General features: G+C 33.9%; 7 protein-coding genes and 3 long non-coding RNA genes across 16 annotated transcripts; 6 read left to right on the forward strand and 4 right to left on the reverse strand.

Moving 5' to 3' along the window:
* Positions 1–844: 844 nt before the first annotated feature.
* Positions 845–20,258, reverse strand: LOC139522857 (trehalase-like). Of its 2 annotated transcripts, none has more exons than XM_071316464.1 (13): positions 19,899–20,258; positions 17,610–17,710; positions 15,163–15,292; positions 14,325–14,412; positions 12,943–13,043; positions 11,180–11,272; positions 9,499–9,738; positions 8,421–8,470; positions 7,315–7,512; positions 4,099–4,319; positions 2,609–2,833; positions 2,185–2,238; positions 845–1,029 (listed from the first exon to the last, which is right to left on the reverse strand). In XM_071316464.1, the coding sequence occupies exons 1-13, from the start codon at positions 19,964–19,966 to the stop codon at positions 862–864; spliced, it is 1,737 nt and encodes a 578-aa protein (XP_071172565.1). In that variant the 5' UTR covers positions 19,967–20,258; the 3' UTR covers positions 845–861. The 2 variants fall into 2 exon arrangements, with proteins under 2 accessions (XP_071172565.1, XP_071172566.1); XM_071316465.1 differs by having other exon boundaries at positions 17,610–17,706; positions 19,899–20,016.
* Positions 20,259–28,831: 8,573 nt separating this feature from the next.
* LOC139522858 (C2 domain-containing protein 2-like) lies at positions 28,832–71,687 on the forward strand. 5 transcript variants are annotated; one of them, XM_071316466.1, is made up of 16 exons: positions 28,850–29,379; positions 33,716–33,811; positions 40,109–40,228; positions 40,996–41,100; positions 49,757–49,783; positions 50,088–50,270; positions 50,756–50,852; positions 52,858–52,966; positions 53,951–54,015; positions 55,284–55,414; positions 58,484–58,661; positions 59,184–59,306; positions 61,437–61,561; positions 63,661–63,739; positions 66,505–66,660; positions 67,879–71,687. In XM_071316466.1, the coding sequence occupies exons 1-16, from the start codon at positions 28,987–28,989 to the stop codon at positions 68,124–68,126; spliced, it is 2,235 nt and encodes a 744-aa protein (XP_071172567.1). In that variant the 5' UTR covers positions 28,850–28,986; the 3' UTR covers positions 68,127–71,687. The 5 variants fall into 5 exon arrangements, with proteins under 5 accessions (XP_071172570.1, XP_071172568.1, XP_071172567.1 ...); XM_071316467.1 differs by lacking the exon at positions 49,757–49,783 and having other exon boundaries at positions 28,837–29,379; positions 50,061–50,270; XM_071316468.1 differs by lacking the exons at positions 49,757–49,783; positions 61,437–61,561 and adding an exon at positions 60,224–60,237 and having other exon boundaries at positions 28,852–29,379; positions 50,061–50,270.
* Positions 70,339–72,473, reverse strand: LOC139522860 (uncharacterized). Its single transcript, XR_011664504.1, has 2 exons — positions 71,494–72,473; positions 70,339–71,403 (listed from the first exon to the last, which is right to left on the reverse strand). It is a non-coding gene; the product is annotated as an uncharacterized lncRNA (long non-coding RNA).
* A 2,649-nt stretch (positions 72,474–75,122) lies between these two features.
* Positions 75,123–123,350, reverse strand: LOC139522861 (uncharacterized). Of its 2 annotated transcripts, XM_071316471.1 has the most exons (7): positions 123,064–123,348; positions 81,410–81,821; positions 79,381–79,740; positions 78,416–78,463; positions 77,804–77,851; positions 76,865–76,912; positions 75,123–75,497 (listed from the first exon to the last, which is right to left on the reverse strand). In XM_071316471.1, the coding sequence occupies exons 3-7, from the start codon at positions 79,691–79,693 to the stop codon at positions 75,439–75,441; spliced, it is 516 nt and encodes a 171-aa protein (XP_071172572.1). In that variant the 5' UTR covers positions 79,694–79,740; positions 81,410–81,821; positions 123,064–123,348; the 3' UTR covers positions 75,123–75,438. The 2 variants fall into 2 exon arrangements, with proteins under 2 accessions (XP_071172572.1, XP_071172573.1); XM_071316472.1 differs by lacking the exon at positions 77,804–77,851 and having other exon boundaries at positions 123,064–123,350.
* Positions 123,351–127,935: 4,585 nt separating this feature from the next.
* LOC139522862 (uncharacterized) lies at positions 127,936–160,294 on the reverse strand. The gene is made up of 8 exons (XM_071316474.1): positions 160,168–160,294; positions 142,698–143,108; positions 140,767–141,123; positions 140,279–140,326; positions 138,814–138,861; positions 132,901–133,002; positions 132,268–132,298; positions 127,936–129,801 (listed from the first exon to the last, which is right to left on the reverse strand). Exons 1-8 carry the CDS (start codon positions 160,223–160,225, stop codon positions 129,711–129,713), a joined length of 1,146 nt encoding a protein of 381 aa, XP_071172575.1. The 5' UTR covers positions 160,226–160,294; the 3' UTR covers positions 127,936–129,710.
* Positions 160,295–161,944: 1,650 nt separating this feature from the next.
* LOC139522681 (uncharacterized) lies at positions 161,945–165,523 on the forward strand. The gene is made up of 3 exons (XM_071316149.1): positions 161,945–162,968; positions 163,304–163,429; positions 164,955–165,523. The coding sequence occupies exons 1-3, from the start codon at positions 161,945–161,947 to the stop codon at positions 165,521–165,523; spliced, it is 1,719 nt and encodes a 572-aa protein (XP_071172250.1).
* A 5,884-nt stretch (positions 165,524–171,407) lies between these two features.
* Positions 171,408–174,061, forward strand: LOC139522864 (uncharacterized). The gene is made up of 3 exons (XM_071316476.1): positions 171,408–171,536; positions 172,445–172,777; positions 173,292–174,061. Exons 1-3 carry the CDS (start codon positions 171,459–171,461, stop codon positions 173,988–173,990), a joined length of 1,110 nt encoding a protein of 369 aa, XP_071172577.1. The 5' UTR covers positions 171,408–171,458; the 3' UTR covers positions 173,991–174,061.
* Positions 174,062–176,528: 2,467 nt separating this feature from the next.
* On the forward strand, positions 176,529–178,206 carry LOC139522863 (uncharacterized). The gene has a single exon (XM_071316475.1). The coding sequence runs from the start codon at positions 176,588–176,590 to the stop codon at positions 177,728–177,730; it is 1,143 nt and encodes a 380-aa protein (XP_071172576.1). The 5' UTR covers positions 176,529–176,587; the 3' UTR covers positions 177,731–178,206.
* Positions 178,207–189,914: 11,708 nt separating this feature from the next.
* LOC139522282 (uncharacterized) lies at positions 189,915–206,418 on the forward strand. Its single transcript, XR_011664370.1, has 3 exons — positions 189,915–190,028; positions 205,638–205,756; positions 206,224–206,418. It is a non-coding gene; the product is annotated as an uncharacterized lncRNA (long non-coding RNA).
* Positions 206,419–215,496: 9,078 nt separating this feature from the next.
* LOC139522865 (uncharacterized) lies at positions 215,497–219,729 on the forward strand. The gene is made up of 3 exons (XR_011664505.1): positions 215,497–215,736; positions 218,561–218,595; positions 219,603–219,729. It is a non-coding gene; the product is annotated as an uncharacterized lncRNA (long non-coding RNA).
* The last annotated feature ends 50,823 nt before the right edge of the window (positions 219,730–270,552 follow it).

The following is a 270,552-nucleotide window of genomic DNA, read 5'->3' on the forward strand; positions in this document are numbered from 1 at the left end:
TTGCATACAAAACCAGTTGTACTACAGGTTTACTCTAAAGGAAAATTAGCTGCCTCATTTATTTCCACTGAATTGACTCAAACCCCAAAATAGATTTATGACATACTAAAACGTATATCAAAATTTAAAAAGTTCCAAAGGAAACAAGAAACTAATGCATGAAATCGTAAAAAGTATCAACTTTGTGGTATCATCATGACGCCATTTAATTAACCATCAACATAACCATTAGAGTATTGCAAATCGTAAACAGACCAACAGATACAAAAATAGGCACGTTCTATAGAACGATGACGATTTTTCTGTTCAGTTTCATATAGACAAAAAAAAAAAACATAATGTAAATCAAGAATTTGACGGAAACCTTTTTAGAATGTTTGACGGAAACCTTTTTAGAATGTTTTTTTTTTAAAGTCGAAAATGTCAACAAAGCCGGATTTCCTACTGAACATGTTTTACTTTACCAGCTGACAACTGAAGTTGATAGGTATATGAACGGTCATCTCAAACTGTGTTAACATGCATATACAATTGATTAAGGTCAGTATATACTATTGGTAGCCTTGTGCTGTTTTCTGCCTTTTAGTTTATTTTTTTCTATTTGACTCGTTCCCCATTAATGTATGAGTGAATTTGATCTCATTAATCCTTAGTATTTCGAAAAATTCATACTTTTGCAAACAGTTAATTTATAAAAATGACAAAATAATTGATACTCATGTCAACACCGAACTGCTGACTACTGGCCTGGTGATAACATTAATTTAAATATGTGCATGGCTATTCCAAGCAAAACGAAAGCCACAATTTTTGAAACTTCAAATTTTAATAGTGTAACAACGAACAACACCAATAAGGGTTTTAATTTGAATAAACAATATAAGCTAGTAAAACAATTAAAATGTTTGATTTACGAATAACACAACCATTTATGCACGTTGATTGTGGATTAGACTCAGGGGTTGTCAGGACGTCACCATATTTCTTCAGAATTTCCAAGGCAACACCATTTGTCCATCCAAATCCTTCCTGATTTGTAAAATAAACGAGTAAACAAGAAATGAAACACTGTTATAATATTAAAATTTCAGTTTACCTTTACAATTAGTCTTATCGATATATTAGATAAACCTTGTGTGTGTTGATTTTAATGTTGAATACTTAAACATTCTGTTCTTCTTTAAACAAGCATGCACTTTACTCTTTTATTTTATTAAAATCCCCACTGCATTACCCACGACAGATTTGTTGAGCATAAACACAATGTTATCGATAGCCGGTGAAAAACAAGTTAAAGGTAAAAAGTAAAATTTAAAAAAAATACTGAACTCCGAGGAAAATTCAAAACGGAAAGTCCCCAATTTAAATGGCTAATCAAAACCTCTAACACATCAAACGAATAGACAAAAACTGTCCTATTCTTAACTTGGTACAGGTTTTTTCTTATGTAGAAAATAAAGGATTAAACCAGGTTTATATAGCTAGCTAAACCTCTCACTTGTATGATTGTCGCATGAAAATCATTATATAGACAATGATGTATGAACAACACAAACAGACATAATAGGTAAAAATGTCAAAAATAGGGGTAAATGATTCAGTAGTGTTACCAACACAAGTATTGCAGTTGTCTACATTGTAACAGGAACACCTCTATAATAAGTCACGAAGATATTTGAAATGGTTTTCGAAAATTGGTTACGACTAAATCATAGAAGGTTATGTCCATCATAAATTCCAATTTTCACTAGAACACATCTTCTTCGAATTATGACTGTGAGGGTTTCTACACTGACTAAGATTTAATATTCTTCGACTGTGACGTCAGAATAAGATAGATCTAGCTGATGTTCCCGTTGACAATATTTTGCGTGTTAAACAGCCATTTGAAATTTTAGTTGAAGTTGGTCTATTACAAAGAACTATTCATGTCCTTACTCGGCTGTTAAATTGAAATTCGACAGTGTAACATAACATTCTTTGTTCACATCTAATCTGTTTTATTGCTTTTGTTTCTAGTGTGGCGAACGGATCAAAAATGTCTGAGTAACACATTACAATAAAGAAAAGGGAAAGGGAATTAGACTATAGATTTTGACAATAATGTAAAATGTAGGTAGGTTTAAGTTCCACAAGGTTTTTAAGTAATTTAGAAATTAAGTAGTAAGTGGATGCAAAACATACCTGTATATCATATTCACCTCCTCCACCTCGAGTCCCTGGCTCAAGTACATTATACTGAAATACACAATGTTTTCAGTCAGATGAAGTCTAACATATACTACAGGTGTGTAAGATTCTGGGCGGTGAGAGGAGCAAATGCAAGATATTAATGCAACGGAAAATGACGAACGACACTAATTAACCTATAAATTATTAGTTACAACGATTTTTCAATTTTCTTAACAATGGATTTAAAATTGCATTTTTGAGTAAAAAATCATTACTAATGTCAGTATTGATAAAGTGAGGTAGTAGAAACTTAGGGAAATTGGTACTACATAGAATGAAACAAAATTGTCAAATACATATTGTTATTTATTGTATAAATTCATTGTGTAATATCTTCATATCATTGGTCCATCATTTTATCAAAGCAAACTTTTACCTTTTCGAACATGCCTCTAGTTCTTTGCCAACCTAGAAAATTGCTGTCGAGCCATGACGAAGCCAGTTTTCGAGCTAGCTGCTTCGTCTGAGGAATACTTTCCAAAGACCATATCATTATCTGTTGTAGTGGAGACCATCCATTTGGAAAATCCCACTGTTGGCCAGTGTCATCTAAAGATGTTGGAACACCTCCTTTCGAAATGTATTCTGTTATTTTATTAGTCTGAATATGAAAAAATGCAAAAATAAAAAAAAATCCAATTTAATTTATTCCTTGGACTTGTCTTTTTTTTTTAGAGAAAAAAACATGTCTTTAATGTCAAAGCCATATGAAAAAAGTAAAATCACAAAAATACTGAACTCAGAGGAAAATCAATTCGGAAAGTCCATAATCACATGGCAAAATCAAATAACAAAACGCATCAAAAATGAATGGACAAGAACTGTCATATTCCTGACTTGGTACAGGCATTTTCAAATGTAGAAAATTGTGGATTGAACCTGGTTTTATAGCTAGCTAAACCTCTCACTTGTATGACAGTCGCATCAAATTCCATTATATTGTCACCGATGCGTGAACAAAACAAACAAAAGTAAAGTTCAAAATTAGTTTCAACAATTAAATTCCCGATTCGTATGAATATAGTATAGAACATTAACGTCGAGAAACCGAATAGACTATGTAAGTGCACTTTTCTGTAATAATCCTCTCCAGGCACACACAGAGCAAAACAAATTATAATCAATAATTTACCCTTTATCGTCAAGATTGCCTTAACAGATTTTAGTGTAAACATTTAAGAGATTGTTTGTTTAAATGTAGAAAATGTCAAACAATGTTTACCGTGACACGAGTCCACGGGGAAGGTTAGCAGATTCACTTACATACTATTCTTCGTACATAAAAATGAAAACATATATTCCAGACATTCACGGAGCAAGAGATATTTTTCAATAAATATTCCGCTTGCACAAACATTTTATGTATCAAATATTTGTTCATCGTATAAGACGCAGACCCAGGATCGTGAAGGCGCACAACCAAGACAACCAAGTAATGCGACTAAAAAGTATATGCTCAACTTTGTACTTGTTTTGTTTTATGAATATTTTGATATGAGCGTCATGATGAGTCTTATGTAGACGAAACGCGCGTCTGGCGTACTAAATTAAAATCCTGGTACCTTTGATAACTATGCATAAAGTTAAATAGGGCGCGGGCTCCGTCCGCTTAAATCCGCCTCTGATGACATATAAGACTTGAAGCTTTGTGTTAAGTTGTTAAAGAACGAAGTAAATGATGTAATGCTTCATTTGAAAATACTTTATAATCTCTTTCGTTTGATAAAAAGATGTGACATAATCAGTCCCTGTACATGTAATTTATTTCTATCTCAATTTGAACAGAAATAAATGATTCATTAAAAAAACATTTTGAAATTTCCCTCTCGTTAATTTGAAAATCAAACAGAAACGACAGTTAATTACCTGTAAATATTGTAATATTTTTTCCTTCTTTTCATTTGTTAAATCTGTACACTCCATATACACAGGGAAAATATTGGACATATAGAAAAAATCTCTAGATTTATTGGTATGTAATGAAAAGTCATGCCATATTCCTGCATCTCTATTGTATAACACAGCTTCGATGGCTTCTTTACGATTTGTTAGTTTTTGATGGTAGTATTGTTCTTTTGTAGAATTACCTAAAAATATTAAGATATGGCAAAAAATCAAAAAGACATATTTGGATGCATGAAATTTATAAAACGTGTTTTTTTTTGTTTGTTTTTTTTTAAACAATAACCAATCTTATGACAGAATGTTATAGCGAACCGTTCTAAAATGTTGGTAAAAACGGAGTGTAACCTTAGTTTATGAAATCTCACAAAAGATTCCAACACTAAACATTTAAATTAGTCGAAACTACAGCTGTTGGAATATTAATCATTAAAGGGGCACTAGCAACGAGATATATAAAAAAAATCTAAAGTATGATTTTTTTTTGTTCAATCATTAATGAAAGTGAAAAAGTGAAATAATAATTCCCTTTTAGCTGCTAAAATGGTTCAATTTTGTCAAATTAAGCTAATAAAAACTGATAATGAATTATTCACTTGCAAGTGAATAATTCGACCTAATTGAATCCGTATTCATGTGAACTCCAATTTAACCCCGTGGAAAAAGATAGAATAATGCATGCATTGTCCGTGTACGGTTATTTAAAGAAAAAATGTCATCATTGAAGTGAAACAAAGGTAAATAATTTGATTGACCGATTCGATCCACTAAAAATCATTTTTATGGAGGAAAAAACGACGATAAACATAAATTTTTAATCTATTATACAAAATTTAATAGACCTATAAAAATCCAATTGCACGAGTTGCTTAATCTATTTATATCTATGTGTATGCTTACATCGCTTATATGGTCATAGAAGGTCAACTCGAACGTTAATTAGATGGCGTCTAGGCTAAAATTCACACGAAACGAAGCTAAATTTTATTGAGACCATGGCCTGTAAACTGTTTATCTTATACTTTTAATAGTTTGAAAAATGTTTTACATGATTATAGATAAAATATATGAATTTGAGTCAAATTGGTGAACATGAATTTGACAGCTATTGCCCCATTAAGTGTATCATTGGCCCAGTAACAGTAGCTCAGAATTGACATTATTTATATTTTGTTTTAATAATATTCTCTGTTGATTCGTTTAGAAATTATACAGAAACTCAATGTTTCCAACTAATTGACATTTGATGAATTTGGTTATTTCTTTAGCTCCTTTTTGGTTATTTAGCTCCTTGCGCGTAATCAAATTTATATATACATCATTAGCTTTAATACAATTAACGGTACCAATTTTCTTGCACCAGACGCGCATTTCGACAATACATGTCTCTTCAGTGATGCTCGTGGCCAAAAAATTTGAAATCCAAAGCTTATATAAAAGATGAAGAGCTATAACCCAAAAGGTCCAAACAGTATAGCCAAATCCGTGAAAGGAACCAGAGCTTTGCATGAGGGAGATACATTCCTTAATTTATAATAATTTCTATCATTTTGTAACAGTAAATTTTAATAACACAAAAACTCCGTATTTTCATGCCAGTACCGAATTACTGGCTACTGGGGTGGTGATACCCTCGGGGACTAATAGTCCACCAGCAGAGGCATCGACCCAGTGGTAGTAATACAATTAACGGTACCAATTTTTCTTGCACCAGATGCGCATTTCGACAATACATGTCTCTTCAGTGATGCTCGTGGCCACAATATTTGAAATCCAAAACTTATATAAAAGATGAAGAGCTATAATCCAAAAGGTCCAAAAAGTATAGCCAAATCCGTGAAAGGAATCAGAGCTTTGCATGAGGGAGATACATTCCTTAATTTATAATAATTTCTATCATTTTGTAACAGTAAGTTTTAATAACACAAAAACTCCGTATTTTCATGCCAGTACCGAAGTACTGGCTACTGGGGTGGTGATACCCTCGGGGGATTAATAGTCCACCAGCAGAGGCATCGACCCAGTGGTAGTAATACAATTAACGGTATCAATTTTCTTGCACCAGATGCACATTTCGACAATACATGTCTCTTCAGTGATGCTCGTGGCCAAAATATTTGAAATCCAAAGCTTATATAAAAGATGAAGAGCTATAATCCAAAAGGTCCAAAAAGTATAGCCAAATCCGTGAAAGGAATCAGAGCTTTGCATGAGGGAGATACATTCCTTAATTTATAATAATTTCTATCATTTTGTAACAGTAAATTTTAATAACACAAAAACTCCGTATTTTCATGCCAGTAGTAGTAGAAGTACTGGCTACTGGGGTGGTGATACCCTCGGGGACTAATAGTCCACCAGCAGAGGCATCGACCCAGTGGTAGTAATACAATTAACGGTACCAATTTTCTTGCACCAGATGCGCATTAAATGTCTTGGGTTCCGGCATTTTAAAATTAATCCAGAAAAACGATTTGGATGAAGAAAATTTTCAAGTGTTATTTTTAATTTACGTATTAAAATTCATAAACGTTGTTTAAATGAACATTAAAAATTCTAACCACACGAGTCATCAAAAGGCAAATAGATAAACTGAAAAAAGTTAATGTAAATATATACTTAGTAGGTGTAGAAAAAAGCAAATATATACGCAACATATTAGTATACAAATAGAATAATCCTGTACTTTCCTTAAAATGTCCTGTACCAAGGAAAATGGCCATTGTTATATTATAGTTCGTTTGTGTGTGTGTTACATTTAATGTTTTGTTTCTGTTGTGTCGTAGTTCTCCTCAGTTTTAATTTGTAGCCCGCATTTGTTTTTTACTCAATCGTTTAATGAACAGCGGTATACTACTGTTGCCTTTATCTGTAACAGTTACTTGACATAACGAGACGAACAAGTAAAATCGTACAACAGATGCATATTCATGTACATATTTTGCGCCCTCTCTGTACCCATGTATCTGCAATGGTTATGAGAATAAAGATATTGTTATAAAACAACAAAATATGACTTAAAATTTAAAGTTAAAAATGTTTGTTTATTTCAGTAGCCATAATTCAGCTACTTTCTTATTAATATTGTGTTAGTTTTCAATACTGGTGAAATGTTTTTGAATGGGAGCAAAATTCATCAATGTCACGGTTACATAATTTACAGACTAACATTTGCTTTACCAATAATTCTGGCGAATTTCATTAAGATCATCTCATTTAAACAAAGTATACTGTTGAGGTCAACTGGAATTATGTCCATGGTTGCTATAGTATTCAGTGTTAGATTCTCTCTTTTATCTCTGGAAAACCAGCGTGAAGAAAAATCCCAACCTGATTCGCAAGCAGAGACTAAGTTTGAATACAGTTTGGGTCTGTCAGCTACAAAAAAAAAATATATCACTGCTTTCAAACACTCTTTTATCAATCGTATCTTTTTGAAAAAGAATCTCATAATAATTACTTTCCAGGAATATGTATTGCATTTTACGTTGGTATTATTTGCAACAAAACAGAATCTTACAGTTGAGATATCCGTTCCAAAAACACAACTGACAAAGCTGAGAACAATACAGTTGATACATATGAAACAATGATAGAAAGGTCGGTGTATTTTGGACTTGCTTTAGTTATCACTGAGTGGAAATGTTGGAACAAAAGATTTTCTAGCGTAAAAAAGTTCTAATTAGTTATCAAAGGTACCAGGATTATAATTTAATACGCCAGACGCGCGTTTCGTCTACATAAGACTCATCAGTGACGCTCAGATCAAAATAGTTATAAAGCCAAACAAGTACAAAGTTGAAGAGCATTGAGGACCCAAAATTCCAAAAAAGTTGTGCCAAATACAGTTAAGGTAATCTATTCTTGGGCTAAGAAAATCCTCAGTTTTTCGAAAAATTCAAAGTTTTGTAACAAGAGATTTATAAAAATGACCATTTAATTGATAGTCATGTCAACACTGAAGTGCTGACTACTGGGCTGGTGATACCCTCGAGGACGAAACGTCCACCAGCAGTAACATCGACCCAGTTGTGTTATTAGTTATCAAATAACTAATAATTCCATAGATATAAATTTATAAAACATTTAAATTAACTACCCTTTACAGAATAACCTACGCGAAAACATGTGTTATATTACGAAGGAACACATCTACATTGTAAAAAGTACTCTGAATAGTTCAATGACATCAACTAAATTCTTGAGTGTGTGCATTATTTTGTTTTGATATTTGGTGTGTATTTGTCCTCTTCATCAATTATTGTCTCGTACCAGTTCACATTTACCTATATTTATTTGCTCTGCCGTCTTCACATCTTCAAAATAAGACTCTGGTCTGCAAATAAACGAAGTTGTTAGTTGTGCAAGCAAACAATAATAGCGATAGAAAAAACAGGCATTTCTTGAATTTCTTCTCTAGGAAATCATTTTAAATTTACAAACGGAATGCAGTACAGTGAAGCGTTACGGTAAAGTTGTCGTGTAATTTCTTTAGACTAGGGGAACCCAATTTATCCTGCATTAAGCCAACTATTGTACAAATAACAGGTATACAAATAATGTTGTGCCTTATTTGTACTTTGACAAGTAAAGTCTCCTTTACCCTCGCTTCTATGTTGAGCAAGCGGTAAATGGATATTTATTTTTCCGTACCAATTCATTGTGGGGTCCTCTAAGCGGTCTGCGTTTAACCATGACGATTTCTTCAAGATATTAGAGACAATGATTTGATTTTCAAGTTTTTCAAGTGTTGGGGGTAGATTTCAGGATAAAAACAATATATGTAAATTGTCTGAAAATATAAAATTTATTTGTACTCGCTACGAGACATGAGCAAACTCGGCTTTTCGTCCTGTTTCTAAAGATCATACAAATAAATTTATATTTTATGACAATGTACACATGTATCTTGTCCTGGTAAGTATACTTGAGGAACCCGTTCTAAATTGTTTTTTGTTACTATGTTATGACTTGTAGACTTGTATGTCTTTCGGTGGTTTTCTGTTTTTATGTCAAAGTGTTTTCAGTTGATCTTCGAGTTTGTATATTTTTGGTATCTTTCGCCTCTCTTTATTCTAATACCATATTAATACATCATATTAATTTGTGATCTTTGATATTGATGCAACAATTCATAATTATTTTAAATAAGCTAAACCAAACCCTACCATATATACGGTGAATTCATCTACTGCATGTCATCATTGTTTTGTTTAAATTTTGTATGTCTTTAGCGAATCTTCTAAAATGTGGTAACAGGTATATTTATCTTTAAAGCTAGATGCCTGTATATACTAACAATCCTGCCACCGAACCTCTCAGTGATCTGATTATTCCAGCATAATTCATTAAACTTTCGCTCACCTTGGTTTGCTTACGTCTGATTGATATTGGTTTAATAAATGCATCTTTCCACCTCTTTCGACTGATACAGTTCTATGTTTCATCCAGAATTGATATTCAGCCTCTAATGTATGAAGATTCCTTCTGATGAATTCCCGATCACCTGTTGCCTTATAATATTCATACATCATTGGAATGAAAAATGGCGGCTGTGATCTTCTGGAGAAATATGTTCTTCCACCGTTAGGTATGAAGCCAAAACTAAAAACACGAAAAAAAATCTGTAAAAAATGTTTGACTTAGTGAAAAAGGTTAAATAAAAATACTGAATAAATTTCACTACGAGAACTTTTTAAGGCATTTTAAAATCAGGTGTTTACAATTGAGGTATCGAACCACTGTCGAGGGTTCTGACCAAGGCCAGGCTCAAAGAAATTGTTTTTTGATATGCATGGTGTCACCTTTTTTTAATGAAAATACTGTATCATTGTAATTAATGTGAGACACCTATGCTTAATGCTACATTGCGTAAACTAACAATAATCACCCTATTTCAAAGTTGTGAATTTAGCAAATGAACAACGTATCTGAAAGAACAGCCGCAGTAGAGAAGACACTACATACTCCTCTTCGGTGTATGATTTCGTGATTCGATCTAAAGCTGCGTTAAACCCCACTATATTAAAATATATCGTCCTGGCCAGAGTTGAATTACTGCGTCTACATGACATTCTTCGGACTATAACTTTGTGAGCTTGCACGATACACATCTGACTCAGTATGTCGGTCTTGTAAAAATTTGGATTCGTTTATATTTTGTATCGGATGAAGTATCATATACTGTATACAACCGGACATCAAGAATCTGTCAATCAATCTATGTACGTTTAGTTTAAAAACATGTAATAAAAACTTAAAATGAACAGAAACGATTTACATTTAAAAACGTAAATTGTGTAAAAGCATTCTACCAAGGATATTCTTTTAATAACTATTTTGCACACTTTAAAACCAAGATTTGTTTACCAAGAAGGTACATAAGTATTAAATTTGAATAAGTTGGATCATTTACACATCCTTATGTACCTGGATGTTATTTTACAGTTGATTGAAAATTACAAAAGAATATATTATATCATTGAAAAAAATGCATTTATGGTTGATATGAAATCAAAGTTATTTGCCTTAAAAACAGACATTTTGTAAATAAAAATCGCTGTTACACAATTTTGGAATATTTTTTTCAAACTAAGGAATATATCTCTCACATACAAAACTTTTATTTCTTGTCCAGCTAATGTTATCGAACAAAGAAATAACACGACGGGTGCCATATACGGTGCAGGAAAGGCTTACCCTTGCGGAGCCCTTGATTTCACTCCCGGTTTTTAGTGGAGCTCGTGTTGTTTCTTATTTATTTTTTATAAATGTTGATGTAAATGTCTTTTGGTTTTGTGAGTCTTTGTTTACTCCTTGGTTTTGATTGTTATTTTCTCTTTTGTCCTGTTTCGTTTATAAGCAGGTCTTCATTTATGTATGTTCATATATTTTGGCCTCAAACATTAATGAAGAGACAATTATAAATCAAATGGACTCCTGAAGCAGAAATTTGGTACCGTTAATTTTATGTTAATGTCGCGTTTGTGTTATATGTAAATAAAACTATTTGCATTTGTCAACTTTTCCAGTTAGCAAAACCTACGTTTTGACATAGTGTACAAAGTTTTCCATCATTCCTTTGACTGTAGTGTTCATTTCACATACCAACAATCCCTTAATTACCCAGTAAGAATCCCTGAAAAAATAAATGCTCAAACATAAATATTTCGTATAATAACAAGATGCCTTTCTCTATTTATTTAGTCGATACCAGACCATACTCTTTTAAGAGTTCGCGATTCCGTTAGTGTCTGTTTGTTACCTTGATTTGGTTCGTGTTGCTTAGTCTTAAGTTTTTCTATGTTGTGTCTTGTGTACTATTATTTGACTGGGTTTTTTTTATTCATTTTTAGCCATGACGTAAGGAACATATCCGATATCATCTGTGAAAGGGTTATTCCTTAAAGGTCAACCAACTCGTGATGGCGTCCGTAAAATTTACGAAGGGATGATTTCAACTTCACCATTTGAAACTATTGGTTAAATAGCTTCCTTGTGAGCAGCAACCCTCTATCAAGAAAATCATGATAGGAAATACAAGCACGTGAATATCGTATCAATTGGAGATATATACTCCGTATGCAGGTGCTGCTGTAATTTTGCTACTTAGAAATGGAAAGTTCACAATTGGAAAGCTGAAATCATCTCTTTTGTCGTAAAGTTTTGTTTTCAATCGTGTCTCATTGTCAATTTCTAGATGTAAGTCAAGATATGAGGCCGACATAACTGTATCTTCTCTAGCTCGATTGGATAGGTGCATTCAACAAATTTTGAATTATTTAGTGAGAGAACATCATCTATAGATAGAGGGTTGTTGCTCACAAGGAAATTATAAAAATCAAGAGTTCCAAATGGTGGAAGTTGAAATCATCTCTTCGTAAATTTCACGGACGCCATCACGAGTTGGTTGACCGTTATGAAATAACCGTTTCACAAATGATATCGGATATGTTCCTTACGTCGTAACTACAATCCCCTTCCCTTTCATAAATGTGACCTACCGAATTATACTATTTACCGGATTTGTTATCTCATAAGCAACACGACGGGTGCCACATATGGAGCAGGATCTGCTTACCCTTCCGGAGCACCTGAAATCATCCCTAGTTTTTGGTGTGGTTCGTGTTGTTTATTCTTTAGTTTTCTATGTTGTGTCATGTGTACTATTGTTTGTCTGTTTGTCCTTTTCATTTTTACCCATGGCAGTTTATTTTCGATTTATGAGTTTGACTGTCCCTCTGGTATCTTTCGTCCCTCTTCTATAAAGCGGAAAGTAAAGTTAAAGGATATTGCTAATTTCTTATCTCTCTTCCAGAAAAGTTCCTTAAGGTGTAATACCACCAAATCATGGTATTCACATCCGGTTGTATACGAAAATAGGTCGAAAAAGTATTCACTTGAAATGGACAGTTGTAGGTAATTAATCCTACATTGTATTGCAGTAAAATATGTCTGTGTCATAAACAAATGTCTTGGGTATTTCAAAGCACCATTATTTTTCATTTGGGGTTTCTATACAATATTTTGTAAACTTTAGGTTACATGGTTCCTAAATCTTATACAAAGGTTAAATAAGGGGAGAAATTTGATTGGTAACTTCCAGTGATGGTTATTTTCTTATATGCAATGAAATGTTGTGTGATTTTTTTTCTTCTATAGTACTGAACAGGATAAAACTTTACTCATGCCAAATATTTCTTTATTTGAAACAAAGTATTTGGAACTGGTACTCGCTAGTCTATGTATTTCCAGACTGAAATTGTAAACTTTTCCGAAACGCCATATATTAAAAAAAACTGAACATACCAATAAAATGTCTCCCTGAATCGCCCACCTGGAACAATAAAGGGTTTGGGTAAGTAGATCATCGAATATCGATCTGGATTCAACTTCACATCGTCTTTTACCTAAAAGTAAAGATATCGTTCATAAGTTGAATATGAAAGATATAAAAAAAAATATGAAAACTGATATAGATACGTATTTAACTTCAACTTTACGTAAGCGTAGTATAAAAACAGTGTCCATTGTTCACTAATGAATGAAAGATGTATGTATGGCTTTCCCTTGTACTTCTCTAGTTTTAACAGACTCACTCAGAGAGAAAGGGGTTTCTAATGGAATATAACATGAGAGCCCGTTATATTTGAAGAATTTTGATCAATTTCACACATATACATGAATTCCAAATACTATTCAGTGCTAAAATTTGCTGTAGAAGAAATAATCAATATTTTTTTTGATTTAATAAAAAATTGGTTATCGTTAAAAAAATGTTTTTTTTTTACAGAAGCTGATGCATAATTGTTTGCGATTGGAAACACCCGAACCCACGAAATAAGTGTACCTCTAGAAGAGACTTTGAAGCTTTACTCCCGACATAATTTTCGATTTAGCTTTTAATGACTCACACATTTATTTTTTGACAGCTATTTAAAAATATGATAAAATATAAAAAAAAACCAACGAAATATTGTGCTTTTTAAAAATCAGTTGACAATTATTACTTTTCGAAACTTAACACTACACTTTCACACAAAAAGTTGTCTGTGTAAATAGATTGTCTACTAAAACATCTGACTTCAAATTTACTTGCAAAAACTCATTTAAAGCCTCCTTCTGTAATATTAAAGGTAACTTTACTGTAATGGTAATGAGATAATTGAATCTGTAAAGCTATACAACCAGGTTTATCCATTATTTAACTCAGAAAATGCCTGTACAAAGTCAGGAATATGACAGTTGTTATCATTTAGTTTGCCTTGTTTAAACTTTTGATTATCCCATTTGATAAGGCACTTTCCATTTTGATTTTTCCTAGGAGTTAGGTATTTTGTTATTTTACTATTTATGTACGTTTCGGAAATAACGTTTTTCGATAGATTTTTGGTATTCTTATAGGATCTAATTGTGCCCTTACAATAGCGGACTATTATTCCTGTCTTGCTATAAATTATTGCAAACTCTGTGAAGATCCATCTAAATGATGAGTTTTGATAACACTATTCGTTTACTGGGTGCTTTTTTTGCTCTAGTATCAATAATAATCTAATTATGCTACAGGACTTTACCCAAGGAAACTAACTTTGAATAAATAATTTATGAACGGCTGTTATTGACCTTTTCTAAATCAACTACTATTTTTCCAATTTAATAATAACTAGTACTATAATACATAACTACTATACCTTTCTACCCAGATCTTTCCAGATTCGACAAAGGTCCCATCCAAAGTCTTTAAGTTGTGGGTCATTTATGTCATTTAGAAAAAGAGGTCTAATGAGTGACAAAAAGAGAAAAAGTTAAGATGACATGCTGTTACAATCTGTAATAAACTCATCATATATATCAGGATAGAAATTTGGTATTTGTGCCAGATGCGCGTTTCTTCTACAAAAGAATCAGTGATGCTCGAATAAAAAGTGCATAAAGACCAAATAAAGTACAAAGTTGAGGAGTAAACTCACACAGATCAAACATAAGTAATCATGAAATATGCAAACGACTTATCTTAATCGCGTAATGATTGATATAGTTTTCTTTTAACAATGTTTCCTGTATTTTGAACTTTATTTTCCATTGTAATTTTATAATCAACATGTATTGAACTCTTAAAAAAGACAGTTAAAACCGCAGGAGATATTAGATGATTTCTTTACCATATAAAAATAGTATGTAGCCAAAATACAATTTCATATTTGAGGAAATCACAAACACTCATAAGAATAGATTTGTCAGTTTTTTAGATAGAAAAAGTGTTGTGAGTATTTTGGGAAAAGATCCAACATACGCCCTGCTGATACAAATGATGTTATTGAATTGTTGAGTCTTTCTGGTTTGTCCAATATTATTCAGTAATGACATTGCCCACTAAAACCCGTGTAGGAACATCTTCGTCCTGTTCTTCTTTAGTCGTGGTTGGCATTTGGTACCAGATAATATTGGATAGTATATTATGATTTATTCTTAAAATAACGTAATTTCTCGATTGTTTCCATGATATTATACAACTATCTTATAACTCACAATTTAACATAATCTGTTGGAGCCCATGTTTCTAATTCTTCACCAGGTCCGGTAAAATACTGAGAGACAAAGTTTTTCAATGTAGTCCTAGACTGGTTTGTCAAATTGTTGAATGCTGAGATTATTACATCTACAATTAAACTAGAGGCTCTCAAGAGCCTGTGTCGCTCACCTTGTTGCATATTATAAACAATGGACACAGATAAATTCATGACAAAATTGTGTTTTGGTGATCGTGATGTGTTTGTAGATCTTACTTTACTGAACATTCTTGTTGCTACACTTATCTCTATCTATAATGAACTTGGCCCAGTAATAACAGTGGAAAATATTTTCTAAACATTTACAAAAATTTACAAAAGTTTATGAAAATTGTTAAAAATTACCATAAAGGGCAATAACTCCTTAAGAGGTCAACTGACAATTTTGGTCATTTGACTTATTTGTAGATCTTTCTTTGCTGAACATTTTTGCTGTTTACAGTTTATCTCTATTTTTAATAATATTCAAGATAATAACCAAAAACTGCAAAATTTCTAATTCTGGAGCAGCAAACCAACAACGGTTTGTCTGTTTTGTCTGCAAATTTCAGGGCAGATAGATCTTGACCTGATATACAATTTAACCCCGTCAGATTTGCTCTAAATACTTTGGTTTCAGAGTTATAAGCCAAAATCTACATTTTACCCCTATGTGATGATTGTGGCCAAGTTTGGTGTAATTTGGCCCAGTAGTTTCAGAGAAGATTTTTGCAAAAGTTTACAGACGACGGACGACGGACGCCAAGTTATGAGAAAAGCTTGTCATTATGGACTTTCCGAATTGATTTTCCTTTAAGTTCAGTATTTTTGTGATTTTACTTTTCACTTGACCTTTCAGGTCAGGTGAGATAAAAAATTGTAACTTCGTTTATCTTATGGCTTGTAATCACCAAGATGGTAAAAAAAGTCTGTTCCTTGTATATCTTTACGTTTCGAAGATATAAATTGAGGTATGAATTACAAAGACCAAAATTAACATAAACAGGACTTCATGACTATGTATTAAACTAAACCAATAAAGATACAGAAAAAGATGAATTAGTTTTTCAATATGCAACATAAAAGTGAAACATCACATATATACTATGATAATAAAGCCATAGAGAGTGTAACAGAATATTCATTTTTGGGAATGTTGATAAAATGTAATGGAAATTTATCACAAAGTACTTTAGAGCTGACAAAAAAAGCAAAAAAAGTATTTTTTGCAATAAAATCATATACTAAATCATTGAATAATCTACCTATAAAAGTAGCAAATAATCTTTTTGATTCTTTAGTAAAACCAATTATGACCTATAATTCAGAAGTAACATATTTGGATACATATATTTCTTTTCATCGAGCCAAAAGCAGAGCCTTAACTTCAGGAAAAGAAATTAATCAACTTGATTTTATAGACAAAACCCCCATAGAAAATATGCATCTTAAATTTTGTAAATCTACTCTAGGGATAAGAAAAAATGCATCCAATTTAGGAGCAAGAGTTGAATTAGGAAGATTGCCTATAGAATGCTTTATTAAAACACAAACCCTTTTATATTTAGCTAGACTATATAATAATAATACTAATCCATTGTTAGAGGAAGCTTTTTCTCTTGCACAGTCTCTAGATTTGACAGGAACTTACTCATGGTATACATATGCTAAAAATATTGTTAAAGAGACTAACGTTGACCTTAATATTCTTTCTACTTGTAAGGACATAAAAGATGTAAATAACATAAAAAACGATATAAAGTTAAAAATGAAAAATAGATATGAAGATTTAATTCAAAATAGATTTCAAAACATCGATGATAAAAGTAATTTTTTTCTCTATAAAAAACTTAAAAAAGATTACAAACTAGAATATTATCTAAATACATCTAATTTTCAGATAAGGAGATTAATCACTAAATTTAGAATAAGTGATCACTCCCTCTTGATTGAAAAGGGGAGATATTTTAAAATCCCAAGAGAGGAACGTCTTTGCCATAAATGTAAAATACTAGAGGATGAGAAACATTTTTTACTATATTGTGAGTACAATAAAACTCTAAGAAATGACTTTTTTCATCACATATGTACAGAAAATAATAACTTTAATAATTTAAATGAAGAAGAAAAAAATCATTATTTACTAAATCCATCATCACCTTTACAAACAAATAAGTTAGGATCCTTCTTGAAAAAGTCATTAGAACTGAGGGCAGGGGACTCTTAACAACTTGTTTGTTGTTATAAATTTTAATGCTGTTGATATTTTGTATGTTTAATATGTATGTATTTATGTTTATTGTGTTTATTGTATTAATATATGTTGGTCACAAACTGTAAAGTTTATATGACAATAAAATATTTGATTTGATTTGATATAAACTTTAAAAATATAAAATTTCAGCAACTTTTTTTATGCTCTCTCACCTGGATTTTCTTTCATACTCATGTCAACAAAGGTTTTGCCATCTGGAAATATCTTGGCCATTTGTATTGCATGTAATAATGGTCCATCACAATAAATCTGGCTAATGAAAAACTCATTTAAGATACAGGACATATAATATTAATATGTTCCTACTTATTGAAATGCCGATAACTGGGCGTGTGATACCCCGAAAAGATAAACCTACAACAGCAGAGGCATCAATACAAACATGATCTTTCTATATCAATATCAAACGTGTTATATAAATGGGCAGTTTATACATACGCAGATTAGTTCTATTAATCCTGAACAATTGTTGAAATGAATGTCGGATGCATCCCTCGTACACCTGCCTTCATATATTAATAGACATTTTGTTGTTTTATAAAAGTGCCTTTGTCGTCAAAATGTAAGAGGACTCTAGAATACGTCAAATTAAATAAAAGATTTTGGAAAACATAGTTGAAATGTAAACCTCAAACGATTCAACCGTTGCAATTGAATTTCAAATTAATTACATGCCTTAGCTGAAGATAAGACCAGACATTTAAGGGATGCATTGAAAGGTTAAATTGATGTGTTTTTGTAGTAAAATTGCTGAATTTCTTTTATAAATGTGATACGATCAAAGCGAAATATGCCACACCATTTATGCTTGAATATGTAGAATGTTTTTATTTCAGTGCTGCCTGGACAAAAAGATTATGCGCCGCTGTTAATTCTAAATGACCTTCGTAAATTTTTAATTCATTGTGCTTCCGACTTCACCAGGAACGATCAAATCTACATATTTAGAAGCCAGTGGTTTTTAAATAAACATCACTTGAAGCATATGATTCCTTGCTCGGTATTAGCTATAGTTGTATCCTTATTGGGTGTATCAGTTCTTCAAATTTTGAATAAGTTTTAGATGTTCAAATATGTGTGCCCTCGAGCATCACTGATCAAACATTGGTTGTCGAAATACCCATCTGGTGCTGTAAAATTGGTGCCATTTATGTTAATGTAAAAGAAGAGGGACGAAAGATACCAAAGGGACAGTCAAACTCATAAATCTAAAACAAACTGACAACGCCATGGCTAAAAATGAAAAAGACAAACAGAAAAACAATAGCACATACGACACAACATAGAAAACTAAAGAATAAACAACACGAACCCCACAAAAACTAGGGGTGATCTCAGGTGCTCCGGAAGGGTAAGCAGATCCTGCTCCACATGTGGCACCCGTCGTGTTGCTTATGTGATTACAAATCCGGTAAATAGTCTAATTCGGTAGGTCACATTCATGATGTTTATGTTTCTTAGTTGGTAATATATTTCAAAAGTTGTATTTCATGATCAAGATTTCTAAGACACGAGAAAACGACTAAACCAAGGTTCTACGTTGTTATGGTTGAAGATATCACTTTAAAAAAAAAAGCTTTTGTAATTATATTTTTTTCTTGATTGCCGAATGGCAATAAATGTATGGTGTTCTGTTTTATTGTCGTTCATTGTCAAAATAATGTGGGTTTAAATATAAGCTTATAATAAGCATAGTAAAATAAATGATACTGCACTAGATGCGAATTTTGACGACAAATGGCTCTAACATGATGCTCTATGCCACAATATTAGAAACTAAAAGTCTAATAAAAACTTTGAATAGCTTATAAAATCAAAAAGGACACTAGGAAGAGTCATATCCGGACAAGTAATTATTGCTTTACAGGTTATATTCCTTCATGTAAAATTATTTTTATATTTTATAGCAGCAAAATTCAATTAAACAATATAACTAGTAAACACTGTATCACATGTGTTCTGGGTTCATGATAAGTCTATAACTATAGTGTGCGTGTTTTTTTATCTCTAATTTTCAGTTTTATATTTTGAAGAACACGTTCTGTCTTTTTGTCATTATCCTTCTCATCATAATGCATGTCTTTTTTCTGCATGTTTCAATCTTTTCTTGTTCTTCACAAACATGCATTTACATTGATAAATTGTTATTTGGATGGAGTGTTGTCTCATTGGCAATCATACCACAGCTTCCTATATCTATGACTATTTCATTTATTACAGAACAAATTTTAACAAACAGGTGCTGAACGAGTAATCCTTTTCATTTAAATACAAAATTTAATACCAGTACTTTTTATATATTGCTTTTTTTTTTTAACTAGAGCATTCCAATTCATTTTACATCCCTGTTTAGACGTATCAAATATATATATATATGAACGGATGCAGTTCACACATCTGTACACTTCAATACATATCAATGTTTTTTTTCCTAACCTTACCTATCACAAGCGGCCAAATCCTTACACAATGTATATCCAAAGCACAGCAAAACAATTATAATAACCATCCTAAATATACAGTACACGAATCATACTTGTATAAAATAGTGTATATTTGTGTATGACATGTATGAGTTCGGTACTGATGCGTACAGATAGTGTTTCATATCTCAGTTCCTCATTGTTATGTTTACAAAATGTAATCTATATATAAAATATATAACATGATTTTAAATAAACGCTTTAAGTTGTTTGTATAAATTTAGCAAAAATAAAACTTTCGTCCAATAGAATCATGAATATATATGTCCCTGCGCAAAACATACACCTGTTATATTAGGTACGGTATAAATACTACGATACGATGGATTGTTTGTTTCCTGAGACATATATATCATGCATATGTAGGTATTACAACTGGCGTTGTTTGGTTGTTATTGATTTATCCCTGTTAGTGTCGGCCACTTATCTTCTGAATATTACAATGCAGCTGTTAACTGAATTTTCTTGTGGTCTTATTCCTTTTATGGTTGTAGGTAAATTTTTCATTTTTAAATATGTGTTTTTGAACGAACAAATTGTTTTTAAAATAAAACAAAATGGTTTTTTTCGATAGTCTGATTGACGATGCAAAAGTCGCGATCAACGTCACATTATTTAAATCAAAATCTACAATATCTGTAAATAATTTAGATTTGGATGTAACACGACATCTTATTGGCTGAAAGTGTTTTGTCTACCAGCTCATAAACACAATTTTGTCATGGGAACGCGACGTCATCAACATTTTTATCATTATTTACACATTTTTAGAATTAAGTTATAAAAAATGATTTTAATAATTGTTCTGTCTATTCAAAATAAAATTAAAAAAATATGCGCTCTTTTTTATTATCTTTACTAAGTAAAATAAGCTATATCCCCAAAAAAGGAACTAACAACAAAAACCAAACCCACCAGAACAAAGGAAGGTGAAGCCCCTAGTTTCTTAATAACCTATAAAAATTAAAAAATTACAATTTTATCACGGTTTGTTTTTAATCATGTCAGTACCGCAGACTGACTACTGAGCTGATGGTAACCTCGGTGACTGCTAGTCCACTAGCAAAGCTACCAACACAGTGGTGTAAAAATTTGAAACATTACTTTAAACATTTTTAAAATGCGTCAGAAGCGCTTATTTGATTTACCTTCATCAGGAACGCTCAATATCACATATTTAAAAGCTGAAGAGTTGAATAACCAAACAAGAAATAAAAAAATCCATGTTGACTTTGTCTGAGGGGGTTGAAACCCTAGTTTCTCCACAGTTTCTAAATTTATGAACGGACAATTTAAAAATAAAGTACCAACTACTGATATGTGAAACAATGTGCTAACCCTTCCAGATCACTTGAGAACACCCTTAATTTTGTTTAATTGGAGTTTATGTTGTTCCTACTTTTGTTGTCTCATTGTTTAACTTTAGGCGTAGTTAAATTTTGAAATGTCTCATTCGGTCACGTTAAACGGTTTGAAAATGACACAACTGAATTCAACATTGTGTTATAATCTTATTAATCACTATAAAAAGTAAAATCACAAAAATACTGAACTCCAAGGAAAATTCAAAAAGGAAAGTCCCCAATCAAATGTCAAAATCAAAAGTTCAAACACATCAAACGAATGGATAACAACTGTCATATTCCTGACTTGGTACAGGCATTTTCTTATGTATAAAATGGTGGATTGAACCTGGTTTTATAGCTAGCTAAACCTCTAACTTGTATGATAGTCGCATCAAATTCCATGATATTGTCACCGATGCGTGAACAAAACAAACAGACACAATAGGTAAAAATGTCAAAAATAGTGGTATAGCAGTCAACATTGTGTTATCATCTTAATCACTATAAAAACAACAAATGTAACGAAGAAGCACAAAAAGGCATGCATCAAAATTAACATCCTCATTTTGCTTATATTATACGATTTTATTTATCTATGTAAAATGCACCATAAAGAATGGAAGGTTTTAAGTACTGGTGCAAAATTGCGTGTATGAAATTCGCACAGGTAGAGATAAAATAATTTTGTCGTTCAAAGTATGACGTAAATACAGTCACGTAAATAAAGGCAACAGTAGTATACCGCTGTTCAAAACTCATAAATCTATGGACAAAAAAACAAAATCGGGGTAACAAACTAAAACTGAGGGAAACGCATTAAATATTAGAGAAGAACAACGACACAACATTAACGTAATGGAAACATAAGCTCAGAGTTACGTCAAATGGATATCTAAAAAACAAACTTAACAGTAAAAGTAATATCATTGAAGTAATATTTAATTATTTTCCATGGTAATATTAATAAAGACAAATAAAAGAATAATATCACACGTTATTAAGATGATAAACAACGTCAGTACGAAAAATCTATACTTCAAGACCATCGTGTATTATTTGTGAAGTTGATACAGAATATTTCTCAACAAGTTCTTGGTACCTTCCGATGAACTTTTTTTGAAAAAGGACGAGACGTTCCTTGACATACCCCTGGTCCATCAACTTTCTGCTCAGACACTGGTGACGTTTTACAAAGTCTGAGTAGGTGCTGCAAGCTCTTGAATACCGAATAAGTTGGGAAATGCATATTCCATATGAAGGTGAAGTTGGTATATTGCTACTAAGGTGGGGGAAATTGAAAATTTCAAAATCAAACGTCTTGTTGTCATAGATTCTGGTACTGAGATGAATGTGTGTGTCAAATTCGAGGTATAAGTCTAAAAATGAGGCGGAGGAAGCTGTGTCTTTAATTTCTAGTTCTGGTGGATATATTAATGGAACCCAATCGAAAAAGTTCGGATTGTTAATGGAAAGAACATCATCAATATATCTGAAAGTGAAATTAAATAACCTGGCTTTTTTGATCTTCTTGTTTTTGACAAGTGTCTGAAGGAACTCCGATTCATATGAAAATAAGAAGAGGTCAGCAAGGAGAGGGGCGCAGTTCGTTCCCATAGGAATGCCGACAATTTGTTGAAAAAGTCCACCTTCAAATTCAACAAATATGTTGTCAATAACAAACTCCAGCATACTGATTACTTGTTCCTCTGTGTAACATGTTTTACCGTTTTGTTCACTATTAACAAAATATGCCTTATGGTATCCCAAAGTAATAAATTTATAGCGTATGCTACCATTTTTATGATGAAAAGCATTGTGGATTATTTCTATTAGACAGTTTTTCAATTTCACATGAGGAATGGTGGTATACAAGGTTGAAAAATCAAAAGTTTTGATAGAACTAATTTCAGAAAAAGACTGACATTTAAAGTTATCCAAGAGTTCTATAGAGTTTTTAAGAATACACATATTGCTAATACCACTACGCGAGTAAACAGTTTCACAGCATTTCTGAAGACCCTCTTTCACTGCGGACAGAATTTTAGTCAATCTAATGGACAATTATTTAGTGGAACATGCAGATGAGCCGGCAATGTACCGTTGTTTGTATGGAATTTTATGAAGTTTAGGTATCCAATACAAACTAGGTAAGTCCTCCGATTTGTTGTTCAATGCAATGTTCATTGAAGCCATGAAGGACTTATGATTCGCCTAACTCTCATCCATGTCAAATGATATGTTTTTGTATGTGGGATTACCTGAGTGCTCATTTATTCCTAATTCTTTTACAAGACACTCGTAGTAATACGATTTACATACAAAGACAATATTATTTGAAGCTTTGTCCGCAGGGACAACAACATACTTATCTTGAAGAGATGATAGACATTCTACCGCCTCTTTGTCTCTGAAAACGGACTTTGTTCGATCATTCACACAGTTTTTCAACTTGTGAATGCGACGTTTTATCAGAGACCTGATTGTTTTGACCCATTCTGACAGAGTGTCCAGAACTTCTTCTCGTTTAGCCCATGCTCTGGCGTAGTCCTCTATGGAATCCATAATTATTTGAAGTTATGGTTCCAATTGATGTGTTGGGGTTCTCTTAACTTAAGACCATGAAAAATCACCTTTCGGAGATTTTCATGTTGAATAATGTTTAGATCCCCCAGTAATAACATGGCCAGTGGGGCTGTAATTGTAAGGCGAGTGGGAACAGTCACATGCTACAGGGTTTTTTAGGAATTGTTCTAAATCAAGGTCCTGTAATGTTTGTTTATAGTTAAATATGTTTGGTGCAATGGTTTAAATGTGCTGTAAAAGTGGAACCGTTTATGAATAGTTGTACATTTATTCTTATTGTATAAATGTTATCTTTAGTAATACTATGTAGATTGAAATCATTCCTTAACCGAATTGTACCTGCCAGATATATATACAAAATAAATATTTATTGTTCGTGGTTAGAATTAACCTGTCTAAGTTTTCCTCAGTCTACCTTGGATTTGATACCATGTGGGTTGAATTCAGATCACGTCATAAGGTACAAGTTTATCTATGAATGTAGATCATAATTGTAATTTTTCGGAGTAATTATATCTAATGATAGTCTGTCCCTGTAGAAGAAGTATAATTTGGCAGTTTTGTTCAAAATACAGTGTTTAAATCTGATATTAAAAAAAATACTGATTTCGACCTAAAACAAAAAGGACACACATTGTTTGTATGAAATAGCAAAAATACCGAATCCAAGGAAAATTCAAAACAGAAAAGACTTTTCGTGCAGTTAATTATTCTGGTGTGCTGTGTTTGTGTTATGTCGTAAATACATTATAGGTGTTCGTTGTTATTTTGTGGTTTACATGTTGATCGAAATGAAAAACATTTATATATCATTTATGTATGTATTTCTCTATCCTGAATGCTCTTGCTTTTATTTGTACTGTATTCCTGTCACGTAATGTTTTCAATTAAGGGGTACTTTTAACTTTGCCAAATAAGCTGGAGGTTTGGCTAGCAATAAAACTTAGTTCAACCCACCATATTTTTCTTAAAATGTCCTGTATCAAGTTAGGAATATGGCAGTCGATATCACCCATTCCGTTTCCATGTATGTTTGCGTTTGTTTTTGAAGCAGTTAGTGTTTTTGTTGTTCCGTTTTGTTTCCTCTTATAGTTGATGAGTTTTCCTCAGTTTTGGTTTATGACCCGGATTTGTTTCATTTAAATCGATGTATGGCAATTTAGCAGCTGTATATTCCTATTGCCTTTATTTATCAAATGGCAAAAATAAAAAACGTTTTAAACCTCAGACACATCAAACGAATGGATAACAACTGTCATATTCCTGACTTGGTACAGGCATTTCCTTATGCTAAATATGGTGGGTTTAACCTAGTTTTATAGCTAGCTAAGTCTCTCACTTGTATGACTGTATATAATTCATTTGTATTGACAACAATATGTGAACAAAACGACAGACATAATAGGAAAAAAATCATAATTACAAAGGTGGTTAACCCTTGATCAACCAATATTCGAATGTCCAAGTATAACAGAGACAAAAATGTAAGTCAAATAAATCGGAATTACACGAAGAAGACAGGTTAAGTCGAAATGGTAAACTTCAACATAAAAAAAACACATACACTAGAAAAGTTGATACAGCTTGGATGTTGTGCAAAGCGGCATAACCCAATGATAACTTCATGTAAAATAAAAATAATGAATGTAGTAATCTGTAATGGCATTTCGTTTTATAGAAATATAGAAGTAACATTTTGGTGTAATCATCACATTTAAAGTCATATGATAATTCAAATTTTTAAAACTAAAATTGAATATAACTTTAAAACAAGTAAAAATCATTGAAGTTTATCATATTCTAAGTCAGGGATTGAATTTAAGACTTTGGCAATTGTAGCCCACAGCTCAAATTGTGTAGCCCACATTTTGTAGTTCTATACAAGAAAAGCAGAAATTTAAGTAGTCCACACCAAATTTTAAGGACCGTTGGCGATTTTTCCCCTGCTATTTTCAAACCCTGAAAGTCTTTTGACATGTACGGTGACCTATGCTTGATAACTTCTATTTGGTCCCTGGTGAAGATTTTTATTATTAGCAATCTTACCATATGTTCACATGTTTACACTTACTGTACTAGACCTTCTATGTTTTTGGTTTTAAGTGTACGTACAGAAAAGACGCAATGAATGTGTCTATGCATGTGTTATTTGCATTAACTACTTGTCAGATTTTAAAGGGATAGATGTTATCAACCTAGTCACCAAAGCGGTTTAAATTCGGATGCAGACAATATGGCTTTAAACATGCATAACTAAATCAAATTGTATTTTGATATACATATTTTTAAAGGCAATTTTGATCTCGTCGTGATGTCATACAGTAGCTATATCTTTTTATTATACTTTTTCATGCTGATGATTTTTTTGTCATTTGATTAAATTTCTGTTTCTGTTGGTACAGGGTGAATCATCTTCTACTGTTCATCAATCGTTTCAATCTTCAAAAGTCGAATCCAGTAGTCTTTAAAAATCCACATCCGGGCATGCCTAACAAAAAAGGAACGTTTGATTCATATCGTTACTTTCACTCAGACATTGACAGTGATATCTTATTATTTTATTGGTCAGTCAGTCAATATAAACAAGTGTAAATAACTAAAATTGAGAATGTGTCAAAGAGACATCAACCCGACCAAAGAACAGACAACAGCCTAAGCCCCGGCACCAATGGATCTTCGACGCAGCGAGATTTTCTCGCAACCGGAGGTGGTCCTCAGCTGGCCCCTAAATAAAATTGTGTACAAGTTCAGTGAAAATGGACGTCACACTAAAGTCCAAACGTATAAATGAACTAAAACCAAAAAAACATACAAGACTAACAAAGGCCAGAGGCTCCTGATTTGGGACAGGCGCAAATATGCGGCGGGTTTAAACATGTTTTGTGAGATCTAAACCCTCATCCTATACCTCTAGTCATGGTAGAATAAAGAAACACATATTAATACGCTCAGAAAAACTCGGTTTGAAAGAAATCCGAGTCCGATGTCAGTCTGACAGAATACGTAACAAAATAAACTAGGCAAAATGTCAACGATACATAAAGTAACAAAAGAAACTAAGCAAAATGTCAACGATACATAAAGTAACAAAAGAAACTAAGCAAAATGTCAACGATACATAAAGTAACAAAAGAAACTAAGCAAAATGTCAACGATACATAAAGTAACAAAAGAAACTAAGCAAAATGTCAACGATACATAAAGTAACAAAAGAAACTAAGCAAAATGTCAACGATACATAAAGTAGCAAAGGACTTCTAGCAGTTACTGACATGCCAGCTCCAGACTACAATAAACTGATTGAAAGATTATGTCTTCATCATATGAAAATCAATGACAATCCCTCCCGTTAGGGGTTTAGTATCATACCATCATAAAGTATATGAGAAGAACATAACCCGTATACATAAATAAGGCCGTTAGTTTTCTCGTTTGAATTGTTTTACATTGTCTTATCGGGGCCTATTATAGCTGACTATGCGGTATGGGCTTTTCTCATTGTTGAAGGCCGTACGATGACTTATAGTTGTTAATGTCTGTGTCATTTTGGTCTTTTGTTCATAGTTGTCTCTTTGGCAATCATACCACATCTTCCTTTTGACAAGTTAACAACTGGTTTTAGAATAAACGTGTTTATTTCCGATGCAAAGACCCTATTAGTCGGATTTTAATGTTGAAATAGAAATACGTATTTAACTTGATAAACCGTTGTAAAAGTTTTGAAAAAATATGTCAGTTATATTGCCAAAGTGTAATATTTTATAACTCGAGTTACTTTCATTAAATCATGGCTTATAAATTGCATGTGTTTTTGTTTAATTCAGTCGGCTTGTTCCCCCCCCCCCCCCACCCCCCGTTTTACCGTGTTTTGTGGCAATTTTTTTTTGGGGGGGGGGGGGGGCTGTTCTGTTATAGAACAGAACATATTTTATTTCCAATTAAGGGCCCACAAGGGGCATACAGAGCATACATGAATAAGGCAAAAGAATATTGATTTGCATAGATACATAGATACAAACAATTTTTTACATACAGTTACAATACAATTACTAACTCATATTCACTTTAATAAATTTACCAACAGCATTAAGGACCTGATTGTCTTCACAGTTTAATAAATAAATAAATTTATGCTGATTATCAAGTATAGAAAAATTCGGAATTCTTTGGCAAACAAAGTCAAAGAGAGCATCTCTATCCGATTTAAAATTTTCACAGTTAGTTAAAAAATGGATTTCATCTTCAACACAGCCAGAGGAGCATTTTTTGCAAATTCTTTCATTTCGTGGAATATTTGAAAAACGACCAACTTCAATTTGAAGCTTATGAGCAGAAATACGTAATTTGCATATAGATCTTCTAAAATCAAAGTTCTTAATTAAAGAGAGATAATTTTCATAACCAAAATTCTGCTTAAATTTCACATAATTAAACAGTTTTCCATCAGAAGCTTTATTTTGGCTAGCATACCAATTGCTAATATATTTAGTGTGAATTAATTTACTAGATATGTTCAAAAATTTATATTGTCCGAAATGTTTTACTTCTTGTTTAATATGTGGACACATCTGATAGTCTTTGCAAGATTCACACATATTTAGTTAGTCTCTGTGCAATTAAATAATTTAAAAAGAAATTGGTATCTTTACAATGCTCCATTTATTCTGAGACTACTACAACAGTAGTTATATAGTATTCTGAAACTACTATAACAGTAGTTATATATAGATAGTAGTCTCAGATTTATTCAAATCATATTTCAAACAACCTATAAAAAATACCCAAACTAGACCAATTAGACTATTGATCCGAAGGATAATCCGAGGGATAATCACACCATATCCTTTTTCTTGGAATCAGAGTTGATGTTACTGAATTACCTGAAAGGTGCTCCGTTGATAATCAATATCTATTTATAGCTGGTTAAAAATATTTTAATTGGTTAATGTGACGTAGTGAAATAAACAAGGAATCCCCTTGGACAAAAATAACCTTTTCGCGAGGATGCACAAGATAAATTTAAGACAGAAGAAACTGTTGGCTTGGCAATATATGGGAGTCAAAATCCTAAAGTAAAACAGATCAGTTTACATGCTACCGCTTCTGATTGGCCAGCGATGGTTGATATCACTGCAAAGTTAATTTGGTATCGGCTTGGGGAGACTTTCGACAAAATGGCGGAAGGAGGCAATAGAGTTACGTCGTGGTTGTTTTCAGATTGGGACGACAATTTGTTGGATGTTTTACTATTTGGGTGGATAGGATGGGCAGTTTTAGTCGTTCTAGTGGTCAATGCCGTTTTGACATTTTTCGGACCTCTTCAGCCGCGTGTGGCACGCTGGGAAAAGAAGGAAGGGGTTAGTGGGGCACCAGTGCAAGTGGAAACTGGTGCTGAATCAACCAGATGGTTAAATTCGGGATTAAATTGGTTCTATCTCCATTATGATTCTGTGCCGGAATTTATAGAATTATGGGTGAAATCTTTGAATGAGCAAGTTGTGAAATTAGGGGTAAGTTTCAATGTTACAATCCAATCCCTTTTGTGTACCCCAAATATTAGTTTAATTGCATGTTTCTAGCTAATTACCGTATTTCCTGTATTATGATCTATTATGCATTATACAAAGTGTATGTGCTGAGGTTGTTTGTACAGGAAATATATTACCTTTATTTTTTAAATGATATTGCTAATTCCAATTACTAGTTCTATTCAGTTAGTTGTAACATTTGTAAATTTTCTTGCCAGTATGATCAAGGATTTGTATAGTTAACTATTTGTGTAACTATAAACATCCTTGGTATGATTGAAGCTATTTATGAAAAAATCATTTTAGTATTTTATTTTAATTTTTTTATTTTGCTTTTTGTAATATATTAAAAAAGACAAGACAATGAAAAGTGCTAGTGCTGGACATTAACAGAATGTACATACATGTAATTATTAATTTCAATATTTTTTTGGATAGTTTTTTAATAGAAAACAGTATGAGTGATTCATTATACATTTTTCTAACTTATTAATAAAGAAGCTGTTGCTACTATTTAACCTTGGACCAGGAACATATATATAAATATACATTTATATTACATTTAGGTCCCAATATTTGAAGCAATTCAGTTCCTTTTTAAACATATATTAAAATTTCTCTGTTAATGCTTTGATCTTAAGTCTGAGTTTCTTTGAACTCCAGTATGATTCTTAAGTTGACAAATGTATCTGTAGTAAACTTTTTAGAACTTATTAAAATATCCGATTGAAACAGCAAATTGTATGTGAAAAATTTGTTTTTAAAAGATCTTTTCAACTAAGAGCAACAGAGAACAATACTGTGAATGTTCACCAAAATAAGGGAATAATTTGATATAAATCCCAGTGGCGGATCCAAAGGGGGGGGGGGGGGTCCGGGGGTTGAAACCCCCCTTTTTTTGGCTGATCAATTTATTTGAATGGGAGCATATAGTTTGAATCCCCCCTTTACTCTGGGTTTGGAACCCCCCTTTTTAAAATGGCTGGATCCACCACTGAATCCCTAATTTGTAGGCCATTCTAATTAACTATTTCTATAACTTCGATGGTGGTTCAATATTAATTTTGATAGGCAGATCGAATCATGAATAGTTGTTTATAATGATACTTGGTACTGTTACTGAGAGTCCACCAGAGACTGTGATGTGAATATAAGGTTGATATATCTGTATGCATGGTCTATTTTGCACAATATTTAAGATTCAACTTAACATCATTATATTCAAACATAGAAAATTGTGTTATACTCCAGCAAAGAATAAAGGTTTGAAATTGTGTTGAGGGTTTCCAAATTGACCCTAGTTACATGTACATGTATGAGCACTGATCCATACATGGGGAGTTCCTGTTAAAGATATAACAATTGAACCCGACTTGTGAAAGCACTATGGGTTTAAAAAAATCCTGACCCTATAAATCTTAAAACTTTACATGACACTAAAACTACATGACAAAGACTTTTGAATGTGGTAAGGATATATATTATGCTTGGTATTCTAATATGACGTGCTTCTTTCGCTTTGTAAACAACACTGTGATAAAATTCTCGATATATCTATACTTAGCGCAGACTCAGAGATATACATAATAATGGCTGTTACAATATACTTCCCACGTAAATCTACATGTATTGGAACCTATTTGCAGACCCTTTGCCGATTTTATTGATTTAAAAAGTGCAGTTAAAAAAAGACAAAATAACTTTTATTCTTATTCGGATGTATAATAAAAAGAAGTAATAAACAATAGCTCGGAGAAATCAACAAAATAAAAATAAAATAAAATTAAGACTTTTAATGTTTTTGACGCGTTTTAAGTCATTTCAATACATGACGTCATACAAATGAAAACGCTACAGTTGAACGTTTTCTGATACGTGTACAATCGAAATTAGCATGATATTGTATTAAAATTGATTTGTAAGGTAGGTTTTGTTTTGTTTTCTATTCTATAGCATTTTTTGCATATTTACTGATTTCTGCAAGTCAATATGGCGGCTCCCTAGTTACGAAATGTCAACTTTGAATTTGACGGTAGCTTACGAGAAAAAACATGTAAATTCAAAATGGCAAATGTTGGGTTTGAGAATTTAAAGAATTAAACAAATTTTTTCTAACTGTTATTCACGTAACAATCCATGCAAGCTACAGATTTTATGAATGTTTGAGCTTTATTGAACCGGGAGTAAAAAAAGAACAGCCACACACACAGCATTCCTACCATCGCTTCAGTTTTTTAATTACCGTATTTGACCTATTAGAATCGAAATAATTCATGGAAGCCATAGATTGTTGGAAATTTACACATGGCCTGGGCCGTGATATTCGTTAATTTTATCCCTCGCTAACGCTCAGGATAAAATTCGAATATCACGGCCCAGGCCATGTGTAAATTTCCAACAATCTATGGCTTCCATGAATTATTTCTTAATTAGTGTTTCCCAAAATGAGATGGTATGATGCCATTCCATGTAAGGTTGGAATTTTAAGTCTGCACAGTCAAGGCCACAATCTTAAGATCAACCTTAGCATCACCCTATACAAATACATTTATATGCATGCATGAAATTTAAGATGTATACAAAGTTGTGTTTGATTCAAAACTTTTGAATTCCATGAATTCCCTTAAGAATACAAATGATATATGTGTACTTATATTTTTTGGCATTATTGCTTTCATTATTTGAGAGTGTGTCAAGAATATGGTTTGGAATGTGTCTGCAATGTCAACGTCAAAACAGTTCAACTTTACAAAGTCATGTCTGGATTTGATATACAGAAATACAAAAGTAGCACTCATACCTGTCAACCTGTGACGATGAAAATGCAGGTCATGACCTGCATTGAAGAATCAAATCTCAGGTCATAACGCGTACGAACTTTTTCGAGCTGAATTTCAGTATTTATGGTACATTTTCTTATAATGTATCTCAAAGATACCAAAACATCAATGCATGTTCACTTGGTTAAGTCATTTTAAATCTTATTTATTATTATTTCATTACACTTTTAAAGATTTTTATTAACTTGTGTATCACAGTCTTATGTCTTCATCTAACATTTAATTTTCAAATTTATTTTTAAAATGAGTTTACTAGCTTTTAAACATACCATGTAGAGGTATTACATGAATGAACAATCATCTGTCAATTAAGAAGGAAATTAGACCATGATAAAATTTAGTAATACAGTTAAAGGAAGTATAAATGTAAAAAATAATTTTCAACTTTTTTTTAAAAATTGTATAAAGGTATAAAAATAATGAAAAGTTATTTTTCAATATGTATTTGAATTTTATATTATTATGATTTAATCTTTTTTACCCATAAAATGTAAATATAAGGAATAATTTTGAATGGTGACAAATAAGGGAAAGTTAACTCTTAGTTGAAATATCTTTGTAAAACAACAGGGCAATTTATTTACGACCTAAAGCTAAGGTAATTGGTGTTAATTAACAATGTGTTTGACACCAAAGCTGTCAAGTGAAGCCATGCACTTAATGGGTCACTTAATTTGACAGTTTACATAGCTAGATGAACTGCATGTTCATGGAAGGATTACGAATTTGCCGGTATTTCAAAGGAATATTACTTATGTCATGAAAATCAATCTCAATGCTAAGAAATACGGGTGAAATCGGGTCATTTTCGGAATTTCCGGGTTATTTCAATGACCCGGCGGGTGATCCGGGTGATCCCTCAGAATTGTGAAAATCTCGGGTCACACCCGCAGAATCCGGGTCAGTTGACAGGTATGAGCACTCAACTGGTAAAGCCTTGAACTTATTGAAAAATATTTGTAATGCTTGATATTTATTTTGCCCTTCACCTGAAGGTGTGTTGCAAATTCAACTGGAGTGTTTTTATCTGCAAGGTCAAGGTCAATATTATATTATGTACATACATGTATTTGTTTATGGTCAGTCTATGACACCTCTGGATTTTCTTGCTCCTTCTAAGACCATTGGTTGCCTTAAGCTGTTTTCTGCCCGTTGTCTCTTAAGCCCATTCCCTATTTCCATTGTCTATTCTATACATTTTAACATAAACACACAAATTTTTCTAGATAACTACAAGGTGGTAGGGTATCAGTTTTTGAGTGTAATTCAAAGTAACCTCTAGTGCATCTATGTGTAGTTTTTAATTGTTTTATACTAAATAATTGAACATTATTGTTATCGGTAATACATTTTAAGTTGTCATAATATCTGCTGAAGAAAGATACATATACATGTATGACAATGCAAGTTGGTATTAATTGTACATGTGCAATATATATCTAATATCATATGATAATAATTGAAAACTTTTATTACAGGGTCCAGTACAGTTGAAGTTTGAGAGAGTAAAGCCTGGAAGCCTCCCGCCAAAATTCAATGAAATTACATTTGAAGCAGGATCAGATAACAAATATGTAAGTTTTATTCATACAAAATATCAATGTGTTGTCATGGTTCTGAGCATGCATGAAATATTTGCCACTGGATGTAAAGCAACCAACAATCAATCAATTCATCATGGTTCAGACTTGAGAGAAAAAAAATCTTTCATAAAATTGAGAATGGAAATGGGGAATGTGTCAAAGAGACAACAACCTGCCCAAATAAAAAACAACAGCAGAGGGTCACCAACAGGTCTTCAATGTAGCGAGAAATTCCCGCACCCGGAGGCGTCCTTCAGCTGGCCCCTAAACAAATATATACTAGTCCAGTGATAATGAACATGCATATCATGAGGAAATCTTGTTTTCTCAAAGTAAATACACAAAACTATATTCACTGATGGTTTTAATCCTTATAACATTTGGTACATGTATTTCTGATCAAGTTACCTTTTGGTTATTTAATTCAAATAGAATTAACTACATTAGATGTATGTTTCATTATAATATGTTGATTGGCTAACTGCACATCACATGTTATTCCTTAATCAATTGCATTAACTGGTTAGGAAACTTTTTGTATAAGGGAGCTACCATTTGATTTTTATGGGGGGCTAGGATGAAAAATTTTGTCCTGCATTAGCTGTAATCTCTGTCCTGCCTTTTTATTTTTCACTCTGTTTGGTCCTGCCTTTTTTTTTTTAGTTTATCCTGACTATTTTTTACCTAAATTGTCGTCCTGACTTTTTTTTTTTTGCAAGTGTCTCATCCTGCCTTTTTTTTTCAAATTTCATCCTAGCCCCCCCATAAAAATCAAATGGTAGCTCCCTAAGCTGCAATTTGTGCAAGTTTTCATGTTTCGGAATCAAGTTTTCTTTTTCCTTCAACATGACCCTTCACCTGACCAAACTGACATACACTTGGTTTGATACTAGTTATGTATACTAGTAGTAGAGTATTGTCTGTCTCAAGTGATAAACTTGATAATTAAATATCCCTTTGTCTTGATGAGATTTGAATTATCACTTGAGGCAGGTGATGATACTCTGTTATACCTACATACCTACACAATGTAGCATATATGTGAGTCTGTCTCCTTTTTGTAGCAACACTTTGACATAAACTGATTTCTTAGAAAATAAAATCATAGAACCAGGTTTGATTTTCAATTTAAGAAAATTAAAGCAGCCAGTCACTTGAAGATGAGTACATGATTCCTAGACCCATACAAATAACCAATAAAAATGGAGTAACACGTGCTGTCTAGATATAAATATTCAATCATTATGCATCAACTTCCAGAATACTGCAAGCTTGGAAACTATTTAAAGGGATTTTGGTTGACTCATCAAACCCAAAAGTGAAGAAACATTAAACATCAGTAATATCTGAAAAAGTTCTTATCAAGGACCAACATGTATGGCAGGTTTTTCCACATTTTTTAAAACAATTCATGTTTAAAGTTGCTGACTTTTGTATTTCTTGCGGTTCTTATAAAATGTATAACTTGAGATTTTATAATATCTTCACACTTATTACATTTGCAAAGAAAAAGAGAGGAAATATTGAAGGGTTCTCTATGTACGTGTGCATTTCTGCCACCAGTCAGAAATTTGATTTGATTATATGTAACCATGGTAAATTTGAGGCAACAGTAGTATGGAGTGTTCAAATCACATAAATCATAAATCACGTTGCATCAACACAAACACACTTACACCTGAGTTTCTATAATACTGATAATTTTTAGTGTTGATTTCAGATTTTTGACACTACATGTTTATCTAATATTCATATATATATCTCAAGAGTGAACCAAGAAACAATCATGAGTAGAGAAGCAAAAATCTCTATTTGAGAAATTATGTCTGATTCATCTGATATTTGTACAATTCAGAAGCAATTATATCCATGGAAACAGATGTATTAAACAATCCTGGCAAATATGCAATTTTGACTATTTTTCTTACTTTTCTGTTCTTGAGAGCTCTATTGTTTAATTATCACTAGATATCTGCTTAGGTTAAGTGTTTGGTTTAAAATGTCTGTCTGTTTCATGTTACTCCATATAATAAAGATATTACAAAATTCATGTCACAAAGTATAGTTTAGGAAAAATATCAAAATCCTTTGAATGTAATGAAACTTTACACACACGTTATGTGGCATCATGAATACCGCAGGACAATGATTTTGGGTTCGTTTTGACGACTTTTGTGTTAGCATCCTAACACAGGATTACTAGTTCATATTTTTATTGGTCTTGGTAAAAAGTTTTACACATTTCAATTCCTATATATATACATGCATGTACATGTACAAGTTCCACTCCTATCATTGCCTATAGTTTTTCCCCAATTCCCCCCTACCCCCTTTTTAAAAATCCTAGATCCTCATCTAATATTGACATGAAGGCAAAGTTTCTGAGGACTTCTACTACGTGTTAGATACATGCTATCATTACTGTGTGATTTTATCAGGCAAATCCATCTCCTTGTTGTCAATTTGTGTAAATGAACAAATGTAGCAATGCCATTCTTACATTGTCTAATTGAATATTGTTCTAAAATATAAGGATTAAATAGAAGGAAGCAGAAAGTGTTCTGTTGAGATACATCCAATCTATTACCATGATTACAATCTAAGTAGTGAATCCATTAAGCTGTTACAATGATATACTGATTATCTGTGGAAGATGTATATATATATATATATAGTACTGATGTTTGATTGGTCTCATTTGGAAGACTTTGGTGATGTTGACAGCTTGACATCTTAATAGATTTTGTAATTAATTTAAAAAAAACTGCCACTTAAAAAGTGTTGCATGTAGCTGTAAAGATTACTGAGGCTTGATATTTTTATACGACCGCAAAATTTGAAAAATTTTTCGTCGTATATTGCTATCACGTTGGCGTCGGCGTCGGCGTCGTCGTCGTCGTCGTCGTCGTCGTCCGTCGTCCGAATACTTTTAGTTTTCGCACTCTAACTTTAGTAAAAGTGAATGGAAATCTATGAAATTTTAACACAAGGTTTATGACCACAAAAGGAAGGTTGGTATTGATTTTGGGAGTTTTGTTCCCAACATTTTAGGAATTAGGGGCCAAAAAGGGCCCAAATAAGCATTTTCTTGGTTTTCGCACTATAACTAGTTTAAGTGAATAGAAATCTATGAAATTTTGACACAAGGTTTATGACCACAAAAGGAAGGTTGGGATTGATTTTTGGGGTTTTGGTTCCAACAGTTTAGGAATTAAGGGCCAAAAAAGGGCCCAAATAAGCATTATTCTTGGTTTTCGCACAATAACTTTAGTATAAGTAAATAGAAATCAATGAAATTTTAGCACAAGGTTTATGACCACAAAAGGAAGGTTGGGATTGATTTTTGGAGTTGAGGTCACAACAGTTTATGAATTAGGGGCCAAAAAGGGGCCCTATTAAGCATTATTTTTGGTTTTTGCACCATAACTTTAGTATAAGTAAATAGAAACCTATGAAATTTAAACACAAGGTTTATGACCATAAAAGGAAGGTTGGGTTTGATTTTGGGAGTTTTGGTCCTAACAGTTTAGGAATAAAGGGCCCAAAGGGTCCAAAATTGAACTTTGTGTGATTTCATCAAAAATTGAATAATTGGGGTTCTTTGATATGCTGAATCTAACTATGTATGTAGATTCTTAATTTTTGGTCCCGTTTTCAAATTGGTCTACATTAAGGTCCAAAGGGTCCAAAATTAAACTTAGTTTGATTTTAACAAGAATTGAATCCTTGGGGTTCTTTGATATGCTGAATTTAAAAATGTACTTAGATTTTTAATTATTGGCCTAGTTTTCAAGTTGGTCCAAATGGGGGTCCAAAATTAAACTTTGTTTGATTTCTTCAAAAATTGAATAAATGGGTTCTTTGATATGCCAAATCTTACTGTGTATGTAGATTCTTAATTTTTGGTCCAGTTTTCAAATTGGTCTACATTAAGGTCCAAAGGGTCCAAATTAAACTAAGTTTGATTTTAACAAAAATTAAATTCTTGGGCTTATTTGATATGCTTTATCTAAATATGTACTTTGATTTTTGATTATGGGCCCAGTTTTCAAGTTGGTCCAAATCAGGATTCCATATCAAGTATTGTGCAATAGCAAGAAATTTTCAATTGCACAGTATTGCACAATAGCAAGAAATATCTAATTGCACAATATTGTGCAATAGCAATTAATTTTCAATTGGAGTTATCTTTCTTTGTATAGAATAGTAGTTGATAATATATGTTGGAAATTTGCCAGACATGACTATGATGTCATTTTCTATTTTTATTTGCCAATAACTTTATGTAAATAACTTCATTGGAAATTTGCCAATATAAAATGTTGCTGATGAAGCTTTTTTTCCTTATCTTATCTAAAATGTTTTAGATAATGTATGTTGGAAATTTGCCAGACATGACTATGATGTCATTTTCTATTTTTATTTGCCAATAACTTTATGTAAATAACTTCATTGGAAATTTGCCAATATAAAATGTTGCTGATGAAGTTTTTTTTATTGTTTTATACAATAAACAATGTATATTCACTTTTACTACCAACCAATCTTTACCATTCAGTGATAACAAGCACTTTATTTTACATTTTAATATTTTATGATGTATTTAAAAGACAATGAAAGAGTAGTTATTGTTGCAAATTCCATTAGAAATTTGAATTGATATCAGTTTTGGAAAAAGGGAAACGGGGATGTGAAAAAAGGGGGGGGGGGGTTAAATTTTTCTCATTTCAGATTTCATAAATAAAAAGAAAATTTCTTCAAACATTTTTTTGAGAGGATTAATATTCAACAGCATAGTCAATTGCTCAAAGGCAAAAAAAAACTTTTAAGTTCATTAGACCACATTCATTCTGTGTCAGAAACCTATGCTGTGTCAACTATTTAATTTTAGATTTAAATAAGAAGAAATCTTTAATTGATTTGTAAAATCTTGACATTTGTTTTGTGTAAAAAAACCCATGTAATGTCAAAAATTTGATCACAATCCAAATTCAGAGCTGTATCACGCTTGAATGTTTTGTCCATACTTGCCCCAACTGTTCAGGGTTCGACCTCTGCGGTGCACCTGGTTCTAATTCTTGTATCTCAAAATAATATCTATATATATTTTGAAATGTAAGACACAAAATCAACTCTTTTAGTAGTTTTTAAGATGTTCTCCTCAAATCACAAGTAGCTGACTTTTAATTGAGTTTCAGGTTCTGACATTGTTAGTTTTCATAAGATCTTGATACTTATAGCATTTGTAAAGACAAATCAGAGAGAAAATGTTAGAGGATTCTCTAGTAAAATACATTTCTGTATCCAGTCAGAAATTTAATTGGATTATGTAACCATTGTAACCATTGTAACGTACAAAGTACAAAGACATAGTAGATTTGACACATTCCCCTTTTCTATTCTCAATTTTGTTAACAGAAGAGAAAAAAAACCTGTGAAAGATAATATTGTAGCTTGTTATTTCTTCAATTAAAATGGTATAATATGACTTGTTTGAGTCCGCAGAAAGAGTGATAATAACCCACATGACCCACATGAAATTGTTGGCATTTTTCCTGACCACAGATGACCTTGGATGAATTTTTATGGGAAGTCAGGGCTTGGTGATGGTTGTCTGTTGTATAATGTCACTACTGTTTAATTTTCATTTCCTGTAAATATTCTATTTATGTACTATTTTCATTCATAAAGGAAATATATCAGCTATTAACTATTATCATTTTTAGAGACTGTGTGTACATACAGTAAATTTATTTTCATTTGAAATGACAGGTAATGAAATTGTACATGTACATGTATGTAATTGTGAATAACGTACACACCCCCATATAAGCAGGGAAAAATCTTTTAAAATCAAGATTTAGATTGACTATTAATGTCAGAGCAACATTGTCCCAAAATACCCCCCTCAGAGATATCTTGGCTTATATAGCTGATTATGAGGTATGTGTTTTGCTCTTTGTTGAAGGCCTTACCGTGACTTATAGTTTCTGTGTCATTTGGTCTATTGTGAAGAGTTGTCTCATTGGAAATCACACCACATCTTCTATTTAATGTTAGAAGGGCCTATATTCCATCAGAAGTATATTGAAATGACTTGCATCTCATTTCATATAGATTTATGGCTTGTTTTATGTCTGGATCATGAAATACAAAAATGAGAAATAAACTACAACTTCCATTTTATTGATAACCTGTATGTTTTTTTTAACATTCAATCTTTACCTGATATGATGATTACAGAAAATCAGCTGGTCATTAAGATATTTTATATTTATTCTATTTCAGTTATTTCACAGTAAAGTTGATGCCAAAGATTTATCATTTGCTATATTTGCATCCCAACAAACGTCAGGAGGTGTCAAACTGACCAACTTGACCGCTAATATACTCAAGCTCAAAGGAACTGTAAGTAGGAAGACAACTCTCAAACAAACTTATACAAAATGGGTTTCAATTTTGTTGGTCCTACAGGGCTGTCTAGTTCTGAAAGAAAATGTTTTTGAAAAATAATTTTAATTGAAAATTGCAATTAGATTTATTATGAAAGAAAAGATTATAGCTATTGAATCAATGAATGTGGCAATGTTCTAGTTGTGTTGTTTACACTGTTTATACATGTGCAGATTATCTTAAATTTTGTAAGTTATCGTTAGGATTCAGAAATTCTTACAATATACTAATTGTATGTTTGTCATTGCTCCCAGTTATGCACACAAATAGATACGTACATATATAGTACTCAGTATTTTCCTGCGTGTGCCTCTCAGGGAGATATTGGTGAAACTCAATGATACAGAAAATCAAAATTGTTTGGATTGCATTCAATTAAAGTATATCTGGGACCAATGTAGAAATCCATGCTAGTTCAACGGTATACAGATTAAAAGTTGTATTTGTTTATTGCAAATGAATGGTATTGCTATTGTAGGTTATGCAATTTTTTTATTAGAACACCCCACAACAATTTTTTATTGCATTGCACATGTTGCAGATTACTATGGATACATTTAAGTAAGCGAAGAGTCACTATTTTTATGCTTTTCATATATATGCAAATATATTTGGCTATAACAAAAAAAAGAGATACAATACATACAGATGTGTTACCCTTTTCGAACCAATTAAAATGTCAATTTTATGGTAGTTTTTACAAATATTCCTACAAATTTCAGATCTGTTTTAAATGCTCAAAAGTTGGAAGTGATATGATTTTGAACATCTCATTTATTGGAAGACCTGATGTCAAAGTTCAAGGGAAGCCAGTAAATCCATACCAGGTAAGTTATGGACATTTAATTATATTAAAGGTCAAAGAAAAGGTCAAAGTATGTTTTGCTTAAAGATTACAATTATTCTGATACAATAGTCTTCCTTGTAAGTGTTCACAATTGAACAAACAGCTGATCTATTTATTGGAGCCCCTTAGAAACAAGAAGCTTGTCTAAATCAAGCTCTGTGTTATAGACTAGAAACTTTTATATAATATGCTGAGTCTAATAGCTATTGAGACTGAGTATTCAAAAAACACTATTACCAGTTTTCATTATAGCTGATTCAATAGAAAATGTGTTCACTGATTACCATTTAAAACAATTGTTATTGCATATTTTTAATCTGCCTTTCCTAGTGCCTATGCAATACTAAAATAGTTGGTTCATTATTGTGTACACCAGATTTGTTTTACATGTTGCATCTGCATTAGCTGTTAGCTTGTAATTAGATGTGTTAAACAAAACCTGTTAAAATCAGATCCTGGGAAATCAGTTTGTGTTCCTAATAAATAAAAACAATTGAAGTGCTTGATTGATTTATCTTCAACGTTTGGATTTTCACTTGTAAACAGTCTATGCATAAACCATAAATGTAGTTCCATATAAGGCCCCTCGAGTCCTCCCCCCTTAATCTGCCACTTCTTTCTGTATTCTACTGTAACATTGTAAATCAAGGAAGATAAGTGTGAACTATCTTGCGCTGCATCTTGTTATCCTTAGATATTTAAAGATTATGTAAGAACAAAGATGAAATTATTGCTTTAATTAGTTTCTTTGCTTGAAAACAAATGTTCCATAATGCATGGTAATAACTTAGGTACAAAACTCTTTGCTTAATAGATTCTATGCTTTTTCAAGCTATTATTTTATTCACCAACCATTTATATATTGCTTTTTTCAAGGTAATATTCTTTTCACCAACTATAAATATATATATATTTACTCTGATTCTTCAAGGAAATGCGAGGGCATGTTCTGAAACCTAATTTAGCTTTTCCATTGTAAGCTTCTTACAATAAAATCTATCTGACCTTTACCGTGACATTGCTCATAGCAGTAATCAGTATAACATATGTTAAAGATTTCTCTCTGTAATGTAAAGGTAATGATATAAAATGATTTAAGGTTGGGCTACAAGGCGGGGAAACTGTATGTTATTGATTGATATAGATGCAAGTCAAATCTCATATCTAATTTAGTTATTTGATATTTAGAATAAATTACAGTATTTGAACATTTATAACCTCAGGTTTATTGTGGAAATAGTCATTCAGGTATAATGTAACAAAACAAAATTTCAATGTATTTTTGATGATATTGATAAAGAATGTGTTGTTATTAAAATTATATATACAAACGTGTACTTTACTTATTTCTGATACAAGTTTTAATGTAACATTTCAAAATTAGAAAGTATTTACGATAATTTTTATATAGAACATTTTATTATTATATTTCATATAGAAATGTTCATCTTATTTATTCTAATAAAATTTCAATAAGATTGGAAATACAGATCTGTGTGCATGTTTTGCAAAAAAAAAATGTGTGAGGGTTTGTTAACTAGTCTTTCTTTAAATCCATTGACCAAACCTGAGAATTCCGGAACAGGTCTTCAAAACAGAAAATATAACAGATCATTATAAGGAAAGTGTAAAACTAAATTTTTACATCTAGCCCTTATTTAAATTAAAATATTTTTCTGTACAGTTCAGGTTGATGTCTATTGTGGATAGTAAGAAAAAGAAAAAAAAACGTGTTAGCGTTGCCAATTTTCTATACAAAAACTGAGTATTGACTGATGTGATTTTGATGAACCACCACCTGAAGCCTGAGTGTGTAACATGTGTGATGTTATTACGGTTCAATCAAGTATTGTTACACTACTGTTAATTACAATCCTTACATCACAGGGGTTTTCACAGTTGTTTCTTTCACTACATCATGCCAAACATTTGGTGGAACAAGGCCAAGCCAATTATTTGTAGAATTTGTCAGTACTTGTCAAATCCCATTATTAAGGCATACTAATTAAAGCTTGGAGACGTTTGTCTACTTTTGATTTTATATGCTTTTGTGTTCATTATTATTGAATTGATTTACATATGAGTTGATCAATTTATCAGCAAACAATAAGTTTTCACACATATTTGTTTTAGAGTATAAGTCATACATGATGTGAATACATTTACATGCAAATATAAACATAATACTATAGAGTGATTTGTTTCCAGGGCTCTATCTTTTTGTAAGGTTCTATATATTCAGGAGTTTTTCTTGCCCCTTAGATGATGATCGGATTTAAAGTCATATGAAACCTCAAATTAAAAAAATGATGCATAGGTTTTTTTATAACAAAATGGATAGTTTTCATTATTGAACTTATGTACATATACTTTTTTCTGAAGAAAATTGTTCAATTGTCCACATTTTGAAGAAGTTAACTTTTTTAATTGCTTGCTTCCAGGCAGCAATTCTCTGACATATTTTCTGTATGCAATGTGACCTTAGCGTGAACCTTCTCGTAATAGTCCGGTGATCGCAATACGCATGGACCTGCCACTGAAATAAACTATTATCTGATTGTATAAATTGTTAAACACATGCTCAATACCCATGCTTTTTTGTTGATTGTTTACTATAAGTGACAATCAGTAAATTTCAGAGCCAAAACACGGCATTTAATGAGCTGCCATATTTGTTAAATCATAACACAGAGAGAGAAAAAATTAACGATTATACGATATATTTGCGTAAAAAATGATAAAATTGTGCACAGAAGACTAAGTTTATGATATATACATGCATTGGTTCAAGAATTAGATAAACATTATTTTACACCAGTCACTCGTTTCATATGACTTTAAGAAATGAAAGATTTTTAGAGCTTTTACCTTAGGATAAACCATTGAAAATAATGTCCACTTGACAGTACTACATTTGTAAACCTACCGTAATTGAAAATATAAATCTTTTGTGATTTAGGACAATTTTATGGTATGACTAATGTTTCCTTCTAGAAGTGTATCTTTATGTTGTATTGTTCACTCATTGACATATAAGCCAGACCTGAAAGTCTGTTCTACATACAAAATGGATAATTGAGTTGTTCAAGAAGCATTCATGCTGGCACTTGTTCTTTTTGATGCCATTGATATATTATGTTTTAGCTGATAAACATTCACAACAGGGGTGGATCCAGCCATTTATAAGGGGGGGGGGGGGGGGGGTTCTTATCCAGGATAAAGGGTGAGACCCCTGCATCTACCACTGTTTGGGTGGGAGGGGATTGTCCAATTTAAGGCATAAAAAAATTAAATGTTTACAAGTATATAAATATATGAAAATTCTTCAAACCTCTCAGATTACAGAGACAGTAATACATTTTATAAATTTACAGTTCAATATATTGTCTAACTTGTGAACAATCAATTCTTTAACAACCCTATAAAATTTCAAAAAGAAGCTTTACATTCTAACAATTTCATTTTGAAGAAAACTTCATAGTTCTGCCAGTTATAGAAAGTTAAAAGATCTGTTGTATCTTGTTATGAAAGCTAATTAGCCTTCAAGGTCATTGCCATTTATTCAAGGACTGGATTAACCCTATAGACTTTCCTGCTTTGTTTCTAATATTTCCCATATTTTTTAATTAGAACAAAGAATCTTGTGTTAGCTGTTGGCCTTCAATATAATCTGTATAGATAGCTGACAGTTAGACGTCAATGATCATTTCTTTTCTCTGCAAAATTATTTTATAAAACATATTATGTGTTTTGTTTCCATGGTAATACATTCCATGTAATTACCCGATTTATTATTAGACATGTATTAAGTATTCTCGGGAGATATAATTAATGACATTAAAACTCTTCCAGAAGTCTTAAGTAGCAAATAATCAATCTTCATCTGTACCTTCAAATGTCAAAGTTAAAAGTATAGGTGAAAGTATCATAAAAGTTTATATAGGTAGTTCAGTGCAATCTCAGATTGATGGATATGATCTGTTCTATGTTGTCAGAACTCACGTTTCAAGAAAACAAACATGTATCCATTAGTGCACTTCCCTCTCAATAATAGGACTCCCTCCAAAAAAGCCCACTGATTACATTAAAAAGCAGATATACCTTCTGGACTCTTAAAATGAAATTGGTTAAGTGTAGCTGACTGAATTTTAAAAGGTATGCCTTTTAGGTATATTCTGAAACTTCTTACATTTTTTTGTAACTGCTTGAGAAAAAAAAATTTTCAGAAGGAATTGGAAAAAATAGTTTGTTTCCTGCTCAACTTGCAATTGTAAATAAGTCTTCCTATGTATGTAATTAAAAAAAGCAGAAAATGCATAGCACACATTGATTTTTATCAGGTTACTGGTGCAGTTTAGAACTGAAGCTATTCTATGCATATCTCTGTGTGAAAGAAAAACATTTGGTTTCCTCATGTTGTCTGTTTCAAATTGCTCCCAACAAATGTACAAAAATAGCAATTGTTTATGTGATATTGGGTAATATTTTGGCATCAAATTTCAAAGAAAATAAATCCTTTTTCAGTTATTTGGCAGCTAGCTACAATTTGTTTACACTCAATGAGTGTCAATTTATTCCTAGGCCGACAGCTATAGAAATCAGTAAATATGATAAATATTTGATGAAGAGTTGATGATAAACTTGTTGATTTTAATTCCACTATAATTACTCAGACATTGTGATAGACAAATTTCAGTAGGAAACTAATGAGACTTTGTAGATGATGGATAACACACCTGACTATAAATAAAGTAATCATTTTCTCACTTTATTTCCTGGTAGATGTCTCCTCCTGATGACTGTTGACAAATATCGCACACAATGTGTCGATTATAATCTAATACAGAAGCTGTTGTCATATTAAGGGTTATTTAATCAGTGGGTGATGATAACAGTCAATGTTAACCCTAGATACACCTTGAGGATGTTACTGGAATGGGTGTACATGTATCTAACTTGCATTGAAATATTATTGTCAATACAGAATGATAGTTTTCAGTACTTTAAAGGGGGGGGTCTTTCAGTGATTCAGTGGTTTAAACATATGTTATTGAAAAGCAGGATGTCTTTTAACATCAATTTGGTGTAAATTTGAATGCTGGTCACTGATTTTCACTGGCACTCTTGGTGATCAAGATTTATTGTGAAGTTTTTTTGCGCTGTATTTAACCATATGTCCTCAGGATAAAAATGATGGCCTTATACTGCTGAGTGCACTGGAATAAGAGTAAAATATGTTTTATGCATGGAAAAATAACATATGCTTAATAACTAATTGTATTCACTGTGCATATAACAGGCTTGCAATGACATGTCATTGTGTAAAACATGTGTGGCACTTTTCCTGTGTGCTATCCATTTTTACAAAACGGGCAGAGTACTACTACCTTGCATCTCAATAGACAGAAGGAAGTTTTTTTTTTCATTCAAGAATTTGGTTATGATGGTAATCTTTGGTTCGTCCTCTAAAGGTATATTATTCGGATCAGGTATACCACTTAAGTTTCAATTATCTTTTGCTATACTTGATGTGTTGGCCTTCAGAGAATTTCAAGTATTGAAGTCAGATCTTGTCTGTTGAAAATGAAATTGCTTCTGTAAAAGACTCTGGATGATTAAGCGTGTGCAGTATGGTATAGGCAGACAGTTTATTGATGGTCGAAGACCTTGTATTTTCTTCTGGTGTCTTTTCGGTTTTGTGATATGGGTTGCTGTCTCATTGATATTTATTTTTTCATGTCTTTTTATACATGGTGATATTTTTACAAATATTGAAATTGAAAGCAAATGTTTTCAGAATGGTAAAATAATTATCATCTGGTAAATTAAGCCCAGGCTAAATAGAAGATAATTAATAAATATGCAGACATTTCTGGTGGTGATATTGTTTAGGCTGTGTCTGCTTGGTCAATGAACTAATAATTGGTCAGTTATTGTCTGATTGGTCAGTAATTGTCTGAATGGTCAGTAATTGTCCTGATATATGTCTGATTGGTCAGTATATAGTCCAGATGCATGTCTGATGTTATTGGCTATTTATATTGTTGGCATTATGCTCAGTTTTTATGAGGTTCCTTCAAGGACTTTTGTTAAACACATTAATATTTATTCTACCTGAACATTCTAAGCTATAAAACTGATAATGCCTGGCAGTATCTAGAATAAATAGACAGAAAGGTGAAAACAGATGAAAACTTCTGACAGAAGTCTGTACCACTCACCTGATCAAGGTTGAATGATGCATCTGAAACATTTATACTGCAACATGGATAGAATACGTCTGAATACCACATAAAACAGTTATTGGAGAGGTACCAGAATTCTGTTTCTGTTTGATGGGAGGATGAGTTAACATTGCACACTGTTTATCCTGTTTACAAGAAGATATTTAAATCACTAAACATATTGTACTAAATCAAGGGTTATAAAAGTGATTTTATGATGGCTTTTACTTTTGATATATAAACTGTAAAACAATCATATGAAGTAATTGTAAAGCAAGAAGAAAGAAATATATCAATTTATTTAGTGGAGTTTTATACTCAATCACATAAAGCCCCAACAAAGAGTTGCCTGCTATCTATATACATTTGTATTGCTTTTGGTTTTTGCCAGGCCAGACTCTACAGTAAATGTTAGCTGTTGGTAATAAAAGTTTAATTGTATCCAATAAATTTCCCATTCTCTCTTGAATAGCAGTTAGTGAGAAATTCCCAAGTAATTAGTTGACCAGTGATGCTAGCCAGTGAAATTTAAGAACCATGAGTTATAAATGAATTAGATGCCCCTTATGGAATATGTTCATGGTTATTGTTCTACCAATATAATTGAAATGTCACATAATGGAATATTTACTTGAAAATTTTAATCATACTGTTAGAATCAAGGGAATAATGCTGGTAAAGGAATATCTAAATTAAGGTCTATTTATAGATAGATGTACCATTTATTGACCAAGTTTCTGCAGGATCAATGGCATGCTGTAGTTTGTATGCTCCTTTGGTCACCTCACACAACCTTTACAGATACTTGCTGATTTTTGCAGATTTAAGAAAAAAGTTAATTGTAAAAACTGTTACAAACAGGATCAAGACTGAATTAAATGACTTTATTTTATCTGATTGAAAAATAAATTACAGCTCACAAGAAGTCCTGCTCATGGTATCTCCACATGCCATGAATCTGCTAACAACTCTAAGACTTAATAAGTTTACATTGAAAATACGATAGTATCTGCACATGCCATGACACTATTAAGCAAGAACTCTTTTAAACTTTACATTTGTAAGAAAGCCTAATAGTGATAAAATAAATTTAATGACTGAACAAGTATCTATCCTTTTTTGTTTCAAGAATCTGCTTCCATATTAGACTTGCTAAAAAGGGTGTCATTTTTAACTTCCTTGCTGATAATAAATTAGTTGCACTGTTTTCTATTGATGAGTTGAAGAACAGAGAGACTCCTATGTTTATTATATACAGACATATACAGAGCAGCCTAAATAATAAGATTTCAGTGTTTGATGTTACATGTGTGAAGTACACATACTCCCAACGTTTATACTGTTATATATTGGTGTATAAGATAATGATTAAATCAAGGATACTGACTAATGATAAAGATGATGTTTATAAAGGCATTCTGGCAGTTTGCTAACAAAATGATGAGTTTTATGTATTTCTAACTATGTTATCTGCATCTCAAAAGCAAAACTAAAAAACAAATGATGATTAAAGAGGAAATTGCATGAATATGTCAATATCATGTTATAACTGCATGATATCTTCAAATTTGGTACATTTACATTGTATGTGTGTATGTTGAAAGGGTAGACCTTTATAGGGTAATTAAACAAGTGCATATAAATACTTGAATTGTTTTGTAAAATTTTAATTTAAAACCAATTTGTTTTTACTACGGTATTTGATTTACACCAGCTTTCTTGACAAACATAAGAGTGTCTACAGTAAATGTGGTCACCATGAGTTGACCTCCTGATAAAAAGTCCTGTTTTGTTTGTTGGTTTACTGTCTCATCAAATCTTCTTTTAATCATTTCTATCACATTTTGTAAGAAAATGAGCAAATGGTAATTATTTTAGAGTGCAGAGAGAGTAAGTCTAAATTTCTTAGAAGGTTGATGTTAAACAAATACAAAATGTACCAAAGTGCAGGTAGATATTAAATACATGTGACAGAAGTAACCTTACCAGTCAGATGCCAAGTTGTTAATTATCGTTCTTGTTATTTTTACAGGATCCATCAGACTTGGTTGACATTGAGGTTGTAGAAGAAGTTGTACGTAACGCCAATTGTCTTGTTATTTTTACAGGATCCATCAGACTTGGTTGACATTGAGGTTGTAGAAGAAGTTGTACGTAACGCCATTTGTCTTGTTATTTTTACAGGATCCATCAGACTTGGTTGACATTGAGGTTGTAGAAGAAGTTGTACGTAACACCATTTGTCTTGTTATTTTTACAGGATCCATCAGACTTGGTTGACATTGAGGTTGTAGAAGAAGTTGTACGTAACGCCATTTGTCTTGTTATTTTTACAGGATCCATCAGACTTGGTTGACATTGAGGTTGTAGAAGAAGTTGTACATAACGCCATTTGTCTTGTTATTTTTACAGGATCCATCAGACTTGGTTGATATTGAGGTTGTAGAAGAAGTTGTATGTAACGCCATTTGTCTTGTTATTTTTACAGGATCCATCAGACTTGGTTGACATTGAGGTCGTAGAAGAAGTTGTATGTAACACCATTTGTCTTGTTATTTTTACAGGATCCATCAGATTTGGTTGACATTGAGGTCGTAGAAGAAGTTGTACGTAACGCCATTTGTCTTGTTATTTTTACAGGATCCATCAGACTTGGTTGACATTGAGGTTGTAGAAGAAGTTGTACGTAACGCCATTTGTCTTGTTATTTTTACAGGATCCATCAGACTTGGTTGACATTGAGGTCGTAGAAGAAGTTGTACGTAACGCCATTTGTCTTGCCAACACTGACATCAATATTACTAAGTGGTTGACAGGGTCTACTCAGAATCTCCCCCGCCCAGACACCTCATCCCAACCCTCCAGCCCACGCCATGCTGCAGAACCTGTGTTTGAATCAATGGAAGCCAAGGAACAACATAGTGCTGTAAGTTTTTATCTAAAATTGAGAATGGAAATGGGGAATGTGTCAAAGAGACAACAACCCGACAAAAGAGTGATAACAGCCTCAGATGGGGTTTACTCTTGAAATTGCATTGAAATGAACAATTAATCTTCATGGAGGGAAAGTTTTTCAGTAAAATCACAACCTTAAAAAAAGTGAAAAATTACTTGAGTTTATATACTTTACGATCTGCAAAAATAGTGTACTCAGTTAACCATGAGTGCAAGTCTAGTGCATTTTAAACATCTTTAGTGAAATATCTGCTTGCACATGATACAAAGTAACCTAGAATTGAACTTGAAGTTAAAAACACCAATCAACCTAACACCAACTCATCAATCAATGATAACTATTGGTAAGACAGATATCAATTAAATAATCAACTAGCCCTTATGCTGCAGCTTGTATGGAAAATACATGTTACCTTTGTTTAGTTTTTGTCATGTTTACTCATGTTAACATTATAGTTCCATGCTCCACCACAACAGCGAGTGCAACGATCCATGTCCGGTGATAAAAGATTACTGGTTAAAATTATCAAAGCTAGTGGACTTGGATCAAAAGGTTTGTGAAAGATTTATAGAATTATTTTCTAAATTTTGAAAAAAAGATATGGAATGTTTTTATAAGGTGAGCTCTAGTTATACCGTGTAGTTGTTACATGACAAGTTTGTTGTTGATAATGTAGTGATATGAAGTGAATATACCCTTTGAAAACAATTTTTCAAAGTTAACCCTACTTAAATTTCTAGGTTATAGGCAGCATATGACATCATGGGGTACCAAAGAAAAAAACCTGGGTATTAAACACACATTGGTGTTACTGTAAACTTATTTTCACATGAAAATTTATCAACCCCACTTTTGCAAGTAGAAATTTAAGGTGAATGTAAATCTTCCCTTGTATAAAACATCAACAATGTTAAAACATCACTAAAATAAATCTTGGTGAAGTCTGCTTGATAAGAAAGCATCCTCATAACCCACATTTTCTAAAGGAAAATTTCTGTACCTTGTCAAGAATTTGATAGTTTTATTCTATTTATTTAGTTGGTTCAATGTTTGGTAATCTTTGTTTTATCAGGTTTTTAATAACTTTTGTTAATTCTTTTTTATTACACCATGCTATTATGGTTAATGCAACATGATAGTTTCCATTAATTAAGGCCCCCTGATAGTCTTCATCAATTTAACCTTATTTCATGGTAAAGTGTGATGAATGCAGGATCTCCAATTGAATTACATGGCATTGTAAATAATAATATAAAATCAATTAACGTAGATGTATCTAGATCTGCTTAACAGATAACATATATTATTATTGACTAAAAACCAGTACAAAAAACTAAGATTAAAATTTATATGTAAAAACCTGTCGATCAATATGATATGAATTGTACATTGAAATCAATAGGATTTACTAGATCCATTTTAAAACAAAGTTTGCTCAGTTGAATGGGTTGTATCAACGATATACAAGTCTTTATGGCAGCTACTTTAAACGAGATTAAACAGTAAATACCTTGGGAATTGTGAAATATGGATTTTTATCAATTATTTATCTTATTTATCACTATTTTGAATATTATGTCCTTATTTATTTCAAGTAGATGTTATATTTGTTAAGATTTGACTTTCAACATTATAATCAAAAACCTTGACATAGATAGAGATTTTTGAAAATGGGAAAAATTATGTATAAAGAGCTAGGTATATCAAATTGTTTGTATGTTTGGGAATTCCTTTCAAATTTTTGCTATATTTTTATCTTTTGAAAAGGCAGCAAGAAATAGGTTTGCAAAAATAACAATTTGCATAATTAAATTTGATAGATTTATTTAATACAACTTTTTGGAAAATTGCAACTGTTCATCTCACCTATTTATCCATTTTTCATCAATTACAATAGTGAATACTTACAAAAGCATTCCAAAAGTATCAAAAAATATAGTGTAAACATGGACTGTTTTACTTTGCTATGGATTCTAAAGTTGGAAATAAAGAGTCCAAATGGAAAATACTTTTAACATAAAATTGTACACGATACATATTAAAACAAAGTATAAAAATTTGCATATTTATTTTAAGAAAAATTTTGCATTGATGTCTTCAAACCTCCAACCCCTTAAATTTGGATAGATGGGAACACTACCAATTTTGATATTTGCTTCTTTGATCCACAAGTCAGTCCAATTAATGTGTTGTATACCTGTCATTCTCATAACTAATTCATTTAAATATTTGGATCCTGTTTCTTGCAAATTTTATAAGTGAAAACCAGTGATGAGAGGTACATCTGTTTCTTAGAACACTTTATAAAACACAGTAAAATTTACACAGAGAATTTTTGGTGGTTTTAATTATGTCATGGTTGTTTAATTTCATGTACAAAAATGCCATATATCTTTCTTTTTGATTAGTGAAAAGAAAATGATGAAGGAAATAGCCTACATTTTTAATAAATTTTATGTTTTTTTTTTTAGCATAAATGTCTTCCCATATCACATGACTCTGGGTATGAGGTAAATGACATTTAATTCAAATTTTGATTCAATATTACTGATTTCAGCACAAGTTGACCCTACCTGTTTGGTTTACCTGGACACACCTGCTCAGACTTATTCCACCAATGAATGCAGAGGAACTGCCAACCCTTTCTGGGATGAACAGTTCTTGTTGTAAGTGTATAGAATTAAAAGTGCTGATGAAGGCAAAACAAATGAATATCATCCAAACAACTTAAAAAAACATTTCAGCAGCAAAAAATCCAAACTATATAATGGTCTTTTGGGTCATAAATGTTTTCTGATTAATACATGCAATATATTTACTTTTTTTTCTTTGTAATTTAACATAAAATTCATGTGTACTGGAATTGCTGCATTTTGCTGCAAGTCTAATTTAGCATACTCCAAAGCTCTCACCAATGATCTATTAGCTTAAGTTGACTTAACCTTAAATTTTGAGAACAGTATCTACAAAGAATACTTTTGAGATTTTTTTTATAGTTAAAGTCATAAGAAACGAGTGACTGGTGAAAAATGATGTTCATCCAATTCTTGAACCAATGCATGTATATATCATAAACTTAGTCCTCTGTGCACGATTTTATCATTTTTTACGCAAATATATCGTATAATCGTCAATTTATTTTCTATCTGTCTGTTATGATTTAACAAATATGGCTACTCATTAAAAGCCGTGTTTTTAAGCTGAAGTTTACCGATTGTCACCTTATAAAAAATAATCAACAAAAAGCATGGGTATTTAGCACGTGTTTAACATATACAATCAGGTAATTGTTTATTTTAATAACAGATTCATGCGTATTGCGACCACCGGATTTTTACGAGGAGGGTCACGATTTATATATAGTAGGTCACTATGCATACGGAAAATATGTCGGAGAATTGCTTCCTGGCAGCAAGCAATTAAAAATAAGTAAACTTCTTCTAAATGTGGACAAATTAAAGAATTTTCCTCAGAAAAAAGTATATGTACATAAGTTGTATAATGAAAACTATCCATTTAGTTTTAAAAAACATATGCATATTTTTTTTTAATTTGAAGTTTCATATGACTTTAAGCCAAAATTGTACATAATGTAAAAGTGACTGAAAGAAAAGAACTGGATTGATAGTTTTGACTGATTTTCATTTTAGTGATGTTAATCAGAATTCCAGCCAGCTGAAGTTTGAAGTACTTGACAGACGCAAGCCAACAACAGGTATGGTGAAATGGAGAAAATGATTTATTTAAATGTTTATGTTAAGCTGCTATGTTTAAGGTTCCACTAAAGTCAAAATATAGGACACTTCACAAACATCTGAACTTTGCCTGTATTTTTCAACCTTTGATGAATAAAGTCTGAAACTATGGGAACATATGTTCATGTGAACATGCTTAACATTTACACCCTGTGTAAATTGTAAATAAACTTGAAATTGTTGTTATGGTCAAACCAGTTCTTGGGGTGAGCACTTAATTTTCCAAAAGATCTGGAGGCCTGCCAGACCACTTTATTTGATTAAAATTGGTATGGACGAATTCTGTTACATGTAATGCAGTACAAGCTAATGTTGTTTTGTCACATACATATGTTTCAATGGCATATTTGTCCAAATTATGTACTGTTCCGTAGATATCTGTTCACTTAGAAACATGAAATTAACTGAAACTCTTTAAATCAATACATTTTCTGAAAAATAAACATTAACTTGTACTGCATTACATGTAACAGTAAGATAATTTGTCCATACAAGTTTTAAACAAGTTAAATTATCTAGCAGGCCTCCAGATTTTTTGGAAAATTTAGTGTTCACCCCAAGAACCGTTTTGGCCATAACATAACAATTTCAATTTTATTTGCAATTTACATAATGTGTAAATGTTAAGTATGTTTAAATGAACATATGTTCCCATAGTTTAAGATTTTATTCATTATAGGTTGAAAAATACAGGCAAAGTTTATATTTTGACTTTAGATAGTGGAACCTTAAGGTTCATTGACATAGTTATTTTCTCATAGAAAATGACTTGTATTTCAATAAACTTGCAAATTTCAGACTAATTGTAGCAAATAAAAGAAGTTCACTGAAGGATAACAGATAACAAAAAGAAACAGTCCACAGAAAACAGAAATTGAAGCTGAACAACATGAACCCAATGAAAAGCAATGGTTAATTCTTAATTTCACGCTCCTAAATAAAAAGCTTCTGTACTTGCTCGAACTGTGGCAAATTGTTAGGACAAGATTTTTATCTGCTCTGAATTTAGTATTATTCTTAGGATAACTATTTCTGTGGATTTCATCAATAAAAATGAACCATGAATATAAATATTACATGAAGTACAAATTTTGTATTATACACAACAAGTGTTTGCCATGAAAACAAATCAATGCTAATATTTAGACAAAAATATTCATTTTTAAGATGTATGTAATAAATGATCCATTTGTTCATTGTGTATAGATGACTCTTTTGCCTTTTGTAGAGAATTTTCTTGGAGAGGCAGTTGTATACTATGACGAGTTGAAGAGAAATCCAAGCAGTCGTCAGATCATATCATTACAAGGCCGTCCTGAGAGAGGAAATGATATTGTCTCAGGTTCCATAACTGTGGAGGTACGTAGAGTTGTCTCCCCTTATTTCTGTGTGATTTAATGGGCTGAGGAATTGGTGTTTCTTTAACAGAAAAGTTTTGAAAACAATTTACTGTCCTACCTGCTATAAAGGTCAGTTCTATTAGTAAGAGAAAATATTGTTAGGTCATTGTTGCCTCTTATATATATATTATATATTATAAATTCTTATCTAGTCCCAAACGTGACCTTATTATGAAGATTTGACTGCTTTAAAATTTTGGTTGTATCCTTGATATGCCCTGAGATAGTGAAAAATCCTTCATTTGCCCATAAATTGTGAAATGTCGTGCATTTGTTTCCGGAGATTGTAAAATATCCTTCATTTACACAGAGATTTTGAAATATTCTTCATTTACATAGAGATTTTGAAAAATATGAATGAATATCATTTGTTGTTATGTGCTTTCTTTGGTTGCACCGTAAGTTTTGGTTTAAACACTTAGTTCAAAATAATCCTTTTCGTTGGGAGTAATACTTTTTCATCTGTTTCTTTTCTGTCTTCAATATCATATTTTTATCAATTTCTTACAAATAAGTTGTTTTACAGGTTTTTAATTTCATGAATTTGAAAGAAACAAATACACACATACATTCAAGCTTACTCTGTAAATCTATTTTCAATTTTTTCTGTGTATGAGTATTTTTTTTTTATATTTCTATTTTAGTAGTCAATTGCATGCATGTAATGATGTAATTCTTCTAAATTGTTTATTAATTTTTACTTGTTTTTTTTTAAAATGTTTTCATATTTATGCTCTTTTTTTCTTGGAATATCTTCTGTCGTATGAAACCGTTTTGTATTTTTATACTTATTTACGTTGTTATCACTATTTATCTCCCTTTGTTGTAATCCCATCATTTCTGCGGTTTCAGTTCCACAGTTTGGCGGCCTAAGACACTTCCTTTCTGTTTGATGTGTGTGTAATAGTGTAGAAAACGTTTTTGTGTCCAGTGTGTCTAAAAATAGCTTTGTAAATAGCAAGCAATCTACATACAGGTGAGTTGTCATGACAACCAATTTCAATGTTTCTATTGTTGTTTTGTAGCATCAATGACAAGAAAATGGGATTTCATTTCGGTTTTTATAAAATATATGATTTTTATTTGGCATTAAGGAAAAAAGACTTAATTTGTTGATTAAATTATTAGAATATTATTTTATTAGATTTAAATTACGCATTCTTGTCAATGATTATGGACTGATAGATCTGTACATAGTTTGCTTGCCATGTCAAAGTGAGACGCACATGCATGGGATCTTCACACACTAACAAGTTTGTTTCCTTATAGATCCCTGCTTTGATTTTTGTACATCAGGTTATTTTATGTTTATTTGTATTGTTTTTATCATCGTCAATGGTGATCATTACTTCCATTATAAATTATTTTTTAAGAGCCTAATGGAATTTTTTTTATACAGCAACAATCTATTTGGGAATTAAAGGAGATGTAGATAATAGGTCAATGAGACAGCTACGTAATCTGAAAGACTAATACACTGGTGTCATCAAATCATCCAAAGTCTACAAATAAAAGTACTGTGGATTCATTTATTTTCTTAGGTACCAATTTTACGTGGATTGGAAAACTTGCCTTTTCAAGGATATGTGATTTTGTTGTTAATAGGCAAAGTCTGCATACATCCTGTCAGATAGGTATTTGTATTTTGTTGAACATTTAAATTTGTGGTTTCATCTGTACACACGAAATCTATGAGAATTAGTATCCAACAAATAATATTGAAACCACAGTAAATGAATTCAATGTGACATTTTCCCATGTTCTCCAAATACATGTATTTATTTTAGTATTCTCTGAATAAAACATTTTTTTTCTTAAAAATGATGTGTGGAGAAACATCAGTCAGACATCAAACCAGCAACACAATTTTAACAATTATAGATATTGAGATATGCTGTATGTCAACTGTTTATTTTGGCATGACATATTTAAAAAATTGCCTGCATTTCTCACTGCACTATGTTTTCAAAAGTAGTTAGAATTTGAATTTTCTAGTCGTTTAATACTGAATGAAATTAACACAGAATACATTTTGAAGGTCCAAAGTGCTTTTCTGGATTTACCTTCATCGGCAATACTCTAACCAAAAAAATTTAAAACCAGAAATGATAAATACTTCAACACTTCAAGAGCTATCTGTCCATAAGAGATCAAAGATATGATAGCCTAATCAATTTCACTGGTCAACTTTGTCTGAGGGAATTGGAACCTTAGTTTCTTAAGAATTTCTGAGTTTATCAATCGAGAATTTACTAAAGGTTCAATATAAATCTAGTTAATACCAAGACATGGAGGACTTTTGAGCTGATAATATCTTTTAGAGTTTGAAATAGATGTCTAGTTCCATTTGATAATTGCAGTTTTTGGATTCATTTTTTTCCCTTGGCACTAGGCGAAGCAGGCATTAAGTGCTACCTTGACAGTTCGTCCTTCCTTCTTTCCGTCCATCCCAGTTTTGTTTGAAAAGCAAGCTTGAATGTTGTCATTCATGCCCTCAGACACATTATTTTATTATAGTTGGTATTGTGTGCTAGCATCCTGATTATTATTGTTTTATTAAAAAGTAGATAGCATAATGTATGAAGACATAAAATTAATTATACAGAGTGTTACTTATATGTTTTATGTTTTTTAAATGTTCAGAATGTTAATTTCTACCTTCTTTCTATTTCTTTTTTTATTATCTTGATATATTTGATAATATTTGTTCTTATTAATATACAGATTCTCTGTCTAATTTGCCTTACTTACAAGAATAGGACAATATTGAGTTGTACAATATATTTTAGGCAATTTGACATGTAACTACTTGTCAATTGTTAAAATAATGTTGACATAAAATAGTATACATTTTCATGTGTTTTGTTCTGAGATTTGATTGCTCAAATAAATAGATAGTACATAGTAAGTGTGGAAATAATTTTACTTGTAAATATAAGTCTTCATATATAGACAGAAATATTTCTGTTGGTTCTGCCAGTGTTGTTCTCTATCTGAATTTACAGGTATAATTTGTTTATTTTTGTAGTTTCTTGTGTTGGACCCATTAGAAGCTGAGGCCTACAATTACTCAACTCCCAAAAATCAGATTTCCCCCAAAAGGACAATTGAAGTTACACAGGCTAAATCTCCAAGTGGCATGTTAGTTACCAAAACTACAACAACCACTCAAAAACATAACAACAGACATGAACCTGGTTTAAATAGTAAGTATTGGTATTTTAAAATACTTAACCAGACACTGCGGGCAATGTGTTAAATCTGCAGTAGCAAAAAGCAACCATAGACTCATAGTACAAAGATCAGATTATGTTGTGTTAATCTGAAGCTAGTAAAAGTCGAATTGGCCAAAAAAATAAGGCATATATGAATGACAGGAAAACAAGTATATGATGGAACATTTTAACAATAAATATTGATAATGGAAATGGGGAATATGTCAAAGAGACAACAACCCAACTAAATAGCAGACAGCAACAGCCAAAGGCCGTCAATGGGTCTTCAACGCAGCGAGAAAATCCAGCACCCAAGGTGGGCCAAAAGAGCATTTTTGTGTCAATTTTCACTGATTGCATTCTTCAGCAACATAATTTGTTACCCAATACAGTCTGAAAGTATTTACATTAAAACATGAACTCTCTGTTAAATTCATGAAACACAAAAAATTTCAAGGTGAAGTACTTCCACAGTTATCAGATTACTGTTAATTATATGAACTTTCATTATAGGTTCGCCAAATTATGTTGAAAAACGTCAGAATTTTGATTATGATATATCTGGATCTTCCAGCCTGGATAGAACATCACCAGATAATATGTTACCCCAGGACAGATCTTTATCACAGTCTTCTGGTAAGATTTAATACACATGTGTTAATCAATACACTTATCGCTATTTGTCCTCATTACTGGACATCACACAGGTTCCCGTAAAATGTTGACGTCATAGTGCAAAATATCTGACGCCACAATGGAAAAATGATTGTTGTATGATGTCAATTGTTAAAACGAGACAGATTCTCAGGTCAGTAGGGAATAGCGATAAGGTGTATACTATATAGAAATAGAGGATTATTAAGGAGTTGAATACTATATAGAAATAGAGGATTATTAAGGAGTTGAATACTATATAGAAATAGAGGATTATTAAGGGGTTGAATACTATATAGAAATAGAGGATTATTAAGGGGTTGAATACTATATAGAAATAGAGGATTATTAAGGAGTTGAATACTATATAGAAATAGAGGATTATTAAGGGGTTGAATACTATATAGAAATAGAGGATTATTAAGGGGTTGAATACTATATAGAAATAGAGGATTATTAAGGAGTTGAATACTATATAGAAATAGAGATTTATTAAGGGGTATATGTGGCGGATTATGCAATAGATATATCTTGGATGAAGGAAAATATAGAATTTGATATTGAATGAAAATAACAATAAAAACTCTTGAGCACAAAAATGTGATAGGCATAACAGGCACCATACACAAAAATAATATTCCTAATTCACTACATGATTGGTTATTTGCATGTTGAATTTAACAGTTGTGAATAAAGACTAGTTTTGAAAATATACTGCAACTTAATAAATTTATTAAGAGTGAAACATTGAGTCGATGAGTTCAAGTGACGAGGATATGTAGTATCAACCAATTTACTTTCTTATGATATCAAACATTTAAGCTAATTAATATTCAACCAACACAGTGAATAAAACTGATTAGTGAATGATAGTATATTAAATGAATCAATGTTTACAGGAGCTACATACAGAGTAAGTCAAGCATGACTTTTACTGAAGCATGACAGACTAGTTCCCTGTTTAGTTATTGCATTTCTACATGAGTTTACCCTCAATTTGTTTACCAGGCTGTTGATTGTTGCACTGATCTTCAACATTTATGTATTTTTGATATAACTATTTTTTTTTCAAAAAATGGTCTTTAATTTTAATTCTGACATAATTTAAATCCTTATAACCAGTTAATTTTTGTAAATTCAGAAATCCAGTATAGATATAACGAAAATGTTTGAAATAGAAGGAAGTTTTTATGCAGAGCTAGAAGCTAGTTGATAATAGAAAAAAAATCTGTAAAAAAAATCCTAATTATTAAAGGAGAGAATCACAAAAGAGCAATAGACAAAACAGAGGAAAACAAAGGAACACATGATTTTAGAATGCTTTTGCTTTGCTTAAAATTATTGGCTCAGACTGTTATCCCATGGTCCCAAGTTCAGAGGAATCCTTCATCATTTGACCCTTAAAAAAATTAATTGGGTGCTTAATTGATCTCTTGCACAAACAGACTAAAGGAAGCCAACTGTCTATTTAACGTCACAATTGATGGAATGTGATTTTCAAATATTTGGACTTACAACTATGAGCGTTGATGTTACATTTCAAATTAGGGTAAAGTTAAATTCATGAAAAACTGAAGGTCTGTGAAGTTGTATTGTTATATTTATTGTCCCAAACAAAACATTCTATATTTGGATCTCTTGCTTACAAAGAGAATTATTATTATTTCAAAAGATGTGTTCCCCCTTAAAAGATTTGAAAAAAGTCTTTGAATTGAAGCCCTAAACTATATTCTTGAAAATAAAGTCAATGTTCAAAATTATTTTCTAGATCCACACATATGCCTGCCATCCCAACTCCTCTAAAAACCATAAATTAAGAATAAAAAGAATTAAAAAACTGACATTTTAGCTAAAGTATATGAGTTTTATAACATGTCTGTTGAAATCTTACTAAATTATTCACCTTTTAAGAATCTTAAGGATTATGGGTAATGTCTTTGAACTCCAAAATTGAAATAACATTACACTATTGGTTGAACAGCCATTGTGTAGGATATTTTTAACCAATCACAAAGTCTGCCTGCACTCTTTAGAAAATATTACCCAGAATGCATTAGATTCTAGCATGGTGAATTGTGTGATATTTATGTTTGCATGGTGTTTTGTTTACAGAGTTTGTTCAGATAGATGGTGTAGACTCAGTTGTAGAAACTGCCATTAGAGAACTTAAAAGTAACAAACGTAAATCTAGAACACCCACAAAGACAACCACACTTATTATAACAGGTGTACAAAGGGTAAGTCAACCACTTGTATCTAATTAAAGAAGAATTTATAATTTTATAACAGATGAAGTTTCGGTGAATGAATAATTTGATTTGTGACCTTTGAAATTAACTGTTTAGCTCTTAGAGGTGGATTTTGGGCCCATTGATGTTTTTATTTAAAAATTTATTAAAGGAAGCCATTTTGTACGTTATTTTAACATTAATGAAGGCCATTAGAAAAAGAAATGAGTTAGCTTTACTTAGTTTCTTTTGAATTTAAACTATCATTTTTGAAATAACTAAAATAAATTGCTCTTGTTCTTTAATAAGTTCATTAAAGTGAGTCAATTTTGTGTAACACTAAAACATAATATGTTAATTCACACAAATAGTAATGAGATATTCTTGCACATATTTTTTTCTTTCTGAAAAAAGAACTTATTTAAAACTTTTGATTGCAAATTTGAAAACACAGTAGATTGAAGTGTACTTAAAATTTCAAGCAGTATTTACATGATTATAGAGTATTCAGAACAAAAGGTGTGTTTTAAAAATTGCTTCCTGCAAGCACACAAATTGAAATCAGGACTTCCATAAGCAACAAATGTCATAGTTTGAAAAGGGAAACATATACTTGCTTTTTCATGTTCACTGTATTAGTATAGGCCATTGATATTTGTTAATATGGAATTTGATTGAAGATTCTGCATTAAGATTGAATAAAACCATTACTTCTTTCAAATACCATTGTTTTTGGGATACGATTGCTTTCAAGCAATCTGTAGACTTATACTGGTGGCTCAGAGCATTGCCCTCACGTCAATCGTTTTATTCTAAACATTAAGGAACATCTCAGATTTTTATGATTGTCTTGCTTTAAAAGGTAAAAACAAACAAAGGGATTGAACTTTAACAACTTTCCTATAATGTTCTTTTCATAATCTTCATGTTTGATAATTCCCTTGACTTATATGCGTGTTTTTAACAACACGGAAAATCAGAATTACGCAGTATTTATATTTAGTGTTTTTCTAAATTTAGAAACACGTTAAAGGGAATTCCCAGTTTGATAAAATGCGAGAGTTCTCTGAATTCCGATAAATCTATTTCTGTCATATAAGAACTGAAGTGGAGTTTTTCTTATATTTTACCTTTATGAACTGATATTTGAGATTGTACTTCCATAAAGAAATAGAGAACTATCTAGATCGTTTAATAAACATTTAATCATACGTTCTTGCTCCAGGTTTTTTTTGGAAATTATGCGCATGCGTATAGTTTTCTTGACTTCGAGGGGTTTTCGATTGAATGGTTGCTCTGGATTCCCCACTCAATTAATTAATTTTAAACTCATGGGATCTTTTCTATGTATGTCTGCTATTGAAGGTTATTATTGTTGCCTAATTTTAAATCATATGCATCATTTAAATTAAAATAAATATAGTCCACATCGTAGAACACCCCTTCAGGCGAAATGGAGTCTTCCATATTATTAGTTCGAGTTGTCTCCCTTCTGGAAGTAACTTCCGTGAATTCTGAATTAAAACAATACGTCGAGTATTAGTAGCTCGTTCTGTCAATAAAGTGTATTATATTAAAAATGATCGAAATTTAAACCGATAAATGTGTACGGAAAGGAGTCATGATCACTGACCGAAAGGAAATTAAATATTTAAAGAGTTAGGAATGGGGTTCCTCCTAGAATTAACGTAGGAAAATAGGTGATAAGATACGAAGTGAAATTCCTTCTCTCACTCTGAGTCTCAGTGACTGCTGTGGAAAGTAAACTTGGAATTGATAGTACAAAAATAAAACACAATAGGCCTAATTGCATTGTTCATACACTTTTATCTGGGATTGGCTATTTTGTAACTATTTTACATGTGCAGTTGAATTAGTTTTGAAAATAATATTATCCAGCTACATGTATACATGTACATGTGTCAACGAAACAACGGCAATCGTATCCCTCAGAGCAATCTGCTCTTTGATTTTATGAACTTAGTTAAGTAATTATTTGTCTTTTAGTTCCTTGTAGAGATTTATTTATTTGCAATCATACCATATCTTCTTTTTTTTTTAATTAATAAGCCTACAGTTTTATAACCCATACTACTTATATTTTGTAGACACCAGAACAGTTAGATGATGATTGTATACCTACAGTGATAACACAACCACCATCACCAGGGCATCATGACAGACCAGGTACATATTCATAACATCTGTTTTACATAAGTTGAAGGTTTTTTTTAATGTAAAATATGAAAATCTTTTTAGTTTTTTCAGACCTATTCCAGTGCAACATCTTTTTACATCTTTAGAAGTTTTTTTTCATATTTTTTTTTTATAAAAGATGGAAAGCTTATGAAGGTTTTCTACTGTAAAATATAAGATTTACAGTGACTGAGAGATAATATTTACAGTAAGTGATAAATTTTTGAATATTTCAACGTAAGGATGTAGTCTATCTTGCAAAAATAGAAATTCCTACTTGGAGATTTGAAACCAGTTTTGAATAGTTTAAGGAATAGATGCTTACCCAAGAGAAAATAAATCTGGAATTCCACTGGAATCCCGGCTGGAATTTTGATGGGATTCCAAGTGGGATCCCACCTAATTCCACCGGGATAAAATTTCGGGAATCCCACCCAAAATCCGGGAATTCCGATGCAAATCCCGGTTGAAATGTACTGGGATCCCACTGGGATATTGTGGGATTTCAATATGGATCCCACTGGGATAAAATTTCAGGATTCCCGCAAAAGAAGCGGGATCCCCATGTAAATGTACTGGGATAAAATTTCGGGATTCCCGTAAAAGAAGCGGGATCCCGATGTAAATCCCAGTGGAAATATACTGGGATTCCCGGAAAAAAAAGCTTGATCCCAAAAATAAATCCCAGCAGGATATACATGCACCAATTCAAATTGAACTGCCACTGGGATTCCTGGGTTATTTATGCAAAAGGATACATATCATGTTCTCCCTTCTGTTAATTAATTTGCTGTCTCTGTACTTCCAACTAGTATTGCTGAGTAAATTATTGTAACTGGAATATCTGCATGCAATCTGTTCCGTTGGCAGCTCCATTTAAAAGTATCATTAAATCCCCTAAAAGTATAAAAAAAATCCACAAAGAATCATTTGTTCAATACGTTTTGAAGCAACAAATTCAATAGAAATATTATTGCATGTTTATACAGTAGCAAATAATTATGAAGTCTTTAAAGGCTATTTGAATTTTTTTGGCAAATTAATTACCCTCCCCCTATTTTATCCACTGAAGATAAATAACTAGCGACTTATTATTTTCACCAAATAAACATATACACAACTGAATTAAATTTTTACATACCTACTAGTTATGCCTGTTATGTGACAACAAGTTTATTCATTGTATATATGTTAAAAAGAAATATATTTTCAGTTCATGCTTTCAGACTTTCTGATGTTGATTTGCTCAAATAAAAACCATAAAAAATCATAGATCCTCAATAAATTATTTTTATAATCATTATATGCAAATATACAGATGTTAAATTAAATTATTAATGCACTTATCTGAAAACATCTGCATCATCTTGTTCCTCCGTAAATCCTGATCAGCGTAATCAAGCGTAATCAGATTTTGATGACGTTTTTACCAGTACACTAACGTCGAATCTCGCCCCAAATTATATCGGCCAGAAGTTGATCTGTCTCCGTAACGGTATTATAAATAAATTAAAGGTATCGCATAAAAGTATTAATTACTGGCCAGTTTTTACTAAATATAAGAAAATTATACTTTATTAATCGGCACATGGTGCATGCGGATCCCGGATAAGATAGTGGCCGCATTATTTAGGACAGTATTTTCTAGGGTCGAACTGGTCAGCACAGTTGAAAACAAATCACGTGGTTATGATTTTTTTTACAGTTTACATAAGTTAAGAAATCAAAGTTTTACGATGTTGATCATTATCTTATCATTGATGCCAGACGACAACTAATAGAAACGCACTTATGGGAACTTGGGGAAAATCAGAAACGCCTAAGCTTGTCTGGCAAAACACTCGTTGACATTTCTCGGATGCCTTGCCATTTTTATCGCGAAAATCTCGGCATTTTTCTGACTTATAAATTTATCTGTCAAACTGAATATTAAGTGACACTTAAATGTGATTGGCTTCACCTGGCAGCTTTGGTGTCATACACATTGTTAATTAACACCAATAACCTGTACTTGATGTTATCAGAGACATATATAAAAATAAAATTGAAAATGGAAATGGGGAATGTGTCAAAGAGACAACAACCCGACCACAGAAACCAAACACTTACATATTTTCAACAACATAATTATGGTTCATACAATTTCCCGTTTTAACTAGACTGGGATCCCAGCTTCAGACAGTCATCCCGATTGGGATCCCGGCTTTAAACAGTTCCGATTGGGATCCCAGCTTCAGACAGTTAACCCCGATTGGGATCCCAGTGTCGGATATTTATCCCGTTTCATCTTGACTGGAATCCCGGCTTCAGACAGTTATCCCGAATGGGATCCCAGTTTCAAATATTTATCCCGAATGGGATCCTGCCTCCAGATGCTTATCCCGGTTTATCCCGACAATTTCACCGGGATTGCATTGGGATCCCAATGGATCCCGTTTTCGTTTTCTCTTGGGTAGTGGTTCAATTTTTTTGTAAAAGTTCAGAAAAGTTTTTCTTATGAAAAGATTTCATATGCTTCAAATGTTTGACAGGTTATGAAGTTTCAAGGGATTAAGTTGATAATTAAAAAGGAAAATCAGTAGAATATACAAAATTTCTAAGGAAAGATCTGACACAATCTTTAGAATCTTTGCCAGCAGTAAGGTTTATATGTATGCAGTATATAATGATAGTTTATATGCTTTTTATTTTTTTCGTTATGATTTTTTTCCCCCTTTTTCTGTGTTCTTTAATTTTGTACTATGGTAACTTTTCAGAAAAAAAGAAAGGGTCTTCTTTTGCCGGTAGAATTAAGAAGAAATTCACTCGTTCCAAGAAACGCTCTCAGAGTGCAGATAGAGCTGGTGGTTCCCTCCGAGAGGGTTCCAACTATCTCCAGCCTCCAGAGGGCAGCACCTCTCCACGTTCTAAAGGTCTTTTTTTGGTTTCTGTTGTCGCTTTTGTTTCCTTGTTTTGATGGTTTATAGTTCTAGTTACAATTTCTATGACATTAATTTCAATGCATGCTATTTTATCGACTGTTGTTTAGTTTAATTAGTTGCTTTAAATTTAGATTTTTGTTTTACATATATTTGCTAAGATATAGGTTTTAGTAACTACTAGATAGCATATTATCCCTTATATTTTTATATTTTATGAATGTTATAGTTATATAAAAAACAACATAAGTTTTAACAAATAGGTTTAGTGTGAGCTAAGACTTGATGTTGAAGACCATATTTTTACCTATAACATGATAATGGTTTACTGTTACAAATTATGACGTGGATGGAGAGTTGTCTCATTGGCACTCATACCATATTTTCATATATCTATAGATAAATATTGTACTTATAAAGAATTGTTTTAGCTGTTCTTCAAAGGCAATCTGCCATATGTAAGGTATATGTTGTTGTCTTTCTTTTTATATTGGACTTTTAATGGATTTTTTACAAAAACAAAAGTAAAAAAGGAAAAACAAATTATGGACAGTACTTCTAGAAAATTATAGAAAAGAAACTAGAAACAGAAAATTTCCTATGTTAACATTTTCAATAAAATAGTGGATAGATATCACTAGGCATACATGTGAGGATTTTATCAAATATGTTACAGTTTAATTATGGTCTGTTATCAATAGCATTTAAACCAAAATACTAAAAAAAAGCTTACTGAAAACATTTATTTTGTGAAAAAATTATTTGAAATAATTTAGCTTTTCCAGAACTGGATGAAGTCTGTTACTAAAAATGCACATTCTATGCATCTTAATATCATTTGCATATTTATATTCCCATATTTGTCATTTGCATAGTATTTTAGAGGACATGGACATATTGTGTTGGTTTCCCGCTTAATATTCATCTTAATGATAATTTTGTTTATATGATTGCATTGAGGATTCTTTATTTTTGTTATAAGGTTTAAATTTTGAAGACAAGTAACAATGGATTTAATGGATTAAGAAGAACCATAAATAGTTTCTTCTATGATTTTATGTATTAATTTTTTAATTGTCTTTTTTAAAGTTTCATTAATTGGATTTTAGGAAAACATGACTCAAGTCCATAGAAATAGTGATGTCACTTGCATTTGCTTTTTACCAGTATATTTATACCTTGTTCATAATAATTTCTGTTTGTTTATTTCAGATGATATGGAACTAGGAAGACAAGAAAACCCTGGAACACCTAATCTAAAGAAATCAAGATCATTAGGTGGTAGTTTAAAGAAACTTTTTAGGCGAAGTAGAAAACGCTCTCAAGGAAGAGAGGATCAAGAAATGTCTAGAGAGAGTTCATTATCTAGATCATCTGCTAGGAATATATCTAAGGGTCCATCACGGGAAACGTCATTAACAAGGACTGGACAATCATCGAGAGAGTCTGCTATATCTTAATATGTTCATTATAGATCTAGATGTAATTAATTATCTCACAGCTTTAATATCTCAAAGAGTCAACTAAAGCTTTAAAATGTCTAGTCATCATCATGAGAAAATGACTGTTTATAAGTTGATTGAGAAATGGTCCTTCAAAAAGGAGAGCTCAGTCAGGAAAGATGATGAATTTGATTTCTCCACAATTATTTCAGATAATTTATCTGAAGATTTATTGAAAAAGTGAATATTCTAATATGATTTAGATTATGAAATGAACTTATATTTTACAGAAATGATTTGAGATTTTTGTATGTAGCAAGTAAAACTTAAGTTACATTATACATAATTATAACTTTTAAGGTTTCTGTATCATAATGGAAATTCAGGGTAATGATAGAAAAAATTATCAATTGACATAATTTTTAATAGTTTACTAAGGATTTTTTCCCGTCATTTTGTAAATTTTGTTTAAACATCCTGGTCAGTATAACATTCACACAGACAATTATGATTTCTTAATTTATGAGGATTTTTTTGTATGTGATATCTAAATGATGACCTTTCCTGGTTTTGACCTCTCCTTGACCTCTCCTTAAAGAAGGTAGAATCTCATACTGAAAGATTTACCTCATTAGTCGAAAGAATGAGACATACTAATGAAAGTTATTTATAGAACATGAAACATGTGGAAACATGAGATATTTGTCTATGAGGTACTTCTAAAGCCTTTATAAAAGTAAATGTTTACCCTTGTATACATGATATATAAAAGCCCTAAGCTGTATCTTATTGATGATAAGATTATAGTCCTGTAAGGGTGAACTACAACTAAATTAGAACATTTTCCTTGTCATATGAATTGTAGATGCCAATGAAGGAATAATATTAAAAAGATTTTCTTTCGAAATATTATTGTTTAGAGCCCAACCTCTCTGATTGCTAGTAGGTTTAGACCAGTCCACCTCTCTGCCTTGACCACAAAGTGTAGACTATGATGAACTATAGAAAATAGCAAAATAAAATGATGACAAGAAGGTAGGGTCAAAATGTTAAATAATTCCAGAAGTGTTTTCAGAATGGAACTGAGTGTTGATAGAATCTGTTCAATGATGTAAAAAATGTCTGATGATTAGCTTTGTTGTAATAATATACATACAAAATAAGATGATACATATATATGATAAGTTGACATATGTAAGAAATTAAATGTATTATACCTATTACAATTATCACTCAAAAAATGAGAGTGCTTAATGGTAACTACCATTTCATTGCTGTAGAATTGCCCAATCATGAAGTCTTGCCAGATATCATTGTAAATACTCAGAAACAGCTAGTTAATTCAAAATGGAAAAGGATCTTTTGTTGCATCCAAAACTCATTATCTAAATCTTAGACATGCATTTTATTGAAAAATTCAATTACACGAACTGTCCTTTTTGACAAATACTGCAAAGACTTTATGCTGTTTAATGTTGAGATAATGATATTTGTCTGTAACTAGTTTGGGTTAGGAGGTGATTTTATCAAAACATCTTCCTTTGAAAGCCAAAAATGCAAACACCAATGCTCAAGGAGTGATAACAAGTCATGCAGAAATCGACAAAATGTTATATTTGTAACTTGAATACATGTGATATTTTTCCGCTAACAATTCCTTGTGTTGTAAATGACTCTATTTTCTATTAAGATTTTTATGTAATATGCAACTATGAATTAGCTTGTTTGTATCAGTAAAAATTGAACACCTTTAAATACTTCATATATATTTTTATGATTCTATATCTCATATGGTAAATTGTTGTTACAAAAGTTTTCGTATTTCATCACATATTTTTGTAACACAGTTTCGTTTTTCTGAAGAGTTTGTAAGAAACTACTTGACATTTACATGCAAGCTTATTTCAGTGTTTATTTCTTTAACAATTAATGTATGGATAAAACTGAAAAAAAAATCCAGTTAAATGTGCTAGAGTTTGATAAAACTGTTACTGTAAATGATACTATATATTTTTCCGAGGTTGGCAGGTATGTCCTAACTAAATTTTTAACAATTTATTTTACTTTGACTTTATTTTTGTAAAAAACAAAATGACTGAGGGACAGTTATACAGAGCTGCAAGAAATTATGCTAACTATATTTAGGGCAGGGATAAATGCTAAATGTATTTAGGGTAGGGATAAATGCTAAATGTATTTAGGGTAGGGATAGATGTTTACTATATTAAGGGGTGGGATAAATGCAAACTAATAACATAAATAAAAATAGAAAAATTGTAAAATGAATCATTTATCACATAAAAATAGAAATATCAAAAAAGCTAACCTGTGTGAATCATATTAAATTTTATCTATTAGGCCCTCTTTGTCCCACTCATGCTGAAAGGATACTCTTAGTCTGAAGTAAAGATTTAATATAACTCTCGTATCTCATTTACAAATTATTTGTATTTTCAATAGATGGGTAAACCTTCAAAAGTGTGGATGAATATTTACAACTTTGCTAAAGATCCATTACAATTACTCCTCCTGTTTGTTGTTAGTACAGACCTTTTCAAGAAAATAGGGGTAAGAAATAATTGGAAACTCCAATTAACTGAAATATCGTGATATATGATGCATAGTCAATAACTAATTTTTTTTCAAACAACGTTCTCAAATAAGAAATAACAAATGTTTGAATAATTAAGGTAAAAGCTTTAAAGGAATACATTTTGAGAAGTAAAGATAAATAATTTTGTAATTTTTTTTCTAAAAGGATTTTTTTTCTCAGACAATTGACTTTTTGTACATGTTTACTAGCTTTATTTGTCAAGACCTAGTACCTCAGCTTTGTGCTATGAACGTGTCATGATTTGTTTTATTATAGATTTATGAGAAGAGAAAAATGTTTGGTTTTTATACCACAAGCTCATCACCGTGCTGTTTTATTGTTGTTTGTTGAAAGTGTTATGTAAAGATATATATTTTAAAAGAAATGTTATTTGTAGTATGAAATATTAGACGAAAGCAGAATAAGTTTTACATGTTTCACAACTTCTGCATATTTAATCTGTTTATGCATATTTAAAAAAAATAGGAAAAAAAAACTATTCACAATTTTATTAAATATCTTTATAGATCTTGGGAGGAAAACATATATAAATGAACTATCTTACACAAAGTTAATTATGAAGAAAAAAGATTTCATGTGTTGAATGCTACTGAAAAGTGTTAATAACATATTCCATATGTTTCAATTTCATATCATTACAAAGAATGAAAGAATGACAATCTTTGAAATCAAACACACCTTCTACATTACAACCCAGAAATCAAACACACCTACATTACAACCCAGAAATCAAACACACCTTCTACATTACAACCCAGAAATCAAACACACCTACATTACAACCCAGAAATCAAACACACCTTCTACATAACAACCCAGAAATCATTCATATAAAGTGTTTCAATGCTGATAATCCTCTTCCTTTATTTGTGATAAAATTTAGTATGAATGAAATAGTAGATTTCATGTTATTTTTTGGATGTGTGCAATATTTTAGCAGATTTGAATAAAATATTTATTTCACATTTTTTTGTTCCTTGTGTACTTTACCTGCTGGACTAATACAAGGTAGTTTTCAGTATGAGATCAGTTCTTTGCATTTGTTTACACAAAGCACAATGACATTCTTCTAGTATTTGTGTTTGGGAAATGTAAATTTAGCACGAGTTCAACTTAGTAGGAATAGGCGAGTGAAAATTAAGAAACTGTTATTATTTCATTTGCAAAATTTGAGAAAATATCAGTTTATCTGTAATGGTTCCCCAAGTGATAGTAAAAGGTAAAAAAAAAATGTCTGGAGTTTTTCTCTGTGTCCTGCAGACTTAGAAGAGTCATTAAATAGAGATGGAAATTAGAAGAAAAAACTCTGAGAAAAAGTCCAGAACTTCATTGAATGCACATTCAATTTTGTGTACTATGCTCTTATAGATAGCATATAGAATTAAAATGGTGAATGTGTCAAAGAGACGACAATCTAACCAGTGGATGGAAAATAGAAAGAAGGCCACCAATATTGATTATCAATGCGTTGGTGACATCGGAATAAAATTGTTGAAATCTAGTTAATTTAAAAAGATAAGAATTAAGAAAAGAAGTTTATGTGTGTTTCCTTTAAAAAAAGAAGGGCGAAAGATAACCTCTCACTTGTATGACAGTTGCATCAAATTCCATTATATTGTCAATGATGCGTGAACAAAACAAACAGACACAATAGGTAAAAATGTCAAAAATAGGGGTACAGCAGTCAACATTGTGTTATCATCTTAATCACTATAAAAACAACAAATGTAACGAAGAAGCACAAAAAGGCATACATCAAATAAACATCCTCATTTTGATTATATTATACGATTTTATTTGTCTATGTAAAATGCACCCATCAAGGAAGGAGGGTCTGAGTACTGGTGTAAAATTGCGCGTTTGAAATTCAAAGTATGACGGGATGCATAAATACAGTCACGCAAAATAGATATAACAAAACCTGACTTAACAGTTAAAATAATAATAATAAATAAAATAATATTGTGGCTCAAAGTATGACGGGATACATAAGTACAGAGTCACGTCAAATGTATATCACAAAAAAAGCTGGTTAACAGTAAAAGTAATATTAATAAATAAAATAATTTTGTCATTCAAAGTATGGCAAGATACATAGATACAGAGTCACATCATAAAATAATTTTGTCTTTCAAAGTATGATGGGATGCATAAGCACAGAGTTACGTCAAAAGGATATCTCAAAAACAGACTTAACAGTAAAAGCAATATTAATAAAGACAAACAAAAGAATAATATAACACGTTATTAAGATGATAAACAACGTCAGTACGCAAAATCTATACTTCAAGACCATCGTGTAATATTTGTGAAGTTGATACGGAATATTTATCAACAAGTTCTGGGTACCTTCCGATGAACTTTTTTAGAAAAAGGACGAGACGTTCTTTGACATACCCCTGGTTCATCAACTTTCTGCTCAGACACTGGTGACGTTTTACAAAGTCTGAGTAGGAGCTGCAAGCTCTTGAATACTGAATAAGTTGGGAAATGTATATTCCATATGCAGGTGAAGTTGGTATATTGCTACTAAGATGGGGGAAATTGATAATTTCAAAATCAAAATCGTCTCGTTTGTCATAGATTCTGGTACTAAGATGACTGTGTATGTCAAATTCGAGGTTTAAGTCTAAAAATGAGGCGGAGGAAGCCGTCTCTGTTGTCTCTTTGATTTCTAGTTCTGGTGGATATATTAATGGAACCCAATCAGAAAAGTTCGGATTGTTAATGGAAAGAACATCATCAATATATCTGAAAGTGAAATTAAATAACCTGGCTTCTTTGATCTTCTTGTTTTTGACAAGTGTCTGAAGGAACTCCGATTCAAATGAAAATAAGAAGAGGTCAGCAAGGAGAGGTGCGCAGTTCGTTCCCATAGGAATGCCGACAATCTGTTGAAAAAGTCTACCTCCAAACTCAACAAATATACAGAGTTTTGTTTACCGACCCTGTATTTGTTTGTGATCCTTAAACAGACAATAAACGTTGCAAATCCATCATGATAGCTCGACATTGTAGTTGCATGTACTGTGCTTAAGTTCTTTGGTTTGTAATTCCCCAAGGCATTGAACTTTTGATTCAAAGCGAACCCGAGGAAGATATCCCTAAAAATGTGTCCGTGCTCTGAAATCGGTATTATACGTTGGCATACTGAAAAGACAACATCTAACAAAGTAAAGAAATATTTACAATGATCGATAATAAAGTTTTTTTGTAGAACCACTGAATCGATTCCACTGCTGGTTGAGGTTTCCTTCCACCAGCCTAATTGATAGAACTGTGTTAACATGACATTGCATTGATGTGATCATATTAATAAATCAATAAAGGCAACAGTAGTATACCGCTGTTTGAAATTCATAAATCTCAAGTGTTGATAAAATCTTTGAAATGTTCGAAACATCCTTATTTTTTACTCCACAAATAGGTTGCATTTGCTGTTGTTTGCGAAACCTTTCAAATTGTTGGTCCTCAATGCACATGATTTTCAAACTTTCTTTTGCGTTTTAATCTATTTGATTCCAACGTTAGTGATGATTTTTTTTTGTAGAGAAAACGCGCGTCTGGATTATGCAATCATAGGATATTTTCCTCTACCAAAAAGCCATTTTGTTGTTCAAAAATAGAGATTGGATTTATAGTTGTTTCAGATAAACACTAAGAAAATGAAAGTAGAAATTTGGTTCAACCTTACACTCTTAGTTACGATAATACACTAATATCAAGACATCATATAAATATTTCAAAGTTGCAAAAATACCAGCATTGCGTTCAACTTTAATGAACATTGGAATTGTTGCTTTTTCTGTACGGCTGTTATTTGCTCTTTAGTCCTGTTTTTTTTTGTGGACCTATTACCTATTTCCATTCTAAATCTTATTAAAAGATTCAATAGTTTGCAATATTTTGCTCCTTATACATGCAGTATCAGAACAACTGTTAAATGACCGATGCTGCATGCTAGTAATGCCTTGATTGGGATAAACGCTCTGAACTTGGGTTATGGCCTACTTTATTTCGATTCGTGCGTCCTTTCATTCGCCTGTACCTCTGTGTGTCCGTCCGTCAGTTCCCCTTAAAGGTTAAAGTTTTTAGTCAAGGTAGTTTTGGATGAAGCTGAATTCAATCAACTTGAAACTTAGTACACACCTTCCCTATTATAAGATCTGCCTAACTTTAATTCCAGTTTCATGGTCCACTGAACATAGAACATAAAAGTGCGAGTGGAGCATCCATGTACTATGGAAACACTATTGTTATCACTTTATATGAAGTAATGACTGTATAGAGTTAAACATTCTCGTTTGAATTGTGTTTCATTTGTCATTTCTGGGCCTTTTATAACTGACTATGCAGAATGGACTTTGCTCAATGTGCAAGGCTATACAGTGACCTAAAGCTGTTAATTTATGTGTCATTTCGTCTCTTGTGGAGAGTTGTCTCATTGGCAATCATACCACATTCTCTTTTTATTATATACACAGAGGAACAAGTGATCAGTATGATGGATTTCCTTCACGACAACATACTTGTTGAATTTGGAGGTAATAACATTTTTCAACAAATTGTCGAAATCCCTATGGGACCGAACTGTGCGCCTCTCCTTGTCGAACTTTTCTTATGTTCATTTTCTAGCAAAAACAAATAGTAGAAATAACTTATATCTTATATCTTATATTATCAGATACCTGTTCCTATAATAAGTATTCAAATATTTCATATACCTATTGACTTTATCATTTCACTTTTTGACGTCCAATCACCTGAAGTTGAATCTGAAAAAATAAATAATAAGCCATTTTTTTGTTAACACGAACGAAGACCATTTAGTTAGGTATTGAGAAACATCACGAGACAAACTATCAAATAAATAATTAGAACATAAAGGAGGTCTCTAGAGCTAATATTTTTGTCTTTACAATAAAGAAGTAGCTATACAATAGGGTAAGGATGCATCGTTTTGTATCAGTATATCAAAGGAAAAATGGGACATCAAATATATTGACAACTGGTTGAAGATATAAAGCCGACAATCACAAACTCATTGTAGTGGTGTCAATTGTGGGCCAATTTCTGCATAAAGATGAGTTGTCAAAATATAAACTTTATAGGGTATCTGTAAACACAAAATTTAATTTAATCATTTAAACATGATAAAAGAATAGATGTGTTTACAAGTACCTGTAGTGGCGACTCTAATTATCCGCCCTTCCTGTTATCTATCTTGACCAACTTCAAAAAGTGCTTTATTATTGTCCATTCGTTTGAGTTGTTTGTGCTTTTGATTTTGCCGTTTGATTAGGGACTTTCCGTTTTTAATTTTTCTTGGAGTTCAGTATTTGTGTTATCTTACTTTTTATTAGAATTATATATGCCTAATATTGCCGCGCTTTGAGTACATGTATAGCTCAATTCAATACTATGAAACGATTTAAATTTTTCAGTAAAGGGGCAAACATAACGTTCAAAGCTAAAGTTTGTTCCTAAATAGGCAGATCAAAATTATTTGCCGCCAATCTTCAAATGAAATATGAATATGAACATGAAATATGAATATAATATGAATGTGAAAGATATAACCTTAACAAAAATTATCAGAGACACTCGACGTTTGATTACTAGATTTGGTTCTGATTCACTTCTGAATAGAACGGTGTTTCTACATTAAGATGCACCTAACGTACTTGTACATTGGCTATGAGAGTACTCAAAACTATTGACATGACTACTAGATCGCTGACTAAATACGTTATACAAACTATATTTTGACGAAGAAAATGATTTTTTGTAAGGTTTATAGTAAAGTGAAGAATATCTTTATTATATATCTTCAATCATATTTTAAGTATAAAAAATGTTGGAGAACGTTCTGAAAGGCCATCTTACATTTTACTACCTTCCTGTCTTTGTTTAAAATTGTTTTGTTTGTTACTAGACATTTCTTTTGAAATCCCTTCTTTATCTGTCATTTAATGATTTATTACTTTGCAATTCTTTAGCTAATTTGAAGCACGGTATAATTGTTTCTTTCTTCACAACTGTAAGAAGCCGAAAACAAATTCTGATAAATTAGTATATATGATAATACAGATGAAATGATAAAATGTTTGCCTGATAATAGAAAGAATAAAAAATGGCATACCTCTAGTTTCGACAGACGTCGAAGAAGTGGACTGTTGTGACACTGAATCTGTCTAAAAGAAAAAACATTTCTAGAGCTTATTATTGTGTAAACTTGGGCGATACACTCTTATCACATCAATAACCTCTGGAAAAAAAAACATGCTTATTTTTTTTCATCAAAACAATTACAATTTTCCATTTATTTTTATTTTTGGATTCTATTAACCGCCTAGCTCTAATTCGTGATATCTTTTCACAAAGCATGATGATAGGAATAACAGTCTATTTATTTTTCAAATTCAAATTCAATTTATTTTTTTTGAAAAAAGGATCAAAGTATGTGCTTCACAGGTAAATTGGCATAGTGATTATTTTTAATCAAAAGGTTAAGCCAACATGGTCTTGTTACGCGTAAACAAAGGGGGTGTTCTAATGGACCAAGTATTTGAAAACATGCAAATTATATAAGAATTATTGAAACATATTCCTATAGTATATAAACAGTTACTTTGAAATTCGTCTACGTGTTTTACTCCACCATTTTATTCCCCTATTTTCTACAGACAGAAATACCGGTTCCATGTCATATATAAGACAGTTGCTTTCCATTCGTTTGAAGTGCTTGCGCTTTTGATTTTGTCATTTGCTAAGGGACTTTCCGATTTGAAATTTTATCGGAATTTTAATGCATCGTGGGTAATATTTTCAAAAGTGTACACCAAAACGTCCTGATTGGTTAAAAATGTCATAAACAATGGAAATTTAACCAATGACGTGGCGTTATTTTCATTTTTGGGTACGAACAATGAAATTACCCATGATTTTTTAGATTCTGAAACGACCAATTGATATACATGTCACACGAAGGCTGCAAAAAAATCACTGGTAATCTATTATATGTGATGATACAGATGTCAGATATTTTAATTGATATTGGAAATAATTAACAATGATATACCTCTTGTTTCCGCAGACGGTAATGAAGTGGACTTTAGTAACAATGAATCTGTTAAAAGAAAATGACCAAAGATATTCCTATAATGTGTTAATAATGACTTCGATACATTGATAAGCATGAGCTGTGGAAGCAAATCGATTATGTGGTTTAAGAGATTTCATGAAATTGGTCTATGTATTTTACTAGGACATCATTACAGGATATTAAAACAACATCGGTACAAAACTTTGAATTTTTCGAGAAACTAAGGATTAAATTACAACGTTTTGGAATTTTGGATCCTCAATGCTCTTCAACTTTGTACTTGTTTGGCTTTATAACTATTTTGATCTGAGCGTCACTTATGAGTCTTATGTAGACGAAACGCGCGTCTGGTGTATTAAATTATAATCCTGGTACTTTTGATAACTTTTTCGGTAGATATATAAACAAAAAAACTGTATCTGTTGAAGCAATTCCATAATTATTCGTATATAAATATTACATATACTAACACTGATTGTTGCTACATAAGAATGTTTAACCGCTAACAAATTACATTATATTATGATAATTCTAGCTGCATATGATAGATACTTTGCACAAAGACAGAAGTAATCAGCAATAACATACCTGTTGTCTCTACTGATGTTAACGTAGTGGACTGTATTGGAACCAAATCTGTATAAAAATAGCTATGTCAAGACTTTTTAACATGATATGACCCGAGAACCTCGTTACTCCTATTTTCTACAAATGATTTTAATATTTCATGTAATTAGTTTATGTATTTTACATAGGCAGAACACATACATCATGAACTAGAACTGATAGATCTCATAGTTACTATATAGGAACACCCCCTAACATTGGTTTTGGTAAAAATGTCTATTTTATATTGCATACTATTACAAAAGACATCCTTTTGCTCCTTTTGTTCAAGTTATAACATTTTTGTTATTCTACTTTTTTGCCACACAATTCATGCAATGATCTGACGATAGCCAGAAAAATAATATATGGGTATCAAATTTGAATATAAAATATTTGATTTGGTAAAACTGTTCCAAAAGAGGGAAAAAGATATCTGAGGGACAGTCAAACTCATGAATCGAAAATAAAATAAAATAAAAATGAAAAAGACAAACAGAAAAACAGAAAAAAATAGTACACATGACACAACACAGAAAACTAAAGAGTAAGCAACACGAACCTCAAAAAACTGGGGGTGATATCAGGTGATCCGAATTTATATTTCACCTGTGACAAAATATAAGAATGCCAACAAGTCGTTGAAAGTCAACTAAGCAAAAATATCGCATATTGACTTTGTATCAATATTCAAATGTTTTGTTACAAACATGAATAAATTACTGACTGCATATCATTGTTGAGAGGTTTTTCAAAATGTTGATTTTACGATCACTAATTGCTTCAAGTAATAGATCAACTAATTTTGATTTTCAGCATGTGATTTTGTCAGCAGACTAACTGAAAGTTACATTAATCGAAAGAGAAACATTGTATATGATTGATAACTTTACAAGAATAGTAGTACCTTTATCCATTGCTCGTTATTATGTTTTAAAAATACTCACACCTGTAAATTGTAATATTGGATGCAATTGATTTTGAAAATCCACATGGCCAAAATGAACCGCCACTTTCACATCTGAATTCCGTATATTTATAATCAGCAGATACATTGTATCTCAATATGGACGTCCGGCTATTCTGACAGCCTAGCTGAACCAATATCCCTCGGTCATAGTTGTAGGCATTTGGCCAACCAATGAAGTTAAACATATCATCTCTCCTATAACACCACCTTAATTCTCCGGCAGGATTTCTTCCTACTGTTCCCGTACAACTCAACTCGATCAATGTATAAGGTTTATAGAATCCTTCCATTCCGTGTTTTGGTCTGACCTGTATCTGATTGATCGTTGTGGGTTCGACTACAACATTATTGTATTTGTTTATTTATCCATCAAAAATTGGATTAACTAATATATCAAGAAAGATGTGGCATGAGTGCCAATGAGACAACTCGTCATCCAAGTAACAAATTATAAAAGTAAACCGTTATATGTCAAGGTTAGGCCTTCAACGCGAAGCCTTGGCTCAAACCGAACAGCAAGCCCATTTCAGTTAATTTTTCACTGTTTTCAATAAATATATGGTAACTCAAAGGCAGACCCGACTGTTTTATCATTATCATTAACATGATTCGGTCATCTTTCAGAAAGAAGAGAGTCACTCGGACCGATTTTAGGATACGAAAGTTAAAAAGTTGGCATTAAAAGGGATTAACGGTAATCAATCAATACTTATAGATGTACATGTATAACATAATTTTAAATATATAACTACGCGCTGCCGCTGGATTTAGATACTTAATTCGTAACTATATAAATATGAAGATGTGGTATAAGTGCCAGTGAGAAATCTCTCAATCCTAGTCACACTATATAAAAAGTTCAAAGAACGGCCTTCAACACGGAGTCTTAGTTCTCACCGAACATCAGCAACCTATAAAGGACCCCAAAATGACTAAATGTTAAACCATTCAAACAGGAAAAATATTGATCTAATCTATATAAAAACGAGAAGAGAGAAACACGTCTGAACCACCACACCAACAAACAACAACCACTGAACAACAGGCTCCTAACTAGTTCACATCATAACGGTTTACGTTCCGTCTTTTGGTTTTATTAATTTGTATGACGTTCTAGATGACTGAATCCAACCGTTACAGATTGAAAAGGGAGTAATGGACAACTCTAAGCAACAGTCCGAAGCCAGTTACATTGTCAGTGGTCGTGTAATGTCATATTGCATTATATTTTTCGTTATTTAGAGAACTTTCTATTTTGTCATGTAACACTATTGTTTCAGATAAGGATGACGTTTTGGTTCCATTCAAACCTTTAAACCCAACCCGATGCAATGGTTTGCACCTGTCATAAGTCAGAAATCTAATTTTTAGTAGTTGTCTATTTTTTTGATGTGGTTACTAGATATTTCTCGTTTCTTGTTTTTGATAAAGATTATTGCGTTTTTCCGTTTGAAAGGTTTAACCCTGGTATTTTTTTTTTTGGGGGGGGGGGGGACATTTATAGATTGGTGTACGATATGAGCAAAGGCTCCGTGTTGAAGACCGTTCTTTTGACCTATGCTTGTTTACTTTTATAAATTGTGACTTGGTGAGTTGTCTCACATTTTTTTTTATATATATTGATGTTGAAGTCAGAGTTTTATATATTTTTCTTACATTATTTGATGATATGTTTAGCCTGTGGGGTGTTTAGAACTTGTCAATCGGCTTTTACGGATGTCTATAACTATTGTTAAAAATGCGTATACAAATTTCATAAAATGTTTTGTTACATGCATGTGTGATGAATGGCTGTATCAAATCTGAACAAATCTAAATTCATACGAAGTATTAATCTTACACTGCCTAAAATCGATTAATTGAATTAACAAGCTCCAAATACTGAGTGAATTTCCTCCTTAATATGATTACCCAAAAGTATAATATGAGACCAACCATCAAAAATAACTTAATATTAAAAGTTCTGTTTTATAGCCCTCATATATCTTCTTTGTTTAATTGTATACCTCTAAATTGTACAGTTTCAATTCTCTCTATCTCTATTGGCTGGTTAGTAACTGAAGTACCAATAACTGTACATCGATATGTGCCTTCATCTGAACATAACACTTTTTCTGATGGGATGTAAAAATTCCAGTCCGGAATTCACAACTGGGTTGACATATTCCCTGATAACAGTGGCGCGATGCTGCCAACCTGTCTGAGTCCAAGCTGTTGCATTTTGCAAAATTGTAAAATCAAGATAAGCGGTAACGATGTCCTGAAAACCAGTTGATGTATTTTTGGAGAATGTGATTTGAGTTACACCACCCCTCATGTTTGTCTGGGAAGAACTACATGCAAACTTAAGTTTGTCTTGCTGAAATAGAGCTGTACGTGCTAGTATCATAGAGACATCTTGGCAGTATACAACATTATCTGGAAAAGAAACCGGAATAGATTGACTTTCTATCTTTGTTGTAAGTATTGTAAACGCAACACGTTTTTTAAATGGATATGTTTATCTATTTTTACACCGGTAAACAATTGAATGAGGTATAGTATCTAAAATAAACTGATAAAACCAATCTCAGAGAAAAACACGTGGAGGGTTATACATGTCCTGAAATAACCGTTTCACAGAGGATATCGGTTATGTTCATAAGGTCGTAACAACAATACCCTCCCCTTTTCATGAATGTGATCTACCAATTAGACTATTCACCGGTTTTGTAATAAAACGAGCAACATGACGGGTGCCACATGAAGAGGAGGATCTGCTTATCCTTCCGGAGCACATGAGATCACCCCCAGTTTTTTGGTTGGGTTCGTGTTGCTAAGTCTTTAGTTTTCTATTTTGTGTCACGTTTATTATTATTTGTCTTTTTCATATTTAGCCATTACGTTGTCAGTTTTTTGTCGATCTATGAGTTAACCTGAGCGTATTAATCAACTTAAACACTTGTAACCAAAGCCAATTGTAACCGGTTTCATGTGTGTGTTTTTACTTCTACTGAGCAGATAACGCTGCTTTCTATGCACAGTCTCGGAAAATAATTCAATAATTGATTCATGTAAAAATGACTTCGAGTAGCTAATATAATGAATTTAAATAGTCTGTATTCCAAATTGTTTATTGATAGAGATGAGATAGATCAGATAATTTTTTTAATGTTTTTTCACAAGATATAAAACACAGGCCAGAATGAGCTATTTCCGACAAAAATTTCCGAAATTGTACATCTATTATGAATGTATATGTACACACAAGAGTAAAAATGTCAAATATAAAAGAGTAACCAAATACAGCTACGGTAATCTATTCCGGGGCACAACATGCATAAAAGTCTCAGTATCAGTAAATATTTGAATATGACCCGTAACAATGGTCGATAATTTATTTCAACACATAAGTGTTAAATATTTGAATCACCGAATGAACTTCAATTATTATGAAATTCGATACCATTTATTAAGATATTAAAAGCCCCGAGAAAACAAAAATGTAAAACAATTAAAAAAGATTTACATTAAACTGAAAAACAGTCATGTCAGATTGTAACCAATGACAACTGCTGGACTCCTACTTTCGGAGGGAACACAAAGAATGATGCGTGTTAAACTTGTTTGTTAACACTCAAACATTCTTATTATCCTTGAGAAAAAAAAAATTTGATTTTCTTTATATTTCCCCCCTAAAAAAACATAAAATCAATTGATTTTCGCGGTTTTTCCAATGCACTAATGATGTTTATCCCCTTTTGGTCATGTCATGTAAGCTTGTATAGAATTCGTTATCCCAAATAATTTTCAGATTTACAGCCATAATTGCACGAATAAAACTAAGACAACAGTAATCTATTGAGGCTCCGATCTCACAAATCGTTTTGCAAAGACATTCAAGGTAAAAAAAAATACTAAGAAATTACCATGAACTTCAAAAGGAAAGATAAACTTATTATTTGATATTTTAAACGAGCATATGTATGTCAAGACAACACAACAACTACCAGACTCAAGCTGGCAGCCACTTTTATCGGCCAATCAAGATAGCAGCCACTTTTTTCCAGCAGCCAATTTTGACGATATGTCTAAAAACCAAAAAACTGCGTGAGGCTCAAACGTTCCAAAAATCGCTAAATCTTAGTTAAATGCAATCTAACAGCGGAAATCGACAATTTCACGGTTTCTACTAATTTCTAAAGCATTTCATTCCGTTTTAAATATGTATGTAAGCGGTCTGTCCTTTATTTGACATTCGATAATTGATATTCAATATCCAACCGACTGCTAGCCGTCGGTTCAATATTTAAATTTAGTTGAAAATCACTATAAAGCCTGAGGGAAAAGATACCATTATATGACCCCTTCAAGCTGTCATAAATTTTCGTTGTCCTCGAATATAAACCCTGATACAAGTTGTATATTTGTCTTTATGTTATATAGATTTTTATCAATAAAACATTACAGAGGATTCACCAAAGATGTAATTTAATATATAAAATATGAAACAAAATCCAATTACTCCAGAAACATATAGAAATATACATAGAAATACTTATGGAAAGCCAAAAAAGAAAAGAAATTAATAGTGAACACCTACCAGAGACTGCTTAAATGACGGTGACCACCCTAAGACGACTTTGGACTTCGAAAAATTACGTTAAGGGGCACCTTTGAATCTCTGTGGTGGCCAGACGGGCCCGGATCCCAGAAAAATATTTAAGTGGGGAATAGCTTGGGTCAATACCTTTAAAATGAGCTAGGTCCGGTTCGGAACTTTGCCGTTGGTATATGCCGAAAAGTACCGAATGTATGCATATGGTTGATACGGAAAATTACGTTAAGGGGCACCTTTGAATCTCTGTGGTGGCCAGACGGGCCCGGATCCCAGAAAAATATTTAAGTGGGGAATAGCTTGGGTCAATACCTTTAAAATGAGCTAGGTCCGGTTCGGAACTTTGCCGTCGGGATATGTCGAGGAGTACCGAATGTGTGGTTGATATGGAAAATACGTAAATTGGCACCTTTGAATCTCTGTGGTGGCCAGACGGGCCCGGATCCCAGAAAAATATTTAAGTGGGGAATAGCTTGGGTCAATACCTTTAAAATGAGCTAGGTCCGGTTCGGAACTTTGCCGTTGGTATATGCCGAAAAGTACCGAATGTATGCATATGGTTAATACGGAAAATTACGTTAAGGGACACCTTTGAATCTCTGTGGTGGCCAGACGGGCCCGGATCCCAGAAAAATATTTAAGTGGGGAATAGCTTGGGTCAATACCTTTAAAATGAGCTAGGTCCGGTTCGGAACTTTGCCGTCGGGATATGTCGAGGAGTACCGAATGTGTGGTTGATATGGAAAATACGTAAATTGGCACCTTTGAATCTCTGTGGTGGCCAGACGGGCCCGGATCCCAGAAAAATATTTAAGTGGGGAATAGCTTGGGTCAATACCTTTAAAATGAGCTAGGTCCGGTTCGGAACTTTGCCGTTGGTATATGCCGAAAAGTACCGAATGTATGCATATGGTTAATACGGAAAATTACGTTAAGGGACACCTTTGAATCTCTGTGGTGGCCAGACGGGCCCGGATCCCAGAAAAATATTTAAGTGGGGAATAGCTTGGGTCAATACCTTTAAAATGAGCTAGGTCCGGTTCGGAACTTTGCCGTCGGGATATGTCGAGGAGTACCGAATGTGTGGTTGATATGGAAAATACGTAAATTGGCACCTTTGAATCTCTGTGGTGGCCAGACGGGCCCGGATCCCAGAAAAATATTTAAGTGGGGAATAGCTTGGGTCAATACCTTTAAAATGAGCTAGGTCCGGTTCGGAACTTTGCCGTTGGTATATGCCGGAAAGTACCGAATGTATGCATATGGTTAATACGGAAAATTACGTTAAGGGGCACCTTTGAATCTCTGTGGTGGCCAGACGGGCCCGGATCCCAGAAAAATATTTAAGTGGGGAATAGCTTGGGTCAATACCTTTAAAATGAGCTAGGTCCGGTTCGGAACTTTGCCGTCGGGATATGTCGAGGAGTACCGAATGTGTGGTTGATATGGAAAATACGTAAATTGGCACCTTTGAATCTCTGTGGTGGCCAGACGGGCCCGGATCCCAGAAAAATATTTAAGTGGGGAATAGCTTGGGTCAATACCTTTAAAATGAGCTAGGTCCGGTTCGGAACTTTGCCGTTGGTATATGCCGAAAAGTACCGAATGTATGCATATGGTTGATACGGAAAATTACGTTAAGGGGCACCTTTGAATCTCTGTGGTGGCCAGACGGGCCCGGATCCCAGAAAAATATTTAAGTGGGGAATAGCTTGGGTCAATACCTTTAAAATGAGCTAGGTCCGGTTCGGAACTTTGCCGTCGGGATATGTCGAGGAGTACCGAATGTGTGGTTGATATGGAAAATACGTAAATTGGCACCTTTGAATCTCTGTGGTGGCCAGACGGGCCCGGATCCCAGAAAAATATTTAAGTGGGGAATAGCTTGGGTCAATACCTTTAAAATGAGCTAGGTCCGGTTCGGAACTTTGCCGTTGGTATATGCCGAAAAGTACCGAATGTATGCATATGGTTAATACGGAAAATTACGTTAAGGGACACCTTTGAATCTCTGTGGTGGCCAGACGGGCCCGGATCCCAGAAAAATATTTAAGTGGGGAATAGCTTGGGTCAATACCTTTAAAATGAGCTAGGTCCGGTTCGGAACTTTGCCGTCGGGATATGTCGAGGAGTACCGAATGTGTGGTTGATATGGAAAATACGTAAATTGGCACCTTTGAATCTCTGTGGTGGCCAGACGGGCCCGGATCCCAGAAAAATATTTAAGTGGGGAATAGCTTGGGTCAATACCTTTAAAATGAGCTAGGTCCGGTTCGGAACTTTGCCGTTGGTATATGCCGGAAAGTACCGAATGTATGCATATGGTTAATACGGAAAATTACGTTAAGGGGCACCTTTGAATCTCTGTGGTGGCCAGACGGGCCCGGATCCCAGAAAAATATTTAAGTGGGGAATAGCTTGGGTCAATACCTTTAAAATGAGCTAGGTCCGGTTCGGAACTTTGCCGTCGGGATATGTCGAGGAGTACCGAATGTGTGGTTGATATGGAAAATACGTAAATTGGCACCTTTGAATCTCTGTGGTGGCCAGACGGGCCCGGATCCCAGAAAAATATTTAAGTGGGGAATAGCTTGGGTCAATACCTTTAAAATGAGCTAGGTCCGGTTCGGAACTTTGCCGTTGGTATATGCCGAAAAGTACCGAATGTATGCATATGGTTGATACGGAAAATTACGTTAAGGGGCACCTTTGAATCTCTGTGGTGGCCAGACGGGCCCGGATCCCAGAAAAATATTTAAGTGGGGAATAGCTTGGGTCAATACCTTTAAAATGAGCTAGGTCCGGTTCGGAACTTTGCCGTCGGGATATGTCGAGGAGTACCGAATGTGTGGTTGATATGGAAAATACGTAAATTGGCACCTTTGAATCTCTGTGGTGGCCAGACGGGCCCGGATCCCAGAAAAATATTTAAGTGGGGAATAGCTTGGGTCAATACCTTTAAAATGAGCTAGGTCCGGTTCGGAACTTTGCCGTTGGTATATGCCGAAAAGTACCGAATGTATGCATATGGTTGATACGGAAAATTACGTTAAGGGGCACCTTTGAATCTCTGTGGTGGCCAGACGGGCCCGGATCCCAGAAAAATATTTAAGTGGGGAATAGCTTGGGTCAATACCTTTAAAATGAGCTAGGTCCGGTTCGGAACTTTGCCGTCGGGATATGTCGAGGAGTACCGAATGTGTGGTTGATATGGAAAATACGTAAATTGGCACCTTTGAATCTCTGTGGTGGCCAGACGGGCCCGGATCCCAGAAAAATATTTAAGTGGGGAATAGCTTGGGTCAATACCTTTAAAATGAGCTAGGTCCGGTTCGGAACTTTGCCGTTGGTATATGCCGAAAAGTACCGAATGTATGCATATGGTTAATACGGAAAATTACGTTAAGGGACACCTTTGAATCTCTGTGGTGGCCAGACGGGCCCGGATCCCAGAAAAATATTTAAGTGGGGAATAGCTTGGGTCAATACCTTTAAAATGAGCTAGGTCCGGTTCGGAACTTTGCCGTCGGGATATGTCGAGGAGTACCGAATGTGTGGTTGATATGGAAAATACGTAAATTGGCACCTTTGAATCTCTGTGGTGGCCAGACGGGCCCGGATCCCAGAAAAATATTTAAGTGGGGAATAGCTTGGGTCAATACCTTTAAAATGAGCTAGGTCCGGTTCGGAACTTTGCCGTTGGTATATGCCGAAAAGTACCGAATGTATGCATATGGTTAATACGGAAAATTACGTTAAGGGACACCTTTGAATCTCTGTGGTGGCCAGACGGGCCCGGATCCCAGAAAAATATTTAAGTGGGGAATAGCTTGGGTCAATACCTTTAAAATGAGCTAGGTCCGGTTCGGAACTTTGCCGTCGGGATATGTCGAGGAGTACCGAATGTGTGGTTGATATGGAAAATACGTAAATTGGCACCTTTGAATCTCTGTGGTGGCCAGACGGGCCCGGATCCCAGAAAAATATTTAAGTGGGGAATAGCTTGGGTCAATACCTTTAAAATGAGCTAGGTCCGATTCGGAACTTTGCCGTTGGTATATGCCGGAAAGTACCGAATGTATGCATATGGTTAATACGGAAAATTACGTTAAGGGGCACCTTTGAATCTCTGTGGTGGCCAGACGGGCCCGGATCCCAGAAAAATATTTAAGTGGGGAATAGCTTGGGTCAATACCTTTAAAATGAGCTAGGTCCGGTTCGGAACTTTGCCGTCGGGATATGTCGAGGAGTACCGAATGTGTGGTTGATATGGAAAATACGTAAATTGGCACCTTTGAATCTCTGTGGTGGCCAGACGGGCCCGGATCCCAGAAAAATATTTAAGTGGGGAATAGCTTGGGTCAATACCTTTAAAATGAGCTAGGTCCGGTTCGGAACTTTGCCGTTGGTATATGCCGAAAAGTACCGAATGTATGCATATGGTTGATACGGAAAATTACGTTAAGGGGCACCTTTGAATCTCTGTGGTGGCCAGACGGGCCCGGATCCCAGAAAAATATTTAAGTGGGGAATAGCTTGGGTCAATACCTTTAAAATGAGCTAGGTCCGGTTCGGAACTTTGCCGTCGGGATATGTCGAGGAGTACCGAATGTGTGGTTGATATGGAAAATACGTAAATTGGCACCTTTGAATCTCTGTGGTGGCCAGACGGGCCCGGATCCCAGAAAAATATTTAAGTGGGGAATAGCTTGGGTCAATACCTTTAAAATGAGCTAGGTCCGGTTCGGAACTTTGCCGTTGGTATATGCCGAAAAGTACCGAATGTATGCATATGGTTAATACGGAAAATTACGTTAAGGGACACCTTTGAATCTCTGTGGTGGCCAGACGGGCCCGGATCCCAGAAAAATATTTAAGTGGGGAATAGCTTGGGTCAATACCTTTAAAATGAGCTAGGTCCGGTTCGGAACTTTGCCGTCGGGATATGTCGAGGAGTACCGAATGTGTGGTTGATATGGAAAATACGTAAATTGGCACCTTTGAATCTCTGTGGTGGCCAGACGGGCCCGGATCCCAGAAAAATATTTAAGTGGGGAATAGCTTGGGTCAATACCTTTAAAATGAGCTAGGTCCGGTTCGGAACTTTGCCGTTGGTATATGCCGGAAAGTACCGAATGTATGCATATGGTTAATACGGAAAATTACGTTAAGGGGCACCTTTGAATCTCTGTGGTGGCCAGACGGGCCCGGATCCCAGAAAAATATTTAAGTGGGGAATAGCTTGGGTCAATACCTTTAAAATGAGCTAGGTCCGGTTCGGAACTTTGCCGTCGGGATATGTCGAGGAGTACCGAATGTGTGGTTGATATGGAAAATACGTAAATTGGCACCTTTGAATCTCTGTGGTGGCCAGACGGGCCCGGATCCCAGAAAAATATTTAAGTGGGGAATAGCTTGGGTCAATACCTTTAAAATGAGCTAGGTCCGGTTCGGAACTTTGCCGTTGGTATATGCCGAAAAGTACCGAATGTATGCATATGGTTGATACGGAAAATTACGTTAAGGGGCACCTTTGAATCTCTGTGGTGGCCAGACGGGCCCGGATCCCAGAAAAATATTTAAGTGGGGAATAGCTTGGGTCAATACCTTTAAAATGAGCTAGGTCCGGTTCGGAACTTTGCCGTCGGGATATGTCGAGGAGTACCGAATGTGTGGTTGATATGGAAAATACGTAAATTGGCACCTTTGAATCTCTGTGGTGGCCAGACGGGCCCGGATCCCAGAAAAATATTTAAGTGGGGAATAGCTTGGGTCAATACCTTTAAAATGAGCTAGGTCCGGTTCGGAACTTTGCCGTTGGTATATGCCGAAAAGTACCGAATGTATGCATATGGTTAATACGGAAAATTACGTTAAGGGACACCTTTGAATCTCTGTGGTGGCCAGACGGGCCCGGATCCCAGAAAAATATTTAAGTGGGGAATAGCTTGGGTCAATACCTTTAAAATGAGCTAGGTCCGGTTCGGAACTTTGCCGTCGGGATATGTCGAGGAGTACCGAATGTGTGGTTGATATGGAAAATACGTAAATTGGCACCTTTGAATCTCTGTGGTGGCCAGACGGGCCCGGATCCCAGAAAAATATTTAAGTGGGGAATAGCTTGGGTCAATACCTTTAAAATGAGCTAGGTCCGGTTCGGAACTTTGCCGTTGGTATATGCCGGAAAGTACCGAATGTATGCATATGGTTAATACGGAAAATTACGTTAAGGGGCACCTTTGAATCTCTGTGGTGGCCAGACGGGCCCGGATCCCAGAAAAATATTTAAGTGGGGAATAGCTTGGGTCAATACCTTTAAAATGAGCTAGGTCCGGTTCGGAACTTTGCCGTCGGGATATGTCGAGGAGTACCGAATGTGTGGTTGATATGGAAAATACGTAAATTGGCACCTTTGAATCTCTGTGGTGGCCAGACGGGCCCGGATCCCAGAAAAATATTTAAGTGGGGAATAGCTTGGGTCAATACCTTTAAAATGAGCTAGGTCCGGTTCGGAACTTTGCCGTTGGTATATGCCGAAAAGTACCGAATGTATGCATATGGTTGATACGGAAAATTACGTTAAGGGGCACCTTTGAATCTCTGTGGTGGCCAGACGGGCCCGGATCCCAGAAAAATATTTAAGTGGGGAATAGCTTGGGTCAATACCTTTAAAATGAGCTAGGTCCGGTTCGGAACTTTGCCGTCGGGATATGTCGAGGAGTACCGAATGTGTGGTTGATATGGAAAATACGTAAATTGGCACCTTTGAATCTCTGTGGTGGCCAGACGGGCCCGGATCCCAGAAAAATATTTAAGTGGGGAATAGCTTGGGTCAATACCTTTAAAATGAGCTAGGTCCGGTTCGGAACTTTGCCGTTGGTATATGCCGAAAAGTACCGAATGTATGCATATGGTTAATACGGAAAATTACGTTAAGGGACACCTTTGAATCTCTGTGGTGGCCAGACGGGCCCGGATCCCAGAAAAATATTTAAGTGGGGAATAGCTTGGGTCAATACCTTTAAAATGAGCTAGGTCCGGTTCGGAACTTTGCCGTCGGGATATGTCGAGGAGTACCGAATGTGTGGTTGATATGGAAAATACGTAAATTGGCACCTTTGAATCTCTGTGGTGGCCAGACGGGCCCGGATCCCAGAAAAATATTTAAGTGGGGAATAGCTTGGGTCAATACCTTTAAAATGAGCTAGGTCCGGTTCGGAACTTTGCCGTTGGTATATGCCGGAAAGTACCGAATGTATGCATATGGTTAATACGGAAAATTACGTTAAGGGGCACCTTTGAATCTCTGTGGTGGCCAGACGGGCCCGGATCCCAGAAAAATATTTAAGTGGGGAATAGCTTGGGTCAATACCTTTAAAATGAGCTAGGTCCGGTTCGGAACTTTGCCGTCGGGATATGTCGAGGAGTACCGAATGTGTGGTTGATATGGAAAATACGTAAATTGGCACCTTTGAATCTCTGTGGTGGCCAGACGGGCCCGGATCCCAGAAAAATATTTAAGTGGGGAATAGCTTGGGTCAATACCTTTAAAATGAGCTAGGTCCGGTTCGGAACTTTGCCGTTGGTATATGCCGAAAAGTACCGAATGTATGCATATGGTTGATACGGAAAATTACGTTAAGGGGCACCTTTGAATCTCTGTGGTGGCCAGACGGGCCCGGATCCCAGAAAAATATTTAAGTGGGGAATAGCTTGGGTCAATACCTTTAAAATGAGCTAGGTCCGGTTCGGAACTTTGCCGTCGGGATATGTCGAGGAGTACCGAATGTGTGGTTGATATGGAAAATACGTAAATTGGCACCTTTGAATCTCTGTGGTGGCCAGACGGGCCCGGATCCCAGAAAAATATTTAAGTGGGGAATAGCTTGGGTCAATACCTTTAAAATGAGCTAGGTCCGGTTCGGAACTTTGCCGTTGGTATATGCCGAAAAGTACCGAATGTATGCATATGGTTAATACGGAAAATTACGTTAAGGGACACCTTTGAATCTCTGTGGTGGCCAGACGGGCCCGGATCCCAGAAAAATATTTAAGTGGGGAATAGCTTGGGTCAATACCTTTAAAATGAGCTAGGTCCGGTTCGGAACTTTGCCGTCGGGATATGTCGAGGAGTACCGAATGTGTGGTTGATATGGAAAATACGTAAATTGGCACCTTTGAATCTCTGTGGTGGCCAGACGGGCCCGGATCCCAGAAAAATATTTAAGTGGGGAATAGCTTGGGTCAATACCTTTAAAATGAGCTAGGTCCGGTTCGGAACTTTGCCGTTGGTATATGCCGGAAAGTACCGAATGTATGCATATGGTTAATACGGAAAATTACGTTAAGGGGCACCTTTGAATCTCTGTGGTGGCCAGACGGGCCCGGATCCCAGAAAAATATTTAAGTGGGGAATAGCTTGGGTCAATACCTTTAAAATGAGCTAGGTCCGGTTCGGAACTTTGCCGTCGGGATATGTCGAGGAGTACCGAATGTGTGGTTGATATGGAAAATACGTAAATTGGCACCTTTGAATCTCTGTGGTGGCCAGACGGGCCCGGATCCCAGAAAAATATTTAAGTGGGGAATAGCTTGGGTCAATACCTTTAAAATGAGCTAGGTCCGGTTCGGAACTTTGCCGTTGGTATATGCCGAAAAGTACCGAATGTATGCATATGGTTGATACGGAAAATTACGTTAAGGGGCACCTTTGAATCTCTGTGGTGGCCAGACGGGCCCGGATCCCAGAAAAATATTTAAGTGGGGAATAGCTTGGGTCAATACCTTTAAAATGAGCTAGGTCCGGTTCGGAACTTTGCCGTCGGGATATGTCGAGGAGTACCGAATGTGTGGTTGATATGGAAAATACGTAAATTGGCACCTTTGAATCTCTGTGGTGGCCAGACGGGCCCAGATCCCAGAAAAATATTTAAGTGGGGAATAGCTTGGGTCAATACCTTTAAAATGAGCTAGGTCCGGTTCGGAACTTTGCCGTTGGTATATGCCGAAAAGTACCGAATGTATGCATATGGTTAATACGGAAAATTACGTTAAGGGACACCTTTGAATCTCTGTGGTGGCCAGACGGGCCCGGATCCCAGAAAAATATTTAAGTGGGGAATAGCTTGGGTCAATACCTTTAAAATGAGCTAGGTCCGGTTCGGAACTTTGCCGTCGGGATATGTCGAGGAGTACCGAATGTGTGGTTGATATGGAAAATACGTAAATTGGCACCTTTGAATCTCTGTGGTGGCCAGACGGGCCCGGATCCCAGAAAAATATTTAAGTGGGGAATAGCTTGGGTCAATACCTTTAAAATGAGCTAGGTCCGGTTCGGAACTTTGCCGTTGGTATATGCCGGAAAGTACCGAATGTATGCATATGGTTAATACGGAAAATTACGTTAAGGGGCACCTTTGAATCTCTGTGGTGGCCAGACGGGCCCGGATCCCAGAAAAATATTTAAGTGGGGAATAGCTTGGGTCAATACCTTTAAAATGAGCTAGGTCCGGTTCGGAACTTTGCCGTCGGGATATGTCGAGGAGTACCGAATGTGTGGTTGATATGGAAAATACGTAAATTGGCACCTTTGAATCTCTGTGGTGGCCAGACGGGCCCGGATCCCAGAAAAATATTTAAGTGGGGAATAGCTTGGGTCAATACCTTTAAAATGAGCTAGGTCCGGTTCGGAACTTTGCCGTTGGTATATGCCGAAAAGTACCGAATGTATGCATATGGTTGATACGGAAAATTACGTTAAGGGGCACCTTTGAATCTCTGTGGTGGCCAGACGGGCCCGGATCCCAGAAAAATATTTAAGTGGGGAATAGCTTGGGTCAATACCTTTAAAATGAGCTAGGTCCGGTTCGGAACTTTGCCGTCGGGATATGTCGAGGAGTACCGAATGTGTGGTTGATATGGAAAATACGTAAATTGGCACCTTTGAATCTCTGTGGTGGCCAGACGGGCCCGGATCCCAGAAAAATATTTAAGTGGGGAATAGCTTGGGTCAATACCTTTAAAATGAGCTAGGTCCGGTTCGGAACTTTGCCGTTGGTATATGCCGAAAAGTACCGAATGTATGCATATGGTTAATACGGAAAATTACGTTAAGGGACACCTTTGAATCTCTGTGGTGGCCAGACGGGCCCGGATCCCAGAAAAATATTTAAGTGGGGAATAGCTTGGGTCAATACCTTTAAAATGAGCTAGGTCCGGTTCGGAACTTTGCCGTCGGGATATGTCGAGGAGTACCGAATGTGTGGTTGATATGGAAAATACGTAAATTGGCACCTTTGAATCTCTGTGGTGGCCAGACGGGCCCGGATCCCAGAAAAATATTTAAGTGGGGAATAGCTTGGGTCAATACCTTTAAAATGAGCTAGGTCCGGTTCGGAACTTTGCCGTTGGTATATGCCGGAAAGTACCGAATGTATGCATATGGTTAATACGGAAAATTACGTTAAGGGGCACCTTTGAATCTCTGTGGTGGCCAGACGGGCCCGGATCCCAGAAAAATATTTAAGTGGGGAATAGCTTGGGTCAATACCTTTAAAATGAGCTAGGTCCGGTTCGGAACTTTGCCGTCGGGATATGTCGAGGAGTACCGAATGTGTGGTTGATATGGAAAATACGTAAATTGGCACCTTTGAATCTCTGTGGTGGCCAGACGGGCCCGGATCCCAGAAAAATATTTAAGTGGGGAATAGCTTGGGTCAATACCTTTAAAATGAGCTAGGTCCGGTTCGGAACTTTGCCGTTGGTATATGCCGAAAAGTACCGAATGTATGCATATGGTTGATACGGAAAATTACGTTAAGGGGCACCTTTGAATCTCTGTGGTGGCCAGACGGGCCCGGATCCCAGAAAAATATTTAAGTGGGGAATAGCTTGGGTCAATACCTTTAAAATGAGCTAGGTCCGGTTCGGAACTTTGCCGTCGGGATATGTCGAGGAGTACCGAATGTGTGGTTGATATGGAAAATACGTAAATTGGCACCTTTGAATCTCTGTGGTGGCCAGACGGGCCCGGATCCCAGAAAAATATTTAAGTGGGGAATAGCTTGGGTCAATACCTTTAAAATGAGCTAGGTCCGGTTCGGAACTTTGCCGTTGGTATATGCCGAAAAGTACCGAATGTATGCATATGGTTAATACGGAAAATTACGTTAAGGGACACCTTTGAATCTCTGTGGTGGCCAGACGGGCCCGGATCCCAGAAAAATATTTAAGTGGGGAATAGCTTGGGTCAATACCTTTAAAATGAGCTAGGTCCGGTTCGGAACTTTGCCGTCGGGATATGTCGAGGAGTACCGAATGTGTGGTTGATATGGAAAATACGTAAATTGGCACCTTTGAATCTCTGTGGTGGCCAGACGGGCCCGGATCCCAGAAAAATATTTAAGTGGGGAATAGCTTGGGTCAATACCTTTAAAATGAGCTAGGTCCGGTTCGGAACTTTGCCGTTGGTATATGCCGGAAAGTACCGAATGTATGCATATGGTTAATACGGAAAATTACGTTAAGGGGCACCTTTGAATCTCTGTGGTGGCCAGACGGGCCCGGATCCCAGAAAAATATTTAAGTGGGGAATAGCTTGGGTCAATACCTTTAAAATGAGCTAGGTCCGGTTCGGAACTTTGCCGTCGGGATATGTCGAGGAGTACCGAATGTGTGGTTGATATGGAAAATACGTAAATTGGCACCTTTGAATCTCTGTGGTGGCCAGACGGGCCCGGATCCCAGAAAAATATTTAAGTGGGGAATAGCTTGGGTCAATACCTTTAAAATGAGCTAGGTCCGGTTCGGAACTTTGCCGTTGGTATATGCCGAAAAGTACCGAATGTATGCATATGGTTGATACGGAAAATTACGTTAAGGGGCACCTTTGAATCTCTGTGGTGGCCAGACGGGCCCGGATCCCAGAAAAATATTTAAGTGGGGAATAGCTTGGGTCAATACCTTTAAAATGAGCTAGGTCCGGTTCGGAACTTTGCCGTCGGGATATGTCGAGGAGTACCGAATGTGTGGTTGATATGGAAAATACGTAAATTGGCACCTTTGAATCTCTGTGGTGGCCAGACGGGCCCGGATCCCAGAAAAATATTTAAGTGGGGAATAGCTTGGGTCAATACCTTTAAAATGAGCTAGGTCCGGTTCGGAACTTTGCCGTTGGTATATGCCGAAAAGTACCGAATGTATGCATATGGTTAATACGGAAAATTACGTTAAGGGACACCTTTGAATCTCTGTGGTGGCCAGACGGGCCCGGATCCCAGAAAAATATTTAAGTGGGGAATAGCTTGGGTCAATACCTTTAAAATGAGCTAGGTCCGGTTCGGAACTTTGCCGTCGGGATATGTCGAGGAGTACCGAATGTGTGGTTGATATGGAAAATACGTAAATTGGCACCTTTGAATCTCTGTGGTGGCCAGACGGGCCCGGATCCCAGAAAAATATTTAAGTGGGGAATAGCTTGGGTCAATACCTTTAAAATGAGCTAGGTCCGGTTCGGAACTTTGCCGTTGGTATATGCCGGAAAGTACCGAATGTATGCATATGGTTAATACGGAAAATTACGTTAAGGGGCACCTTTGAATCTCTGTGGTGGCCAGACGGGCCCGGATCCCAGAAAAATATTTAAGTGGGGAATAGCTTGGGTCAATACCTTTAAAATGAGCTAGGTCCGGTTCGGAACTTTGCCGTCGGGATATGTCGAAAAGTACCGAATGTATGCATATGGTTGATACGGAAAATTACGTTAAGGGGCACCTTTGAATCTCTGTGGTGGCCAGACGGGCCCGGATCCCAGAAAAATATTTAAGTGGGGAATAGCTTGGGTCAATACCTTTAAAATGAGCTAGGTCCGGTTCGGAACTTTGCCGTCGGGATATGTCGAGGAGTACCGAATGTGTGGTTGATATGGAAAATACGTAAATTGGCACCTTTGAATCTCTGTGGTGGCCAGACGGGCCCGGATCCCAGAAAAATATTTAAGTGGGGAATAGCTTGGGTCAATACCTTTAAAATGAGCTAGGTCCGGTTCGGAACTTTGCCGTTGGTATATGCCGAAAAGTACCGAATGTATGCATATGGTTGATACGGAAAATTACGTTAAGGGGCACCTTTGAATCTCTGTGGTGGCCAGACGGGCCCGGATCCCAGAAAAATATTTAAGTGGGGAATAGCTTGGGTCAATACCTTTAAAATGAGCTAGGTCCGGTTCGGAACTTTGCCGTCGGGATATGTCGAGGAGTACCGAATGTGTGGTTGATATGGAAAATACGTAAATTGGCACCTTTGAATCTCTGTGGTGGCCAGACGGGCCCGGATCCCAGAAAAATATTTAAGTGGGGAATAGCTTGGGTCAATACCTTTAAAATGAGCTAGGTCCGGTTCGGAACTTTGCCGTTGGTATATGCCGAAAAGTACCGAATGTATGCATATGGTTAATACGGAAAATTACGTTAAGGGACACCTTTGAATCTCTGTGGTGGCCAGACGGGCCCGGATCCCAGAAAAATATTTAAGTGGGGAATAGCTTGGGTCAATACCTTTAAAATGAGCTAGGTCCGGTTCGGAACTTTGCCGTCGGGATATGTCGAGGAGTACCGAATGTGTGGTTGATATGGAAAATACGTAAATTGGCACCTTTGAATCTCTGTGGTGGCCAGACGGGCCCGGATCCCAGAAAAATATTTAAGTGGGGAATAGCTTGGGTCAATACCTTTAAAATGAGCTAGGTCCGGTTCGGAACTTTGCCGTTGGTATATGCCGGAAAGTACCGAATGTATGCATATGGTTAATACGGAAAATTACGTTAAGGGGCACCTTTGAATCTCTGTGGTGGCCAGACGGGCCCGGATCCCAGAAAAATATTTAAGTGGGGAATAGCTTGGGTCAATACCTTTAAAATGAGCTAGGTCCGGTTCGGAACTTTGCCGTCGGGATATGTCGAGGAGTACCGAATGTGTGGTTGATATGGAAAATACGTAAATTGGCACCTTTGAATCTCTGTGGTGGCCAGACGGGCCCGGATCCCAGAAAAATATTTAAGTGGGGAATAGCTTGGGTCAATACCTTTAAAATGAGCTAGGTCCGGTTCGGAACTTTGCCGTTGGTATATGCCGAAAAGTACCGAATGTATGCATATGGTTAATACGGAAAATTACGTTAAGGGGCACCTTTGAATCTCTGTGGTGGCCAGACGGGCCCGGATCCCAGAAAAATATTTAAGTGGGGAATAGCTTGGGTCAATACCTTTAAAATGAGCTAGGTCCGGTTCGGAACTTTGCCGTCGGGATATGTCGAGGAGTACCGAATGTGTGGTTGATATGGAAAATACGTAAATTGGCACCTTTGAATCTCTGTGGTGGCCAGACGGGCCCGGATCCCAGAAAAATATTTAAGTGGGGAATAGCTTGGGTCAATACCTTTAAAATGAGCTAGGTCCGGTTCGGAACTTTGCCGTTGGTATATGCCGAAAAGTACCGAATGTATGCATATGGTTAATACGGAAAATTACGTTAAGGGGCACCTTTGAATCTCTGTGGTGGCCAGACGGGCCCGGATCCCAGAAAAATATTTAAGTGGGGAATAGCTTGGGTCAATACCTTTAAAATGAGCTAGGTCCGGTTCGGAACTTTGCCGTCGGGATATGTCGAGGAGTACCGAATGTGTGGTTGATATGGAAAATACGTAAATTGGCACCTTTGAATCTCTGTGGTGGCCAGACGGGCCCGGATCCCAGAAAAATATTTAAGTGGGGAATAGCTTGGGTCAATACCTTTAAAATGAGCTAGGTCCGGTTCGGAACTTTGCCGTTGGTATATGCCGAAAAGTACCGAATGTATGCATATGGTTAATACGGAAAATTACGTTAAGGGGCACCTTTGAATCTCTGTGGTGGCCAGACGGGCCCGGATCCCAGAAAAATATTTAAGTGGGGAATAGCTTGGGTCAATACCTTTAAAATGAGCTAGGTCCGGTTCGGAACTTTGCCGTCGGGATATGTCGAGGAGTACCGAATGTGTGGTTGATATGGAAAATACGTAAATTGGCACCTTTGAATCTCTGTGGTGGCCAGACGGGCCCGGATCCCAGAAAAATATTTAAGTGGGGAATAGCTTGGGTCAATACCTTTAAAATGAGCTAGGTCCGGTTCGGAACTTTGCCGTTGGTATATGCCGAAAAGTACCGAATGTATGCATATGGTTAATACGGAAAATTACGTTAAGGGGCACCTTTGAATCTCTGTGGTGGCCAGACGGGCCCGGATCCCAGAAAAATATTTAAGTGGGGAATAGCTTGGGTCAATACCTTTAAAATGAGCTAGGTCCGGTTCGGAACTTTGCCGTCGGGATATGTCGAGGAGTAACGAATGTGTGGTTGATATGGAAAATACGTAAATTGGCACCTTTGAATCTCTGAGGTGGCCAGACGGGCCCGGATCCCAGAAAAATATTTAAGTGGGGAATAGCTTTGGTCAATACCTTTAAAATGAGCTAGGTCCGGTTCGGAACTTTGCCGTTGGTATATGCCGAAAAGTACCGAATGTATGCATATGGTTAATACGGAAAATTACGTTAAGGGTCACCTTTGAATCTCTGTGGTGGCCAGACGGGCCCGGATCCCAGAAAAATATTTAAGTGGGGAATAGCTTGGGTCAATACCTTTAAAATGAGCTAGGTCCGGTTCGGAACTTTGCCGTCGGGATATGTCGAGGAGTACCGAATGTGTGGTTGATATGGAAAATACGTAAATTGGCACCTTTGAATCTCTGTGGTGGCCAGACGGGCCCGGATCCCAGAAAAATATTTAAGTGGGGAATAGCTTGGGTCAATACCTTTAAAATGAGCTAGGTCCGGTTCGGAACTTTGCCGTTGGTATATGCCGAAAAGTACCGAATGTATGCATATGGTTAATACGGAAAATTACGTTAAGGGGCACCTTTGAATCTCTGTGGTGGCCAGACGGGCCCGGATCCCAGAAAAATATTTAAGTGGGGAATAGCTTATGTCAATACCTTTAAAATGAGCTAGGTCCGGTTCGGAACTTTGCCGTCGGGATATGTCGAGGAGTACCGAATGTGTGGTTGATATGGAAAATACGTAAATTGGCACCTTTGAATCTCTGTGGTGGCCAGACGGGCCCGGATCCCAGAAAAATATTTAAGTGGGGAATAGCTTGGGTCAATACCTTTAAAATGAGCTAGGTCCGGTTCGGAACTTTGCCGTTGGTATATGCCGAAAAGTACCGAATGTATGCATATGGTTAATACGGAAAATTACGTTAAGGGGCACCTTTGAATCTCTGTGGTGGCCAGACGGGCCCGGATCCCAGAAAAATATTTAAGTGGGGAATAGCTTGGGTCAATACCTTTAAAATGAGCTAGGTCCGGTTCGGAACTTTGCCGTCGGGATATGTCGAGGAGTACCGAATGTGTGGTTGATATGGAAAATACGTAAATTGGCACCTTTGAATCTCTGTGGTGGCCAGACGGGCCCGGATCCCAGAAAAATATTTAAGTGGGATATAGCTTGGGTCAATACCTTTAAAATGAGCTAGGTCCGGTTCGGAACTTTGCCGTTGGTATATGCCGAAAAGTACCGAATGTATGCATATGGTTAATACGGAAAATTACGTTAAGGGGCACCTTTGAATCTCTGTGGTGGCCAGACGGGCCCGGATCCCAGAAAAGTATTTAAGTGGGGAATAGCTTGGGTCAATACCTTTAAAATGAGCTAGGTCCGGTTCGGAACTTTGCCGTCGGGATATGTCGAGGAGTACCGAATGTGTGGTTGATATGGAAAATACGTAAATTGGCACCTTTGAATCTCTGTGGTGGCCAGACGGGCCCGGATCCCAGAAAAATATTTAAGTGGGGAATAGCTTGGGTCAATACCTTTAAAATGAGCTAGGTCCGGTTCGGAACTTTGCCGTTGGTATATGCCGAAAAGTACCGAATGTATGCATATGGTTAATACGGAAAATTATGTTAAGGGGCACCTTTGAATCTCTGTGGTGGCCAGACGGGCCCGGATCCCAGAAAAATATTTAAGTGGGGAATAGCTTGGATCAATACCTTTAAAATGAGCTAGGTCCGGTTCGGAACTTTGCCGTCGGGATATGTCGAGGAGTACCGAATGTGTGGTTGATATGGAAAATACGTAAATGGGCAACTTTGAACCTCTGTGGTGGCCAGACGGGCCCGGATCCCAGAAAAATATTTAAGTGGCAAATAGCTTGGATCAATACCTTTGAAATGAGCTAGGTCCGGTTTGGAACTTTGCCGTAGGGATATGTCGAGGAGTACCGAATGTGTGGTTGATATGGAAAATACGTAAATGGGCAACTTTGAACCTCTGTGGAGGCCAGACGGGCCCGGATCCCAAAAAAATATTTAAGTGGCAAATAGCTTGGATCAATACCTTTGACATGAGCTAGGTCTGGTTCGGAACTTTGCCGTAGGGATATGTCGAGGAGTACCGAATGTGTGGTTGATATGGAAAATACGTAAATGGGCAACTTTGAACCTCTGTGGTGACCAGACGGGCCCGGATCCCAGAAAAATATTTAAGTGGGGAATAGCTTGGGTCAATACCTTTAAAATGAGCGAGGTCCGGTTCGGAACTTTGCCGTTGGTATATGCCGAAAAGTACCGAATGTATGCATATGATTAATACGGAAAATTACGTTAAGGGGCACCTTTGAACCGCTGTAGTGGCCAGACGGGCCCGGATCCCAGAAAAATATTTAAGTGGCAAATAGCTTGAATCAATACCTTTGAAATGAGCTAGGTCCGGTTCGGAACTTTGCCGTAGGGATATGTCGAGGAGTACCGAATGTGTGGTTGATATGGAAAATACGTAAATGGGCAACTTTGAACCTCTGTGGTGGCCAGACGGGCCCGGATCCCAAAAAAATATTTAAGTGGCAAATAGCTTGAATCAATACCTTTGACATGAGCTAGGTCTGGTTCGGAACTTTGCCGTAGGGATATGTCGAGGAGTACCGAATGTGTGGTTGATATGGAAAATACGTAAATGGGCAACTTTGAACCTCTGTGATGGCCAGACGGGCCCGGATCCCAGAAAAATATTTAAGTGGCAAATAGCTTGGATCAATACCTTTGAAATGAGCTAGGTCCGGTTTGGAACTTTGCCGTAGGGATATGTCGAGGAGTACCGAATGTGTGGTTGATATGGAAAATACGTAAATTGGCAACTTTGAACCTCTGTGGTGGCCAGACGGGCCTTGATCCCAGAACAAAATTTAAGTGGGGAATAGCTTGGGTCAATACCTTTAAAATGAGCTAGGTCCAGTTCGGAACTTTGCCGTTGGTATATGCCGAAAAGTACCGAATGTATGCATATGGTAAATACGGAAAATTACGTTAAGGGGCACCTTTGAACCTCTTTGGTGGCCAGACGGGCCCGGATCCCAGAAACATATTTCAGTGGGAGATAGCTTGGTCAATACTTTTAAAATGTGATAGGTCCGGTTTGGAACTTCGGCGTTGGTATATGCCGAAAAGTACCGAATGTGTGGTTAATACGGAAATTGACGTTAAGGGGCACCCTTGAACCTTTGTGGTGGCCAGACGGGCCCGGATCCCAGAAAATATTTAAGTTGGTAATAGCCTTGGTCAGTACCTTTAAAATCACCCAGGTCCGGTTCGGAACTTTGCCGTAGGGATATGTCGAGGAATACCGAATGTATTGTTGATATAGAAAATACATGTACTTAAATGGACAATTTTGAACCTCTGTGGTGGCCAGACAGTGCCGGTTCCCAGAAAAATTTTGAAGTGGCGAATAGCTCCGGTCAATACCTTTGAAATGAGCTAGGTCCGGTTCGGAACTTTGCCGTAGGGATATGTCGAGGAGTACCGAATGTGTGGTTGATACGGAAAATACGTAAATTGGCAACTTTGAACCTCTGTGGTGGCCAGACGGGCCCGGATCCCAGAAAAAAATATTTAATTTGGGAATAGCTTGGGTCAATACCTTTAAAATGAGCTAGGTCCAGTTCGGAACTTTGCCGTTGGTATATGCCGAAAAGTACCGAATGTATGCATATGGTAAATACGGAAAATTACGTTAAGGGGCACCTTTGAACCTCTGTGGTGGCCAGACGGGCCCGGATCCCAGAAAAATATTTCAGTGGGGAATAGCTTGGGTCAATACTTTTAAAATGAGATAGATCCGGTTTGGAACTTCGTCGTTGGTATATGCCGAAAAGTACCGAATGTGTAGTTAATACGGAAATTGACGTTAATGGGCACCCATGAACCTTTGTTGTGGCCAGACGGGCCCGGATCCCAGAAAATATTTAAGTTGGTAATAGCCTTGGTCAGTACCTTTAAAATCAGCCAGGTCCGGTTCGGAACTTTGCCGTAGGGATATGTCGAGGAATACCGAATGTATTGTTGATATAAAAAATACATGTACTTAAATGGACAATTTTCAACCTCTGTGGTGGCCAGACAGTGCCGGTTCCCAGAAAAATTTTGAAGTGGCGAATAGCTCCGGTCAATACCTTTAAAATGAAATAGGTCTGGTTCGGAACTTTGCTGTAGAGATAAGCCTAGGATTTCCGAAAGCATGTGTGGTTAATATGAAAAGTACGTTAAGGCACACCTTTGAATCCCTATAATGGCCAATATCTTTCATTAGTACAACACCTCTAAATATAGATAAATTAAGATGGCTTCTTATAATGCTAGTAAAAAAGAACACGAATATAAAGTGTATGGAACTTGTTTGGTAACCTTCTTTCATTGAAACAGGTTAAATCTAAAGTAGTGGACGGACACAGTTTTAAACTTTAAAGAAAAGAATGTTTAAAAATGTGGACTGAGAAAAGTCTTAACTGGTGTCCCAAGTGTTAAACACTTAAGCCCAAAGGTATCGCATCAAGGATTTTACTGACGAAAAAGTACAAAGTTCTTTTTATGAACCTTAACTTAAAAGACGGTTCAGGATTTGAACCGCATCGGAAAGGTCTTGCGAAAACAAAACAGGTGTGGGTGAAAGAGGTCTTTGTTCCATGAAAAGGGTAACCTAAGTCCTTAAACTCTTGATTCAAACAATAAGATTTGCAGTACCAACCTTTTAGCAAGTATAGGCTTTGATAATTTGCTCAAGATTATAAAGGATACTTTCGTTATGCGAGTATTAATGTGGTGAAGGCTTAAACATCTGGACTACGTCTTTACCAAATAATAAACCACTAACGGATTTCAATCTCCCACCAGCTTGTTTCGATAGAATACACATCCTCAGCATGCTCAGACTCTCTAGATTTTCCTTGTTTTGGTCTTAAGCTTCTGTTGACAACTAAAGTCTCAAGAGTTCATCAATGTTTTATGTGTCGAGTTTTTAATCTGATTTACCTCGAGTTCTTGGTGCAGAGTGGTCTTAAACTCATCTACCTTTTTCTCGAGTTCTTTATAACTGTATCATATCCTTTCTCTAGTCGTTTTATATCTCTCTTTATCTGGTTACACGCGGATTGTAATTTTAATTCTAACGGTTCGTATAGTGTTTCAATTGACGCATGACTCGTCGTTTTGTTGCAGCATCCGTATTATTATTCTAAGATTTAATGTTAGTGATAGGATTGTTGTTCATGTTCAATTCTGTAAGCAATTGACTCCTATTTATTTCTCAATTTCCATAAAGTCCAAATGTTTCTGTCTTGGAAACGCAACTTCATCAAGGTTTTCCTCCAGACAACCATTGTGACAAACACAAACAAAAGTGTCCACAGACCACTGGTGCTCTTATCTGAAGTTCATCGGTGATGTAGTAGATCTTAAGTTTCAAGTAATTTACCATTACGTAAGGGGGAATTAAAGTCCGTAAGAATCAAAATACGCTTTGCTTGTTGTCGTCTTAAACTAAACGTCCAATGGGTTCCAGGTCTCATAATGGAAGGGTTAAAAGGTCATCAAACACGTCTTGCAATCGTTAAATGTAATGTTCTGTCAATTGACTTGTTTCTTCGTTCCTTTAGCTTTCCTGGTGTGTTGACCATCACCCATTCGACGTTAACACATCTTGTAAGAATCCATACAAAGTTAGCCATCATTTGACCACCACATGCATACCAATCATTTTTTTTTGTTGACGTTGGTCGGAATTCGGAAACGGGTTGTCCATACAATAATTTGATGTGTCAATCTTGTTTTGAATATGAGATATGTCTTTGTAAAAGTCGTCGGTTTAAATTTAATAGGCTTAACTATCAGTGTCGGTAAACAATTGTCGAACTTTGTTCCCGTTGGTTTACGCACAAAGTCCAAATGAATGTCGTACATTTAAAATCTTTGAAATGTCTAAGATAATTGCTCCTTAGCACACTGGCTTGTTAAACTTTAGTTTGGTTTTCTTTATGTTTACTACTACCATATACTCGTTATACACCACGAATTGGTCACAGTTGGGTGTAGCTATTAGTTTCAACGGTTGCTTATCAGTAGTCATTAATATTATATTCACCCGTTAACGTGTGTTTTCCATGGTATTTGCAAACATTGAGTTGTTCATCAGTTTAAAGGAATACTTTTCAGATACGATGCTGGCTATGATTCTAAGGTTAGTGTTCAGGTCAATGAAAATTTTAAGCCAAATTGATTGTTAAAGTTTTGACACACGATGCACTTTGGTTAATACCAACCATTGGAAACAACACTGTTTCAAATTTCTAAAAAAAAAATAGTAAACACATGTAGTACATGAACATAGTCAGCCACACTAATGTGTTTATTATTAAGTCGGTCAGCAGATAGCAGTTGTGTTTTCGTCATGTCGTAATGACCCTTCATGAAATCGTAAGATAAACATTTTATTTTTAATTATTTATCATAAATTCATTATTCTACCTAAATCACGACTTTCATACCTTAAATTGGTTCAACTTTAAATTCTAAGCTAAATATATAAGGTGTCGGACGAATTTAACATAAACTTACACGAATCAATGAAAAGCATTTCTTACCGGTAATTGACAGTCTAAGTTACATTTTTTTTATGTGCTGCACCACGATACTTACCTGTCGAACGCTCGTGATCACGCACTTTGTCTTCACCTAATTCATCATCGCACATGTGACAATCTTAACTCGCTGTAAAACATTGGGATCTTCTTCAGTCATCACCAGGTCTTTTATCAATGTAGATGTCTGCAATCGCCTTCATTATCTCTTCCATACAAGCCACAAATCTCTGAACAATGTCTTCCAGTGAGTACACTTCTGTTTCTTTATATTCCTTATGAGCATACTGGACACGGTAGTTTAACCAGAAGGTGTATTTTGTTAGTTAACATCCGTGTAAGCTTTTAGTTTGTCAGGTTGGCAAGTGTCTGTCTGTTCTTAGCTACATTGAATGTCAGCATACATATCATAAGGAAATCGCATTTTACGTTGGTACTATGTTGTAAGATATTGTAATGGTATCTTCTTCTGGAATTTCGATTTTCACTCCAGTCATCTTATCACAATACATTAAATGTTCTTCTAAAAAGTCCTCACTTTAAAAATGATTGAAACATCTTCGACAAAAACACTTTACCATTGTGGGATGACACTTTGGGACTTAAAAAATGTGATAATAGTTATCAAAGTACCAGGATTATAATTTTGTACGCCAGACGCGCGTTTCGTCCACATAAGACTCATCAGTGACGCTCATATCAAAATATTTATAAAGCCAAACAAGTACAAAGTTGAAGAGCATTTAGGATCCAAAATTCCAAAAAGTGTGCCAAATACGGCTAAGGTAATCTATTCCTGGGATAAGAAAATCCTTAGTTTTTCGAAAAATTCAGTTTTGTAAACGGGAAATTTATAAAAATGACCACAATATTGATATTCATGTCAACACCGAAGTGTTGACTACTGGGCTGGTAATACCCTCGGGGACGAAACGTCCACCAGCAGTGGCATCGACCCAGTGGTGTATAAAGTTATCAAAGTACCAGGATTATAATTTTGTACGCCAGACGACGCGCGTTTCGTCTACTTAAGACTCATCAGTGACGCTCATATCAAAATATTTATAAAGCCAAACAAGTACAAAGTTGAAGAGCATTTAGGATCCAAAATTCCAAAAAGTTGTGCCAAATACGGCTAAGGTAATCTATTCCTGGGATAAGAAAATCCTTAGTTTTTCGAAAAATTCAGTTTTGTAAACGGGAAATTTATAAAAATGACCACAATATTGATATTCATGTCAACACCGAAGTGTTGACTACTGGGCTGGTAATACCCTCGGGGACGAAACGTCCACCAGCAGTGGCATCGACCCAGTGGTGTAAATAGTTATCAAAGTACCAGGATTATAATTTTGTACGCCAGACGCGCGTTTCGTCTACATAAGACTCATCAGTGACGCTCATATCAAAATATTTATAAAGCCAAACAAGTACAAAGTTGAAGAGCATTTAGGATCCAAAATTCCAAAAAGTTGTGCCAAATACGGCTAAGGTAATCTATTCCTGGGATAAGAAAATCCTTAGTTTTTCGAAAAATTCAGTTTTGTAAACGGGAAATTTATAAAAATGACCACAATATTGATATTCATGTCAACACCGAAGTGTTGACTACTGGGCTGGTAATACCCTCGGGTACGAAACGTCCACCAGCAGTGGCATCGACCCAGTGGTGTAAATAGTTATCAAAGTACCAGGATTATAATTTTGTACGCCAGACGCGCGTTTCGTCTACATAAGACTCATCAGTGACGCTCATATCAAAATATTTATAAAGCCAAACAAGTACAAAGTTGAACAGCATTTAGGATCCAAAATTCCAAAAAGTTGTGCCAAATACGGCTAAGGTAATCTATTCCTGGGATAAGAAAATCCTTAGTTTTTCGAAAAATTCAGTTTTGTAAACGGGAAATTTATAAAAATGACCACAATATTGATATTCATGTCAACACCGAAGTGTTGACTACTGGGCTGGTGATACCCTCGGGGACGAAACGTCCACCAGCAGTGGCATCGACCCAGTGGTGTAAATAGTTATCAAAGTACCAGGATTATAATTTTGTACGCCAGACGCTTGTGTACATAAGACTCATCAGTGACGCTCATATCAAAATATTTATAAAGCCAAACAAGTACAAACTTTTTATCCAACAGTTATGATGTTTAGTAGCATTGGTTAAATACAACGTGTTTGTGTGAGTTCTATTCTTTCTGATGTTTTTTTAATTTTTAACGGGTACTTTTTTGTATTTTTTGTATTGACTCACTCGTAAAATGTACTTTTCTGATCCACCTATTCATGATGTGATTGTGAGAATACAGCTCACGTTAATAATGGCCTTCTTCTGTGCTAGTTTTACTGAAAGGCGAAGGTAAGACTCAAACTTCAGGGATACAATTTATTCATATGAAGGTGTACTTCTACAATATGACTAACGTTCACTCACTTCCATCACGCATGCAAGTTGCTATGCTTTCTTTTGCCTTTTCTATCATTACTGTTAGTTCAGTGTCTTAGTTGGTTGATTCAGTAATACTAACTTGCCATGCTTGAGTTGACCTTAAAAGTGGAATCACTGTCACCTGTTGCAAGGTTTTTTTTAACCAACTGTACCAGAAGCACCTTCGATGCCTACTTTAAGTTGTCTTCTGAAATTTTACGAATCATATTTATGTAAAGCACTTCGACTTGCCTTAAAAATGAATTAACAAATGGTTCAATAAACACTGTAGTTCTTTTCTACCATCTTTCATCTTAATAACAGGTTTCCTAGCTATGTCTTGTTGCAGTCCTTTTTCCTTTATCTTGGTCTATATATAAGGTATACCACGTTTCTTTGCTTTTAGTATTAATTCATTTTTAGTGAACACTTCTGTATGGGATAACACTTGATGCGTTTTGTCTTCAATAAGCTTTACCAACACGTCTTTTGGGTGTATACTATATCCTTTTAACCCCAAATCCTTTGCCATTTGATGTAATTAGTTTACCGTTATTTGTAAATGACCCGTTGGTATTGTCTTTATCGCCACTTTTTAATCTAATGTTTACTAGATGTGAAAAGAAAAATACGGACACGTACTACTACGCGGTTTTCTGTCTAATAAAGGTATAGGCAGTCGTACTTCTGATGAACGGTCCTTCCAACGTTCTTGTTTCGTAATACAACCCACTACAAGCCCACACCTTACTTGTTACCCGTTTTATTGACTTCAAGATTAGTAGGTAAGTATCACAAATTATTTCATCCCCACTTGTAGTGTCAATAATTTGGTTCACCTCACTTGTTGGCAGGTCCTTCCATTTTTGTTTTTCTTTTGTGTCAAAGGTATTCCGATCAATGAAATAATATTGATTAATATTGATTAATAAAGATGCCTTCATAATCCTAATACTTATAAAAATATTCCTATATTCTGTTTTTTTTTTTCAATTTAAAAAACACCACCCCGTACTCCTATTCAAATTCTAACCCTAACACCCCTTACCCTAACACACCTTACTCTACAACCTTAAACACCTTAATGAGCAGTTTTAAATCAGACTACTTTAACTTTTACACCCTGATGCTTATTTACCTGTATAATGTTACGTCATAACTTTTACCTACTAATATGACGTCACTTTTTTCACTGTCACCTTCCTACTTTCACGTTCACTGTTAATTACTAAAATTGAAAGTGTTGCAGCATTCTCTATTCTACACCACTGGTTTGAACCCAGGCTATTCACTACTTTATTTATATAATCCGGAGCCATCTGCATTACAGTGGTTCCGAAATTCATATAACGTATTTAACTTACAAACCACATATTCGGAACATCCTAGCATATCCTTACGGCAAAGTTCCGATTTAATATTTTTCTGGGATCATGGCAATCCTGACCACAATTGGGGTTAAAAGTTGTGCCTTAACATATTTTCATAATAATCATGTCAGAAAATACACAAATACAAACATTATGCTATGGTAACGTTGTTACCATAACGCTATAGTGAGTGACGTTATTGTATTATCCATTAGCTATCATGACGATTAACGTATATAGAACACACAACGCATTTATTGAGATTTTTTAACATTTATGGTGCCGTGACGGACGTTAAAGGCAATACGTGTCGGCAACAGAGCAGCAGTGACGAAGCCATGGATCAAATTCGAGGAGCTGAAAATGAGAATCATGAAAACGTCAAAATGGAGGAATTCAAAGCCATAGAGTATGCCGTAACCCAGAAAAAGAAGATTATTCATGATTTAAACGAGAAGATGAAAGAAATCCAACACGAGGATCACATTGAACCAGAAATTACTGGATGAGTATATGTTTGATTTAGACAGTAAACTAAAGCAAATACGAAAACTTAAGCAAACAATCAAATCCCCCAACAATAATTCTAATTTAAAAGAAAGTAAACAATGAACGCTAACAATGAATGCTACAGCCCGTAACAGAGAAGTGATCGAATTGTTGTTACTTTACCGTCAAAATTAGCTACGTTATCGACAATCTTAATAGAGTAGTGACATAATTTAATTTTCTTCATCGACAAAATATTTCATGTCCAACGTGTAAGTTTTCATTGTTTAAGTCGAAGTTTTTTTAACACAGTAAAACATTTTTTATAATCAACCTCTGTCATTGGCATTTTCATTTTAACGGTAAAGGATCAAATACGGGATTTCCGAAATTTCTATCATTTGTTACGAGGAAATCATTATTCAATCGAACATATGTCTTTGTTCATGACACATGTTATGAAATATAAATAAGTTGAAATGATCATATACTTTCGAATAAAAATAATTGATTTTTAAGGAACTGTAGAGGTCTCCACAGGTTTTCAACAAGGGTAGAATTCAAAACCTTGAATATCAAAGCCTCGAAATCCATGATACTTTTTCTGTGCGATAGTTATATCTACAAAATCCAATCATGTACACGAAATATAATACATGTATATTCATACATGTATATTTATATATTGGGAATTTATTTTTGTTTCCAAACAGAATTATAAGGTTACGTATAAGTTATGAGATTGACTGTCTCTTTGGTATCTTTCGTCTCTCTTTTAAAGCAATGTAAAAATTCAAAAGGTTTTCCGATTTGTTTTCAAGAATTCTTGAAATGATTTTCGTTCACTGCACAATTGTAATTGTCTTCCTAAAGACCAGAAAACATAAATTGCACAAGTTCACGTAGTCAGAAAAATCAGAAATACGGAATATTATATGTGAATGGTTTGAAAATCCGTTTCCCCTACATGTTTTAAAAGTCAAAGAAAAATGTTGTCCCTAATACAAACGTTTTAAGAACCAGCTTTGTGTAACCTATAGACACATTCGACTCGATATAAGGAAGTTAATAGGTTTACTCTAATTTGAAATTATCTTTTAGAACTTTTTTTAGTGTTTGAGAACCTATGTTGTTTATTGGTAATAGGTGAAATGTTGCGTGATCCCTCAAAATGACAGCAAGCGCAGTTTTCCGGACGATTTTCATTTGTACACTGCTAAAAACTGTCAGGTCCTGTCCATGGTATATTTTGGAGAAATTTATTTTTACTGATTTTTAATAAAAAAATATTCTCTGTGTGTGCCATTGCAAGAAATAGTTTTGCTCGTTATTTTGTCATATTAAAATAAATTCTCAACAAAATTTTCCCGTTTAAACTTTACTAGAAAAAAAGTTTGGCATGTGAAACGGACGAAGACATATTCTAACAGAAGTACAAACACCAGTCCTCCCTTTTGTGTATACATATGAGAAAACATTTAAAAGTTATTGATTGAATTCAAATCCATCACACATACGGTACACATTGTAGTCCGAAAAAATAAAGGACTTCATTCCTATCAAACACCTTTTTAATTGTTTATAAGTATATTTCTTTTAGTTTTGGGTAAAATTGTAAGGAAATAATAGTATTACTATCAAGACGTCCTTCCATAAATCTTTTTTGTTTCTGTTCTGACTTTGAAAAAATGACTACTTTTCGCCCAATCGAAATGGTGCATGGACATATTTTGTTTCATATTATAAGAATTATTTTCAATATTATCGGTATCAAACTTGATTATTGACACATGAAAGTTTGTCAGCATTGTCAATCTTTTTAACGTTAAAGTACCAATAGCTCGGTCACTACTCAATTAAGTTTGTCGATAACGTAGCTAATTTTGACGGTAAAGAAACATCAATTCGATCACTTCTCTGTTACGGGCTGTATATACCTACATCAAACGCTATTTATACAAACACATCAGCCGTTTACATGCTAAACACTAGAAAACGAATTCCTTCGGAGGAAAATCCTACCGGAAATCAATCAAGCAACTTTATTGGTCCGATTTTACAATCATACAATACTCAGGAAGATTGTTCGTATATACAACCACCAGCCCAACTACCAAATGTATTTAGTAATGTAAATCATAGATTATTTTAATTAGATTAGCCACATTTTGACTGGTATGTTTTGCAGTTGAGCACATTTTGGGACTTTTACGAATGTACTATACACTAAAATAGTAGCCTTACACCAATACAGAAATTTAGTTATCTGAAAGCCCAGCTTATAAGAACCGCCGCCCAAACCATAGCAGGATTTGCGCTTACGCACACCAATTATGAGACAGCCGTTTGTTTGCTAAGAGAGAGATTTGGAAACTCAGACAATTTTTTAATGCTTACATGAAATCACTCATGAGCTTACCCGCACCGACAAATGATGCATTTAGCTTGAGATCTTACGGAGACAAACTTGAATCATATGTGCGAGGATTAGAGTCACTTTGTCAAACACCTGATATGTATGGTTCGCTTTAGTTTTGGACAAGTTATCGATTGACATGAGAAAATCTAATGCAAGAAAACGCGGGAGATATAACTTGATATTGAAAAATCTACGAATAGCAATAACTAAAGAGATTGAAATACTTAAAGCTGGCGAAGGAGTCATGAATTCAGACATATTGTACGCCACTGCACTTTTTTATGGGTACGCAATCACATTCATACAAGAGCGAATTCAAAGACACACGTAAGATGGTAAATACACATACATGTATATTTTGTTTAGCTGAGCACTATCCGGCGGAGTGCCCTGAAGTAACAGACGTAAACATAAGAAATCAAATTGTAAAACAGAAACAGTTATGCTTTAACTGTAAAGGGTCACACTAAGTAGCCGCATGCCATTCTACTGAACGATGCAAAAAGTGTAACGGAATACATCATACTAGCATATGTAAAGGAAAAGAGGTAATTCCAGGTATGACACCGCAGCCTACAATACAATAGTCAGCAATCAACGTAGTTGAAACACCAAACGAGACTACAGTAATGTATCCATCACATCAGAGTCACGACATTCTCCCGAAAACAACAACTGCACCAGTTGTAAATAACGACCAAGAACTAGAAAGTAACATCTTATTTGACGAGGGAGCACAGCCTTCTTCAATTTTATAACTCAGAAATTAACTGATAAATTAGAAATAAATCCTACAGAAAAAGTAAGCATTCATCCGTCTGTGATTTAAAATTTATCCCAGAAGGTTCACAACTTAGACACTGCAACAATACAGTTACAGACCGACACAGGAGAAAAAGTCCATATCGACACACTCATTGTCCAGAGATTGCCGTTCCGATTTAAAACAAGATTTCACAGACTACAAGGAACTTTCCACATTTAAACTTAAGTACAGAACGTTTCGAAATTGACTTACTCATAGGCACCGACTACTACTGGTAAATTATCGAGGACAGAGTTATAAGAGGAAAAGGACCAATCGTTGTACAGTCAAAGTTCGGATGTGTGTTATCAGGACTAATCAATAGAAACATCAACCATCCGACAACATCTATAGCTCTGGTAAACGTCATTGAAGACAAGAAAACAGCGAAAAAGGAAAGTCCACGGCAAAGTTGCTATGGAAACATGACCGTTCAGATGATATACCTTCAGGCACGACCGTTGCCAAAAGAAGACCAAAAGACACATCACAATGGCTCGTACAAAGTAGATCGCACATGAACCCACTTAAGGAACATTTTAAAGAAAGTAACTTGCTACCTAGACGAACGAACACACCCCCAACTGGTAGAGTCAAGAAGCCAAATAGATACAAGAAAGGAACTTACAACGCATAAAGAAAATTACCGCTGAGTGATGCTACAATAGGCGGCAGAAGAAAAATCCATGAATGGACTATGAGATAAACTTTAGTTGTGATCAGTTAAGGTTAAGGAACTAGATTATTTTATTTGAGATGGACATAAATTTAAATTTCTTTTATCTATATTGTGAACTTACATTTTCTTACAATTTTTCGTTACATACTTCGGAAAATACGCAAGGTACAAACATTATGCTATGGTAACGTTGTAACTATAACGCTATAGTAAGTGATGTTATTGTATTATTCATTACCTATCACTACATTTAAACGTATATAGAAAACACAACGCATTTATTGAGATTCTATAACAATCTTACATTCGGAACTCCTAAGAATATCTTTACGGTAATTTTCGAACCTTTCCAAGCTCATTTCAAAGGTATTGACCTAGGCTATTCCTTACTTAAATATTTTTCTGGGATCCGGGTCCGTCTGGCCACCACAGAGGTTCAAAGGTGCCCCTTTACGTAATTTTCCGTATTAACCATATGCATACATTCGGTACTTTTCGGCATATACCAACGGCAAAGTTCCGAACCGGACCTAGCTCGATTTAAAGGTATTGACCCAAGCTATTCCCCACTTAAATATTTTTCTGGGATCCGGGCCCGTCTGGCCACCACAGAGATTCAAAGTTGCCCATTTACGTATTTTCCATATCAACCACACATTCGGTACTCCTCGACATATCCCTACGGCAAAGTTCCGAACCGGACCTAGCTCATTTCAAAGGTATTGATTCAAGCTATTTGCCACTTAAATATTTTTCTGGGATCCGGGCCCGTCTGGCCACCACAGAGATTCAAAGGTGCCAATTTACGTATTTTCCATATCAACCACACATTCGGTACTCCTCGACATATCCCGACGGCAAAGTTCCGAACCGGACCTAGCTCATTTTAAAGGTATTGACCCAAGCTATTCCCCACTTAAATATTTTTCTGGGATCCGGGCCCGTCTGGCCACCACAGAGATTCAAAGGTGCCCCTTAACGTAATTTTCCGTATTAACCATATGCATACATTCGGTACTTTTCGGCATATACCAACGGCAAAGTTCCGAACCGGACCTAGCTCATTTTAAAGGTATTGACCCAAGCTATTCCCCACTTAAATATTTTTCTGGGATCCGGGCCCGTCTGGCCACCACAGAGATTCAAAGGTGCCAATTTACGTATTTTCCATATCAACCACACATTCGGTACTCCTCGACATATCCCTACGGCAAAGTTCCGAACCGGACCTAGCTCATTTTAAAGGTATTGACCCAAGCTATTCCCCACTTAAATATTTTTCTGGGATCCGGGCCCGTCTGGCCACCACAGAGATTCAAAGGTGCCCCTTAACGTAATTTTCCGTATTAACCATATGCATACATTCGGTACTTTTCGGCATATACCAACGGCAAAGTTCCGAACCGGACCTAGCTCATTTTAAAGGTATTGACCCAAGCTATTCCCCACTTAAATATTTTTCTGGGATCCGGGCCCGTCTGGCCACCACAGAGATTCAAAGGTGCCAATTTACGTATTTTCCATATCAACCACACATTCGGTACTCCTCGACATATCCCTACGGCAAAGTTCCGAACTGGACCTAGCTCATTTTAAAGGTATTGACCCAAGCTATTCCCCACTTAAATATTTTTCTGGGATCCGGGCCCGTCTGGCCACCACAGAGATTCAAAGGTGCCCCTTAACGTAATTTTCCGTATTAACCATATGCATACATTCGGTACTTTTCGGCATATACCAACGGCAAAGTTCCGAACCGGACCTAGCTCATTTTAAAGGTATTGACCCAAGCTATTCCCCACTTAAATATTTTTCTGGGATCCGGGCCCGTCTGGCCACCACAGAGATTCAAAGGTGCCAATTTACGTATTTTCCATATCAACCACACATTCGGTACTCCTCGACATATCCCGACGGCAAAGTTCCGAACCGGACCTAGCTCATTTTAAAGGTATTGACCCAAGCTATTCCCCACTTAAATATTTTTCTGGGATCCGGGCCCGTCTGGCCACCACAGAGATTCAAAGGTGCCCCTTAACGTAATTTTCCGTATTAACCATATGCATACATTCGGTACTTTTCGGCATATACCAACGGCAAAGTTCCGAACCGGACCTAGCTCATTTTAAAGGTATTGACCCAAGCTATTCCCCACTTAAATATTTTTCTGGGATCCGGGCCCGTCTGGCCACCACAGAGATTCAAAGGTGCCAATTTACGTATTTTCCATATCAACCACACATTCGGTACTCCTCGACATATCCCGACGGCAAAGTTCCGAACCGGACCTAGCTCATTTTAAAGGTATTGACCCAAGCTATTCCCCACTTAAATATTTTTCTGGGATCCGGGCCCGTCTGGCCACCACAGAGATTCAAAGGTGCCCCTTAACGTAATTTTCCGTATTAACCATATGCATACATTCGGTACTTTTCGGCATATACCAACGGCAAAGTTCCGAACCGGACCTAGCTCATTTTAAAGGTATTGACCCAAGCTATTCCCCACTTAAATATTTTTCTGGGATCCGGGCCCGTCTGGCCACCACAGAGATTCAAAGGTGCCAATTTACGTATTTTCCATATCAACCACACATTCGGTACTCCTCGACATATCCCGACGGCAAAGTTCCGAACCGGACCTAGCTCATTTTAAAGGTATTGACCCAAGCTATTCCCCACTTAAATATTTTTCTGGGATCCGGGCCCGTCTGGCCACCACAGAGATTCAAAGGTGCCCCTTAACGTAATTTTCCGTATTAACCATATGCATACATTCGGTACTTTTCGGCATATACCAACGGCAAAGTTCCGAACCGGACCTAGCTCATTTTAAAGGTATTGACCCAAGCTATTCCCCACTTAAATATTTTTCTGGGATCCGGGCCCGTCTGGCCACCACAGAGATTCAAAGGTGCCAATTTACGTATTTTCCATATCAACCACACATTCGGTACTCCTCGACATATCCCGACGGCAAAGTTCCGAACCGGACCTAGCTCATTTTAAAGGTATTGACCCAAGCTATTCCCCACTTAAATATTTTTCTGGGATCCGGGCCCGTCTGGCCACCACAGAGATTCAAAGGTGCCCCTTAACGTAATTTTCCGTATTAACCATATGCATACATTCGGTACTTTTCGGCATATACCAACGGCAAAGTTCCGAACCGGACCTAGCTCATTTTAAAGGTATTGACCCAAGCTATTCCCCACTTAAATATTTTTCTGGGATCCGGGCCCGTCTGGCCACCACAGAGATTCAAAGGTGCCAATTTACGTATTTTCCATATCAACCACACATTCGGTACTCCTCGACATATCCCGACGGCAAAGTTCCGAACCGGACCTAGCTCATTTTAAAGGTATTGACCCAAGCTATTCCCCACTTAAATATTTTTCTGGGATCCGGGCCCGTCTGGCCACCACAGAGATTCAAAGGTGCCCCTTAACGTAATTTTCCGTATTAACCATATGCATACATTCGGTACTTTTCGGCATATACCAACGGCAAAGTTCCGAACCGGACCTAGCTCATTTTAAAGGTATTGACCCAAGCTATTCCCCACTTAAATATTTTTCTGGGATCCGGGCCCGTCTGGCCACCACAGAGATTCAAAGGTGCCAATTTACGTATTTTCCATATCAACCACACATTCGGTACTCCTCGACATATCCCGACGGCAAAGTTCCGAACCGGACCTAGCTCATTTTAAAGGTATTGACCCAAGCTATTCCCCACTTAAATATTTTTCTGGGATCCGGGCCCGTCTGGCCACCACAGAGATTCAAAGGTGCCCCTTAACGTAATTTTCCGTATTAACCATATGCATACATTCGGTACTTTTCGGCATATACCAACGGCAAAGTTCCGAACCGGACCTAGCTCATTTTAAAGGTATTGACCCAAGCTATTCCCCACTTAAATATTTTTCTGGGATCCGGGCCCGTCTGGCCACCACAGAGATTCAAAGGTGCCAATTTACGTATTTTCCATATCAACCACACATTCGGTACTCCTCGACATATCCCGACGGCAAAGTTCCGAACCGGACCTAGCTCATTTTAAAGGTATTGACCCAAGCTATTCCCCACTTAAATATTTTTCTGGGATCCGGGCCCGTCTGGCCACCACAGAGATTCAAAGGTGCCCCTTAACGTAATTTTCCGTATTAACCATATGCATACATTCGGTACTTTTCGGCATATACCAACGGCAAAGTTCCGAACCGGACCTAGCTCATTTTAAAGGTATTGACCCAAGCTATTCCCCACTTAAATATTTTTCTGGGATCCGGGCCCGTCTGGCCACCACAGAGATTCAAAGGTGCCAATTTACGTATTTTCCATATCAACCACACATTCGGTACTCCTCGACATATCCCGACGGCAAAGTTCCGAACCGGACCTAGCTCATTTTAAAGGTATTGACCCAAGCTATTCCCCACTTAAATATTTTTCTGGGATCCGGGCCCGTCTGGCCACCACAGAGATTCAAAGGTGCCCCTTAACGTAATTTTCCGTATTAACCATATGCATACATTCGGTACTTTTCGGCATATACCAACGGCAAAGTTCCGAACCGGACCTAGCTCATTTTAAAGGTATTGACCCAAGCTATTCCCCACTTAAATATTTTTCTGGGATCCGGGCCCGTCTGGCCACCACAGAGATTCAAAGGTGCCAATTTACGTATTTTCCATATCAACCACACATTCGGTACTCCTCGACATATCCCGACGGCAAAGTTCCGAACCGGACCTAGCTCATTTTAAAGGTATTGACCCAAGCTATTCCCCACTTAAATATTTTTCTGGGATCCGGGCCCGTCTGGCCACCACAGAGATTCAAAGGTGCCCCTTAACGTAATTTTTCGAAGTCCAAAGTCGTCTTAGGGTGGTCATCGTCATTTAAGCAGTCTCTGGTAGGTGTTCACTATTAATTTCTTTTCTTTTTTGGCTTTCCATAAGTATTTCTATGTATATTTCTATATGTTTCTGGAGTAATTGGATTTTGTTTCATATTTTATATATTAAATTACATCTTTGGTGAATCCTCTGTAATGTTTTATTGATAAAAATCTATATAACATAAAGACAAATATACAACTTGTATCAGGGTTTATATTCGAGGACAACGAAAATTTATGACAGCTTGAAGGGGTCATATAATGGTATCTTTTCCCTCAGGCTTTATAGTGATTTTCAACTAAATTTAAATATTGAACCGACGGCTAGCAGTCGGTTGGATATTGAATATCAATTATCGAATGTCAAATAAAGGACAGACCGCTTACATACATATTTAAAACGGAATGAAATGCTTTAGAAATTAGTAGAAACCGTGAAATTGTCGATTTCCGCTGTTAGATTGCATTTAACTAAGATTTAGCGATTTTTGGAACGTTTGAGCCTCACGCAGTGTTTTGGTTTTTAGACATATCGTCAAAATTGGCTGCTGGAAAAAAGTGGCTGCTATCTTGATTGGCCGATAAAAGTGGCTGCCAGCTTGAGTCTGGTACAACAACTTGATATAATCTTATTATGATTATCAATGGCAAGATATTTCTTCAATTACTAGTATTTTATTATTTTCATTTCTGCCTAAATTTGTTTTTCTCCATTTCAGGTATTTTTACTTTTTCCTTTTGATAAAGCCGTCGTCATTTTTGAAGGACCTGTTATAGATTTTATCGCCAATCTAAAAGCATGCTTAACATTGGTCCTCGAAAACTTGTACCACGAATATGGATATGCAGTGACCACACGACATAGAACATTGACAGAACGAATACTTGTACCAGGACTATGGATATGCAGTGACAACACGACATATAACATTGAAAGAACGAATACTTGTACCAGGACTATGGATATGCAGTGACCACACGACATAGAACATTGAAAGAACGAATACTTGTACCACGGATATGGATATGCAGTGACCACACGACATAGAACATTGACAGAACGAATACTTGTACCAGGACTATGGATATGCAGTGACCACACGACATAGAACATTGAAAGAACGAATACTTGTACCAGGACTATGGATATGCAGTGACCACACGACATAGAACATTGACAGAACGAATACTTGTACCAGGACTATGGATATGCAGTGACCACACGACATAGAACATTGAAAGAACGAATACTTGTACCACGGATATGGATATGCAGTGACCACACGACATAAAACATTGACAGAACGAATACTTGTACCAGGACTATGGATATGCAGTGACCACACGACATAGAACATTGAAAGAACGAATACTTGTACCACGGATATGGATATGCAGTGACCACACGACATAGAACATTGACAGAACGAATACTTGTACCAGGACTATGGATATGCAGTGACCACACGACATAAAACATTGACAGAACGAATACTTGTACCAGGACTATGGATATGGAGTGACCACACGACATAGAACATTGAAAGAACGAATACTTGTACCAGGACTATGGGTATGGAGTGACCACACGACATAGAACATTGAAAGAACGAATACTTGTACCAGGACTATGGATATGCAGTGACCACACGACATAGAACATTGACAGAACGAATACTTGTACCAGGACTATGGATATGCAGTGACCACACGACATAGAACATTGAAAGAACGAATACTTGTACCACGGATATGGATATGCAGTGACCACACGACATAAAACATTGAAAGAACGAATACTTGTACCAGGACTATGGATATGCAGTGACCACACGACATAGAACATTGACAGAACGAATACTTGTACCAGGACTATGGATATGCAGTGACCACACGACATAGAACATTGAAAGAACGAATACTTGTACCACGGATATGGATATGCAGTGACCACACGACATAAAACATTGACAGAACGAATACTTGTACCAGGACTATGGATATGCAGTGACCACACGACATAAAACATTGACAGAACGAATACTTGTACCAGGACTATGGGTATGGAGTGACCACACGACATAGAACATTGAAAGAACGAATACTTGTACCAGGACTATGGATATGCAGTGACCACACGACATAAAACATTGACAGAACGAATACTTGTACCAGGACTATGGATATGCAGTGACCACACGACATAAAACATTGAAAGAACGAATACTTGTACCAGGACTATGGATATGCAGTGACCACACGACATAAAACATTGACAGAACGAATACTTGTACCAGGACTATGGATATGGAGTGACCACACGACATAGAACATTGAAAGAACGAATACTTGTACCAGGACTATGGGTATGGAGTGACCACACGACATAGAACATTGAAAGAACGAATACTTGTACCACGGATATGGATATGCAGTGACCACACGACATAGAACATTGACAGAACGAATACTTGTACCAGGACTATGGATATGCAGTGACCACACGACATAGAACATTGAAAGAACGAATACTTGTACCAGGACTATGGGTATGGAGTGACCACACGACATAGAACATTGAAAGAACGAATACTTGTACCAGGACTATGGGTATGGAGTGACCACACGACATAGAACATTGAAAGAACGAATACTTGTACCAGGACTATGGATATGCAGTGACCACACGACATAGAACATTGACAGAACGAATACTTGTACCAGGACTATGGATATGCAGTGACCACACGACATAGAACATTGAAAGAACGAATACTTGTACCACGGATATGGATATGCAGTGACCACACGACATAAAACATTGACAGAACGAATACTTGTACCACGGATATGGATATGCAGTGACCACACGACATAGAACATTGAAAGAACGAATACTTGTACCACGGATATGGATATGCAGTGACCACACGACATAGAACATTGACAGAACGAATACTTGTACCAGGACTATGGATATGCAGTGACCACACGACATAAAACATTGAAAGAACGAATACTTGTACCAGGACTATGGGTATGGAGTGACCACACGACATAGAACATTGAAAGAACGAATACTTGTACCACGGATATGGATATGCAGTGACCACACGACATAAAACATTGACAGAACGAATACTTGTACCAGGACTATGGATATGGAGTGACCACACGACATAGAACATTGAAAGAACGAATACTTGTACCAGGACTATGGATATGCAGTGACCACACGACATAGAACATTGAAAGAACGAAAACTTGTACCACGGATATGGATATGCAGTGACCACACGACATAGAACATTGACAGAACGAATACTTGTACCAGGACTATGGATATGCAGTGACCACACGACATAGAACATTGAAAGAACGAATACTTGTACCACGGATATGGATATGCAGTGACCACACGACATAGAACATTGACAGAACGAATACTTGTACCAGGACTATGGATATGCAGTGACCACACGACATAGAACATTGAAAGAACGAATACTTGTACCAGGACTATGGATATGCAGTGACCACACGACATAGAACATTGAAAGAACGAATACTTGTACCACGGATATGGATATGCAGTGACCACACGACATAGAACATTGACAGAACGAATACTTGTACCAGGACTATGGATATGCAGTGACCACACGACATAGAACATTGAAAGAACGAATACTTGTACCAGGACTATGGATATGCAGTGACCACACGACATAGAACATTGAAAGAACGAATACTTGTACCAGGACTATGGATATGCAGTGACCACACGACATAGAACATTGAAAGAACGAATACTTGTACCAGGACTATGGATATGCAGTGACCACACGACATAGAACATTGACAGAACGAATACTTGAAACTGTTTAGAGTTTTTGTATAATTAAAAAGAATACTAATCAAAAAGCATGCAACTTCATAGGAATTAATTTTACTTACAGTAAATTTGACTGCATACTGATATAACTCCAGTTAAAATGAAATTACAAAAATACATGTTATTTAATTCTAACTAATTTTCAGCTATTTAAACTTCCTCTGTCTGGTAGATATAATACTGAAATGCCTATAGCTAACAACAGGTATTTTCATAGTAGTAGTATAAGATATGAATTATAAAAAACGACGTAGAAAATACTTTAAATGTGAGATAATCAAGTTTTATAACAGATTTTACCACTGTGACGTATCACAACCGGATATGGGTTCTCCGAAGCAAAACATATCTATTTTATTACCCGTACACAGGTACAGTAAAAGTATATCTCAACAATATATCCGCTTTTCTTACATGCATTCATCTGTGATAGCAATAGTTTTATTCAGAATGCATTGTTGTTCAAGCTTGAATAAATATACCATTGCTCTACGAAAACTTCGAATGAATGGTTGAAGGATAAATGTATTTTTATTTCGTCACATGCTTCTTTGAACAGGTACCAACAGGTCCGATTGTGACTATTTTTGAAATAGAATCCAATTCGAAATCATAAATAGTCCTAAATAGTAGCTACATTATTTTGATTCAGTATCACAAAGACATTCTTGCCAGCAACACGATATAATGAAAACCAAAATAATTTGAATTCCGCCGCTTTGATGATACCTTTGTGTACTATAGTTTGTCTGTTCGTCTGTTTTTAGCCATCTCATTGTCAGTATCTTTTCGACTCACGAGTTTGAAAGACCCACGGGTACATTTCGCCTCTCTTTGTTTGTTTGTGATGCTACACAGTTAGTATATTTACAATCTATTTAAAAACCGATCTCTCATAGCTCCCGTTTTCTGATATGTCGCGTGGGAGATCTAACGAAACCCGCTTTGAGGTCACATGTGAGTGACCTCGTAGGTGTGTCTTTTTCGACCAATGAAATTGAGTCTTCCACGATCTTGGAAGTTTAACGTAAGGTAAAGGGATGTGACATGTGACCTCAAAGCCGGTTTCGTTAGATCTCCCACGCGACATATCAGAAACCGGAGCGATGAGAGATCGGTTTTTAATTAGATTGGTATAGTTATAACACTTGTGATAAAAAAGGACAAAAAAGTTTGATGAGCGCAATAAAAATAATTGTCTGTACAATGGAAAAATAGGTATCTTATTAATTCTTTCAGTTATGTTTAAACATATGGTTTTAATTCCTTAGTCTTGAAAAAATGGAACAGAAAATGTTAAGACAATAATGTCTTTATTTCTATTCTCACATTTTGTGCTGATCAACACATTTGTGTTCTACATGTAGAAAGCACAGCGTAGTCGTTTGTTTTATCAGCTGTAAGAAAACATTATAAAAAGCTCGTTAGTAATAATGTGTCATGCGTTTAATTGGGATTCGCGTACGGTTTATATCCGTGTGTATTAAAACATTTCTGCCAACCAAGACTGAGATCAAGGATGATGTGATATAAGTTGTTTTGATAACATTTTTTACATAAAGAAAATTCATAGTTTTCATCGTTAAAAACTTGTTTACCTATCATTAAATCTTGAACAGGGTTCACTGACATCCGTGTACTCTAAAAAATAAATTAACATGGATGCTTTAAGAATATTCAAGCAAAATTATTAGGTTCTTTACTCTTAAATGTTGGAATTAATTTCAAACGTTGTAAATGTTTGAGGGTCTAGTTGCTGAATAATTTTTATAATTTTGTATTCGGTCATCATCTTAAAAAACGCGTTTATTCTGTAAGAATTTCATAAATAAGATTGGAGTATTAATCTTTATATAACGAGTTGATTTCTTTATCATATATATTGATATGTATTTTCCGAATATTGAATGTACAATGCATAATCCTTATCCAACTCTTTTCAAAGCAAATAAATAACAATGTTAGTATTCAAGTAAAATGTAAGAATTCAGAAAGACTAGTAAATGATTGTGAAGGAGGGTGGAAAATTATACCTCAACACTAATTTTATAATTTTGGGTCAATCTGGTTAGTATTTCAAACAAACAGTGCGGATAAGACAGACGAAAGCATTTAACACATCCCAGATTTTTATAAAGATATCATTAAATGTTGGAAATTCACTGGTGGAGGTCTAACAAGAAAACCAGAAACATTTACAGATATAAGAAAACAAATTTTATAGAACAATAAATTTATTAAATTTGAAAATAAAGCTATATTTAAAAGAAAATGGATTAAAAGCGATCTTATTTATGTAAATGATATCATAGATGAAAAAGGGTGTATTTCTCAAGACATCATTTTAAATAAACTAAAAAATAAATCAAACTGGATACATGTAGCTTAAATTAATTTAGTAATGAAATCAATACCAAAAGACTGGGAATAGTTATCAAAGGTACCAGGATTATAATTTAGTACACCAGACGCGCGTTTCGTCTACACAAGACTCATCAGTGACGCTCATATCAAAATATTTATAAAGCCAAACAAGTACAAGGTTGAAGAGCATTGAGGATCCAAAATTCCAAAAAGTTGTGCCAAATACGGCTAAGGTAATCTATGCCTGGGATAAGAAAATCCTTAGTTTTTCGAAACATTCACAATTTTGTAAACAGGAAATTTATAAAAATGACCACATTGTTGATATTCATGTCAGCACCGAAGTGTTGACTACTGGGCTGGTGATACCCTCGGGGACGAAACGTCCACCAGCAGTGGCATCGACCCAGTGGTGTAAATAGTTATCAAAGGTACCAGGATTATAATTTAGTACGCCAGACGCGCGTTTCGTCTACATAAGACTCATCAGTGACGCTCATATCAAAATATTTATAAAGCCAAACAAGTACAAGGTTGAAGAGCATTGAGGATCCAAAATTCCAAAAAGTTGTGCCAAATACGGCTAAGGTAATCTATGCCTGGGATAAGAAAATCCTTAGTTTTTCGAAACATTCACAATTTTGTAAACAGGAAATTTATAAAAATGACCACATTGTTGATATTCATGTCAGCACCGAAGTGTTGACTACTGGGCTGGTGATACCCTCGGGGACGAAACGTCCACCAGCAGTGGCATCGACCCAGTGGTGTAAATAGTTATCAAAGGTACCAGGATTATAATTTAGTACGCCAGACGCGCGTTTCGTCTACATAAGACTCATCAGTGACGCTCATATCAAAATATTTATAAAGCCAAACAAGTACAAGGTTGAAGAGCATTGAGGATCCAAAATTCCAAAAAGTTGTGCCAAATACGGCTAAGGTAATCTATGCCTGGGATAAGAAAATCCTTAGTTTTTCGAAAAATTCACAGTTTTGTAAACAGGAAAATTATAAAAATGACCACATTGTTGATATTCATGTCAGCACCGAAGTGTTGACTACTGGGCTGGTGATACCCTCGGGGACGAAACGTCCACCAGCAGTGGCATCGACCCAGTGGTATAAATAGTTATCAAAGGTACCAGGATTATAATTTAGTACGCCAGACGCGCGTTTCGTCTACATAAGACTCATCAGTGACGCTCATATCAAAATATTTATAAAGCCAAACAAGTACAAGGTTGAAGAGCATTAAGGATCCAAAATTCCAAAAAGTTGTGCCAAATACGGCTAAGGTAATCTATGCCTGGGATAAGAAAATCCTTAGTTTTTCGAAAAATTCACAGTTTTGTAAACAGGAAATTTATAAAAATGACCACATTGTTGATATTCATGTCAGCACCGAAGTGTTGACTACTGGGCTGGTGATACCCTCGGGGACGAAACGTCCACCAGCAGTGGCATCGACCCAGTGGTGTAAATAGTTATCAAAGGTACCAGGATTATAATTTAGTACGCCAGACGCGCGTTTCGTCTACATAAGACTCATCAGTGACGCTCATATCAAAATATTTATAAAGCCAAACAAGTACAAGGTTGAAGAGCATTGAGGATCCAAAATTCCAAAAAGTTGTGCCAAATACGGCTAAGGTAATCTATGCCTGGGATAAGAAAATCCTTAGTTTTTCGAAAAAATCACAGTTTTGTAAACAGGAAATTTATAAAAATGACCACATTGTTGATATTCATGTCAGCACCGAAGTGTTGACTACTAGGCTGGTGATACCCTCGGGGACGAAACGTCCACCAGCAGTGGCATCGACCCAGTGGTGTAAATAGTTATCAAAGGTACCAGGATTATAATTTAGTACGCCAGACGCGCGTTTCGTCTACATAAGACTCATCAGTGACGCTCATATCAAAATCGGAAAATTCTATAAAACGTATTGCTAATACAAAAAGAACCCAATTCATATTGGATGGTTTACCTGTGAAATTAGAAGCATTAACACATGAACTTTTATACAAGTCTCTGATAAATAAAAAATTTGAACCATCTGGACCAAAAACATGGCTGCGTAAAGTTGATATAGATGAAGTGTTATATCAAACTATTTATAAAAAAGTTTATTCAGATATTTAAAAGAAAACAAACTTAGGATTTTTAGATGGAAATAACTACAACATATTCTACCAACAAAGAAATATTTATGCAGGTGGAAAATTGTAAACACTAGTTCTTGTAATTTTTGTACACACGAAGAAGATTATGATCACTTCTTTATACTGTGTCGTATTTAAAACATTTTTGGAATAAAATAAATGAAGTTTTAAAGAACAGTAAAATAACTTTTAAGATAAAACTTCTGAAGAAGAATATTTTGACTTTAACTATTTTTTAACAATTGTCGGTTTTTTTTAAATTTACAAAGCCTACTACATATCTGATCAAAAGACAACAAATGTCAATGTTTTCTCAATTTTTCTCAATGAGTTCATTAGAAGAGTATGTTCGAAAATTAAAAGTAATGTTTAAGCAACTATCAGAAAACATATCAATAGTCAGATTAAGGATTAAGTGATTTTATTTAATATATATTTGATGTACACAATGTAATATGTATGTTACAACTTATCACTACTCTGGGTGATTAGTGGATTGTGACAGGGAGCATTAGGAGGAGCTTAGACTCCCGAAGGATATTGTAATAAGCCAATATTTGAAATAAATATTTAATTATTCAGAAATCAGTCAAAAACCAAATAATTCATATCACAACCTTTTTATTTCTTTATATGCCGAAATTAGTTCTTTAAGGTAGATGGGGTATCTTCCTCCATATGGATTTTGAAATACCATAAAACATCGGTCTAGATCTTTGATAGAATGTGCAATTTTGAGAGTAGTAGGTAATTCATGTGTAAGAATTGTCATTTCAATATAGAAAATGAGATGTTTTATAATATTAATGGTTGTATCTTACAAAAAAAAACAGAAACGTTTGTTTGATTCATTTTTTTCGAACTTTGCCACATAAGGGGATGAAACTCAAATGTAAGGGCAGATAATTCAGATAAAGGTACTTTTACAATAGAATGTGTTAGGAATTTCTTTTTTTTTTCGGGTCCGAAGACCTCATTTTTCTTTTTCTTATCCGAAAGCATACTATTAAAGCTATCTTCTCATATATTACCTCAAAATTCCATGGTGAAGTTTTCGCTTTATAGCAGAAAATTGGGTTTTCCATAGATAATCTATACAAAATCTGTCAATTTTGAACAACCTGTAGCATGAAAATAAGCCCCGTGACCCATTCTTTTTATTATTTGATGATATAAACTACATTTTGACAAATTATTAAAAAAAATTATATGGATTATTAAAAATGTTTAATTTATTTTTTTCTACCATTAATCCGTTTTATGTCATACATTTGTAGTAGTTGGTTTTAGAAATGTGTAGTCATTTAATGGGTTCCAATTTATAAAATACATTGAACTACATGTTTATTGCGAGGTTGATTACTTCAAAATAGAACTACAGGAAATTATTCTATTCTATATTTAATACAGTTTCATGGAAAGTGTATTTAATTAATGTACCTTTATATTATAAATCATACAAAAAGGAGAAGAATGAAATTTGACTTTTCAATTGCCATATACAAATTTAAAGCCTGTTGGTTTGTCTAAAATATATTATACCAGACTTCGATTTATGATTATTGTACTGTAGTACATTTTTGTATTCTTGTCTTTCGTTTTTGCTTATGCCTTTTGTCTATATGGCTTTATGATTTTCTTTATTGACTCATTTGTTTGTTTTGATATTAGCTCAAAGTTAGTAAAGCGCTTTCGATTGTAGCTTTTAAGTGACCAATAGGTTAATAAAGATGAGGAAAACGATTCCTAGGGTGGAAGGAGGGATATAGCAGACACAACCGTTACCATAAGAAGATAATTTGCAATTGTTAAAAAAACTCCATGCATAAAACATAAAGATAAGGCAAAAGTCGGGATACATCCATGTGTTTTTGAAAAGTTAAACTAGTAGTACCCATGTAGTTGCTCATGGCAAAAACACCCTGTGATGAATCGCATTCGTTTTTGACACAAACAAGCAAACCAATATGGGATTGTTTCTACGTCTGGTTTGAAATATCTGATTTAGGACCTTGTTTTGCAATTTCATCGTGCTGATTTAGCTGTGGTAGAAAAAAAGACTGCCTCCATCATATAATTTGATAATGAAAATATATGATATTATGTTTTCAATGCACAAATATATTATTAAAACTTTTTATATTTAAATCTCAAATTTATAAATGAAATGAAAGAAGGGTCAGCCTTCTGCCGTATTGTACATATGATATTCTGTTGTTGAATCATAAACATGCTCTGCTTTTGTCCTCGCCTTTGTATCTCCATAAATTCTGCAAAATAATCATAATCTAAAATTAGATAATTTTGTCTTCATCAATACGTTACGTGAATTTACAAATCCATTTGCCATTTGGAATAATAATGCACTACATATAGTAAGGGGTGAAAAACACCTTAACTAAAAACCCACATTGTATTTTCATCCAACGGGCGCGATGGACAAGTGGGTTAGGTAGCTAATCTTAGTTATCGCTGGCCTTTCAAAGTAGGGGGGTACAGCAGTCAACATTTTGTTATAATCTTAATCAATATAAAAAAAAACACAACCAAATGTATAACAAAGAAGCACAAAAAAGCAGTTATCAAATTTAACCAACTCATTCATTGAATCTATTGCGTCAGAACTGACTGAACCCAGAACAAAGTATGAGATAAATTACGTTTTAGATTACATAAGTTCTTCAATGTTGACTTGAGAGGTATAATGGAAAACTTGTAGGATTACAACGATAATATACTGTAAATGAGGGATTGTCTTAAAATTCGCTTACATTTACAAAATTAAAATGATATTCAGTGTCTATCATAGCGCGTAATTATAACGTTGTCCCAATAGTGAAAGCTGGATTTTTTTTTAATCGGAAGCTATCTACTGAAGTTGATTTAGACATATGCAGTTATAGAAGTAAACTTGGGAGAAAAAAGGTTTTACTAAATAAGTTGGTGAATGGGGTATAAGTCTCGATGTGGTAACACTGGAAGAGTCCTGCAATAAAAACAAGAAATAAATTTAAGTTATAGTAGGCGGCATCTGAACAATCATCTCCATATTAATGTGACAACGCAATGAAAATATGATTAAGGCCATATTAATATTGCAGGCAGGTATAAGTGAACGTGCTGTTTTCAGACAATTTCACGTCAAAACTTGTTTTACTGTCCTTAAAACAAAGATTACAGACAGACCATCCATGACCAGATTAATATGTAATGGCAACGCTGCGTCAATAAAATATGATTATGCAACGTCAATTGCGAGACACGTTTACGGCATCTTCGCTAGCCAAGGGTTACGATCCACTCCCGTTCTCTTCACCCTTGGCGGATTGAGATGAAATTTCGGAGACACAAGGTGAGGATTTTTATTGATTGCAGTCGAAACTCGTTGTATCCAATCAAAAAGCGCCAATAACATGATCACGTGTAAATGTAGAAAGTGTTTGTAAACAATCGCCACGTGTTTATTGTGCAACAAGTCTTTACATCCCGAAACGACCACATTCAGTGACAATTTTAATATTTTTAATCGACTAATAGAAGTTCCTTTGTATATTTCTTGCACAAGTGCATGAATGTTGATGTATATTTTCGTTTCCAGCTTTACCAAGTGTGTAGAATCTAGACGCCACCGTGCTTTTACCTCTAAATTGAAGGGTTCAAGTGCTACCATTGGTCAGTATAATGTATTCGGAATTGGCGTGACCTTAATCTTCCGATAGATGGCGCAACATTGTTTTCACAAATGTTGGCTTAATCCGCCAAGGGTGAAGAGAACTGAAGTTGATCGTAACCCTTGGCTATCGAAGATGCGTTTACGGCCGCAACGTCAAAAGCTAATCAAGTTAAATAATGAAATGGCAGACATATTCATTACAAAATTGAAACACTAACGTTTAAACCACTTTATTGATGAAACGCACCGTAATGCTTGGGAAAGATGAAAAATGAGAAGGTTGCAAACAGAACTCATACATGCCTAACAGAATTTGTTGACCTTTCGAAAAATCATTTTGGCGTTGATTGCAGGCAGCCATTACCTTCGACGTTGATAATTCTATTTATAAGAAGAAAACCAGTGAAACCAGTGCATACCCCATAATTTGAACTTTAAAAAATGACTTTATCAGTCAATTTTGAACTATAAACTTTTTAAGGCAATTAAGAAATTAATAGAATTTATGTTTTCATCTTTATTTTACAAAAATTGACAATTCAAAAAATAGGAATTAAACGGAAAACGTTCTGGTGTTGCGTCGGTAAGTACATCTACAAATGCATAAAAAGGCCTGCAATGACAAGTAAATAACTCTTTTTTCGGATAAATTATAATGTTCACATCAATCTTCTTTTTGAAATTTCAGTAAATTTTTGATTTTTTTGTGTTATGAGGTTTACATGCAAACTATTTATATCCATTTTAAAAGGACAAACATTTGAAACAGACATAGGAATTGAAACAGACATAGAAATGTGTATCATTTGTGAGGGCAATATGATGGACATACTGATGCACGAAACACCGTCTAAGATAAAAAAAAATAAAAAATACACAACCATGTGAAATGTTTTTGAATAGAAATATCAACAAAAAAAAGGAAATGTGTTCAATATATTTCAAACAGAGGATGAAAACACATCAAACTGTTAAACTTTGGCGTTTGATTTCGAATGCCCATGGATTCTATAATTGATCTAAACTATTGGAGAGTGGATAGAAGTTAAAACTAAGAACTTACCTTTCTTTCTTCCACTTTATAACAATTATACCTGGAAGTAAAAATAACCATTAAGTTTTAATAAAATATAATGCTCCCAATAGCTGCTTGTAGTTTTAATAGATACAGTCGAACCAAACATGATGAATATGTAATAAAAATCTAAATCTAATCTTAAAAAAGTCGAAACCGCTTACAGTAAATGGTTCATACAAGCTAGGACCAGGGAATGCATATGCATTTCAATTATAACAAAATCAATTACATCTGGGTGCAAAATTATCATGTGCTTTGAGAGGTTGAGGAGATCCTGTTCCATAAGTGGCATCCGTCTTGTTACCCATGGCATGTATAAGTTTGGTGGCACGGCGAATAGGTCAATATCTAAGTGAAGAGGACGGACTTGAGTCTACGAAAATTAAAATAATATGTATTTATATATCTCAGATCTGTTCTTTCTTTCTTTTGTGTTTTTGTAAGTTCTTGCTGTGTGTTTTGTATTTTTCTTATGAGTTATATTCTGGTAAACCCGTGATTACTGGGCTTGACTGTGACGTAATTACATAAGCATTGTGACATAAGATATCAACAGGAACTTAAAGTGTACATATTTTGTGGAATTTAGAATACGTAAATTGATACATCTCAACTCACCTTTTTTGTACAACATAACTGATATGGCAAACCCAATCAATATCAATGCTATCAGAATAGCAATGCAAGATATTAAGATAGTGTTAATATCTGATGAACAGACTGAAAATAAAACAGTAAAACATCATTGAATTACTAATGTACTGACATTGCAAACAATATATTAATATAAACATATTTAAATTGTTTTACATTGTCTTATCGGGGCCTTTTTTAGCTGACTATGCGGTATGGGCTTTGCTCATTGTTGAAGGCCGTACGGTGACCTATTGTTGTAAATGTCTGTGTCATTTTGGTCTCGTGTGGACAGTTGTCTCATTGGCAATCATACCACATTTTCTTTTTTTAGCTCACCTGGCCCAAAGGGCCAAGTAAGCTTTTCTCATCACTTTGCGTCCGTCGTCCGTCATCGTCGTCGTCGTCTGTTAACTTTTACAAAAATCTTCTCCTCTGAAACTACTGGGTCAAATTTAACCAAACTTGGCCACAATCATCATTGGGGTATCTAGTTTAAAAAATGTGTCCGGTGATCCGGCCAACCAACCAAGATGGCCGCCATGGCTAAAAATAGAACATAGGGGTAAAATGTAGATTTTGGCTCAATCTCTGAAACCAAAGCATTTAGAGCAAATCTAACATGGGGGTAAAATTATTTATCAGGTCAAGATCTATCTGCCCTTAAATTTTCATATGAATCGGAGAACCTGTTGTTGGGTTGCTGGCACTAAATTGGTAATTTTAAGAAAATTTTGCAGTTTTTGGTTATTATTTTGAATTTTATTATAGATAGAGATAAACTGTAAACATCATAATTATCACAAAGTAAGATCTACAAATAAGTCAACATGACCAAAATGGTCAGTTGACCCCTTAAGGAGTTATTGCCCTTTATAGTCATTTTTTACCAATTTTTCGTCAATTTTTGTAATCTTCTACAAAAATCTTCTCCTCTGAAACTACTGGGCCAAATTTTATCAAACTTAGCCACAATCATTATTAGGGTATCTAGTTTTTAAAAATGTGTGCGGTGACCCGGCCAACCAAGCAAGATGGCCGCCATGGCTAAAAATAGAACATAGGGGTAAAATGTAGATTTTGGTTTATAACTTTGAAACAAAAGCATTTAAAGCAAATCTGACGAGCGGTTAAATTGTTAATCAAGTTAATATCTATCTGCCTTAAAATTTTCAGATGAATTGGACAGCTGGTTGTTGGGTTGCTGTCCCCCAATTGGTAATTTTTAAAGACATTTTGCCATTTTTGGTTATCTTGAATACTATTATAGATAGAGATGAACTGTAAACAGCAATAATGATTAGCAAAGTAAGATCTACAAATAAGTAAACATGACCAAAATAGTCAGTTGACCCCTTAAGGAGTTATTGCCCTTTATAGTCAATTTTTAACAATTTTCATTAATTTGGTAAATTTTTGTAAATTTTTACAAAATATTTTCCTCTGTAACGAAAGGGCCAAGTTTATTATAGATAGAGAAAATTGTAAGTACCAAGAATTTCAGTAAATAAAGATCTACAAACACATCACCATCACCAAAACACAATTTTGTCATGAATCCATCTGTGTAATTTGTTTAATATGCACATAGACCAAGGTGTGCGACACAGGCTCTTACGAGCCTCTAGTTATTATATATACCTATGTATCAATTGTTTGATCACTGGAATTGTAAAAACGAGGAAAAATCATAATGTTAACATTGCATACTCTTACTTTGTCCAATGTCTCTTTGTTTATCTTTGGTTTCGAACCTCTGATATGCTTCTTTAGTTATCTAAGGAATGACTGAAATATTTTTTCTGTCTATGTGGTGCACACTGAATAACCCGCGTATGTTATTTTGAATAAACAAAAAAAATATTACAGTCAATTCTTATAATTTAATTCCAAATTCCATTTTAAACCGTAGTAAACCATGAAAAAACGTTAATGAAATCACGGTCACATGACAAAATTATGTCTATGAGCTAATAAACAAAACAACGTCAGCCAATCACAAGACGCGTTACATCCAAAATTAAGTTGTATGGAAATGATAGGTTGACAGCAGATCTTGGTATAGCTATTATATAAATCATTAACCACTTTTTAAGATCTAGGCTATAATGATTTACTTGTACAAATTGTGACTTAAATGAAGAGTTGTCTCATTGGCACTCATACCACATAATCTTATATCTATTTGTATTTATATTGTACAGACAGTAGTAACTGATATGTGCCAATGAGATAACTCTTCACAAGCATCTAAATGAAACAGATATAGCCACTATAGGTCATCACGCGGCCTTCAACAATGTCCTGATCGCATAGTCAGCTATAAACGACCCCGACATGATAAAAGTTAAACAATACAAACGAGAAAACTAATGGCATAATTAACGAACAAAAACAAATATGTAACACAGCAACAAACCACAACCACTGAATTACGGGCTCTTGACTCAGAACAGATACATACATTAATAATGTGGCGGGGTTAATGTATGATAGTTTGTTTTATTTCGTTGTCGGTTGTTGTCGCACGTCCATGTCACTTTATGTTATACTAGTATGTAAATGACTGGATAATAACATACAACAAATCTGACGGGGTGATGGATCATATATTTATAATTATGATACAGTACACTACAAAATATGGTATATAACAAGTCTAAACGGGGACCACATCACAATTTTTTTTTTAATAAAATGAACAAATGTTAAATATTTCGGATAACAGATATCCTTTATATCAGTATGATGAGAATGTAAAAAAAAATGTTTTGTTACATTATAATCATATATATCATCAGTAATGCCTTTTTCATGTGACAATCATGATTCTGTGGTATAATCTTTAAACAATGGCTACATCTTCACCATATTTTTATCATGATAACAAATATACATTGGTTTCAATAAATAATGCTTTAACAATTGTATTATTTCTATGCCAATTCCTTGTTATCGAAAAATTAAATAAAAAAATGATTTTAGAGAATATGCATTACTCGATGGACCACCTTTGTTACGAATTGATCTTATTTTTTGTTTTTATAATTGAGCTGATTTGATATATTTTTGTATTCGATAGACGTTAAGTGTTCTCGTTATCGGCTAATATTAAATTAATTGTATGTTGTCAAAGAGAGGAGAAAATATCAAAGAGACATTTAAACACTCATAATTTGAAAATAAACTGACAACGCCATAACTTAAACAGAAACAAACAGCAGTACACAAAACACATTATAGAAAATCAAAGACGAAGCAACACAAACCCTTTGAAATACTTGGGGTTGGGTGGGGGAGAGAGTGAGTGGTGCATGACGGACCACTAACAGCGAAATGTTCTACCCAAAAATATATAGCAAAAACGGTTTTGTAAAAAGACACTTCCGTACACACATGAACTGCTATAAATTATTTTGAACAATGGGTAAACGAATTTTGAAAAATGTCCATTCTTTTTATTTGATTTTGCTCTCTGCTTCATGAAATTTGCGACTCGGTAGATTTGCATATGACTTTTTTCACAAGAATTTTGTGTTACGTTTTGCGCTAATAAGAACCACGTTTTAAGATACAATCACCAAAACGTTAAAGATTTGGTCGAAAATATGTCAGGATGTTGGCAGCTATCTCTTATGACCGTTAAACGGAATTGGTACATGTTCCTGGTAATTTAACGGCTAAAAGGTATTGATACGAAATTCTCCAAACTCATATTAAAAATCTTATTGACCGACAGAGGGAATTATTACAATAAGACATTGCTAGGCCTCGAAAAGCACGTTAAACGATGGACTACCTTAAGCAGATTCGGAGGGAGAATGGTTAATTTTTCATGAATCAACGCTTATCCATTGCATCTATAACTGAAACTAATGTGTTAATGTCTTTTTTTAATTCTGTGTTTTTGTTATTTTACCTTATATTTGTAGACAAACCATGGACATTAATTACAAACTGATTGGTCTTTAACAAAAGTGTCTATACCATATTGTAGTATATATCCTATAGCGTCGGGGTATGCATTTATCTGTTTATTTATTGTAACCCTGTCGTGTTATGTTGTCATTTTAATGTTATAATTAACACTGCCATTTAAGCGGGAGGTTTGGCATGCCACAAAACCAGGTTCAACCCACCATTTTTTCATAAAATGTCCTGTACCAAGTCAGGAAAATGGCAATTGTCACATTATAGTTCGTTTCTGTGTTTGTTACATTTCGGTGTTGTGTCGTAGTTCTCTTATATTTGATACGTTTCCCTCAGTTTTAGTTTGTAACCCGGATTTGTTTTTTCTCTATCGATTTATGAATTTTGAACAGCGGTATACAATGTTGCCTTTATTTATGCAAATTTTCTTAACGCCAAATATGGAGAAAGAAACTTCTTTACGGGATTCGTGTTTTCCGAGGCAAATTCAGAACGAAAAATCCATAATCAAATGGCAAAATCAGAAACTCAAACATATCAAACGAATGGATAGCAACTGTCATGTACAAGTTAAAGCTCTTTGTAACTGAAGGCAACTCTCATGGCTTAGCTTCAATGTATAAAGTCATGTTGTTTGCACTGTCTTTTAAATCGGACTTTGTGTTTTTAGGCTGATTGCAGTCGCTAGTATCCAAGAACAGTGTCGGTAAAGACGTTCTGATAAACCCGAAAAAATATGTGTACATTATCAAGGAGGCTCGAGGGTAAAAAAATAAACTAATTTTTTTCTTTAAAATTTTATTTTTTGCTTTAATAGTTGTTACTTTATCACATGGTACAAAAATCAATTCGTTTTGGCCCCAAATTACTTTTCAAATGTATATATCATTGAAAAAGCTCCAAATTATCTCCCTTTGTTGCAAATTGGCATTAAAATTGAAATATCTTTTTTTACTCATTGGTGACCTATAATTTTTATTATTATTTTCAAATAAGCTATATTAACACTAGACTATTGTAAAATTTGAGAGATTTCTGCAATTTAGTTCTTTTTTTATTTCGATATTACCTCTATTTCTCCTATTAGTTCAACAGAAAAAATACCCTTACAAAAATGTACATGTATGCTCCTTTCGAAGGCTGATTGTGAGCGTAAATGAACGGCGACCCCATGTTTTTATTCTATTGTTCTATTAAGTATGAGATAAAGTTCATTTATCGAAAAAAATATAGCGAAATCCTATGTTAAGAAAATTTTTTTTAGATTAAGGTATAAAACAGAAAATTATGGGACTTTAAGTAAATTTTCGAGAAAATTCTTAGCCTCTATCAAATTGCAAACATATTTCAGTGGGCTTTCTGTTTACAATGTCATGTTTGCATGATGCTAGAAGTGATACACAATAACATAACTGTTACTTTGGAGGTTTTTATATTTAAAGGAGGATATGGAAGAAAATTCTTCTCGACTATTCCAAAGAACTTCTTAGTACTGATATTCATAAACCTGTTACCGTTTAAGCTTACCAATAAGAGATTGTATCAGTATTCATACAGAATTATGCATTTTACAAGTATATCTTTGAATAATATTCAAAGAACATTGTGTTATTTCGAGGTCGTCACCTTATTTTGTTGGAGAGAACCAGCGACCTTCGGTAGAACAAACTAACAATTCTAGTCAATTAAGATTTGAATCAAACGCACCAACCATGTATCGAATTTGCACTCATAACCTTAGTGTTGACAGTGTAGTCAGTTCAATTACATAGACCACCCGATCACCAAGGTTACGTGTTACTGTGGAAATAATCAATACATATCCTTAGATGTGTTATACATGTATAAGATACCACTGGCTTCAGCTGCTAAGTAAACATTTTGCTTAAACAAAGGACTTATTACAATTTATGGCATAAACTGGTTGCCAATTTTCCACACATATAGAAATAATCAACAATAACTTACCTGTTGTTTCTACATAAGTTATTGTAGTGGACTCCATTGGCTCTGAATCTGAAAGATATTTGATGATAAACTTCAAGCTTTGTAAAAACTATAAACAACAGAATTATAATGCATTGAATAATCTTAAAACTCATTTAGATGATTAAAATAAATTCGGTGGAAGTATTAGTATTTGCAAGTATCTAATCGTCAAAATAATCATTTTTTGTTTCTCTTGCAAAGCATTTTTGTAATGAGAATTGATATCAGGTGATATTCTCAAATCCAATTGTCTGCTGAATTTTCTCACTGTTTTGAAAACCAACTGGTGGCCTTCGGATATTTTCTACCCTTCGGGATTGTTGTCTCTTTGACACATTCCTTATTTCTGTTCTCAATTTTTATATGAAAAATCTCTTATATTGGATGCTCTATGAATAAAAATGAAAAAATACATGGCTTTTGATAAAACTCCTTATCTACTTTTGTGAATTGTGTTAATTACTTACATCTGTATATTGTAAAATTTGAGCGATTTCTGCAATTTAGTTCTTTTTTTATTTCGATATTACCTCTATTTCTCCTATTAGTTCAACAGAAAAAAATACCCTTACAAAAATGTACATGTATGCTCCTTTCGAAGGCTGATTGTGAGCGTAAATGAACGGCGACCCCCATGTTTTTATTCTATTTTTCTATTAAGTATGAGATAAAGTTCATTTATCGAAAAAAATATAGCGAAATCCTATGTTAAGAAAAATAAATTTAGACCCGCGAGCCCCCTTAAGGTATAAAACAGAAAATTATGGGACATTAAGTAAATTTTCGAGAAAATTCTTAGCCTCTATCAAATTGCAAACATATTTCAGTGGGCTTTCTGTTTACAATGTCATGTTCGCATGATGCTAGAAGTGACATACAATAACATAACTGTTACTTTGGAGGTTTTTATGTTTAAAGGAGGATATGGAAGAAAATTCTTCTCGACTATTCCAAAGAACTTCTTAGTACTGATATTCATAAACCTGTTACCGTTTAAGCTTACCAATAAGAGATTGTATCAGTATTCATACAGAATTATGCATTTTACAAGTATATCTTTGAATAATATTCAAAGAACATTGTGTTATTTCGAGGTCGTCACCTTATTTTGATGGAGAGAACCAGCGACCTTCGGTAGAACAAACTAACAATTCTAGTCAATTAAGATTTGAATCAAACGCACCAACCATGTATCGAATTTGCACTCATAACCTTAGTGTTGACAGTGTAGTCAGTTCAATTACATAGACCACCCGATCACCAAGGTTACGTGTTACTGTGGAAATAATCAATACCTATCCTTAGATGTGTTATACATGTATAAGATATCACTGGCTTCGGCTGCTAAGTAAACATTTTGCTTAAACAAAGGACTTATTACAATTTATGGCATAAACTGGTTGCCAATTTTCCACACATATAGAAATAATCAACAATAACTTACCTGTTGTTTCTACATAAGTTATTGTAGTGGACTCCATTGGCTCTGAATCTGAAAGATATTTGATGATAAACTTCAAGCTTTGTAAAAATTATAAACAACAGAATTATAATGCATTGAATAATCTTAAAACTCATTTAGATGATTAAAATAAATTTGGTGGAAGTATTAGTATTTGCAAGTATCTAATCGTCAAAATAACCATTTTTTGTTTCTCTTGCAAAGCATTTTTGTAGTGAGAATTGATATCAGGTGATATTCTCAAATCCAATTGTCTGCTGAATTTTCTCACTGTTTTGAAAACCAACTGTTGGCCTTCGGATATTTTCTACCCTTCGGGATTGTTGTCTCTTTGACACATTCCTTATTTCTGTTCTCAATTTTTATATGAAAAATCTCTTATATTGGATGCTCTATGAATAAAAATGAAAAAACACATGGCTTTTGATAAAACTCCTTATCTACTGTTGTGAATTGTGTTAATTACTTACATCTGTATATTGTAATATTTGATGCAATTGCGCTGGAATGTCCACATACCATTGTTGTACCGCCTGTTTCACATCTGAACTCCGTATACTGGTAATCAGCAGATACATTATATCTCAACGTAGACGTCCGGCTATTCTGACAGTCATTTGATATTAACATTCCTTGGTCATAGTCGTCGAGATTTGGCCAACCAATGAAGTTAAACATATCATCTCTCCGGTAACACCACCTAATTTCTCCGGCAGGATCTCTTCCAACTGTTCCCGTACACCTCAACAAAACTACTGTATAGCGCACGTAAATAGCATCCGGTTGTTGTGGGTGAATTTGTATCTGATTGATCGTTGTAGGCTTTACTGTAGATAAATAACATAGAACAGTGAAGTCAAATATGCGCTTGTAACGCTTTTACAGATAGTACACTAGTAAATGTGCCACGCATGATAATCGTGCAAAAATCATGCGTAAATCATACAAATTTTTCGCATGGAAAACACCCAAATCGAGCTACATTAGTATAACATAAACGGAACCATTTTTGTTTGCACCAAATGCACATTTCGACAATCAAAGTCTCTTATGTGATTATTAAGGCCCAAATATTTTAAAATTCAAAGTTTATTTAAAGGATGAATAGCTATTAGCCAAAACGGACAAAAAAGTATAGCAAAATCCGGACAGGTAATCAGAGCTTTGCATGAGGAAGATACAATTCTTTATTTCAATATTTTGTAAAAACAAATAATAACACAAAAGGTACTAGCTACTGGGATGGACTATCAGTCAATCAGCAGAGGCAGCGATACTAAAATAAATTGTACCAATTTGTCTACACCAAATGCGCATTTCGACATTTAAAGTATCTTCATCGATGCTCGAGAAGAAAATATTTGAAAATCCAAAGCTTCTTAAAAGGATGAAAAGATATCAACTAATCAAAGTATTGAAGTACTAAACAACGGATGACCGCAAGTTATTGTGGATGGTCACAGGCACTTGTCTCAGAAAAAATCTCATCTCTGTACCTGAGAGAGAGGGTTATGTAAAGAGATATATTTTTTGTCTGAGACAAGTTCATGTTTGGATGATGAATAAATGACATGCAATTCCACCTCACCGTAATAACTAGTATGTTGTAGCGATACAAACCAGTATTCTCTATTAAAAGTTGTTGTTATATATTAATGAAATACATGTATTTGTATATAACAGTTACATGTATATATAATGTTCATCCATTTGTATATTATTCTATTTTACTATTCTAATAAAAGTGTAGTGCAAGTGCATGAAGGACGACACTGATGAAGGTAAATCCTGAAAAGCGCTTCGGACGTGTTATTTTCATTTTTTACATCATTGGGTCGATACCTCAGCTGGTGGACTATCAGTCCCCGAGGGTATCATCAGCTCAGTAGTCAGTCCATCTTCGGTGCTGACATGATTTAACAAACTTTACTAAAATTGTCCGTTTATAAATTTAAGAAACTAAGGTTTCAACTCCCTCAGGCAAAGTTGGCTTTAGATGAATTTGGCTATTTATTTTAGGCGTTTTTGACATATAGCTCTTCAACGGTTTCGGTACTTATCCATCTTTGGATTTCAAATTTTTGGCTTTGAGCGTTCCTGATGAAGGTAAATCCAGAAAAGCGCTTCGGACGCAAGAAATTATTAAACGTGTTTTTTTTTCATTTTTTTACATCACTGGGTCGATACCTCTGCTGGTGGACTATCAGTCCCCGAAGGTATCATCATACTCTGAAAAGAAACTCATTATTGCAAATAGAAAATTTGATAAAATTAATACGTATTTCAGATTTTTAAGGTTTAAATGCTAAATTATTTTGACCAAAATGAGTTATTGTACTCTCAGTTTGACTTTGATAGACATGCCATTTCTTATGTTTTTCGACCCTATTAAAATATATACCTGTCAACTGTACAGTATCAATTTTCACTTTTACTACTTCCGAATTATCAATTGTTGAACCTATAACTGTACAACGGTATGTTCCTTCATCCGAACATACAACTCGATTTGCTGGAATGTAAAACTCTAGTCCAGAAGAAGAAAGTGGATATACATATTCCTTAATCACAATACCACGACTCCACCAGCCTGATTGCATCCAATTTGTTTGATTTCGAAATAATTTTAAATCCAGTACCACATGAACAATGTCCCGAAATCCACTTGATGTATTTTTGGACAGTGAGATGGCAGATATACCATTCCATAGTTTTACATTCGTAGGAGTACATCCTAGCTTAAGTGTGTCTTTCATGTAATTTACAGTTCTTGTTGTTTGTATGGATACATCCTGGCAAACAACAATATCATCTGCAAAAAATAAAATAATAAATAATCTTTTTTTTTTTATAATGAATTTTCTTTATTGTAACAAATAGATTAGCACAACATGTATGAACAAAGGTATACAGAATGATATTTTCACACAAAGGAAGTATTAAATAATAAAACAACAATTGAATATATATGATGGTGCAATAATAGGTTGAAAATAAATAAATATCTTATAACATTGAAATCTTATGTGTTCTTGCAATATACATAAGTTGTGTTTTAATCAAATTTTAACATTTATTATTTATTCTATGATAGGGGCCCAGGGACTCCAGTATTTGTTATATTCCTCTACAGAGAGGTTTTTAAATGAAATGTATTTTTCTAAGTTCAAGTGTTCCTTTAAATAGTTTTTTAAAGCATTTAGCTTTGGCAAAACTTCTTGTAGTTTTGTTCTGTAAATGTAGTATTTTGAAAGTAGAATAATCTTATTTTTAACAAAATTCAATTTAGCATTTTCGTAGATACCAAATAAAATAATCATAATATTCAAAGGCAGTTCAATATTTGTCATTTCAAAAATCCAGATGTTAAGTGCATGCCAGAGACTGGCAACCATCGGACAGCTCCAAAATAAATGTTCTATGGTCTCTGGTCTTTCTTTACAAAATGTACATATGTTGTTGCTATTTATTTTCATCTTGTAAAGTAGTGAATTAGTTCACAAAATTTTATGGATAGTTCTATATTGGAACCAGCAAAGCTTAGTGCTTTTACTATATTTTGTACACGAAGTGTGTATTTTTTTCCAGTTAATACCAGTCATATTAAGATGGTTCTCCCATTTTTCCTTTGCAGCAAATGTAACATATTTTTCATTCAATACTTTGTACATTTCCCTTGAACCTTTTTTTGATTCAAAAAAGATACTTATGTTAAAAGGTAGTACTGCATGAATTTCTTTCTCCTTTACTTCAATATTCATCGTGTTTAACCACTCATTAAGCGAGTGCGCTATTCCATAATAATGTAAATTATTTGGCCTAAATTGATATAATTGTTGGAAATTTTAAAATGACATAACTTTGCCCTGGTCATCTAACAGATCTTGTATTGTCCAAATTCCCGCATTTGCCCAGTTTTTATAGTAGACTCTTGAACCACCAATTTTAAAGTTTTCTACCTCCCATAAAGAATACGATAGAATTTCATCAATACATCTTGGTTTTCTAATTTCATTAAGGGTTTTCCAAGCATCAAAAACCTCTTGCCAAAATTTATTTGTTGACCTTTTAATAGGCCCAATATAACTTATTTCAATAAAATTTATTTGCTCCACAATAGAGACTAATCTCACCCACTTTGAGTTCGAATTATACAGACGTCTTACCCATGTAAGTTTTAGTCCCTGTATAAATGCTTTTAAATTTAGCATTTTTAAACCACCCTTATAATAATCTTGACATAAAAGATCTCGCTTGACCTTATCTGGTTTATTATCCCAGATAAAAGCATACATTTTATTTGTTAAATTACGTAACATATTCTCATCTGGACTAGGGATAGATAAAAACAGATGATTTAATTTAGCTATGACCAAAGTTTTTAAAATGGTAATCTTTCCAAAGGGGGTGAGATACTGTTTTGACCATTTTTTCAAAGTGTTGTCTATATTATCTAAAACTGGCCTATAATTTAAATTAATCATTCTATCTAGGTCGACTGAAAACGTAATTCCAAGCAACTTAAACATTTGGCCCATAAATATGTACTAAGGTAATTCTTTGTTATTCAATTGTAATGTCCAATCCAAGAAGATATAAGAAATAATCTTAATAGACTTTTTGTTTTCATTGTTCGTATATAGGAACAAAATAATATTTTTTTGGAATGTAATCAATCCCTTGAGGCCCGTGTAGTAATACAAAAATATCACAAAAATCACAACGGGTTCGCAAAAAAAGAATCTCGAATGGTCAACAATAATACATCGCTCAAGGTGAATAATTATCTATTTTAATAACATAAAAACTAATTTCAACAGTAAAAACAAATAAAAATAAACATTGTCCAATTTGAAACTGAAGTGTACGAGTTGTCGCACACTTCATAATTTTGATTTGAACTTGATATTCCCTCAACATTCATGCTGAAATTGATTTTTGAAATCGATGATTTTCGTCGTAGAAAATACTGCTGTTCATGTTTGACTGTTATCAGAAAATTGGACAAGCAGATAGACAGAACGTATAAAAGTAATCGTTAGTTCGCGTAAAGTCAATCAATACGTCATTGGAATGCGACTACAATACACATTATAAGGTCACACAGGTTCATGCAGTGAAACCATCTGACCCCGGACTCTTGTTATTTTTTATCCTCTTTAATGCTGCAGTTAATTCAGAAAAAATAATATTTCCCTCCAATAACTGCTTTTCATCCTCGCTAAGCTTCGGTATCTCGTCATAACAAAAGTCCCGTGTTAAATCAACCTTTTTCAAACAATATTGTTTTCTATAAAGTTTTTCATAAAACACCTTTGTCTGATTTAAGATTTCTTTTTGTTCTTCCACTATAACACCATTTTCTAAAGTAAGTTTTTGAAAAGTCTTATTTATATAATTTCTAGTCTCTAGATTTAAAAAAAATTTGGTAGGTTTTTCTCCTTCTTCAATCCACTGACTTCTTGACCTAACATATTGTCCCTGAACCTTCTTTTGTCTATACATTTTAAGTTCTGCTTTTTTCTGATCAATCTCTTCCAGATTTTCTAATGTTAGAACATTTTCTTCTAATTGTTTTAATTTTGAAATAATTTCATTTTCAATTTTTATACCCGCCTTTTTTTTATAAGAGGCATATGAAATAGTTTTACCACGTATTTCTGTGAGTAAAGTTTCGAAAAATAACTGGTCATCAACAGTAAATTCAATTTCAGAGTTGTCAATATTTTGTAAATTTTCATCTCTATATATCTTGACAGCATATTGTTCTTTTACTATACTTATGAGTTTTTTTTATCTCTTTAACATAGTCAGTATCATGAAGAAGGGAATTATTAAACTTCCAAAGGCCTCTGCCTTTTATAAATTCATTAATCTTGAAAGAAAAGACCACAGGTGAATGATCAGACCTGTAACTATTATCAATTTTAACGTCGCTAACAAAGTGAAAAATATTATCAGAAATCAGAAAAAAATCTAAACGAGATTGTTAAAAGGGTGTTTTTTTCCTCCAAGTAAATCTTTTCAAATTGGGGTATAATTCTCTAAATGGATCAACTAGATTAAAGTCTTCCATTAGCTGTAATACTTTTTCTCTAGACTTTGGGTTGTTGATATTAACATAATTATGGGTGTCAAGATTAAAACTTTGAATGAGGTTAAAATCACCACAAATAATACAAGATTGGTTATCAGATTCCTCAATAATGTCTGCCACCTTTTGATAAAAGCAAGGAGTGTCTACATTTGGCCCATAAATATTTACTAAGGTAATTCTTTGTTATTCAATTGTAATGTCCAATCCAAGAAGATATAAGAAATAATCTTAATAGACTTTTTGTTTTCATTGTTCGTATATAGGAACAAAATAATATTTTTTTGGAATGTAATCAATCCCTTGAGGCCCGTGTAGTAATAAAAAAAAATATCACAAAAATCACAACGAGTTTGCAAAAAAAGAATCTCGAATGGTCAACAATAATACATCGCTCAAGGTGAATAATTATCTATTTTAATAACATAAAAACTAATTTCAACAGTAAAAACAAATAAAAATAAACATTGTCCAATTTGAAACTGAAGTGTACGAGTTGTCGCACACTTCATAATTTTGATTTGAACTTGATATTCCCTCAACATTCATGCTGAAATTGATTTTTGAAATCGATGATTTTCGTCGTAGAAAATACTGCTGTTCATGTTTGACTGTTATCAGAAAATTGGACAAGCAGACAGACAGAACGTATAAAAGTAATCGTTAGTTCGCGTAAAGTCAATCAATACGTCATTGGAATGCGACTACAATACACATTATAAGGTCACACAGGTTCATACAACACTCGTCAACAGTAATACACAAACGTAGTACGGCAGCGATATCTGTAGGGCTGTACCTGTATAGTAAGACACCTAATTGCATGATAAAATAAATTCAATGATATGTTTCACAGAACTGGAAGCCTTTCCAGCATGTTTTCAATATAAATACCCCTATGGAGCATTAATGACAAGACGGAGAGCTTAGTCGATTCTCAAATTGAGGGGTGTGCGAATCGTCTGAAAATTTCGTATTTAAAACCTTTCCATCGTTATTTAAAGCAAAGTTTGTAATATAAATACTAATGATTACATATAAATATCCTGATGGAGAGCTTAGTCGATTCTGAAACTGAGGGGTGCGACAGGTAATGGAAAATTTCGAAAAGTTGACCTATTTGGTCAAATGAATATTTGTTTTCTATATATTGTTATTAATAAAATTACAAGTATTCATCAACAGCAGTCAGTTAAATGCCTGCGAAATATAATATAAACGTTTGATATACAATTGGATTTCTAAACGTAAGAGTAATCGTGTAAACCTGTTCCCTTTTAACCAGTGGATACTAGGCATTTACATTATTTGATAAAAACGTTGAAAGTGTGCCTTCTAGAAAACTTTCTAAAAAGGCACACTATTTATAAAGGAAACAGCAGTATGCCTGCGTTAGCATTAACATACCTTCAGCTAAAGTCAGAGAGCCAAAAGACAATAAAAGCCGACAATTTGATTTCCTATACTATGTTTTTCTTTCGTTTTTCATATAAAATGTCTAATAACATGTTTTTGTCAGTTAAATGTGTAAAAATGACAACAGTAATTAAAGGATGTCGACATAAAAAAACAACAAATAAATAAAGAGGCAGAAAAACTTTAAAGTTTTTTTTTACATTTGTTTATTCCTTGGTGTTTATAACAAAGTCTGGTTGAATTGGCATATAAAAAACAAAGACCATCAAGAAAAAGTTTTGCAGAAAAACATGGCGTTTCTTTTCAATCAATATCGCTGTCGAATACATCACACTTTTTTCGGACGCATACTGTCATCGTCACTACAATACTTATGCCACTCTTCCACCGAGGCGGTATTTTGTAAATAATACAAGTAGGATTTCTTCCCGCATCATTTTTTTAATCATTCAAGCGATCTATTTTGGATGAAACCCTTTATAAGTCATTCACCTATTATATTGAGTGAATTTAATAAAAGTACAAACCGATTGCTTATATATGTAACAAAATTTGATAGGTCGTGACGGTCTTTTTTGGCGGAATATCTAAATGGTATAGTAACATTTTTCATCATGATAATAAGCGTATTAGAAATGTTTAGTAATAGTTTGGCTGTTCAAAAAACCTGAATGGTCATTTATTTTCATTGACTGCATAAACAAATGAAATTATATGATTTATCTGTTTCTCCGATTTTTTGTTTTTGTTTAACGCAAATATTGGAAATAGGCTTTTATATACTACCCGTATTCTTAGCACAGTTTAACATTAATAAAAATGAATGATAGCATATCTTGTAAACAAAATAATTCAAAGTTTGACTTGTGGGTTATATTTAGTCATGACCAATTTACAGTTTATTAGTTCAGTCTAGCGGTCGAGCGGTCTAGCGCGGTGGACACAGTGCAGCTAGCGTTATCTCGAATCCAGGCCAGAGAGGAACAAAAAAATGTCTTCCGCAAATAAGCAGTTTAACATTGATATGTTGATATTTAGAGTTGTTATGAATATATATCAAAGTATGTCAATCTATTGAACAATGCATGTGCCTAGAATGCACCGCAACGTTAATTTCTCGTCTGACAAGACGAATGTTTGATGATACATCTTCTGTCGTCATAAGTAGTAAATATGACCATCATCCATTGCCGCTTCTACAAAAAATCGAAAAAGCGATAACTATAAAATTGAGAAAGGAAATGGTGAATATGTCAAAGCGACAACCACCCGACCATAGAGCAAACAACATTATTAGCATAAACAAATGATATTGTTGACATATGATTCTGACTGCAAGTACAGATGCGATATAAAATAGGTATTTTTTAAAATTTATCTGCTGGTTTTGTTATAATATACTCGACAAAAGTCCCAAAACTTTGAACGAAGGAATCCTTTTTATGAATTTAAATACCAAATCAGGGATATCGTCTGAAAAAGATGAATTGTACTTGTATTGGACAACTGATCCTGTTGTATTTACAAAACCTTTAGATTTGTGTGTTGTGTTGTGTAGTTTGGTGTTATGTAATGTTTGATGCATAGAACACTTAGCGTTTATTTTTCAATCATGGCAATCTTGGTTAACCTTTGAAGAGGTTTGTTGACTTAAGTGTTTGATATTTTAGATGTAAAAAGTAAAATGTTTAATTAACTATGATTAAGAGATGACTTATAATAACTTCAGAACTAGAAAAATGGGTTGGTTGAATTCCGTAAAATATATATAATGGAAAAATATTCATTGGAACACTTTTGAAATGAAAATGCTAATCAACATTTCTATGATATCATTCAAGATTGTATGTAGATCTCTTGGTTTCGTTTTGAATTTTTATCGCTGGGTTGCTGTTACATTGATGTATACACGTATCTATATCAATCCGTCTTCCGCAAGTCCGAGATATAACTTTTGGGTTTGAGAGCATAAGTCTAGGAAAAATACGTTTAACTGTATTTTTTAATTAACGTTTTAACGAAATTCTTTTAAAATTTAAACTTCTGTAATATTCAATGTCATATTCTAAACTACAACTTCTTTTTATAGTATCGGTTATTTTACGTGTATCTCATTCCAAACTTCTCAAACTAACATTCTATACACGCTGAATTTAAGAGATAGATCAAATATTAGTAGCTTATAGAACCCAGGATACTGTTTAATTGTATTTAACATTTACACCCAATTGATCGTGCTGGTCTTGTAAAAGCTGAATACATTTATACCTTATAAACCTAAACCGTAGACATAATTTTAAGCCTACATATTCATGTAAAATTTGCCGCTGTACATTAAGCGCCCATCTATCCATATGTAGGTGCCGGCATTTTGAAATGGTATTTGAAATTAATTTGAAAAGTTAATATCAACAAATATCATATGATCAAGTTGAAGTGATCAATCGAGATGGTTATATATATGGGAATCAGAAATATAAATATTGTCACTAAGGTGAGACTATATTTCACTTGGATATCTTCACGATGAGCTTCAAAGATGGTACATTTTCCAGGGGTGGATCAATGAGATTGAAAATTTTGAGCCTAGATTGACAAAGTAAGGAACGATGTTTTTAAAAGTATACCATTTATCATATATATGTAGCTCCGGTAGGTGTTGGCGGCCCCTAAACCAGCCTCTGTTTAGATCAAGGGATCGTTCCATATTTTTTATTTGTTACGTACAACAATCTAATTTGAGCAAAGTACAAGGACGAAGCCACGTCTAGTCAGAAATGGGCGTGCAAAGAGAGTATCACGCTCTCTGCACGATGGATTTTGCTATTTTAGCAATACACCAATGTTGCTCTCGAAAACAAGGACAATGTAAAACATTGAATTTAAAGTATTCCATTTTCCTACAGAACGCTGAAAACTGAATATTTGAAAGTAAAGTAAATATAAGAACCGGAACAATGGAAGAGATGTTTTACCAAAATTAAAGTAAATCCATGTTAGGGCTACTTTGCCCGAGGGAGTTGAAACCTAAGTTTCTTTGTAATTGTATATAAACAACCTATTTTAAATGATTAATTGTTGGTTGTTAGTAACAAATATTTTATGCATCTTCAGGACGATAACAAATTAACAATAAATACAACAGGTAGGCCCATGTAAAAGTCAGTTAAGGATAAAGATCGGAAAATTCAAATGCCACTTGAAAAATATTGCATATTGGATAGGGACAATAATGTCACCTTGCAACAAACTAACGAGTTACTGTGGAGGTTCTGACATGACGTGAGGAGAGCTTGGCAGTCTTTTTACACGCCTTTTTCTTACTAGACTTTCCTGCGTACTTGTACTTTGATGAATATTGATTATCTTACAAATGCACAAATAACAAATATGGAACTATCTTTCAATTTCAAAACAATCCCATGTCCTTTTATTGGCTATTATAAAACAGTGGTGGATTTAGGACCCCTAATGAAGCTACATATATGATTATTGTATATACTTTTTAAAAGCATCAGTCCAAACGTAGTCTAAGGGAGCAACCATTTAACTTCAAAAGGAGGGGGTATGTTTTTTGTCGATGTGAGAAATTTAATTCAGTTAACTGTTGCCTTTATTTTTCAACACAATAATCAAATTATTTGGTTAAAAAATTAACACTATAAGGTATGGTGAAAATCTAGGTTCAGAATTTTTTTTTCGTCCACTGCTTGAACAGAAAGTTTTTTCCATTAAATTAGAGATCAGAATATATTTTTAGGACCACCCCTTCCTATTTAAGGTTAATGGTTATTTCCCTAACTAGTCCCTAGGCCTTCAAATTCATTGATCCACTCCTGAAAAATGTATCATTATACAAGCCCCTCATGGAAGTATCCTAATCAAATTAAATGTCTTGTTGGTGACAATATTTATATTTCCGATTATCTAATAGATTACCATTTATCGCTGATATAAATAAAGGCAACAGACGTATACCGCTGTTTTCGAAATTCATAAAACATTTGAGAGAAAAATAAATCCGGGTTACAAACTAAAACTGAGAGAAACAAATCAAATATAAAGGAAAACAACGAAACAACAGATACAATAAAATGAAACACATACAGAAACGAACAATAATATAACAATGGCTATGTTCCTGACTTGGTACAGGACATTTTAAGAATATTATGGTGGGTTAATCCTGGTTTTGTGGCTAGCCAAACCTCCTGCTTTTATGACAAAATTATATATAAAATTAAAATGACAACGTAACATGACAGGATTACAATACAAATAAATGGTAGAACAAACAGGAATGATCAAAACACACAAATAATAGCTACCAAAAGGTACCAGGCTTATATTTAAATACGCCAGACGCACGTTTCGTCTACATAAGACTCATCAGTGACGCTCAGATAAAAAAAAGTTCGAAAGCCAAAACATGTTCAAAGTAGATCATTAAGGAAAATCCTTAGTATTTAGAATAATTCATACTTTTGCAAACAGTAAATTTATAAAAAAATGACTATGTAATAGATAAACATGCTAACACCGAAGTGGTGACAATCTACAAAATAAAAACGAATACGTAAAACAACCTAAATCCGCACATAAAGAACACACAACCGAACAACGTATTACATGTTAACCAAAGAAATCGACGCAAAACAGTGACGTCAAATTTAAACTAAAAATTTTATAGCGTTCAAGATTAGGTTTGTAATACTGATATTACATGTATTGATAACAATGAAAATTACAATACTTATTAATATAAAATTGTGGTAGTAATTAGATAATTAATTGTATTTTCTAGCTATATCGGTATTTCTTCTAAATCAAACTGTAAACCAAATACATCGTGTAAATTTAGTTGACCCAAACTGAAATCTTATACCGTAAATTAGGAAATTTTGGCGACGGGATATTTTGGCGGTTTTCTCTCAAAAAGCATGTGTTGTATGTTGGTGTGTGTAATTTTGTTGCTTCGTCCAATTGATATTTTTAATTTTGGGACACCATTATTTTAACGATCTCTATTGCAGTACATGTTAATCTATTAATGATCAAAGTTTCAAATTTTAATCCTTATGCCTGTGGCAGTACATGTTAATTAAATGAAGATAAAGCTAAGGATTACAAGCAGTTTTGATATTCTAATTACTAATAATGGCGTCTAATCAGCTATAGCCTAGCATATTTATGACATGTGTGAATAAAAAGTAATGTTGTGTTTTCTTAACAATTTCCGAAAATTGTCAATTAATTAAAAATTGTATAGCAATGTTGTCAAATGATATCAGGTATTCATTTGCAGATCTGGCTATGTATAAAATAGAAGTAAATATACGGAAGATATGATAACATAAAATGTTTTCCATAACAATAAACATAACGATATTGTTGCACCGGTACACGATTTTGGCGTTTCAAATTTTAGTGTTTGATTTATTTTCGTGTGTTTAATTTTGGCACTTTCATTGGAGGCACCAAATAAACCAAAATAAAACTACAACCAAAATATCCCAATTTACGGTAATAGAACTGGGTGGTTAATTATCTTTACCCTAAAACAGCAATAGAAAAGAAAAATAATAAGATATACAACTACAAACGATAAGACATTTGACAATATCCAATGTGAATAACAAATAGAACATCAAAACTAAATACATGAATTTTGGATAGAAAAATACCCTGACACGTCTTATCGCAAGTTACAGGTACCCCTCTTTTCGCCCCTTTTCTATTGTTGATATCTTAATTAAAAAGTTAAAAGCAAAATAATCGAAACTGCTCGTTAAGTTAAATACTATTAAAATTTGATTAAATATCTAAACTATCAAATAAAAAAATGATATTTGGTGAAAATTTCAAAATTTAAAAACTTTTTTAAAAATTTTGAATTTTGATATTTTAAAACTTTCATTAAAATTCCATAAATCTAAAATTTGAAAACCTTTTCAAATTTTGAATTGATAAGTGTTACACGGACCAATAATGTTGATATTTGCATATCACATTTCGCAAATAATTAAAAATAGATAATAGAGTAATAGGTAATAGCCCATTTCTAGGATTAAAAACAAAAGTACTATCAAAGCGTGTTGTGCTCTTTCTGACCGACACAGTAGGCACAAATGTGGTGGTGGTATGACGTAAGTACTACACATAAGTCCTTAAGAATGAGATTATTCATTCAACTCCACAGAGAGTCATAAAGTAAATGACCATGTCACTACCACGGATCAGATTAAGGCCTCCTCTTAACATTTGAAGGTCCCCGCTATGTATTGGTTACATAAACTTCACCAAAAAAAAAAGTAAAATATCGTCTCATCCGCCTAAAATAAGTGTTCTACCACTTATTTTGTAGTGCTTTTAATGAGTTCCTTAACTATTATTAAAGAACTTGTAGATAATTTTTGTAATGAAAGATATGAAAAAAGTGGAATTAACGTTTTTTAAAGGTTTTTGTTATGAATCACAGAATAGGGTAAAAGTCAGTTAAAAAAACGTTGAAAAATTCAACAACACTTACCGTTAAGTTGAAAACCTTTTTTCGTTAAATAATTAGGAATTTTGTAAATATACTGCCCAAATTTACCTTAAAGAACTAACTTTAAATGAATCCTAGATTAAGATATTTTAGTATTACTCCACAGTAAAAGAGGGACGAAAGATACCAAAGGGACAGTCAAACTCATAAATCTAAAACAAACTGACAACGCCATGGCTAAAAATGAAAAAGACAAACAGAAAAACAATAGTACACATGACACAACATAGAAAACTAAAGAATAAACAACACGAACCCCACCAAAAACTAGGGGTGATCTCAGGTGCTCCGGAAGGGTAAGCAGATCCTGCTCCACATGCGGCACCCGTCGTGTTGCTTATGTGATTACAAATCCGGTAAATAGTCTAATTCGGTAGGTCAAATTCATGAAAGGGAAGGGGATTGTAGTTACGACGTGAGGAACATATCCGATATCATTTGTGAAATGGTTATTCCATAACGGTCAACCAACTCGTGATGGCGTCCGTAAAATTTACGAAGGGATGATTTCAACTTCACCATTTGGAACTCTTGATTTAATAGCTTCCTTGTGAGCAGTAACCCTCTATCAAGAAAATCATGATAGGAAATGCAAGCACGGGAATATCGTATCAATTGAGAGATATATACCCCGTATGCAGGTGCTGCTGGAATGTTGCTACTTAGAAATGGAAAGTTCACAATTGGAAAGCTGAAATCATCTCTTTTGTCGTAAAGTTTTGTCTTCAACCGACCCTCATTGTCAATTTCTAGATGTAAGTCAAGATATGAAGCTGACTTAACTGTATCTGTAGTATCCTTTATCTCCAATTCGATGGGATAGATGCGTTCCACATAGTCACCAAATTTTGAATTGTTTAGTGAAAGAACGTCATCTATATAGCGGAAAGTAGAGTTAAAGGATATTGCTAACTTCTTATCTTTCTTCCTAAGAAGTTCCTGCATGAAGTCAGCCTCATAATAATAAAGAAACAAGTCAGCAAGTAGAGGGGCACAGTTTGTTCCCATTGGTATGCCGACAGTCTGTTGAAAAACACGTCCTCCGAACGTAACAAATATGTTGTCAATCAAGAAATCAAGCATCTTGATAATATCGGTTTCAGAGAATTTTTTGTTTGAATCAGAGTGATTCTTTACAAAGTAGGATTTATCCCTCCCTAAGACAAGATACTTGTATCTACGTTGGCCATTCTTTTTTATGAAGCAAAGTAATACCAACTCTTTTAATTTGTCTTTAAAAGTAACAACAACAGGAACAGTTTTTCGTTCCCTATTGTTAATTGTCCCTTTTTGGATAATGATGCTTCTTTTGCACCAACATCATCTATGTACTACTGGTAAATTATTAAATCAGGGATTTCGTTACCACAAATTACTTAAATAAAGGCAACAGTAGTATACCGCTGTTCAAAACTCATAAATCCATGGACAAAAAACAAAATCGGGGTAACAAACTAAAACCGAGGGAAACGTATTAAATATAAGAGGAGAACAACGACACAACACCGAAACGCAACACACACAGAAACTTTTACTAAAATCCTCCATAGATATCAAAATTTGTTTTTCTTTTTTTCGGTTGAAACAACTTTAAATTGACGATATTTACCATTCGAAATGAAACTCGTCGCAGATGCTTACTAAAATATACACTGATTCCGGATGTCGTGCGTTGTGTACCGTTTTTTCTCCTGTATGCTTGTTGTATGTTTTCGACATAATTCTGTACCGATCGTTATTAAAACATCAAGAATTTGAAACTACTAAAACTAATTGACATTTCTTACATTTCAAATTTAATTTTGAATTTGTTTGACGTGAAAAAGAACTTACTGGAGCTAGAAAAGCCCACTCATTTGGGAGCGCCAATTTCTAAGAAATCCAGTGTTTTGATCTTACGGTCAAAGATCAAGCTCACGTGAATATCAATGTGATAGTATGCTTCACATCGTCTTAAGGTTATACACATTCATATCATTAATATCCAAATATCTTTGGTGAGTTTACTATTAGTGTGTAATGGATCCGTAAATATACTGTAGTAGAAAATCAATTAATGTATACAACATATTTTTATCGCGAATTTTCCTGGAAAAGTTTAAGTGCTCGATTCAAAAAGCTTTGAAATTTTCCACGCCGTTTCGTACATATTTCGACCATATTGATAGGATTTTGCACAACGAACAGTACAAGAAAGTACAGCCAAAGGTACTAAATAAAGCAAACAAAAAAGAATGATTCGTAGAGTGCCAAATTTCTGAGGTCATTTTTCAAGTAAATGTCTGCAAATAGAATACAACAACGGGTTTCTCATTCGCATTATGTAGATTCAGTTGCTCTAAGGAATATCTTTTTGATAAAGTTAATTTTCATATTATAGAAGTGAATACTGATTGGGACTCCACGGCTAGAATGAGAAAAGAAACATTAAGATCCACTGGTTCGAGACTTTAGAAACTGACGTTTAAATGGAAAAAACAGTCGAGAACAGATACAGGAAATATAACAAAAAATCGTTTTTAGCATCGTCCTTAACATCTTTGCAATATTTTATGACCTTTTAATGTACAATGAGCTGCCAAATTTTCTTATCTGCACATGATATCACCTGGAAAGATGCATGGTCGATGAAGCTAGTTTATTTTTTATCGCATTGTAAATATTTTTAGCATTCTAATATTTACATACGTAATAGTATGTTTCAATTACATTGTTATTAAATTTATAATTTAATATGTAATTGTATCAATCTATGGCCGTGTTCACACCAAACGCCATGTATAGTAAACATGTTTACATTTAGTTTAATGTAATGTACACTGGTTTCACATAAAATTTGTTCACATCTATAAACCTTGTTTAATTATCTGTGCATAAGATTTGTTCACACTTGTAAACTATATGTCATTTAAATGTTCATTACGTAGAGCCGAATGCAAATTTGTCGGACAACTTTTCTAGCAGTTAGGGTACGACCATTTGACTTCAAAAAAAGGGGAGGGATTTTTTCTTTAAAAATATTCTGATTCCCAATTTGATAAAAACAAATCTGGTCAGGAGATGATAAAAAAAAATTCTGAATCCAGAATTTCCCCATACATTTCAGTGTCAAATATTGAGGGAAAAAAAAACGATCGCGCGAAAAACAAATTATGACTCAGAAAAAAATATATCTCACCCTTTTGAGGTTAAGTGGTTGCTCCCTTATGAAAGCCATTTTTACGATTGTAGCAGTTTAAAGATACTAAAGATGTCTCGGTTACGCATGAAAAACAAGTTGGCTGCAGCAGCGTGCTTTCAGACGGAGAAAAAGGATTGAGGCCTTAAGGATCACTACATTTTTATCTTTTCTGTTTCTTTCAAATGATATTTCTTCTCCAGGGAGTATTTAGAAAAAGGAGATGTTTATGGTTTTATTTTTTATTTTTAAGTGTATTTTAACGGATCTGAGATAATAGACAAACAATAAAATTACCTCACACTTTTTTTAGTAATACATTTATGAGTAAATCGTTGTTTGAGTAACGACCAGTGGCAAATATTTCCGTGTACGTGCAGTCGATTCGGGAAGACCTTTTCAAATGAATTATGTGTTCGCCAATGATGATTCTTTAAGTCTTGATAAGGTGTTAATAAAGCTACCATAAGTTTAGTCAAATATTTCTGTAAAGAACGTGACTTGATAATTGTTATAAATATCAATTTTATTCAAAAATCGTTCCTTCCTTAAATATACTTGGTGAAATTAAAATTTTAAATGCCTAGTTTTGTGTACACTTAACCTACACAAGGCCTACATCTACTATCGGCTGCACGTAGACAAAACATAATTTAAACTGCACGTAAACATTGAGTTTTATCAATTGGAACGTAATTGTGTTTAGTTTACGTGCGAGTTAGACTTACACAACACCGAGTTTAGGTCAATGTGAACACGGCCTATGTACTGATTTAATCACACTCATATAGATTGAATGTTATGTGTTGTTATTTATTGACTCTTCTAAACATAACAAATGCCTCAATAATTAAACAATAATAGAGTAAAAATTGTTCTATAACTATCTAAGAACGCTATCAATTCATAAGATCACGGTAAAACGTTCTGGTAAAAGGTAAAAAAAAAGAAATAACCTGAATAAAGAAAAATCCATTTTATGTAATAATTTCCCTCCTTCGAACAGCGGTATACTACTGTTGCTTTTATTTGAATAGTTAACTCCGAATACAACTGACTAAATGAGCTGATGAAACATTATTTAACAAATGTGTCTATATTATATAATATATTCCTTGAGTACCAATAGAATACAATAACATTTTTGATTCATGGATAAGTGGCTTCAATAATAAAATAGTTACCAGGCTTATTATTTAATACGCAAGCTGTGCGTGTCGTCTACATAAGACTCACCATTGATGCTCAAATAAAAAAAAGTTAGAAAGCTAAACAACAAGTACAAAGTTGAAGAGCATTGAGGACAAAGTTATGCCAAATACGGATAAGGTAATCTATGTCTTGGATGAGAAAATACTTAGTATTTCGAATAATTCATACTTTTGCAAAGAGTAAATTTATAAGAATTACCCTATAATTGATATTGATGTCAACACCGAAGTGCTGACTACCTGTCATAATGGAATGCTTATGGATTATATATTGCTGGTGATTTGAAAAAGAAGATACTTCACTGTAAAAAAAATTATGTCGATATTCAAAACGACTCGTCTCATTATTAGAACAACTAATTGGTCATTATAACATGTTCTTTGATTCAGTATGTACTAGTTTATTATTCAAAAGGCTAATTTTAGAAGGTTCTACCATACGCCTTGAAATATCGTTGCTAGTCACACATATACTCAATTGGCATGTCTACGATGTTTTAGAATTTTGACAACAAATATCTGCTTGATATCAAAACATTTGAAAATGTCCAAACATTTAGGAGCTGATAAAAACAAAAAGGAAAAACATAGGATCGAAGCCTGACATAGCTTACAACTTGTATTTAACATTTTAAACCTTTCGACATGCATAGTCTTTCTACTTTCTTATCATGTTATGTGATTGATGTGCCTTTCAAATGTAAATAATTTGGCTATAAAATGTCAGTAGAACAAATTTTCATTGTGTCTACAAAATGTTAGGAATATCAATCATTGAAATGGTAACATTAGCTCTTATGTGAAATTTTCTGGCGTCAGACACGTGAAGCAATGAATGTGTTTGTAGATATGCTTTTGTGTTCTGTTAAAGTGTTCCTTTTAAAATTGTTAAACGATGATGACTGCTGTACCCATATTTTGACTATTTTATTTATTATGTTTGTTTAGTTCACGCATCATTGTAAATATAACATAATTTGATGAGACTGTCAAGACAGTGAAAGGTGTAGCGCTATAAAACCAGGTTGAATTTACCATTTTCTACATTTGAAAATGCCTGTACCAAGTCAGGAATATGACAGTTCTTGTCCATTCTTTTTTGGAGTGTTTTTATCATTTGACTTTGCCATGTGAATACAGACTTTCCGATTTTATTTTCCTCTGAGTTCAGTATTTTTGTGATTTTACTTCTTATACTTAAAATACCTTTCTGCTGGTATTCCTTATTGCCAAAACACACATCCATATTGTCGATTCTTTTTAACAGTCTCACCACCAACAATTCTATTAGTTTCATGATGCATATTTGTCTATTTCATTACAGAAAAAGGCTTGATATCGGTTACAAATAAAATAACAAAAATACCGCAACAATATTTTTTTTTTTAAATTACTCAAAAGCATATAGAAAATTGTTTTACTTACGTAAACTATTCTTACACATTAATATCATTCCACTTAAAATCAATTTGTAGACTAACATATTTTCCAACACCGGTCCTAAAGATTTACTATTATAACTTGCACTTCCTGATTATGCTTCAGTGAGCACAACTAATTATAAATTCCAACGGTTCGATAGTATAGTGGGAAATTATTGTAATAACGGTACTAGTGAATACTATTAATACGGGTACTTCTTATGTACACGTATATACATACATGTATCACGTGATACTGATATTTAGCAAGAATATTTTCCCTTGTTGGTCACTTCTAGCCAAGCATCAGACTGGACAACAGTGGAATATGACGGACCCCGGTTTAGATAATTCCGTAAAGCAAGTAATTGTCCAAGAAGTACAAAATGCAGTATCTGCTTCACAACAAGATACCCTTAACCAAATCACAGCTTTGATAGATAACAGACTATCCACATTCCAGGGAAATATCCAGCAGTCTCAGCGAGATATCAGTCAATCCCAGATGTCCAAGATTGAAGAGACTTTGTCGGAGAACTATACTTTCCAACGGAAGGGGAACGAAAACCAGTACAAACATGAGGTTAAAGTCCTGACGAAATTAACGGAAGCAAAAGCACAGTTAGACGGACCAGATTTATCCGTAGATTCTATTCATCAAGCTAGAGACAAGATTGTTGAAAGTATGACAATTGTAAGAGACAGACAGAAACTCATTAAACTCGCTGATTCATCCGAATTGGGTTGGAGAGTCGTGAAGGAGTACACAACTAACCCAATTGCCGACGACTCCGAAGATGAAAAGAAGATGATAAGAGCGCAAAATAGAGCTGAACGTAGGAACAAGTCAGATAAGATAAAGAAGTCAACGAAGACGGTCAGGAAAGTGCCCTATTCCACCAAAGAGAGAGATCCAACCCCTACTTGGAGAACAGGGAGATGTTTCAATTGTGGCAACAGGGGCCATTGGGCAAATGATTGTCCTGAAAAGAAAGATAAGATAAGTATATTTACAAATTTTGAATGTACTAATTTGTATAATAATATGAACAAATGTTATATTGGTCAAGCTGAAAATTCATTCAGTTCAAATGTAAACAAAGCAGAAGATAAACATACGATAGAAATTACTCAATCGAAACCAAGTGTTATTGGTGGTCACTTTTTACTAGAAGTTGATATACCTGTCTCACCTGTAGGTAAATTGAGGTCAACATTACATGAATGAAAAGCTATTACTACTAGTACACATATTATTGATGTTATTGAAAACGGGTATAAGTTACCGTTAAAAACGGAACCAGAGGTTAAACATTTGAAAAATAACAGATCATCTTTAAACAATGCAGAATTTGTTGTTGAAGAGATTTACAAACTTCTTAAAAAAAAGGTGCATTTCTGAAGTTTATTCTAAACCAACTGTAGTAAATCCACTTACAGTGGCAAATAATAAAAACAAACCAAGATTAGTACTAGATTGTAGGCATTTGAATCCACATCTGTTTAAATTTAGGTACAAATACGAGGATACTGAGATAGCAAGATATCTCTTTCAAAAAGGAGATTATTTATTTAGTTTCGATATTCGATCGGCTTATCATCATTTGGAAATCTCAGATATACACAGAACTTTCTTAGGTTTTGCTTGGAATTTTGATGGAAATACGAGATATTTCGTTTTCAATGTTCTTCCTTTCGGAATATCAACTGCCGGGTACATATTTACAAAAGTACTTAGAGAAGTAGTTAAGCATTTGCGATCAGAAGGCAAAAGGATAATAATGTTTCTAGACGATGGGTTGGGTGGAGATAGCAATTTTGAAAAATGCATTGAGAGCAGTCAAATAGTTAAATTTAAACTAGAAAATTTGGGATTTTTGATAGCACATGAGAAGTGTTTTTGGTTACCAAGCCAGAGATTAAAATGGCTAGGGTATACTTGGGATACAAATATAGGTAAAATATTTGTTAATGAAGATAGAATTATGAAAACTGAGAAAAAGATTAGATTTCTAATAGACGAAACAAACGAAGGGGTGGAACTTTTTGGATCTAGAGTTTTAGCTAGCATTGTAGGTCAGTTGATATCTATGCAGATAGTCATTGGTGACTTAGTTAGATTGAACACTAGATACCTTTATGGTTGTATCATGGGTAGAGCAAGTTGGGATGCACCAGTTAAAATTTGCAAAAAGGCAATTAATGAAATACATTTTTGGTCTATTTCATTGCAAAAGCTCAATGATGCTGGAGTCGACATTTGTAAAATCGATCAGCTTCATATTGTTGATATAGAAATGTTTTGTGATGCCTCAGATGTAGGCTTTGGTGGTTATTTAACCTCAGATTTGAATGCAAAACTTGTTTGCAAGGAAATGTCCGGTAACTGGACATTACGAGAAAGGAACGAAAGTTCCACATGGCGCGAATTAGAATGCGTTAATAGGTTTGTACAAACTTTTGATAATACATTTAGTGATAAAACCGTCAAAATTTATACAGACAATCAAAACGTACCTCACATATTGAGAGTAGGAAGTAAGAAACAGAAATTACAAGATATAGCTATTGACATTAAACAAACTTGTGTTGATAGCAATATAAACATAATTACACAATGGGTTCCGAGAGAGAACAACACACACGCAGACAAGATCAGTCGACACACTGATCACGATGATTGGGCTATTCATTCTGATATATTTGATGAAATCAATAGCTTATGGGGTCCATATACAATAGACAGATTCGCCACACACTATAATACACAGTGTGAACGATTTAACTCTAAAATATGGTATCCCGGTACGGAAGCAGTTGACGCATTTAGTCAAAACTGGAACACAGAAACAAATTGGTTAGTTCCACCACCATCACTCATTTCCATGGTCGTACGCAAAGTAGAAAACGACAAAGCCAACAGCACGCTTGTTATACCGGAATGGAAATCAGCTCCATTTTGGCCGTTGCTATTCGCATCGAACAATCTCACCAAATTTATTAAGGGTACAAAGTTTTTACCAAAAGAGCACTCAGTCGTTAAAGGTTGTGGTAAAAATGGCGTATTTGGTGAACGTATTCTGAGATTTCATATGTTAGCAATCAAACTAGAATTTTAATGTAATCAATATTATTTGCAGGTTTAAGATTGGAACAAAACGTCCAGGCTGCCATAAACAACAGTGGTATATCCCCGGACAACAAACTTAGGAATTTAGCCAACAAGATGTCTAGCTTTATTGTGGAATCCAAAGCCGAAAATACCAGTAAAAAGTACTTTTATGGTTTCAAACGATGGAAAACTTTTATTAATGAACACAACATGTCAGAATTACCTGCTAATCCAGTTCATGTCGCGCTTTATTTGACATATCTTATTGACAAACATTGTTCTCCCAGTGTAATAGACTCCGCTGTATATTCTATCAAATGGGCCCATGAGCTTAATGGCTTCAATGATCCTACTAACAATTCGTATGTTAAATCATTTCAAAGTTAACTAAAATATTATAATATTAAAATACTATAATGTAAAGTAAAGTAATATTCTATATATTACATTTCTTCTAAGTTGTTTTATTTATTTCTTTAATTGTATGTGATTGTATTTTGCATTTTTTGTAATTTACCTCTTGTTTACCTCGGGGAATATGATTGCGCATGACAAGATGGATGTTTGAATTTTTTCGCTCGCTATGGAATATGTGAAATATGTGCAATACTGGAGTTAATTGCGTCTTTTTGGAACAACCAACAGTATGTAGTATCTTTAGTGTTTTGGTTTTGGGTCCTAGACCTCCTGTTCCCACAGATAAGACTATTTTCATCATTTCATCGAATTTTCTAGTTACCTGTACTCCCAGTCCGATCCGCATCGACGTATATATGAAATGTGCTAGAACTCTTGAGGGTCTAGTTCTGAAAGATTGTGTCACCTTTGTGGCTCAGCTGACATTGGTGATGAATACCATTATATCATGTCTTGTAATTATTTCAAAGATGAAAGATGCAAATACTTACCTCATTATTGTATTAAAAATATAAATGTTATCAAATTCAAACAAGTATGTTCAACCCAAAATATTGTTGAACTTGAGAAACTTTGTAGATTTATTAAATCTATTTCTGTGAAAGTCTATCCTCCTGGTTAATACAACTATATGTTTATTTATCATTTGTGTAAATATTTATCATATTAATTTTGTATTTCACACATGCTATATCTTATATATGTTATATATATTATTGTAATATCTTCTCTGTAACTATGTATTTGGTTTATGAGAATAAAGATCATTCATTCAGTTGAGTGGGTCAAAAATGGGAGATAAGAAAAATATAAATGGTCAGGTTTTCTATTCCTGTTCATGAAGCTATATATAATATACAATAGACAGATTCGCCACACACTATAATACACAGTGTGAACGATTTAACTCTAAAATATGGTATCCCGGTACGGAAGCAGTTGACGCATTTAGTCAAAACTGGAACACAGAAACAAATTGGTTAGTTCCACCACCATCACTCATTTCCATGGTCGTACGCAAAGTAGAAAACGACAAAGCCAACAGCACGCTTGTTATACCGGAATGGAAATCAGCTCCATTTTGGCCGTTGCTATTCGCATCGAACAATCTCACCAAATTTATTAAGGGTACAAAGTTTTTACCAAAAGAGCACTCAGTCGTTAAAGGTTGTGGTAAAAATGGCGTATTTGGTGAACGTATTCTGAGATTTCATATGTTAGCAATCAAACTAGAATTTTAATGTAATCAATATTATTTGCAGGTTTAAGATTGGAACAAAACGTCCAGGCTGCCATAAACAACAGTGGTATATCCCCGGACAACAAACTTAGGAATTTAGCCAACAAGATGTCTAGCTTTATTGTGGAATCCAAAGCCGAAAATACCAGTAAAAAGTACTTTTATGGTTTCAAACGATGGAAAACTTTTATTAATGAACACAACATGTCAGAATTACCTGCTAATCCAGTTCATGTCGCGCTTTATTTGACATATCTTATTGACAAACATTGTTCTCCCAGTGTAATAGACTCCGCTGTATATTCTATCAAATGGGCCCATGAGCTTAATGGCTTCAATGATCCTACTAACAATTCGTATGTTAAATCACTGACCGAATCTGTAAAACGTTTGAACGGTAGACCAGTAGTCAAAAAGAATCCAATTAACAATAATATTCTTATTGATTTATGTTCATTGTATGAAAGTTCAGAAGATTTATTGATAGTTCGTGATTTGACCATGATTTTGATAGGTTATTCAGGGTTTTTGCGTTACGATGAGCTTAGCTCTTTAAATGTAAAGATATCACAGTTTTCGATGATTATTTAGAGATACACATATCACGTAGTAAAACTGATCAATACCGACAGGGTAATAAAATTTTGATTTCAAAAGGTAGCACTTTAGCTTGTCCACTCAAAATGTACAATAGATATATTAAGTTAGCTAGTCTAGATGGGAAATCTGATTTATTTGTTTTTAGACCTATATTTAGATCTAAGGGTATAGCAAAATTGATACATAAGAACAAGAAGATGAGTTACACATCAGCTAAAGAAAATATTGTAAAAAGGATTAGAATTGTCGCCCCTAATTTTAATCTAGGTTTACATTCTCTTCGTTCAGGCGGTGCTACCGCTGCTGCCCAGTCTGATGTGAACGAAAGGTGCATTAAGAGACACGGGAGGTGGAAGTCCGACACAAGTAAGGACGGGTACATAGATGATACATTTGAAAAGAGAATGTCAGTTTCTCAAACACTTGGGTTGTAAACTGAACTTTGCCCGCCCTTTCTTTGTGGTTCTAGTATTGCTGGGCTATCGGCTATATATAGTATTTTAGTATTTATTGATATGCCTAAAAATAGTATTTAGTAAAGTTGATAGTTATAATTTCCAACGGTTCGATAGTATAGTGGGAAATTATTGTAATAACGGTACTAGTGAATACTATTAATACGGGTACTTATATTCTCCCTCACTACGTGCGTCCGAATATAAAGTAATTAATATTCTATGGCCTTAACAAAGAACAAACGACATAATGTAGGTGTGCTACTCGCTATAACCTTTATTCTATATAATACATCAATTTATGTATCAAATACAAACATAATAACAATAATATCATAATTCCAATTACAAATTCACATTTAATCAACCGTGAATACACGTGTCTTCTTACTGGCTATAGCAAGAGTCGATGGTCAGAAAGGTGACCGCACGGGTTTTAAGTGCGGACAAATGGTCATGCACATGTCATGAATATTCATGAACGTACGACGAACTAAATTTTATTTATATTCTCCCTCACTACGTTCGTCCGAATATAAAGTAATTAATTTTCTATGGCCTTAACAAAGAACAAACGACATAATGTAGGTGTGCTACTCGCTATAACCTCGAGACAAAGGGAAAATAGTAAATTCATAGCATATTTGAGCCGAATAATATCACCAAAAATTAAATATTTATAAACCGTTATATACCAAGATTTAACGAAACCGTTAGTTGCTTTTTAACAGAATCTTTGATATAACCATCTTTAGCAAAATCGGTACGCCACCTTCCATGTTCTTTAATTTAACGATCAGAAACGTCATTTCTTGCAGCAGCAGTTGCGCCACCACTGCGCAAACTATGAAGACAAAAAAGTTTACAATCAAGACCAATCGCAGTTAATGTGCCCAAAAGTAACTCCCTAGCTCTAGTATAAGATAAAGGACGATTAGCCTCTGCTAACTTATAAGAATTTACTGACTTAAAATATCTAACAGAACGAAAAACATATTGATTAGAATCCAAAGCCAATTTAGCTAAATTAATGTATGTCAATAACCAAACTACTGGACAGGTAGGCAAATTTGTTTTAGAAATTATAACATTATTACCCCTTCTATATACATCAGTTTTCCCAGATTCAATATTCATAGAAACATAAGTGTCAAAAAATTTTATGTTACACATTTTTAAATTTGCTATCTCACTGTAGCGTAAAAATCCTGCATAACCAACTAACATCATAGCACAAATTCTAACATTCGGCAAATGAGCACGATCACTACCAATTTTGTCCACTATCTTCTGTAAATGATCTGCTGTAATTGGTTCTTTTTTCAAAACTGGTTTACTTAAAATTCTCTTAGCTCCTTCAATCATCATCTGAATAAGCTTGTCTTTACACGGATTGCACACTAAACTGAAATCATGATACCACTTTATGCTATAAAAATGAGCTAATAAAACTGACTCAGATACGGATTGCTGCACAAGGCCACTAATATAAACTGCAACGGATGATACACTTGCAGGCAACGGAATAACTTTATATGTAATACACCATTCTTTAAATTTTTTGAAATACACATCATACTTTTTATTTGTAGAAATTGCTTTACTGCTTTTCACAATATTGAAAATGCTTTTTTCTCATCCGGTAAACCTTTGATTTGAATTCGCAAACTGAGAAATTTCCCTCCATGTTGCACTGTCCTGTAATAATGAAACATAAATAAAACTAAGCACAACTTAGCTAAATAATAAATATAGATATATCACTGTAACAGAACAATCATGCAAAGTGCATCTTAAACAACTGCACAAGGTGCATATTTCATTTTTTAAACCGCACACGGTGCATTTCTAATCTTAAATCGCACAATGTGCGTTTTTGTACTGTAACCGCACAATGTACTTCTCAATAAAAGTCTGCACAAGGTGCATTTTTGCATTTAAACTGCACAAGGTGCTTCGCGATTATATACTGCGCAAGGTGCCTCTCAATTATATACTGCACAAGGTGCTTCGCAATTATAAACTGCACAAGGTGCTTCGCAAATTACAAACGGCACAAGGTGCATCTCAATTATAAACTGCACAAGGTGCTTCTCAATTATAAACTGCACAAGGTGCATCTCAATTATAAACTGCACAAGGTGCTTCTCAATTATATATTGCACAAGGTGCATCTCAAATATATACTGCACAAGGTGCATCTCAATTATATACTGCACAAGGTGCTTCTCAAATTATAACCGCACAAGGTGCATCTTAATTCTTAAAAGCTAAAATATTTTGAACTAATAATGTATACATATGTGAGCGTGTGGGTACATTCCGTAGTAATTACCTATTTCGATACGTGTATTTTACCGTGTAGTAAAATTTTTTACACCCGATAGTAAAATTGTGCATTGAACCGTACAAAGGAATGTGACCTCCTACGATGAACAATCAAGTTTAAAAACAAGGACGTTACTGATGAATGGGGAGTGAGCAAAAACGCTGTCTCTGTCTGAACCAGATAAAAAGAAGGACGATCAAATTCAACAACATCTGTAATAAAATCGTAAAATTTATTTTCTGTGTTGTTCCAAACCATAGGCCAAAATAGAGCAGACTTCCATTTAGGAACTACCAATACACCTTTTGCACGACAAGTTAACATATGATTTAAAACTCGGCAAACTAAGCAGACTGGGGGCACAATCCAGTTGTTTTCTCCTGACCAGTCGAAAGCGAAAGCGTCGACTCCTGTAGTTCCTGGAACCCAAAACTTCGAATTAAACCGTGCAATTTTATGATTTTTATCGTCTGCAAATCTGTCAAACGTAAATTTCCCCCATCTGTTATTAAACATAAGAAAAACGCTGTCGTCCACAGCCCAGTCATCAAAATCAAAAATTCTACTAAAGTAATCTGCTTGTACATTTTCGGATCGTGGGATCCACTCAACCTCAATCGTAATACTATTAACAATGCAAGTTGTATAAATATTCATGATAGCAAGTTCATGTAAATCAGGGTTCATGCTGCCAACTCGACAAATATGCACGACATTTTGATTGTCAGTATAAATTTTTACAAGTTTTCCTGCTAACTGTGCAAACATACTTTCTAATATAAACTCGACAGATTTCAACTCTCTCCATGTGGAGCTCTTAAGTCTTTCTTGTTCACTAAACATATAATGAGCAATTTGTAAAACATTACCATCGACAAAACCTGCTCCAGCATACATACTGGCGTCGGAAAAAATAATACGTTCTGGAATCTTGTGTATAGGACATACTAATAAATTAGGTATAAATTTACAATTACTTTTCCAAAACTGAAGTTCGGTTTTGACTTGGGTGGGAATTTCAAAATATGAGTCCCAAGTATTTCTCTGGCAAACAGACATGCATAAATTACGTGTCATCAATTGGCAAATCTGACCAAAAGCTGGGATCAAAGATATAATTTTCCCAAGAACACATGCCAAATTTCTAGCAGTTGAACGATTATCTGAAAGAATTTTTTCAATTTTTAACTGTATTTTTTCAATTTTCTTTCTGGGAACTTCAATGACACCAGATACCAGATTCCATGAAAAACCTAACCAGTCTAATTTTTGCACTGGTGAAAAAATCGATTTCTCAAAATTTGGTAAAAACCCAGATTTCAATAAAGTATGTAAAACAGATTTGGACATGCGTACGCATCTTTCCCTGCTGTCACAAGCCCATCCGTCGTCCAAATACACAATGATCGGGAAACTTTGTGATCTCCAAAAGTTAACTAATGTACGAACAACTTTAGTAAAAATATGTCCAGCTGAAGATAGCCCAAAAGGTAAAACTGAGAAAATAAAATATCTTTCTTGTCCATCAATTACCCAGGAAAAACCTAGAAATTTCTGATGTTCTGGATGTATATTAATATGATGATAACCATGACGTAAATCAAACTTAAGCATGAAAAACCCCTTTTTTGCGTATTGCTTGGCCTCTTTAACGCCTTCAAATTTTATTTTCTGTTTTTGTACATATTTGTTAACATATCTCAGATCTAAAACTAATCTCTCTTTCTTCGAATCACTGATGGCTACAGTTAGAGGATTTATTACATAAGGTTTATTTGAAATTTCAGTAATACAACCATTCAGTTTTAATTCTGTAATAGCTTTCAAAACAAATGAGGAATTATTAAATGCTGATCTGTTATTATTCAAATAAACTGATGGAGGTTCTTGAATAAAAGGAATAACGTAACCAAATTTTACAGTGCTTAGAACTAATTCAGAAGGTTTTAAACTATCTTCCCAAAACTGGACATGATCTTTTAATCGATTTTTAACAGTCTTAATTCCATCAGTATATTCATAACTATCAAATTCTATATCATACTCAACTTTTTCATTAAGACAGGGATGGGGCGCTTGTAATAGTGGCTGGTGCTGACTTGGTACTACTGAAGGTACGTGCTTTGTAGGGACAGAAACGGGCAGTGTGTCCTGGTCTTTTGCAGTAAAAGCACAGCCCGTCGTTGTACTGCTGCTGGGAGTTGTTCTGCTGACTGTAGTTGTCATTTCTGGGTCCAGATTCTTTGCTGAAGCCACGAAAAAATTCTCTAGCATTGAAACCTCCTCTGCCACCACCTCTGCTGTAAGGCTTGTTAGCTGTACGTTTACGGTTAGCTCTGAAAACGGCAGTGCGTAACTTTGGCATCTTCAACACTGTCAGCAAGAGGATCGTCCAGATATTCGTGAACGGTATCCCACCCATGGCGATCAGCGATTTTCAAAATTTTGTTTCGCTGGTTCAAAGTGTCAAGTTCAGTTTTAACAATAGACTGCAGGTCAAGCGTTTGGTCAAGTGACTCAGAAGTTAGCAAATGTTCAATTCTTCTTAATGAAGAAATACGGTCGGTGTTAAAATTGAATTGTATTTTAATCCCTTCCTGTCTGAATTCAAATGACGGAGGCTGGGAAGCAATTGTAGAAGGTTGACCACTGACTAACGTGCGTGTGTTTGTATTGACAGAGCTTACTTGAGTCTTTTTCAACTCCGACAAAATCTCACTTTTCTGTCTCTGTAGGGCCTTATTTAAAGAACTATTAAATAAGGAAACTGCATCAGCTGTAGTTAGATCACTTTCGTCGTCTTGTAAGAGTTGACTTTTGTCCATTGGCTCCACGGCAGAAATTTCTTCTTCGGACATAATACACGTGTCTTCTTACTGGCTATAGCGAGAGTCGATGGTCAGAAAGGTGACCGCACGGGTTTTAAGTGCGGACAAATGGTCACATGTCATGAATATTCATGAACGTACGACGAACTAAATTTTATTTCTTATGTACACGTATATACATACATGTATCACGTGATACTGATATTTAGCGGGAATATTTTCCCTTGTTGGTCACTTCTAGCCAAGCATCAGACTGGATAGCCTCATTGGTCAATTTACCTAGCGGAAGTACATGTACATGTGACCATAGTAGAATGGTCATTCTTTCAATATCCCCGAAGGTAGAAAGACGTGTCTACTGGAGAACGGCAGCCGTACTGACACTTACAAAGGTAACAAATCTTTTTTATTATAAAAAAAAAAAAATAAAAAACTGCCTAGGTGGCATAGACCTTGGTGGTCATAAGCCTTGGTGGCTATTAATGAGATTTATTAGACCTTGGTGGTCAAAAGCCTAGGTGGCTAATATGAGATATTTTGACCTTGGTGGTCAGGAGCCTTGGTGGCTATATATTTTTTATATTGGTGTTATTTTATTATAATATAATGAAAGAGTACGTGGCGGTTTTTTCAGAATTTAGAGAATAAATGTTAGAATGTAGAAAATTAGATAGGACCACGTTTGACCGCTCGGGTTGCACGTGGGAAGCATGCGAATATGTGAACAGAATAAAACATGGTAATATGTTGGTACTTTATTATGTTATAATAAGAATACATTTAATGCTGCATAATTCAAGTAATCTTGCGTGTTATTTAATGGATTAAATAAGATTTTAGAATGTAGCATGGCTCTACTTTTGAACAGAAATATGAAAAGAAGTAGTTTTTCATTTTACGAAAACCGTTTGGTTTATATCTAGTTCAATTTGTTAATCGTTCTATTTTCTATTTACGCGGTCTGCTTGATTTCTTCAGTTGTGCGTGTTTGATTAATCAATATTAGAGCTGGTTTCTTGATGCGTGTAGGGCGGGACTTTGGTTGGTTGCTTGCTTTGTTGGTATATTATATAATATATAGTTATTTGAATAACTTCTTATCAAGTTTCAATATAGTATATTTACTATATATATTGTTTGAAGATTTAAATCTTAATTACAAAACTTGAGTTAACGTTTTTCAAAAAAGCAAGCATGCCAACCAGGGTTTTGCTCTGCAGGCATTGTGAAATTAGCTGTATGCAATGTTAATAAAATGAAGATAACTACTATATAAATTCTTTTGGTTGTTTATTTTTAGATGGTGTTGCCACCAGTCCTAAAGAAGCGATATAGTTTAAAGGGAATGAAACTAGTTCCAGTAATCAAACGTATAAGACCAGGACAGCCGGAATCATTAAAAGGATTAGCTAGAATGAATAAAGAACTGAAAACTGAAAATTTGAACATGGAGGAGATAGCGCAACATGTAAAGGTGCTTACTGGGGAGGACTTGGATGAAATTTGCCAGTTGTCTGGGAGAAGTGATGACGATGTGGGTGAGGCCAGGTGGATCCTCCACTCACTGATTATATATGCAAATGAGTTTGGACAGCCGAAGGGTCAAGATCTGCAGGTTTCGGAAGGAGACTCTGTGAGTTATTTATTTTTTCTATATTTAATATTCCCCAGCGCGATTTTTTACTTGCGTTTTATCTCCTCGGGTTAATCATTCGTGTTTATTTACATTTTGAAGAAAAAAAAAAAAAAAAAAAAAAAAAAAAAAAAAAAAAAAAAAAAAAATTAGATATATACGATGCTTCGTAATAGTTTTCCAGATTTTCACTTTATGTATTAGCATTATTATATATAAAACTATAGTATTTATGATATTTTAGAAATACACAGCTGAAATTAATTACTAATCAATACACTAAGATTAATTTAATGGTTGAATAAGAATGAGTCTACAAAAAGGTCACGTGTACTTTAACACAGATAACAATAACATAGGTGATAAATAAAGCTACCCAACTCATATGCTATTATATTGACTTTATTAGAATAAAATGAATGAAAGTTTTGAGCTTGAAATAGAATATATATAATTTTTTATTGAAATATAATGTTATCATTATTCAAATGTTTTTTACATGAATTTTTTATAGGCTCCAATACAAAGTACTTCTGATATGGACACTCAACCAAAGGCTGGGAAAAGAAAACCTGACTCGTCTACTGCTAGTGATACCTTAGAAGATAGGATAGCTTCCTTGGAAAAAAAGACCAAAGTTGAAATAATAACAGAGCTGAAGGACAAGGTGAGGACATTGTGCTTGCAACAGAATCCAAGCGATTCTCTAATTCTCTTAACGTTAGATGAACTTGCAAAATTTTCCAAAAAATTAGATCACGATGATGCGGACGTTTATGAAGAGCTGGCTAGGCAGGCAAACAGGCACTACTCCAAACTGGATATTTCTAGTTTGTGCCTATCAGTTTTAGGTGGGAAAGCCGTTGATACGATTACGAAGGCTATTTCTAAATGTTTGAAAGAGAAACAATCGGAGAACAAAAATGATGGTAACGCTGCTCAGGGTAGTGATAATGCTCCAAAGCGGGAAGAATCCCCTTTGAGTAATTTGTACCCACAATTCCAGAACCCGCTTATGTATTCCATGTATCAGCCAAATTATCTACCTCAAGGTGTGCAACCGTATGGTAATTTTACAGCCGGGGGTTACAGGAATACAAGGCCCATGGGGGCTAGGTTTGGATTCCGTCCTAGAGGCGCTTGTCACTTTTGTGAGAGTAATACACATCAGATAAAAGACTGTGAAAAAATGAAAGTGGCCAAAGGAAAATGAAGGATAAAAATTTAATTTGTTGATAATTATTTATCTTTTGTAATAAAACAAAATAATGTAGAAGAAATTTTTGCATAGTGTTTTTTATTCTATTTATTTGCTATTTGGTTTTCAAACCAACACGCTACTGTATGGTAATTTGAGAATTTCTTTGTCTACAGTCCAAGGGGCACTGATCCCCTAGTGGTTTTTCCACGCGGGTTGTAGGTGAAGGAATTCTTCCTTTGAGTGTAACTTATGCTGGTTTTTCATTTAAATCAAAGTAGTTTCTTTGTTATCTACAGGGAACTACGGATACAACTATTGGCGATTCTTTTGTACAAATCCCAGAGTGGGAGTTAGAAAGTGGATTTGATCCTTTGAATGTAACAGTAAGGGGAAAACCAGCATGGCTAACACTTAAAGGCAGAGTTCCTTCACTTACAAACCTCAGTCCACGTGCGGAAGAGGTCTATCATGATAATGTTTTGTTTGATATAGACTCTTTACAATTACGTGACCCTGATAAATTTGTCTCTGGACAGTTACATAATTGTGTATCAGAATGGAGGCTTATTCTTGATGAAAATGCACATCAAGACGTGGTGAAGTGGCTTGAAGATGGAGTTGATGTTGGAGAGTTTTTTCGACGTTTCAAGGGAAACTTTAAGGGAAGAAATTATGACTCTGAAATACCCCCTAGAAATTATTTTCAGAATGCAGCTATTTGTAAAAACTACTCTGCTTTTATATCAAAAGAATTGTGCGAGAGAATTTCAACTGGGTGCATCAAACTTTTGGGAAGGGTAGGTGAATGTCAACCCCCTAAAGTTATTATGCCATTAACTGTAGAACCAAGTAAACCACGGTTATGCCATGACGAAAGATATCTTAATTTATGGGTCAAAGATTTACCTTTTCATTTGGAGAATTTAAAAGATGTTCATAGGTTGGTTCAAGAGAATGCTTTGATGATAACATGTGATGAAAAGTCGGGCTATGACCATGTCAATTTGCAAGAATCATCTCAGACATATTTTGGTATTCAATTTGGTGGTTTTTATATGACATATACTACTCTACCGTTTGGATGGAAAGCATCGCCGTTTATCTACCAATCGATAGGAATTTGTGTGACCTCTTATTTAAGACAGCTAGACGTCATAAATACATTGTATATCGATGATAGGTTTGTTGTTACAGGTGGAAGTAAGAATAGCGATGATGCTATACTTGAAGCAAGTAAAATAACCTATATGGTGTTGCAGTTGCTGACAAGGCTAGGTTATACACTGTCTCTTAGTAAATGTTTACTAATACCTGGCACATGTAAGAAATTTCTTGGTTTTTTAGTTGACTCTGTTAAACAGGCGTACATACTTCCTGATGATAAGAAGTTGAAATTTATTGATTTGAGGAAATCTATACTTTTAATGGATGAGGTTGACTTGAGGACACTGCAAAGATTTTGTGGTAAATGTATTTCGTTGACATTGGCTGTTCCAGGGTGCAAGTTGTTTTGTAGGGAAGTGAATGCTGCAATATCTACTTGCGTTAAAAACAGTAGAAAGGTTAAGGTATTGGGACCGTTGAGGGATGAACTAATGCATTGGCGTTTTCTTGATACTTGGACTGGATATTCCAAATGGAGGTCTGAATTTCACAAGGTGATTGAATTGTCGACTGATTCCTCTGGTTTCAGGTATGGCGCTTCAGTGAAGCTTGAGGCGAGTACAATGACATTGGGGGACTATTGGGATACAAATGACTGTAGACCAATTCATGAGAAAGAGGCTGATGCTGTCCTGAAGTCGTTACAGTCTTTAGACAGTTCTTTGCAAGATTCTAGGGTTGATTTGTTTACAGACAACATGGCTGTTATAGCGGCATGGGAAAACCAAGGTTGCAAGTCTAGAGCTTTAAGTTGCATCATGAAAGAAATATTTAGCCATGTGTCAACTTATAACATTGATTTACATTTGAAATATGTCCCTTCCTGTTTAAACGAAGCGGATGCCCCATCAAGATTAACTAATACCGCGGATTCAATGTTAAGTGAGGAGTCGTGGTTACTGGTAGAGTCTTTGTATGGTCCACATTCAGTTGACCTAATGTCTTTGGATTCTAATGTCATGAAGTCATCTACAGGTGTTCCACTGAAACATTTTACTCCATGGCCTACCCCATGTTCTGCAGGAGTTAATTTGTTCTCACAGAACCTGAGGAGTGAGCAAAATCCGTATGTTTACCCACCTTTCGTTCTTGTATTTCCAGTATTGAGTCTGTTGCGAGAGCAGGGCATTTCTTGTACAATTATTGTCCCCGAAATGCGACCTTTACCGATATGGTGGCCAATTTTGAAATACTACTCCGTGGAATCGGTATGTCTTGGTATGAAGGGTGACAAAGGTGTAGTCAAGACGCCATCAAAACGTGGCTTTATTCTAGATAAAGTGGGATTAAGGTGGTCATTGTTTGCATTTAGGGTCTTATTTTCACGAAGCTAGAGTATCTACTGTTTTATATAAAGTAAATATTCCAATGGTTTGTTGCAGGGTGCTGACATTATTATAGACTGGCAAGCAATAAATGATCGGACAGCAGATTTGGATGAACGGATGATTTCTTCCTCCGACTATAAAAGAAAGAACAGTTTGTTTGAAACTTTTCTTTGTTTTCTTGAAAAATCACCGAAAAAGCCTTCGCTAGCTACATGTGGACCAAATGATGTAAGAAATTTTTTGGTTTGGAAGGATAAGTTTGGAAAAACTACTGTCCATGATATAAACTGTCAATATTTGGGATTAAAGGGTATGTTTCAGTGTTCTTGTCCGAACCGATTAGCTTCGGCAACAGTAGAAGGTATCATTAACCAATTGGTAAATTTATTTGATGATAAAGGGTTGGGTAGAACTTGGTGCGATGTGGAAAGGAAAGGAAATCCGGCAGTTTCACCTGTAATCAAAGAGTATTTAAAATTGGTGCAAGTCGAACAAGCTAAGGCGCATATTCTACCCAAACAAGCGAAGCCTATATTTTTGACAAAGATTAGATCTATTAGTGCTTTTATTTCTCGGGAACTTCAAAAAGACGGTTCTAAGCTTAAGGAAAAATTTGTCCTTTACAGAGATCAAGCTTGGTTTAAGTTGCAGTATTTTGCTGGCGATAGAGCAAGTGATCTCTCTATAGTTGTTGCACAAGAGGTGAAGTTTCTTAAAGACGGTTCAGGGTTTGTTTTCCAGCATACGTTTGGTAAAACTCTCCGGGGTAAAAAGGGTAGGAGTAACTCGTTCGTCATCAAGAGATGCGATGACAATGTAGTTTGCCCGGTAAAAGGATTGTTGGATTTTGTTCAATTTGCCCACTCGTGTAATGTGGATTTGACAAAAGGCTACTTGTTTAGGGTAGTTTCAGAAAGTGGTAGGGTGTTGGAGAAACCAGTTAGTTATTCTGTGGTATATGAGAGATTACGATACTATCTGTCGACTCTGGGTATATATGAAGGGGAAACGCCTCATAGTTTCCGGTCTGGTTGTACTGTTACTATGGCTTTGTCTGACTCAGCTAGCAATGTTGACGAAGTGATGAATCACGTTGGGTGGTTCGGTAAAGCAAGTGCGGAATATTATGGTCGTGTAAATACACTGATTGATTCTGAAATTGTGGCTTCGAATCTTGCGGCGTCTGTTAGCCAAGCCGAAAATATTGAACTACAATATAGAGAGAAGGCAGATTTTTCCGGGCTAAAAAGGGTTTTTTAAATGGCAATCTTAATGGTAATAGGTTCTAGAATACATATGTTTGCACCTAAGTATTGTGATTTGAAGGATTTCATACAATTTGTATTTTGTTGTGTAACTATGATTTATAGAATTAATGCTTATATATTTTGAACTTAATGTTGGTCTTGTAATTGATGGCAATTAAACGATTTAAGTTCATAAACATTTTTGTTTTGAGTATTGGGAATAAAAGTGTTATTATTTATGTGATTGCGAAGTATTTTCTAATTCTTATGTGATTTACCACGTATGATTTTGTAAATTGCAGAGTTTTCTCCCCATAACTTAACATGGACTGAATGCTAGAAGATATTAAACAGTGAGGATATGGGTATAGCCTCATTGGTCAATTTACCTAGCGGAAGTACATGTACATGTGACCATAGTAGAATGGTCATTCTTTCAATATCCACGTTTACGGTAGTTGGCCGTAAGAATACGGTTCGGCAATAGTGTTAACCATTTTCCATATTGGTGGTACAAATGTATTTCAAAAGATATTCTTTTGCTAGTCTAAGCTGGGTGCTATTTGTATTTTTAAAAAAAGTAACCCCCCCTCCCAAACCCTTGTCTATATGTTTGCTATCATCTAGTATTCGGTTTCATATTGCAGAGTTTTCTCCCCATAACTTAACATGGACTGAATGCTAGAAGATATTAAACAGTGAGGATATGGGTACAACAGTGAAATAAATTTCATTTTCAATTGAATTATTCTAATTTGTATTTAGTAGTGATTTATAAAGTAACTTGATTCATTATTTATTCTTTATAGTATATTTATTCAGTTATACACAGTCCAAGTGTACCTCTCGAGACGGTTCTCCGAGCATTTGGGTTTGGACACAGGTTTCAAAAATTTTCCACTTTATTTAAAAGGTAGTCTTTTGACTGCAGTTTAAATGGAGTTCGAACCGAGGTAACTCGTTTTGATTGGTTTTTCCTGACCGGCGGGATCGTTTATGACAGAGCCAATATTTTTGAACACAATTTAGGGAGCTACCATTTGATTTTTATGGGGGGGGGGGGGGGGGGGGGGGGGGGGCTAGGAGGAAAAATTTTGTCCTGCATTTTTTTTTTAGCTGTAATCTCTGTCCTGCCTTTTTATTTTTCACTCTGTTCGGTCCTGCCTTTTTTTTTTAGTTTATCCTGACTTTTTTTTTACCTAAATTGTCGTCCTGACTTTTTTTTTTTGCAAGTGTCTCATCCTGCCTTTTTTTTTACTCAAAACTCCTGTCCTGCCTATTTTTTTCAAATTTCATCCTAGCCCCCCCATAAAAATTAAATGGTAGCTCCCTTACTCGTTTTTCTATAGAATTCCGAATGAAAGTTTATTTAGAGTGCATTGATACTTATGCTTCATGTATATTGTGTATATCTATTATATTTATATTAATAAAATATGGGGTCCACCAGTATTGCTGGGCTATCGGCTATATATAGCATTTTAGTATTTATTGATATGCCTAAAAATAGTATTTAGTAAAGTTGATACTAAACGTTATATATAGGGAAGTAATAGGTATATTCTCGACGCTGAGGTTGACAAATTAGACTTTGAATTTGGAGACGGTGTCAAAACATTGATTATATATTTAACTAGGTAAAATTTAAAACCTGTGCGTCTTGGTAAATTCAATTTGCATTTATCTAGAACATCATAATGTAACATCATATATGATAATAGCATTTGTGATATCATTGGTGGCTATCATAAGACATGTCAGGTGTACGCGTGCAGGAGTGAGTGGGCTAGAAAAAGGGGGACTGGAAGTTATATAAGCTTTTCGATTCTAGATTGATAATATATACAAACATTGTTATTTTGATGGATAATTGTCTCATTGGCACTCATACCACATCTTCCTATATCTTTTGTAAGCTAATTGTATATTAGTTTTATTGATGTATTACAATTCCTGAAAAGGTTCATTCTGTCGCTCCACTGATCCCACATAAAGCTCTACAGTCTGGTTGATTTTTTTCTCGGGTGTCTCCATAAGGTTCAAAGACTGAAAGCGCCTTATAGCGTGTTCGACTTATATCCGACACTCTGATATAAGCAAATTCATGTGTTTACATTTTCTTTTTAGTACTCGTTGTTTAGGTCTTAGTTGATGGCGTCTGTAGGGGTAACCATTTACGAAGAACAAATATAACAGACATAAGCTAATCACGACCACTGAACTACAGGCTCCTGACTAAGGATGGGCTAATGAAAAGTATTGCGGACTTTTCTGTCCGGACTGTTTATTAGTTTATTCTGCCTTTTTTTTTACATGAATTGTCATCCTGCCTTTTTTTGTGAAGTTGCTCAATCTGCCCTTTTTTAAAACTCGAAACTCCTGTCCTGCCTCTTTTCTAATTCAATCTTAGCCCCTCCCCCTCCCTTAAAAGGCCCCTCCGTAGAGTAGTAATAAGTACACATCCAACAGGTTTTGTATAAAAACGTCATAAATATTTTTAGAGAACCCCCTAGAATTGTTATCTTAAATAAAGAAAACACCCATCGGTCATCGGTATTAATTATCCTATTGTCATTTTTTAATGAAACGGTTGGCGATTTTCCACAAAACGTTTCAGGAATTTATAAAATACAAAATATCTGCATAAAGTTGTGTGAAGGTGCTGATGCAAAGTCAAAATGCAATGCTTTTAAAACGTTGCAGGGATGTTAAACCGGTGAGTAGTGAGTCATATAGTACACAAACCTCTTACCGTTCTGAACATGCATGAACTATTTGCCACTGAATGTAAAGTGACCTACAACCAATCAATCACAAACCCCCTATGAAGAATATACAAATTGAGCTGAAACTGTTTCATTTTAGACAAAATTGGAAGGAAATAAAGGAAGAAAATAAATGTCTTCGAAGCTATATGACCGGGAGTAAATTTCCTAAAACTATAATGAAACATGTTTCAAGTTGAAATTTTATAAAAAAAAAAAAAAAAAAAACTGTTTACGGTGTTTCAAAACAGACCCCGTTAGATAACAATTTATGTCGAAAGCAACTGGATCGAAATACATACACTCCTTTGTTTTCTTTTCATAACTATATAAAAATGACCGTTACATATATATTCACGAATATGTATAAAATTGATTATAATATTTCAGATTATTTGAAAGACCTATTAAGGGTTCGCCGAAGTATTCACACACGTATGTACCCTGTGTCTCCGTTGCACCGCACATTTACTGCATTATCATGAACATCCCCCTCCACAAAGCTTTTGCATTACATGTACTATCCATTTCTTATATTTCTTATGATAAAAATGTTATTGAATATTTGTTCCATACGGAATTGCCTTCAAAGGGATCAATGCAATTTTTAAATAATATTCAATGTATACACAGGTAATCTCTCTTGTGTTTTGACACATTCCCTACATTTAAAGTGTAATTTGTCAACCTCAGCGTCGTGAATATACCTTTTCGTATGACATTATACAGCTATGATGTTGGTGTGATGTGATTTAATTTATTCAAGTTGAAAAAATAATAGTTACAGTCATAAGGTCACATTACCATAATTGCAGCGAGTACCAAAATTGGAACTATTTAACAAAAATAGCAGCCAAGACCTTACAAAATTCTTTTTACGGACTAAACCATTTGTGTTTTTTTTATCATTTGACATTATGAACGCCATACGGTTGTTAGTGTCTGTATCATTTGGTCTCTTGTGGAGAGTTGTCTCATTGGCAATCATACCACAGATTCTTTTTCTTTTTAAATGTATTCAAATGTTCAAAACGTTCAAAGTATATAACAACAAATGAAGTATTCACTGGCAAAAGTGAAATCTACGGAAACGTCGTCATGCGATGTCGACAGAAAGTTTTTTGGGATGAGCATATACAAAATGCTACGAACAATTATTTCTTAAAAAAATGAAAAAGTTGTCATGACTTAATATTCGAAGAAATAAAACTAAACACTTCTTATTTAATTTTTAAAGGAAGTGAATTTAAGCACGAATGCAATTTGGGTACTCCTCATAACAGAATCAAGGATAGTTTGGATATCGGTTCAAACCCATTTATAGCAAAATTAAACATGGATTAAAAATTAAAATTGGACGAACTATCAAGCAAAAATGGTACATCTTCAACATTAACACAGAATGGAGACTTATTTTCTAGATCATAGATAAACGTCGGTAAAACAAAACATCAAAATAGGTGCAATTTAGGTACCCCCACGTTACGTGCGTTGGTAATATATATATATATTTGAAAACATGATTTAATTTCTTAAACATAGGGCGTTTTAATTTTAAAAATCTTTAAAAGTATAATGTGTACAACTATATTTTGGGAAATTCGTTTATTTGCAATTTGAAGGACTTAGATAAATTAAAAAATAATGCGTAACACATCTTTAAAAGCAGAACTACGACACACATTTAAAAAACAATATCTACCAGTTCGTATTGAATAATACCAGGTCTATGACAACCCCTTACGAGGTATCTAACTTCACACATGAATATGTTTAAATTCTATAAATTTGTTCACTTCAAGTTGTAGTGATTATCAAATACCGAGGCTATGGTATAAAAGGGAGACATTCCATGCAAACATGCATATGTTTAAATGTGAGGTATGGTTGAGGTCTATGGAACATTTTGAAAACGTTTCTAGTTCATAACTTATCGTCGCTGTTATGCAAAAACCTCGTATCTAAGGTTTTGATAATTTTACACCAGGCAGTAAAAACTGAAATCTTTTTATCGATTATTTAGAATTAAATATGTATGTTCCACTGTATGCAAAAATATCTGACCTTCTAACCAATCAATACCAAGACGAGTAAAAATTTCTGCACCTATATATTGTAATTTCAAAGCTTTACATTATTTCTAAGCTATATTAGAACCTAAAATTGATAAAACTGTACCTGTTATAATGTCAGCTGCCGTGACATGTGTTTTTCTTTTGAGATACGATATTTTCGCACAACAAAATGTGTCATCAATCCGACTACACTTTTTCGTCACATGTCAGAATTCGGGTTAATGATTGGTTAGAAGATCAGATATTTTCGCATACAGTGGAAGATACATATTTAAATTCTAATTAATCGATAAAAAGATTTCCGCAAAAAATTGAGATACGAGATTTTTGCATAACAGCGACGTTATATTTCTTTTACTGCAAAAATAAGTGCAATGTTAAAAACATAAAAAAATATTTAGAGCGAAAAAAAATCCAATTAAAAATTTTATTATTTTAAAATGAAATTGGTCGGCGCAGCAACTTTTTAAATTCGATTTCTGATGATTGACACATGGGGAAGAGAAAATTATGACAACAGATTCGTGTTTATATTTACACAGGAATTTGTGTGCAAAGTGAATGAATTAGTGTTTAGATTATACTAAATACGCCTCTTGACCTATAGTTGTTAATTTCTGTGTCATTTTGGTCTCTTATGGACGGTTGTCTAATTGGCAATCATACCACATCTTCTTTTTATACTATACACTAATAGTCATCTCACTAATCATCATTGGAATAAGTAGTATTGTCATAGTCAGTGTATGAATAAATCCAAGGAATGAACACCGATACATGTATTTAGAATCAATTAGATTTTTTTCAGTTGCACCGTGAGTTTAACTTGTCAGCTTTAGTTGCAATGAACAAAATGATATATTATATGTGGTCTCGATAAAAAAAAAAATTAAAAGAGGATTTCTTATTGTAAAACGTCTGACTTGTTGACCATTGTTTGGAATATTAACAAGTTTTGGGTGAAAGTTTTGAACAAGTTTCAAAGTTTAGCATAGTATTTCGTGTATGCCAAATAAAAACATCAGAATTAACTATCACGTGCCAAAGCTTATAATATCTTTCCTGGCATCTATCAACTCGAAAAACATCCCGCTGGTGCATAATTGTTTAAAAAGTATTAATATATTTTTTTCTTTATATGTTATTTCTCCTATGTTTTTGATGACACTCTGTGACCAAAATGATAAATATGAATTTAGCATATATATATTCAGACAGTAACAAAGGATGCTGATACTTAACATTTTTTTGCAGCTGAAACTTAGTTGGTTTGTGCTTTGTATCGATATATTGAATTAAGCCCTTTTTAACAGATTTATAATAGTTTGTTTCGAAAACATCCTGAAAACATGTTGCTGGTGCGCATGCCCTCCCCTAACCTGAACAAAACACAACAGACACATATATGAAACGGCCCACAGTTACTGAAAAGGTAATTCCATTATTAACAAATAATATAAAAAGTATATACCTAAGACTAAAATATCAATCGGAAACATCCAACTACCAAAAAGTAAAATAACAAAAATACCGACCTCCAAGGGAAATTCAAAATAAAAAGCCCAAAAACATCTTACGAATTGAAAACTACTGTCATATTTATGCCTTAGATTATAGTTTTCCTAGGCATTTAATGTCAAGACGTAATTAACAGTCAGAAAAATACATGATATTGTACAATGCAAAAATATGGATATCAACATATTGTAAGCCATAAATATTCTGAACACCGGGAATATTTCAAAACGGAAAGTCCCTAATCAAATGGAAAAATCAAAAGCTCAAACCCACCAAACAAATGGATAACAACTGTCATATTCCTGACTTGGTACAGGCTTTTTCTTATGTAGAAAATGGTAGTTTGAACCTGGTTTAATAGCTAGCTAACCTCTCACTTGTATGACAGTCGCATCAAATTCCACTATATTGACAACGATTCGTGATCAAAACAACCAGACAATAGGTAAAAATGTCAATGAATAAAGGCAAAAGCAGTTTACCGCTGTTTGAAATTTAAAAATCGATTGATAAAACAACGTAGATTTAATCTGGTTTTATAGCTAGCTAAACCCCACTTGTGCGACAGTCGCATCAATTTCATTATAAACACAACGACATAATAGGTGAAAATGTGACAAATAGGGGTACAGCAGTCAACATTATGTTATAATCTTAGGCCGTGTTCATATTGACCTAAACTCGGTGTTTTGTTAGTGTAACTCACACGTAAACAAAACACACTTACGTTCCTATTGATTAAACTCAATGTCTACATGCAGTGTAAATCATGTTTTGTCTACATGCAGTCGATAGTCAATGTAGGCCTTGTGTAGGTTAAGTGTACACAAAACCGGACATTTAAAACATAATTTTTACCATATATATTTAAGGAAGAAACGATTTTTGAATAAAATTGAAATTTATAACAATTATTAATAAAGTTCTTTACAGAAATATTTGTCTAAACTTGATATATTAATTTGTTATAAACTTTAGGTAGCTTTATTAACTCTTTTTAAGACTCAAAGTATCGTCATCACCAAATACATAATTCATTTGAAAAGGTCTTCCCGAATCGACTGGACGTACACGTACACGGAAATATTTGCCACTGGTCTTTACTCAAAAACACGATTCACTCATAAATGCATTACTAAAAAAGTGTGAGGTAAATTGTATTGTTTGTCTAGTATCTCAGATCCATTAAAATACACTTAGAAATAAATTAAAAACGTTACCCGCTCCCTTTGCTAAATACTCCTTAGAGAAGAAATACCATTCGAAATAAGCAGAAAAGATAGAGGTGTATTGATCCTTAACATCTCAATCCTTTTTCTTCGCCTGTAAGCACGCTGCTGCAGCCTACGTCTTTTAATCCGTAATCGAGACATCTTTAGTATCTTTAAACTACTGCAAATCATCAAAATTGCTTTCATAGAGAATCAACCACTTAAGCTCAGAAAAAAAGGGGGTATATATTTTTTTCTGAGTCAGAATTATTTTCGCGCGAACGTTTTTATTCATTTTTTTACGATGCTAGCAATCAAATAATTTGTTTTTCAATATTTAAAAGCTATTATCAGTAACGACCAAAATTAACTGGGAATGCATGATTACGGATTTAAAAACATAAATTTGAAGGACCTCATAAAACACTATAATAAATGGGGAAACTCTGGATTAAGAATATTTTTTTTTCATCTGTATGACCAGAATAATTTTTGTTTATCAAATTTGGGGTCAGAATATTTTTCAAGGATTGAAAAATCCATTCTACCCTTCTTTTTTTTTTTTAAGTCAAATGGTCGTTCCCTAACTGCTAGAAAAGTTGTCCGAAAAATTTGCATTCAGTAAACATTTAAATGACATATAGAACATATCTTATGTACAGATAATTAAACAAGGTGTATAGATGTGAACAAATTTAATGTGAAACCAGTGTACATTACATTTAACATGTTTACTGTACAGATATGTCACAAAGAAGAACATATACAGCATAATATTTTTTTCTTCCAATCGATCCACATAGGAACAGAAGTGACGACGTCCCTTAACACACGAATGATGTTCATTTAAACCAAAGTTTTTGATGGCAGTGAAACTTGCTTGAAAGTTGTCTATTAATTCATAATTTTTGGATTATTCTTTAATTCATTAAGGTCTCATTTTATTCCGTTATACCTGTATTTTTTATTTTTGAAGCCTCTTTGCACTGATGAAGCGTAAAGCAAACGCCAATAGTATGTTTTTTAGCACCCTATTGGTTTATACATCCTATATATTTTAAAACCGCAGTTTTTGCCATTCTTTATATTTTAGTACCCAACTGTCTTCTATTCTGAACATTTTAGCACCTCATTATTCTATATTTTCAGTCAATTACTATTTACCATTATATAAACACCCCATCCGACCTTTATTCACGGATATGATTAGGTATAGCTAACTATGCGTAATGGACTTTGGTCATTGTTGAAGGCCTAATTGTGACCTATTGTTGTAAATTTCTGTTTCATTTGGTCTCTTGTGGAGAGTTGTCTCATTGGCGATATACCACATCTTCATTTTTTATATGTAGAACGAAATGTACATTCTAGTCTTTTAGCTTATAGTTTAATACTACTTCAGTATAAAGGCGCAGTATAAAGGCGATGATATAAAACTATGGAACGCCGACACTGTCTTGTTATGACCATTTTCATTATATGATGTGCATTTACCTTTATATGATGTGCATTTACCTTTATATGATGTGCATTTACCTTTATATGCTGTCCTTTTACCTTTATATGATGTGCACTTGTCATTATATGATGTGCAAACACCTTTATATGATGTGCAAATATCCTTATATGATGTGCAAATATCCTTATATGATGTGCAAACATCATTATAGTATGTGCAAACATACTTATATGATGTGCATATATACTCATATGATGTGCAAATAAACTTATATGATGTCAAATATACTTATATGATGTGCAAACATTCTTATATGATCTGCAAACATTATTACATGATGTGCAAATGTACTTATATTATGTGCAAAGATCCTTATATGATGTGCAAATATACTTATATGATGTGCAAAGATCCTTATATGGTGTGTACATATCCTTATATGATGTGCAGTTTCCCTTATATTACGTGCAAACATCTTTATATGATGTGGTTGTGTCATTATATGATGTGGTTGTGTCATTATATTATGTGCTTGTAATCTTATATTATGTGGTTAGGTTTACTTCATTATATGATGTCGAAACGTCATTATATGATGTGCTTTCATCGTCGTTATGGTCAATGAACATGATTACGATTAGAATGATTACTGTCTACGTCATAACTGATTCCAAATTGGGTATGATTTTGCTTTCAAGGTAGTAAGTATAATACTTTAATTTGTATTTCCGTCCTTGTGTTCATCCATCCGTTCAATAAATGTCAATGATCAGCCTATCTGAAATTTAGATTATTAAACCATGTGATGCTCATTGCTGATTAACTAACTGTTTACCTAATACCTCTAGAAGCACTTATCTAAATAGGTATCCCGATTATTTAAATATTTTAAAATGTCAGTTTATTTTCGATTTATCAGTTTGACTGTCCCTTTGGTACCTTTCGTCCCTCTAATAAACAAATTTTAAATAAAATAATAATCACTGCAAATTATGAATAAAAATGAAGATATGGAGAAGTTAACGATTTGTATCGGAATCCAGCAGTTACATACGAATTTGCATCAACTATTTTTTTTTTTATCAAATTAACTCAAGTAAAAACATAGCATTTAGCATAAGGAAACATGATATAACTTTTTTGTCTTGTTTCAATACAGGAGACAACCAATTATGTAAATCATCTTAGTTTGTTTTATATGCAGGTTACGCAACTGAATTTATGCAAAAACTTCTTGTAATCGTCCCTCCCTCCGGGAATTACAGATAACTCACCAATTAAAACTTATGCAAATTTATTCTGAAATTTGATCTACAACAAGTCCATATATTGAATTGTATTCGATAACTTTTGTTTCGTATGGTAATTATAATTTACATCTTGCATGAGCACAATAACATTGGATATCTCTTTTATATTATGTACTATCATATACCATAATGCACATTGCATTTATTTTTTTCTCGACGGCATTATCAGTAAACAAGTGTACTTAGGATATTATGTGATTTAAACCAAAAGGTATAATTGTGTTATGCTTTGACGCAATGATTTTTAGATGACTCAAAAATAAGATAAAAATATATATGGCAACGGTTTTAAAACTACACATTTTGTGCAATACTATCATGTTAGAATTATCACGAAGAAGCTCCAGTAATAACTACCAAGAAAATTAAATGATACGTTTTGAACTGAAACAGTGGAGATAGCTCCTATAAAATGGTTTCAATTTAAATAAACAAATGGTATCACCGAATTGGATTTCTTAACAACACAGCAAAAAGTGCAACGCATGTTTTACGTACGTTTTAAAAAACGTCTGTAAAACGTACGTTTTACGTATGGAAAACGCATGTTTTAGCCAACATGCGTTAAACGCCTGTACCAAAACGGGTGTTTTACGCCCGTTTTGAAACGGGCGTAATACATCACGTACGTAAAACGTATGTTTTAAAAACGCACGTAAAACATATGTTTTACGTGTGCTTTACGTGCGTTTTCATTATATATTTTTGTGTTACACTACCAACAATTTGACTAGCGTTTACATGTACATTAAATGCCGCTATAAAAACAGTACTTTTAGGAAACATTACTAATCAGTACATTAAATGCCGCTATATAAACAGTACTTTTAGGAAACATTACTAAACAGTACATTAAATGCCGCTATATAAACAGTACTTTTAGGAAACATCACTAAACAGTACATTAAATGCCGCTATATAAAAAGTACTTTTAGGAAACATCACTAAACAGTACATTAAATGCCGCTATATAAACAGTACTTTTAGGAAACATCACTATTCAGTACATAAATTTTTATATCATTTTCAGTAATGTTGAGAAAAAGTTGTTTACAGTACTGAAAATTTCAGTCATATATCAGTACTGAAAATTTCAGCCATTTTTCAGTACTGAAAATTTCAGCCATTTTTCAGTACTGAAAATTTCAGCCATTTTTCAGTACTGAAAATTTCAGTCATTTTTCAGTACTGAAAATTTCAGTCAATTTTAATACTGAAAATTTAAATCATTTTCAGTACTTAAACTTTTTGTCATCTTTAAGTACTTCTACACATACAATATAAGGTCAATGTCAGAAAAATATAAAATGTTTTTATACTGCAACTAGTTGTGTTTATTTTATATAAAATATTGTAACAAAGCTCTATTGTGTACGATGTCAATTTCATCATGGCACACTTTCTCCACAATCAGGGGTCCATGAAGGGATGAAAATAAGTCTTTCGTTTGTGTTACGATTGGAATAGCTATCAATTTATTAATTTATGTTGCAGTATAAAAGCAATATTAGGTCAATGTCAGAAAAATATAAACTTGTTTTGTGCTTGGCGCAAAACTGGGGAAGGGCTCGGTAGAACCTCGTCCTTCCCCAGTTTCTTAGCCTCATACAAAAAATAAGTATGAGACTGCGAAACTAGGGAAGGGCGAGGTTTTACTGCGCCCTTCCTTTCCCCAGTTTTATTCAGAATACTAAAAAGTTTATATCTTTATGACATTGACCTGATATTGTTTTTTCTTACTGTAACCTAAATTAAAATTGATTTTTAAATCGTAACTGTTATATATTATTAGCATGAATATCAAACTGTTTGTATCCCTTAATGAACCCCTGATTGCAGAGAAAGTAATGCATGATGAAATTGACATTGCATAAAATATAGAAATCAACGACAACGGAAGCCCGCAATGAACGGTGTTTTAATCTTTTGCTGACGACAACTTCCAAATCTACTTAGAACCAGGATTTTTTAAGGTAAAAAGTTACGAAATATATCAAAGTAGTTCACATTTCATTTGGTTAGTATGGTGATCACGAAATCAAATAACGTGTTCAAACTTGGGGCATTTTAGTTGGTTGCAGAACATGTCCGTCATGGGACAACTCGGACCGTCTAAAAAAGACAGTTAGGACCATCTATAATATTTAATAATCTTTATTTGTCATATAAGTAACATTATACTTGTGACATATAAACAATAGTAACAGCAACAATAAAATAACTGAGTTAAACACACACATATCTATATATATACAAGTAAAAGTAACTAAGAGTCCCCTGTCCTCAGCTCTAAAGACTGTTTTATAAAGGAACCTGTTTTTTTCACTTGGTTTATATTAGAAGGATTTAGTAGGACTACTAGTTTTTCAGTATCAGATAGATTTGAAAACATAGGATTATCTATTGTCATGTCATTAAAAAGTTTTATACGTAAAACATTATTAATTTGACAGTAGAGGAGAAAGTGATTTTCATCTTCTAAGGTTTTACAAGTTGGACATGTTCTATTGTCTCGAGGTATTTTTAGATATCTGCCCTTCTCAATGAGCAAATTATGGTCACTAATTCTAATTTTTGTAAATAAACGTCTAGTTTCAAAATTGTGATATTTTAGATAAAATTCTTTGTCTTGTTTGACTTTGATATTTTTGTAAAGAAAAAGTTTGTTATTTTCGTTCAAACTATTAATTTTATTTTCCAGTAGTTCTGAATAAAATTTACTTGTAATATTCTTAATCCAAGTCTTTAGTTTGTTAACTTGTTCCATATTTTGACAGGACATTACTTTTTGTATATCAATATTCATTTCTTGTGTTGAATCTTTTATAAAAGTGGACCAAGTATAAACTCCTTGTGAATCAAGGTGTTTACTTAATGTATAACTTTCTTTTAGCAATGGGTTTATGTTTTCAGTATTTAATCTAGCCCAATAAAGAATTGCTTGTGTTTTTATATATTTTTCTATTGGTTGTCTACCAAGTTCAGCTTTAACACCTAAATTAGCAGATGTTTTTTTAGTACCTAAAATACATTTACAGAAATTAACATGAACCTTTTCGAAGGGAGTCTTATCCAAATATTGGAAATTATCTATATCTTTGTTTTGGGATTTTAATCTGCCTTTTGCTCTATAATAAGATTGATATGTATCCATGTATGATATTTCAGCATTATATGTTAAAATTGGTTTTATAAGAGAATCAAAAAGATTACAGGATACATTAACAGGAAAATTTCCCAAAAAGGCTGCATGTGTTTTTAATGAAAACAGAGCTTTCCTAGCTTTTTTGGCTAAATCTGTTAAACGACAACTCAGACAAAGACAAAAGGAACATGTTTACTAAATTTCAAGTTGATTGGACATCAACTTCATTAAAAACTACCTCGACCACAAACGTTTACCTGAAGTGGGACAGACAGATGGAGGAGTGCACGCACAGACCAGAAAACATAATGCCCATAATTGATGCATAAAGAATTGTAAAATAACAACTTTAGAAAATTATGTATCAAGTATATTGCAGCAAAATAGCTATTAGGCTAGAAAGGGCTAAAGAGAAAAACAGTATCAGCGAATACATTGGTTGACAGAAAATTAGACTTTGAAATGAATAAATAAATAAAAAAATTAAGGAAAAATAACATGTCATATGAGAAATATCTAAATTGATACTTCTTTTTTATTCCAATTTTGAGTATATATAAAATTATAACGTAAGCATTAAATTTGCCTCAATGTAGTAACTGCCCTGTAATAAAAGTGAGGTATGTGTATCTGACACAATATAGCTCAAGTTAAATGAAACCCTTTTTCAGACATTTCAAGTATATTTTAAATAATATTAATAATTTATTATATGAACTTTTCGGAAGTGTTTCACGACTTTTTTTGGGAAAAAATGAATTTTATGAAGAATCCGTTGCCATCTAATACTTTCGAATAGACCTGCATAGTTTATTTTCAATGCATTGTAAGTCAGGTTATGTATTTTGAAACTACCACAGAACAAACCATTTATTTTTGTGATTATCAAGCCCCCCCCCCCCCCCACCCCCAGAATATTGAACAGTTGCCTCCTTAGAAGGACACTATATGGATAACTAGCTGGATAAATAATATTTGATAATAAAACACACGGACAATAACAGTAAGGGTACGACCTTTTGTTATTCTATGGATGGGAATGGGGCAGCACGATTTTTTGCGGATTTTTTAAATTATTTTTAAAGTCTTAACTTGTCGCTAAGCATGCCTATTGATTCCACCTCTTACCAGGCCACCATATTTATATTCAAAGACCTCCTGCCACCTCCCCCTTTTAACTCCAAAAATTAATTGATTTTCTACTTATTAAACACGAGTTTAAATTGATTGATTGTTAGTTGTTTGCTTTTAACGTCAAGCGACTAATATTTCATATATAGTTTAGACAGGACGCGAAATTTAAAGTCATGTACGAAAAATGTATACAATATCATAACAAGTAAGGAGATGTGGTATGACTGCCAATTTGGCAACTATCAACTGGAGATCAATGAAGTAGTATTATCAATTATAACCAACAGTGCAGCCTTTGACAAAAAATGACAAATACCCATACTGTATATCAGTTATAAAAGGCCACGACAAAAAAAAATGTGAAACAATTAAGACGAAATAAACTAACGGCCTAAGGGACGACATCAAAAGTTCAATTAAGGATAACTAGAGGCTCTTAAGAGCCTGTGTTGCGCACCTTGGTTTATGAGTGTATTAAACAAAGGAAAACGATGGATTTATGACAAAATTGTTTTTGGTGATTGTGATCTGTTCGTAGATCATACTTTACTCATCATTCTTGCTACTTACAATTTGCTCTATCTGTAATGAACTTGGCCCTTTAGTTACAGAGGAACACATTTTGTAAAAACTTACCCAAATTTACCAAATTAATGAAAATTGTTAAAAAATGACTATAAAGGGCAATAACTCCTAAAGGGGTCAATTGACCATTTCGGTCATGTTGACTTATATGTAGATCTTAATTTGCTGAACATTAATGCTATTTGCAGTTTATCTCTTTATATGATAGCATTCAAGATAATAACCAAAAACGGCTAAATTTCTTTAAAAATTACCAATTGGGGGACAGCAACCAACCAACCAGTTGTACAATTCATATGAAAATTTTAGAGCAGATATATAAAAATATACTTTTAGTTTAATAATGATTTTGGCTCAGTTTGGTTGAATTTGGTCCAGTAGTTTCAGAGGAGAAGATTTTTGTAAAAAATTTACGAAAAATTGGTAAAAAAATTACTATTAAGTGCAATAACTCCTTAAGGGATCAATTTACCATTTCAATCATGTTGATTTTTTTGTAGATCTTACTTTGGTGAACATAATGGCTGTTTACAGTTGATCTATAATAATTTTCAAGATAATAACAGAAAACGGACAAAATTTCCTAAATATTACCAATTCAGGGACAGTAACCCAACAACCCATTGTCCGATTCATCTGAAAATTTCAGGGCAGATAGTAATAGATCTTGACCTAGTTAAAAATTTTACCCTTCGTCAGATTTGCTCTAAATGCTTTGGTTTCAGAGTGATGAGCCAGAATATACATTTAACACCTATGTTCTTTTTTTAGCCATGGAGGCCATCTTGGTTAGTTTGGTTAGTTTGGCGGGTCACCGGACACAATTTTTAAACTAGATACCCCAATGATGGTTGTGGCTTAGTTTGGTTAAATTTGGCCCAGTAGTTTCAGAGGAGAAAATTTGTTTATAAGTTAACGACGACGGACGCTCAAAATTCGGATTTGTGGACATATTTTTCCTGTCGACAGGAATACATAACTTTTTTGTATTAAAAGATAAACAGATAAACATAATCTGTTTTATGTTAAATTATTTGTAAATTCTGTTTTACATGTATATATAAAATGTTCTTTAAATGTGTGCACTTTGTTGTTTTTTTTCTTCAAATAATCCATATTTGTTTAACGAAAGTCTACTTTTGAACACTATTTTTATTTGTTTTTTTTAAACTGAAAACAGTTTTAAATGTCTGAATATCTATATTGTTTCTTTTTATTAAACATAATTTGGCTAATTTATAAACTCTGCACTTTCCCTCTTTTTTGCCAAATTGAGTCCTGTTACCAGGAAATGGTAAACATATGGGGCTAAGGGAAGTAATATTTTTTTGTTAAGCTCATGTGGCTCTATTGAACTAATAAAGTTTAATTCCGCGGTCACACTAGGCAACGATCGCACTACGATCTGGGAAAAATGCAAATGTTGACGATCGTAGTGCGATCTTGAAGATCACAGTAAGGTCGTATCACGGTCGTGGTGAGGTCTTCAAGTTCGTGATGAACGTATACAACTTTGAACATGTTCAAAGCAATCGTGGTGGAATCAGGTATTAGTGAGTTCGCACTAAGGTCGTGGTAAGATCGCAAAGGTCGCTGTATCATTATAGCGAGAGCGTAGTGAAAGCGTGATTATATTCGGAGAGACCAGTACCATAGTGTGGAAACGGAACTGTACGGTTTTCTAATAATTTTGTCATTCGGGAGACTGTCAAAAGGGGCCCCGACATTTGCAAATTAACACGTTGCTTGATGAAAATTTGATGAACTCTTATGTTACTATATATAGCTATGTAACGTTTCTGCTTCAAGTTTTGGTAGCTAAAATATTCTTATAAAGAACCAATAAAATAATAAGAAAGCTATGTGCATCCAAACGTTTTCCTTAGAATAATGGAGCTCCATGTGAAACGATCAAATTTGTCACACAACAGCGATCAAAAATGTATAAAAAAACATCGAAGAATGTATAAAAAAAAACATCGAAAAATCAATGTTTGCTACCTGAATTTCCACATGTACCTTTTCCGATATATAGTCGTACCTGTCTGAAAGTTTTGAAGTCATTGTTTCAGTAGAAATCCAAATATATTCATTTTCTCCATGTCGAATATTTTTATTGACTGTACAATCGCTTGCAATCTAATTAAAAACCGATTTCTCATCGCTCCTGTTTCTGATATGTCGCTCCCACGCGAAATATCAGAAACAGGAGCGATGAGAGATCGGTTTTTAATTAGATTGAATCGCTTGCAAGTTTACTGTACAATCACTCTGAGCCTTAATTCCTGAACAATATCTATGAGAAGAACATAAACCGTGTACTATCTCTTCTGCCATATTCATGATTAGTTTATGTTTTCCATGATACTTCTGTCATATAAATATTTATTAAAACTACTGTAATCCAATGCTGCAACACATGTCTGGAATGATTTTCTCTCCTTTTTCTGTTACAATTTAATATCAGTTAGTTATTTTGTATTGTTATCAATCTTTTATACCTAAATTACACACTCAAAAGTTGAGTCTGCCTGAGCGGATCCGGCATGAGGGGAGAGGGAGTGTTGGTGATTGAAACCCCATTTAAGTTTTTCGATTTTTTTTTATTTTGTGGAATTTCAGGGTGTTCCGTGGTTTGGATCCCGCACCTGATCTGATATCGTCATTGATAGTATTAAATCATTTATTAAATCCGATCATTCAACTGATTTTTTTTTATAGTTTGGTCTTGTGTTGTGATAGGTGTTTTTTTTAGAAATGAGCGCACACAGACATTTTTAACCCCGCCAAATTCTGTATGTACCTGTTTTAAGTCAAAAGCCCGTAGTTCAGTGTTTGTCGTTTTTTCGTGTATGTCATATATGTTTTTCGTAAATTGTTTTATTATGAATTAGGCCGTCAGTTTGTGTATTAATTCTTATTTTTCATGTCGGAAGCTGTTATTGCCGACTATAATTGCTTAAATCCATTTATTTTTTTAACTTTGAAATTCCTATCACATCTCCTTATTTTTATATTGAAGATATAAATATGAGGGGGGATATGACCTTTATCGGGACTCCGGGATCGGGTGTTTTTAAGCTCGGGATTTCGGGATTGACCCTTTCGGGATCCGGGAATCCTTTTTTTCGGATTTCGGGATGTCGGGATTTGCTTTATTTAAATTCGGGACCTCGGGATTTCGTTTTTTCAAGTCCGGGATTTCGGGATCAAGACCCCTCCTACCCCCCCTCAAATATGGTTTGATAAAATGTTGTTCTCACTAAAAAAAAAACTTTTTCGTCAATTTGTCGGATTCTATAGTTGGGAATATTGAAGTTCCCGATATAAAAAAAATCATGTTGTTTTCTCTGTCTTTCAGATAACAAGGCCTCTCCAATCCTTGATAAAATTTAATTTTACTGGAGCTTTTTCTTCCAGTAGTTATAGCTTGTAGTAAACAGAAATCGCATTGGAAATTATACCACATCTTCTTATTTTAATATCGTGTTTATTAACATATAATACGTGTCTTTTCTTGGATCCGTGGTTAGCTACCACCATTTCACATTCGAATTCCTTTATCAAGTTACAATATCCCGATCCTATGATGAAAAATTCTTTGTTTTATTGTTCAAATATGTATTTTTTTTTTTTTTTTTTTAAATTGCTGGTCAAAAACATATTAAGTAAAATTCGAAATATGCTAATTACCCTTGCAGAGCATCTAGTCACCTTTTTTATATATAAATATTTATTTTGTACGAGGATTATTTTCATTTTTATTTTAGATTAGATTCTTCACATATTTTGTACTGTCCTTTTCTTTTTGTCTTGTATACTTATTCAGTGGTTGTTTGTTTATGTGTTCAATTTGTTTTTCGTTCATTTTTTGTACATGAATAAGCCGTTAGTTTTTTCTCGTTTTACATTGTTATTTCGGGGCCTTTTAAGTTTTATAGCTGACTATGCGGTATGGACTTTGCTCATTGTTGACGGCCGTGCGATGACCTGTTGTTGGTAATTTCTGTCATTTTGGTCTCTTGTGGAGAGTTGTCTATTTGGCAATCATACCACATCTTCTTTTTTTATATCTATTGTATACATTTTGTTTTTATCTCTGATATAGTCACCTTAAAAGGGTTCCTTGATAGGATCTTAATTGTTAAAATGACTGGTTTTGTGCTTTTTTTCATTTCAAATACCATATATGAATATAATAGGACAGACAAGGAATATGGAACGCCATAGCTGTGTCACAGTGGAAAAATGGACAAAAATTGATTTTGATACTTTTTGGACATTTTGTTAAAGATTTTGTAAAACCGGTGATTTTGTTATATTTGCAATATTTCACTAGGGATTTTGATATTTTTATTGTGCAAGATTTAAGTCAAGTTTAGAAGATTAAGCTAATATAATTTCATGTTTTAATTTTTTTTTTAAATGGCGACATTTTACTTCAAAATGATCTATAATTATTCCTGAGACTACTATACCACATATTATTCGTATTTGACAAGCCAAGGCTTTAATCCCATAAATAAGTCTGTATGTTCATTGTGTAATCATACGTTTTTTGATTGAGTTAAGTCAGCCAATTGATATTTTATCGTGTGTTTTTCTATGTTGTGATGTTATGCTATTGTTTCAGAAAAAGGGAGAAGGTTTGGATCCGTTAAAACGTTTAATCCCGCTGCAAATGTTTGCACCTGTCCTAAGTCAGGAATCTGATGTACAGTAGTTGTCGTTTGTTTATGTAATATATACGTGTTTCTCGTTTGTCGTTTTGTTTATATAGATTAGACCGTTGGTTTTCCCGTTTGAATGGTTTTACACTAGTAATTTTGGGGCCCTTTATAGCTTGTTGTTCGGTGTGGGCCAAGGCTCCGTGTTGAAGGCCGTACTTTAACCTATAATGGTTTACTTGTTATTTGGATGGAGAGTTGTCTCATTGGCACTCACACCACATCTTCCTATATCTATCTACTGTATGTTCTATAATTGTTAATTATTATCTACATGTATGTGTTAATTATTCTGTTATCCCTTATTTGAATTTTCTCACTCATTTAGAGAAATATTTGTCAAGTACAAGTAGTTTTGGTTTTTTATATAAACTATGTTGTTATTTTGATGTGGCAGATTGGATTTAGTATTACACTGAGCAGTCCCAACTCTGTACAATTGTATTCCATGCTGAACTTATTAAATTATACATCGCGCTAACCAGAGTCGTCTTTTGTTACAAGAGCTAGTCCCAGAGTCAGAGTCCGTACTGTTTATTGTGTGTATGTGGTTCCAGACCAACACATTTCCCAGTCACAGATACACCCAGAATCTATTTGTGATAGCTGTCTTCCGTTGTTCATATTTAGTATATGCTGTGAACATTTAATTATTTTCAGCGTTTTTTCTCGATTATGAGTGCCCTTTTTATTATGTTCACATGGTTCAGTAGTATAACAATTATGTTGAGCAATAACATCATAATGATCAGTAGAATAATCATTATATTCTGCAGAGCTGGTATTATATTCAGCACTTTAATCTATATACTTTTGTCTTTATATTCAGTACTTTTGAAAATATCTTCTGTCAACATATTATTATATTATGTAGATAGCTCATTATGTTGATTACAGAAACCGAAATATTCAGTGGTCAAAGACACTTTTTATACGCCCGTCGTCTTTAGACGGGACGTATTATGGTATACCGTTGTCCGTCCGTCTGTCCGTCCGTCGTCCACACTTCGGACAATAACTCGAAAACGCTTTCACCAATTTCCATGAAACTTTAGTGAATTGTTTATATCATTGACGTAAGCTCCCTTTCGTTTTTTATTTTAATTTCAGATTTTAAGTTTTGGATTTATGGGGCTTTATTCATAAAAAAGGGGGTCCGTCGTCCACACTTCGGACAATAACTCAAAAACGCTTTCACCAATGTCCATGAAACTTTGATGAATTGTATATATCTATTGATGTAAGCTCCCTTTCAATTTCTATAAATTTCAGATTTTAAGTTTTAGATTTATGGGGCTTTATTCATAAAAAAAGGGGGATTTTTAACACTTCGGACAATAACTCAAAAAGGCTTTCACCAATGTCCATGAAACTTTGGTAAATTGTTTATATCTATTGATGTAAGCTCCCTTTCAATTTTTATAAATTTAACTTTTTACATTTCCGAGTTATGAATTTTTATGCTTAAAAAAGGGGGGATTTTCCAATTTTGGGACAATAACTAACACTTTCAAAAACAAGTTAAAAGAGCAACGGGCGTATCATGCGCTAAATCGCAGCACTTTATTATCAGTACTGTTATATCATTTAATATGTTGAGTGAAATAAATATTATGTTCTGTAGACTGATCATTATGTTCAGTAAAATAAATATTATGTTCAGTTCAAACAACTTTATGATCAGTGGTCAAAATGTTTTATGTTTGGTTCAAAAAATATTATACTAGGTGGTTAATCAATTACTTTCAGTGCTTTTTTTTCATTATGTGGTGGTGGTAGACTTCCGAAAATAACCGAAAACATGTATAATTTTTTCGGGTTTATTTTCATACTGTCAACATGTCGTCTGCTATACAACGTACTCTTGCAGAACTTAATCTGCAAATCTTTCAAATTAAAAAGTTTAAAGATGATAGGATAGAAGATGACACTTTTCAGCACCTTACTGATCAAGACTTGATCAGACTAGGTGTTGAAACTATTGGTGATAGAATAAAGATTGAGGGAAGCGATAAGGATGACTCTGTGACTATATGACACAAACATTAGCAACTATAGGTCATCATAATGCCCCCAATAATTAGAAAAAGCCCCCGCATAGTCAGCTATAAAAGAGGGAGGAAAGATACCAGAGGGAGTGTCCCCGAAATGCTGTGTGGTAGAGTGTTATTAATTAATTATTAGCGCCCTTGGTAAAACTTCAAATTTCATAATTAATGTATTTCATTGTTAAATAATTTACATGAATCTTATATAAGTATATATTTGTTAATTGCATAGCTTTTGCTATTTGAATTCGTTGGTTAAAGATATTTATTTATATTGTAAAGTTTAATATTTGCATCGTCGCAAAATCTTTGGTTACCCTCTTTGTATACATTCAGTGAGAAACTTAAATATTTTATAGATCTTCCTAAGACTAAATTTGGAAATTGATAATTCTTGTCCATCCTTTTTTGAATGCGTGTTGTTATTTGATTTAGCCATGTGATTATGGATGTTCCGAATTGAGTTTTATCTTATACCCAAGTCCCACTAAGCCACGATCGCACTACGATCTGTGGAAAAAATGAAAATTTTGATGATCGTGTAGGTCGCAGTAAGGTCGTACCACGGTTGTGGTGAGATCTTCAAGATCGTGAAGAGCGTGGCCAACTTTGAACATGTTCAAAACAATCGTGGTGCGGTCGTGGCGAAATTAGGTCGTGGTAGAAGCGTAGTGAAAGTGCACTAAGATCGTAGTAAGATCGCAAAGGTCGCTGTACAATCGTTGCGAGAGCGTAGACGTTACGCACGGTAATGCGTTCGGATTAAAATTACGTTATTATATGATTTTAGAACAGCAACCATTTGCCTATAAAGAAATAAAATCACCATCATCCATATATCTACAGAAAGGCCCGGACATGTTTTTCTTATTTTAAGTTAATTCTATAAATTTTTGCACCATACATTTATTTTATTGAACTCACAAATCTTACTTTTGCGTTAAAAATTGCATGTCCGGCGTAACATTTCAGATTAAATAAAATGCATTTCTCTATGTTCCGTTGTAATTTTGCACATAAAATCTGCGAAATTTAGTATATCAGCTTCCTACTAGATTTATATTATAACATCATACCCGTTTTTTGGTATTGGCTGAAATTTGAAGCAAGCCTTCAACGAAATATTCAGTAGAGGAACCTGTCTTAATGAGTTTTGAGGAAAGTTTATCAAAATTTCAGTTTTATTATTATCCCTATAAAATAATCAAATCATATTAAAACTATACTCAATAGAAAGTTCAGAAAAAGATAAACATTTTCAAAGTTTCAAATGTAAAAAAAAACTTTTTCTTGAAGCAGAATTTTTAAAAATCAAATGTCTAGCCACAATGTCCAAACGTTATTTTTGTCCATTCCTTAGGTGAAACATGTTGTATAAATACTAAATGTGCATTTATAATACAAAACTAACATATTTATAAGATACAAACTATAAGTTCATACAAATGGCTAAATGAGTCGGGTGTTTTCACAAACATTATGACCTTACATTTTTTTTCGGAAAGCATTCCCTATGTCTAGCCATTATGTCCAATGGTGTCATTTTGACGTTTCTGCACAGTGGCGTCTTTTATACAAATACACACTAGTTACGAACTGTTTAGGCAGTTAAAATGATGCCGGGAAATGTTCATTCCAAAATGGTCTTCTGAGTCAAAATAACACTCAGATTAGAAAAACATACACACATAAGGAATAAACCCTTTATAGACACACGGGAAAAGGGGGGATGGGCCGAGGGATAATTTCTTATGGACAAAAGTTTTCACGCAAATCTAAAACACCTTTATAGATTAGAAACCGATTAGAATCCGAGTTACAATGGTCTTATAAATTTTAAACAACTATATAAATACGTATTTGTAAAATGAAACCATCAGTGCTAAAAAGATAGAGAAATAGTCGGAAAACTCAGACACAGACACATACTGATATTGGACAAAAGTGAGTTCAACAAAAAAAAAAAATCATTTCAACTAAAATCATTATAAAAAGAAATATTGCTAAATTATTATATGACCGATTTTAATGAAATAAATACCATAAATTTTTATGTCAATTTGTCAAAAAAATGTTCAGGCTAAATTTATCTTCTCATGTGTCCCTCGGCTCCGGAAGCAAGATTTTTTTTAAAGGTTGCTATGTTTTCTTTCCAAAATAAAATTGGAAAAATTTGCATTTGTTTTCATCTAATCGCAGATCAGAAAATAAAAACGATCCTTACGTAATTAATTGCCTTATACATGATAAATTTTGAAACATTTCTTCAGCTTATGGTATTAATTTGATATAAGTCGACCGAGTAGGTACTCCGCTCTTGATAACAAAATGTGAAAGTTAGTTTATGGCGTCAAATTTGTTAATTATACATGTTACGTCTTGCGACGCAATACCGTGCGTAACGTCACAGCAAAAGCGTGTTTCTATTAGGAGAGATTGCGCTACGATCTCACAGCAACGTTATCACGACATTAAGTTCAGTATTTTTGTGATTTTACTCTCTACTCTGTTACCGGCCACAAAAGAGCTCATCAACCAGAGAATTAAGTTAATAAACACAAAGCTGTAATAAATTCCAGTAATTTTAAGTTTTGGAAGCTCTTTGGTATTGTATTAGGTACTTTAAATGAAAAGAAAAGTTACAAGCAACATATCATATTAGTTTAAACGAGTAAACACTAGGGACTATATTCGTCGTCATCGTCGTCGTCGTCGTCGTCGTCGTCGTCGTCCGAAAACATTTTTTAACCTAAGTATAAGTGAATAGAAACCTGTGAAATTTAAACACAAGGTTTATGACCACAAAAAGAAGGTTGGGATTGATTTTTAGAGTGTTGGTCCCAACAGTTAAGGAATTAGGGTCCAAAACAAGCATTTTTCTTAGTTTTTGCACAATATCTTTAGTAAAAGAAAATAGAAATCTATGAAATTTTCACACAAGGTTTATGACGACAAAAGGAAGGTTGGGATTGATTTGGGGAGTTTTTGTTTTCGTAAAAAGCTGCGCCCTGCGGAGCATCTGGTTCTTTTAGTGGCCCAAAAGCGTGGAATTGGGCTCTGGACAGTTTCTTTAGTTTAAACAAAATAGATCTTAATGATTTTTTTTCTGAAGGGTCAATACCACAAAAGGAAGGTTGGGATCGATTTTGGGGATGGTTGTCCAACCGTTTTGGAATAAGAAGCCCGAAACAAGGATTTTTCTAGTTTAAGGATAATAACTTGTGTATAAGTATTTCATTTGCTCTGAAATTGTACAACAATGTTAAAAAACCACAAGTAGAAGGTTTGGATTCGTTTACGGGGTTATGGGTCAAAAGTTTAGGAATAAAGGGCCAAAAAGGGACCAAAAGCAAGCATTTTTCTAGTTTCAAGACAATAAATTGTGTGTAATTATATTGACCTTTCTAAAATTGTACCACAATGTTCCACATAACAAAGGGGAGGCTAGGATTAAGTTTTGGAATAATTGCCCAAATATGTAGGAATAAGTGGGGCCAAAAAAGGGCAAAAAAGAAGCATGTTTCTAGTTTCAAAACAAAAATTGTTTAGGTGAATGAATCTCTCTGAAATTGTAATACAAGGTTCCATACTACAAGGGAAATGATGGGATTGAATTGAAGGGTTATTGCTTAAAAAGGGGGTTTCAATAAAAAAAATTAGGGGGGGGGGGGTTAAATTTTTTAAGGGATTCCTTTTTTTCAAAAATTTTCGAAATTCGAATTTTGAAAAATTTCAAGAAGAAGCCTTCAGTTGCACAATATTGTACAGTAGATTTGTTAGATCTCTGGCCACATTTATTTTGTGACAAAAACCTTTATTATGACAAAAATTCGATCACAATCCAAATTCAGACAGTATCAAGCTTGAATATTGTGACCAAATTTGCTCCAACCGTTCAGGGTTGGACCACTGCGGTCGTATAAAGATGTGCCCTGCGGAGCACCTGGTTGTTGTTGTAATTATAGTTTGTTTATTTAAATCTATAGTTTACATTTGTATATTAGTAAATTATTCATTTATGTAGCCGATATTGTATGTAGAGACCTTATTGAAATTTGGTTTAATCCTAATGAGTTTTTATTATTATTATTATTATAACTCGCAACTCAACTTTTAAAACTCGCAACAAGACTTTTGTAACTCGCAACAAGACTTTTGTAACTCGCAACTCGACTTTCGTTACTCACAACTCGATACTCGCAACTCGACTTTCTTAACTCGCAACCCGATACTCAATAAAAAGTGAATCTCTTGCGAATTGCCGAAATGATGTCAGAGCCGGATTAAGGGGGGGGGGGGGGGGTCCAGCCCCCTATTTGAGAAAAAAACCTGCTTGCTTATAAAGGGAATCACCGAAGCTTGACTAGAGCGAGGCCCCTCTTAGGCAGTCAGCGGGCCCCCACTTATGAAAATTACTTGATCCGCCACTGGATGTTGCCATCAAAACTGTGTCACTTAATAATTTGTCTCCGGGTATATTGTTATGCAATCTGTAACTTTACTACAATGGTTCTTTTATGGTTGCCATGGTAAGGGTTGTTTTGTTTTAAGGGGACAATAATTTGATGGGTTTTTTTTTGGGGGGGGGGAGTTGACGAATAGATCTTATCATTTTGATCTGTTGCTTCGCAAGTTTATATTTTACTACAGCAAAGCTTCATTTTTACTTTTTTATACGCCCGTCAAAATAAAGGTTTTTGTCACAAAACTCATTGTATTATGTTATACAAATGTCCGGTGTCCGTCCGTCTGTCCGTCTGTCTGGCGTAAACATGTCGCGCCGTAACTTGAGAACGACTTATCCAAATTTCACGAAACTTATTGTAGTTGTTTCTTATGATAGTCAAATGATCTGTATACTTTTCTGTCAAAATAAGATTAAAACTTTTTGAGTTACGGCACTTTGTAACTAAAATAGGGGTGTGTTTTTTTTCACATGTCGCACTGTATATCAAAAACAATTTTTGATTATTGCTTAAAACTTTACACACTTCTTAGTTATATTAATTTTAAGATCTGTATACTTTTTGGTGAGGATTCAAAATTTCATTTGAGTTATTGAGTATTTTGTAAAAAAGGGGGAGGGGATTTTTACATGTCGCGCCGTATCTCAAAAACGATTTATGATTATTGCTTAAAACTTTACACACTTTTTTGTTATATTAATCTTAAGATCTGTATACTTTTTGGTGATGATTTAAAATTTCGTTTTTCAGATATTTAGTATTTTGTAAAAAAGGGGGAGGGTATTTTTACATGTCACGCAGTATCTCAAAATCAATTTATGATTATTGCTTAAAACTTTACACACTTCTTTGTTATATTGATCTTAAGATCTGTATACTTTATGGTGGTGATTTAAAATTTCATTTTTCAGTTATTTAGTATTTTGTAAAAAAGGGGGTGGGTATTTTTACATGCATGTCACGCCGTATCTCAAAATCAATTTATGATTATTGCATTAAACTTTACATACTTCTGTGTAACATTAATCTTAAGATCTGTATACTTTTTGGTTTTGATTCAAAATTTTATTTTAGTGATATTTAGTTTTTTTGGGTTCATATGTCCCTCTGTATCTCAAAAACAATATATGGTTATTGCTTAAAACTTTCTCAAAAATTATTAAACTATCACACAAGACGACAGGCGCTCATGGCGCAGCTGATTATTTTAATTTGTACATAATTTAGTTCCTGCATTTTAAGTTGCAGAGAGTTAATTTTCCTCATGCTCTGGGCATGTTGGGCACAATAATTTCTTTCAAGTCTTGTCAGTTTTAAAAAATCCATTTAAAAGAATTGGTTGTCATATTTGTTTTAGCCCCCTTTGCTATATTCATTCATTTTTATCCGTTATCATTGTCCGTTAACTTAATTATCTAGAATTGTAAAAACTGGTTTCCTCTGCATACTAATGAGCTTAATTATTTTATCAAACTAGGGAACAAGAAATCTTCATAGGGATACATAGGTTGAACATTTTCTAAATGGATCCACAGAACTCTGTGTCTCACCTGCAGTTGCTGCTGTTAGTGTAAAAGTGTGATGTTGACTATAAAAGTGAGTATATTTATCAGTAAAATACAGAATTTAAAAAATAATATATGTGCATGTATCATACTCCATCCATGAACTATGGATAATTAAAACAATGTTATAGCAATAACTAAAAAATATTCATAGATCTAATTTTAAGGGTTAACTTATTATAGCTCTTCATCTTTTATATACGCTTTGGATTTTAAATATTTTGGCCACGAGCATCACTGAAGAGACAAGTGTTGTCGAACTGCGCATCTGGTGCAAAAAAATTTGTACCGTTAATGTTATTATTAATTTTTTTTATCTTGTTCTAGTTTATCATGGAGACTGCAATGATAAATTATAAATCACAAAAAATCCTTAATCTCACCATTGCTTAATATATGGACTCATCTTTAAATTCCTTAATAATAACCCTGATTGGTAAGGTTACCGTATTATTTGATGATTATTTAAGAAAACTGTACTCTGAATTTTATTTTTAGATTTCAGCAACAGAATGAAGAATTCCAAGAGTCTAATACGGTTTATGAAACAGGATTTTATCATTGAATCAACATCCTACAAGAATATAACATACACATAAGTAATTATGTGCAGGGAAGAACATTTAAACAAAACTGTAAGAGACATACAGTGGTGTATTTTTAAAGAGACCGAAAGAACCTGTAATAACTTGCCATGAGTATATTTTCCAAACCAGAAGCTCGTTCATAATTATATACAATTTAAATTTGCACCTGTCCTAAGTCAGGAATCTGATGTACAGTAGTTGTCGTTGTTTGTTTATGTAATATATACGTGTTTCTCGTTTCTCGTTTTGTTTATATAGATTAGACCGTTGGTTTTCCCGTTTGAATGATTTTACACTAGTAAATTAGGGCCCTTTATAGCTTGTTGTTCGGTGTGAGCTAAGGCTCCGTGTTGAAGGCCGTACTTTAACCTATAATGGTTTACTTTTTAAATTGTTATTTGTATGGAGAGTTGTCTCATTGGCACTCACACCACATCTTCCTATATCAATTTAAATTAAAATTATTGTATGAACATTACAGATAAAGTCTCAAAAGAGAAAAGTTAGTTTTAAATGAAACATTTAAGTACAAAACATTTAAATAGTCCTTTCCATGTTGTGGGACATGTAGAAAGTTTATGCTTTCACCATTCATGTAGCTCCATATAGAGGAATGGGTCCCTGTCCCCCTTCCCCCCTCAAAAAAAAAACGCATTCGTATCCGACAGCAATCAATCGATAAAAAACACCAAACAAAAATCAAAAGGGAAACATACCATCGACACTTGATACATGTAGCATGCTCTGCATTGTGAATGAAAACTAAATCAACAAAGATTTTTTTTTATGTTTTTTTGACATGAGACAAGCAATGCGAAGGTTCTACCCTTGGTACAGGCGTTTGAATAAATTAATTTTAGAATATTAAGTTGATAAATGGATTAGAAAAAAATCTTTCGTTCTGTCTTTTGCAAGTAAGACCCTTTTCCCTGAGTAATTTGTTTCAAAGTTGATCAACAAATACAACTAAAATCCAGGATGCGAGTCATCGATCGATGTACATGACTTTACTTGTCTTCTTGCTTTATTGTCGTGCCTGTGACATGCGAAAGATACAGATAACAATCCTACGGCGTTAGCTATTTGTATTGAGCTTGATATTTTATATGGTAATTGACTTTAACTGGAGGCTTCATACCTTGTGGCTTATACATGTATATATATAACGAAAGTCTGTATTATGTCTGTTGGCCTTGACTTCATTTTCATTGTCAAGCAACTGCTTGAAATACATTTCTATTTTTATTATGTTAATTTCTCACTTACCTATTAGTGAACTACCGAATTGGACTATTTACCGGGTTTGTAATAACATGAGCAACAGGATGGGTGCTACATTTATATGTGGAACAGGATCAGCATACCCTTCAGGAGCACCCGAGATCAAACCCATGGTGGGATTTGTGTTGCTTAGTCATTAGTTTTATATGTGTCTTGTGAACTATTATTTGTCTAATTTGCACAGGTCATTAGTCAATGTTAAATTTAGTTTTTTTGTCTATTTCTTTTAGCAATACTAGTAGATAAAACTAGATATAGTGTATGAAATGATTTTATGATTTAAATGTCTTGTCTAGCAGGGGTCATCTGACGAGTCACCTTGACTATTTTTTCATGGTTCATTGGTCAATATGTAATTTTCATTGTTTTGGCTGTTTCTTGTTTGAGATAAGCAATAGAAAAACTATATTACGTGTGTATAATGATTGTCAGCTATACATGTCTTTCTGACTTAAATTGGTTTATCTCACATTGACTTCATTTTCATGGATCTTTGACAATGTGTGATGTATGTGACACCTGTACTAAAACTCTTTCCTTGGTCTATCAGCATAAAATAATTTATGAATATAAAAGCAGGCGAAACGTTTCAACTTGAGCATTCTCGTTGCATCTTATAAGTTGTATTTGTCTGAGACATTATTGGTTAGAGCTTTACAGGACGGACTTTAATTGTTGAGGACCAAGAAATTTGAACAACAAGAAAGAAATAAAGAAAGGTTGTATAAAACATGCTCACGACCCAAAAAATAGTCATATTTACTTTCTATAATATTATCTACAATATGTTCAGTTACTGTTAAATTCTTGTGAAGACTCGATTCGTGTTCATTTCCAATTAAAAAAAATCACGTGATAGATCGATTCACTTTGGGTTCATAGGTAGAAAATTTGTCTGTAGTTAAGATCTTTTACACTAACCGTGATTTTGAAAGTGCTTTAGGTCAAGGACAAAAAAAATCATTTTTTTGCAATTGATCACTCTTTTACTTGTAACTTAAAAGATGAAGAAAACCGAATAAGACTCCAATTAGTAATAGACTGAAATATCTTTTATAGAAGTCTTCCTGTTTTGTGGAGATTTAACTAACATTTCTTTTCATATTTAGAATTATGTATTTTAATTGGATTCTGCCTTACTACCCTAAAAATTAGTCCAGCCTTTTCATTCAAAATCTACTGCTGTCAAAATTCTTATGCTATATTAAAATCACACAAAGAACAATACGAAGCAAAAAGTTCTATTTTCTTGCCGTTGAATAGAAAATATCAGTGTTGGTAAAAATAATAAATGTTGTTATAATTTTCAATGATACAACTATAATAATTCACCAAAGTTTTAGGTAGATATACGCAATTGTAGTCGACTGTACGACCTTCATAGAGTGAGTAAAAGTCGCTATAAAAGGTTTAAACATGTGAAATATGAATATGAAACAATTCATATCAGAATATTAACTGCCTAATGTACATGTATAACAAAACAATTTACAAACAATAAATATGACCGAAATGAACCAACCACAACCACTAGACTACAGATTCCCGACTTGATCCAAGGTTAATGTTATAAAAATATCTTGAAACGTGTGCTTATTCTTTTAAATTACTTTAAAATTATTACTGAAAACAAACTGTCATGGTATCAAAAGAATCTTTTCTATCTATAGGAGAAACGTGAACTATATTAAAGACGTCATTGCATTTCAAGTGCTACAAGAAAGTATGAAAGAGCAACAGTTTTAATATAGACGACTGCATATATATAATCTACATATTTAGTTCTATTAATAAAACAAGGAGATGTGGTATGTCTCCCAACTAACAACAACAGAACAAGGATACTATATAAATAACCATAATGTTCAACGTCAGACGTCGACAAAATCGGTTTAACCCGCCATATTTATATGCACCTCTGTCCCAAGTCGGACAAAGTCATGTTGTAGATATGTCTTTGTGTAGTTATACATTTAGTTTGATGAACGATATTCTGACATTGTGCTTTACATCTAGATGACATCTATGTTTTTTTTCTCAGAGCTATTCAGAACTTCTTGTATGGTGCTGACTGCTTAATATTGAAAAACTGTATTGGTGACCCCTGTCTGATAGTTTTGTATTTGTTGCTAATGTGATTGAATTTGACTGTTTTTATGACAGCTCCTTTCCGCCTTTCACATAAATCAACAATGAAAACATCATTGCGCATGGAAAACTGTAAAAGTCATCTTGATAACTAGCGAAACTAATCGTCAGGGAAAAAAAAACCGCACTGGTTTACGCCAAAAACATTGAATAACACCAATTATGACATACAACAAATAACGACAATCAAAAATGAGAAGTCGTGGCTTGAAACGGGCACATAAAGAATGTGGTCATACAGTTCATCAAAAGAATCCTCTTTAATGTATTAATGTGTTGAAATGAAAGAATGCATATAGCCATGGAGTTTTAAAATAAAATTCTTGTTTTTATCCCAAACCAACTTATAATATTTGTTGATGATTAATTTTTATTGATTGTTGATTGCTTTATGTCCAGTGGCAAATATTTCACGATGGTTCTGGACGAGAACAAGTTAACAATAAATACAACAGGTACTAGTAGGTCTTGTAATAATAGAGGCCCATCCCGATGATGATCATGGGGAATTTCGACTTCCACTGGAAAATAAAGGTATATAAGTAAGGGACAGAAATTTCGCCATGCAACAAGAAGAGTTGTTGCAAGGGTTCTTAACGTGCAGAGATCTTGTCACTCTTTTTACTCGAGGCATTGGATTAAACCTCGATACATGCATTCTGACAGGACGTAGCTGCAAACTTGATACATCTTTCACAGCCAGACGGACGCCCCACTTTAACAAGCTTTTTACTGCCGGTCGGAACAGGACCAAGTAAGCATATTTCTATTCCCAACTCACCTTTGGGGCTTATGATATTTGTGATAGGGCCCCTTGTGATAGCATAACCGAGTTTTTTATTAGGTCTTGAATTTGACTACAACTTTCTGTACTTAAAAAAGATTGAATTTTCAGTACTGTAAAATTACTTAAATTTTCAGTACTGAAAGATGACTGAATTTTTCAGTACTGAAAAATGACTTAAACTTTCAGTACTGAAAAATGACTGAAATTTTCAGTACTGAAAAATGACTGAAATTTTCAGTACTGAAAAATGGCTGAAATTTTCAGTACTGAAAAATGGCTGAAATTTTCAGTACTGAAAAATGGCTGAAATTTTCAGTACTGAAAAATGACTGTAATTTTCAGTACTGTAATCAACTTTTTCCCAACATTACTGAAAATGATATAAAAATTAATGTACTGAATAGTGATGTTTCCTAAAAGTACTGTTTATATAGCGGCATTTAATGTACTGATTAGTAATGTTTCCTAAAAGTACTCAATTAACTGTTTATATAGCGGCATTTAATGTACTGATTAGTAATGTTTCCTAAAAGTACTGTTTTTATAGCGGCATTTAATGTACATGTAAACGCTAGTCAAATTGTTGGTAGTGTACACAGCCTTTTTTTTCTCATATTAAAGAACTCATTTTATAACTTCAAGAGAATTTTACATCAAATTGAACATGTTTTTCACAATTTATTTTCCATCGCTTTTTATTTTCTAGAGAGTATATTTATAATTAGTGTATCAGCTGACAAAAAAATTAGAACTGTTACAGCATAATATGCAAACATGAATATTTGCATAATGGTTAAAATTATCTGTTCATGCTAAGCCTCTTTAAGCTGATAAAATGATAAAGCACATTTTCCTCCTTTAATAAGCTATATTGTATGTATATATGTCTCTGGTATTATTAAACTTAAAATTTACACATTAAATGTAGTCATGCATGTGAATCTAGAATTTTAAAAATGCATGTGCAAATTTTCTGTTGAACTCAGAAGTAATCTTATTGGCAATCATACCACATCTCCTTATTTTTAAATGAATAAAAAAAAATCAATGTGAAAAGGTGAAACATTCATGTATTTACAATGTATGTCTTTGATACAAGTATGAAAATATCATCTTATCATATCTTTTTGTTTGAACAGAATCATTTCCACTTAAGGTTAGATGTAACTGCTGAGGCAATGGGAGTTAATTTAAAATAATAGTTTCTATAACTGATTACAAAGTATACTCATATTTAGATAAATTTGATTTATTTCCCTTGTCCACACCCTCCCCCCCCCCCCCCCCCCCCCCCCCCCCCCCCTTTTCCATTTTAAAGTATTGAGCAATTAGAATATGGCAATGAAGAAAGAATGGCCAAAACACTAAAAATATATGTACTATCATGACTTCAACAGACTGTAACACACAACACATAGCTGTATAATACAATATATGTATCTTTTAAAAAATATATGTCTCTGATAAGTCAGGTACTACAACAGTTTTCACCCTCTTACAGTGTCTTAGCCTTACTCAATCCTGACCTTATGATTAAGCAACTGGCTTAATTACCATTTTAACAATATATTTATACACTCACTAATCAGAACAAAATAATGTTCACTGTTTTATGTAGGAAGCATGACAGAGAGCATCCCAACTTGAATTTTGTTTTTTTTTAAAGGGGTAAATTGGTACAGGGGAGCGAAACATAGCCTCTACCTATACATTTTTACATAGGTATTAGACGAACACAATATTCTCTTTGACAGTAAAAAATAATTCGAAAAGGAATAAGTAACCAAAAATTAAAGGACCTTCACAAATTATCGCCAAATTAATTACCATTGAAACCATATTTGAAAAAGATATCTATTTATAATAAATCACAGATGCTGTTAAAACCTGACTGACTGTGTGACCGGACTGTGTGAATAAATGAATCAGCTATTTATAAGTTATTATGAAATTTTGAAGTCTACGCTAAAGGTCTTATTCAATAAAATACGTTTGAGAATATATCTTTGTTGTTCAGTAAGCACTTTCCCCTAATCCGCCTTAGGTTTTTCAAATCTATTCTCATTTTACAGTAAAATGAGAATAGAAATACCAGCAGGGATCAGAAGGACACTTGGATGTGATATTTCCATGGTCATATGTTGATTTATTCTGTTTATAATCACAGTTAGTAAATACATTTACCGGGGATGGGGGGAATGATTCATTGTTTACGTTGGCTGGTCTTCTGAAAAGTCTAAAATTTCTGGGACTATATTTGCAGTAATTTCTTTTATTATTGTGGGGGGAAGGGGGCTTCGGTCTCATTTACGTATTAACCACATTATGATACTTTGTATTTCTTTTATTCATATTTCTAATGAAACTTTTAGTATGGCAATTGTCTCACTTTCATAAAAAGAGTGAAGACAGTTTGCAAATGCATTGTGATATATATTTTCCTTCAGTTTTATATGTTAAGCGCTTAGAGTATTATGTTTATTAGATAGGCGCTATATAAAAGATATGCAATAAATAAATAAATAAATGTACAGAAATTATCAAAGTATTTGCAATTAAATAGTGCCCGGGCGGATCCAGGGGGAAGGGGGTTGGAATCACCTTTTTGATGATCAATGAATTTGAATGGGACATATGGTTAGAACCCACCCCCTTTTATCCATGACTGGGCCTGAAAAAAATTGGTTACATGGATCCGCCCCTGCTTAATCAGTCAAAAATAAGAGGACTGGAGGTCACATGAAACATTGTTTTGCCTTTCAGTCCAGTTCACTTTCATGACCATCCAGTAATTTAAACATATATATATATAGACACTGATTGCTATTCTTTATTTTTATCTTTATTCATTTTGTCTCAATTAAAAACGAATGAGGGTGATTTTTTAAATAGTTCTTAATACGGTGGCATAGAGGTCATATATATGCCCCCTTTGATTTGAAAATAAAAACCATTTTTAACATAAAATCTGTTAATACTTTGTTCTTCTACAATGTCACCGCTTCTGTTCCTGTCATACAAAATATCCTGTTAATATTGATAGTAGACTTAGATGTCTCCATGTAGCCAGAAATTTTGGTCTTAATATTAGGCTATGGCTTTGACAGTCAAATAGCAAAATAAATCTCAACTTTATAATCATTTTGGTTTTAAGGGGTCGTTGTTATGAGCCCCATGTACCCTAAACGGTGAGTGACATTTGGGAGCATACACCACTCTTTTTATTCAAGCTTATAAGATTATTATTTTTATTTTCATCAGGAGGCGTGTGTACGCCGGGCCATTTAAAACGCCAGTAGAAAAAGAGGATTTTTTTTCAGGATTGATAATTTTGGTTGTTGCTGCTACACATGCTTGCTTGTTCCTGTACCCCTTATTTTCAACTTTAATCCTCCCTTATTCTAGATATATATGCTTCTTGATCTTATAATTTGACAATATGGAAATTTTGAAAGAAAGAAATTTTTCGTCTTCACTCCCCCTCCCCCCTCCCTAAATATCAAATGGTAGCTCCCTAAGTATCATGATGCTTTTGACAAGTATCATGGTAATTGAACATCAAGAGCATATTGATTGTTAAAATCAAAGCATCGGATGGAAAAACTATAACGAACGCCAATCATATTGTTTTGCTAAGCATGAGTCTTCATTTCAGAATCTGGGATCGTGAGGGCTTGTTGAAAGTTATGTATCTTGGTGCATGTATATGTGAATTCAAAACTATATAAAGCCAATAAGAATGCATCTTGATCAGTGCCAAAAAAAAACACAGAAGGGTGTGACAACATTTTTGCCTAAAAATATACCCAAGTTTTAATATAACATGCACTGACTTTCAGTTCCTATAGCTACATGTATACAAATATTTAAGAAAGAATGACCCGTATGCCAGAGACATAAGTATTTTTGATTAATCTGCACAACCCAATCAACTGACTTTGAACATGGAAATTTCGTGCAAACCAGTCGATTTTTCAGTTAAACCCCCTGTGATTGATCCTTTCGGAGTCCGGGAATCTTTTTTTTTTATTTCGGGATGTCGGGGTTTTGAATTTCTTTAAATTCGGGACCTCATCAGTATTTCATGTTTTTAAGCATGGGATTTCAGGATGATGACCCCTCCAACCCCCACCCCCTCATCACTATAAAATTCATAAATATGCAGCTAATTTCTGGAGTTTATTTGGGATCTATTATTCCCGCACCTTCAGCTGGCCCCTAAACAAATATATAATAGTTCAGTGATAATGAACGCCATACTAAACTCCAAATGTACACGAAGAAACTAAAATTAAAATAATACAAGACTAACAAAGGCCAGAGGTTCCTGACTTGGGACAGGCGCAAAAATGCGGCGGGGTTAAACATGTTTATGAGATATCAACCCTCCCCCTATACCTCTAGCCAATGTAGAAAAGTAAACGCATAACAATACCAAGAAATTGTATATTTACAACGCACATTAAAATTCAGTTCAATTTTAAGAGAAGTCCGAGTCTGATGTCAGAAGAGAGGGGGATAGGAGGGGTCCTGATCCCGAAATCCCGGACTTAAAATAACGAATTCCCGAGGTCCCGAATTTAAATAAAGTAAATCCCGATGTCCCGAAATCCGAAAAAAAAAACGATTCCCGGATCCCGAAAGGGTCAATCCCGAAATCCCGAGCTTAAAAACACCCGATCCCGGTGTCCCGTTCAATTCAAGAAAAGTAGTCTAAATAAAAAAATATTAATTACAATTCAAAAATCGTTCGTGTGATTTATCATACCATCATAACATATAAATGAGAAGAACATAACCCGTGTCATGCCGTTATTCTCAACGATATATTTTTTTTATCAGTTTGCAAATTTCCGAGGCCAGTCATTCTTATTTTGAAAAGGCAGTATTAATAACGACAGAACTAATAATATACTCAACATTGGAAATGCGTCAGCGGGAACCAGTAACGTAATCGGGATATTTAGTCCGGATTCGGTTTTCCTTTTTTTAGATGTTATGACGCAGACGACAAGGACGCTGGGTGCGATGGTTTATGAGAAATATTGATTTGGAGAGACGGACATTTGAATTAAAACAAATGGAATAAGATATGCAAACCAAGCAGAGGCGGATTATTTTCCGAGAAGAAGGTCGCTTTATTCAAAAATGGGGACGACTTGTCAAACAGTCAACGAAACAAGAGGCAGATTCAGATAACTTATTTTGGTAAATAATTAATAAATGGGTAGATCACTCAGATCGCTTAAACAAACACACTACATATATTAAGTATGTTGAATGCAATGTTGAAACGTTGCTAATCAGCGTTGCCATATATTTATATACAAACAAACAAACATTCATAGCAAGACCGTTGACAACGATGTCAAGTCCGTTCGTCCTTGGCTTATTGCATGACAATTTTGCCATGTGTTCGTTCGCCCATGGAAGTATTATATTGACAATATAATACTTCCATGGTTCGCCCTACTGTTTTTAAAAACGAAACAAATATATTTAAATGGCATAAAGGTTTTATAAACTGAATCAGATATTATATGAAAAATAGTAGGGATCTAGCAACCATTTTACTTCAAAGGTAATGACTATAAAAAAAAGAAGGTTTTATTTATTTAAATTAATATATGAAAATAAAGGGTTGGGTAACAGAACCTGAGAACCCCATCAGCATTAAGTAGCTTCCCATACTAATTAAATTAGCCTTTCCCCAGTAATCTACAGGCCAGGAGCTCAATTTTAGAAATTTTTTAGTTAGATTCTGTTGGCCCGTAGTGTATATGTAGATATGATTTTAACAGGCCCGAGTGAGAGCAATTTTACTAGCCTGGGCTGCCACTCAGTGTGAAGACTGCTTCAGTGGCGGATCCAGAAATTTAATAAGTGGGGGCCCACTGACTGACCTAAGAGGGGGCCCGCTCCAGTCATGCTTCAGTGATTCCCTATATAAGCAACAAAAATTTTTCCCAAAAAGGGGGGGCCGGGCCTCCTGGGCCCCCCTAAATCCGCCTCTGTGCTTCCCTACTCCCCACCCCCAAGATTAATTGTCTTTGACTTTATTCAAGATAAAATGTATGAATTAGTTACATGAATAATGTATGAATTAGTTACAATGTACAATGACATAGTTGACTGAGTTGTAGCACTAGACATAGTTAATAGACACTAAAATTATAAAAGATTTACATAATACATGTTTACAGAAGGGGGCAGGACCTTTTTCGTGTTTTTAAGCCCTGGATTTCAGGATCATGACTCATTCGACCCCCCTCATTACATGTTTACTAAAAATTAAGGATTTAAGAATATAAAATCATGAATATTGTCATGATATTTTGATAATACAATGTACATGTACGGTACCATATATGAATAGAATCTGATATGTCAGCGCAGTGGTGGATCCAAGGGGAGGGTTCCAGGGGTTGGAACCCCCCTATTTTTGGACCATAAATGCAATTGAAATGAGACATATATTTGGAACCCCCCCCCCCCCCCCTTTTAAAATGGCTGGATCTGCCCCTGCAGTGGTTGTCCTCTGTTTATGTAGTTATACCCACGCAATATTGCGTATATAATGTTTTTGACCCTTCAGTCCTGTTTCTTGTCATAGCAACTCCTCTTGAACCAAACAACATAATTTCACGAAACCTTTTTAGATAATAAGAACATAATATGTAGATGTGCATATCAACAGGAAATTACGATTCATTTTTTTTTTCAAGAAGTTGCGCCCCTTTGAACTTTTTTGCTTTAATGTACTACTGCAACAGTTTGTCATCGCAACTCCTCTGAAACCACACAACTGAATTTCATTAAACTTTGTAGGTAATAAGGACATACAACGTAGATGGGCATACCGACATAAAATTACGATTTAATTTTTTTTCCAGGAGTTACGCCCCTTTGAACTAATTTGCTGTAATATACTACTGCAACAGTTCATCATCGCAACTTCTCTGAAACCATACAACAGAATTTCATGAAACTTTTTAGATAATAAGGACATACTCATAATGTAGATGTGCATATTGACAGGAAATTATGATTCAATTTTTTTTTCTCATACTATTTTCTTTTCTTATTTAATTTCTCCAATGACAATGTGGGGACGTACATGTAGGGTATGTTGGCCCGCTCACTAAGGTTCTTAATTCATATATGTTTCTCAATTCTCGTTTTTATATAGATTAAACCATTGGTTTCCCTGTTTGCATGGTTTAACACTAGTAATTTTTGGGGCCCTTTATAGCTTGCTGTTTGGTGTGAGCCAAGGCTACATGTTGAAGGATGTACCTTTACCTATAATGGTTTACTTTATTTTTCATAAATTGTAAATTGGATGGAGAGTTTTCTCATTGGCACTCATACCACATCTTCCTATATCTAAAGATTACATACCACATCTTATATATATATATATATATGTGCTATGTAACTACTTGGACTATGGATATTGGATACCTGATTGATCATATGCAGTCTCGTTATATTGTTTCGTAATCCAACATAAGTTTGTCTCGACTAAATATTATGAAAGTGCTACTACATATATACACAATACTTATTACCACAAAGCACAGATTGAGGTTGAAATTTGGTGGAGTCAAAGAGATATGCCCCATAATTAGAAAAAATGGCTGAATCTAGTTTCTGTTCTCTATCTTTAGTATGTCTCATACAAATGTTTAAAACTTATGCTTATAATCACAAAATGAATCCTGCATCTGTATACATGTATGTTTACAAAATTGCAATGCCAAAAGCAATAACATTTTGAAGTTTAAACCTTTTTTAGAACTGTCAAATTGATATAAATCTAAAAAAAGATACCATGCTAATTTCAAAATTAGCAGATGCAGCATGCAATATGAATGCCAATGTCACACACACATGACATTGGCAACTATCCACCTGATGGTCAAGTAAATTTTGTAAAAATATTTGCAGATTATGCAAATTATTTGTACATGTATAATATTCATGTATACATGTATGCATGAAAATTAAGTATATTTTTTTAATTTTTCAGTGCCAATCAATATTCCAACAACTGAATATAAATTGGTAAGTATTAGATACTGTTTTGTAGCAAATAATTATAAGCTGTAGCTATCAATTTGTCATGTATGATGTACATGTACATTGTAAATTCTCATAATGACATTTCCACTTGGTGATTGAAAAATGTATGTCATTTTGCCTGCATCAGAAGAAGGGGTAAACAAACAAGATAAATAATTGGTCAGCCTATACTTGCCATGGCCTTGTGTTGGCACGTCAACAATATAAAAAAGAAGATGTGGTATGATTGCCAATGAGACAACTGTTCACAAGAGACCAAAATGACACAGACATTAACAACTATACATTTTGTAGGTCACCGTACGGCCTTCAACAATGAGCAAAGCCTATACCGCATAGTCAGCTATAAAAGACCCCGATGTTTATGTTCAAAAAGACAAGATCAACAAATAGGTCATAAGGTCAAATAGCTGGAATGAAAATTACCTTAAAATCATGCATGATATCAGCAATTTGGGGAAAACTAGCGATAGTTGGTCGTTAGACTATATACTGAAAAACTTGTTTAACTTCAAATTTGATTTTCCTGCAAAGTCAACCAATACTATAGCTTAACAGCACAAAAATTGTCTTGCCAACTCCTTCCATGAGTTGTTAATCTTAAAAAGAATGGTCATGATGATACAGAAAAATTAAAAGAGACATTCAAAACTTACAAGAGGAAGTGAAACTTATGTCTTACAAAACAAAAAAAACAACCATAAGTCCACACACCACTATTTAGAAAACTAATTATAAAAGACTGAACAACAGTAAATCACCAAAAACAAGAGGCAACATGTTTAATAGCAGATTCACAATCACGTAAATAAGTATTGTTGACCCTGATTCCGCGCCATAGCCACACATATATATACTATTTAAAGACTGTAACCATGGTAACAGTTAAACATAAACTTCATAATCATCTATCTAAGGGAGGGTAAAAAAAATCTAAACTTTTTTATATACTAATTTATATAAAACTATTATTATTTTTTCTTTCTTAGGTTTATCAAATATGTTCTTTGGTGTATGATCAGATCCTGTATATACTATAGTATAGATCTAACAAGCTTTTATAAAAGAAAAGAAAATTATGTTTTAGGTAAATATAAATGATGCATACATTGTATATATATACAGGATACATTGAGTTATTCAAAGACAATTTCCAAACATGTCTACAAAATTTATCATTTACTATATATATATTACTTTAAGGATGTTTGCTTGTCATGTTTTGTGATTTTTGTCAGATTATCAGAATCCTCAGGTTTTATTCATTTATCGTCTTTAAAAAATTCCCACAATTGACCCCCATTTTTCTTTCTATAAATCTTTTAGATGTAAAACTATATGCCATCTGTCATGTCTGGAAAAGTCTTATAAAATCTTTGTTATTTTTTTAATAGTTTTTATACGACCGCAAAAATTAAAAAAAAATTGGTCGTATATTGGTATGATGTTGACGTCGTCGTCCGAATACTTTTAGTTTTCGCACTCTAACCTTAGTAAAAGTGAATAGAAATCTATGAAATTGGAACACAAGGTTTATGACCACAAAAGGAAGGTTGGGATTGATTTTGGGAGTTTAGGTCCCAACATTTTAGGAATTAGAGGCCAAAAAGGGCCAAAATAAGCATGTTCTTGGTTTTCGCACTATAACTTTAGTTTAAGTAAATAAAAATCTATGAAATTTTGACACAAGGTTTATGACCACAAAAGGAAGGTTAGGATTGATTTTGGGAGTTGAGGTCTGAACAGTTTAGGAATTAGGGGCCAAAAAGGGGCCCAAGTAAGCATTATTCTTGGTTTTCGCACCATAACTTTAGTATAAGTAAATAGAAATCTATGAAATTTAAACACAAGGTTTATGACCACTTAAGGAAGGTTGGGTCCCAACAGTTTAGGAATAAGGGGCCCAAAGGGTCCAAAATTGAACTTTGTTTGATTTCATCAAAAATTGAACAATTGGGGTTCTTTGATATGCCGAATCTAACTGTGTATGTAGATTCTTAATTTTTGGTCCCGTTTTCAAGTTGGTCCAAATCGGGGTCCAAAATTAAACTTGTTTGATTTCATCAAAAATTGAATAATTGGGGTTCTTTGATATGCCGAATCTTACTGTGTATGTAGATTCTTAATTTTTGGTCCCGTTTTCAAATTGGTCTACATTTGGTCCAAAGGGTCCAAAATTAAACTTAGTTTGATTTAACAAAAATTGAATCCCTGGGGTTCTTTGATATGCTGAATCTAAAAATGTACTTAGATTTTTGATTATTGGCCCAGTTTTCGGAAATCTTTAACAAGCATACCACTACCACTACCCAGCTTATATCATCATTCGAACATTTGAAAGTCCCTAACATGTACTGGTTACCAAAATTACACAAAAAAAACATTTAAATTCCGTTTTATCTCTGCATCTAGTAAGTGTTCAACTACTAATCTATCAGTGCTTCTAACTACCTCCTTTACTACTAGCAAAGAACTGGTTATAAACTTTTGTAATAAAGCTTATGAAAATAATGGTATTAATTATTTTTGGAGTGTTAAAAATTCCTTAGAGGTTTTAGATAAAATACATGCTTTTGATGGTCCTTATAATTCTGTTGACAGTTATGATTTTACTACTTTGTACACTACACTTCCACACAATGTTATAAAGAAAAAGTTTATTTGATAAAATGGTCTTTCGAAAAATCTCAATGTAATTTTATTTGCTGTAACTCGTTTAAAGCCTTTTTCTATAACGAAAAAGGAAAGTATGCTAGATACACTTACTGGAACTTTGAGGATATGATTGAAGCTTTAAATTTTCTGCTAGATAACATTTATGTACGTTTCGGCGATAAAGTGTATCGTCAGGTAGTAGGTATTCCTATGGGCACTTACTGTGCCCCTTTAATAGCAGATTTATTTCTATATTGCTATGAATCACAGTTTATGACCAAACTCAGTAAAGACCCATCATTGTTAAATTTGGTTGATACATTCCAAAATACCTACCGTTATCTTGATGATATTTTTTCGTTGAATAATCCAGAGTTCTCTTAATATACTTCTGAAATTTACCCAAAAGAACTTACTTTAACTAAATCTAACATAAACAGCAGCAGTTGTTCTTTTCTAGATTTAGACATTTCAATTTCTAACAGGAAACTACATGCTAAGATTTAACGATGTTTCATTTCCTATTGTTAATTTTCCTTTTTTAGACGTCGATGTGTTTTTGGCTCCATCATACGGTGTTTATATATCTCAACTCGTTCGGTATGCCCGTGTGTGTTCTGATGTCATAGATTTTAACGAACGTAATCAATGCATCACTGGGAAATTATTGTGTCAGGGATTTCGATACCATAAATTACTTAAAACTTTTACTAAATTCTTTCATAGATACAAAGATTTGATTAGTAAATTTGGCTGTACCTGTAGAAAACTTATTAAAAATGTTATTTCACATCCTAAATTTTACGGTAATATTGTACTAAAAGCGAGGAAATCACTATGTGATCCATGTAAATTCATCGAACCTTTAAACAAACTTATAAGTAAGGGTTATCGTACCAATATTGTAATTAGATCTCTGAATATAGTTAACATTGGCACTTATATCGATTTTGTCATAAGCAAATTAAAACAAAACTAAATTGTATCTTCTTTTGAGGCGGGGTGTATAGAGACACAAACACGTTAATTTTTATCTCTAAAGAAGTTGCTCCTCACTATCCTACTACCTGTCGATACATTTATTTTTGGCATTGCACAAGTCATGTCTTCTCTGACTGTTCATGACGTTAAAATACTAAATCCCTGGGATGTGTTTTAGTTGATTTTAGTCTCTGATGCATGATTTTTTATTATTAATTGTTTTTGGTTTTTAACTAGCTGTCAGTAACTGCGAGTACTCTCAAATCGTATTTTCTTGTTAATTCGACCTGTTGATACTTTTTATAATGTTTTTTTTTTTGTTATTTTATATTTATATGGATCTTGTCTATATATTAGCTTTGATTATTTGGAATATCTTCTAATTTTCACTTCTTCGTACTACATTTGTATGAATATTAAGATTATTCTCCTTAAATCTGTACATGGAAGTTTTAGCTAGTTCTAATTGTATAGTTTTATTGTTGATATGCACACCAATTTGTATCTAGTGTTAAATTATGTATTTATATGACATAACTTTCTTGATATTCCTAATAAATGGAAGAATTTTATACACATAAGTAGTATACCTAAAACGACAAAGTTATTTTTCATTTACCTGTAGATATTATAATAACTTTTTTTTTTTCAAAAGTGATTATTTTCGAAGGGTTAAATATTTCGCGGTGGTGCTTTGCCATGGCTTTGTTTGGACTTTTTTGTTTGCTTTTTGGTCTTGTATGTTTGTCCCTTGTATTTTATTAACTGTGCATTTGTATTCAGGTATCGCAGATCAAATTTATTCGTTCATAGTGTGCTAATATACGTTTTTTTATTGAGTTAAGCCTTCCAATTGATATTTTATCGTGTGGATTTCTATGTTGTGATGTTATGCAATTGTTGCAGAAAAAGGGAGAAGGTTTGGTACCATTAAAACGTTTAATCCCGCTGCAAATCTTTGCCTCTGTCCTAAGTCAGGAATCTGATGTACAGTAGTTGTCGTTTGTTTATGTTATGTATACGTGTTTCTCGTTTCTCGTCTTTTATATAGATTAGACTGTTGGTTTTCCCGTTTGAATGGTTTTACACTAGTAATTTTGGGGTCCTTTATAGCTTTTTGTTCGGTGTGAGCCAAGGCTCCGTGTTGAAGGCCGTACATTGAACTATAATGGTTTACTTTTATAAATTGTTATTTGGATGAAGAGTTGTCTCATTGGTACTCACACCACATCTTCCTATATCTACTTATTAAATCTGTCACCGTTCAATGTCTTGTGTTGACTGCCTATTCATACAAGTGAGCATCACATTTTGTCTAGTTATACGAATGCAGATAACATATATAACAATTTCTTCGAAAGTAATGGTTAATCAAAAAGGAAAAATGGAAATTGCCTGGATAAAGAAAAGTAAACTTTCATGTCACATTTTCGAAGAAACATCATTCTATCCTTAATTCGTATGAAATTATCACAAGTCATCGTACTTGGAAACTAGGGGCGAAAGATACCAAACTCATACATACTGTCAACGCCATGGCAAAAAAATAAATAGACAAACATACAAATAATAGTACACAAGACACAACATAGAAAACTAAAGAATAAGCAACACGAACCTCACCAAAAACTAGGGCTGATCTCAAGGGTAAGGCTCTGTTATGATAAGCAGATCCTACTCCACATGTGTCACCTGTATTGTTGCACATGTTATTAGAAACCCAGCCTATAATCGCTCGTTTTGATAGACCTAAACAAGATGAGGTTTTCATTGGCCTTGGTTTTTTCAATGGAAGACATTTTTTATCAAGCTGCTAACGATTTATAAAATAAAAAGAAACATACACAATCATTTTTATTTCACCATATTATTCTATTAAAAGGTTCATTTTAATTTACTAGATTGGTAAAATGTTATTTTTTATTATTTACATTTTACAGATACATGTAGTCTACAAAATTCATATTTGTATTTTTTCACCATATCAGATATTGCATAGAAATGCGAATGACAGAACATTTAAATTCATAATGGTTGATATCTGTTGTGTCTGAAAGACTTTACTGAAATGTAAAATGTTTGAAGATAGCAAACCATAGCTTTTATTACATTTTGTGTGTCTGAAGATCTTTTCAAGATTAACTTCATCTAGAATAGTTATTAAAAGTACCAGGATTATATTTAGTACGCCAGACGCGCGTTTCGTCTACATAAGACTCATCAATGACGCTCATATCAAAATAGTTATAAAGCCAAACAAGTACAAAGGTGAAGAGCATTGAGGATCCAAAGACAATAACAATCAAAACCAAGGAGTAAACAAAGACTCACAAAACCAAAGGACATTTACATCAACAGTTATAAATAATAATTTAGAAACAACACGAACTCCACTAAAAACCGGGAGTGAAATCAGGTGCTCCGGAAGGGTAAGCATTTCCTGCACCGTATATAAAATTCCATTCTCTAAAACTCATCGTATTATGAAAACGAATCAAGAGGTGAAAAATATGAAGAAACGTTAGAAGTGACCGGGCAAGCTTAATGACCTAAAGTAATCTAAAATATTGCAGAATTCATGTTACTAGTATTTGCATAACAAAATAAATTAGCTATTTTTAATTATATATATTTTAGATGATATTGTATCTTGTCAAAGTGTTTCCATTTTTACATCAAGAGAAGTTAATTATCAGGAAGACAAACTTAGACTTGCATGTAATCATTCCCAAGCGCCAATGTGGTATTCTTTAACTCGCATCACACTCTAAAAAAATACATCAACTGGTTTTCAGGACATCGTTATGGTTTATCTAAATATCAGTGCTTTGAGAAATGAAACAGTTTGGACTCAGCAAGGATGGCAACATCGTGCCACTATTAATAAGGAATATGTACAACCACTTGCCTATTCTGGAATTGAGTTTGACATCCGGCCTGGGAATGTTTTATGTTCAGATGAAGGAACATTTCTTTGAAGCGCTATCTATCGATTTTGTAAATACGAACACATCAATAGAAAGAGAAACCGTTGGAACTGTGGAATTATTAGGTATACAATTAAGAGAAGATATTAAGGGAAATGAAAAAAAATATTTAAATAAGTTGAGTATCAAAGACGCTCTAAGATTTCAAATTATTCTTTCTGGAGATCAGGAGATAAAATCTTTCGAATCACCGATTATCATTCGGAAAATGTCTGTACCCAGTCAGTTTTTCTTTCTTGTTCCTTGGATTGATAGCTCTTTATTTTTTCAGTGTATATGGACTTTCCCTTTTGGAATTATCCTGGGAGTTCGGTTCGGTATTTTTCCTATACAATTTTGGAGCTATTTGTTACAATTCATTCCAACTAAGGCATTGTAAGATCCATATTATTTTTTGTTTTGATAAGAAGTACTGGAACATGATGCAAACTTATTATTAAATTATATAGCTGTGTTCGGCATATGTCGATGAGACAGTATTTTAACACAAACGTATGAAGACACGTCTACAGATTAACATATGGTCTCACATAAAATGTTTAACACCGACTTACGTTTGCGCCTGTCTGAAGTCAAGAGCCTCTGGCCTATGTTAGTCTAGTTTGATTTTTCATCTTAGTTAATTTATATTTCGGAGTTTAGTATGACGTCCATTATCACTGAACTAGTACAAATGTTTGTAAAGGAGCCAGCTGAAGCAATCCTGCTGTGAGATTTCCTCGCTGTGTTGAAGACCCATTGGTTGTCTTCGGCTGTTTTCTGCTCTTAGGTCGGGTTATTGACTCTTTGGCACATTCCTCAATTCCATTTTCAATTGTATTCCATAATATATAGTCGTCAAAGCAATAGTACAAGGTGTCTATCGCCTTAGGCCTAAAACTATCAAATTATTTCTCAACAGCAAATTCTTCAAATGACGTATTACAAATGATTCAGATATGATCATTGACTACTTCGTTCATCACATGAACATGTGTCGCGGATATATAAGTTGTTTTAGATACGTACCCTTCATTTTAATATATTCCAATGGACTGACAAAAGGTAATAAAAGAGCATAAATAAAATCAGAAAAAAACACTTCAGGTAGATGTCTTCTTCCTCCATCTTGGATTTGGAAATACCATAAAACAAGGTCTAGATCTTTAATTGAATGTGCAAATTTTAAGAGTACAGTCCTTGGATTGTGTAAACTATCCACTAACACCATACACCATTACACCATACACCATTACACCATACACCTTGTACCATTACACCATACACGTTACACCTTTGCATAATACACCTTACACATTACACCATACACCATTCCCCAATCTATCTACACGATCCGAAATTACCCATAATGCAATTAAATTTCAAAAGTTAAGATTATTATTATTGTTTATGTTTACAATCCGAAAAATTAAAATAAAAAGAACTTCGTTTTCAACCAATGAAATGTCGTACACCATTCATTCACACCATTCCCGATCGCACGTTACACAATGACACCATTCCTCATACACCATTCCCCATCCACGTCTTTTTGGGAAGTTTACACCATTCAAGGGCTGTAGTAGGTAATTCATGTGTAAGAACTTTCATTTCAGTATAGAAAATGACATGTTTTATCATATTTATGGTTGTGTTTTACAAAAAAACAGAAAACTTTTGTTTATTTTTTTTTCCAACTTTGCCACATAAGGGTAGTCAACAAAAATGCAAGGGCAGATAAATCAGATTAAGGTACTTTTACAATAGAATTACAAATCATTAAATTGAGAATGGATATGGGGAAAATGTCAAAGAGACAACCCGACCACAGAGCAGAAAACATCACAAGGTTTCTAAAAAAACCGTATGTCTGTTTATTTGCTTGTTTATTTGACCAGCTGCTAAGTAATGGTAAATTTATTGGTCTACAACACATGCATTAGATTATTCTTGTACCAAGAGTGTTATTTCAATTGATAACCATCCGTGTAGCCTTGAGTGATAGAAACAAAACTATGTCTTAAATATGCCATGTTGACTTACAATATAGCAATATTCAATCATCCATAAGATGTAAGCGGTTTTTTTTCTCAAAGCAATGGCATTTGCCTTTCATCTTCTCATGTAATTTGTAACTTTATTCCTCTATTCATATTGTAAACCTGGATATGTTTGATGGCTCATTTGAAGCTAATACATTTTTCATATATTTAGTAAAATTTCGGGGTAAGAAGTGCAATTCTTTTTTCCCTTAATTTAGCACAACCAGAAAAGACTTAAGTGATGCGTCATCTTGAGGTAAAAAATCCATTTTTTCACACAATTTATTCTTTTAAATATCACCAGCCCAGTAGTCAGCACTTCGATGTTGACATGAATATCAATTATGTGGTCATTTCTATAAATTGCCTGTTTACAAAACTTTGAATTTTTCGAAAAACTAAGGATTTTCTTGTCCCAGGAATAGATTACCTTAGACGTATTTGGCACAACGTTTTGGAATTTTGGATCCTCAGTGCTCTTCAACTTTGTACTTGTTTGGCTTTATAACTATTTTGATATGAGCGTCACTGATGAGTCTTATGAAGACGAAACGCGCGTCTGGCGTACTGAATTATAATCCTGGTACTTTTGATAACTATTAACACCACTGTGTCGATGACACTGCTGGTGGACGTTTCGTCCCAGAGGGTATCACCAGCCCAGTAGTCAGCACTTCAGTGTTGACATAAATATCAATTATGTGGTCATTTTTATAAATTTCCTGTTTACAAAACTTTGAATTTTTCGAAAAACTAAGGATTTTCTTGTCCCAGGAATAGATAACCTTAGCCGTATTTGGTACAACTGTTTAGAATTTTGGATCCTCAGTGCTCTTCAACGTTGTACTTGTTTGGCTTTATAACTATTTTGATATGAGCGTTACTGATGAGTCGTATGTAGACGAAACCTGCGTCTGGCGTACTAAATTATAATCCTAGTACTTTTGATAACTATTTACACCACTGGGTCGATGCCACTGCTGGTGGACGTTTCGTCCCCGAGGGTTTCACCAGCCCAGTAGACAGCACTTTGGTGTTGACATGAATATCAAGTATGTGGTCAATTTTATAAATTTTCTGTTTACAAAACTTTGAATTTTTCGAAAAACTAAGGATTTTCTTGTCCCAGGAATAGATCTCCTTTGCCGTATTTGGCACATTTTTTTGGAATTTTGGATCCTCAATGCTCTTCAACGTTGTACTTGTTTGGCTTTATAACTATTTTGATATGAGCGTTACTGATGAGTCGTATGTAGACGAAACCTGCGTCTGGCGTACTAAATTATAATCCTAGTACTTTTGATAACTATTTACACCACTGGGTCGATGCCACTCCTTGTGGACGTTTCGTCCCCGAGGGTATCACCAGCCCAGTAGTCAGCACTTCGGTGTTGACATAAATATCAATTATGTGGTCATTTTTATAAATAAGTACTATTAGTTCTTTGCATATACTTAACCATACTTTTTACACCTTTATTTATTGGTATCTACTCATCAAATTAGCGCAAATGGTTAAGCGCAGGCACTTGTTTGAACGTTGAAACATATCCAATATCACAACACAGATTTTGTTTAGGCACTACTTTTGAACCCATGTACAGCTCATCTCAATGCGGTTAAAGACTTACCGTTTGAATTAGTATCGCAAACATGATTTTTTATTTATATTCATAGGGATAATTATGAGCATAAGTGATATAATTTAACAAAATTTCAAAATCATTTAAAAATTGTTTAAAAATACTTCCATCTTCGATTTTTCTGTGTTCCTTATTTAACATGATATAAATTGCATAACAATATCTTTCGAAAAATAATGAATAACACAATGTTGACTGCTGTATCCCTTTTTGACATTTTTACTTGATATGTCCGTTCGTTTTGTCACACATCGTTGTCAATATAATGGAATTATATGTGACTGTTATTCAAATAAAAGGTTAAGCTATCTATAAAACGAGGTCAAATTCACCATTGTCTACCTACAAAAATGTTGATACCAAGTCGGAAATATGACAGTTGTTATCCATTTGTTTGATGTGTTTGAGCTTTTGATTTTGCCATTTAATTAGGGACTTTCCGTTTCGATTTTTACTTGGTGATCGGTATTTTTGTTATTCAAATTTTTGTTGGGAGTTCAATGAATACTTTTAGAGACTATTCAGTTTTAAAAAAGATTAAAGGAATAATAATTCAATACCATACTTGCGAACATATAGTCCTATGTATATGACTTTTTTAATCAGTCCTATTTACCTTGAATTGGCTTTCGATGACATAGAGTGATCACGGATCTGTACGTAGTGTATTTCCTGGCAATCGTATGGGTAGAGTTTTTTTCAACTGAGTTTTATATGTCTTATTTTGTCTACTCTTTTGCCAATATCGCTGGTCAAGCTGATTATTGTGCGCCTGTTAATATATTAGCCTCTGCAACATTCTGTATGAACCTGTCCAACGAATTAACAATGTCTTCGGCTGAATTGTGAGAACTTTAAAATGCTAAAAACAGGGAGTGGAGTACAAATTCAAACTTTCACTACAAAACATGTTTTGCAAGAAAAACAATAGATAGTCTTTTTTGACTATTTGGTATATGTTAGAAGATCAAGATTCCTACACTAGTTTAATAATGGAATATGTTATCCTAAATAGTTGGATAAAATATTTCATTAATAGTGCTTGCTGTTTATGTTCTGTCTCTGTAAAACACATCCCGCTAACATGTTTAAACCCGCCACAATATGTATGTATGTGCCTGTCCCAAGTCTGGAGCCTGTTATTCAGTGGTTGTCGTTTGTTAATGTGTAACATATTTGTTTTTCGTTCATTTTTTTAAATTAAATTAGGTCATTAGTTTTCTCGTTTGAATTGTTTTACATTGTCATTTCGGCACCTTTTATAGCTGACTATGCGGTATGGGCTTTGCTAATTGTTTAAGGCCGAACGGTGACCTATAGTTGTTAATTTCTGTGTCATTTTGGTCTTTTGTGGAGAGTTGTCTAATTGGCAATCATACCGCATCTTCTTCTATATAATTAAGATATTGTTACCACTCTTAAATGCAGTAAATGTTATAGTTATTATATAATTTACAGCGCAACAAAGAACAAATTTTAACACTTGTCCTTTCACATGATTCTACTTTAAAAAGGAGGGTTTAAATGTATATCATTGAAAACCCTTTATCAATGACAAATGCATTTTAATTTTTTAAGTTAACATTATGACATCACACGTATTATAAAGTCATAAAAAACGACTGATTAAAATGATGATAAACAAAGTTTATAGTGTTACATACATGAATATAGTATCAATATCATAACAGTTTTCATATCATCATAATTTCAACATCCTGGCTTTAATTTCAATTGCAAAAATACTATAAATAAACAATTTAGTGCTTGCTTGATAACACAAAATGCTTTCAAGTATTTCTGAACTTTTTAAAACCACAAATTTGTCGCAGATTTCACTCGAATGATATGTCTGAAGGTTAAATAAGACAAACACTAAAACGATCCAGGTTAGTGTTATCATTTCATTTAGAAACAAACTGTATAGCCGAGAGAAGAAAAAAAATCCAACATATTCTTGAAATATTCATCATAATTAAAGAGACATACTTCTCCCTTGTCGCTTTTCCACATTCTTATAACCCTGTTTCATGAGTGGAGTAGCAATCAGTAGTTGCTTCGTAGCTAGTCACTAGTTCTCTTTAACATAATGTGACGGCCGCGAAATAACTTTGGATATTATGCACAAAGTAAAATCACAAAAATTCTAAACTCGGAGGAATATTCAAAACGGAAAGTCCTTCATCAAACGGCAGATTCAAAGGCTCAAACACATCAAATGAATGGACAACAACTGCCATATTCTTTACTCGGTACAGGCATATTCTTATGTAGAATTTTTTTTTTTATTAAACCTGGTTTTATAGCTAGCCAAACTTCCTGCTTGTATGACAGTCGTATAAAATTCCGTTATATTGACAACCAACAAAGGCACACAGACGAAGCACATTTGCAAAAACGAAAGACAAGAATACAGAAAGTATTAAAGAACAATAACACAATAACGGGATTTATAAGTACAGAGTCACGCCATATGTAAACAGGAAACACAAAAAGGCATACAGAGAAAGCATATTATAAAAAATGAAAGACAAGAATACAAAAATATCATAGAACAATAACACAATGACGGGATGTATAAGTACCGAGCCACGTCAAATGGAAATCTCCATTACAACAGACTAAACAGTAAAAGTAATATTCATAAAGACAAATAAAATGATACCACAATCACGTTCTGAAGATGACGAACAACGTCAGTACCCAGAAATTATACTTCACGACAACTATTATTTGTGAAATTGATACGGAATATTTACCAACATGGTCTTGGTACCTTCTGCTGTGGACAAGAAGTTTTTTGACATACCAATGGCTCGTCAACCTTTTAAACAGACACTGATGACGTTTTACAAAGTCAGAGAAGTTGGTGCATGCTCTAGAATACCGAATAAATTGGGAAATGTATATCCCATATGCTGGTGAAATTGTTATATTGTTACTAAGGATGGGCAAAGATATCCTTGTAAAATGCATAATTCTATTTCATGAATACGTGATATAAGTCTTATTTTTTTAGTTCAAACGGTAACATGTTTATGCATACAAGCACTAAGTTCTTTGGAATAGTCAAGAGAAATTTTCTTGAATATTCGTTTTTAAACATAAAAACCTCCAAAAATAAAAAGTATCAATTATGTTATTGTATATTATTTCTTACAAACATGTATACTTACAGAAAGCCTATCAAAATTTGTTTTCTAGAGATGAGAATTGTTTTTAAAAAATTGACTTAAAGTCCCATAAGTTCTATTCTATACTTATATAGTAAAGTACACATATTTTGGGGATATTGTATAAGATCGTCTTTACTTGCATTTTCCTTGAATACAAGTGAATGCAATCATCCCGAAAACACGTAGTCCGAGTTAAAAGACAGTGCAAACAACTGTATACCATAAAGTTAAGTAATGACAGTTTGATTTCAGTAACAAAGAGGATTTTAATATCAGATATCAAAACTTGTATATTAATGTCTATGATATAGATGTTGTTGTCTGCCAGTATTTTGTTTTGTCTTTTCTTTCAAATTATGTTTTTCTAACTAAACAAGACGAATTAAAATAAAGTGATAAATATTTTTATTTTCATGTCGGAAGTACGTCAAGTGAATAGATAATCAGTCCAATTTTTTCGTTTTGAATGTTTTGCAATTGCATGAATCGAGATGACAAATTGAGATTTTGTACCTCTTATAAAGATCACGAATCCCGTAAAGGGGGTTTCCTTCTTTAAATTTAGTTTTCATACATCACTCAGTTCTACTCTCTGTACATGTACTTAAAACATCAGCCAATGAATTGTCTACCCTCAAATGTTTTACAGTATGTACTATGACGCCGCGACAAAAAACAAGTATCCCATAAGGTCTATGAAACATATTAAAACAGAGCTGAAAAATATATGGATTTAAATCAAATCGTAGAAGACCAATATCTTAACCCTTTATAACCAACTTTGATTATGTTTTGTTATTGAATTATTTTCACGTGATGTTAATCTGGCATCTTTTAATGTTGTAATGAAATGAATGGATATCGGCTGTCTTATTACTGACGTGGAACAGACTTTTTTTTCATGAAGACCTGGTTTTATAGTTAGCTAAACCTCTGACTTGTATAGCAGCTGCAACTAATTCCATTGTATTGACAACGATGTGATAACATACATCGATATTGTCATCTACAACCTGAAATATTTCTAAATTTGTAATCTTTTCGAATTTCGTATCTCTACCTTCAAGCCGTTCAGCTACAAGGAACATGTACCAATTCCTATACAATGATAGGAGATAGACGCCCACATCATGACATTCGAACATGCGTTTCTTTTTACCTTGTGAACTATATATTTTTTTGGTAAAAATTCATTCGAGCTATGTGGTTTTTTTGGGTTTTTTTTTAACAGTATCTGTTAGATACTCTGGGTTCCAAATGGTAAACGTTGGTGGCTCTTTTTTTTTAGGTTAACTTATAAAAATCTACTGCTTGATGAAAGATTGTTCCTTTCTCCTTTTTTAAAACAACTCGCATATACAATTATCTATAAACAAGTGTAAAAAAATGGAGATATAGCTAGCTATGAATTCAGATCTAACTCGCAATTTTCTGCGGAAAATGTCTGTTGTAAATAAGAATTATGACTGTTGTTTTCAATTCGTTTTATCTACATGTATTAATCCTTTGCTTTCATAAATTTGGCTTTATGGGTTCTTAACGAAGAACCTTGGAAAGCGCTTCGAATGCATGGAAATCGTTCATCCAAGTTCTTTAATCCATTGTTCAACATAAATTCGTTTTAAAAAGATAAAGGAGTACATTTTTATATGGTATTGTGTTTTTACAGAACTCTTTTTGCGGTATATTTAAGGGAGGACATTGCCGTCATGTACCAGTCACTTCGCTCCTGTCAGTATTTGAAAGAGTTCGTTTTGCTCCGTGTTTAATTTTCTATGTTGTGTTTTGTGTTTTTTGTTTTGTGTTTTGTGTTTTGTTGTTTGTCTTTTTGTCATTTTCTGTAAAAGCCATGGCGTAGTGAGGTTTTTTTCTCAACTTATGGATGTTTGAATGTTCCTTTGATATCTTCGCCTCTCGTTGTCAACATATAGATTAGTGTAAGCCGACAATGAGAAAACTTAACGTAAATCAAATACAAAATTATATCCAATTAGCACAATTGTAAAAATTAAAGAATCTAATATCATTAACTCGTAACAAAGGTCACTGGTATTAAAGAGATAATCGTAACTGGAATAACGACTATCCAAATATGGCGACGGCAGCTAAAGGTCAAATCTTTACAGTCATTTTTCTCAAATGTCAATAGTTACTCAGCTGCAAGGTTTTCTTTACTATTCATGCGCGTAGCTACGTTTACGTCAAAACGCCCGGGCGTACACTTGAATTTGGTAAAAAAAAAATATTTTCATATAAATAAAAATAAAGCAATTGGTGAACAGTACATCAACCTTCTAATTCTTTCTTCAATGGCTTGTAATTGCGAATAAAGGGGACGAAAATTAGTTTCATATTATTTCTGTCAAATTCTAAATCTACCGTTAATTCTATACTCTCTCTCCTTTATTTTTTTAAAGCAATTCATTATGAGCTAAGATTCCATATGTTGTTTTCATTTTTTGTCGAGATATATGACATTTATGTCGCGAAAGCAGTGCCAATATTATAACTATGTACATGCCGGTTCATTATGTTGTTTTAGTTTTAAGATATAAATAACTTTGTTAAACATTTGTGAAATTTTACGGTAGCTGGACAAAAACTGTTTTGCTCAAACGAGTATCCAGAGCATAATGACGAAATTATAAATGATGAGTTTTCCCGTTTTTTTTTTTTTTAAGATCTTTTTTGCCTTTACAGTCTAACGTTAAAATTTATTACATATCAATTACTTTGTTAAACCTTCGTCGAATTCACTTAAACTTCCTTGAAGTGTTTTATTTTCATGGTTAATTTCAGAAGCCATTTTTTTTTTTCGTTCCTTTTTCAGTTTTTGCGCGATTTAAGTCAGACGATCTGGTCACCGTTTAGTAACATATTGCAAGCTTTCAAATACTTGTAAGATCTAGTAACGTTGCTACATCAGATCGACAGATGCAGAAGCCATCGCTCTGCTAGGTTCAATTTCAGATGAAAACATTTTACCAAAGAAATCGAGAACACTTTTCTGCGATTGATCCATCTTGTTTTCATAAAGTAAAATAATCCTAAATGAAAGACCACGCATACTGCTTCGGTAATGATTGAAGGTTATCCACGGCTCCCTTTAATCATAGTTTAAGGTAACTGCGGTTTGGACGTTTACTCCAAATTAAACCAATGACCGTCATTAGATTCATTCTAAATAGATTTTAAACACAAAAATAGATTAAACATAAAAAATAAATTATATTGAATCTAAAAAATGTTGTTTTTGATAAGTTTTCAATGACAGGAATTTTATGACATTCTCTATTACTCTAAAACTTCCGGAAGCTTGTCCCTGCTTATCAACCTCCAGTATTATTGTTTTTGGCCTGTAACCGCTTCACGGGTAGTAAGGTCGTCATATCGAGGAGCGTTTAGTACAGTGATTTTGTCATAGTTTGGATAAGTTTGACATGGTTAATTTATGTTGCTGTCCTAAACTATTGCCTCAGTTCTATTCACATGAGCAGATAAAAAGGAAATAAGATGCTTGAATATGTATTGGAGGTCAAACGATCTATATTGGAATTGTTGTTTCACGAAATTAACGCAGAATAAGCAAGATATCGGAATTGCTATGGTTTGGTTAAGCGATTGACATGGTTCGGTTAAGAGTCTAGAAATTCGTCATGGTTTTGGTCAAGATTGTCATGGTTTAGATTGAAATAAATATATATGTGTTTCACTTTAATATTGAAAAGTTGATTGATAGCGCCTGTTATTGAACTAAGTTACACTATATATTAATTGCCCGAGAAGAAAAAAGCCTGTTTAACCAAATTTAGTGGGTGTACTGATCGTCAAAGTGCATGTTTAGCATGTCATGTTACTTTTTGTAAGTTTTCTACAATATAAATTTAAAAGTCACTGCTCTTTTAAACTAGCTTTCGATATAATTTTACAAAAATAAAATACAAAGCGTTGCTTCTGTTTCACATGTAATCTTTTGTCCATATGTCCAAAGTCATGCTTGACTCTGCAGGGGATATCATGAGCGGCATCACTAGCCAAATAGCTAAAGACTTCTATTCAAAAGTGGCAGCCAGTCAAAAAGTAATTCTTGTTTTTCATTTTCTTTTCTAGAAAACTATTCATTTGTTGGTTTTTCTTTATTGTAAATTTTGAACTAGTTTATGATGAATAAAAGGAGATGTGGGGTTATAGGTCCATGATACAGTAACCCAACTACAAAACTAACCAAAGGATATTTAGAGGACATCATAAGTCTTCAACCATTTACGAAACCGAATAGTCACGCGTGACATGGACAACAGTTTTAAAACTTATTGGTTTTAAAACTATAATAGGTGAAATAACAATAAAAAGAACTTTCAAAGTTCGAATTTAAAATATGAAAGATCACAACTCTAATTTTGGATTTAAGCCGATATAATGTTCAAGTTTATCAATTATTATTAGGAATCAATAAAAATCTTTGTAATATTGTATAAATGCATCGTGTATAGTATCATTGAATTATTTCAAATATTTTACTTTTTATGTAATACAGTTTCTATACTATCTGAAAAAAAACTCCTGCTATCTAGTTTTAAGTATGAGGTGGTATATTATTAAATGTGATTGAAAAAAGGATTAAAATTCAAAGAAACACGTGTTATATTGTCTGCTACATGTACATTTAAACTGTGTACGACCTTAATTGACCTGGCTAGAAAAGAAATCATCGTTTGTAATAGAACAGAACGCATTATAAGATGGACGAAGATGAAACAGATGGTAAGTTTGTTGATATATATCACAAGTACACTTCATTTGAACTTCTTAGAACATTCAATGATATTTTTATTCTATCTATATTTGCCCTTTATCATTTTTGCTTATTTGATTTTCAATTTACGAGGTAATATCAAATGTAAGATGACGTGGGAAATACATAAATGAGACAGCAAACCAACAACACAAACATGAATTCTTCAACAATAGGATGAATTAAATTGGCCAAACTCTATATCTGTATGTTTCTATAAAATGGGTAAATAAATTGAACAGAGACAACCAGAATCTGAAACTATTCTCAGTATAGCGTAAGACAGTAATGTATGACATAGGACAACTTGTCGCGTCACTAGGTTCTGGACTTTTTTGGTGAGTCGCAACTTCAGAATTCAGTAAATATGTTTACTTATACAATTAAATGTGTAAAACCCTTCCTTTCACAATAGTTAGCACTAATGAATGCCTGTTTGGTGTCTGTGTTGAAAATTTATATTTTCATGATTTCCTAGTTTATAACTTCTTTTCAATTTGTGTACCTAAATATGTTTAGCATAAAACAAAACGCAGCCAAATTCATTATTGTTTTTTTGTTGATATTCATTTACACAATAAGGGACGACATCAAAAGATCGATGTAGGATACAAAACTTAATTCGAATAGTTAGGGGGTGGGGGGGGGGGGGGGGGGTCAACATAGCTGAAAGTTTTGTTAATCTAAAATCGATTTTACATATATTCATATAGGTAAATCAATTTTTCCCAAATTAAGTTAAGAAGGGTGTAGGGGGGTCAGCGAAAAAAACTGTGATTATAAGTTTTTTATCCTACATTGAACCTTTGATGTCGTCCCTAAGGCTCCAAATTTTACACAGGACTCGTATAATACTGATTTAATTGAAGAAACAGTGGTTTCACTCAATAAAGATGATGACAAATTAGATGAAAACAATAATGAAAATCAACAGGGTTTGCCAAAAAAACAACTAAAGTTCAGTGCGACATCTGTTCTAAAATTGTTCAAAGAAGATGTTTAACACGCCACATGAGAAAACACAGGGATCAACTGATTTGTTCTCATTGTCCAACGAAATTCTCAGATAGATGGGCCTTGACGGAACATGAAGCACGACATTCAAACCCTTTAATGTGCGATGTTTGCGGCAAAAATATACTTCAAGAATCGGCATAAGTCGTCATTTAAGAGACAATGCTAGTTCACGCCCAATAGAGTGTGATATTTGCCATCAACGGTTTAACGATAACGCACATTTTGAAGGTCATCGCAACAGTAAACATTTAAACTACAACCCGTTTAAATGTACCGTATGCAGCAAGGCTTTCGCTTATAGACAATCAATGGCAAGACATGTCAAAGAATGCCAAGGGAATAAGTCCTACATCTGTATGGAATGTAATGCTGTGTTTAACAGCAAGCGTTCACTAGACCAGCACCATAGTGGGAAACACGAGTAGTAAAGCATACATTTATGTGTGGAAAGTCCTTCCGTTGGGTTCGATCATTCACCAGACACAGTAAAATATGTAAAACAAAATAATATTTAATAAATTTAAAATTTGATTTTTTGATTCATTTCTAGCATTCATAAAGTTTAAATGATATATTGTCTCATTTTAAAGATAATGATATTTTTAGATATCATAACATGCTTTTTTATGAGGAAGGATTTTTTCTTCATCTTTCCTATGGTACTGACGAATTCCTTGAGCACCATGTGCAAATCATCATATGGGTTCATGAGTGCACTATTTACGTTTAGCAGTAGATCTTCGGGGTTGGTCAAATTTTGCATGGCTGCTGAAATAAATAAACGCAGTATTGTTTAATTAGTTCCTTTGGATTCAAATTTATAATATGACTGCAGCAATAAAAGATTTAAAGATTAAAAAACAAATATTGAAAAATAGGATCCTCTCAATATTGTTTCATATAATGCTATTCAATGAAACTACAGTGTTAAATATATATCATTATTTATTTGTGTCTTTAGTGTTTCTGTTACTTGATTTTCTTGTTTAAACCCGATCTGGTGAGTTTACATGTGTGGCATGGTTAAGGCGAAGAAGAGGTTGGGGAGCCCGCAATATTTTGTATATACTGTCTCAAGTTAAGTGTCTGTAATGCCATGAATATCGTGTGTAACTGTGTATCATATTTTGCTATTTCTTTTGGACAGAAATTAGGCTGATGATTTTCTAGTTGGAATTCCTATACATTGAATTTTGTCTCAGCCTTTTATATCTTGCTAAGAAATATGGTTTTGCTCATTGTTGAATGTTGAAGGCCTCTTAATGACAAATAGCTACTAACATCTACGTCATTTGATCTCAGGTGGATAGTTATCTCATTGGCAATCATATTACATCTACTTATAATATATTACTACATTGTTTGTGCGTTTTTATGTCCTTTTGTGTTTCAAATGGAACGATTTTTGTAAATTTTGATAGTAACTCTTCATTATACACGAGACGAATTGCATAACTGAACCATGTCGAACATGAACTTAACCATGACACTAATGAACCAAACCATGACACAGATATTTCAGTAATTTTGAATTGATTGCAAATGCAGGTATTTTTCAGAATAATTGACCGCAGTGTTATATCACGAAGATATATGTGATGTAACAGACTGTAAGAAAATAACTTTTTTTATGCACGATAAACCAATTAGAAAGTTTTAAATTTTGACATACGCAAGCTTTGTTTTGTGTTAAATCATTAACCATATGATACCACTTGTGATGTACTAACATATTTACTTTATACAAAGGTACATACCAGCTTGAATTAATGATCAGAAGTTCCGTTTACAAAATATCCCAATGTTTACATTTTTGCATTGATTGTCATCAAAAAGACTTAACACCGTCATGTCAAACTTATCCAAACTATGACAAAATCACTGTACTAAACGCTCCTCGATATGACGACCTTACTACCCGTGCGCTTGGGCATTCAGGCCCCTTACCGAGGTTCGGGCGTACACGTAAAAATGACCTAGCTACGCCACTGCTATTACATCATATTTAAATCGTAACGGTGCACTGAAATTGTCTAAGCGCTTTGAAAATTGCCGTTGAAAAATCCGGGATGATAATCGTAACTCGGAAAAAAAGATAATCTTAATTATTGTATTGCAAAATGAAAAGATAATCGTAACTGGAAAGTGTTTTATTGATATTGACACTAAAAACGTATATCTGATAGCATATGATGAAATTATGGCGATGAATTAATTACGAAACGTTCCAACATCTTATGACATTTCTTTTTATGCATATTATGAATAGTTCTAATGAAAACAGCTACATACTAGTATATCATAAAATTGGAAGGGTGAACAAGCTTCAAGAAATTTGGATATGGGGAAAACACGAACTATGTAAATATACAGAAATTGAGTTCATTGGCAAACATGGATTTGTATTCTTTTATAGTTTGGCCAAAAGCCCGAAAATCAAGAAATAAAATTGATGTGGCTTTAAATTTTCGTACAAGAAATACTTATTCAAACAATGACTGCAACGTTGAGAAAAAAATAACGCATATTCCGCTATATTAGAAACAAACTAATTCATAAATACTTGGTATATGAAAAGTATGCTGCATACATATGCATGGAAGATATTGTAGAGAAAAATATTGAAGGTACTAAACAATGAACATTTTTGTACTTGCATACTTGTCATATAATTAGTACTTTTCTATTAAATGAAAACACAAATTAGCCTTACCTAATTGTCATGCATTTTTCTGAAGCACACACTATTTGTTTTAAAATCTATTAAAATCTTTGTAATTAAACCAGTTCCGACTGTGATGATCTTTATGTTATGCCTTCTGATGTAATTTATCAATATACATATATATCATATATATTTGTGTTGTGTTCAGTCCGTCAAATGCTTCGTAAGACTATAGGTAAGGCTGATAAAACAAAAAACAAAAGTAACAATAAGCAAAAGTAACAATAAACAAAAGTAACAATAAACAATAGTAACAATAACTATTCTAGACCCTTTACCATCCACACTGTTTAAAGAAACCTCCTAAAATACATGGGTTTGATCAAAACATTTGAATTTAATTTTTAAAATCATATATTATATCAGTATAAAATAGAAAGAAAGTAAATCCAAGGGAAAAATATGGACTGCTATATGTATTGAAATATAAGGAAAAGGGAAATATGAACACTCATATCTGTCGATAAAAGTATCAACTGATAACTCCGATAATGCAGTTATAACGTTATTGATGGAAACTTTTGTTCATTTCGCGCAGAATTTGAGTATTAACGTAATATTGTAGGCAAAACATATGACATATGAAAATATGGTACATTGTATACGTGACTTTCATTTTGAGCAATGAATTGAAAGGATTGCACTTTTGGGATATGGGATATAGCTAATCCACCTTTTTCTCCCCCCCCCCCCCCCCCCAAAAAAAAACAAACTTAAACGCGCACACAACATTGAAACTTTTAAGAAGAAAAAAAGAAAAATATCTACTTCCCACAATAACTGACTCGACAGCTGCTTCATTTTCCATATACTATCCATACATGTATGTACTTTAACAGGTACATGTAAATATTAAAAGGTTATGCATATTGTTGTCAGTTATAAATAGAGATATATAAGTAAATTTGTCCTAGATATTAGCCTGTAAGTTTCTTCATTTATTTTTATATGCGTTAATGTCATCGTTAAATTGGACATTTGCATTTTTAACACACAAAAAACATTGAAATGCTAAAAAGACACATTTATTATGTTTCAGTTACTATTATCCGATAAAGAAATTACGATTATCAAAGAAGAAAAATGTTATAGAGTTACGATTCTCATCCCGGATTTTTCAACGCGATTTACAAAGCGCTTAGACAATTCCAGTGCACCGTTACGATTCAAATATGATGAAATGGTAAAGAAAAACCTAGCAGCTGAGTAACTATTGACAAAAACATGCTACCTTTGAGAAATATGACTGTAAAGATTTGACCTGTATCTGCCGTCGCCATATTGGGATAGTCGTAATTCCAGTTACGATTATCTTTTTAATACCAGTTAAAGGTGATCAATCGATTAACAGAATATTCTCTAAATCATGATAAAAATTAGATGACGATGTAGCCTGTATCTTAATAAGTTGTGAATGATTTAGATAAAAACTACACACGATCTGCTATCAACACAATATTTCCAAACTACAAAAAGACATATAAAATGTTCCAAACCTAGGACAATAAAATGATACATAAGTATATAACTGATATATCGTTTGCAATGCTAGTACTTTGGTAATGCAATGCTGTTTTATTTTTTATTTTTAGTCTGTTCATCAGATATGAAGACAATTTTAATAGCTTGCCTTGCTATTCTGATGGCATTGATAATAATAGGATTTACCATCTCAGTACTGTTGATAAAAAGAGGTGAGTTAATTTGTATCAATTTACGTATTCGAAGTTCCACAAACTGTGCACACTGTAAATTTGAAGATTCATGTAATTTGGACGATCACTATAAGAATAAGAAGATGTGGCATGATTGGGTTTGATTCGATTTAATTTGATTTTTAACGCCACTTTTAAGCACCGCTATTGGGCTATTCCGTGGCGGCTAGATTAAACTGGTGGAGGAAGCCGGAGCGCCCATAGAAAACCACTGACCTTCGATAAGGAAACTGATAATCATAGTCAATTAAAATTGGGGTCGAGTGAAACCGCAAGAGCGGGGTTCAAACTCACAATCTCAGTGTTGACTGACTAGTGATTACATGAGGCCCATCGTCATGATTGGAATTCAGACAATTCTCCACCAGAGACCAAATGACATAGATGTTAAGTAGATAAAACGAATGGAAAACAAGTCATAATTCTTATTTGTTACAGACATATTTTGCAGAAAATGACAAGTTAGACCTGAATTTATACTGCAAATTTTGCCCCAAAAAATAATAAAGTTCACAAGGAAAAAAGAAACGCATGATCGAATGCGTCAATCTCTTATTATTATATCGGAATTGGTATGTCTTCCATGTAGTTGGACGGCTTGAAGAAAGATACGAAATTCGAAAAACATTACACATTTAGTAATATTTCAATTTGGAGATGACAAACTCGATGTTATCACATCGTTGTCATTACAATGAAATTGTATGCGACTGTTATACAAGTGAGAGGTTTAGCTAACTATAAAACCAGGTCTTCATAAAAAAAAAGTCTGTTCCACGTCAGGATTATGACAGCCGTTATCGATTCATCTTCTTACAACATTAACAGATGTAAAATTAACATCACGAGACATTAATTTAACAACAAAGCATAAGCAAAGGAGGCTATAAGGGGTTACGATGTTGGTCTTCTACGATCTGAGTGAAATCCATATATTTGTCAGCTCTGTTTTAATATGTTTCATAGACCTTACGAGATACTAGTGTTTTTGTCAAAGCGTCATTGTACATATTGTTAAACACTTGAAGGTAGACAATTCGTTGGATGATGTTTTAATATATGTACAGAGAGATGTACTGAGTGATGTATGAAATCCAAATTTGGAGAAAGAAAACCCTTTACGGGATCTTTATAAGAGGTACAAAATCACAATTTTGCAAATGCAAAATATTCAAAACGACTTGCCGTACTTCCGACAAAAAAGTAAAATATTTAACACTTTTGTTTAAAATCGTACTGTTTCGTAAGAATGCATTTTTTTTTGAACTAAAACATAATTTGAAATAAAAGACAAACAAAAATAAAAATCCTGGAAGACAACAAGATCGATATCATGGACGTTTTAATACATGTAACTGATATCAGATATTAAAACCCTCTGTTACTGTAATCAAACTATCATACTTAACGTCATGATATACAGTTGTTTGCACTGGTTTTTTTTAAATCAGACTACGTGTTTTGGGACTGATTTCATTCCCTTGAATTCAAGAAAAAAGCCAGTTAAGACGATCTCATACAATAACCCCCCCCCCCCCCCAAAAAAAAAAAATGTGTGTACATTATTATAGAAGTATAGAATAGAAAATTATGGGACATTAAGTCATTTATTTTAAAACAATTCTCATTTCTAGCAAACAATTTTTATCAGGCTTTCTGCAAGAAGTATAAATGTTCGTATGATGTTTAAAATAATTCACAATAACATGATTGTTTCTTTGAAGGTTTTTATGTTTAAAGATGGATATTCAAGATAATTCTTCTCTACTATTCCAAAGAACTTTTTAGTGCTGGTATGTATAAGCATGTTACCGTTTGGACTAATCAAAATCATGTATTCATGAAATAGAATTATGCACTTTACAAGGATATCTTTGTCCATCTTTATTAACAATATACCAACTTCATCTGCATATGGGATATATGTTTTCCAACTTTTCTTTATTCAAGAGCATGCAGCAACTACTCAGGCTGTGTTAAACGTCACCAATGTCTGAGACGAAGGTTGATGAGCCATAGGTATGTCAAAGAACTTCTCGTCCTCATCGGCAGGTACCAAGACCTTGTTGATAAATATTCAGTATCAATTTCACAAAAAATACTTGTCTGGAAGTATAATTTTTATGTGAAAGATTTTAACTGATTTAGTCATTAAAAACGCTCTGATTCAAGCTTAGATATGAAAAATCTATCAAATATGCCAAAAAACGTCACTTTTCAGATGGTTTTTGTCAAAAATGAAAGTGGCCGCATCCATGCTCATCCTCAACCTTTATATATGTTTTGTATTATCATCAAATACAACTTGCATTTCAATATTATGAATGAACACGAATGCGGCCACTTTCATTTTAGACGGAAACCGTCTAAAAATTAACCAAAATGCTAAAATTTTGAAGATTTCAGTAATTTAGCGTAACTTAATGATGCTAGAACGCGATATTTGTGCATTGTATGTGGCAAAAACAGCTCATATTTATGTAGCAGAAGCATTTTACTTTCCAAAATATCGCTTAAAGATTACATTTTCACAATTTTCTAAAACTGCTATATTTTGGGGCCAAAAAGGGGTCTTACTGAACCTACTCCTTTCACTTGTAATCCTAATTAATCCCATGTCTGTTATGTACACATCTTACAAAATAATAATATCCTGTTCGCAATACTAATCCAAATGGTAAGGCATAAATCGACTCGTCTGGAGATGAGTTGGGTACACAGTTAGTGCGTAAACATACATCTCTGTGTAGTGTTATTGAACAAATTTCAACGCTTGACTACGCTCAACTATTTGTGCTGATTTGATGAACAGGAGCCAATAAATAAAGGTGTAACAATTATTGAGTTATTACATGTAAGCAAAGCACTAAATTTTCAAAGAAGAATCGTGTGAAATGTTTTATTTCTTTACTTCAAGATGACGCATCACGAAAGGCTTTTCGGGTTGTGCTAAATTATGTTTAAAAAAGAATCGCACTTCTAACCCCTAAAATGTACTCCATATATGTAAAATGTATACATATCATAGTTTTGGATAGAGGAATTGAGGAAAAGACTGGCATGACCGCCTACTTGAAATAAATTGTGCATCTGTACCCAATTTTGTAAACACTATTCTAGAAGTTGTCAAATTGATTCATGTATGATTGGATCATGTTCCCAGGAGCAAATTGTGAAATTAAAAGTCAGTATTCTTTCATGAATGCCTATATATTGCTGTTGGTTCTAGATGACCCTTATTCATTATGATCAGCATTATATTTTGCTTTCGAAATGCATTACTGGCTTTGGACTGGAAAACGTCTTTAATAGTTCATACTGATCAAGAGTACATAAATAGCTGATAATCAAATGAAATAATACACTTTGTAATAGTATACTGTGCATACATTTATTTTCGTGGGTATCAATTTTCGTGGATTGCTGAAAACATGTATATTCGTGGATATTTGATTTCGTGGTTATGCCAATCTCTGTATACAAAGCCTATTGAAAATATGATATTCGTTGAACATTTGAATTCGTGGTTTACCTGTACCACGAAACCCATGAAACTTAGATTCCAACGAATTCTTATGAATTCACAGTATTTTAATGCTTGTGTCGTAGACCAATACATTTACAATTACTTAGCAGCTGGTCACCTAAACAGCAAATAAGCAGACAAAACTTTTTTTGCGAAACCCTTGGATGTTTTCTGCTATTTGGTCGGGTTGTCTCTTTGACACATTTCCCATTTCGATTCTTTTTTTATAAATTGCTATATTTTAATGCACAGCAACAAATTGGAAGATAGTGGCATTTATCAGTGACAAAAAGGGGGAGGGACCTTTTAAAACACAAAATGCTAAATCTATTCAGCTACGAAGCAACTACTGATTGCTACTTCACTCATGAAACAGGGTTATAAGAATGTTGTAAAGCGACTAGGGAGAAGTATGTCTCTTTAATTATGATGAATATTTCAAGAATATGTTGGTTTTTTTCTCTCGGCTATAAAGGTTGTTTCTAAATGAAATGATAACACTAACCTGGATCATTTTAGTGTTTGTCTTATTTAACCTTCAGACATATTATTTGAGTTAAATCTGCGACAAATTAGTGGTTTTAAAAAGTTCAGAAATACTTGTAAGCATATCGTTTTATCAAGCAAGCACTAAATTGTTTATTTATAGTATTTTTGCAATTGAAATTAAAGCCAGGATGTTGAAATTATGATGATATGAAAACTGTTATGATATTGATACTATATATCAAGGCAAATTAAGCAACTTGCATGTATGTAACACTAAAAACTGTGTTTATCATCATTTTAATCAGTCGTTTTTGATGACATTATAATACGTGTGATGTCATAATGTTAACTTAAAAAACTTAAAATGCAGTTTTCAATAATATACATTTAAGCCCTTCTTTTTAAAGTAGAATCATATGAAAGGACAAGTGTTAAAATTTGGTCTTTAATTTGTTGCGCTGTAAATTATGTAATAACTATAACATTTATTGTATTTAAGAGTGGTTTCTAATGTTAAATGAGAACATGCGGCGGGGTTAAACATGTTTATGAGATCTCAAACCTCCCCCAATACCTCTAGCCAATGTAGAAAAGTAAACGCATAACAATACGCACATAAAAATTCAGTTCAAGAGAAGTCCGAGTCCGATGTCAAAAGATGTAACAAAAGAAAATAAATAAAATGACATAATATAATACATAAATAACAACAGACTACTAGCAGTTAACTGACATGCCAGCTCCAGACCTCAATTAAACTGATTGAAAGATTATGTCTTCATCATATGAATATCAGGCACAATCTCTCCCGTTAGGGGTTTAGTATCATACTATCATAAAATATGTCATGCCAACAACTGTTTTTAAATAAATGTGCTCAATTCCGATGCAAAGACCCTATAAATGAATCAATATTAAAGCCAAAATATGCAATCTTTAATGACCTGATAGTATACTTAAATGCGAATAAAACCTGTTTTAAAAAAGTTATTTATATAGAATTGATATGGGAAATATGTCGGTGATGTCAAATTGTCTATTTTATTATCAAAACTTCATAATTTGCAACGTCGTTAACTACAAATTAATTAATGTATCATTTTCAGTTGAATTTAGAGAATGCATTGTCTAATCATTCAGTTTACAGCTACTTGTTGTAGTATCCGTTTATTTGCTATTTTCAAAGAATGAAATAAATTAAAATGGTAAATAACAATGTGAATCCGAACCACGACAGAAATCACTTCTAGAATTAAAGATGCAGTCTCCAACAATAGATAGTTCTCAGTGTAATATGTCACACTTCAACATAATCTCAGGTACTGATTACATGTCTCATAGATCATCCGAGGTATTTTTATCAACATAATGTTGTCCACATTTAGGCGTTAACTTTTGTTAAAATCTGAGTGATTTCAAATTAGCGTTTATAATTAAAACGATTAAGTAAATAACTAGTCAAATAGACAATAAAGTGAAAAAAGAGTAGGAATTTAAAATGCTCAAAACTATTGTTTATTGCTTAGAGAGATGTTTTTGTTTTACGAAAGGGGTTACGGGTTATTTAATATTAAGAACTAGTTACAACGCTACATATCTCGACTTCTTATTACATGAACATTGCAAAAAATAAAATCGGTGTTTGAAATAAGAACTGTTTACACTTTTCCTTTAAACTTTTTTTTTTGAGCTAACATCATAGAGCAATCAGTATACATTAGAATATAGCAAAATGATCTCGACCAATGGAATTATAGGATTTTGGTCTTTTAATTGTGAAGAATGAATGTAAATCATGTCCTAGTAAGGCATTATCCTACTATTTAGGTCGATAAACAGTTCAAAACAAATAGGTTATATAAATGAGTTACATTGCCCCGAAGCAAATTTACAAGACAAAAAGGATTTATCACAGTGATTGGAACTGAATAAAAGTTGAATTGTGAAATAAACAAAAAATCAAAATAAGTTAAAATTTACTATTGCAGGAAAATGTGTACATCTAATGTTATTATGAAATAAATAAGTTAAAATTTACTATTGCAGAAAAATGTGTACATCTAATGTTATTATGAAATAAATAAGTTAAAATTTACTATTGCAGGAAAATGTGTACATCTAATGTCATTATGAAATAAATAACTTGAAACTACTATAACAAATTAAAAATAAGAAAAATACATTTGAGTTAAGTTTAAAACTTTGCAATGCATTTTATTAGAACATTTTCCCGACATAATAAAATAGTTTTAAAAAGCCGGACCGAAATATTGGCTGCGGAATAAAATATGTTGTAACTAAAATGTACCTTATTCGAAAAAAAGGAAAATTCAGGCGTCACCAAAGAATCAAATTGCATAGTTCTCTCATATTCATTTTCTATTTGATATATAATGGTTCCGGTTAACCTGTTAATTTTGATCCCATTGTATCATGAATAGCACTAGAAATACTGTGTGAGTGAATACATTGATGGAATAAAAAGGTCCAGTGCTTAACCTCATTCAATAATAATAGAATAATTGGAAAGCACACATGAAAAATTAGATTTATTTGGCATACTTACGACATGTCTGCATAAACACTAGCATAAGTCCAGCTAGAATTAGATAATGAATTAGCATTTTGAAAACAAATAAACTTAATATTGGCTACAAAAACTTCCTCTGTCTGTCAGATTTATTAAACTTTATCTTTTCCTGTTTGATATATTAAAAAAATTTCCTGAGGTCAATTCCACAATGAATCAATGGTATAATCTTGTTTTATTACATTAGTAAATCTACATACAATCATATATTCGTATTGCGAAAATTCAGTCTTTAGTTTTCTATTTTGTGTTTTATGTCTGTTTGTCTGTATGTCTGTTTGTCTGTATGTCTGTTTTTCAGTTGGTCTTTTCTTTTTTAGTCATGGCGTTCTCATTATGTTTTCGACTTATGAGTTGGAATTTCCCTCGGATATCCTTTGCTTCTGTTTTCCAAGTAGAAATAGGAACACTGTTACAAGATACCAGACCAGTACTCATCAATGAAATCCCATAATAAATCTAGAATCTTTTAAATGAGATATTGAAGCGATATGAAAATTATGTAAAGATATTTAAACTTGGTAAACGAAGTGTATTCATTAAGTTTCTATTATATTTTAAGTCATTCTGTTTTGTATAGGGTACCTGATTGTCTTAGTTAATGGTAAAAAAAAAAATAGTAAAATCGTAAAAATATTGAAAATTCAAAATGGAAAATCTCTAATCAAATGGCAAAATCAAATGATAAAACACACCAAACGAATGGACAACAACTGTTATATTTCTGACTTGATTAAGGCATTATCAAATGTAGAAAATGGTGTGTTAAACCTGGTTATACAGCGCTAAACCACTCCCTTGTATGACAGTCGCATCAAATTCCGTTATATTTACAACGATGCGTGAAAAAAACAGACATAATAGGTAAAATAGTCACAATATGGGTACAACAGTAATCACTGTGTCACAAAATCAAAACAAACAAATATTTAACAAAAAAACACAAAAAGCATCTATAAAATTTAAAAAACCACATTCATTGCTTCGCGTGTCTTACCTCAGAAAATGTAAACGTCACATAGGGAAAAAAATTATCGTTCAAAGTATTTTCAAACAATAATAATTTCACATGAGGAATGGTGATATACAGGGTTCAAAAATCAAAGGAATGTTAGACCTTATTTCAGAAACAGACAGAGATTTAATTGTAATTTCGATCTTTACCAGTGATCATGAGTTATTTTAAAGTCTAAAAAACGTACTGCTCTATTAAATGCTGGTCATGACCCTTATTGAAATATTCAAGAAACAACAAAAGGGGCTAAAACTATGAAAAAGCAATTGAAATTTTGCAGTCTTATATAGGAAATAAAAAATATGTCGCTCAATGATAATATTGCATTGAAAGATCCGTCCAATTGATTTTCTAGAATTCTTTCTTTATCAGTATCATCATGCTTGGCTTTTATACTAGTGTATGCCATGTATATTTTTGCATGTTTGTTTATGATTTTTCAATGATGACGTCAACAGGGATCCTTATTTATATAGCTAACTCCGTCACCCTCTTAAAATAAAGTATTGTTGTTGTTGTTATCCCAATTCATTGTGGCTGACGTCTTTGGATACAAAAACAACTCTTTCGAAGAATGAGGTACATACATTTCGGCTCACAAGTACTTTTCAAAAGTCTGTATCTTTTAATCCTGCTACCTTTCGCATGAAGCTACAAATACTCAATGTTTAATTCTTCTAGAATACTTGCATTTTTTAAAACTTGTTATAATTATGAGAAAATTGACTTACAAGTAACAAACATTTAGAAAGTATCAATGACTATTAGCGACAATAAAATTTCATATCGGAACTAGTGAATGTTTCATCCTTTACGCAAATGTGTTCAAAAACTCTGTAGAGCAATGCAATTTTGTATAATGTTGTGGAACATTACACAAACAAACACATTAAATGTCATCCAGACTGATGATGCAAGCATTTGCTGTATTTATAAAGACGTACTCAATCTGGTATATATTATGCGTTTATCTATTGCAGTACAATTTCTATGTGTGGGCGTATTATATTCAATAATGGTATCCCCGTTTTTAAATAATCTGTCAGTGGGACAAAATAATGAACAGATACAATTGAGAAAGGAAATAGGGAATGTGTCAAAGCGACAACAACCCGACCATAGAGTAGACAACAGCCGAAGGCCACCAATGGGTCTTCAATGTAGCGAGAAACTTCCGCACCCGTAGGCGTCCTTCAGCTGGCCCCTTAAAAATATGTATACTAGTACAGTGGTAATGGAAGTCATACTAAATTCCGAATTATACACAAGAAACAAAAATTAAATCATACAAGACTGACAAAGGCCAGAGGCTCCTGACTTGGGACAGGCGCAAAATTGCGACGGAGTTAAACATGTTTATGAGATATCAACCCTACTTCTATACCTCTAGCCAATGTAGAAAAATAAACGCATAACAATACGCACATCAAAATTAAGTTCAAGAGAAGTCCGAGTCCGATGTCAGAAGATGTAACAAAAGAAAATAAATGAAATGACAATAATACATAAATAACAACAGACTACTAGTAGTTAACTGTCATGTCAGCTCCAGACCTCAATTAAACTGATTGAGAGATTATGTCTTCATCATATGAATATCAGGCACAATCCCTCCCGTTAGGGGTTTAGTATCATACTATCATAAAATATGTCATGCCAACAACTGTTTTTAGATAAATGTGCTTAGTTCCGATGCAAAATCCCTATAAGTGAATCAATATTAAAGCCAAAATATGCAATCTGTGATGACCTGACAACAGTATCGTAACTATATCCCTTCTTAATAAGTCTACTAAGAATCTCGAGAAGATACAAAAAGACACATAAGTAAAGGCAACAGTAGTATAACTCTGTTCGAAACTCATTAATCGATAGAGAAAAAAACAAACCCGGGTTACAAACTAAAACTGAGGGAAACGCATCTAATATAAGAGGAGAACATCGACACAACATAAACACAACATTAAAATGTAATACACACAGAAACAAACTATAATATAACAATTGCAATTTTCCTGACTTGGTACAGGACAGTTTAAGAAAAAAATGGTGGGTTGAACCTGGTTTTGTGGCATGCCAAACCTCCCGCTTTTATGGCAATTTTAAATATAACATTAAAATGACAACATTACATGACAAGACTACAATAAAAATAAATGGAAGAACATATAGGACAGAGAAACACACGAATAATAGCTAACAAAAGGTACCAGGTTTAAAATTTAATACGCCAGACGTGCGTTTCGTCCACACAAGACGAACCAGTGTCGCACGGATGAAAAAAGTTCGGAAACCAAAACAAGCACAAAGTTGAAGAGCACTGAGGACCAATAGTTCCAATACGGCTACGGTTTTCTGCCTGGAATAAGAACATCCTTATTATTTAGAATAATTCATACTTTTGCAAACAGTAAATATTATAAAAAAAAAAGGCTATATAATAGATATACATGCTAAAACTGAAGTTGTGACTAACTACAGAATAAAAACGGATACATTATGTTATAAAGTTCACCTCACTTTATTACCGTATCATCTGTTACAGTAATTATAATTGACAGATCAGCAACTCTCACATGTCTGCACATTCTTAAATAAACATGTAATTAAATAGATCAATTGAAGTTCTTATACACATTTTGTCATTCTGTAGTCTGACCATCAAACGATGTACTTGTTAATAAATTAGTTATAGAAACTGGATTGTATTATTACATAGCAAATATATTACACATTTTGGCGACGAGGAAAAAACTGGATATTAAAATAAATGTGCATTTCTACAAGTGACAATGCCGACTTACGGGAAATTAGACTCTTTTGATGAATCCGAAGATTGGACACAATATGTAGAACGCATGGAACATTATTTTAATGCTAATGAGATAGACAAAGAAGACCAGAAAAGGGATATTTTCTTAAGTGTATGTGGGAAGAATACCTACAAATTAATAAGGGATTGATTAGCACCAGCAAAACCAGGAACGAAATCACTGGACGATTTAACAAAACTAGTGAAGGACCACCGAGATCCAGTACCATCAGAAATCATTCAGAGATTTAAATTTAACAGTAGAACAAGACACAGCGATGAGTCAGTGAGGACATTTATTGCAGCACTAAGAAGTCTGACAGAACACTGTAATTATGGTGACACGTTAAACGCGATGTTACGTGACAGGTTAGTCGTCGGGATAAAGAGTGACCGCATACAGAGAAGACTGTTAGCAGAGCCGAATTTAACATTTGAAAAGGCATTGGAAATTGCTACCGCTATGGAGACTGCAGAGAAGAATGCACAGGACATCTAAGCGAGTGGGACAAATGGAACATTTCAGAAACAAATCAACAAAGTTTCAAAATCATATACAAGAAACAACTCTGGAAATTCGAAACAAGGAGATTGTTACCGGTGTGGAGGAAATCACTTAGCCGCTGAATGCAGGTTTAAGGATGCAAAATGCCACAGTTGTAAAAAGAAAGGACATATCGCAAAGAAATGCCGTAACAAATCTGCCAATGGAAATTTAAGTGAAAACCACAGAGAGTTTAAATCACGTTTTAAACCACGTGCTCATTTCATGGAGCAGGATGAAAGTAGTGAAAGTGAAAATGAAGTTTACTCAGTTTTTTATTTTGGAAATAAATCTAATGAGGCATACAAAGTGCAAATCAATGTAAATGGATGTGAAATAGCCATGGAAATAGATACTGGAGCGTCAGTTTCTATCATGAGCGAGGATACTTACAAGGAATACAAGTCGAAATTCAGAATCGAACCGACAAGTGCTAAACTCCGAACATATATGGGAGAGCAGATTCCTGTAATAGGGCGTGCAATCGTCAATGTCAACTACAAGAAAGAAAGCGCAAAATTACCATTACTGATAGTGAAGCGTAAAGGTCCGAATTTACTTGGCCGAGACTGGTTGAACAAACTCCAACTTGATTGGAAGGATATTTTCTCCGTCGATGGAAGTGATAATCAATCAAGTGATTTGAATGTGATCTTGGAAGCAAATAAGGAGGTTTTCAAAGATGAACTTGGAACTGTAAAAGGCATGAAAGCCAAGATTTATGTTGATGAGAGTGCCGTACCGAAATATTTCAAGGCTCGCCCTTTGCCGTATGCGTTAAAGGATAAAGTGGAGATGGAACTTGAACGTCTTGAGAAGGAGGGTCAGATTCAGCAAGTGGAATTTTCCGACTGGGCCGCTCCGATAGTACCTGTAGTTAAGGAGAACGGATCTATTAGAATTTGTGGTGACTACAAGGTAACCGTTATGCCGTTTCAAAGTTGGATAATTATCCTATTCCTAAAACAGAGTATTTATACGCAACGCTTGGAGGAGGACAAGAATATACAAAATTGGATTTAAACCAAGCATATCAACAGATTGAACTTGATGAGGACAGTAAGAGGTATGTGACTATAAACACGCATAAGGGTTTATTCAGATACAATAGACTTCCGTATGGTGTAGCGTCCAGCCCAGGTATTTTCCAAAGAACACTTGAAAATGTTGTTCAAGGTATAGCCAATGTTTTGGTTCGAGTAGATGATATACTGATAACGGGTAAAACAAGGGAGGAACATCTAAATACTCTTTCTGAGGTTTTGTCTAGATTTAAGAGAATCGGAATTCGGTTAAAGAAACAGAAGTGTGTGTTCATGGCCGAAGAAGTTGTTTATTTGGGATTTAAAATAAACAAACACGGACTATATCCAGTGGAAAGTAAAGTTGAGGCGATCGATAAAGCACCAAGTCCGACAAACGTGACACAACTGAAAGCTTATCTTGGAATGCTGAACTATTACAATAGATTCTTAGCGAATTTATCTCACTTGTTAAAGCCGCTACATGTACTTCTACAGGAAGACACAAAATGGAGTTGGGAAAAAGAACAGGAAAAAGCGTTCATAGAGTCAAAACAGCTGTTGAAATCCGCATCAGTACTTGTACATTTCGATCCGAAAAAGAAATTAATATTAGCATGTGATGCATCACCATATGGATTAAGCGCCGTACTTTCGCATACAATGGACGACGGCAGCGACAAACCAATAGCTTATACATCTCGAACACTTACATCAGTAGAGAAGAATTATTCCGTTCTTGAGAAGGAGAGTCTGGCCATAATATTTGGTATCAAGAAATTTCATCAATATTTGTATGGACACCCCGTTACAATCATAACCGATCACAAGCCGCTCATATGTTTATTTCGAGAAGATAAACCTATACCTACAATGGCTGCATCTCGAATTCAAAGGTGGACACTGACTTTAGCTGCATATGAGTACACGATTGTATACAAAGAAGGGAGTTTGAATGGTAATGCGGATGGACTAAGTAGACTACCGCTGAAAACAAACATTGAAAAGACACCAACGCCAGGTGATACTATATTATTAATGGAACATTTAGCTACTACGCCAGTTGATGCTAAACAAATTCAAAAGTGGACACGCAAGGACACAAGGCTGTCTATGGTGCTTAGATACATTTTGAATGGATGGCCGTCAAAATGTCCCAGTGAAGACATAAAACCGTATTATAGCAGAAAAAATTAACTGTGTAGTCAGGACGGATGCATATTGTGGGGAGGAAGAGTAATCATACCACAACCAGGACGTGAAGCCATGTTAAATGAATTACACCAAGGACATCCAGGGATCACTAGAATGAAAAGTCTAGCAAGAAGCTATATATGGTGGCCGGGAATGGACAATGACTTGGAATTAACTGTAGTTAATTGTTACAGTTGTCAGGAAAACCGCAAGTTACCAGCAGAAGCGCCGTTACATCCGTGGGAATATCCGAGCCATCCGTGGTCAAGAATACACATAGACTTTGCAGGACCATTTATGAACAAATCATTTCTAATTATGGTTGATGCGTATTCAAAATGGATAGACATACACGTTATGAATTCTACAACATCCGAAGCTACGATTGCAAAACTTCAACAAACGTTTGCAACACATGGATTATGTGATCTTATCATTAGTGATAATGGAGCCGCATTTACTAGTAAGGAATTCGCCGATTATTTTAAATCAAATGGAATTGAGCATCGCACTTCCGCGCCGTGGCATCCCGCTAGTAATGGTTGTGCTGAACGAGCAGTTCAGAGTTTCAAAGAAGGAATGAAGAAAATCAAAGAAGGAACTATCCAGGAAAAGTTAAACCGTTTTCTTTTCAACTACCGTATTACGCCACAAACAACGACAGGACTGGCACCGTCAGAATTGCTAATGAAAAGGAAACTCAAGTCACGTCTAGATTTAGTTTTTCCAAATATCGAGAAGCGAGTTCAGGAGAGACAACAAAAACAGAACATTATCACGATAAGAAATCTGTGAACAGACAAATTAATGTAGGACAGGGAGTATTTGCCCGAAATTTCGCAATTGGTTCAAAGATTAAATGGATTCCAGGAGAAGTTATAAAACAATCAGGACCACTATCATTTCATATTAAATTGCAAGATGGACGTGTCATTCGTAGACATATTGACCACATCAGAGTACGAAACTTCGATTGCACAAACAACGAAAATGAAGAAAAATGTGACAATGACAGTGATTTGTTTGAGCCAGAAATAACTATACCGATAAGTACTCCTGAGACCGAACAACCGCAAATCGATAAATCGTCAAACATGACTGAACAAATGGAACCACGCTATCCGAAGAGAATAGGAAAAGAACCAAGGCATTTAAAGGATTTTGTGTTGAAATAAATGGTTGATTTATAAAGAGGCATAATAATCCTCACAACCGTTTGAAGTGCATTAAGTACTTCGCAGTGCATGTGTGTACATATCAATTAGTGTAAGAAATAACAACAAGACCAGTGCGAACATTTTAATTTTTATTTTCATAGTAGGACATTATAGTTTCAGTGTAGACAAACTTTAACGAATGAATCTTTGTGATCTGACATTTTTATTTGTTTTCAAACTGATATGGACTTATCAATCAGTAGCCGTGAAAAGACATTAATTTTCTGTAATTGAGTTAATTTGTTTTTAATTTGTTTTTATCTAAGGCCGGAGAAGTGTTATAAAGTTCACCTCACTTTATTACCTTATTATCTGTTACAGTAATTATAATTGACAGATCAGCAACTCTCACATGTCTGCACATTCTTAAATAAACATGTAATTAAATAGATCAATTGAAGTTCTTATACACATTTTGTCATTCTGTAGTCTGACCATCAAACGATGTACTTGTTAATAAATTAGTTATAGAAACTGGATTGTATTATTACATAGCAAATATATTACACATTACATAAAACAACATAACCAGCACATAAAAATACACAGAGGAGTTAGCCAATGCCTCAACGCACAAAGGGAAGTCACATTCGAAATTCTAAAAAAACACACAAAGTGACGTCACATTTGAATTTGTAAAAATATTTCCCAAAAATAAGATTGAATTAGGATTGATTTAAGATTAGTTTTGTAATACTGATATTACATTTATTAATAACAATGAAAATTAATATACTTGTTAATATCAAATGGTGGTAGTAATGAGATAATTAATTGTATTATCTACCTATGTCGAAGTTTCTTCTGAATCAAACTGTTAACCAAATATATCGTATAAATTTCGTTAAGACATTTGACAAAATCCGGTGAGAATAACAAATATAACCTCAAAACTAAATATATGAATTTGGGATAGAAAAGTACTGTGACACGTCTTCTAGAAATGCGAATTCACACTCAAGACAACAGTCACGATCGGGAATAATTCACGTCTGTAATTAAAAGATCAGACGACGTAATGACAAACCACAATTTAACACGTGGTAAAAATGTCCTTTGTTATTTTGAACAAAGACACATCGTATGGATCAACCAATTCGTGGTGGTGTCCGTAAAATTTACGGAGTGTCATTTTTCATCTGTCCTCCTCATAACTTTGTTGGAGCAGTTTCTGTGTAAGGAGCTCACTCCTGTATATGTAGTCCGTATAGTGACCAAGCACGAGAATAACGTATCAATTGAGATATGTAAACACCATACGAAGGGGCAGATGGTATGTTACTGCTGAGAAATGGGAAATTGATAATTGGGAAGTTGAAATCGTCCCGTTCATCATAAACGTTCGTGTAAAGTCGTCCATCTGTGTCAATATTGAGGAAAAGATCAAGGTATGAAGCAGTCCTTCTGGTATCAGTAGTATTCTTAATTTCAAGTTCCCTGGGATATATGAGATGTAAGTTTTGGCTGCAATATGGGTTATTCAATGATAGAACATCATCAATATATCGGAAAGTAAAATTAAAGAATTTTGCAAGTTGCTTTTTCTTTTTGTCTTTTAGAAGGTTCTGAATAAATTCTGCTTCATACGAGTACAAAAACAAATCGGCCAGAAGGGTTAATTGGGATTAATGTAAAAGTTTTGGGGATATTTTTTCAGTACAATGTTGAATATGAGAAACGGGATGTATCTCATTCTTATTTTCATTGTACATTATCTTGAATTTAAGTATGTAGGCAATTTATCATTTTATTAACGAAAACATTATGCCAATTTCAATTTCTTGTTGCTATTTACATTATAATGATCAGCTGATTCACCTTATTAGTTAAGGATTTCTAATTGCTAATACGTGAAGTATAGGTTAGATTTTATTGTTTTATGTGACGAATACGTTGATCAAAATGGAAAGTCACTAATCAAATGAAAAAATGTAATGCTCAAACACATCAAACGAATGGACAACAGCTTTTATATTCCTGACTTGGTACAGGCAATTATTGTGTCGAAAATGGTGGATTAATTGCATATAGGAAGATGTGGTATGAGTGCCAATGACAAAGATTCCAAGGGGGTAAACCACAAGTCAAAAAATTAAAGACAGACATAACCTTGACCAACAGAAAAAAAACCATTAGCAATTATACTGAAAAGCAATAGAAATTGTTCGAAAACCCAAAGCTGAAGCCAAACGAATTGCTGGGATAAAAACAGGTGTTCTTGAAGTGGCATCCATCTTGTTGCACAGAGGAAATAAAACTCCTGTGATAAGTCGGATTCGTTAATGTCACAAACCGTGAATAAGTTAGTTAACAGGTGTTTTTTTTTAATTTTATTAAGCACTGTTATGTAAACATATTTGTTCGAGGTTATATTATTGGTGTAAGGATCATTTCTCCTTATAGTCCAGTCGATTTGTGCATATTTTTGACAAAATTGCTCAGATTGTGGTAAAAGCATGAAATTTGGCATGTAGTAGTATATGTCATAGACAACATTTTAAGCTATGGACCCACTCTGAAAGTCGAAATTGGCGGAAAAAGCGGCCGTTTTTAAAATGGCGGACGTTTGATCTCTATAAATTAAAAAAAAAAAATCATGAAAATTATATTAGAGAAGATATTGACATAAAACCTGGTAAATAGTATAACAGTACTGATTCCAATTGCCTTGTTGAACGAAAGTTTTAAAAATGTTACCCATATTGAATGGCGGTCATCTTGAAAAATCTTTAAATTTTTAAGGCAAATAGGTAAAGCTCTAAAGTCATAATTCGATAAAAAATATATATCTACATTATATGTACATTGTTGAAAATATACAAATGTATCTGTATGAGCTGTATAAGCAGGACAAAAAGCGAAAGACCCCACCCCACCCCCATTTTCCGAGTTTTTTCTTCTGTTTTGTAGCAGGTACAATCTACTTTATATTTTTTGACAATGAACATTATTGTTTTTATCTAGAAGTTCACATCCAACACTTGAAACTTTAGTTGTTAAAATCTGAATCATTGTCTCTAATGTTCAAAAGTTATCGACATAGTTACAACGCGGACCACCAAAAGGATCATAAAATGAATTTTTATATTTTTACGTTAAAAGTAATATTCATACTACTTCTTGTTCAGCATAGAATGGCAGGAGAATTTAGTTTACAAAAGGAAAATTTTGTTTACAAGTACAAATAAAGCAAAAAAATATGGCTGATTACATGATAAGTTGTTTTGTTGATATTGTTCATTTGAAACAACTTTGAAAAACCTTGATTGCAGACATAATGAGTTTCATATCATACAAGTAATGTTATAAGAAAATCATCTCAATTGACGTGAAAATGTCTCACACCAAATGAGTTGTACATGTATTGTAAAACCACACAATAGCTCATTGACGAATAGACTAGAAGGAATGTGTGAAACGGCAAGAGAGGACATGTGAGGGTTTGCAAGGCCAAACAGATACACATAGAACAGACATAAACATTTGAGCTGGCAATCAATCCCTTGATGCAAGCATACAAAGATGTTGGGGCTTGCATTGGTTTTCCTTTCGCTAAATTAGAAACAGTTGCATGAAGGCTATGGAACTACAGAAGCACTACAGAATCACAAGGCAAAATGACACAATTCCTGTCAAACAAATTTTTAGATCTCAAGATTTTTCATCAGTAAAAGTGAAAACATACATCTGATGTTGAGGATAAGTTGCCACTTGAAAGAAAACAATAAGCAACCAGACACTGTAAAGTGGTACTGGATTAACAAAACTATGACTGCAGTGTATTTTTTCGAATTCTGTATTGATGTATCGTATCTGAAGATCTCCATGATGCATCAACATTTTTATATAGGGCATGCCTGTGCACCTGTACTAAAAGACAATGTTCTCTTACCCAAAGTTAGTGCTGGAGAAGTTAAAACACAAGTATTTTGCTTAATGAGTGATAAAACTTGACAACATAGAAAATAGGCAGGATGAAAGATACAGAAAAAAACAGGGATATTTTATCCTTGGAGTTGTGCTTTCCAAAAAAATAAAAAAACCATTGACGGCAGACGGTCTGGAAGAGATATTGTACCAATATCCAAGCTTGCAGGTCACGCAAAATTGTACAGTTAACGCCTTGGACAACTTTTCATGGAAGGAAGAACTAATAAACGCATCTCACAAAATTGGAATGTAGCTACTATAGTATCTGCAAGCATACAAGCAAGAGTTTCTTTGTTATGCATGCTTTCCTTTGTTCTGTAACATTTTGACGGGAATGTCAAATCCACTATAAAACTTATAATTAATTGTCAAAATTCACGTAGAAAAAATCAAATTCTATTCTGGGATTCGAACTCAAGACCTTTAGCATATCAAGCCACGACACATACCACTACACCAGGCCGACTGGATGCGAACTAACAGTAATTTAACATACTTAAAGGAAGCAAGATATTTTTATAAGTGGAACGAGTTGGCAGACCTATATTCAGTGGGGTTTAAACCCTTTTCGTTATTAAGGGAGTTGTCAGACTGATTGTTCAATTTGATTTTACACTTTTTCAAAAGTGGGGCGAGTCGATAAACAAGAATAAGCCGATTTTTTTATAATGTGGCGATATAGTCTGGGCCGGTTGGCCAGTGGGGCGAGTTGACATTGTTTGATATCTACTCATCGTGTTCGGGGGTCATAAATGATATACATCATATAGTAATATATAAAGTATATTATAATGGTTTATTGGCGTTTTAAACTAGATTTTATGAATTGTTAATGGTTTTTCGTCTAATCTAAAACAGCTGGGATGTAAAATAGTTATCCCATTCGGACTTGGTGTGTCAGTGTAAGATCATTCCGATGGCCTGAGACACACCGCGTCCTCGTGGGATAACTATTAAAGAATGATGCAGGATGGCCCAACATCGAGACAGTCCAGTATCATCGAAGATTGGCAGACAACACTTATCATTTCACAAATATAATAGTTCAATTGTGCAACTCGTCGTTGAAAGGATACAACTTCAACTTATCAGTCTTTAAATAGAGAGTAACATGTCTCAATATTTGTTGAACTGATTCATTTTGAAAGCCTACAATGTCCCTGTAAACCTTTCTAAAGTAGCAAGCAAATTATTCTAGTTACTTTGACTATGATGAGGCCTTCACCATCACGACTTTAAGACATGACCTGTTTTTGAACTTCCCCAACAATTTTATTGAAAATCAGGAGAAAGACGCAACCTTTCAATTGTGCTTGCATATCATCTATGGCAGCTAGTATTGCATTTTTCAGAAGTGTTGTCTTAATCATTCCTTCCATGACAACTCATATTTTCTAAGAACGTTTACTGTACAATTTACGGATATCAGCAATGTCAAATATTAAAACAATATATGTTCCAGACTGTGAGCCATCACTGTTTTCTATCATTTTGGAAAGTCCCATTTCATGGATAACGGATTCCTGACTTTCCTTCTGTCTCTTTGAGTTCTTTCCAATTGCCTTGTCGTGCAGTTTTAACAAACATTGAGCATGTCATCTGCTTCTGAAATATTAATCTCCAGCACTGAGTTTGGCTAAAAGAACGATGGTTAGTAGTTCAAGTGACAGTCACGTACTCTATTGTCGATCATAATTATCGATGCTTCGTGATGATAGTCAGATACTTCATCACAACAAAGAATAAAAAAAATCCCTGCAATAATTGTTCTTGTTGATTCATCACAACTGTGTCTGGTTGTTTTACTGGTATTTTCAATCAGTGACTCATCTTAGACTTTTTCAGTTTTTCCTGACAAAATATATTTTGATCTGAATATTTGCTTTAACAGGATAAGTACCTTTTGCCTTGTGATTCTGGAGTGTTTCTACCATTACATGGCCTTCATCAACTTGGAACAGTTGTATGCTTACAAAAAATGACTGATTACCATCTCACATGTTTATATCTGCTCTTTTTGTATTTGCTCTGCATTGTAAATCCTCACGTGTCCTCTCTTGGCGTTTCGGAATTCTTTCCAGTCTATTTGTTTGTAGGGTATTTCAGCTCCAGTGATTTCAATACCTACCTATTTTTCCTTTTCGACATAGAGTGGTCATAACGCATTTTTTTTTTGTGTGGTAAAAAGCAACTTAGCCTTACATGCCAAACTGCAAGTAAAAGAATTTATGTATTTCTGTACATACAATTATTTTGCCAACATATGCATGCCTTATTCATGTTATTTAAGCACTTGGTGAACATATCCTATATGAATACATGTAGCAACAGTCATAATTAAATGATTAGCAAAACTAGTTGTAAATGCATAAAAAAACTTAGTAGAAATTCAAATAACAATTTAGAATAGCGAATAATGCTATATTGAAAAATTACGTTTTCAAAATGGCTACTATTCAAGATGGCAACTAATACTTCAATTGTCCTTAGTTGACGGTCTTTGTCATTAAAATATACGAAAGGTAATCAAAATTGGTAAGGTATTATATTTTTCATATTATTTTAATAATTTTTATTAATGTTTTGGATATGATTTCAAAATGGACGCCCAGAGCCGCCATTTTAATTTTCTGAATACGGTCCATAGCTATAAAAAGTAGAAAACAACACGTTTAATAGTTTAATGCGTCCGAAGCGCTTTTCTGGATTTACCTTCATCAGGAACGCTCAAAGCCAAACATTTGAAATCCGAAGATGTATAAGTACCGAAAATCGTTGAAGAGCTATATGTCAAAATTACCTAAAATAAATAGCCAAATTCATCTAAAGCCAACTTTGCCTGAGGGAGTTGAAACCTTAGTTTCATAATAATTTCAAAATTTATAAACGGACAAATGTTAGTTATGACCTCAACTAACACTATGCAAATGCTTTTACTACAATCTGAACAATTGTTTCACAAATCGACTGAACTATTACAAACAACGGTCTTCTAAGTGCTCCACAAAACCTCTTTCTAAATTATTAACATCTATTTTATCAGCGATTAAAGCCGGGCTCCAAAGTTATTGTAAAACTGCCTATTCTAGAATTGGCGTGAATCAGATGTGGATACTAAAAAAATCCAAAGATTTTATGGAGTACATACAATCTAAGACTATCTCATCTTGCAATGGTATTAAACCATTTGACTTTTCTACACGTTACACAAGTATCCCCAATTCCAAACTTAAAGACAAATTGAAAGATTTGGTATTATTTTGTTTCATCAAAAAGAATGACCAACGTAGAAACAAGTAGCTTGTCTAGGGGAGGGATAAATCCTACTTTGTAAAAAATCACTCTGATTCAAACAAAGAATTCTTTGAAACTGTCAGTATCAAGATGCTTAATTTCTTGATTGACAAATTTGTTACGTTTGGAGGACGTGTTTTCAGTAGACTGTCGGAATTCAAATGGAAACCAATTGTGCCCATATTCTTGCCGACTTGTTTCTTTATTATTATGAGGCTGACTTCATACAGGAACTTCCTATGAAGAAAGATAAGAAGTTAGCAATATCCTTTAACTGCACGTTCCGCTATTTAGAAGATATTCTCTCCCTAAATAATACAAAATTTGGTGACTATGTTGAACGAATCTATCCATCGAACTAGAGGGAAAGGATACTACAGATACAGTTGAGTCTGCCTCACAAGGCAGCTATCAAACTAAGAGTTCGAAATGGTGAAGTTGACATCATCCCTTCGTAAATTTTACGGACGCCATCACGAGTTGGCTGACCGTTATGGAATAACCGTTTCACAGATGATATCGGATTTGTTCCTTATGTCGTAACTACAATACCCTTCCCCTTTCACGAATGTGACCTACCGAATTAGAATATTTACCGGATTTGTTTTAACATAAGAACTCGACGGGTGCATCATGTGGAGCAGGATCTACGTACCCTCCCGGAGCACCTGAGATCACCCCCAGATTTTGGTGGGGTTCGTGTTGCTTAGTCTTTAGTTTCCTATGTTGTGTAATCTATTATATTATTTGTCTGTTTGTCTTTTTATTTTTAGCCATGGCTTTGTCAGTTTATTGCCAATCTATGAGTTTGACTGTCCCTCTGGTATCTTTCGTCCCTCTTATGAAGGATATTTAAGCAAAATATGTGTAGATATATTTTTGTAGGTAAATTGATTGGATTTTGTTGTTTAAAAAATAAATTATATAGAAACGACATGCAACTGAGAAGCTAATCATATAAGCTGATAAATAAAGGCAACAGTAGTATACCGCTGTTCAAACTCATAAAACCATGGACAAAAAACAAAATCGGGGTAACAAACTAAAACTGACGGAAACGCATAAATATAAGAGGAGAACAACGACACAACACTACAATGTAACTAACACACACAGAAACGGACCAATCATCAGACAAAATCTCACGAGAATAACAAATATAACATAAAAACCAAATACATGAATTTGGGATAGACAAGTACCGTGACACGTCTTATCGCAATGTGAATTTTACACTCAAAAATAAGAGAAAACAAACGACGCAACGTTAAATTGTAACACACAAACGAACTATAATATAACAATGGCCATATAGATAAACTATCTATAATATTAAATGGTGACATGGAATGAACCTAAAAGACAGATTTATTTACTAGTAGGCTTTATAATGGGAAACTGTATAAGATATGCAAATTAAATTATTGAATGTAATTTTAACTTAAATATTAAATTTCAGTTATTCCCCTTCCTTCACTTAAGGCATCTTTTCTAACGTTACCATCATTGGCTTAATTTATTATATTGAAATTTTAGAGAAAAAATTACAAAATAGATCTAGGTGATATATAAACACAAATTTTTGATTGCTTGCTCGAATATCCATTTTTAAGGGAACTCATGTTTTCAATTTGATAAATATGTTCCTCACAAAAAGACAATGGTTTTCGAATATTTAAAAAGATGTTTTAAAACATGTGGGCAAAATATACCAAAGCAACATGCAAACTTTGTACAAGTCTAAAATAAGATGCAACGCCTTTCCAAAAAACAGAATTTAACAAAAATACAACTGTATACAAACCACTACTTAGAAAACAAAAGACTGAAACATGAACCCCACCAACAATCGGGAGTTATCTCAGGTGTTCAGAAATGGTGAGGAGATTTTGTGCAAGGGGAAAATCCTTTAGACTTCTTTTATGGAATCGGGAGAATTCCGAATAACAAGAGAGGCCTTAATGATGTGATGGATTAAATATTCTTACGTACGAAAGCCAATGACACAACTCTCCACAAGAGACTAAAATGACTAAGAAATTAACAACTATATGTCAACGTACGGCCTACATCAATGAGTAAAACCCATATCACATAGCCAGCTATAAAAGGCCCCGAAATGACAAATGTAAAGTAATTCAGACGAAAAAACAAATTTGATATACAGCAAAAAGAGACAACCACAGAATTAGAGGCTCCTGACTTCGGACAGGCACATACAGAATGTGCACCATCCTCATTTATACAACACAAAAAAACACGTCGTCCACTTTTCGGTGTAGTGAATGAGAATCATTGTCAGGTGTAAAATTAGAGAATAGGCAGGTGAAGAATGGAGATCGAAGCGTTGTTTTTTTTATCCACACAGGGAACACATTGAGAGTTTTATGCTGTAAGAAATTAAGCATTTCGTATTGTGTCCGAAAAGACAAATTTTCTTTCATTGTAGAGGATGCTTACATAGTTTTGACATACTATATTTGATTGTAATATCAAATTTCAACTGTTTTTTTTAAATGATTATTTATTAATTTATTTCTGTTATTTCTTTAACCCGACAACGCCTTTGAAACTGGTGAAAATGTTTTGCAATGTTGCTGGATATCAATTTTACCAAGGGTTTTCGGATTTTTTCATTGCTGGCATTGGGAAATCTAGTGTCAAAATATTACCTTCTAAGTAAACACTGAAAACTTGATCTTTCATGTTGGTTCTGTTTTAGCAAAGACACTATAAGTTAATAATTCACCCGAAAACTTTCTGGTAGTAACAATAAAAAAGATTTGCACTAAAAAATAAATTTCCAAATAAAGTTATAATTTCCCTCCTAAAATAGCAATTAAAGGACGAGTACAACAGGCTATAGAAACTTTGTGTATAATAAAGATAAAAAGAAGAAGCTTTGTGTCAAATTAGGTGAAAATACTCCTATGCGAATATATTCCTGGAGTACCAGCTTTAATTTATGTTTTTACCGGCTGTATACCTCTCTGGAACATGCTTATTATCCGCATATGGATCATATGTACATTTTGGTTCAGTGGTGCTGATTGCATTTGAAGCAGTCCTCTTTTTCATATAATGACATCTGGGTTTTATATGATTTGCTATGTGGTATGGGGTTTGCTCATTGTTGAAGTGGTAATAAGAATTGTATGTAACTTTCATAACATTTGGTTGAAGCAAATAACTTAGAGCGCGTAGACGACAAATTTTAACTTGATCTCAGTTTGGTGGTAATTAGCATTGTGACTAAGTTTCATAGTATTTGTTTGAGGCAACATAATGTTAAATTGCGGAAACTTCCAAGTTGTAAAAAGTAAAAACACAAAAATACTGAACTCCGAGGAAAATTCAAAAAGGAAAATCAAAAATCAAAAGGCAAAATCAAAAGTCCAAACACATCAAACGAATGGATAACAACTGTCATATTCCTGACTTGGTACAGGCATTTTCTAATGTAGAAAATGGTGGATTGAACCTGGTTTTATAGCTAGCTAAACCTCTCACTTGTATGACAGTCTCATCAAATTCCATTACATTGTCAACGATGCATGAACAAAACAAACATACTCAAAGAGTAAAAATGTCAAAAATAGGGGTACAACAGTCAATATTGTGTTATCATCTTAATATCACTACATAAACAACAAATGTAACAAAGTAGCACAAAAAGGCATACATCAAATGCAACATTCTCATTTTGCTTTTCTTATACGGCTGAATTTATCTATGTAAAGTCTACCCATAAATGAAAGAAGGTTTTCATTACTGGTGTAAAATTGCGCGTTTGAAATTTGTACAGGTAGACATAAAAATAATTTTGTCGTATGACGGCATACATAAATGCAGACTCACGTAAAGTAGATATAACAAAAAACAGACTACAGTAAAAATAAATAAAATAATGGTGTGGTTCAAAGTATGACGGGACACATAAGTACAGTTTCACGTCAAATACGGCTGAATTTATCTATGTAAAGTCTACCCATAAATGATAGAAGGTTTTCATTACTGGTGTAAAATTGCGCGTTTGAAATTCGCACAGGTAGACATAAAAATAATTTTGTCGTATGACGGCATACTTAAATGCAGACTCACGTAAAGCAGATATAACAAAAACCAGATTTAACAGTAAAAGTAATAATAATAAATAAAATAATGGTGTGGTTCAAAGTATGACGGGATACAAAAGTACAGTTTCACGTCAAATGTATATCATAAAAAACAGACTAAACAGAAAAAGTAGTCTTATTGAATAAAATAGTTTAGTCATTCATAGTATGTCAAGATCCGTAAGTAAAAGTAATATCAATAAATGAAATAATTTTGCCGTTCAAAGTATGTGGTTTTACGTTTTTTGTAAATTTTCCCATAAATACGTACGGACGAACAGACGGACAAGCGTTAAAATGAATGCCCCATCCGCTGTAGATGAGATTATTCCGGCGGCACGTCTGTCTGTGTATACCTTCGTATAGAAATATGCCATTTATAAGAATGGATATTAAAATTTGAAAAAAGTTTGTGTGTAGAAAAGGGGGAGGCAAACTTCTGAAAGAGACAAGAAAAAAAAACTATTTTCTATGTAGTGTAATAATCTTAAATTTAGTGATTGTTGTCTTTCATTTTCATTTTTTAGTTTCAATTTTTGTCTTAAAATGGGAGGGGGCATAGTTTTGTCCCCTTTTTGCCCATGGCTCCTATACGTACACTGTTATTATGACATATTTTTTGTAATAGCAATGAAACGAGTCATATCGAATACCGGTATGAAAATGAGACTGTTCTATGACGACTTTTATTTATTGAAGGCACTAATTTATAAAATACAAAATTATTGTATTTATTGGCTCTTAGTAATGTTCAATAGCGTATTTGAATGAAATTTCAAAGAATTAAATTTACTACAATACAAACAATTCTTATCTCTATTTTAGAACATGTTATTTAAACTTGTTGAAACGAAGTTAGTTTAAAATTTGTCTAATTAAGCTTTAAGAATTCCTTTTTTTTCAATTTGTCTTTTAATTTAGATTTATCATGCATGTCTCTAAACAAAGTATGGGACGCGTAACAGTTTATTAGTCTTGGTGTTCTCATAAATGCATTTGATACGGTGCATTTATTATGGATATATTTCAGACTCCATTTATGAAAGAAAATCTATAGAGCAGAGCATTTTGTTTTTGTTTTTTGTAGCTCTATTTTAGAACATGTGATTTAACCTTTTTGAAATGAAGTTAGTTTAAAATTTGTCAAAATAAGCTTTAAGAATTCCTTCTTTTATTAGAGATTTATTATGCATGTCTCTATACATAGTATGCGACGCGAAACAGTTTATAACTAAGTGTTCTAATAAATGCATTTGATACGGTGCATTTATTATGGATATATTTCAGACTCAATTTATGAAATAAAATATATAGAGCAGAGAATTTTGATTTTTTTTGTGTATCAATTTGAAATGTAGATTCAAATATTTTTCACTTCAAACGATAAAGTAAAACTTCTTCAAAACTTATATATAATATAAAATTGAGAATGGAAATGGGGAATGTGTCAAAGAGACAACAACCCGACCATAGAGAAAAACAACAGCAGAAGGTCACCAACAGGTCTTCAATGTAGCGAGAAATTCCCGCACCTGGAGGCGTCCCTCAGCTGGCCCCTAAACACATATATACTACTGAGTTCATTGATAATGAACGCCATGCTAATTTCCAATTTGTACACAAGAAACTAAATTAAAATAATACAAGACTAACAAAGTCAAGAGGCTCCTGTCTTGGGACAGGCGCAAAAATGCGGAGGGGTTAAACATATTTGTTTATGAGATCTCAACCCTCCCCCTATACCTCTAGCCAATGTTGAAAAGTAAACGCATAAAAATACGCACATTTAAAATTAAGTTCATGAGAAGTCCGAGTCTGATGTCAGAAGATGTAACCAAAGAAAATAAACAAAATGACAATAATACATAAATAACAACAGACTACTAGCAGTTAACTGACATGCCAATGTATAGTTCGGCGTCCGCAAAAAAGAAGCCATACGTATTTCATTGAATCTCGATGTTTATCATGTTTATAATTTTTCTAACAATGACGTTCTACCTCCATAAGCCTGGAAATGTCATGGCGGGTCACAATTTTAATATATAGATATAGGTACTATATATTAGTTAATATTATATAAAAATGGGTACATTGTTTTAGACAAACATAGCACACCCCTACCCAAAACAATCGAAGTTAACCCCTCCACCCAGATTAAAATTGATAATTCTAAGATTAAAGTTGGAAATTGCAAGATTAAAGTTGATAATTCCAAGATTAAAGTCGACAATTTGAAAAAAAAAAAAAAAAGGATGACCCTAATACGCTTTCGTGATAATTGGAATTACATATAAAGTAAATGCAAAAAGTATCATCTTTCGTCACTCATAGATCGTAACTCCCAAATAACATAAAGAAAAATCGTCAAAAACTTAACACGAATTCTTGGAAAACTAGGTTATTATAAGAGATTGTTTGCTTAACCTCCAGTGGTAAATATTTCATGCATATTTAAACTTTACGAAAAAGCAAT

This window comes from Mytilus edulis, chromosome 5 (genome assembly GCF_963676685.1).
Source record: "Mytilus edulis chromosome 5, xbMytEdul2.2, whole genome shotgun sequence".
NCBI classification, from domain to species: domain Eukaryota; kingdom Metazoa; phylum Mollusca; class Bivalvia; order Mytilida; family Mytilidae; genus Mytilus; species Mytilus edulis.

Coding starts and splice junctions, on each gene's coding strand:
- LOC139522857 (XM_071316464.1), bottom strand. CDS start 19,966: ATGGTTATTATAATTGTTTTGCTGTGCTTTGGATATACATTGTGTAAG. Junction 11,273..12,942: donor TTCAGGGAGACATTTTATTG/GTATGTTCAGTT, acceptor TTATTTTTTCAG/GGATTCTTACTGGGTAATTA. Junction 2,239..2,608: donor CTAGAGGCATGTTCGAAAAG/GTAAAAGTTTGC, acceptor TGTGTATTTCAG/TATAATGTACTTGAGCCAGG.
- LOC139522858 (XM_071316467.1), top strand. CDS start 28,987: ATGGTTGATATCACTGCAAAGTTAATTTGGTATCGGCTTGGGGAGACT. Junction 33,812..40,108: donor CAGGATCAGATAACAAATAT/GTAAGTTTTATT, acceptor ATTCTATTTCAG/TTATTTCACAGTAAAGTTGA. Junction 61,562..63,660: donor TTATAACAGGTGTACAAAGG/GTAAGTCAACCA, acceptor TATATTTTGTAG/ACACCAGAACAGTTAGATGA.
- LOC139522861 (XM_071316471.1), bottom strand. CDS start 79,693: ATGGAAGGATTCTATAAACCTTATACATTGATCGAGTTGAGTTGTACG. Junction 78,464..79,380: donor CAATATTACAATTTACAGGT/GTGAGTATTTTT, acceptor ATTTTTATACAG/ATTTGGTTCCAATACAGTCC. Junction 75,498..76,864: donor GACGTCTGTCGAAACTAGAG/GTATGCCATTTT, acceptor TTATTTTTTCAG/ATTCAACTTCAGGTGATTGG.
- LOC139522862 (XM_071316474.1), bottom strand. CDS start 160,225: ATGTTAGTCTACAAATTGATTTTAAGTGGAATGATATTAATGTGTAAG. Junction 138,862..140,278: donor AACTTATGTAGAAACAACAG/GTAAGTTATTGT, acceptor AATATCTTTCAG/ATTCAGAGCCAATGGAGTCC. Junction 132,299..132,900: donor AGTTATGTTGTACAAAAAAG/GTGAGTTGAGAT, acceptor TTTTACTTCCAG/GTATAATTGTTATAAAGTGG.
- LOC139522681 (XM_071316149.1), top strand. CDS start 161,945: ATGTTTCTAGACGATGGGTTGGGTGGAGATAGCAATTTTGAAAAATGC. Junction 162,969..163,303: donor CTCTAAAATATGGTATCCCG/GTACGGAAGCAG, acceptor TATTATTTGCAG/GTTTAAGATTGGAACAAAAC. Junction 163,430..164,954: donor ATCCAAAGCCGAAAATACCA/GTAAAAAGTACT, acceptor TATTATTTGCAG/GTTTAAGATTGGAACAAAAC.
- LOC139522864 (XM_071316476.1), top strand. CDS start 171,459: ATGGTCATTCTTTCAATATCCCCGAAGGTAGAAAGACGTGTCTACTGG. Junction 171,537..172,444: donor CCGTACTGACACTTACAAAG/GTAACAAATCTT, acceptor GTTTATTTTTAG/ATGGTGTTGCCACCAGTCCT. Junction 172,778..173,291: donor AGGTTTCGGAAGGAGACTCT/GTGAGTTATTTA, acceptor AATTTTTTATAG/GCTCCAATACAAAGTACTTC.
- LOC139522863 (XM_071316475.1), top strand. CDS start 176,588: ATGATTTCTTCCTCCGACTATAAAAGAAAGAACAGTTTGTTTGAAACT.